Source organism: Battus philenor, unplaced genomic scaffold (genome assembly GCF_028537555.1).
Source record: "Battus philenor isolate CCGP_79_NKW_IND1 unplaced genomic scaffold, ilBatPhil1.0.hap1 SCAF_27, whole genome shotgun sequence".
Taxonomy (NCBI): Eukaryota; Metazoa; Arthropoda; class Insecta; order Lepidoptera; family Papilionidae; genus Battus; species Battus philenor.
In genome coordinates this window covers 5,359,465-5,647,822 of record NW_027181690.1, presented here as the reverse complement: position 1 = coordinate 5,647,822, position 288,358 = coordinate 5,359,465, and the positions used below count along the sequence as shown (strand labels likewise).

The 288,358-nt window shown below is 32.6% G+C and overlaps 10 protein-coding genes across 15 annotated transcripts; 4 read left to right on the top strand and 6 right to left on the bottom strand.

Annotated features, from left to right (window-relative positions):
• Nucleotides 1-2,484: 2,484 nt before the first annotated feature.
• Nucleotides 2,485-4,633, bottom strand: LOC137925685 (protein lethal(2)essential for life-like). Its single transcript, XM_068769156.1, has 3 exons — nucleotides 4,482-4,633; nucleotides 3,411-3,594; nucleotides 2,485-2,730 (listed from the first exon to the last, which is right to left on the bottom strand). Exons 1-3 carry the CDS (start codon nucleotides 4,631-4,633, stop codon nucleotides 2,485-2,487), a joined length of 582 nt encoding a protein of 193 aa, XP_068625257.1.
• A 73,867-nt stretch (nucleotides 4,634-78,500) lies between these two features.
• On the top strand, nucleotides 78,501-85,617 carry LOC137925684 (uncharacterized). The gene is made up of 7 exons (XM_068769155.1): nucleotides 78,501-78,615; nucleotides 79,640-79,833; nucleotides 80,137-80,511; nucleotides 81,742-81,889; nucleotides 82,799-82,940; nucleotides 84,178-84,311; nucleotides 85,424-85,617. Exons 1-7 carry the CDS (start codon nucleotides 78,501-78,503, stop codon nucleotides 85,570-85,572), a joined length of 1,257 nt encoding a protein of 418 aa, XP_068625256.1. The 3' UTR covers nucleotides 85,573-85,617.
• Nucleotides 85,618-92,986: 7,369 nt separating this feature from the next.
• On the bottom strand, nucleotides 92,987-140,288 carry LOC137925462 (putative divalent cation/proton antiporter TMEM165). Of its 4 annotated transcripts, none has more exons than XM_068768908.1 (5): nucleotides 140,270-140,288; nucleotides 139,477-139,600; nucleotides 96,124-96,477; nucleotides 93,574-93,847; nucleotides 92,987-93,204 (listed from the first exon to the last, which is right to left on the bottom strand). In XM_068768908.1, exons 2-5 carry the CDS (start codon nucleotides 139,591-139,593, stop codon nucleotides 93,134-93,136), a joined length of 816 nt encoding a protein of 271 aa, XP_068625009.1. In that variant the 5' UTR covers nucleotides 139,594-139,600; nucleotides 140,270-140,288; the 3' UTR covers nucleotides 92,987-93,133. The 4 variants fall into 4 exon arrangements, with proteins under 4 accessions (XP_068625009.1, XP_068625007.1, XP_068625008.1 ...); XM_068768906.1 differs by lacking the exon at nucleotides 140,270-140,288 and adding an exon at nucleotides 139,899-140,047; XM_068768907.1 differs by lacking the exon at nucleotides 140,270-140,288 and adding an exon at nucleotides 139,798-139,842.
• A 1,799-nt stretch (nucleotides 140,289-142,087) lies between these two features.
• LOC137925394 (uncharacterized) lies at nucleotides 142,088-153,816 on the top strand. Its single transcript, XM_068768826.1, has 10 exons — nucleotides 142,088-142,306; nucleotides 142,391-142,508; nucleotides 142,585-142,744; nucleotides 143,147-143,623; nucleotides 146,928-146,942; nucleotides 149,857-149,961; nucleotides 151,226-151,342; nucleotides 152,188-152,305; nucleotides 152,491-152,697; nucleotides 153,638-153,816. Exons 1-10 carry the CDS (start codon nucleotides 142,144-142,146, stop codon nucleotides 153,814-153,816), a joined length of 1,659 nt encoding a protein of 552 aa, XP_068624927.1. The 5' UTR covers nucleotides 142,088-142,143.
• Sf3b5 (splicing factor 3b subunit 5) lies at nucleotides 146,890-147,363 on the bottom strand. Its single transcript, XM_068768827.1, has one exon. The coding sequence runs from the start codon at nucleotides 147,319-147,321 to the stop codon at nucleotides 147,064-147,066; it is 258 nt and encodes an 85-aa protein (XP_068624928.1). The 5' UTR covers nucleotides 147,322-147,363; the 3' UTR covers nucleotides 146,890-147,063.
• A 260-nt stretch (nucleotides 153,817-154,076) lies between the features above and the next one.
• Nucleotides 154,077-158,508, top strand: JMJD7 (Jumonji domain containing 7). The gene is made up of 6 exons (XM_068768828.1): nucleotides 154,077-154,170; nucleotides 154,256-154,406; nucleotides 155,170-155,325; nucleotides 156,173-156,339; nucleotides 156,756-157,001; nucleotides 158,029-158,508. Exons 1-6 carry the CDS (start codon nucleotides 154,119-154,121, stop codon nucleotides 158,247-158,249), a joined length of 993 nt encoding a protein of 330 aa, XP_068624929.1. The 5' UTR covers nucleotides 154,077-154,118; the 3' UTR covers nucleotides 158,250-158,508.
• A 54-nt stretch (nucleotides 158,509-158,562) lies between these two features.
• On the bottom strand, nucleotides 158,563-172,964 carry LOC137925682 (disintegrin and metalloproteinase domain-containing protein 10-like). The gene is made up of 14 exons (XM_068769154.1): nucleotides 172,784-172,964; nucleotides 171,977-172,165; nucleotides 170,235-170,350; nucleotides 169,178-169,412; nucleotides 167,536-167,731; nucleotides 166,989-167,152; nucleotides 165,846-166,043; nucleotides 164,963-165,071; nucleotides 164,121-164,232; nucleotides 162,721-162,873; nucleotides 160,483-160,639; nucleotides 159,575-159,747; nucleotides 159,093-159,173; nucleotides 158,563-158,571 (listed from the first exon to the last, which is right to left on the bottom strand). The coding sequence occupies exons 1-14, from the start codon at nucleotides 172,962-172,964 to the stop codon at nucleotides 158,563-158,565; spliced, it is 2,073 nt and encodes a 690-aa protein (XP_068625255.1).
• A 5,422-nt stretch (nucleotides 172,965-178,386) lies between these two features.
• On the top strand, nucleotides 178,387-202,102 carry LOC137925545 (facilitated trehalose transporter Tret1-like). The gene is made up of 7 exons (XM_068769003.1): nucleotides 178,387-178,631; nucleotides 190,117-190,346; nucleotides 195,193-195,516; nucleotides 197,167-197,302; nucleotides 199,803-200,026; nucleotides 200,930-201,112; nucleotides 201,542-202,102. The coding sequence occupies exons 1-7, from the start codon at nucleotides 178,559-178,561 to the stop codon at nucleotides 201,812-201,814; spliced, it is 1,443 nt and encodes a 480-aa protein (XP_068625104.1). The 5' UTR covers nucleotides 178,387-178,558; the 3' UTR covers nucleotides 201,815-202,102.
• Nucleotides 202,103-206,044: 3,942 nt separating this feature from the next.
• Dyb (Dystrobrevin) lies at nucleotides 206,045-233,573 on the bottom strand. Of its 3 annotated transcripts, none has more exons than XM_068768844.1 (21): nucleotides 233,325-233,573; nucleotides 232,303-232,492; nucleotides 229,767-229,983; nucleotides 228,162-228,247; nucleotides 227,001-227,152; nucleotides 225,900-226,008; nucleotides 224,471-224,637; nucleotides 223,280-223,407; nucleotides 222,557-222,660; nucleotides 220,670-220,761; nucleotides 219,370-219,408; nucleotides 218,421-218,533; nucleotides 217,043-217,223; nucleotides 216,338-216,438; nucleotides 215,448-215,530; nucleotides 215,219-215,281; nucleotides 213,681-213,776; nucleotides 213,390-213,446; nucleotides 211,704-211,786; nucleotides 210,564-210,616; nucleotides 206,045-208,931 (listed from the first exon to the last, which is right to left on the bottom strand). In XM_068768844.1, exons 2-20 carry the CDS (start codon nucleotides 232,475-232,477, stop codon nucleotides 210,584-210,586), a joined length of 2,079 nt encoding a protein of 692 aa, XP_068624945.1. In that variant the 5' UTR covers nucleotides 232,478-232,492; nucleotides 233,325-233,573; the 3' UTR covers nucleotides 206,045-208,931; nucleotides 210,564-210,583. The 3 variants fall into 3 exon arrangements, with proteins under 3 accessions (XP_068624945.1, XP_068624946.1, XP_068624949.1); XM_068768845.1 differs by having other exon boundaries at nucleotides 217,043-217,220; XM_068768848.1 differs by having other exon boundaries at nucleotides 223,280-223,404.
• A 3,178-nt stretch (nucleotides 233,574-236,751) lies between these two features.
• Nucleotides 236,752-260,896, bottom strand: LOC137925632 (sodium-dependent noradrenaline transporter-like). The gene is made up of 20 exons (XM_068769104.1): nucleotides 260,833-260,896; nucleotides 258,370-258,431; nucleotides 257,071-257,184; nucleotides 256,095-256,257; nucleotides 249,772-249,819; nucleotides 248,078-248,158; nucleotides 247,792-247,914; nucleotides 246,475-246,606; nucleotides 246,164-246,226; nucleotides 245,678-245,855; nucleotides 244,921-245,054; nucleotides 243,464-243,603; nucleotides 242,735-242,838; nucleotides 241,382-241,506; nucleotides 240,785-240,897; nucleotides 239,720-239,857; nucleotides 238,768-238,867; nucleotides 238,571-238,671; nucleotides 237,901-238,068; nucleotides 236,752-236,886 (listed from the first exon to the last, which is right to left on the bottom strand). The coding sequence occupies exons 1-20, from the start codon at nucleotides 260,894-260,896 to the stop codon at nucleotides 236,788-236,790; spliced, it is 2,250 nt and encodes a 749-aa protein (XP_068625205.1). The 3' UTR covers nucleotides 236,752-236,787.
• Between the last annotated feature and the right edge of the window lie 27,462 nt (nucleotides 260,897-288,358).

The following is a 288,358-nucleotide window of genomic DNA, read 5'->3' as shown; positions in this document are numbered from 1 at the left end:
CGATTTGTAGATACGATCGAGTACGGTGTTCGAAGTTGATGACCTGCATAGCAGGTTTTTGGATGCCTTCTTGCAATGTATTGGTTTTCACCTTCATCGACTAGATCCTTATACATGTCTAATATCTTTTATGTTAGTCACGTAAAAAACAGGAAATACTATTAAATTATTATATTCAATTTGCAATTACTATTAATGTAAGCCGTTTATATAATATTAGAATTTACATTATTATAATAATCGATGAAAATTAAGTTATATATCTATTCTTAATCACTATTTGAATATCTTCACAAATTGAAGTATTATTAAATTATATCTCCTTATATATTATATTCCCTATATATCATATTCCCTGGTTCTTTAATCACAATTACTTAATATTATTAGAATTATTTAATAATTTAATGCATTTGTGTAATATTATTATTAATGTCATAGCTTATAATACTAAAATGAGACAAGATTAACTCTTTCTCCTGTTTTTTTTTAATTATGAAGATTTATAGCATAACCTTGAATCTATCACTACCAATAATATAAAAAATAGGTTAATAAACTAAGTGTTTTCGTTATTTATCACACCACACTATTCATAAAATTAATAACTAACTATTAGACTAATGTTATAAGATCCAAGAAAGTTTTCTTAAAACTATGTTCTGAAAATACTCATACTGGGACATTTTTATCAGACCAAATTAAAAGCTAGCTTAGCTAGCTTTTACCTTATTGTCCCGTTCGGCTAAAAATGTATGTAACAGTTCAAAGAAGCAGGACAGAGGACATTGTTAAAGTCATCAGAAGACAGTGGAGGCTGTTTCCTGCCGGTCTTGTTGGAAATTTATTGTAGAGACCTATGTCCAACAGTGAATGACCTACGGTTGAAATTATGATGATGATAATGAAGTGCGAGCAATGTTCTCGACATTTATTCTGTGGAAACTGTAAGTAGTAATACAAAAAATCTTCATTGTAAGAACATAGCCCTATCCATTACTCTCTAGGTTACGTCTCAAATCCATATTTGAGACGTGACCGTTTGTCATTTATTTGCTACATCTTTACGTATATTTTCCACCATACTTAGTAGGTACAACAAATAAAGCTCGCAAAGCCTACCATGAACATCCCCCGTGACCTATTATGCTTAGCCACACAAGGACCCTGTCCATGTCATTACGTGCCGGTATCAGTGTATAACATCAGGTGACGTGGTCGCGCCAGATAAACAGTCTGTTCACGCACACATCGATACAGTGATGGTAAGGACTGTGACACACTTAGCGTTATTATAAATAATTTAAGATAAAAGAGTTAAAAATATGATTGAGTTCTGACAATGTTACTGTTATTGTTTTAAGTTTTTTTTTTAAATAGACTCGGGTGATAATTTAAAGAATATGGGTCATAAATATCGATCAGAAAATCTACAGTAATATGTTTATTTAACGTATGTCTTTGACAAAAATAAAGAGGAGGATGGAATCTATCAGATTTCAGATTGTTGGTCTCAGTACATCCCAATCACATTTAGGTCACCTGGATTTTCACACGTGTGTCTGTGTGATGTTGATGCGGCGCGTCGCCATGGCAACCGGCCTGCTCGCTTCCCAGAAGAGGCCGCGTATTCAAGTAATTGCGCCAACTTCTATCGGCTAATGCTGAAGTTTTAAACAACTCGAACCAGTACACGTTACATATGTAATAACACATCCGAAATATTAGTTATAAACAGGTTTTCTCGGTTCAGTAAATGGATTTTTATATATAAACTATTTAAGAAATTTTCTGTGCATATACGTTATGCTATATAACTTGACGACTGCACCGATTTATATATATTTTTTTCATTTTCGTTAAAATTTCAAGGAAATTCTTATGAAAAGAAATAAGAAAATTGCGGAGAAATTTAACAAGCTTAAGAAAATGTGATGATTTTTGAAACTTTTCGTAAGATATACCATACTCTGCAAATTTATAGTAACAAAATTTATATATGTCTTTCACGTTTAAACCACAATTTAAGTTGATCATGAAATACGTTCCATTATTTTTTTTTCACTTTTGGAATCAGACAAACGAATAACTTCCGATTTTTTTTGTACATTTACAGCAAGTGTCATTAATTGCAGATATTTCAAAATAATAATCACATTTATTTTTTGGAAATTTTTTCTATCATCAATCACAAATCAACTTTTACTAAGTATTTCTTTTAACTCAAATTAACTTAAATATTTATTTGATTTGCCACAGTTCTACCGTTTTAGGTCATGATTATATATTTCAAAACACTCAGTTTGCCATTCTTTTTCTGCTAATCAATAGGCTTTACCTATCTCGCCGTAATGTTAATGAAAGGGATAGGGTTTAAAGAAAAATTTTACACAAAAATGATTGCATACTTTTTTATTATGATGATAAGTTAAGTGACGTTATTGCAATTTATTGATAATTACTGTGTTATTATTAGGTATGACGTTAGACTCCTATACTTCGCAGCAACACTTCTGACTCTTCATCGTCACGAACATTCTTCGGGTTGGACAAAGATGCTTGCACAGTTAGAACTCCGTCACGAGAGAGGTTGGAGAACACTGCATCAGGGTCCAAGCCTTTTGGTAGCTGCACTTCCCTTGCGAACTCTCTGTAGATAGTGACGCTCGATGTTTTCTCTACATGAGTTGCTTCCACTACCAGAATGTCGTCCACTATTGTAACTTTTACCTAAAAATATATTTACAAAGATTTACTTTATCATTTTATGGTATATCTACTTTATTGTCGGAAACTTTGATTTTGAATAAACGTCCAGTGATGGTTCTTATAACTATCATCATTTTAACAACCGATAGATGCTCATTTCCAGGCAAAGATCTCCTTCAAAGATCTTGCCTGGAAGATCTTACGATAACCGATCTTGCGGTGCCCGTATCCAGGGACTTCTCATAACCTTAAATAAGTTGGCAGTCAAAAGAACCCGCCATCGGTTGCATGAGCCATGTGCCCGGCCCACTGCCACTACAGACGTGAAATTTTTCGAGCTACTTAGGTGACCGTCGTTTTTCTGAATTCGGAAAATACGATTCGATCATTCTGTGTTCGTGTCCTATAAGGCTCCAGGTATATTTATTATAGATTTATATCAGGATAAACAGTATTTGCAACGATATCCTGCATAAATAAGTAAGTTTTAATATTTTTCACATTCTAGTCTTAAGGCGTGCTACCTACAGTTTTACGCCTTTGGTAAAGGTGTTATTATAGGTCAATGTAATTCTAGTGTTTATCAAACTAGGCTCTTCATTCTTTTCATGACGTATACAAGGTCACTGTAAAGGAGCACATGTGGATAACGATTTGAATAAATTACTATTCCTTCATAACACTTGTTAAAAATAACTAACCTCGGCTGGGTCAAATTGTGTGAGGTCGAATTGCAGCTTAAGTTTTCTATTTTCACCTTCACCTTCAACCAGAGGAGTATTGTTTAGGACGTCCATTTCGTTTGAGACCTGCAATCTCATTGACTGAGTCGAACTTGGGCTGCGGTCAGTTGGAGGCACTCCATACAGTTTCATTAAATTCGTGCTGAAATTCAACCATAGTGAAAATTAAGTTATAATTAAAACTTATATAGTTTATTTCGGATAAAGCTGAAAGAATTTTAGAATTTTTGCCTTTATTATGGTTTTCATTGGTTTTTTTATTAAGTATCATACTAAAGTTTTTATAGAACAATAAGTGTGCTGTATATACGGAGGAACGTTATGCGAAGAAAAAACAACACTACGGGGAGACTTTATGTCAGTGTATTCTGCAAATTAACGTCACTCAGCTTGGCAGTAATGGGCTTCTATAAAATCACCCCTGCATCTAAGTGCGCTTAGTACCCCGTAGAAGAAAACAGATCATGACTAGCCTACGAAGAGGATACGACTAAGTTTATTTTTTGTGATTAATAGTTTTGCTGACGTTTACACTGTGTGTTCGAGGCTCATTTTTGGTAGAAAAGTTGGGCAAAATCTCTTAGGAGCGTCAGCTTACGTAGCTACATACTACTTAACTACTTCATCGAAAGGCTGTCGAGAGGCTCCTTAGATAGCTAGATCGAGGCTCCTTAGATAGCTAGATCGAACGGGCCATTAACCTGGCACATAGCCTCCGAGAGGGAAAGTAGCAATAGGCTATCACTCAGGACGGGAGAGGGGGCGGATCTTTACTTGGTCGGTTGTTATTGCCCACTGCTACTACTTCAGAAAGCGTTAACGATGGGAGAAGAAGTTGTGGAAGAAAGTCCAACAAAGCTTCCGACTATAGTAATTACTTATACTGGGGATTTTCGCTGCAGATTAAGTGCCAACCTCACCAGTGTGGACTGCAGGTGTATTAAGGCTGGCCATCTTTTAAAACACAACCTCCATGTTCTCTCTGCACTTATCTACACAATCAGAGAAATAATAAAAATATTCAATTACTTGAATCTAGTTATCTCCATATCCATTTTCTTCATCTCGCTGTCAAAATGTTCCTTCATAGCGAGAAAAGCATCGTCAAATGCGGCGCGGTTGGATGTGGCGACCGCGATCTCTCTCTGATAACCGGACTTACCCCTTTTGATATTTTCCATGTCTGTTTTTGGATGTTTTTGTACCGGGATTAGCGGATTTTAAAAGTTTCTATTTTGTGTTCTATGGGACCATTTTGACAACTTATTTATAAATAATGAAAAACTATTGTCATTGTAATAGTGCTGTCTCTTTGCAGTATAGACAATGATGACATATGTGTAAGGAGTAAATGACAAAATAATTGTGCAAAACAAATTTTATTATTAAATTTTTAATATTTTAGGTAATTAATTTATATATTAATCAAATTATGGCATAACATTTAACTTCAACTTTGACCTTTCAGTCAACATGTTTTCTATTAAATGCTAATGTTGCCAGATGACATAATGTTCCCCTTGAGATGTGGTATTTAGGCGCCCCCGGGGCGTGCAAACAGATTGACAATCCCACCCCCGGTGCTATGGAGACCAAACTCTAAACATCGCTCCCTATTAATCTCAAAATGAGGGCGTGTCAAATCAGGCGGGTGGCCAAATCGCAATTTGATAAACAATAAAAGTTATATTCTACGTCACTTCCTGGGAAATTTAAATGCAGGCTACATCGATTAAAAAATTAAAAATAACTTTTGAACAAATAAACACTAAAACATGTCAACATTACAATTATTTTTTTACAAAGTAAAGATTTTAATTATTTTTAATATAAAACAACAGAATAGACTTAAATTTGGCGGGAAAGTTGTTCAAATGTAAGATCAGTAATTACAATTTCGCACGTAAATTTAGCTTGTTTTTATTATATACAAGTCATTGCCAGGTACTGGTATGTAAATCATTTGCAGCTTAAAATCAGTTTTGGACTTTGTACTCACTTGTATTGACTTGTGAAATTCACCACCATGTAATTTATTGTAATGAGATTAAAAATATATTTATTTTTATAAATCCTGTTTAACGTCCAATTCGTAGAGTAAACTCTTCACTGTCAAAATCGATCACAGCCCTGATCAGCGCTAATATGAATTTCATGTTATGAAATATGAAGAATAATAATACAATGAACTAAATTGCGAATAGAGAAGACAATCCAAAGGGGAGTTGACCGCGCTGAAATTAATTTACTTATCTCAATATAATCTCATAAAAATGGGGTTTCATTTTTGTAATAAGACTTTTATAGCGCTTTCGATATTTATTTTAATTTCTGCATTATAGTCTAAATAATAAAGTCTAAAAACGAATAACCAGGTCGGTTTAGGTAGGGTGCGGGGATGGTTTTTAATTCCCGTAAAACGCAACTCTATATCTCGGGGGAGAGGAGGTAAACATCATTACGCGCTATGGATTGCCAACCATGCGGTATTAATTTTAACTTGCTTACGAAAATGAAATATCTCATACAGAAAAAAAATTGTAGAGATATACATTACGCGGTGTGAAGTTCACTACACAAGTTTTTAACTCGAATGGATCAATAGGTATATCACACATAGCCTTCATCTGGTAATATTTCATTAGGCTTAAATTCAGACTAACAAATATTTTTTTTTGATTAATGACTAAATGACTAGTAGGGTACTGAGAATCGTAGATACTGTCATGGGTTCGATTCCTGAGAAACAATCTTATACAATTCACACTTTGTTAACTTATTATATAGGATTGCTACTCGTCCAAAACAGTTTCCTGAGGATGACAAACAAACGAGACGACAATCAAATTAAAAAAAACATAATCACAACGTTATTAAGGTTTTTTAATGTACGCAATATATGATGAAAATAAAGTAATCACTCTGAATACATTTATTTATTTTACATACCAAAACCACAACAGACAGCCTGTGATATTAAAAAAATCTTTAACACATTTATTCTGCACAAATTATCTAAAACAAAATTATAATATATTTCGCTAAAAAAATTATGTCTACGTTGCAGCTATTCCACGAAGTAATTAACGGACCATCTTACACATGCCTATAGTGATGGACGTTTTATTGCACCATTGAACAAAATGCACGCGTAATTTTATTCAATCGCATAAACAATGAGTTGAAAAAAAAATGTTTCACAAAAAACGAAAGTTACATGAGGAGATCGTTAGCTAAAGCACGGAGGTATACTTATAAATAACTAAGAGATCATATCTTATTTTTTTACTAATAGCCTAATTGTTAAAATTTTTTTTTCTTATCTACCAGCTTCTTCGAGACTTCATACTATCAAAATGTTTTGACCTAACGAAGATCAATAAAAATATAAATAAAATTTGTTTTGTGGTATTCACTTTATTTATTTATTTAATAATTTAAAACGATTAAAAGAAGTTTATTTGGTATTGCGTACACTGTAAAACTGTTAATAATTTGACTAAGCCACTAATTTGACTAATCATAACATACCGTTTTTTATTTTAATTTACGGTATAATTGTAGGTTTTGAATATAGTTTTAATTTACCACGAGTCCAGTAAATGTTATGTATTCATTTTAAATATATACTTATCTATAACTTATAGATAAAAGCCTGTGGCTATATTGCTACGTGCTAAGTACTGGTAGAGTTTTCGCGTATTATCGGACAAAGGTGTACAGAGCCCTTCATCATTACCGCTGATTAGACCGCGATATCACGGCATCCTCCGCACCCCTTCAATTTGCTCTGCCGTACGGACCCTAACAATCAGCAAATTGGCCAACATAAATACAAACACAGACTGGCGCCTGCTAGCGGGGTGGTATGCCCCTACCATTTGTTGCTTATTGTCCATTTATTATCTTATTAAAAAATTAAAAGTGAGTAAAAAAAATAACACTGATAAGCATTAAACACTAACTTAAGTCTCTATAGCCTAATGGTGAACTTGAATACATATACTCATGAATCCAACTGCCACTCAATGTTCACCCGATTTGTTTAATCATTGCCATATTTTAGCCGTATTACATTTAACTTTATTTTATGTTTCATTTCATTCAATGTAGGTTTATTGTACTCTCTGCAATCAAAAATTTTTATCTCTACTTTATATTGTTTAATAAATGGAAGAAGGTACAACAAATTTCTTAACCATAACTTTATTACTGTTAGAACTCTCACCACACAAACACTCACGTACCTCATATCACACAGGAACTCATCGTTTGTAATTTTGAGACTCGGGCTGAATTTTAGGTGTAGTACTAACGTTGGCTGGGTAATAGCAACCGTCTAAATCGAGATTCCTCCTCTCGAGCGCCCGTAAGATGGAATACTAAACAGCTACCTTCGACAAGGGACAACCCAAGCCAAAGTTCCCATGAGAGGGTATCTGAGCCAGTTATTCTGTTAACATTGTACTATGTAGCAGGCCGAGCAGTCTACCCAAGCGAGTTCACAAACTCCTTAAAAGAGGCTTTAGGCCAAAATAGACTGGCAAAACCTGTAAATACCACTTGAGCAGCAGTGCAAGGTAATAAAAAAAGGATGATTTGCATTTGCGTAATAATTTCTCTAACTGTCGTCTATAACTCCAGCTTTAGTGTTCTAACACTAATGATCTCGTGATACTTTTTACCGACATACATACATAGAGAGTCTGTAGATAATAGCAGTATATATTTAAAGGTTTAAAATTATTCAATAGACAAAATGAAACCTTTAAAAATTAACTATATAATTTTTATACTAAAAAATAATTCTTAAACCATGTTGTAATTTTCTACATTCACTATTTTATTTAAAAAATAAAGCACACCAATACATAATATAAATTAAATTATTGTAATACATGTAGATTGATGACTACAGGGACGGATTGTATAATTATAGGTTCGCGATACTTTATTTACGTTCTCTACGACGAGTCGATTTTAGCGCGCGCGAGGAATACGTGAGTGTGATACCATAGTAATGGTACAGTTTGTAAGCAGACTGTAACGAAACACGCAAGCACCGTGAGATAGCAATCGCATCCCACCGGGATAGACTTGATGAACGGAATTAAGCGAAAAACGCTTCAAATTACTGCCCTTTTAAATACATTAACGGATGTTATATTACTTTCATTGACCTCTGAATTGTTTCGGTTTGATTTATTTTGAGAGGAAATAAAATGACTGCATTTTTGTTGGAACGCATAGTGTATTTTAATTAGATGTAATAAGTCATATAGTATATCACACAAGTCATATAACATAAGCACTAGAAGTAAAAATAAACTTATCATATTAATTTAAAAAGTTTGATTGCCTTGACTGTCGCAAGTCGGACGGACGACCTTGATAAGGTCGTTAAAAGATGCTGGATACAGGCTGCTTTCAATCTGTCCTCTTGCGAATCTGTCGATGAGGACAGTAGTGGACGCTCTTTGGCTTAAATGGTGATGATGTTTAGTTACTTAATTCTAAAAAAAATCATTTAATTTTTTTTCTGGTAAATTCATGTGAGTCTATGGAGATATCTAGTTCGTTTTCTGCTATGCACTATTTTGTGTATTTTGACTATTTTCTAGCTTCTGTAAGCTAGCTTAAAGTTTAGCTCTTTAGATAGTGAAATAACTGAGGTGATTTAACATTCTTTCTCATAGCTCAGGGTGGTGAGTACAAACAATACCATCGCCTTGTGCTTCTATTGCATATCTTTTACCATTATGTAAACGCATTACTCGGTACGTTACTTTACTTTTTACGCATTTAATAAGATTGGCTATACACATTTCTTGTATTTATACCTAGCAATGACAGCACATGTTTTCTAGCTGGAATCACAAAGAAACCCTTTCATTATAGTGACAATAGATAATGTGAAAATTTAAAAAAAGTTAATCTGGTAATACTACAGTAAACATTAAAGTCCAGTAAACTTTTGAAAATAGATCAGAAGTACGGTTTAAAACGTGAAGTGCAAAAAACCCAACAAGTAAAAAACATCCATTAGAGTAGTTCGTATTTCTGATAAAGATCACAAAAACACGTTCATTACTCTCGCAGTACAATTTATCACGTTTCCCCCAACGGAAAGGTGTGGTGCAAACGCAGAGTTCATTAACAAGATGGCGCCCTTCCCCCGCGATGCGCACGCGTCGGATAAATGTATTTAATCAGGATCATTGGTTCCAATGGACTTTTTGATGCGCTTAGCGTGATGTGATGATTTTGATTTAGATTTATGGGGTTGGTGTTGGTGAGTGACGTTGAATCGTTTATTGTATTATTTGAATTACTAAGTAATGTTTATTTATATTATTAATATTATTCATCACTACAGTAATTTTCAGACACTGTCGAATTTAAGTAGAATTGAAGTGTTGTCTTTGACAATAGCTTCGTCAGTATGACTATGGTAAGGTGGACAATCCGACAGTGAAAACCAGGATTATAGCATTAAATTGAATTAAGCCTGAATTGTATTATATACAAGATATATCCTATAAATAAATTATCAAAACAATATTGTATGGAATCCCAGAAAATACTTTAAATAGTATAGTTAAACTTTGAGTAAATAATAAACTTTCAGACCATGTAGTCTGATTATATAGTATTGATAATTTATTAAATGTTATAATTGCCGTAAGATTTTTTGTTATATGTATAAAAAAGGATTACCGCACGATAAAACACCACAGGGTGCAGAAAATTCGTTTAGTTTTTTTAAGCGGCAGTAATTATAATTTTAATATTTGATTTTGAAAACCAAATTCTGTTTGTCTTGGTTAATGTTTAAAACTATTTTTCGAACATGTTGGTATAAACATACTGTGTCATTACTTTCTCAAGTTTTATTACGAAAAACGCTATGCAAGACATTTATTTAAAAAATAAACTTTGTCAGCAAATTCTAATGTAAAAAGTTATTGCACTTTAATCGGGCGCTGCAATTAATCTATTCACTTTACTTTAAGATACTTATAGTGATACTTTCTTTGATGAAAGTTATCATTTCACCGCATGCAGGTCGTGGGCATCGTTAATATCAACGTGACGGATACTTAATAGGAGCCGGAACAGTTCTTAAAGCCTCATAATGGACGTCAGACGTGATCAACCGACCAGGAGCGCATCACGCCCAGCCGGAGACAATGCGCTCGTGATCGTCCCAATGTACTGTCGGCGTCGCCTGCACACGTGTGATATGAATTTTAGATGGCGATTTGTTCGATGTTTCTTCAGTCCTGGTACCTCGGCCACGGGAACAATAGGGCGCCGTATATATTATCCTCATGTCTTCTGTATGTCTATTAGCGTGTTTGTTTTGAAATTATACATTATACTTAGATCAATGACATTTATGCAGTTCATATAAATGGGCGTACAGGTTAGTAAGTACAATATTTAAGCATTCACATATTAAAAAGGCCTTTATTTTTAAACAGACATAGAAATCCATTAAGGTGTCACTTCAATAAAACGATACTGCCGAAATTCCTGAAGTCTGTACTTGGTCGTAGTGGAAATTTGTCCGCAGGTCGGAAAAGGACCCTAAATGTCTGTTCGTGAGATTTAGTTGTATATATTACATTACATACTTTATTGGAATGTAAGGCTGCCATGCTCTTAGGTCGTTTAGGCTGAAGCTCCATGTAATGGGTTGTTACTCGAAACGCATGTTGCACTGTTTCAAGGGTTCTCAATAGGAGCGACTGCTGTTTCAATTGGTTAACATTATTGAATTTTCAAACTTGTGACACCTTCTCATCTTTCATGCCAAGATAACAATCGTAAAGTTATCAACATCGAATCAGCCCTAGTATGTTTATTGCTATGCATATGTCACTCCCATAAATTTCAAATAGGATGGGCGGTGGCGCCCAGCATGTATCATCTTCCAACGACCTTGATAAAGAACCGAGTGTTTGGCTATGGTAAATAAAGAATTGTTCAGTCCTTTTGCTATAGTCCCGTCTTTAAACCATGCCACTTTCAATTACGCACAAAGAAAACTTGGAGATCTCACAACTTACTGCGCTTGTTGGTGTGAATTTCGATGAAACACCTTGATATGTCTGTAATTTTATTATAACTTATCATACACCACCTAGTCCACGTCGCACCACTTTATGGTATAAAAAATAGTGCTAAATAGATGTTTGAACTCGGCAGCCGAGCTGTCGTTTAAATGCGGGCAAACGGTTTCGTTTAGAATGAATTAGTCGTTAATACGTGTCCGAGACGCAGAGCCAACCATTTCACTTTCACGTTGGCTAGAGCATTTGCTTATGTAAGCTCCATGATGATGGAAATTCCAATAAATGAACGTATTGGAATATTGAGAAACGCTGTGTTTTCGGTGTACCACTTCATGGGATTCCCTTCCAATGCGGGGACAGCGAAACTCTTTCGCAACTACGATGATTTTAACAACATTGGCCAAGTGCCCCACGATTTTGGTAGAGCTGGAGATCTTTTTTTAATTTGCCACTCCGGGACTATGACATACGAGTATGTACGACGCTTCACCACTTGTCCACCACCAAGGCTATGTTATTGTTGTCGGAGGGGAGCATAATATAACCTCCTTCGACTTCAATGTCTCCGGCTGCGCATGATGGAGCTCTTGTGATGCAGAAGACTCTAATGAAAAATCAAAATAATGTGTTATAAACATTACAAGGCTACCACTATTCATTGCTGGCATGAAATAGATTACTCAACAAGATTTAAAAAAAAATTAACATTGAACAAGAAAAGAGAACTGTGCGAACAATATGAGAGCTAGAGACTGTATTAAAAAAGTTTCGTTAAGAAAATATTATAACATAGTCAATATAATATGATAATTAAGACTATATACATAAAATAAATATAAGAAAAATAGTGATGTACATAAGGTAACCACTAGAATTAAAAATTAGCCATTCTTTAGACTGACTCTTGCTCTATGAACGGTATGCAATGTAATTCCAGGCAATGTCTCTGAATTAACAAGTAATGAATGTAAAAAGTTCTTTAAACAAAGCCTTGAAAAAAACACTATCATAAGTTGATAGATTTTGTAAGTGAACATAAACCTTGCGAATGACTTGCTCTACTCTGTATTAAGGATCTTATAAAGGTGACCGTAAAAAACCTTAGCATCTTAATACCAAAATACGATTTTTTTAACACTAAGCTCTCTCTCTTTCAGGGACACAATCTTCATCTAAAAGTAACTACACATTTTCAATCATTATCAAAATGTATTTATCGAGGAAGTTTCTTCTTACATTATTTACAACATTACTGTTGATATATACATACATTGCAGGCTGTGGTGCTTATTTCAATCACATACTAAGAGTCTATTGCAATTATGAAGCTGTTTTCGATGAAATATCGTAAATTTAAGTTCTGGACCATTTTAATCCGTAACGTGACGAGCTCAGTAACAGCGTTGTGAATTATTTTGTACATCTAAATAATATAAGTTGTTATCCAGTGAATGCACAATTTCACTCAACACTATATTAAAATGTAGTGGCAGTAGATAAGTCACATAGCGCAACCGAAGCGTAAGATGTCCAGCCACGAGGTGGATGGACGTCCTTGTGAAGTTCGTCGAAAGACCCTGAATGCATGGTGCTTTCAACTTGTCCTATTAGAAAGCTTAGGAACAAACTTAGTAAGTCAATTGGATTAGAAACTTTGGACTTCCTACGGCTGTTGGATATAGACATTCTCTAATACCCTTCACCCCAGTACATGCCGCTGTTCTGAGGTCATCCGTGCACCTGGAATAAAAATGTCTTGCATCTCTGCTGCCGGCCCCTAATACAAGACTTGACTCGTCTAACGTCATGTCTCACTCGAATCATAACACTCAGGACCCTAAATCTGTCAATATAGCTCTCGACGGTGATTGATATGAATAAATTGCAAGCAATGTTCAGGAAGAAACGGTATGGAGTTTCGTGTATCTAATATTTTCAAGAATTTTCGTAACAGTTTCAATATCAATTGCGACATAGATGTATATGCATCCGAAGTGAATGTAGGCGGGTCACCGGTAAGAATTATAACATCGTGCAAACCGCCTAAGCGTTATCTACGGCGCGGTCTAATTGTGCAAGTATGACAGCATCACAGAACTAAAGAGTTACGTTTAAACTTAATTGATTCATATTACGCAACGACTCAAGAACCGTAAAAATGCGTATACTCAAGTAAATGAACTATATTGGTGTGAACATTACCACTTTATTAAAAAAAAAGAAAAACTTGAGCATCTAGGTCAATAGTAGAACAGTTGGGCAAGTCGCGAGCGCTTGCGTGATTTTAAAAATGGAATAATTATTATGCGGCTAACGTGTGTACGAAAAAATAAATTGGAATATTTATGTTTTTTTTTTTGTATGGACACACCTATTTCCATTTTTAACTTTAAAATAGCATTTATGACAAAAAATTATTACAATTCTTTGGCGAACGAGTCTTATAACGCATAAAATATTTTTTATGCAACCAAATTATTGGTTTATCGATTTCTTGATGATTGTTGGTAAATAATATCCATTTTATTTTAAAACTAAAGCTATAAAACAATTATATTTAATTACTGGTAATCAAGAATATTCGATGGTATACTAAACTTGAAAAACTTGAGTAAAATTGAAGTGATGATCATTTGAATTTTTTGTGAGGGAATATGGTTTTGTCAGAAAAGTTAAAACAACAAAGCCTTTTTTCCAAAATAAACCAATTTAAGCATGTTTATCCAATAAGTAACTTAAGATGTACCGTACGTTCTGCTCGAGCATTAAACATGTATTAATTACAATTTTTGTCACATTTACTAATATAAGAACACTGTTACCATATGGAACTTCTAGTACCATAGTATATATATACACAGTCCTGATTACAACTATGTTTCATTGAACTCCAAAATTTTTGCGACGTACTATTGATAGTTAAATTATTTCAACTTTATTACTAAAAGTATAAGGTCCAGTTCGCAATGAAATACATCGTCATTCGTAAATGAACAGATTTATTGTAATTAATTTGTTACAATAAAACTGAACAAAGATGGGCAACGCCTTTTAGAGTGGCTTGTAGAGTTGACACGTCAAAGGTTCGCGATGGTATGATAAAGAGGTGACCAAAGGCGTGTATCTATTGAAGTTGATAGATTTGTAGTACTGTCCGTACCGCCCATCCCGTGGGTGAAACACAATTTATTGTAGTCTAAGAGCAAAACCAGATAAATTGCAAGACAATAATATATCAATACAATCTTTATTTATTGTAACAGCACGTTGACTCTGTTCCCACATATTTCCTGAACTATGCTTTAGTTATATTATCATTATCATTCAGCATCAATACAGCTATAGTGTGCATAGGCCTCGCCCATAAATTTTCAACAGAAGCGGCTGGAAGCGGCTTTCGTCCAATGTCTTCTGGCAACCTTAACAAAGTCGTCTGTCCACATTTCGGATGGACGTTTTTCGCTGCGCAAGCTGTCCCGTGGCCTCCACTCTAGAACCTTAAAGCCTTTCAGTTATATATTATTTTATTTTTATTCCCTGCCAAATGGGGCAGGTACGTTACATTTCGGGTATAAATAACTTGTAAAGATTTTTTTTCTTGCTCTTTTCTTTCCTCACAAACTCTCTTTCGTTCTTCACAATCTGCACAAAATCTTTTTATTCTTCACGTTCTGATCTTCTTTCACACGTCGCCTTACTTCTATCATCGACATTCCTGATTACATCTCATCGATAGTTAACTTTACTCTTGTTCTCTACTCACTACCTCGCAAAACCTAAGAAACCCAGGACGACATTTATCGTCATCCACTAAGGATGTGATGCTATCATCTTCTATTCTCCTTGCTATTACCTCCTCGAGATCAAGGCGGAAGTTATATATGTATGCTATCGGAATGTGACAGGTCAATAATTTTTGTCGGTACAAAGTGTGCATACACAGATAGTACTCCACAATTAAATTAAATATGTGGTAATTCGAATTTTAAAACCCCCTTTTTCATAGTAAATTTTGATTTAGTAGTTTATAAGTCACGAAGATGGCGGACAGCAATTTGTCCCTCTCGACCCAAAATTGAAAAACGTAATGTAGACACTAAATTAAAAGTAAAAGAAAAATATAAAATAAAACAAGAATAAAATGTGCTTAGCTCCTAGACTATATAGACTTTATATTCAGGTCGCGGGCGCGTCCCGAGCGCGGTTCTACGAACGTATCAACAAATAATGCAGAGATGCACGTCACTGCATCGGCGTTCGGCGCTTAACATAGCATTTAGGCTAGGAGCAACGCACGACAGTCGTTCACATTATATTTCGCCGGTCATACAATATGGCCCATTATTTTCGGACACGCGGCCCTTTGTCACGCCACGTCACTTATTGTTTCGCGCGGGTGTCAACAAACGTATTATCTGTTTCGTAATTTATTCGTCTTCTAATTTTGCGAATTGTATAGCCCGACGACTAACGGCGTATCCCTAATATAGTGACGGAAATTTTGACAAAGATCTTCGTTTCGGTAGTAACACAATCAATAAATCACTAGTTTATTATATTCGGACTGCGTTCTGCCTTACTCTGGTCAGAATGTAAAGAGCAAAATCTAACACACTCGTGTCTGGTGCATATCTTTCTGGTTCCGACATCCACCAATCTTTTTTATGATGGTTTCTTTATGACTTCTTCCGTGACAACATAAGGCAGTTCTTACCCGCTACTGTTAATAAATAAAATAATTCTCAGAGCAGTGACGATAAGCTCTCATAATTTACTTTCTTGATAAAATTTTAATATTATTTTGTCTATACCAAGATTATAAGTCGTTAGTCACGTATTTAATATTCAACATGCACACAGATCATAACATTTCGGACTGCGGAGAAAAATTTCATTGAGTACACGGCTTGGAATAAAAAATACAAAAATGTCTTCATGACTCACTATTTCGTATATTTTTGGTCTGTGTCTAAACAGATTCCGCAGGCTTAACGGGCAGAGTTCGAAATTTAATTCGAGGTCTAACTCGAGAACCTTAGTTCAGGTCGTTACATTACATCCAATATTATCGAATTGGGAGACTGCAGAGTTTTTAGAATTAAGCATTCAACGGGCGCTCCACGGAGTGACTTGGCGCATGGGCCCCGGGGGGACCTCAACTTTAGCTATCATCTAATAATCGTTTAGGTCAACTGACTTAGTTACTTATTGCCTGCCTAACACTACAACTACATCAGAAAGCGTTTGAGTTTGAAAAAGAAGCGGCAGAAGAAACTTCAGCAACGCTTCTATCTCCCTAGATAGAAGCGTTGCTGAAGTTTCTGTTCGGAAGTTGTCTTCCTTTACACGTTCTTAACGTTTTTGATTGTCTGCGAATTGCTTTGAAGGCAATCTGTCTTATTGTTGCCGCATCGTCCGGATAGACGAGAGTCGTGTCACAGTCTCTAAACTGCACGACGTTTGAGTGCACCCGGAGAGGTACCTCTAATATTTCGTAAAAAACTTGCGTGGTCGAATACGGTACATATCTCTATCTCACTCTCTGTCGAGGTAGAAACTTTGGGTTAACCCAACAATGTAAATACATTGAAGAGGTCTTATAACAAAAGCTTAACTTACAATAACCATGTAATGTTGCGTTATGAAAAGGCGTTTACCTCTTCAGAGAATACAAAGGTATATCTGACAAGAAATTGAAGCCTTAGTGTGCTTTCTTTAACAAACGATGTTTACAAATAAACCCTTTAAGGAAATGTATATACATATAAAAGCAGTTGCTCGGGCCGCAGACGTAATAAAGCTGTCAGTCACAAATTGCCCGGTGAGCAGACGGGAGCCGGTATCGGATGCCTATCGACGCTAAAGACATACTCAGGACAACAAAAGGTACATTAGTAGTTTATCTGTGGGCGCGGGACGTTTTAGAGCTTATCGAGCCTGCGCAGGCTCTTACAAGTGCTATTATCTCAAGGCACGCGCCGGAGTTAACAAGCTCTTAGAATGCTTAGAACTGTCGTTGGACTTATACAAAAATAAGAAACAATGTACATTTTTTTTAAAAAAATTAACTAATATCATAGCATGGAACAAAAAAATAAAAATGCAAACTGTCGGATTCGATTTCCTGTAAGCAGGCATAATTATGCTTGATGCTTCTCAGTCTTCCGGATGAACAGACAAACTTTTTAAGGTCGTTAAAAGAGGTTGGATGCAAAGATACTGCCAATTTTTTTTTTTTTTTTTGGAAATGTGCATCCAGTGTTTCATGTTCCATCAACCTTCACAAGGTCATCTGTCGTACGGTGCGAATGCCAGTCCGTGGTCTTCGCATCGTGTACCCTTTAGACTTTTGGCTGGTTTATATCGGCAACTAGGCATAAGTGGAACATAATCTTTTTTGAAATTTAATTAAATTTTATAAAATCATTTCCCAGATTTTTACTAAATATTAAAAATTATACAATAAACGGTAATATAAGTAACATTAACGTTTATCCTAAGAATTTGATATAAAAGAACACTTCTACCGATCCCTAAGCCTGCGTTGGATGTTGGATTCATCTGCCGAGTATGCGACGAGGGACAACGGTCGTTATCGTAGCTGACGACCTACCACAGGGGAACAGGAGGAGTCGTTTGGAGTTGTACGGTTATCTGTGTATAAGCTCGTGCCTAATTAACCTGAACTTTGTTTTTGTGGCGAAAGAATGCTCTAAGCGCATCACTAAGCTGGCGCCAAAAAACGTAGAGTTTACAAAAAACATTTTTATTTACTATGGCTTTGGAACAGTATCATCTGAAGTTAAATAAACAAGAATTAAGATAAACAATTGCCAGTTTGATATATCGTGTACTTGTATTAAAAATTTTATTTTCGAGTACATTTTATTGGATCGTAATTAAATTTTGTTTTATACGATATGAAATCAGTATTAAAGATTTTATGCTAGACGCATAATCTACAGTATGATTGGTTATAAGTGTTAAAATTTTAAAAATATGAATATATGGTTCGTTTGCTGTTAAATAAAATATGGTACGTCTTATCAAAAATCAATGTCTTCATAAATATTGATTAATCTTGTGATAACATAGTAAAAGAAAGTGTTTTCGAAATTCGTATTACTACACATGAAAATTATTAGTATTGCCATAAGTTATTGGCCAGTCAGTATTCTTTTGACAAATTAGCTACAAATTCACCCCTTCAAAACTTTTACAACTGTAACGAATAACTCTGTATATTTAGATCTTGTTACAATGACCATGCTCTAAATCTTCCCAAAAATCGCAACATTTATTTTATCGGTTTACGAAGCCGCCACACTCTTAGGCTTTGGCGGACCATAGATGTAATTTTTAGCACAATCCAATGTAAAAACATTTTAATTATAAAAAGAATAATTAGTGAAAGATTCATAAATTTCCCTCTCTTAAAATTTAATTCCGAGTTATTTTTTAACCATGTATGGTATGAACTTTAATATGAACATCAAATTAGTTAAAATGCGAAAAAAAAACCGATGAGAACGTGAGAGCTTATTCCCTATGATTATTTAATGTTAGTGCGACACAATAAGCTTGACAATTGGCCGAACAAAATCACGTGCGTGAGATTTTGTCCTCAGTAATTCTATTATCTTACGGACATACTCGTGGGCTTCTCGGTGCTCACATGTATCCTAGTAATGCGATTCTCCAATGATCACGACACGTTAATGCATGTGGACAATGTTAGTACTATTTTTTTTAAATTTAGATGAAGATAATGATAAATGATTATGGCGTATAAAACATGGAATACGATGCAGAAGATTGGATGCTATATGTTGTTTTTCTACTGTCTCAGTTTATTAAATTAAAACAACAATCAGATATACGGTTTTTGCCATCCCCTTATGTATCTGTCATGTTCATTATTTCAGTCGTAAGACGTCTTCTGCTGGACCAAGGCCTCTCATGGATGTCCAATAGGAGAAACTGAAAGCGCTATTCAGCTTCTTCATAAGGTCGGCCACGCTGCGCTTTTAGTTTGTAGTCCCCACCCCAGAATCTTCTGTTTTTCTATCAGGTAAAAAATATACTGTTACGTAACAAACGAGTTCAAAATCAATGAAACATCACCAAAAAAGTAAGATATTTATTTCCGTTTATGAAATAAAATAAAAAAAAAATTGTTTTTTTTTCAAAATTTCTAATGTCAATATTTCATCTCAATATGTGTCGGAACCATTGAACAACAGCAGCTATATACTGCAATCAGTAGCCCGTTGTACGCGACCTTTCTCTGTGAGCCATGTCATTCTATTGTTGATGCTGTACTCAAATTGAGATGCTATTACTGTCTTGAAAATGAAATAATAATATAGAAAAGATAATGTGACCTAAATTCTTGAATTAAATGTCATTTACGTCTTAAGGCAACTAATCTTTGTTAATGATTACAGTAATTTTAGACTAGATTCGCTATATGTCGTATCGTATGACATATCTTAAAACAAAAACCCGCTGCGCCGTAATATTCTACGAGCATTTCTATGTAGCATCATAAATAAAGTTTTGACATTCGAAAATATTGTTTTAATGTCAGGTGCCATAATCTCAATGCGGTGTCGCCCACAGATCAAATGTTTACATCAGATCCTGTCATCATCATCACCATTTTAGCCGCAGGACGTCCACTGTTAGAGAAATGCCTGCCCATTGGATTTCCAATAGATTCTATTTGAAGCCTTGACAGAAGCTTTTGAAGCAGAAGCTTTTCACGAACTTGACGTCTTACCCTGTAAGTCCGTGGTCTCCAATCCAGACCCTTAAGAGTCCAGCGGCTGTCTATTGTGTCACTTTCATTTCGGTTACTTTCATTTGTGTACAGATCTCATCTTTCCTGATTGTATCTCGACGAGAAATCCGGAACATAGCTGTTTCTTTGTTTAGTTAAGAGACTGTAAGTTTGTCAATGATGCTCGAAGTTGAAGATTACATTTCACTGTCGTCAGTCATCGTTTATTGGAGTATATTAAAGGGTTATTAAAATTCATGTAAAGGATTTATTACATCTCTACTGGGTGGTCATTAGGTCAGCAGTCAAACTTAATAAACATTTATAAAATTGATGTAATAAAAAATCAATGTGATGTTTTAAGAATACAATTATCTTCTCAACAACGCCGTAGATGATTATTAAAAAAAAAATAATGAACATTTTACAACTTCATACATACTTAACAATGAATATAGCATAGGTAAGTAATTTGAGGAATGCCCTACGTTTCCTCGGAAGCCCAAACCGCATTTATCCGGCTTTTTAGCTGCACATAAAAGAGCAAGCTCCCTTGTTTCCCCGCGAGGGAGAGTGCGCCCAATCGATATGCAAGTAAAACTTCCACCCATGGAGAGACCATCAATCTGCATTAAAAGAGGATAAGTCTCGCCTGCTATTTCTGATTACACTCTTAATCATTTTTGTAACGCATATGCATCTAGATATTGAAAATATGAGAATAATTAAAAAAATGTGTTTTTCTTCTGTTATATTTATTCTCTATAAACCCAAAAGGTAATAATGATTTTAATATTATTTAACTACTGTAGAGACTGAGAGATCTACAATATAGTTTCGAGATCAAACTATGTTTTGAATTAATGTTTATAAATCCTTAATAAAACGGTGTAACAATAATTGTCTTTTTTTTTAGATCTGGCACTACATTGTAACTTAATTGGCATTTACTAATTCTGTGGGCTTTATTTGGCAGAGAGCAGAAGGCGCTTTGACTAAGCCTTGTTTACGTAATTTAGCTCGTATACCTCGACTGGCACCGTAACAACTAATATTGCCGGTTTGGAAGCTCTTAAATTGCCTTGGCGAGCGCTCCATTAAGTAACTCGGCGTATGGGCTACCGAAAGAAGAACTCGGCTTAGGGTGCCTTTTCTACACCTCGCAAGGGCGCTAGAGTCCCTGGTACTAAAAACTACTAGATAAACATCATGCTAGTCACGCCATTGGCATATAATTAGATGTTTTCGAGTTACAAAATTGATTAAAATAAAATAATGGATCAAATGAAACATGTATCTTGTGGTAAATAAAAAAAATTTCAATTTCATTTACTCGAAGACTCTACTGAGATAGAGAGATGCTGTATTTGGCACGGTAAGAGCAGAATACCAGTCTCGGCTAGCACAAAGAATAGAGGAGAAGAACATCGCCCAACTAGTAGGTTAGGAAGAGTATCGCCATACCTTCATGGAGTTCTACAAAGCGATACTAGGAAAACAATAAAAAGCGATAAATAAATAAAAAAACAAGAATATTAAGAATAACATGAGTATGTATATAAAATAGCTGTAATATAAGGAATTTAAATAAGGAGCGATATATATTAAAGAGTAACTAAATTGTTAAAAAAATTAAAATACGTCAAATTTATAAAAAATACTGTCTGAAGTGAAGCGATGTATGAAAAAGTATAAAAGATATTGTGAAGGAAATTACAGAAAAGAATGAAAGACATTGAGAAGGATGAATAACTAGTATGGAAATTTATTAAAATTATATTGTAAATAAATATCCAGTCAACCCATGATAAGGTCCCAAAAACAGGGCAATAAAAAAAGAGAGAGAAAATATCCCTGCCTTGTAGTATATTAGTATTTAGTTTTGATAAACAGTTCAATATCCGTAACTCAATGAAAACGATGGTCACAAGACATACACCCTTCGTCAGGTGAGTCACACATTACTATCTGCGCGTTAGTGTGTGTGCGGCTTACCTGTGTGCGTGCGAGACTTTCTGGCGTCACTTCTCGCAATGGGTTCACTATGAATCGGTAAAAATGTGTTTATTTTTAGAAATTACTCAAATGAATTACTTTAATTGAGGAATAATAAACATGTTACAAAGTTCTCTGCAGTTTTAGGGGAGGTGGATAAACGTAAAACTTCTAGCTGTAGCAGGTAATCATAGAATACTCTTGAACATTTGCATCGCCAAATAAATAGCGACTTCATAGTTAATTTGAAATTCATCAATAAAAATCATGTCAGAAAAAATTAAAAATTTTAATCAATATCTTCGGGTGTCAAAATGTGAGAGTTTTTTTTTCAGAGGACTACATAACATGTTTTTAAATGTCTTACTTTCTTCTTATTGATGGTTGTAATAAGTCTGTACAGCTACAGGACAGAGTACAATTTATTATACACATACATTAATGTGCATCAATAAAAAAAAACCACTTATTTACACAGAAATAAAGAAATAACAATAATTATGTCATATGCTTTCAGGTGGACTTCTATCGGCTACCACGATTATGAAGATGATAATGCGATTGCCATGTAAAAAATAGCTATTATTGAAAACGAGACTACACTATACTTGGATCAACTCATACATGTTATGTACATCATCGTGATCATTTTTTTGTCCGTTGGATGTTCCCTATCGGATGGTGGTGATGATGGTTAGAGGCGGCCTGCATCTGTTTTCCGACGACCTTGACAGGGTCTGTCCACTTTTTGAGTGAATTTTCAACAACATTATTGCCGGTCAGTGGTCTCAAATCCAGAACCTTAATGCCCTAAGCTATCTGTTACACGCTATATGACCTGCCTTTCAACTTGCCGATCTGCTAGGATATCTTGGTTGCTTCCGTATGTACAAATCGCAACATTTATGATTCGATCTCATAAAGAAACTTAGAAACGCCTTCTATTGAGCGACTGTCAGCTTGCCAATAAGACTTGAAGTAAAATACCACGTATAAATGGTATTATTATTGGAAATAGTCGCACCGTATTGTTTTGGCGTTATCGATTCTATCGTTAAACAATAAGCGAATTTTATCTACAAACTAATACTAATTAATATAACCAATAATGTACATATATTTTTCTTAATGTCAAAATAATTACACAAAAGCAGCCAATGGTAATAATCATCACTATAGTACAGAGAAGGCGCGGGTCGCGAGTTGTTTTTAATATTTCACCATTTCAGACACGCGCTCCTCTGGGGAGCTCTGACATGATATAACAAGATAAACGCGCGCTCTGCACACAAACACACACACGCCCCGCGCGCGTCCAGTGTGGACACACCCATAGCGAGGCCGCCGAAAATATTAAAAAATTAAGCCAATCCTTTTATAATTAGTGGCGGAGTTGCTACTCATTTATCTTTTAATGTCCATTTAGTTACTGGACACACGTGAATTATATCCTGTAATAAAATAGTTGTGTGGCTTCACGTCCTTTGTTTATTAAATAACCAGTTATAAGTAGGAACAACTTTATACTTAAAGTTTTTTTTATGCTGATGTGGCCTTAGGTGTTACGAATTTATATGCTGTGCATCAAAAAGAATACTCCAATGTGTCTTTTATGAAAACTATTAAATAATAAATGTGATACGAGTATAAGAGTCATCAACTATTAGTTTTGTCAATTTCAATTTGATTATTTTCAGATTCAACCATTGTTTTAATTTCGTTTATAGAACTTCCTCTGTAATCATCAATTATTTATTTTAGTTAAACCTAGGTTAACTAAATCTTAAGTAAAAACCTGATTTTTAGCGATGAACAATTTTTCATATATTATCAATTTATTATTAATTTCACGTATTAAAACATAAATCATGTAAATGAGCCAATTGAGAGTTCATTGGTTTATTTACATGATTGATGTTATCATATATGAAAACATAGTTATGTTCCATACATTTTGATCAACTAAAAATTCTAATAATAACTCTTTTACATTTAAAATTAAGAAAAGGCAGATCTGAAATGTGATAATTATATTTTATTTATCAAAATGGTATAACAGTTTCTCTGTTCATGTGTTTTTGTGCCCGATAGATGTCCTTATTATTACATTATTATAATTCAATCATTATCATAAAAAAGCTGCAGTGTGCGGGTCATAATAAAGCTCAGAACGGATAGCCACAGTGAACTTACGGCTCTGGAGTCGACACTGCAAACCGTCAAACGCAGTGTATCTAATTAATGTAGTCAGATCGCTTGATTAAGTTTGCGAAAGACGCCAGATTCAGGCCGCTTCCCAACAGACGTATTGAAAATATATGTAGGCTATATCCAGTAGCGGATCCCCTGCAGCTGAAATGATTATGAATAACTTGCATAACGTGTCTTTCGAAATATAACTTTTAGGATCATTAAGAAGTGAGAGATCACGTGTCTGTATATATGTAGCAAATATAATATGTCTAATTCTATATCTATTTCTTATCGAACCATCTACATTTTTTTTGCAAATTTTCTATAATTTTTATGATTCACAAAAATTATTCCACTAACGACTGAATAAGCCCTTATTACATATCAAACAAATTGCACATGAAAATTGCATTTGTATGCAAATTGTGAAGTCGCATTTGCTCTACATGAAATGCGGGCTACATTTTTCCCGACTGCCTAGGCACGAGCCATTCCGCATTTTCATTTTTTTCATAAAATATATCTACTGATGTAGACATTTCGTTATTTTTATATATATACATTATTGATAGCTTATTATAGACAGTTTCTATATATACTACTGATATTTACTATTTATACAGCACAGGGAAATCCGTGCTACTCATATGTATTTAAATCTCTGAGAATAAATCACTTTGTTTTTGGAACTCTGACCTTCAAGACCCTTAAAAATTGAAAACAAAATGTCAGCATAGTCTATTTCGTATATATTATATTATAAAGTCTATTTCGTATGTATTCAAACAGCGAAAATATTGCAAATTTGAGAAAATCTGTGAATTAAATCCTATAACAGTGCAAAAGCTTTTAAGTGATAATAAAGCTGAAAAAGTACCTTTTTAAATTATCTGTGAAACGGATGATAAAAATCCGACTAAGTTTATTGCTCTTTGTAGATCGGGTGTTTGGAACCCTTGTAGCTTTATGTTGACAGCTCAATATAATTAAAGTTCATATCAAGTTTGATACTTCTGGAAATCTTCTCATGAAGTACACAAGTGATATCATCCTCATCATCACCATTTCAGCCAGACATCCGCAGCTGGACAAAAGTCTCCCCCAAAGATTGCCCACTGCCACTTTGTCTTGCTAATCCGCTGCACTATGGTTAATTTTTTTCTCCTACGGACCGCTTCATTTCTGATTCGATGATTAAGAAAAATCAGAAGCTAAAAAACTGTAAGTGATCCTTAGAAATTGAAACTCAGTGCTCTGTTTCATTTAATAAATAAATATGTTTGTAATATATTATACTTAAGAGCCCGCAAACAAGTGTAGCTAATGCGCAACGGTTGATCCATATGGAGGTGCATTCGTGCGGCTAACGATCGGCAAGCTCTCGTTTCAAGCGAACGAAACCGTAAAATGGCCGCGAAAATGCAACCGCCCGAATACGTAACGCTTATTATACTAAACATTACGTTCAAATTACCAAATGATACATTTAATTTACGTTAACACAATATTTTAACCCTTTAAACGCATTATAACGTAATTGTTTTAGTAAATCCGTGTTACATGTTTGTATAATTTGAAACTTACAGTTAAACATATATATTCATTGTTTTATTTATAATGTCTGAGACATAGTAACTATTTCGTTACTTATTTATGCGTGATATATATCATATATATAAATTTTAAACTTACGATAGTTTTTGTTTAACGCATTCATTCCGAACCTGTGGTATGCGTACGTATTGGGAACGCAGGATACCATAAGGGTACGCGAAAATTGGCGATAGTACTAACAATATAAGAAAGATATGTTATTATGCTCCATATAATCTTTTTTGTAGTCGTCACTTCTCTATTAAAATACAAATCATTTTTAATCCATCCGAGGGTTGTCTGTGTAATTGGTAAAGGTATGGTTTTAATATTATTTTTATTAGATGATCGCTTTAAGGTAGTAAGTAAACAAATAAATGTACAATCTTCGTCACCCATTTCAACCAAAGAATTCCGATGCTGGATATAGATTTCTATTTAGATCGGTTGGAAGCACCTCGCATTTTATGACATTAAGTTTAAATGAATAATGATTCACCTTACATTGTAATAATATAAATGTAATATCCATACAAACTATATAGAAACAATAGATAGTAAAAACACAAATATTTATCAATGAACATAAGTATACTTCTTAAGTAACTGTCTCCATATAACAGTGTCTAGACACAATACATGGTATATCTCAAAGTTTCGAGTGAAAATAGAACTTAAGAGAAACGAGACACATTTGTAGGAGTAGGTATGGATTTGTCATGGGAATGATATTAATAAATGAAAAATTGTTTTTATGTCGGTGCAGAAACGAATAAGGTAGCACTGGTATATTAGCTTGCTGTGTATTAGTTAGTACATTACATTTGGGCCTTTAATTTTCTTTTCTTAAGATCTAGCCACGGTTTGTAACTGGGCGTTCTAATTGACTGCAAACGAACCAAAAATACATTAACAACAATATTGCGTTGTAATTTAATTCGGCAAAAGCTAACGCAGTTTTAATTTATAAGTAATTTATTTTTGAACGCCGCAGTCTCCAGTTACTTTTTTAGAATTTCGTACACCTAATTATATGAATGTCTGTATTATCCCTTCATTTGCAAACGCATGACGCCTATATGAAGACTTGGAACTGTGTTTGAAGATGAACGCTTTTTCCCGCCCCTTTTTTTTCGCTACACCAACTTCATTTTATCTCAAACGTAAAAATATCACAAATTATACATATTACACACAAGCGCGTAATTTCACCGCAATAATATAAAACAGTTTAATTAAAGTTTTAGTATTTATGTAACAAAGCCACGCTACTTTTGTGGCACGAATGTATTCGCAACACTGAGGATATACCGTGCCTACAAAACACCGCCCTGAAGTAATACTTCGTACATAGAAATAGTGACGTGTTACCCCTCCTAGAAGATAGTCGTACAGCTAAAAATTACATAGTCTGACTTGGTCCGTTAACGATATATAGTAAATAATATTCGCCTAATCTTTAGTATATAAATCTAACATAATATAACAGGAGCGATACTTTTTAAACTAATATTTATATTACAAAAAAAAATTATTACGTTCCAATTACTAACGAAACAGAAACTGACCAGCGTGTTGGCAAGTTGAGTGGCTCTTAGCGGGCCACATAATCATAAGTAATATTTCCGCTGGAACCTAACAAGTGCAGTGTAGAAGGTACTTTCCACAATGTAAAGACTACTGTCGGAAGACACAATGCAGGTCTTGGGAATTGGAATTAGAAATAAAGGTCCTGCGGCTGAAATGATGATGACCATGTAAAATTGATTTTAATGTAAACGGAAAAAAATAAATATACTTTTTTTACAACTTCAATTAACATTTCGTAATAATAGCTATACAAGAATTTAATTAATAATGTAGTAAAAGTAATTTATTTTTTAATGTTTAGTTTTATCTATAACGAGTTATTTTGTTGATATACATTTTAAACTTAAATTTTAATCAGTCAAACATGACTTTAAGAAGTGCGAATTTATTCGCACCAAAACTCGTGTATAAACGTCAAAACATTATCAAATTAGTGCCGCCATTTCAGTTTAGTGAAGACAATTATTTACCGAATTATGGTAGAATTAACATTTATTTTCGTGCAGCAATTTAGACTCTAATGGATTATTTCCCAGGAGGCGGGCAGCGGTTATTTTTTAATTCACATCGTGAAAACGTACAACTTTAGTTGACTGTCGCACCTTCTCCAAGCAATAAAAATATTATTCAGTGTTTAAACTGGGACAAGATATGTCATGTATTAAATATAAGGCACATATTTTTTTAATAAGTTTTTATATATTTAACTTTAAAAGAAGAACAGGCTGAACACCTGATAGTACGGAAATTGTTATATTTGTTGATCTATAATTAATTTTAAATGATTTTATTACTAGCATTTTATTTATATAGCGAGATGCTATGTTCAAGACTGGTCTTCATGGGGACCTTATGGGAGGAGGCCTGGGGGAGGATAATGGTTATTTATGTTAGCTTTGATTGATATGCTTTATACTTTGATGACTATGATTAATAATGTACGTATTGGTTTTAATTTTTAGAGAAAATTTTGGTTCGTACCATCAGATAAATTAACGGTGTTAAAAATGGAGGAATTGATGTTTAGTTCAATGATCCTCATATTGGAATACATACCTTTTCTCAGAAAAATAGTTACTTATTTATATGATATTTTCAATTTAACAATGCTGTAAATAATGTAAACATTTATTGGTTACTTACAGCTTCTTAGTGTTAGAATATAACTATTGTAAAACGAAATATTATTAAAGAAATATTAATGGCTGACCATAATACAGTAGTTCCCGTTAAGGAAAAATGCTATTGTGAATTTAAAAAAAATTGAGGAAATCCATAGAGATTCGTTAATACTTTTTATACGCTAATAAAGAATATATATGTGACACGTCTTGAATTAGTACCATACTAATTTTCTAAATGACGATAAAGATTTATAACCGGAGAAATAGTAGAAATGGCGTTAAAATAGTAACTATGGAGTTTCTTGCCAGTTTTTTTTTCAGTAGAATCTACATTCCGAACTGAGCAAAAGTATATGGATTTGAGATTGTCTTGAATTGCTATACTGTTCCGAGGTACTTATTAAAGTTTATTAGAAAGAATAATATATGTTTCGTTTATTTCAAAAACGCAGTTTCATTTAACTGTATCTCAGATATTAATTCTTATATTTTTGCTTATACACCAAAATAGTATGCATTTACAATTATTCTTATTTTAAATAAAAAGAAATGTAACTCCTGCAACGCAATATTCTTAAATTCACGATGCCATTACGAACGCGCCATGTGGCAAGACCTATTCACAGACGTTGTACCCTAAAGATAATACACAAAGACACCCTTCGTAAACCAAAGGTCGAGCTAAAATTTGGTCCACAATTTGTAGGGTCACCGTTTCCATTGTAAGCGGAGCGCCAATCCGGAGTTTTTTTCACGGTCCACCTTTATCCGGAATTGGTCCAGATGACCCGCGGTCAAGTTTCAGTGTCGGGGTCAAACCGGACCTTACGAGCGGTCAGCGGGGTTCGTCTATTTATATAAGGCGGGTAATTGAATGGGATCTCGTTATAATTAGCCTACGCTTTTTTATTTTTACTTTTAATAATATATGTGACTTCCATCTACGATTATATTATTATTGTAACGAGTTTGTAAGTTGGAGAAATTACTCTAAGTATGTAATAATATTAAATATTACCACTGTTGATCTATTACTAATGTACTAACCAGTATTTTTCGCCTTCGTTTCGATTTCTTGACGAAAACAATGCAAAAAAATCACCAGACATATTTTGCTTATGAGTGGTCATTATGAAGTTATTATTTTAAGAAATTTTATACAAATGAATTTAGTTTTATTATTTAGAACATTTTTAGATTGTGATATTGTGGTGAAAAACACAACGATCTATAATTTATTTTATAATAAAATGTAAATGGAAGTCAAGGGATCAGGGTTTTCTTACAACAATCTAATACGCTATCGCAAATAACATTGTGTTAAAATTGTTATTTGCTGGACAAAAGATTGTAACAAAGTATATAACTTAGCTAAAATACATTTTTTAACGAAATATCTATAAAAATATATTGGCTCAAACCGTTCATTCTATTAATGAATTTATAGAGTAGGACAACTGCTGTAAGGTGCGATGTAAAGGATTTTAAAAAAAAATCATTTACCACATAGCATTTTATCATTAAGTTTATAAATCAAAACTAAATAGTTTAGCTAGCTGCCCATGATCATCTCTTGTGATTTTTAATAGGAAATAAAATAAAAACGTGGTCTGACTACTCGAAACTTCAAGTCGATGTACAATTTTATTTTCAAACACCCATAGTGTTTAATATGTAAGTAAATGGTTCTAAATGTAAACTATGGACAGTAAATTTTTTTTTTATTAGAAACAAACAACAACCAAAAAGGTTTTTATTATTGTCTATTTACATTATTCAACTACAATTTATGACGTATTTAAATAGTGTGATTTTTAAAATGGCGAACATAGAATATTACAATTTTTATTATAATTAGTAGAAATTATAAAAAAAAAACTATCACTGGCACAAACTATCCCTATATTGCCTTCAAGATATTCTCCTAATTTCACTAATTAACAATATTTACCTATTGGCATACAGCTTCATAGGATTTTAAGTTGGGCGGGCGCTAATGGCGCTTAATCAAGACTGAGTTCCAGGCCTCTCTTGGGAACTTTGGCCCCAGACTATGTATTATTTATTTCCAAATATTGTCAGCTAACAACAAGTTTAAAAGCACTTTCGTTTTATGAACTAACTGTAGATATATATTCAAGAATAAAAAATAAGATCATTAACAAAATTTCATTTTTATCCGATTTAAGAAGTTATAAACAGCATGATGTGTTTAGTACACAATTAAAAACACCATTAATTGAACGTGATATGAAAACATATCTTTTAAATAATATTCGTATAGGACAGCTACTTTTAAGAAAACTTAACTTTAACTTTTTGCGTAAATAAAAAATATAATTTAGTCATCCCATTGTATTTTCATGATCTTTAACTCCTTAATATTTAAATTATGGGTACATTTTCTTAATTAAAAAATTACTGTATAAAGTTTCCATTATTCAGTTGTAAACAACAATATTCTTTAGCTAAATAATTGAAATTATTTTTAACATAAATAAAAGCAACATAAATAACCTTTGCATACAAATATAAAAACACCATTCATTAAACTAGATAAGTACACTTAAATCTTTTAAAAAAAATTCATAGCGAGACTAAACAGATACACGGTAATTACAATTTGAATTTTGTTTACGTTTTCATAAAAAGATATATAGACCTTATTACATTTTTTATTCTCCTTAACTTAAAAGCAATGTTCTTAAATCTCTTAAAATCATTTAAGTAATATTTAAAAAAAAATAAGTGAAATTATTAAGACAGATTATAAGATTACATTGCACCGTACAAAAATAGAGTTAATTGAAATTATTTTTATAAATTACAGTAACTTACCGAGTACTATTTACAAATAAATGAAACAATAAATTTCCGTATTTCTTAATGTCCTAAAGGTCATGCTTCTTCATCGAAGCCCGGATCGTGATACAAACACTCCCCGACCGAAGACAAATTTTGTTTGGAGACAAACAAAAATTCAAGCCGAAATTCAAACGGCAAAGTAGCGATCACCCAACATTTTACTATTTATTTCATTTCATATTAAACAAATTTAATTTCTTAGTTTCAGCTCTTTTGTGTATAATTTTGAACCTGGTGCCGTTATTCTCATAGGTCGGTATTATAAAATTGTGTTTGGAGATGATATCTGCATCATTATAGTCCTTAGAACCCCGCCTAATAATTCCTTTACCTGTCGGAAGGTCTATATCGTTCTGCGATCTAAGCTTTTTGGACATACCGTATTTGTCTTCTGGGATTTCCCGGGCAGAAATCTTAAAAAACACCAAACTAAACAACAATAGGCTGATTAATAAAATTTTCATTTTGCAATTCCAAGTTTATGTCGCAAATTGACTGAGACGAAATTTTAATCAAGCGACCGGACCAGTAATGCGCTGTAACTCAGATTGGAGCGCTATTATCCGTATGATCAATCGTAACTCTCAGAATAATTTCATTATCAAGGAGCTAAGAAAAAAAATCATTTATTTTCACCTTTTTTATTTTTATTTTTTACTGATACATACCCGATCCGATTTATTACGCAGTTTAAGGTTATCTGTAATTTCTTACATTATTCTGCTTTTTTGCCTTTTCAATCTATGGACATTAAATTAATGAACTTTTAGAAAATGATTTAAAGTTTATTAAATAATTTATTGAAAAATAACAAGTACTGAGAGCCGTAAATATCATTATAATGTTAAATCCTCTGTTATAACATAAAGCATTTAATACCCTAATGTGTGATAGTGACTAGAAGCATATAAAAGTCATTGAAAATGATTTCTAATAAATAATGTTTTATGGAGTCTTTTAAACGTCCAAGTCAGTTAAAATAAAAACGCATAAACTAAAAACACTTCCAAAAAATCTTTACTACCAAGTTGTTTTAGTTACTTTAAATTATTAAAGTGTTTAGAGCGTACCATGCTCTCTAAAACTGACCATAAATCGTAATCCAAAGGATTAATATCGAATTTCAACCTCGATTAGGTGCTGAATCCCGCTTGAAGGACAATTCTAGGTTATGGAACATGGTGTTTTTAAGAGGCCTAACCACTTTCTACAGAATCGTATCATAATGAATTATGACGACCTTTTTATTAAATTATGACCTTTTGCGCAAAAATACGACTTGGTCACTCCTTGAAGGCTAACGCCTAACTAAACCATCACCAAAATCGTCGGATAATGTCCACGTCACTCCATGGGTATCATGGTATCACCTCAACTAATTGGGAAGCTTATATAAAGCTTTGGATATCAACCCGGTCACTTTGCTTCGTAAAACCTTGTTTTGTAGTAAAAAGTTTGCTCGTCATTAAATAAAGAATCACAAATTCCGAGTTTAAAAAAGAGTAAGTATTTTCATAGTCTGTAAGCAATTAATGCAATATAAAAATTCATCGATTGATAATATTATTTATTGAAGACCAAAGTAATATGCGGGTGACTAAAAAAAGTGACTACTCCAAAGTTATGTAAAAAGAAAATGTTCGTGCATCTGTGTTCGTCGGTGAAGTAATTACAAGCAATGAACTCGATAAACGCGTGAAGATGACGTGCGTTACACGAGTCTGCACACCAGTCTTGTATAACACGCGTACATATTACTATCTATCTTATACAGGTGTAACGAAAATTATGGTAAGAATTGATAGATAAAGATAGGTGATAAAGTTTCTTATATATATTTTCGTATGTATAAGATCGCAATCGTTAATTATTTAAGTATTAATAATACTCATATTTGTATATCATAAGCGCCAACTGCAAGGCATAGACCTACCCTAAAGATATCAATGGGGGAATATACCGTATTCCACACGCTTGGCAGTCGAATTGGCGGTCGCAGTGTGATATTACGGTACGCAAAGGACTCTTCAGCCCATCCTATGGAAACTTGTATGTGAGCAGTGGCAATTCTATATAATTAATGCACAAAATGTAAATTATAAGATCGTATCCCGGTAATCGAACCCGAGACTTTGGCTTTTACGCATTTGCATAATGATCCTTATTTTAATTAAAAAACGTATTTAACAAATAAAGAGTGCAATCAAAGATTGTTGCTTGAAACTAAAGCTATGAAAAAAAACTTTTCTGATACTGTTCTAATTTTTTTTCTCTTTCTTCGTCTTAATAACTACGTTTAAGCTTTTCTCGGTAGCCATTGTTTATCGTTTTATTTTAACAAAATTGCAAAACTAAGAAAGCTGTACAGAAAAATAAAGAAATCACAACGAACAACGTTTGTCAACGTAACTTTTTTTTGGAACAAATCATCTAAATCAACAAACTATCTAGAATTCTAAATGATATTCCAATACCGTTTACATTAGCTTAATGATTAGTATTTAAAAATAGACGAACATTCAAAGTAATATATAACAGAACAGAAATTGACGACCAAAAATTAGATAGGGAACGCTGCCAACGGCCTCAACTTCGCGAGTCCAGCTGCATTTCGGACAAAAGACTTGCAAGCTACCGTTATACCTGCAGCTTAATTGCCAATATTTGCATAGACGCTTCAAGGGACGTAAAGAGTAATGCAAAAAATTGCATAAAAGACACCGATGGCCCGGTGATCAATTACTAAAAGCTGATGGTTAAGGAAGGGCATTGCCGCATAACTAAATATAAATCTTATTACAAAGGATTATGATCCAAAAAACGATACGATAGGCATCTTGGATATCGGTATCGTATGCATTTCGTGATCTGATCTGTATATGTATTTGATTTCTCTTCATTCTACATCATGACTTAGAAATAATCGTCGTAAAAGTAGAATCTGTGAAATAGCTTTATCCAACGGATCAATATTAGGTACAACTGTTAATGTTTGTTTATAAAATTATTTTACATTAGACGTAAAGACTTTTAAACAAAAAAATTATAATTATAATAATATTATTCATGGTAACAGAAAAAAAAAACAAATATAGCGCACCTTAGAAATAATAAAATTACTGTGATTTCTTAGTTCAGTCTCCTTCTTCAAGCGAAAGCAGGAAACAAAAATGTATAGACTAATTTTTTTCAAAAATAGACATAAACAGTGTACGAGACATGTTTTTCGTGTTTTTCCTTCATCTTACTACTTATCAATGAAATAAATCCTTTAAAAAATAACTTTCTATTACAAAAGTGTAAAGATAAATGCAACGTATGTTTTTAACTAAACTATAGCCTATAAAATATTAAAGTAAACACGGCCACTAATCCCTTTACTGAGACAAACCAGCATCCCCGATCCCACGTATAAAAAACAAACATCCCATCACAATAAAACGCTAAATTACCATAAACAACGCATTATCCGGCGGCGGTTAGTTCGAACCGGTTGGAACTGGTTTTATGCGGAAACTGTCGGCTCATATTGTTCCGCGACACCGTATTACAATCGAGCTTTTGTTTTTTTAAGACGCCGGCACAATTGACCGGCTCTGCAGTAGGGGTGTAAAGCGATTAGTGGATCTCAAGGCGGTAAGAACGGACACAGGATGACGGAAGGGTTGCGGAAGCTTTGGGATCTTAAACGGATGGGTTAGTTTTTATGAATGGTTTAATTGGTGATTTATGTTTGCTGTTAGATCGCCGAAAGCGTTCAATGAGAAAAATAACTTCTTAAATATTCGCTGTTATCAAACCTATCTATGTCTATGATAAAATATACTGGTAATAATTAAAAAATTTCAAAGTTACCCGAGTAAGTTAGAAGTGGTCAACCTGCGGCTCACTAACCACATACGGCTCTGTGAAGAATTACTACAAAAATAAAAGGAAACTCGCGTACATTTATTGAGAGTTGAGACTCTCAATAAATGTACACGAATTCCCTTTTAATTTTTGTATTATTATATTTTAAAATACTATTATAGTTCCGTATACGATGAAGAAAGTCTTTTAAATTACTGACTAATAACCATTCACCGAGATTTAAAGAATTATCAAGTGCTGTAAAATATGTTTAAATTTTTACTAAAAGTAAAACCTGTACAATAAGACTTTATAAAAAAAACGTATTAATTTTTTTGTATAACTTTTAAACTCGTATTTTATTGCGGTATGCGAAAAATATTAAAATTATCAAATTACTCTGTCAAATTGTACAAAGGTTATACAAATCAGATACTATTTATATAAGATTATAAATGACAAATTGATAATCGTTAAAAAGTTTGTGATTATTTAAAAATTAAAATTTTAGGGACTACTTAATGTGTAATTTCCACAATATTTCATAAATATTAATAAGTAGTTTTAACACAAATTTCGTATATACGTTTTTTAATTCATTCTTTGATGTACTAATACTGTATACACATATAAATGGAATGAAATATCTAAAAAAAATAAGTTCAGCGGGTGGTCTTATCAGAAAAAGCGATATCTTCGAGACATCTATTGTATGTCATCAACATTATTAGTTCAGCGGTAAGGCGTCCATTGGACATAGTCTGCCCACATAGATTTTTAACGATGACAAGATAGGTACCTATTTTATCAATCATCAAAATCATCTTTGGAATTTTTCAATCTTTCATCATCCGTTGAATAATAATTAATGTTGTAGCAGCAATAATTAAAAAAAGTCATCAAGTGATAGAAGAGGTTAGATATATATGTACATATTTTAGATTTCTTATAATAAAATATCGTTATAATTACTATATTCAATTATAATAGATAAACAATGGTGTTAAAATGCAATATTTACATTTATACAGTTATAAATAGAAGTATAAATCTTTACTGATCATTGTATTAGGGGGATCGGAAAGTAATGTCGTTAAATTCACAGGACTACATTTTTAACAAGTTTTTATTTCAAATCAACATTATATTCACCTTCATTATCAACAACCTTTTGCCATCTATTATACAAATTTTTATTGCCGGAGCGGTGAAAATCAATCGGTTTTTCTGTAAAATATGTCATCGAAAACGACATTACTTTCCAGTCCCCTTAATAGTATACAAAATAATACAAGTAGCGAAGCTTTACTTCCTTTTTGAAATCTGGCAGAGAGGCATTTACTTAAGTGTCGAAAATCTCCCATAACACCAGCGTATGTACCGTTCGAAGGCAGTAAGCGGTGAGAACGGTCAAAGGTTAGCAGTGATCTCAGTTGAATTCTCATGTGAGTCGTCAAATTTCTCGGAATTATTAGAAGTAACATGGTACCAAGGTTAATTTAGTCAGTACCGAGAATCTCTCCGTCCTCCAGATATAAATCGATCTAGTTTATCTCTTTTATTTTCACATCATAGTCTAAGCCAAAATGACTTTATTATATAAGATCAACTATCTATAATCGTCAGCTTACATTTAAGTTTGCTTTAGTTTGTAAAGTCCCACTTCCTGAGAATAACTCACAAAAAGCTGTAGGATTTGTAATTTTTAATTACAGAAAAATTAAAAAATACCTTGAAATAAAAATATTTAATTTCCAAATAACCTTATACTGAACATACTCTGTAACAGAGTAATTTGCCTTTAGGCAGTGTTCAATAAATTTCTTGAATTTATTATGAGGAATTTACCACGTTGCTTGATGGTTTGTTATAAATGAATAAAGATAAGCACATTATTATAGAAACAAATCTTGCTTTGAAAGAGAAAAATATTAGAATAAAAATGTTTACCGCACACCTTTGTAGAAACGACTAGTCATGGATCATACGGATTGAAATTTACAATCAAATAGAAAAATCGAAATCATTATACATATCTGTAGAAATCCTGTTATGTCATTTAATTCTTACAATTATTTTGTCAATATAATATATCCTTATTTCTTTTTGTTATCAAAATCTGAATGAACCCAAAGTATATCTACGTAAAAAGAAAATCAATGCTTATTTACGAATTAAGTATTACTTTGATAATATTTAACTCCGATGCGGGATACTAAGCTTACTGAACAGTGTTTCTATCAAGAAAAATTTGTTTCTGGGGTTAGTAAGGAGTTTTGACGTAGATTTTTGTTTAAATTACTTGTATTTGCTTTAACATACGGTCTATGACTAATGTTTCCGGTCCATCGCTAGTACTCGCAAAAGCTATTGGCTCTGTTTTATCGTCAAAATGTACGCTTACCGCAGTTTATCCGGTACTCTGCATCTGCCAGACGAGGTCACCTTCCTGATAACATTCGTTACCGGCCGTGTGCGGTTAAAAACGTTAAAATACTCACCAACTCTGTCAAGTTTGAGAATGTTTAACCTTAAGACAAGGGTATAAGAAATTTCCAATTGCAAAGCCAACGCTGTCGCTTTGTCAGCGATAAGAATCGTAACAATGGTGTTTAATGCATGATCTTTTAAGTGTGGGTTACTGACAACAATATTACATCAGCAAATTATTCACAGATGTCTCTTAGTGCTTATGAAATAGAGTCGAAATTCCACAGCAATGTTACATGTAAAACGCACAAGTAAATTGTATGTTTGAGTATTGGGGTCAACGTTTTGCACCTTGAATTGGAAGCTCGTTTTCTTATCGTACGACAAGAAAATGTGAAGAGAAAATTAGCTTTTTTTGTTGATGATACCGATTCCTTTGTTTTGCTCTTAACTTATTTCTGAACAATTATTAATTAGTGTAATGAGCAATGTTTGCAATTATACATCAGAATCACTTATAATTTTGGTTGCTTATTCTTCACACAACTAACAAAATGTAGGCACTTGCAACGTTTTAAGCAACAAATCTTAGTGTGTGTTAGTATGAACTACACAAAATACGAGTAAATGCATCTTTTCACTGAGTCCAAACTTTAAGGCTCCATTTCGTCATATGGTGGTAATGGAACGGTGGTTACACAAAATTTACACAGAGTTCGTCAGTTTCGAGTATAAATATAGTGTACATATCGACCAACGACAACTAGCCAATGCTGTATTTACAAAGATTTATAAATAATACGACCATCTCCATTATTGATAACAACCAGACATAAGAAATTAAATTAGAAAATACATATATGTCCAAAAATACATACATTGTACCTCACCTCACCAATATTGGAAATAGTTATTCTCTGTACATTTCCAAAAGGATCGGTAAGAAGCGGCCAACATCCAGCCTCTTAAGATGATGTTAATAAAGTCATCTGTTCACATTGTGGGTGGACATTCTACGCTGGAATTTCGGGTCTGTGCTCTCCATTCCAAAACCTTACACCAACTCGTGTTTAATCGCCTCTTTTATAATCTTATTCCGGTTGTCATGAATCCTTGGAGAATTTGAAGGTATTTTTAGGGATAGAATGCTCAAACGCCTTTCATAAATTATTTACTTTTTTATTCTTTTTCGATAAAATCACAGTGAATAATATATAAAATCTTAGCTGTAATAATAACTACTAATAATTAACATACATATATACTATTTAAGTTTTATTTAACGAAAATCTAGTATGATTTAGAGACTCATTTCGTCTTACTATTTTAGTAATACATAAAGGTTTAGATACAAGATATCATAATTAGAACCCAAACTGTTTGTATACATATGACAGTAGGCGAATGTTTTTAATTTTGTACTAAATATAGTATAATAATACGAAACTAATGTAAACTTAAAATAAACATTTCCTCCTTTCTAAGAGCTCTTCACACAAACAAATTACTACTTTATGTCAGTCATTTTATTCCTTCTTTTTGACACTCCTATCACAAATATCGTAAAGAAAAAAATTATTATATTTGAGTAGGTAACGCAGCTGCGTCAGTTCCTATAATCTACTTTCTACTACACAAACATGACTTTTTTTAATGATTACTGAATTGACAAAACGTATCATTTTAGATTACACACATATTCCTATTTCAAAATTTTTAGTAGAAATATTCCTTATGGTAATATGTATAATTAACCACTAAAAGCCTAGGGGTTAAGAATTGTGGTTTAAAATAAGTAATAAAGGTAGGTACGTAAATGGTGGGTTTTTCCGGATACTTTATGTGAATCATATTAAAATTGACACTGTTTTGAAGGAAGTATCGTTAAGAAGGGAGATTTAGGTACAAATATTTTAAAGTATTATCACTTAAAACAGTCCGTAATGTAACAACGTGGTGAATTATAACAAGCTTTGTTTATACAACTTGTCTAGGTGTCGAGTTAACTATATGATATTATCAGGGCAGCTCAAGTCAGTCTTATTCGAATCTTAACTTAGTCTCACTTCAGCTTCAACTCAGTTTTCAAGTCCGTCTCAATCCAACACTCTCTTTACTAAGTCAGTATCAGTCACTGCAAACATTCCACTTAAATGCTACAAATTTTCAATTGAAAGATGTAAAAAGGTCCTATTAAATACTTTTTTAAATTCTTTCCACCCTGTCTTACGTACTTTTACTTTTCAGTTGATAGACGCCCATTGCGCAATTCGCAAGTTTGTATCACCTAACTATGTTGCCGGTCTATCTAGAGGGCCTCTAGTTCACGGACCCTTCCGCTCCGTGAAGTCAGTACCGACGAAGCTGTAAAAGCCTTAGGGCTAACAGCATTAACATCTTCAGAAACAATACAATACAAATGTGGTAGGCGGCGAAACCTCGAGAACCTTCGAGCAGAAAAACATAACAAAGCTATCAAAATAATGCATAATATTTGCAATATATCACAGTATAAAATAATGTCCAACTTTTTGGACTCAATATTCGCTGCGAAATATCTAGAAATGCTAGCCGAGATTAGAATGAGTTACTATTCCAATGAGAACATGTTCCAAATAGAAAGTTTATAAAAAATAAAAGATTTTGTTAATTTGTTACAACCAAAAATTTATTGTAAATAAAAATATTAGCCTTAAGTAAATGTATTTATTTATAATTTGTTTTAATAACGTAACAGACTTTATATGGCAACTAGTGATATATGTAACCAATCGCGTGGTTATTTGATTTGATTATATTTACTTATTTTTTTAAGTACAGTACAAAACTCATATCCCATTTATTAGTCGGTTTTAGATAAACAAAATATATTTAAAGTTATTTGGATCCTAATTTTTATTTACTATTAGCTAATCTCATTCAGCAATATTCAGTTCCTGTTCACTCTCCGTTCAAACTAAAACATTGCAGAAGAAATCAAAATTTTCGAGTATAATTAATATCATAAAATACAAATTTAAAGATGAGTCAAATATATTAAATATATATGTACATATATATGTACATATATATATATATATATATATATATATATATGTGTGTGTGTATGTTTATATTATACAAAATCATCATAGTCATATCAACCGATAGATGTCCACTTCCGTAATGCATAAGCCTTCAAAAATACAAAAATATTTCTTTTAAAAACAAAACTCTTTATTGAAAAGATGATCATAAATAATAATTTTAAATCAACAGCACATCTTTTTATTCTCACAAAGATGCTAAGATGGATGTCCATTGTTCTGATCTAACTATTTTGCATAGCCGTGTGATGCACGCAGCAACAATGCTCCACTGTCCCGGCGACCGGGTCTAACTGACCCATTTCTATTTCGCAATAGTTCCTTTCAAACGGCGCAAAATTTCCCACTGTCCACAACAAAGCTCGTGTCTATGACCAAACCCTTTTTGCGCTACAATTTTTATGGGAAACGACTTCGGCTCGCTCTATTTTTTGCATTGTCCGAACTCCAAGGGCCCAACGGATTCGCCTTCGGCGTGTGTTTATACGATTTTAATATAATGTAGAACATAATAGGTCTTTTCATATCCAGACGTTTTGTCGCCTTCGACGGCCGTTATATGTCATATGATATCAAATGTAATAGCTGGACAACAACATTACCGGAATTTGCCGATGTATGAACTGATTTATGCCTTGTCATTATATATCTATAGGCATTAAACACTTAACATAAAATTTTATGAATTTTATTCATTTATAGTTTCATGAAAATCTTTTCATAACTGATTACATTACAATACACAACATACTTATTATTATTCATATTTATTATTATTATACATTACATTACAATACATACATACAAAAATACGCTTTTTAAAAATACGAAAGAACATTTTTTAAATAAAATAATTAAAAACCAATTCAAAACTCTTCATTTGTTATAAAAAAAAAGATTTTTTAGCAGCCGTTAAATCTTTAAGTAATTTTGCTTCGATTAAACAAATTTAACGGCTTGGACATAAATAGCTAAAGGTTATCTTGATATTCCAAAGAACAACCGTTGATGCGCCGGTCTCGTTTTAATTGTGCATTCATTGGGCCGGGTCACTTTGACCCGTCCAGTCCAGGTAGCCAACCCGTGATGACTCGCGAGCACAAAAGCAGGGTCATGACAACCCTTTACGCCAGTTAAACAATTCGAAATCACTGCAGCGTGAGTGATGGGGTCAACCCCGCGCCCGAATGACCCAACTGACCCCTCCTTTATAGAGCCAACCCTTTCTTACAAGGCATTATTTGTAATCCCTTTCGCGAATCTATTTCATTGTTCATCGGCCATTCAAATCCCATTCCTCGGACGTCCGTTTATCGGTGAAATTTTCGCATTCGTGAGAACGTTCTAGTTTCTTTGCAAAACTGTAACGCTCGAAGGACAATGCGGTAGTTTATGGGAAAGTTTGGCGATTCCGTTGTCTGGTAGACAAAGGAGTGGTCTCTTTTTAATGATAGACCATTGTGCCCAAGGTGCGCTTTGATACAGTTTTTGTGCGGTCATTTGTGGCCGTTGGCCAACGGATTTGCCGATGCTATTTAAGTCGGCGCTGAAACGGTTGAAGTCTTGTAAATGGTCAGTGCTTGGACTGTGCGTATCGATTTGTATATAAAAAGATTTGTCAAGACTGCGATCTTTGATGAAGGTCTATGCCACCTTGCAGCGGCCATCTATCGGCTCACTGACCGATGATAATGATATTGAATGTAGCATGAACTTTTCTTCGACACAAAATAATAACAATAATATTTTAATGTAGGAGAATCAGTATACTTCTCGTATTCTCTGTTTAAAGGCCATCCATCTATGTACTACCCATAGGCAGCTTTTAGAAGCGCTTAATGCCTTTCGAGGGATTGTAGATAATGTTATTATTGATTTACTATATTAGATTTTTCTTGCCGTTGTTAGCTTTTTTTAGCTTTCCGGATTATCTACTCTTTTGTTAGAGGAAGATGTGAAACTTTTTTTACGAAGATCTCTAGCTTCTTGCTGAGCTATCCAGACCATCTATTTAATTTCAAAATCATGAGAACGTTCCATTTTTAAAATGATTATAAAGAGCAGGTCTTACCGCATACCAGAAAGCCTTCATATCTCAATATTATAGTCTTCATTAAAACAAAGTACATAATTGTGTACATACATCATTTCTAGAAACAATTTAAGAATCAAGGAAAACTTGGAGATAAAAGGCAACTTCTTTTTATTTCAGTGAGACTTTAATCGAAAATTTTACTTTTGATTGCAGCATTTCATGTACAATTTTATTTGCAGCAGCTTTCACTTTAAGTAATAAATTTTTAATAATGAAAAATAATAAACAACTCCTGATTAAAATAAATAATTTAATATTCTTTAGAGGTTTTAATATAAAGAAAACAATAAAAAGAAACTTGTTCGTTTCGCTTCATTTAAATAGATAATTCTAGTTGAAAAAATATAAAATCATTGTACAATATTAATATTATCCCCAATAAAACGTATTATTTAGTAACATATTACAGAACAACGAATTTGAACATGGAAAAGCTACAAAGGCTAGTAATTTATATGGCCGCCATAAAATTTAAAAAAAACGTTATGGATATCGTCCAGCGGGTAGCGAGATAGAGCGGAAGCACAGGCGGAGGAGTGCCGAGGCAAAAGGACAGTGGGCACGTGCGATGGCAGGTGGCGCTTCGAGCCAGAGGTACAGAATCAACGGTACAGTTAATAATTTACAAGATAACACAGTGTTAAAATTAGCACATTAGAACAAATTATTTCTTACTTTTAGATTTAATTTAAAAACTTCAAAAATACAAAAAATTGAGTATGAAGGAAATAGGAATCATTATTGTCATCATCATCTCAGCCGATAGATGCCCACTCCAAGGCATGGGCACCAAAGATCGCCACGATGATCGATCTATCACTGCTGTCGTTATTTGATCCCTATCGGGGCGTAGTTGCTGCTCGAGAACCTTCGGCTCCATCGGCTGGACGATTCGGAAATGTAAATGTCAAATCATAAAACGATATTACTAGTTAGAATCCTTTTATAAAGAATTTGCATTTATAATACATTATATAGCAAAGACATTTCGATCTTGAAGCCTTCAAGAGTTTTAAGTTAATCAAAATGTGTATAACTTGATCTGTTAACACATTTGTATGGTTGATTAACATCAATTATATTATATCAAAATATTATAATTAATGTATACATCAAACCTTGCTAAATTTCTTTTTATAAGAGAAACTTTACTGTCCAGCTCTTCTAAGTAAAATAATTGACAATTCAAAAGTACGTATAAATGCCTACTGGAATAAAAATATTTTGAATATAACTTAGAATTTTATTGATTTTATTACTTTAAAATATTGTAATAAGTTAAAAGATATGTTCAAATAATTACTTCGAATGAATTGACAACCTCTGCATTCCCGCCGGTAAGAAATCCACGTGTGTTGATCCGTTATTTAATTTTTTTATCGCGATTATTGTCTAAGCAAGTTGGAAGGCCATTTGCCCCCATTATTATGTCCCTTAACCCTTTACCAGCCGCATGGTGCTATCTTAGATGATTTTTTATTGCGCCAGTTTGAAACAACATCCACAATTATTTTAATAATATTGTTTTAGAATTTAACTTGTTTTAAATTTAAAAATATACTTTTTTATATAAATAATCAATTGATTTATATAGTAACCTATTAATATTGTCACTAAGTAAAAAGTGTCTCGTCAAAAAATCAAATTATCAGTATCATAGTGCTATTATTTATTTTAAAAAAAAATTCTGTTAGGAGCCACATTTGTATACATAACTTTATGTTCACAATATATAGGAAGGAACACTTAATTATACAATTTTACCACTAAAATGGTCTTTAATAAAAAGAGTAATCCACAATTATATTTCAAAGAAAATCAATACTTCAGTATTGGTTTCATTAGAATTGTAATTTTATCAGTTAAAATATCCTCTTAATTAAAAAATCGTTACCGTCACATTTAAGGTTTATTTTATAAAGAATCAATAAGTCAAGAACACCTTCTGGACAAAAATTTTAAAAAGTAATTTTCTATCTAAATAATTATGTTTTTTTCCAAAGTATCAATATTAGTTGTTCCCGCTACACACAGGTGGCAGTCCCCGGTGCGGGTGCACCCCTATCTCCCACGCCGTACTTCCTTTGTCTCAGCCCGCCAGACGTACTAGTATTATTTTAAACAGTTTAACCTTTTCTAGATATTATATACGTGCATTGAGATATGCAAACTATTTTAATTTATCGGAAAAATGCACGATTTCTTTTAACAAAATTAGAAAGATTACAAAACGCATTGGTAATGAACTCAAAATTATAAATTTAATATCAACTCTAATCAAGCCATTACTGTAAATGATTTATATAACACTTTAAGCATATTCTATAAGGTTACTATAAAAGGTATATAAGGTAGTTACTTCAACTTAGTACTATCAAGTTATCGGCTTGACATAGTACAATAGAAAAAAAAATGAAACCTATTTTAAAGTATTTATTTTATTTATTAAATTACTGTCTTAGTGATAAAACGATTACTTATAATATTGAAGTTTTCTGTTTCGTATACTGCAAGACTGTAATTTTATTTTAATTTCATTGTGTTGTGATTTATGTTACAGCATTTTTTTAAATATTGAACTGGTGTTTTATTTACTCGGTGTTTTGTATGTGTTGGTTTTTCTATTTTCATTACACTTTTTCCATATTTTCTTCTATAAGAACCTCGTGCCTTAAAGAAAATATAAAAAAATTACAAATTTTTAGAGCTTTTCTCTTGGTTTACAATATATTAGAGGATTCATTTTTATTAATATAGAACTATACACCGATAGACATAATGTCATTCATTTCAAACTAAAAACATCGTAAGTTTGAAAATGAACATAAAATATGACGCAATTATAAGGAATAAAATGACCGTTAACGCCCAAGCAATATGTCATGACACATACCACGGCATTCTCCTTACGAGGCAAGAGCAGGGGTGTGTCTATAGAAATGACGTAACAATGCAATGTTGTGAAGACGCAGTCGAAACTATTTTATCGTTTATCTATTAGTATTATAATCCACATAGAAAAATTGAGAGTGACTTGTGTAAGTCAAGAGAAGAATGACAGGAGTTCCCAATTTGATATAAATTAGAATCTGAATGAGATTCCCTATAAAGCATTATTCAACTTAAAGCTATGAGTCGTAAACGGACATTGAGTAGCGCCAAAATAAAATTCAGTTTTTTGGGGGTCACTTTTACAATAACTTTAACACAGACGAACATTAAATTCTCATGCTTTATTAGCGCTATAAAAAGATTTTTTATAGTTTTTTATTTAATAATCTTATTCAATTTAACACAATTAAATTGGTAAACTTCAAGATAAAGTTGAAGTTACATTATGTGATAGAATATATTGGGCTGATAGACGCGCGTGGGCAGGCCTCCTGCTAGCTAGACCGATGACATAGCTAAAGTCACGGAAAATCGCTATACCATGCAATAGGCGTCTATTCGTGGAAAAGAAGTATTCTAATACCGTACACAGTTGCCCACAAAATAGTTACTTATAAAATATGATTATCTATATTGCGAACTTTATGTATATCGCTATTTTTCTTATATATATTATTAGTCTCATGCATATAAAACAGATATGATTCTTTATCAATGTAAATAAAAGTTAATCGCTAAATATGCTGCTTGGCGTTGTCCTCGAGAACGACTCGATCAATTCATTTAATTTCTTCATATTAATATCTCTATTATTTTTATTTCAATTAAAAACCAGGACTTTTGTTATAAAAAAATGTCTAAATTGCTAGAAATATAATTAAAAACAACGCTTTACTTTTTTCATATAAACCACAGAGTAAATAAGAATTATGTCCTTTCGTACATCATTAAGAAATTACAATGAAAACAATCACATTATTACTATGATATTGCAATGTACGCAATCGATAAGTTATTTTTTGTTAGTAATATTTGTTTTTTATTAAGTAAAAATTTAGTAAACAATTTCTAAACTACTAAATACATTTTATTCGTTTATTTTTATTCCCTTAATTATTCTGTCGAGACAGTAAATGCTTGATTACTACATTTTCATGCTTAATTTATACTATTCTATAACATATTTGATCGTAAATAAAATTATATATACAGGTTGATTGGTTATAGGTATAAATGCTTTAAAGAGACCTGTGTATAGTCCATTTGTCAGCAACAAATGTCAAAATTATTAAACATATCTCTAATCAACCTGTATAAAGTGATCGCTCTGAAGCATCATTATTTTTTTCTATTGTATTGCAACAGGCTTCTACTTTAGGTATTATAAAATCCGCATGGACGGATAATAAACAATAATTAATTTTAATACATAGTTATCTAAATTTTGATAACGGTTGTTATTATAATCATTACGTTATTTTGGAAAGTGTGTTACATATATTAATTGACAACAAATGAGTTAAACATTTCCATCACTCTGTATATATAGCAAATAAAAACGAAATAATCGAAGTAGAGGCTATAATTTTTTTATTAAAACCCGGATGAAGCCAAAGGGGATTACCAGTAAGGTTATAAGAGAAGACGGCACGTGTTTTCGACAGGTGGATGTCCAGCTGCGAACGGGTACATTTCCAGCTTACGTAACAATGGAGCGGTGTGTTCGCGCCTTAATTAGTTTTTATAACGTCCATTGATAGTGAGGTGTGCAGACACACAGACGGATCATTTCTAAACTTTTATATATATAATTTTAGAGAAACATTGTTTAAACACTACAACATTATTACTTCATTCTTAACTGTTAACATTTGTTCTTGCACTTTTATCTTATGGTTACATTTTAATTGAATTAACAAATTAGACTCTTTATTTAGTTACATTTCTTTAACATAAAAATGTGTGAAAGGTATATATTTATTATTCTAATTACTAATCTAAGCTGTTTAAACTTATTGGAGAGCAAAACAAATAGATGATATATATTTACATAAACAAAACATTCTTTTACAGGCAAGTTACATTTCCATAAAATATAGATAAAAACAAACTATACAGCAAAGCAATTCATAAAATTAACATTATTTAAATCATTTAAGAAAAAGTTAAGCTAATCAGCTTTTCCTAATTAATTGAAATAATATCCAAAACCATTTTTCATAATTTGCCAATATTGTCAAAGTCCAAGTCCACTACATCATTCTTGATGATTCGGTACTTTTGATATTAGCAAAATTGAGCACAGAACTGCTCCATAAAAGACAATTGCTAAATACAAAATATAATATCAATATTATAAGGTCTAACCATATTTTTACGACAAAAAATCTTTGAGAGTTGCACTTGACACCGTAAACATGAAAAAAATGTTTAGCGGACTATTGTGAACAAATTTTTTCATGTTTACGGTGTCAAGTATCAATGACAACTTTTTTTTAAGTTTAAGTGGCAAGGGAGTCCAGCCAGCCAGTTGTTTTCTTGATACACAAGCATATATCTCTATGATTAAAACAGTTTAAATATATTTATTAAGATTATTATTATTATTTTTATACAGTGATAATCTTTATCATTTATTTTTAAATCAGCGATAGAGAAATTACAAATTTTTTTATAATTACATTTATTTTTGAAAGAATCACATAATGCTTGTAATACCTATGGAACTGAACCATAAATTAAAATACACTAGAATACTTTCATTTCGTTGGAGGAGAATCTAAAGATCAAAATTCATTTCGTCTATATCTTATATATTTAGCAGATCGATAATTTTTCTTTAAAACCAATATGGCAAATTTAACTTAATATTTTTTGTTTCCCTTAAAGATTGTTGTCAATATTTTACTAAAAGTTAAAGTGAATAAAATCTTCTAAGGCGTTGACGCACCATTTTTTAAAATTAAATGTACAATATGGAGTCATCTTTTTCTTGTAAACCTCCACGGTTTATTAGTATAAAAATATTATTCAGCAACTACTTTTTTGTTTAAAGAAGAAAAAATTAACAAAACGTAATTGTTAATTTAACGTGAAATGATAACAATCATTAAATGTTTTAATTTTGTAAATATTAATAAATTTCAAAAATCAAATACGTAAATTGAAAGATAAAAGTAAATCTATACAATTCCTCAACGTTCAAACAAAAAATAATTATTGAAAATTTAAATTCTCAAGAAAGTTACGCGTCAGACCGACAGTTGGCGACCCCTGAGCTAGATAGGGAATCTATCCAGCAAGGTCAGTGACTGGCACCAGATGTGTGGGACATCTGCCCGCACCCCTGCGCGGTCTCGCTTCATCGGCCCCAACGTCTTGCCATCTTAAGCATAACAGCCGGACTGGCGTTCAGGACGCTCTCTTGCCTTATCATTACCCCCGCTTTCTGTTGCAGGCTGTCAACCTCGACGGGCACATGCTTTCCAGCTAACAAGCCTCGTTGATATAATGTACGCATTCATTGTCACTAACAACGCAATTTGTATACAACCAGTTTATTGTATATTTAAAAAGAGTCTAATCAACTTAATATTAGCTACTTCATAAAATATGTATTGTACATTCGTATGTACGTAAATTGTACATTACAATAACACAAAACCATGTTCTATTACTAGTGTCCTTAACTTAAACATGAGATGCACATTTAATACAGTGAATGCCTATATATGGTAAATAAATCATAATTTTTTTTTCCATAAGAATCGTCCCGAAATCTTAACACTCCAGCTAGTGGACGAAACATACGCCACAGGTACTTCTACAACTGTTCTTGTTGAGATTTTTAGGAGAAAAGTAATTACAAAAATACCGAAATATCATAAATTAAATAGATTATGTAATATTATAAAAACACAGATCATCAAAATCATCGTCATGTCAGCTGAAAGACGCCCACAGCTGGGCACACAGGTCTCCCCCAAATATCGCCACGATCACTGGTCTTATGTTATGCGCGGCCAGCGACGTTCCGCGACCGTGATTATGTAACATCATAATAAAATATAATAAAGTAGATAGAAGAACTTAAATAAATAAAAATTATTAGCCACGTTATGTTACCTTGATGTTGTTAAACTGAAACGAGTAACGAAATACGCCTCGCGATCGATACGCGGTCGGGGAGTGTTCGACAAGCGCAGCAAACGCCGCCATGTCCGGTCGGAAGTAACCCGAAACCGGGAAACCATACAGCTCGCCGCTTCCACCGCGCACCGCATCTAGCGACAGGTTCTTTCTCCTCTTTCATTAATATATCATCGATGTATAAACATTGATGCGGGCACCTTTTGGACAGTTTATTATTCAAACTCTTACAACCGAATTCGTACTTCCAAAAGAAAAAATAAACAAATTACACAAACTTTCGAGTTATTACTTTTTTATGGATTCCGTGTCTTTATAATAAATCTTGTTTAGGGCGTCCGATAAAAGAGGCTTGTTCTCAATACCGAGATTCTAATTGATTTAATCTATGTTGCTTGCCATGCTATGACGAAATAAGCACTACTAGGTAATATTGAATAAATAAGGATTTGTGATTACAGCCGTCAGAAAACTTTAGATGCCAGACCGCTTTCAATTGGTCAAATCTATAGGAGGCACGTGCCCAGCAGTGGACGCCATGCGACTGAAATGTTGATGATCAGGATTTAGTCGGTGATTTATACAGAAAAAGATTTATTGGTTTTCTGCTCTTTTCGCAATTTGTCCATATTCATTCTATTGGATTTGTCCACGTGCCTACACGAGAAATAATTTTTTTTAGCAGAATCAGTCGAGCGGTTGCCGTATTTTAAGCTACACAACAACGTATTCGGGTATATAATATATTTTTATTTTTATAGATTTTTTTTCAGAAGATTTGTTTTCACTTTGGTTTCAAAAGTCCTAGCGTATGCTTAGAAAAGCTAACAAAATGTCAAATTTCACTGAAGAATGTTTTTGTTCCATATCTATAAAGTCACAGTCATCGTTTCTACATATATTAGGATCAGGCGATAAGAAACATTCACAAGCATTGTTATAGATATGTCAATAGAAAGACGCCCACTGCAAGGCATAAGCTTGTTCTGGACGTCGCCACAATTACTGGTCTTACGCCACCCACATCCAGCGGCTTCCCGTGACCTTGATTACGTAGTGGGTCAACCTAAAGGAGGCCTTCTTCGGCGCATCATCCGGCTTGTGGTTGCCGGATGGTGTTATTGGACCAGCTATTGTAAGATATCGCAAGAATGAGCGACTTTTAGCTACAAGACCTGTTATATTTCATACCGTATAATAGTAAGCGGCAACGCAACAAGACAAACATAACGAACAGATACCCTTTCGCCTTTACTTCCATAATGCACCGCGAAATTGCGGTTAACCACAATTGTTTCCGGTCAATTGACGTGATTATAATTTAATTAAAATATCTTAGGTCTGTAAATAATACATTCAAAACAATTATTGATTTTATTAATTTTCTGTGTCAATTTAATTTGAATTCACTATTATCAAGTAATTTATCTGAGCAGTGGTAGCGTAGTAGTAGAGGACTGAGACTTGCGATTGTAGAGCGCGGGTTCAATTCCCAGTATACAACCTTATACAATATATATTTTGTGCGTTAATTATATAAGATCGTCACTGCTCACAAACAAGTTGCCAGAGATAGCAGTGTCCACTGCGTACCATACCGCACTGCGATCGCGAATCCACCTGCCAAGCGTGACGATTATGGTTTTTCCCACCATCTCTAAGGGAGACTTAAGCCTTGCACAGGTCTATCTGCTAAAACGACGACAATGAACTAATCAATTTACAAGATATTAATACTTACTACAAAATTGTTCTTAAGTCCTCTGTAATTATAAATATATATTGTTTTTGATGTATTTATGTATTTTGTGATGGGGTTATGTAATTTTATGATCTTACGAATTAATAGGTACAAATAGTAGATATAGGTAGCTTATAGGTACGCTGTACGACCCTAGTCGCATAAATAGCAGGTTTTAATTAATTTATAAAGTTAGATGATTATTAGGGGTACGGAAATTTCGTATTTACGAAATAGATGCGAATAAATGCGAAATGTATGCAATTTTTCTGTTTTTCAAGATCATTTTAATTGAGTTAATTGATGAATATACGCACTTTCATAGGTAAATTCAGTGATGTCAACCCCGTATCATAGACCCCTAAGGCCTACGGGATATATTTCTTGGCTTACTTATCAGTTAAGAAGCTCTTTGTTTTGTGTAAAAGACCTCTGGTCAGTTGAAAATCCCTAATTTTTAGAAAAACGCCTTATCTTTTTTTCGAACTCTGCCATCAATGGGCTAATCCATGAACTCATTAATAAAAATATAAATCATAATATGCATGACAATTTGTTGGCCGTCAAATGCAACTTTTCGTCCTTTGATGGAGCAGAATCTAATACAGAGTATTTGACATCCAACTTTACATAGTGGACGCTTAACTCATCTTTAAAATATACAATGTCGTCGTAACAAACTAAAAAAGAACGCTTAAGGTTGCGAATATTAATTTTTTTACGATTTTTTAATTAACTAAACTCGTCAAATGTTAAGTCATGCACCTTTAAATGCCTATTACCCCAAATTTAATAAGTTTTAAAGTATAAATGCGAAATTAATGCGAAATTTGCAATGTTTGAAAAATTTAAATGCGAAATTGGTGATTTTTTTTTGCGAAAATTCCGTACCTCTAATGATTATATAATCGGTTCTTGGCATTTTTAATATGTCATAAAAGTGATGTTACCATTTTTATACCATAAGAGTTAAAAACGCTTTTCTACCCTACTAGGTGGTAGGGTGGTAGGTACCTGCTGTCCATTCTCTAGGAACTTATTTGTGAACAGTGGCAATCCTGTATAATTAGTGCACAGTGGGAATTATATAAGACTATATCCCGGGAATCGAATCCGCTCATACAGTCCCCTACCGCTCAACTATCACTGCTCTAAAATAATAGTAAATATTACAGTTTTTTTATATTATTAAAGTAAATGAGACTATTCAGGTGAATAATCATGTAAATATAAAATCAAGTCCGCAATACCCTAAACCCAGTTCCCAGTCAGATATAAAAACGGACATAAATTGAAGATTACCGAAATAGGTCGACTAAATGTCGTTTGGAGGTAAACAAAAAGATTTTTGAATAAAAGTAACAAAACGACAAGCGGATATTCAAAAAACTATTAAAAGTTAATTTGGTAACGGAACTCAAAACGCTTGTAGAATTGAAAACGTCTTTGCAATGTAAATTAAAGGAATTAAAAAAAATATTCACTCCATAATTCACAAACTAAAATTGAAATGGATAACCAAAGAAATTATACGAATGCATAGGTCTAACCATACTGGATGCTCCAAATCAATTAGACGGTGAGCTTCTTAAATATTTATTTATTTAGTAGACGCTGATTTAAAATGTTAATGTCATAGATTCGAACTTGTGTCCCTTTGAAAACCTTTTTTTGTTTAATTTGACACCAAATTTGCATTTTGTGGTATCATAGAGTTTAGCATATTAGTGGTATAGGAAATGAAAACAATTTAGAAGCTAATGAGGATAAAAATGCTCACTGTGACCGCGTCATCTAGATTCACGAAAACATGAAGTTGATTTTTTTTGTTCGTCTAATAATTCTACTCATTTCTGTAATAATTTGATACCTCTGTATACATTTATTCCGGAAAGAAATGATTAAATATCTATCTGATGCTCTGTAGTTATGTAAACATTAATAGTGAATCGGTGATTTATTATCATTTATAGCCAAAGGCAACATAAGAAATCTATTCTTTTTTATCTTGAAGGGGCACACCTTATATGTACTATAAAAGTGCAGAAAAAAATTAATATTCCGATAATAGCACACAATCGAGCCGAGGTTCAACCTTCTCGAGCAACCAAAACAATCCAACAAGTCGGGCGACAGCAGTTGACATTCCTTCTCTTAGTCTTTTAACAAGTCACTTCATGGAGCATCCCTTAAAGTAAGTTAAGAACTTGGCAGCCTCCTATTCTGATACGAGTAGATAGAGCAACGTTCAAGGGCTAATTGGACCCTTGGGTCATCTATAGATAGTCCTGAATTTAATAACTGTAAGGAGAGGTAAGTTGTGCCTCCGCCGTTCTGTCATCTCAGTAAAAATTAACAATAAGTACGATACGATATTCCAAAATAAAAACAAAGTTTTGTAAAACAGAACTCAACCTAATTCCAGCTTATTACCTTTCAACTTGTTATGTACACCTTTTTAGCCTATTTATAACACTAGCTATGATGCCCACAAACCGTAACACCTATTTTTAATACCAATTAGTTTCCCAAGATACAAGCCTTGCCTAGTTGAAGTACCCCTGGAAATTTGTGATGTATTTACGTAGTATCTCGTAATATTAATCTATGCTATATAATATAGCCTATATGTAAGACAAATTTTTAAGAAACATTTTTTGAATTTGAATATCTATTCACCATTGTTAGTCGTCAGATGACGTGTCGTAAAACGGTCTTACGTATTTAGACAGCCTTTATAAGATGCTCTGTCTTCTAATGAGGTCCTAAATGTGATCAGTGATGATGATCCTAATTTATCGAATCGTTTAGTGGACAACAAGATATTTAAAATTCTTAAAATTTAAACTGTGCGTGCCTAGAGGAGAAAGCAAATGGTACAAGCGGTAATTACGAAAAGAGTTGGCCCGTGAACCTAGATGCCATCGATGCGCGACCGTCCACCCCCATAGCGATAAATTGAAGGTAACACCTGCTTATTAGAGAAATGAGAACATAACTTGTGTACGCTCCGTCAGCAGTCGACTGGCAGAAACATGGCACGTGAAACCGTTCCATAAACAGTGGCTCTGAATTTTTCTTACGTATCTCATGTGAAGCAAAAACACGTCAATCAATTTATACCAATAATTCATCAATTCTGTAGTGACTGGAAATGGTTTTGTGAATCGAAGAAAAAAATCAAGATATTCAGTTATCAGTTATAATAGGTTATATCGACTGCAGGACGTCTACAGCTGTACATTAGCCACCCTCATAAATTTACAACAGGATGCGGCCTACACCCAGCGTCTTCCGACTTTCGTAATAAGGTTATTTGTCTACCTTAAGAGATGTCCTTCGCTGCACTTGCCGCTTCGTGACCTATACTCCAGAACTTTACCTGGACCTGTTGGTCACCCATTTTTTATGGCCTGCCCACTGTCACTTCAACTTACCCATAGGATAGAATCTCCTCGTGTCTGATTCGATCTCGTAGAGAAATCGCGAATATGGGCCTTCCAGTAGCTTGTTGAGCGACAGCTAGCTAGTGAGGCCCGAAATGAAAGTCCACGTTTCACTGCCGTGAGCTATCTGGTATCATACAAAAATCTATAAATAAGATCGTGGAAGTGAAAATCCCAAGCATTAAACTATTCGCTGATAATCCAATAATATTAATCGTGTTTGATGGCAGTACATAGTAAATACAATTATGATATTCTTGACTACATCGTCATCATCATCACTTAGAGTTCTACTACGGGAAATTGGTCTCCGCCATTAATTTCCAATAAGACTGGTATATGTGTATATGTAAGAATATCAATAAATATTAGAAAAATATCAATTTACAGTTTTTGCACTAAAAATAAATATGAGCTTGTTATACGTTTCTCTAGGTTTCAGGATTTTATCCATAACCGCCCATTGAATATTTTCTTTTTGAACCCTAGAACTAAGGTGTAGATGCTATCATAGGTGGCGACAAAAAGAGGTATATAACCCAAAGTCTCTCTTTCTCTTTAAAGAATTTGAGTATATATGATTTCCCTGGAAATCAAAAATGGCTCTTCCGTGTGTATGAGAGCAACAGAGAAAATCTAGTTATTAACTATATTTAGTAAAAACATCATAAAATGAGTTCTTTAAAATTATTTTGAGTGAGCCGTTAGTCTGTAAAATTAGAAGCAATGACAAAACCAAGACTAATTCTGGCGGTTGAGATACAAATAAAAGAAAGCTATTACTGACAACAGCCATAGAGAAACATAGTTGCTGGTTATACTGCGTTTAATTTTATTTTGTAAAACATTTTTCCTCAAAAACCCAATTAATACTTTCTATTTTCTTATAAGAATATTTAACTATTGTATAAATACACAAGAAATGTATAACTTATTAGTTTTATTAAATGAAATTCACAATACAACTTTAAAGTATTAATTAAAAGAAATTGTTAAAAACAAAGAAGTTTATTAAATTGGGCGCCGACGATTTATAGATCGAGCCGCTTCGCATTGCGCGTCTCCATTATCGTGCAACGATACGTCTTCTGCAAATATCGAACACCAAATCCTCCTACAGCTATCATTATATTATGATCTTTATGAGTGATTTCTTGATAAAATTTATGATTTTTTTCCGCTTCCGGTACTGATTATTTGCAATAAGTTACTAATTGGACATTCAAATTTGAAAATTCAGAACAGAAATCAACACAGAAGTAGAATCATTCGCAAAGTTTAAAAAAGCTAATAAAGTATAAAAAAGAAGTCAAATGGTATTCTATACTATATATTAATAATTATTCTTTCTAGATTTATTCTAAATATTCTTATTGTTTTTCTTATAAAACATTTATTGAAAAATTATATTCGTATTCTTCATAAATAATTTAATATTCTCATTATGGAAACATATCGTTCGTTTGAAAAGAAAAGTATTACGTGAATTACAATGGAGCCGAGTCGAATCTTACATCGGCATTCGAGCGAGTACGTTGACACCGCAGGTGCAATCGGCGCGTGCGCAACACCTTGCGACGTCTGCGAGATTCTTGAGATTAGCGCTTCTTCTTTTTTAAACGCGCCCCGTGTCGATACAAAAACCAACACCGCCGCTTTTGATTATTGATATTGTGCAATCACTTATTGCCTTCCAAATCGTCACTTCTGTTATTTTACTCGTGACACGAACATGTGATCTATGATCCTATAAAGAAAATAATATGAATAAATAAATAAGTAGATGATCAAGCTGATTGTCTTGCGTCAGTCACCAGTCACTCCATGTAACGTCAGCCTAAACGAACTATAAGCTTGATAGCTATCTAATCCGCAGAAATAACTAACGCAAAGGGACGAGCCGAGGTTCTGAGAGAGCCCTAGGGCAATGTTTCTGTAAAGAGATCTTAGTTAAGCGCCCTCTGCGCCTTACCACCTCAAACCTGATGAACGTTGTTCAAGGAAAAAAAAAACACTCGACGTTCAGACATATTACGTCTTTTCAAACTGAACATTCAAATCTTACCAAACTACTGTTTTCACTTTCAAGACTCCAGTCCATTTCTGACGTATCGCCTTCTCACCAAGATTTTATTTATTACACACAATTCTTATACAATTTAAAACTGCGAACTTAAGGCCCGAAGTTATTTTTTACGAGAGAGATTTTTTACACCATTTATTTTCTATTTTCTGTAAATATTTGACAAAAACACGTACGCGTTAAAACTAGGGTAACTACCATATTTAGGAAACTTAGGGATTATATTCATATTACAAATAAAAGTTTTTATTCATTCACAGAAGACTTTTTAAAGGATTACTAGCAGCAATATTTTGTACCTATAAAATGTCTCACAAGCCTATTCGTAAGTTTGCTAACTTCGTACTGTGTACATGTTTAATGTCATATAACTCGATATCCCTGAGACCGAATTACTTTTTAAATAAATTTGTCAATACAGTTATTATCTCCCACCCGCTTGGCGTGGTTTGCATTGCCATTTGTGGCGTGTAAATTCATAAAATCTAATCTCTGTAAATAAGCCATAGTTAAAAAAACAAGTACTTTTTAACTATTAACTATTTCTAATAAACTTCCCTTGTTGCTGAAATTTTATCAAAATCCGTTAACTGACTCAGTGAAAGAACTATTTTTATCAAATTTTAAGCTTTTGGTTTCTGAAACTGAGATAAAAAAGGCAAAAACTGATTATTTGTTCCTAAGAGTCGTCTTTATTGACTTAGCAAGTCTTTTTATGGGCTATGAATATTTTTCTAAAATAGTATCTCAGAATGTTCCGAAAGCTAACATTGCAAGGTTTAAAAAAAATAAAAAAACGTTTGTGATCATAGGATTACTACACTATTATTTACTTAGTGAACAATGTCTTTGTTCCCAAGCTATTTTATGTTTATTAAAAATGTAATTTTATATTATAAAATATACATTGTAAATTTCTATCGCATGTTTTTCCCAGGTCTAAAGCATTCCATCTGAACAGGTGGTAAAATTAACGTCAAGAGATGTAATCCATAATATTTTGAATAATTATATAATTCTAAATTAGAATTTTATTTCGTTTTGGGTACATAGGTGGGCATTTTTTATATATGAATCGATTAAAAACCCTCTTGTCAAAAATTGAGAATCCTATGTACGTAAATTCGATAGAAACATAAAAGCTTTAAACATGACTTTTCATAATTATATTTCGAATAATAAAAGTCACTATTAAAAGACAAAAATTTCTAGCACGTGAACAAATTATCGCGGTCACGGGTTTTACATTTAGTCACGAGAATATACAACTCCTGAACGTTGCTGCCGCATGAAAATTATGCAAGGATATTGCCGGGTAAATTTCGTGCAAAAAAAAAAACAATGCGCGTTATAATTAGACATTAAATTATATTCATATACAGAAACGACTCAGAGTTGTAACTGAGCGAAATATCGAAACATTCAAACTATCTATGACATATTCGTGCAGGGCGAATGTGAGTCATTAGCGACGGACAATGTACTGTGAATCATTTAGTGCGAGGCGCCTTCAGACTTTTAAACAAAGGGTGGGCATACGTTAAATCTTATTAAAATGTTTCATAAGCAATAACAATTTTATATCATCAAAACATGCAATCTAGAAACTTGACGTGAACCTAATTTAACAGACTCAATGCACTCGAGTAATCATTTGGAGGACATATACTGGTAGTACAAAGTAATAAGAATAATTACATTGATTCAATGTGATATTTACTCTTAAAGTAAATGGGTTGACGTCAAAACTACTTCACTAATCTAATTCACGTCTCCAGTAGAGATGTCATAAACAGGCGACATGCTGGAAATCTAATCGTGTCAGCTGATAAACGCCCACTGCAAGATATAGGCACTACCTAAAGATCATCACAATGGCTAGTCTTCTGCTATCAGTAACTTTCTGCGACCTAGACTAGTGGAGAAGCCAACTTGTCGTCGCCACGAGTTGCACCAGCGGCTTATTGTGATCACTGCCACTTCAGACGAGAAAATATTCCAACTCCGCGGGTCTCCTCATTTCTGATTCGATCTCATAGTGGATTTTAGAGCATAGCTCTCCATTGCTCTCTATGTGGCCTGAAAAACCCGAAAACATAATTCATATAAATTAAAAATAACAATTAACAAATCATCTACTCAGTTTCCATAAATAATAAAGAAAACGTTAACAAAGGTTGCGCTTCATATGAGCATACATACACTTACATCCAAAAAACATAAATTAAGATAATCCTCAAAATTTAATGTTTTAACCGAATATTTCTAAGATTTTGAAAATATGATTTGGAAAATATCGATAAAAAATATTATTTACAAGAAATCTAAATCGGCCGTTAAACATTATAGTGTAAGCAATATTGTATTTTGGAAGCATTTTTTAAGTAAAGTTATTTTAATTTACTTGCTCGATTGAGAGGTCATCCCTGGAACACTACGTTCTGTTACTCCATGCTGCGTTCGCTTATGCAAACTTTACGGATTACCAATCCTATAAAATTACCAAATCTAAAGTCGAAGTCCTCAAGGGAGGTCTCTTGATTTGCTGCAAGTAGGTCTAAGCGACTTCAACTCTACCACTTCAAACCTTGTGAAGCTGTAAATGTCAATAAGCAAACAGCATTTGCCAATGAGCAAAAAGTGTAAAGTTTGTTGTTGTTATTACTGACAAGCTACATAGTAAGTTTTCGTTTCAGCCCAAAAACGCCCACTGCAATGGCAATGGCCTCGAAAAATATCTAATGGAGGGTATACCATAATCGCCACGCTTGGCAGGTGCGTTGGTGATCACAGTATGTTATTATGATACGCAGAGTACGCTGCTGGCCATCCTCTGGAAAATTATTTGCGAACAGTGGCAATCCTATATAATTATTGCGAAGTGTGAATTATGGAAAATTGTATCCCAGGAATCGAATCCCGACGTATGATTGCAATTCTCATTCCTCTACCGCAGGACTACCATTGCTCATGTCATGTATTTTTAAGTCTAGTTTTTGATTGGCAATCTTGTTTTAGATCTACTGCTACCACTTAAATATTCCATTCCAGTGTTGACTTTAGGTATATTTGTTTCGCAGATAATAGTAAGCTAGCAATTAGTATTACACGTTTAGATGTTCCTGATATTAGAAATAAATCAGGTATTGAAACAGTCATTGCAATATTCTTAGGGATTCTATACTGTTAAAAAATTAATTAAAAAATTGTACGAAAATGGTTAATCAATCTTCAAGTAAAATTATTAAAAGAATCACTGTTTAGATATACATAAAGAGCAATCGTGTGATTAATCCAGTAATCCCTTGTAGTTTATACTTCTTGCATAGCATACAGACAGACTTTTCATGTCGAACAATTTATTTGTGTTATTTTGTATTGGTATTATTTACCAGGCCAAGGAACTGTGAAAGGCATTTGTGCGTAAATAATTTAACTTGTAGATATATAAAGCTTTGATATTTTTATGGATAAAAAAAACACTGAGCTACAAGGCGACGCATAATAAGAGCTGCCGGGGCACCAGATCGACCAGGTCATGACCACGACCGCTCTCACAAGACTGTACGAATGAGTAGAAAAAAACTTTTATGAATATTTCAAAAAGACGTGACCATTTTTTAGTATTCAGATTGATAAGGACATTACGTTATAGCTACGAATCTAGTAATCTATGTGTATAAGTTAAAAATAATATTAAAATATATTTTTAAAAAATTACGTGATATTATTTATAACAAAAAGATCTAGCCACTGTCAACTTCATTCACATTTTGTCTATGTTCGTTAACTTCTTACTAATACGTACCGTTCTAATGACCTTCAATTTAATATAACGTTAAACTTAAACGGGTCAAGGCAAAAAAAACTTTCAGAATCATAGTAATGGATATCTTACTAACTATAAGTAGTGGGTTTAGTATCGTTTTACAATACAAAATAGTTAAATACAAATTTAAATGTCGAGAGCTAATATGACAAATTTATATCACAGAATAACAGAATTATTTTATTACAAAATGGAATGCAAATATTATATATAATTTTTTACAAAATGTAGTACTTTTTCAACTGATATTAAGAGATATTTTATAAAAAATAGTGTTTCATAACATATTAAAAAAATATAAACTAATGTTCCAGTGCGAACCACAGATGATGAATACTAACGTTATACTTTTTTTTAAGAAATAAAAGTAGCCAGCAACAGATAGCCCCCGCTGTTGAGATAAGAAGAGGGGGTCATATCACCCAGCTGCCGCCCACCTGCCTCTATTATAGGGATTTTTTGAGATCAATGACCTCACATACCTATTTATAAATCGAAATCGTATAGTATTTTTTTTTCCTAATTATTTCTATTGAGGATTATGAAATGGATACGCAATTAACATAGGATAAATACAATTAATATTCCTCGTTTCACCGAAATTGTGATAGCATCATTTCTACAACGAAATGTTACGAAGAAGATTCATTTATTATTGGTTCATCAACAAAATGTCAACATATATTATCATAGTCTACTTATCTTCTCCTTCGATTTTAAATATATATGGCTATTGTAACTGTATACACAGCTTTAGTCATATTACGGTAAAATTGACCATATAGTATAAGAATATAATAATAAAAAAATGAATAATATAACTTCACTAGCACAGTAACTCTAAAAATTAAAAATAAACAAAGATTAACCGAAATCTCCGAATAAATTACTACTCAGAGTGACCGCCACAAGCTAGCTACACCTCCGTTCGGCCATGCAGGTTCCCCTTAGTTTAGCCGTGATTGACCAGACCACAACTACTAAGCGATAAAACCTCTTATACATCATCTATATTTTGGTCGAGAAATGTGTAATAGTATTTCTCAGATAAAAAGTATAAGCACTAATATACTTTCCACATAATTTTTTTTCTATGAAGTAAAGATTTTTTTATCCGTCATGGATATTTCCGTTTGTCTGATTGTCACTACCAGTAGACTGTGTGGTCATCTACATAGCGTCTAAAAGGCTTAAGCTAATAATAGTTAATGTATTCTTATTGGAAATCTGTGGGGCATATTTATGTCCAGCAGTGGACGTCATAAATGATGATAACGATGGAGGTACAATAGATATGTATATACATATAAACAAGGTGTCTGTAACTGTCTATGACAGGAGGCTCGAATGCTAACATTGGGTTCATTGAAAGATATACATTGTACAATGCATAATTAAAATCGAAAATACAAAAACGTGCGAAAAATTGTTAGACTTACGACAACGAGAGACAGATAATAATATGATTCCAGAGTAAATCTTGTTTTGCCTCGTATAGAGGGTAAACATCTATATAATAATTCATTTAGTACTATGACATTATTTATTATGTAATATGACAAAACAGAATCTATAAATAGATTCTGTTTTGTCATATTACATAATGAAAAATAGAATCACACTCTAGACCTGCGACCACTAAAATCGGAGCTTCTCATTTACAGGCTTAGACGTAGAGGTCTCTCACGACTTCCTTATATCTCCTTAACAAGATCAGAATCAAGGCAGTATCGCGCATGTTTGTGATAACGGATGCAAGGTAGCAACTATACTCGGCCGCTTCTGTTGAAACTCCAATAATATATGTCCTCGTATTTTTTACAAAAAGCGTTAAATGAGATTTTAGACAGTTGGAGTCCGGCATAATTCTTTCGTTGTCCCCGCACCACAATGGTATACCGTGAAGAATTTCCGCATGAGTAAATAAAGAAGGTAAATTAAAAAGGATAATTATATTTTATTTTATGAGCTAATAAAGCTTACAGACTAATAACTTAATTGATATGATATAAGCAAGTAACAATAAGTAGTTGATTACAAACTTTTACAGATATTTTGACTACGTTTCATGAACATGCATCATGAACAGCTTTATATAAATATATAACATGAAATTTAACGTGACAAGAATTAATCATGTTTTTAAGAACGTATACATATGTAGAGTATGTCTGTATCTAAATTAGTGTCAATCTCATAATATTTCTTGATGGCACGTGGTAAGTTGATAGTTGACAAGATGTTTTTCTTAATTAAAGATATAAATTGTAAATTACATCGGTTTTAGGACATTTAACTAGTCACCTGTTACATTAAGAGCAGCTGTGCTGTGCCAAACAACTGTATCACGACCTGCTTTCGGAAATGTTACCGTACCCTTGGAGTTATTGATATCAAAGATATTAACAGATCTCTGCGATGATGCCACAGTGTAGATAACGCAGTTGAATCATTTCACCCAAATACAGAAAATATTTTGTGTTATTTTATTCTTTATTGAAGATCTGCGACCCCTGTGTTCGACGAAGCTGTTACAGCTTTGCAAGGCTAACAGTGTCAACATCATCCAGAAACCAGGATATCAATATACTCGATATTTATATCGCGGAAGTGTCAGTCACCGTCTGCGGTATGTGAGCGGTGAAGCGGAACAAAGCGCATTTAACAAGACTCACACGAGGCATTTAAGAACAGACATGTTCTGCCTTTCCCTTTCTGTAGCTATCGTGCCTCAGAAGATGATTAATGCATGTGCGCAAACTATTTATTTTACATCCTGTGTAGCACTTACCAGTCTGTCTTCCCCACTCTGAAACCGCTAGTGCCTTAGCCACAGCAGTCTTCTGTTCTGCGCGCTATGATGCTCATTGCCACTGCAACTTGCTAACTTGCTGGGCTATGTTGATTGATATCGCAGGTCTTCCGATCTCCTCATTCGTGATCTGATAATTAATTTTAATATGTAGTAATCCAAATTTTGAAAAAAAATTCTTGCTATATGATCATTACGTTTTTTTTACATTTCTGATGCCATTGAATATTGGATAGTACATATTATATACATACAATATTGTATCATACATTAATTCATAACAAATGAGTTATACAAATCTCCCTGGATAATAATAAAAGTAGTATTTGTACAAAGGATGAAAAAAAATTAGCCACAGAATAGAATATCTATTGTATTTATAGATGCTTTAATCAGCAATATTATCATTATATATACATATAATGAAATAAAAATTACTCAACGTATAGCTACAACCATATTAAAATAAATGCTCAGTTCAAATCACTTTATATTGTTGTCTGTAGTTTTTATAATCTACAATATAAAAAGAAAGTACGAGTTGCGATCAGCTGTGCGAGCGACAGGTTGTTGTGTGGGTGTGTGTGGTATGAGATGAGAGGCGCGCGTGTGTGCGTGAGGAGGACAGATGCTGCGTACATCTGCCGCGGCGCGTGCGCAGACAGTCGACTGAGTGACTTTGATAGTTGCAAGGACAAATTCTTAAATTTAAGGGACTTTTATTTGGAAAACTAGAAATTGTATATTTTAAAATACTTTTGATAATAAGACTCGCTTAAGTTGTTGGATGCGAGTTGAGCTGATCGATCATCGTGACGAACTTTCGATTGTTATAACGAGTGAAGTCACTGATTTAGGACTTATTTTATTAAGAACTTATTTTTTTACTTTATAAACATGTGCTTTTTTACAATCATTACATTACCTTTTCTAATTTTTTTTTAAATTTTGGATTGAACAAATAGTCGCCTACTAGCTCTGTAGCTTGACTAGTTAGAGGGTGAGAAAGCCAAATAGCTCACAGAACAAAAAAAGGAGTGGAGTAGATAACACGGATCAACAAAGGCAGCGGACGACACCCACCCACAAGGTGTACAAGCGACCTTGTTTAGGTCATCGGAAGACACTGGATGCAAGCCGCTTCCAGCCGGTCCTGTTGGAAACCTATAAATAAGGCCTATGTCCAGTAGTGGAGTTAATACGGATGTAATGACAATGATGATGTCATAGTCTTTCTTGAGTTCGATTAAAAGGATTACTTAAATGACATTTTTTTAAATAAACCTAAATACAATCTGATTAATCTAACAAATTGAGTTCAAATATTCGATTAGGCTACAGTTACTTCCAATAAGCTTAATAATAGTTTAGTATTTTTAACATCTCCTTCAAAAAAAAAACAATTCGTAAATATATATATTATTAACCGCTAAGGGCTCTTTTAAATCTCAAAAAAGATGTTTACAATATTAAATATTTTTATTTTTATTAGTATTAAAACGACGGAAGTAATTTTCCTTATATATGTCGTTATAATTACAAGCACGAAATATTTTACGAGAAACCCAAACAATTTTGTATAGATGTCATAACAATATGCCCTAAGCAATGGGATTCCCTAATAACGTCACAGGATAAGTAAAGTGAGAAAAAAATTAAATTTATTAAAGAAATTACTATTATTATTTATGTTGAAATTTCGCAGCTACGATAAAAAGCTCCAAGTAATTACTATATATGAGTTTTAAACTCTTTGTTGTTATATGTTATATGTATTACTTACTATAAGATATATAATTGAATATGGTAATCTGATGCGATGTGATGATGAAAGAATATGGTCGCGAATTATATTAGCGACTAATTCCATAAATTAGCAAAAATTTAACGAACTATTAATGAAGACTACATGCGCACAAGCAGTTATAGTTTCTCGTCACCGTCGCATGAGCAAGTATAACTATCTTCATAAGTGCTAACCATGTACACGCTTATAATCTTTTTATCTACATACACTTCTTTTATACATACAGCGGCTACCAACATTTTAACCATACTAAAGAACCGGTTCGAAGCGACCTGCATATAGTGTTTTCCGAAGATCTTAACAAAATCGCCAGTCCGTCTTGTGGTTGGATATCCAAGTTACCGATTGCCAATTCAATGATCTCAACTCCTGAGCCCTAAAGAATGAAAAGGTGAGTAGATGAACGGAAGTAACATAGCCTAGTGGATTGCCAAAAGTAACTACAGGCAAGGCAGATGATACGTAGAAGTGATTTGTAAATATATATTCGAATATTGAGTAAACTCAGTCTCGTCTTGACACTTTGTTATAAAAATATAACTAAATTGTATTAAAAATGATTATGCCATGAAATAAAGTATCTAGATGATTTGATCAACGTACATTGATGGTCAGCTGCATAGAGGCGGCCGACATCTCGCGGCTGCCCGTTCGTCTGCGCTCACTACCAGGAAAAGTGGTGCAAGTAACTAGGGTACGGCTTCTAATAACCATATACATAACAATAAGATTAAAAAACTCCAGCTTGAATTTGCATAAAACTCATTAATTTATGAAATTATACAAATATAAAAACAATAAATGTTAGTAATAAATTTAAAAATAGATAATCCTGTGTCATCTATGATTATAGAGTATAGATAAAAATATGTCAATTATAAAAAAAAATAAGTTTACATCTTCGAAAAATTTCAAACTTCGAACAAGAGACTTTCATCGATATCCAATGGTCAATAGCCTTGACAAGAAAATTTGCTAAGGTCTATCACCAGTTTTTTTTTATTACGACTACCAAAATACAAATTAATAAACTTATTTAACCAGTATTTCGCAACATTTTGAGCAGTGCAGTTTCCCAAAGGTGGCCAACGGCATCCTCTGGGTACCATAATACTGCGACCGCCAAATCGCCCTGCTAATTGTGGCGATTATGGTATATCCCCTATAGGTACCATTGGAGAAGGCCTATGCCTACGGCGTTTAAGGTTTGATACGATGATTTCTGGTTCTACCAAAAATTAAAAACCGTGCTGAAAGTCAACCGTTTTGTCACAATTTCTGACACTGAAAAAGCTACGCAGGGCAGCTGAAAAGTATTACGAAAGAAGCATTTTTAAAGTGCTTGTAATCGTGGAATCAACGCTGGAATAAGCATATCGCCAGCCAAGAAGAATACTTTGTTAGAGATTAATATTACAGGGCACGGACAGCTGTGTCCTCTGCATACCATAATACCACACAGCAATCAACAACCTTTCTGCCTAGCGTGGCAGGTATTAGGTTATATCTCCCCACGGATATCTTTGGAGGAGGTCTATATCTTGCAGTAGGTGTCTATCAGCTGACATGAATAAAAAAATGTCATGAAATAATTGAAATATATATACTTCTACAATCATTATCGAGTATTCGTTTTTGTTACAAGACAAATAAAACCGTGAACTAGATTAGACTTACAAAATAAAGTAATTAAATAAACGTTAATCTTTCCCCAAGACGTAAATACTTTTAACAAGTTACATTAAACAACCTAAAACTCCTACTTCGAAATTCATCATAAGCGTCATCAGATTACATAGATTTTCAACAGTACCGGTTGACAGAAGCCCACGTCTAGCGTTTTCCAAAGACTTTAACAACGTCGTCTGTCAACCGTATAGGTGGACGTCATACGCTGCTCTTGCCGATCCGTTGTCTCCTATTGAACTTAAAACACGTAATACATATAATATATTAGGGGGACCGGAAAGTAATGTTGCTTTCTTAAGTTAAATTCACTCGACTACATTTTCAAACTTTTTTATTTCTGATCAACAATATATACGCTTTTGTTATCAACAATATTTTGCCATCTTACTAGATCGGAGCAATAAAAATCAATCGGTTTTTCTGTAAAATATGTCGACAGAAACGACATTACTTTCCGGCCCCCTAATATATTAAATTAATTCATGATCGTGTATTGAAGTTTTCTGTCATTAAGTTTCACCAGCAAATCTAAAACTAAAATAATTTTTTATAACTAGATTCACACTTTGTACACAATAGAGTTGATATATAATAAATAATGTGACGGTCCGAGCTGTGCATCCAGAACCTGCATCCAGCGACTTCCGTTGACTACCGACGTCGTTTATCTGTCTTGTAAGGGTAAGTCATGCACTGTTATTAATAACACTTAAAAACTAAATAGAAACAATATTTATTATAAAATAGAGAAGAGTACAAACACTAAAGTATCTAAAAGAGTTTGTGAACCCGCAACTTTTTTAAATTTCGAGTATAAATACTAATTAATAATTGCGATAAATATAAACTTCATGGTTATTTCCGAATCGGTTACATAATTAACCACACCCGTTACATCGACGCAATCGTTCCTTTACCTACGGTTTTGTTAGGTACAGCAAGCCGTCCGTTTTTAAATATCTCGTGTGCGTCTTGCCAATTACGCCTTTCTAGGTCTCTATCCTCATATACCTCCGACGGTGAATAGCATTTTTGCGCAAACTATCATCATCATATCCACCAATTTGATGATGATGATATTGATACCTCTAGCAAGTATGACACAATTATTGTTTGAGATGCTTTATACGTGTATGTATCTTTAAAATAAAATACAGCAGGTTTTTCTTTTATAAGGTTCCTCTAGTTTGACGCATGTATACTCTATTAGCAAAACAGTGGTGTTTATTAATAGGTCTCAGGTTAATAGGCGTAATAGCTTATATTACCATCATTTACTTCAATACTATATTTATATTATTCACATAGCGTCGCCTTCACCCTAAAACCCCGTATTATGCTATTGCAAGCATATTCCGTTTCTGTCAAATTCGGCATCTACAGATAGTATGTCACCATGAAATTTTTTTTTGATTTTTCTAATTAAAAATGAAAGAAACGAAATTCTCGAAGGTATTTAGTATCGTAAGAGCGAGTACGATTTTATTCGCGTGAAAAATGTTAGACAAGTTTCCAGTAATGGGTATTACTTGTTACCTTTTACATGAATATATTATTAAAAGTAACGTCTTATTACCATAATCTTTTCTTAATGAATCGATTACAAACTAAGACAATGTGACTCCAAAAAAACTGTAAAAAAATTATTGCGATAAAAGGGTTGCCAGAAATGTACACATGAATAATATCGTATTGAACCTTACTGATAACGGTCAATATCAAACTTCGCTAAAATAACATCGTAAAGAACATTACTCTTAAAAACGTTTAAATTTAATTTCAGTTAAATCTATTTTCCGTAATAACTCAGATAATTTACAGAATATATAAACTGAAATAAATTAAATACATGAATCCAGAAAAAATAGCTCTGTTTTGGTATACAAATTACCGTTGTTGGTTGCTAAAGGCAAACTAAAAAAGTTCCAAACACTACCTGATCTGAAAACTGAAACTTAGACAAGTTTTTTGTTGAACAACATATTTTAAATAAAAGTAATAACATGAATTTAATTTAACGTAATTCACAAAAATAATCTTGCCTGTGAATCGTAAGCTATTGTATTATAGCCAATGATCTAACCTCTATGTAAGTATAAAAAATTCTATACAAATACATCTTATTAGATATATATCAAGCGCGTTTCTCTCACGAGTTTCGCAGGCCATACAACTTCGTCATAATCAAATACGCATACGTGCAATCCGCTTCAGCTTGTGCCCGGCGCACAAGCGCGGACGGATGAGTCACAGCGGCATTGACCGTGTAATCTTAAGCCGACAATTAAACATCTCGCCGCGCCGCATGCTCTCCGATCTAAGAGCCTTTTCACACCAACGTACGCAGGGTGCGAGAATTCTTTTTCAAAAATTTGTTCAAACTCAAATTCAATAAAAAAAATCCGTAATCTTTCCTTTTAGCAACGTTACCATTTTTAAAGATATCACTACGTTTAAAAATAAGACAATTCAATATAATTTGAGCAACTAAATTCCTTAACATAATATATAAACGTTTGCTAATATTGTTACATTTTTTGTGTTGTTTATGTCAATAAGAACTCTATTTAATTTTTTTTTCTCCATAGAGCATTAAATAAATATATAAATTCTCGTTATAGCCAGCATTAGAATTATTTATCATTCAAATCGCTTTTTTCCATATGTGGTGAAAGATTAAGAAAAGAAAAAGTGTTTAATGAAACATGTACGGAGAGATTAATTTTTCTATCGTGTTATCGACAGGCGTCCAATTGATAAATGAAAAAACGATTAATTAATATTACGTACAGCATGCTTTTTAACTTTATTTCACTTTACGACAAAGGTAAACGGTACCTGCGGACGTCAGTGTGAAGCAACATTAACAGAAACTGCAACGCTAACCGTGATGCAGCTCATTGCGCAATAGCACGGTAATTACATAACGTAAACATCGATCCCATCGATCATCGATAACGGGCCACGTAAATGCCACGCGCGTGACGTCATCGAGTGAACGGCTGCCTCTACCGTCACCTGCTGTGTGGCCATCCAATGAGATACACCGATTTCTAGATTCGCGGACTCTTAGATAACCTAGACATACTCAAACAAAAGAACTAAAACTTTTTTCTTAGCCAAAAAAATATTAAAACTATATTGAAAAGACATAATTTTTTATCATTATTGATCTACACTGTCGCATTTTTGGATTATTTGTTCGTGTCGATAGCGCTACAATTGCTATGTTACGTAATAAACAAAGAAACAGCTCAACTCCTCTAAGTTAAACAATTTATTTTAAATGACAATTCGCGACCTTTTGGCGGAAGAATTGAGTTAACTCTGGTTGTGTATTATATGTGTAAGTGTAATTGATTAGTAATAATAAATTTATTTATCTATTACGTCTACATTATATTTTGTATTATAAGACACTAGATGCAGGCCGCATCCACATAGTAATGGATGTCCTACGGCTAAAATGGTTACAATATTTTTAGAAGTATTTTACATGTTTTGTATCATTTTTCTACCACACCTACACCCCCGCTTACTTGTTATCTCTGCGTCAATTTTGGTTGACTTGTAGAAAATGTTTTTAAGCCTATAAAAATAAATAAATCTTCTTCTTCCTTTCCTTTTCCCTTTATTTGGGGTCGGGTCTATAAAAATAAATAAATACTTTTTTTAAAAGCAATAAATATTTTACTATCTTAATACAGGCTGATTGGTGACAGGTGCAAAGGCTTTAAGGGGGTGAATACGTACCGTAATCAAACTCCCTGTATAAAGTCTGTAAACTGAAATATGTTTCATTATTTTTTTCTCTATTAGAATGCGATGAGCTTTTAACTTCTGGCCATACAAATTTATTTTAATATGTAATAATCCGAAATGTATATTAAGTCACTACAAATGACCTATAAATTTAACAAATTAAAAATGATTAAGAATAAAAAGTAAAAATAATTTTGCGATCAGAAACCCAAACTGATTGTCGTGAATCTATGAACAGCTTACCTCCGTAATTTTAACTGTATTTTTCCACCGGTCTAAACATTTTCAAAGTAACTAATCTCGTGGACTTTCTCATGGGCCTCGGATCGTCCAATCTCATTACTTATTTAACGGAACGGCACGAGTGGGACAGGAAGGATATGATTCGGTAAATTTTTTTGTTGGTTTACTTATTGAATAGTCAATTAGTGTGATTTGTGACGGCTAAGCGGGGTCATGTTAAGTGGTAGTTAGATTCGTAAGTTTTTTGAGAGCGTATTGAATCCAGCCAGTGTTGCCAGAACAGGTACGACGAGATTTACAGAACGTTTTTACGGATCTTTGAAAAGTGTAAAAAATACTTTATCGATTCATCGTAGATTTTTATCAAGCTTTTATATAAAGGGTTGTTAAATATATAACGTTTACGGTTTGCTAACTCTATAATTACAAAAGAAAGTTTATTAAAAAACATGTTTTGGTAAAAAAAAACAAGTATGGAGGAAATCATGGCTCCTTCGGAAGCTAACAAGTGTAGTGTAGTGTAGGCACAGTCTGCGCTCTGCCACCCCATACACGCGGAATCTGCAAATGCCACTTATCTCATAGCAGTGAGAGTCCATTCCAAAAAAAGGCGAAAATCAAATTTGTGAGAATTACAAAGTAGTAAAAGATCATTGATTACTCTCATGATTTGAGTCTAGGAATTGCAATTATGGGGGAAAGGATGAAGGCGAACTTTAAAGTTGAAAAAGCAAACATTTGATATCAGATGTACTTGGAGACTTGGCTATATTTCCGAAGGTTTAATAAAATGATGGTGTTTTTGAAAAGACATATTATCAATGATAGGGAAGAAAAGATTAGATTCAGTTATCCATAATATAACAATAATTCGATTTTAAACAATTCTAAGCTAGTAATTCGACCAAAATCTGATTTCTTTTTTAATGAAAGTCGCAAATGCAGTACTAGCCAGGATTTTAGATTCTAATATTTATTTAATTTTAATTCTATTTAATTCTATTAGAGATGGTCTCCTCACCATCTATCAAGTGAATCTCATTACTAAAAAAACTAAATCTTTCTTCATAACAACACATTTCGTTTTGTTATTCAGTAAAGAATTAAGATATTTTTAGATGAGATTCCTTACATACTAATTTACTAAATTCTGCGGACAAGACTCCTTGATATTATCAAATTATAGTAACAATAAAATTAGACCTTTACTGGCATGCCTGTTTTTTTTTTCGACGTCTACGGTTACTTTGTATTCTAATATATTTTTTGCAATATTTTTTTTTCAATCTCGCCAATTAGCTAGTTTTAATTATATTTGTTGATCACTTTGTGATTGTATTTCGAGATGGATCTCTTCCTTGTAGGTTAAATTCAGATTAAACCTAGACTCGATCTTTATAAACGGCATGCGCTCGTACGTGGCCACGAGAGACTTTTCTACGCAACTATAAAGTAAGTTAAATATTCTGTATATTTAAAGTGAACAAGTTCTCGTATGAAGTTTGTACGTAAATTGTTACAATTTCTATATAAGCAGTATAGAAATTATAACAATTTATGTACAAACTTTGTTATTATCATCTGGCGCGCTACCTGCTTAGTTGGAGCGAGTCGACTCGAGAGCCGCAAAAAAATGAGAGGGAATCAACGGAACGAATAAAAAATGACGACAGATGCTGACAATAGACGTAACATCAAGTACTTAAAGGTTTCATTTTTATCTTGTCATACTTCTAGCAGGAGATCAGCTAATATTAATATATAATAATATATTTTAAACTAGATTAATAATTTAGTGATTTATTTATTTTTATATGGTGTATTAGAAATCATATATGACGATAAATAATACCGTAAATGACACAGAGCAGTATTTAATCTGGCCATAAATATGTTATAATTAAAAAAAAACAAAATGTTACTTTCGAATTTGGAATTTGTCATTATATAATTGTTCATACAGTTTTCTAATTTGCGCGCTAATATACTATTAAATATTTTGCGATATTAAATTGGAGTGGAGTAATAAAAAGAACCGAATCGCGGTGAACGTGTTACATAAAATAGATATGGTATAAATAGTTTCTAAAATTCTCCATATGCTTGGTTTTAGTCAAATGTTTGTGTACTATTGACAGCTCCAATGAAACCTCTGCTCTGTTAACGATTTAAAATATCAGATCTGAACATTGAAGTCTGACTGAGCCATATTCATGACATAAAGTATGTAAAGTTTGGCACAGGTGCATCAAAATACTATTCTTGAGAAGATAGTTAAGTCCCCTAACGACATAATATTCAATAACCAGGAATAGTCCGTTCAGGAAGACTAGACGCCGGATGCTACCCATTCTTGGTAAGAAACGAACACTTCGGGCTTCATCAGAGCCAAAGACTGCCCGTTATTCAATTCTGATCTTTATCCACTGGATTATGATTTATGGTCTATTTTAGAGAGTAAGGTTGAGTAAGATTATTTGGAGTCCCTATAACAATCCATACTTTTGGCAGTGAAATTTTTTTCCCTTAGAAAGAGTGCGTGCTGCTATTGATAAGTGGCCTCAATGTTTAAGACTATATTACAGCCAAAGGAGAGCATTTCAAATAAGTTTATGTATCATAATTGTTTTGTATTAATATGTTAAACTTACACACTTTGTAATAAACGTTACGCACAATAAAGATGTTGTTTTTCTTTGTAACAATATTTATGGCAAGACATGTGTTCAACCATTCTTACAAATACACAGAACATTCACACTCATATAATACTTGTGCTGTGTAACTAAGGTTTATCCATGGGAATTAAATTAAAACAGACAATAAAAAATTAATCGAAAATCAATTAAAATGTACAAAAAGTATAATTTTAAAATAGTTCAGAAGAAATATATTTCACTAAAAATAAACAGATTAATTTTTACTAATTGTATTTATTGATACACCCAATTAATCATTGTTGCTTTCACGTGAAGAGTGAGTAATCTATTTTGCGTTTTACTAACGGAGACAGCATCACGTATCAACGTCAATGGAAATAGTAATAAAATATTAAGTTTGTGCTGATTCAAAAGTACGGCAGTAAAAATATAAACATAGAAATGTGTTGTGTTACAAAAAAAATATTATGGATTTATTTTATTAAAATATTATGTTGAAAATAAATTAATTCTTATGAGTATTACTTTAAAGTTTGTATCCTAACGGTAATTATTGTAAGAGAATACTTTCGTGCGTGGCTGTACAGGATGGCGGGCAGTGCCGGCACGAGCTGCGACCGGTAAAAACATTTCGATTGTCTTCGATCGGGAGCGAGGAGCTACCCGTTCGCGCCCATTGTCTCGCTTACAGAAAAAAACGGTACTTTTAACGCTTAAATTGATCGATATTCTGAAAAAACTAGAAATTATTTAACTAACGAGCTCTTCCGTTTCTTCATTTATGTTATCATTGGTTGTATTTGTTAAGGCTTTACAGGGTGAAAGTAATCAAATAGTTTTATGTAAATTAATATATGGTATAACCTATCCAAAAATTAATGGTTTCAGAGATAATAAACAAAGTATTGATAACATAGTAAGTAAAAGCGTTTTAAAATTCAGATTTTTCTTCTTTTCAGTCGACACCCTCTGCAACACATAAACCTTCCACGCTCGCCACGATGACCGATTTTGTGCACTCCGCATCCAGCGACCTTAAAAATATCGACGGTCCACCTTCTCCGCGTCTACCAACTCGTCGTCGCAACTCGTCAAAGTTTCGACACCAACAGCCATCAGTTACGAGCGATGGCTTCGCCCAATTTCAGATGAGCAATTCTTCGAGCTACGTCGGTGACCAGGGTTTTTCTGTGCATCTTCTGATTTCTGATATATCGCAGCAAAACTCTGAGCAACCTTTCCATTGCTCTCTGAAAACCCTAGAGTCTTCGTATAAGGCCTGTTGTAAGTGACCACGTCTCGGATCCGTACATCACTAGCATCACACATTGGTCAAAGATCTTCGCCTTTAGACATTGCGGTATTGTGGACGATATGGTATTTTGGAGCTTTTCGAACGCTGCCCATGCGAGCTGAATTCGGCGAGTGATCTCTTTCTCGAAGTTGGATTTAATAATCTTCTACAACTTCGAACACCTCCACAGCAGTTGCAGCAGCAGACACGAGCCTTGTGCCCCGCCCGCTGCCAATTCAAACGAGCACATTTTTCGAGCTGCGTTAATAATCTTGATTCTTTTGCGGTTCTAATAAAGTAATAACACTGTCTATTAATCACCCTGTATTTGAATGAAGTTGTGTATAATAAAGACAATGACATATAACACGTGTCATAGTCAATTTAACAGACCATCGTCGCGAAGGTGCGTCCTTATTACGGGGAAAGTGCCACGCAACGACAGATGCGTCGCTCTAGCTTCTTGCCTTTCACCCACAGCGATTCGAAGTGACCTTGGAGTTTTGATGGTCTTCAATTTTTAATAACAATACATACATCACGGTAACCTACTATTTATTTATTTATTTAGATACAGCAGCAGTGCACATTAGTAAAAAATACAGTACAATTTGCCACATAAGTAGCGTTTCTGTTGTATTCTTTTATACTGGATGCAATATATAAAATTTACTTTATACAACGAAGACAAAAGTGGTCTCACATAAGAGGAAATGTTTGGCTTACAACACGCGAATAACTCCTAATGTCAAAATGTTTCCTCCGGCACGCAATATTCTTTAAGGCAAGTATTTAAAAATACTTACTAAAATTCTGTTATCAATACAGTGAATTATTAAGATGATTTATGAAAATACTATTAGAATAGCGAAAGAAATCTATTTCAGACAAACGCGTATTATTATGACAAATCATCGTCATATATTATATCAAACGGAATTTAGACGAAAAAATAAGACAGAATTGATATTTTGTCTACATAATATAAAATATAATTTAGTTTTTGCAAAAATAAATGCAATTAGTGAATTTCAAAATCTTGTATGGGTTAATAATAATAATAAAAAGAAAGAAAACCTTTCCTTTTAAATACATTTTCATCCAATATCCTCCAGTGCCTTAAGATAAAGATCGATGACCAATGTGACTTGCGACCCTAAAACGTGGTCTACCATGATTTACAAAGAGGGCTTTTCTCTGGATATTTAACAAGATCAGGACTAAAAATATCCGTAAACGTAAGATTCTGGAATGGACAGACCATGGGCGAACAAACATATAAAATTATCGAAGACGCTAAATGTACGCCGCTTTCTTCTGGTCTAATGGAAAATCTATTTTGAAGGTTTACTCGAAGGAGAAGCCAGCTGTGGACTCTCAACGGTTGAAATGATGTTGATGATATTACAGTAGCATGTCGTCACTATAACTACGATATAATCTAAAAATTCAAAATTAATATACATAATATAATAATATATATGAATTATAATAAAATTAATACATATAAATAATAACTAATGAATAATAAGTCCACGATAGACTTCTAGATTCATGGTAAGTATATAGCATCGCTACAATACAGGCGCGTGTCCCTATATTAGCTTAAGTTACGGTTACTTGTTTCCTTGATAAGCCCTTTGAAACAAAATAATTTATTTAATGCATGAATAAATAATTTTTGCATTAAGTTTGAAAAAGTAATAGACAAATAATACCTACGAACAAATAATATCTTATGATTATTTGCGTTAGAAACAGATTATGTATTAATTTATCTCGATTTCTTATAAAATATAAAAAAAAACTTATTACAGTAGTTATATGAATATGTAATAAAGAAAAACCTCCTCATAAAAATCGATTATAACGTGTAGGTACATTTTCAACGCTTACCTACGCATTACTAACTACTCAGCTATCGGTCCCCTATCTACCAGATACAAGATGTCTCGCAATGATTGGATGCTGCGCAGCAGCCCGCAACGCCTACCGTTTAAGATTAACCAATAGGACAACGTCATCTTAAATAAACAAGATTACATAGGTTGCATTGAGTAAGTGATTAATGCTAGGGTGTATTACAATGGACAATTAAATGAAAATAAGATACGGTTACAAAATGATATCATTAAATTTAAAAATAAACTACAAATGCAAATTGATTTTTACATTTAAACACACGTTTTTATGTTGATTCGTTGAAATATTGGGAAATCATTTATATTGAAAGAGAAAATTGATAAATACATTATTTAATAATTTTATTTATATAATCATGTTATAAAAATGTATTATTAATATTCCGAAAGATATTAACCATTTTAAGTACCACATCGAGGTGCTGCCATCTGTTGTGAACAACGTTAACTATAAAATAGTAATAACTTTGTTGTTCTACTACTTGCCGATAGATGGCGTGAAACTTATTTAATAATCATAACAAATTTCAAGTAATTTATGCACTATCCAATTTTTTTCACTTTTCCGATATTTAATTCACCACCAAAAGAAAAAACTCTGGTTAATATATTTTAATAAAAGATAACATAGTTTTTACACAAAAAGTCATCTTAGTCTTCAATTTAATTTTATAAGTATTGGAAAAATTAAAAGCAAATGGTTAAAAATTGTTTAAAGTAATTAATGTCACTTCTTAATACTAGAGGTCAGTATTTTAAAGTCAAGAAACTCAAAGTTCGAATTCACTGCTAAAATAAAACAAGTATTATTATTGTACAATATTTTTATTGATAAACTACGCATTTATTTTCATGTTCATATACTTTAATGCAGAGGTGACTTCTCTAAAATTTTGGTAATAACAAAAGTTAACTGACTTCCTGTTCCCTTGCGAAAACATTCGGTTTCAGCAGTTGTTACTGTGCTATATAGTGTTTATATTATTTTTAATTTGTACTGAACACTTTCAAATTCTAAATTCATTGCAATGTTATAATCATGAGTATTTTAAATTGGAAATTAGGTGATATTGCTCTAGCACGAATCTGCAAAAAGTTATATGCGAAAGTTCAAGTCATCAAAGATGAGAAGGGATTATTTTACGACAACAAGGGTTTGCTTTTTAAACATTTTTTTTTAATTAAAACTAGTAATAGATATTATGACAAAAATTGGGTAGGAATGATAGGTATTTACCTATTTATTTCTTTTCAATGGTACATAATTATCAAGATTCTTCATTTCTATCACTAATTTTTATTTCGGATATTAAATTTTTTAAACTTTTTTAAACTCACACATTTTTATTTTATTTTATATACTAATATTAAATTTATAAATGAGTATAAAAAATTTATTCTTCCGTCATACTTCATTTTTATTGTTACAATTTTTATATAAAAGAATAGGCGTATGAAATAAATTGAACCGAGTTAAATTTTTTACTTAAATTTTAATTAAACTTAAATTTAAATTTACAATTAAAATTAGGATATATACTGGATAAATAATTACTGAGCGTTAGATTTTAATGAACATATTACCCTTAAAGAATTCTTTCATATTTGCTTATCACTAATCATATTGTTTGGATTGTGAAGTTGAAAGTTGTGAAGTTCCTGTACCGCTTTATAAATTAGCAATATTAAATTTTTGGCCTCTACAGTTGGTTGATAAGAATAGAATAAATAATAATGCTAGTTTTACATACTACTTGTATTATGTAAATAATGTTCTGCAGTTAATTAACATAGTTAAATTTACTATTTTTGTACCTATCACTATACCTATCCCTCAATCAATTAAAATTAAATTTATACATAGGTATTCACATAAGACATTAGCTTAAATTTTTTATTAGTATTTACTAAACATATGGGACCTGAAACAAAGATTGGTTCACAGCTGTGCAAATGTTAATAGGGTTACCACTTTTATCATAAGTTATTATAACTGTGTTGACTTATTTCTTTATACATCTATTATTTTATACTCTCATAAAACTACTATTAATTCCATTGTCTACATAAAGTTTATTACCTTTTAATAAAAAATGTAAAATCTACAGAATTTGTATTTGTGTAAAAATCTGAAATATTTACTTAAACATAGAATAGAAAAATCATAAAAAATTTTAGTTCTAGGTATCTCTCCAGATACTGATGGTATTAATGTAACCAGACAACTATGCTATTATGTGGAGATTGCTCACACAAAAGATAAATTGTGGATACCTTATACAAGTTTGCACCTGGCTGAACGGTCTAGGCCATTTTATGGTCCAGCTGATAAAGTATCTGCACCGGTAAAACCACCATCATTGCCACGGAAGGTCTTTAAATTCAAATAACTTTTTTAGTGATAACTTAAGTTTATTATAATGTAAATATGTAAAAACTAAGCCAAAATATTGCTCTTTTTAAAATATATGATATGTCATTATATGTCATAAATCAGATTAGAAGGTTTTTACATTATTTTAATAAATTTATTTTGTTACAATTTAAAGTAAAAGTTATAACAGTTCAAAATAATTAATTAGTAGTGCAGAAACAAAATTCTTGTAGTTTGGTAGAGTTGGTAATAATAAAAATAAATTTAAATAAAATTAATGTTTTTTATGAATAAATTACAGAGAAAAATTAAAGAAGATCACACTCTGCCTTTTAGTGTAAAGCCATCTAACTGCAACAAACCAGATTTCAATATAGCATATGATATAACACATACACCATTAAAACAGGGCAAATATGAGAATGCCTTCAAAGAGTTCGTTAGGAGAGGGAAGGAAAGAGTCTTCGACGAATATTATTTTCAGCTGCAGGAGAATAAAGAGAATGAAGAGAGTCTGTACTACGTCAATAACATAGATGCGAGCACAGAAGACAAATTTGAAATGATTATAAAGAATTCGATCACTGAAAAGGAAATAGAGAATTATTTGCATCAGTGTTGGAGATATAATTTTGTTCGTAAACAATCTGAGAATAAAGATATAAATGAAAAAAATGTAAGGAAATGTTTTACACTGGCTAGAAATATTAACACTACACTACTGTTCTGTCGGGCGCGAAAGTCGCTAAATGGTTTTTTGTTTATAACCTTACCCAAATTTCTAACTCTTGTTATTTATTAAATTTTCACAGTTCCTTCACTGTATATATGTCAAATTATTGTCTTTTTTTCATTTTTGCATATTGTGGACGATTTTTATTTTGCGCCCAGCCAACGGAAAAGTGTAATGCTTATATGAAAAAGAAAATATTATTTATTCGTTTTAAATCCACTTAGGATCATTTATAGTGATTATTTGTGTACATCTTGAAATAGAACGACGTATAAAACTTTCGTTTGTCGATAATCGCACGGACAAGCCATCGAACAAGAGATGTATTATACCATACATTACTTGTTATTAATGGAACTTAATAGTGACGGTAACTGACTTGCCAATTTAAGACAAAGTTGGCATGAGAAGAATTAGGATACAAAAGAGAGAGGTATTTTTTGTCTTTCTTTCCGTAGGGAAAGTTGCAGAGGGAGAGTGGTCGGTACTGCGTTACCTTATTCTCCACAATTAAACGGAGTCACATTGCAGATACGACGGCGGTCGAGTCGTAAGGGAAGAACGTCATTTATTTTTAATTTCATATTATTAAGCATAATTTTACGAAAGTTTAAAGAACTATATATAAATAATTACTAGTTCTCGTGGACTTGTCGTTAGACGAGCGACGATGAAGATATAACGCAATGGTTCACATTTCAAAAGTTTGCACTGGTTCTTTTCTCTTACTTAAAACAGTAAATTATTGCATCTCTAATATTTAATTAAATTTATCCTTCGCGCTCCTTTTCATGAAAACATTAAGGAAAAAACACAAGTGTAAGTTTTTATTTGAAACGGGCATGAAAAGATACTTGAACTTTCGTATACGAACAAAAATAATCGATAACCGAGCCAGTTAAAGTGGCAGCTAGGGCCTTCAGGTTCTGTTCTGCTGTTCTCTGGTGAGGAGAGAGACCGGCAAGCATAGCGTAGCACGTTTATCCAAAAGGTGGAAAGACGGTTTTGTTAAGGTCATTGAAACATCAATATGGGAGATATATGCCCAGCAATTAGTCACCTACGGCTGAAATGATCATGATGACGAAGTTTTGTAATTATCAAAAAAATCTATACACAATGAACAAGACAATGCAATATTGAATCAAATTAAAGAAAGAATTGCTTTTCCAGAAAACTGCGTTAACAGAAAAGACTCCGATTACACTACACACGTCGTGGTGTCTGGTGTGCGGCAAAGGTGAACGACTCCGCGAATGCCCCAACTGTCCCTCATCATTCCACCTCTCGTGCCGAAGAGAATGGCTTATCACCATTATTCGTAAGTATGATTAAAAATTAAATACATGTTCGTTTTTTTAGATCTCTCGTATGTGACATTTCTGAACCGTTATGGCCTTACTGGTATATTTAAAATATCCCTTTGTAATCCTGGTAATAAGATTCACTATATTTAAAAAAAAAACTAGCAAAGGCCAGACTTTTTTTATCATAGACCACTTTCGAAATTTTGCATTGTTCCGGTGGATTTATTGCCGCTATATTTCGGAAATTTGACAAAAATGTAATTAGATTTAAATATGGAAATTTGCGGATATTGGCGACGTTTTACAATACTCGACACCGTTTTACTGAATATGGAATATTCAGATTTTTACAAGAGTTGCTGCGCTTCTTAAAATATTATCTGCCTATGTCTAGGAGAAGGTTGACTTGAATGATGAATTGTAAACCCCAATTCATTGCCGTCGAGTCGTCTACGAAGCTCTGGGAGTCCACCTGGACCACTTTGGGAACTTATGAGATCATAAGCAACGGATGGAGCCGTTGTCAAGGGTATCTGAGAAAGTTCGACTGTCTTCGGAATGCCTTCTTGTCGGAATATCTTCGTTCGTCGAGTGCCCAGTACAAGCGGAAGTCTCTTGGACAAAATCCAGCTTATTATCTACCCGACCCACCTTCGGCTCTTCCGTTGGGAGGGCGGGCACGGTTGTACGGTATATCATCACGAACTCGTCGCCAAGGTCTTGCTAAGTAGGTTGTAAGAAGGCGTGGTATAGCCTCCTGTGACGTCCAGCCCTTCGGTGGCGGATGAGGTGCTCAGATTTTCTTTCTCTCTTTCTCTCTCCTTTGCAACATTACTTTTATTCAAGTGAACCGTCAACTAATTTTACGCTTGTTGAAAATAATATGTTTATATAAAAAAACATGTCTTCCCTGTAAATTGCAGATCGTAAAAACCCACCGAAGAAAGCGAAACCGGTAACGTTTGTAGAAAAAATTCTCTCAAGCACGCGCACGATCTGCTCTGTCCAAAAAGAGAAGGAAAACGTGGAACTTTGCCCGAGTTGTATGTGGGGTCCTAGGGTTGGGTGAGCTAATAACTTCCTTATATACCATGTTTCATTGTACTTTATTAAATAAATGCTTCGATAGTTAAAACAATGCAGTACGTAATCTATTACGTGAAAGATATAGTAACACAAAACAACAACAATCTTAAAAAAATACAATCAAATTTAAAAATTATTTCTCTTTTAATATTCGTCGACGAAGTGAACCTATAAAAAGTTTCGTATATTGTACGTAGGCAAGCGATAAGAATTTAGTTTTTAAAATAAAAAGAATATACGACAATCATTCAATATTTTGCCTCATTGAAATATACTAGTTTCTTTTTTTAATTAATATTTTTACAATGCATCTTAACATTTAATAACGCCGCCCATTGTACATCAACTTTTTACAATTTCAACTGAATTTTTATTATACTCTTTGTTTATGTACAATTAAAACTGAATGAAGAAACAGGAACAATTTCAAAAATGTAGAATTTGAAGCGTAGTGGACTGAGACTTGCAATCTTAGGTCGCGGGTTGGATTCCCGGGAATGTGTACAAAATAAATTTGTACACATTCATAATGAAATGCTGGGCATAAGAATTATCAAAAAGCTAAGGTGGGACATGGCATAAAAAAAGTTGGGAAACACTGCTCTACAGGATGGCCATTAGCGTCCTCTCCGTACTACAACACTCCGATGGACAACTCGCCTGCAAAGCGCGGCGATTATGGTATATCCCCCCATAGATATCTTCGGAGGAGGCCCAGCAGTGGGTGTCTATGGGCGGAAATGACAACGATATAAGACAGTTATCTAACCCAACCATGTAAACATACGGATGTCGATTCTTTTACCAAAATTTTTAATCGTATGTTTTCAAAATGGCGAGTCTATTTCGTTAATTACGTCTCATATTTTGAGTTTCCCGTAATCGTTTGACTTTGTATAGATTCTATCTTTAGCATAGGCAAATTAAAGGAATCTAATTGTGTTAATTTTCATGATCAGGACAGCCACGTCATGTTGAAATCGTGACAGTAAAATCCATGACAATCATTTAAGGTAATGCCGACTTCAGGTAGCAAATACTATTAAGCTTCGAATATAAATAAAATGTTAAATAGTACGTAATAAATTGTAATGGTTAAAGATCTCTGCTGTATAGCAGGGGTATTTTCAGGTTTGATTAAAAATATCATAAAATGAAAAGGCATTACCTGCGTTGGATATATAGTATAATAGATAAACACACATGTCTCCATCAGATACGACGACGTGGTTTGGCACAAGCTTGGCGCATGCCCGTGGTGGCCGGCTCGGGTCCTCACGCCGGGATCGACGCCCTCGTGCCTTCTCACTCGCACACACTCTCATCATCAATGGCCGCTCAAGTATTACGGTAATGTTTGCTATTAAAAACAATAACGTTAATGTTTAACTGCTAAGTGTATCTTTTGGACTTAGTTACTGTTAGTTAGTGTAATTCTTAGCATTATACCACTAAATGTAACAACCAAATTTATACAGCGTGTATTAATTTTTTTCCTAATATTACAGGTGGATGTTTAAAATCTTATAGATCAGATGTTGGTTTGGTAATGACAATATATTGATCTATAGCCGTCTCGTGAACTTAATTTTAGTATAATAATATAATTAATAATGCTCTTCACCGTCTGATATGCAAACGGCGTCGGCCACCCGGCCCCGTCGTCGCGACGCACATCCTTCCTTAGAATCCCAAGTGGTCCACGCTGCTCTCTAATCCTCACTCCACACGCCCAACACCAACATCAACACTGACACGACCAGGTAAGCCTCGTCTTAGCTGCCTCAACCTCCATCAGAGTGTCAAAATTAGTTTCTCAAACACGAATGCTTAAGTTTTTAACATAGATTACGGACCTTTACGCCCCGTGGACTCATATATGACGAAGCTGTAAAAGCCTAAGGGCTAACAACATTAACTTTATGGAAACAATAGAATTGATAAGAAACGGTAAAAATTTAGTTATTAAATCGTTAAATATTTTTTATCTGTATATAACGTCGTATTATCTGTCTGCATTATACCTGAAGCTCATGCTCTCGCGATCACATGTTTATGTCGTCCTCGTATAAGATCCATGTTTGGTTCTCACTCGCACAATGATCCAGTACTAATACTAATATATGTGCTAATAAACATTGGAATTCTTAAAATTGTCTACCTATCTGAATTCCATCCTAATTTCCCAGTCATCATCCGTTAATCTCTAGTATTCAGCTGCCAGAAGTACACGACGGTATTCCCGAGGCATATCCCTCTGGCACGTAATCATAATTTTTTTTACCTTGTTTCTAATTTGTGTTTTTTGTTGTTTTCTTTTTGTGTATATTTATATGTGATAGAACAATTAATTGTAAATTAATTTGTAAGCTAAATATTTATTTTGTAACAACTGTAAGCGATCCAAATTCAATGAAACAAAATGTTTAAATTCGAATTTTTTTACTAATTAATATATGCAGGCACACAGAACCATTCGTGGGGCGACAGCTCCCGTATGTGCTTGTTCTTGCCCAGCCACACCTCAGCGCTGGACAAAACGCGCGACCCGATGCTCCAACAAGCTGTTTTGGACGCCTGCGACGATTACATTGCAGTTTACCTGACTTAAGCGCTGTTGTTTTACTTCAACGTCGTAAGAGAGATCTAGGCAACTTATTATTTATAGGTTGATTAAAAATAATAGAATTACTAGCTTCTAAGCCTTTTTTCAAGTAAATGACGCTTTTTGGGATCTTATCTTTTGGATTATATAAAACCTTATATTATCGTTATTTATTCCTAACTGTATTTTCAATGTCATAAGTGTAGTTTTTAATTATGTATGGTATCCTCTTAATTATGTATGGTAATGTTTTAATGGCATTATAGAAATGTTGAACATTTCTATAAAGTAATTTATTTAATCTTTTTAACATAAGACTTACGGAAGCATAGAATTTATCAAAATGTTACCTAATTTTATTTTTTGTTAAAACTCATCGTCATTGTGATTCCATTTTTAAATGTTTATCATTAAAATTATTTTATTGTGAGAATCTTACACGAAGACATCGGTGTGCGTATCATTGTGTTAACTGAAATCGTTTAAAAATCGATCGATCATATTATCTTGGCGACGTGACCGTTTCTTTTCTATCTAATCACAAATGATAGTAAAAAGATTAATCTAAGCCGATTATGTGAATCGGTATAATTTAATTTTATAGCATAATAATTAATTATTTTTCAAAAAATTTGTTGTCTTTATAATCGGTTTTACATCGATAACATAACAAAGCACTTTATACGAAATTGTTTATATTTATAACTATTAGCTATAAACTTTTCTAAGGTTTTTAAAATTAATGTTTTTGTAGAGCCAATTTATTTTAAAGTTTTTATATGTTAAATCTACTATATTTTAGGGGCTGCATGCAAATAATACGAACCTGGTTATTAAAATATTAAATATAGTTAAATCGTTTCAATATTTTTGTAGAAATGTTATTTATAACACAAACCTAATTGTTATGTCTTAAATCAGTACTTATATTGTAATGTGGAAAAATGCCTAAATATATGTCAGTGAAGACATACCTTGATATATTACTAATTGTGTGATTTGTATAAGACTGTTTTGGAAAAATGGATGCATCCATATTTTAATTTTTTTATAAATAATTTAATACATTTTTAGTACAATAAACATTGCTATTCGTTTTTTTTTGTTATTTATTATTTTTTCTCAGAAGGCGGGAAGGCTCTCAAAGGCTTAGTCTAAACTTTATAGTATCTATTCTTGAAGGTCCTCATGACCTTCGGCGCGGACTAATTACACGAATTAGAGGGTCCTATCGCTAAGTTTTCAAATTCAGAATATCTTTATTCGAATAGGCATTTACATGCGCTTTTGAATTGTCGATTATGCCAACATTATAAGCATTAAGCTACTACCGGCTCGGAACGCTGATTTGCTGTTCTCAGCTAATTTAGTTTTTGGCAGAAAACTAAATAGTTGCTCTTTTAAATGAAATCTTTATTATATTACAATATCAATAATATAAATTAGTCAACAAACCAAGTTCCACACCAATTAAAAACTCTTGAATGCTATAATAAGATTAACTTAATATAGCATTTAAATTTTAGATTTAAAACCAATAAATGGAAGGTCTGAGAATCTTGTGAAACTTTATAATCAATGCGTACACCCAGACCCATGATGGATTTGTCAACTCTTTTACTTTGACGAAACTTATGAGTTTATTTATATTTCTTGTATTTATGTTTGTTACTATTTTCCATATATGATTTTAAATAACATGCCATTTTTTTTAAAAAAATCAAGGAATTTCCAAGTTTTAGGTTATAAACAAAACAGTTTTGTTTTAGCAATCAGCCATGGCTATGCTCAGGCTCAGCTACAAAATCTATTTAATCAGTAGTTAGTTGATGTCTCAACAGTCTAAGATTCAGGAATTGTCTACCTATAAGGTAGACAGACGACATTGTAAAGGTCCTCGGAAGAGGTTGGATGCCGCTTCCAACTGATTCCATTGAAAATCTAATGGGGTAGTCCTATATAGAGTAGTCGACCTCCTTCGGCTGAAATTTATTTATTTAGATAAGCACACAAGAAGTAGATGCATTAAAATGGTACAATTAAGAGTTATAACAAATTAATTAATGTACAACGGATATTCCGAGGGGCGTTCAATAAGTTCTCGGTATCAGGAAGATATACTAATGAAGACAACGACTGATACGACAATGTCGAAATCGAAGCTCGCTGTCTGATAACATTCCTTGCAAAACAAAGAAGGATACAAAGTTATTCACGAAGGAATGGTAGCTGATTATCAAGATATGTTCCAATGTTAACTATTTAGAAATAGTCTAATTCAAACGCGGTAGCGAGAAATTCCTCATAACCCTTTCACGACCACGGGGACACCGGTGTCCCAAGCAAAAATCATGGATTATTTTAATATTTACGTAACCATTGTAAATTATTTTTTTGTTTTAATATTTCGGAAAGTACCTTTTTATTATTTTTTACTGGCAATATAGGATAACTAACACCGTTTATTGTTTATCGTCATCGGAACGTTAGAGTTCTTTTGGCGCGAATGATCTGCTGTTTGGAATAAATAATTGATATTGTAAAAGCGCTTCTCAAGTTTTTACAGTGTCAAATTATCATTACCTGGTAAGTAAATTGTTATTCTAAATTTTCAGTAGTAATGTATTTATGTTGTATTCTGTCATGAATCGTTATAAAGATTATGGGACTCGGATGTCCCTGTCGGCGTAAAGGGATACTTTTTACGGGATTTGTTAACTTTTGGCCTGGTGATATACCAAAATGCTATCATTTTCTTAATCATATTTTTCTCAGAATATGTTTCGTAAGGGACGTGGAGTTTTTGAACTTCGAAAAAATAAAATTCTTCAAATTTTTGTGGGTGACAATAGCGATGAGGAAGATGACTTAGTGCTTGATGACGAAGACCAAAGACTTCTAGTACAGGATGATGACCAAGGGGTATTTGATGTCGAGGTTGAAGAAACAACGACTCTTCAACGGCAAGAATCACCTGAACCTTCAACGTCTCAAAAAACAATCCATCTAATCATCAACCAATCATCTAACAACAGGAATTGTTTTGCCGAGTATCACAAATAACTTGCCCTATTATATTTATATTATTCATAAACAAGTAAAAAAAGTACACTAAGTAACAAAAGTACATTATTTACAACAAAACAGACTTACCAACAAGTAAACCAAAATTTTGATGTTTAAGTAGAAAGTAACCCTTAGCGACCATAGGGACATATTTGTCCCATTAATTTCCAAAAAAAAGGTAAAACTTTTTTGAATTTTTAGTATAAATTATGTTTTTAGGATGCCTATTAATTCATTACATTTAGCTAAATTGATTAAATAAGGTACCGTAACCTTATGGTCCTGAAAGGGTTAAAAGGTATCATTAAAACAAAGAAGTATATACAATCATTTACATATTTAATTATGGATTTTACATAATACTTTCACATTTCTATTACATTTACAATATCAATAAAACCATAATTTCAGGACGTAGCTCGATGATGCTTTTTGTACTTGCAAAAAAAAAAAGTTTAATGGCGAACCTGCGAATGTTTACAATTTATTTAAAAAAAAATTAAAAATACATTACGTAATTTCGAATAATATAAAATAAATCCTTAAATTATTTCCAATAAAAGTAGTGCTCGAAGAATACAAGCGCAATATGACTTCGTTAACATTCGCCAAAACTTTCGCAATACCTTCGCAACTTTTAGACTATATTAAAAAAAAAAAAAAATTTTTTTATGGTGACACGATAACAAATATAATTTTAAACGGGTTTTATAGCGGAAGCTTAGGATTTTATTTAAGACCAATAATAACTTACGATAAAACCTAATAAATATGTATAATATATAGCCCAACGAAGTGACAAGATAAAGTCGCATTCCTCATTATGCGCAGAATAGATGGTCACTGAGATCTTAAGATTCTGAAGCGAAGACCGCGGACCAGCATACGCAGCCTAAGACGTCCACCCACAACGGAGACGACATTGTAAAAGTAATTGATTGCAGGGTTATTCTTTATATATGCTTCTAACTGGTACAATTGAATCTATAGGAGTAGACCACTATCAATAAATAAGTTTGTAAGCACCTCCGAACAACTATAACCATATAAACGTCGAACTTCTCAGCACTACATTGGCAGTGCACGGAAATTGGGTAGTACACGGAAACATCAAAATAATCCGATGAAAATTATATTTATTATCGTGTGTAAATTTCACGTAAATCAAAGTCATTAAGTGACAAGATTTTAAAATTTCTATAACGATTATATTAAGTTCTCCATTCAAAAATATAAAAATACATATCACAATATTATACATATATCGTTTTTTATTATCTGTGTCATTCGGACCTTAACACGCGACGTTAGATTCTAAAGTAGAATAAAAATAATAACATCTACGTGTTACAAAGCTTATAATTAACTTACATACAGAACTTACATTGTAATGTTACTTAAAGACATTTTTTGTCGGTAAATAAGGAATATAGTTACTCTAAGTATCGAATCTGCACGCGCACTGGTAAGGAAGACCTCATTTCGAAATGGGAAACTAAAACTTTAATGAGTAATAAAGAGCTAATGTATGAGATGGTTCAATCCTTTCACGTTACGTTATTTTTGATGGTTTATTTCAGTAAGTGCCTATATGCACCAACGTTAAAAAATTTCATACATCTGCAAGTTTAGGGCAATGAGACCCGCCACGGAATCCTGGTATATCTATGCCTTTGATTTGTTCTCCACACCCGTTATATACAGTAAAATATATTAACCTTCACTTCTTTCGCGTTAAGGACGCCGTTAATCATCAATATCCCTCGTAAACAAATTAGAAAAGTAATTTCACAATGACCAATTTAAGGCATACTTTCGAAAGCAGGCAAATAGAAATAAAATTCTTTTTGTTTTTTGCAATGTTTGCGTCCGTTACGATATCGGGTTGGAATATCGGAATTTGATATTAAGACAGTGAGCGAGACTATTTAAATTGACAACAATTTTAAATATGTTTTTAAAAAATTAAATACTTTTCTATAAATATTCCTCATTTCCCGCCAAAATCTTCAAGACATATTACAAAGTTATTACCTAGTTAACAACAATAAAACATAGACACTATGATTATCATTAATTTACAAAGTAATTAATACAAATGCACCTCTATAACAAATTAGATAGTAGCTATACTGGTTTAAATGGATAGCATTATTTAAATAATCGTGCTTTAATACAAACACAATTGTATTTCGCTTCAACATTTTTGAAACATTCGTGTAATAATTAAGATATCATTTTAATTGTATTATTTTTCCTATTTATATTCAAAAGGAAGCATCACAGACATTCAAACAGTTTTAACATTCATTACGTACATATATTAATTCTTAATCTCAATGAATTAATTCCAAAATTTAGCGCCATTACACCAGATTTATTTAAATCGTATAAAGACGTGACAGGACATAACACAGCGATAGAAGGGTTGACCGCTATGGCCTTAAGGTTTTGGAGAGATCTTAAAACTTCTGACGACTTTGTAAGTTGAAAAAACTGTTTCCAATCTGTTCTATTGGAACTGTAGGGAAGTCAGCATTGGACGTCCTATTGTTGAAATAATATTGATGATGTTTTGAAGATATATCACTGAACATTGCAAAAAATAATGATAACGCTATAAAAAATAAACAGGTTGGGTAAAACAATTATTTCGTTCGATAATGAATTAATAGGATAATAATCTGACATACATTATCATATTACACCGACGTGTTTTTATATCGCAATAGACACCTTGTTAATAAAAGGTCGTGAGGTGTTGCCAGATAAAAAGCTTACGGAAGCATTATTAATTAATTGTAGCGTGATACTGAAAAACCAAACGAATGTTTTTTTTGCCATAGCATTTTCTTTAATTATCGCTTTTGTCAAAAAAGTACAACATATATACTGAATGAATATATTCACAGAATATTCTTAATGGTAAATAATCGTGTAATGCTTAGTCATGTAGCAGTCTTTTTATCTGATTGTTAACCCATTTGCATCATAATCGTAAATATACTCTCAATTTTCCTGGTCACCGTCGGAGCATATATATACGCGGTTGCGTTCGGCGTGGAACCAAATTTTTCAGTAATAATAATAAATTCCTTAACAATATAAGACCCCATAGCAAGCTTAGATGCAATGATGGTTAGGTATTTCGCTTCTCTTTATTGGTAACTGAATTATTTTACAGTACAAAAATTGTAGCGGCTATTATCATTCCACATTTCAAATATTACTACAATGCATGTGTTTCCTAATTAATAACGCTGAAATGTGATTTTTTATTTTTATAAAACTTTGAACTAAAAATAAAAAAATAGGGAACGTGTCAAAAGAAATTTCATATTTACTTATAATGCAAATGGATTTATAATAATAGTCAAAAAATCAAATTGTCAATAGCGCAGATGCCAGACAATGGTATTTTGTTTAAAAATGTAACTTCGTAAAAATTCTAGAATTTTTTTGACTTTGGCAAGGTATATATAAACATTGTAACAGGTCATAAAAAAAATCCATTGAATTTGTCATAAAGAAAATATACACTGAAAGATTAATTTGTGATCTTTGCGTGAAATCTATTTAAACCGTGTGAAAGATTGCATAGTATTTATCAATTATAACAATTCGTCCAATAAATCTAGGTTAGCAATGTAAAATACATTATATCGTAAAAAATGCATTTACATCTTGAAAATTACACCAGTTTTAAATTAAAAAAAATTTTAGCAATTCTAAACATAATTTAGATAGATAAAACTCTAAATTGTTTTTCAAAGGATGCAAATAGGGAGATTGTCAGGATGGTTAAAATTACAGAAATGGAGTCAAAGAATGTAGTCCCCGAAGCAAACGCTTTGTATGTTGTCACTACAATACTTTAATTCTTAACACATTTATAAAAAAATATAACATTTACGATACAATTCTCTAAGGCCAACTGAAACAGTCAATGTAAAGAAATTTTATTATTGTTTGGCAAATCTGTTTTTATTTTTTTATTATTATGAATATGAGCGTATTACACAATATCATTCTTAAAACATTAATATTAAAATTTAGCAGACAAAACAGATTACAATTAAAACCGTTTCCTTAAAATATTCATAATCAAACTATTTCACATCGAATGCAACTGAAACAAGTCAGACGGAGTTCTCTTACACAGTTCCTGTTTTAATTTTAAAATTATAATTTAAGCATTATCATTTTAATAAAAAATGGCGTTACATTTCCTAAAGTAAATAAAATGCAGCTGTCACCATTTTTTACTAGGGTCATAACATTAAAAATCTCATAAAATATCAAAACAAAAACGTATGTTCCAAAAAATCTTCATTATTTTATTAACAAAACTTATTAATAAGCTTTGTGTTTCTATTATTAGACTAATGTAAATTCTAAATTTTAATATTGCATGAATGGTTTTTGAGATTTATAAAACATTGTACATTATTATTTTACATGTTGTCACTTAAAAATTAAGTAAAACCGTCTAAACGTCCAGTTATTCACCGGGACCGATGATCAAAGCACTTACCGCGAAGAAAAGGAACACTATGCCTCCGATAATCGTAACTAGAAAAGAAGAAAAACATAATTAATATAAATTGTATATCTATTCAATAAAAGAATGTTCTACTTGTCTCCTATTGTCTTTACGCTGTATCATCGATGGCCACTCTGTGACTTCACGATCGGTAAACTTAACAGTATAACTAATCAGGTCGACTTTGCAGGATACCTTAAACTTCCTTTCAAATAGTAACACCAGCGCAACCTCCATGCTTCAAGGCCCGGATAGACAGTCGGTAAAACATCGGACTCCCAATCTGAGCAAATTCTCAATGTAACCGCTTGACATAAACCTCCGAGTCCGAGACCAAATTTGATTTGCCAACAAAAATCTTTTTTTTTTTCAATAATTAATGGATTGTTTTAACTCACCAGTTCTTACTGAGATCTTCTGCGCGACCATCCTGCCGCCTATCACAGCTAGTCCCGTGCAAAGCGCGTGCCCGAGAGAACCTCCCACTACCACACCGACTGCGTTTTCTCTCGTCGCCAAAACGACCGTTGCCAACTGCGACCGGTCGCCCCATTCGGCAAGGAAAGTCAACGAAGCCGCTTGAAGCAATACTTTTAATATTGCATTACGTTTTCTCCTTCTGCTCTCTGCTTGACCCTGTTCTAACATATCCAAAGTTTCTTCTTTTTCATCCTGTAATCAATTTGTTCTTATTAATTCAAACAAAAACGAATCTCACAATTAGCGAAATATAGATGAAGGGTATATAATTCCGGAACGAGTAGTGGGGATAGGTTATCAAAAATTGTAAGCGGCCATCCATACTCGTAACTAGGATTTTACTGGCTGGTTAATTAACATCATGTCACAATGACATTGCACAGAAAATTTACATAATGTATATATAAGGTAAAAATATAACATCTTAATCTCTAAATATTAACTAAACGCGATAATGCATTACCATACGACTACATGCCAAGCGCAGTAATATTATTTAATAATGACTCGACATAATTACTGAAATAAAGAATTATTATCTCGTAATGTAACTCAAGATACGGAATAGACAGATAATATTCATAGGAATATAAACAAATGCAAACAATAATACGTAATGTAAAGGCATAACAATTAACTAAAACGTCTATGAGAAGCCCAGTCAGTTATAAAAATGGATAACTTAAAAAACGAAACAAGTGTCGGAAGGTACCTATTAGAAATATGATTAATTTATTTATGTCAATATAAACTCTGGCAGTAAAATACGATTCAAAACAAACAAGAGCGTCCCTAGTTATTTTTATTCGACTGATGGGGCTTTAGATAATGAACTATTCAAATGCTGAATTCCTTTATATACCGATTTTATATTATGAAGGCCTAAAAAGCAAGATTTTGAACAAAAAAGGTGATGTGGTCAGTGCAAAAAACGGAACGTAAAAAAGCTAAGCTAAAAGAAAAGAAACTAAGGTGTCATTCGTACTGCCAGGCATAATGACGTAAGATCACCCTCAGCGGTTCGGATTGTGTTGAGGGGCCCGCTTGGGGCTCCTCTTGCGTCTCAGGCACCTCCACTACAGGGGTTCGGGAGGGTCCGGAGCTTTCAGAATGGGCCGACGCAGCGGACACTGAACCTTCGGGCGAACTTGATCGTTTTGTAGACTCCTGTACATTTTTAATCTATGTCATTCTAATGATGCGTTCCATTTTCGTATAAATCGTTATAAAAATCCTTTTTACTAACAGTTAGACATAAACTTAGAGTAAAGAAGAAGATACTTGCAGAGCCAAAATTATACAAATTTAAAAATAAAAGGAATTCAACATTTGCACAACTACGAAAACATCTCTGTTATTGTTTTTATTTTATAAACAAAGATATTTATAAAAAAATTGTAAAAAATCTATCCAGATGGTCGGCCCTATTATTATATTTATCCCCCATTCTATATTTGTCTATTTATAATTAAATAGATTATATTAAATCAAGAAAAAAATGTTTCATAATTACAGTATCATATTTTCTATTTTTAATTGAAAATGGTCTTGAGATTTAAAGTTCACATTGACGTTGACTGTATTTTTTTAAGAGTTCCAAAGGAGTTTTGTGATAAATTTTAGACTTGTAACCTTGTTAAAAATAGTCTGGTATGTTATAGCAATTTCGGTAACACTATAATACAATTTCCGAATTGAACTTCAGAAGCCTACCCTGCGGGAAACAAGTCCGCGCCCATCTCCATCATATGACGATAGAGTACGATACCTGATAAATTTAATTAACTAACGAGAAATGCCTGTTCTAGACATGTGTGCTACGACAGCAAATACTAATTTGTACATAATTTACTGTTATAAAACCCTGGTTAGTTCTGACGGGTACAACTTGTTTTTTTTTATATTCAACGGTAATAAACTATTGGTATGAACCAATAGTTTAATACCGTGTGTGTGATATTATTAGAAAACACTCTACGACAACACATTGAGCTATTAATATCATAACGCGGATTTAATATTAATTATCGATAAGGCAATCGGTACTTATTAGTACAAAGGAATAACTATTTTAAATACTGTGTTTAAGCACATACAAATAATATATAGATCAATTGAATGTTTCATAGTCTAGTCAGAAACTAGATAACGCATCTTTTACTTTACATACGGACTCAAATTTGGGTCTAAACCCGAAATTTAAGATAACAATAGTAGAGGCGACAATAAAACAAAAGTTATATCTAGAGTGACGATGAACTGAACATTGTGTGAGTTTTGTTAATAATAAATACACATGTGCGATAAGCCGCATAGTTTCGTCTGCTATGCGTCTAATTGTTTATAACGGATCTTAGGTAAAGGATCATTGGCGAGAAATTAAATGTAAATTGAACACCCTTTACACTAAAATTTTACACAGCATAACAAAAATCGTACTACATGCCAAATATATATAAAACACACACCTGATCCTCTCTCCTCTTCAATTCGCTTTGCACCTCGTCTAACTCCTCTTGCCCCTCGTTAGGATCCATCTTCCACCCGTCCCTCAACATCTTCAACCCGAAGATCGCGAACAGCGCTGCGCTGATATAATGAGTGTACACCCTGGGTATAACAGTGGCCACCCATCCAAAAGCCGCGGAGAGTACAGTCATGAACACCAATGCGGAAATGGCGCCAGCGAACACCACTATCCGTGGATGCTTCATCGCCATGATGGCAGCGATAAAGAATGTCTTGTCACCGAGCTCAGAGACAACCACCACGGATAGAGATGCCAGGAATCCTTGCCAGAAGCTTCCCTGGACAGCAGCTCTCTATAAACCAAGAAACATATTATTACAATACAAGAATAGGTTATTATTTGGAATTAGGCTAAGTAATAGTAACAATAAAGATCTTATATATTAGCTGTTATTTTATATATTAATTGTAAAAAAAACGCAATTACATTTAATTTTGAATAAATAGATATTATTTTCGACAATTTGATACCAGCCATATATTTACGACTGGCTTTCGTTAAGTTTATTATTTTATATTTAAATACATCATCTATCAAGGGCAAAAAATAAATATTAGTGGAAACCTGTGAAAAGTAGAATAGTTATAATTTCCATTAAGGCCGAATTTTGGGGAACATTACTCGAATAAAGTATAAAAAACTGAGGGGTTAACATTAATATTATTTAGATTAAGGCAAATGAAGGTTTACAAAACCAAAATCTCTTGGGTTTTAAAATTGCCTGCCTTTTATTAAGTTTGATTGAAGTAAATCATTATGATATACAGATGCTTGTCGTGTAAAGGTGACTGTACACTCGAAACATGAAAAAGTGTAAGCCTACAGGAAATAACACATTTAAGTGGTTACAAAAAAAAACTGAACTTCATTTAACTTTATAAATAATCAATCGTTTGCGAAGTAAACAACATTCAGAATTGTAGCTAAAAATTTTGAAAACTTTATGTACCAATCCTCAAAATTTTATCCTAGTGTTGTACACAGTATTGAACGAGTATGAAAAAATGGATGGTAAAACCATTGAACTACGTAAAAGCCTAATTAAGAGTATGATCATACAAATGTTTACTTGGGTTGGGTCACTTTCGCTTCTACCACGAAATTATTGACACCCAATTGTCTGTGGGTAACATAACAATATATTTCGAGCTACCGGGCTATTAATATTGGGCTGTAAAATTCACAAACAAATCAAATTTTCAAATCTAAAGATTCTTAAATAATGTTGAATATGTCAAGTGTCTCATTTGCATCAGTCTAACTTCGTTGTCCACTTTGTTGCAAATTGGCCAATACCATCAGAAAACAATTTCACAATGGTTTTCATAACTGAACAAAAACTGAATAAACCGTAAAATTGGGGGACATTTTTTTGCGGAAGTCCGTAATCTAAGATTTTTATGTAATGACAGTTTTAACATTATCGACATCTAGAAACAAATTTTAATACACGGCCCCGAGAACATAACCTATATTTTTCTTTAATAAAGAAGATTTATCTACAACTATCATTTGTCACATTTACCTTGTATTCATTAGTCGCGATTATTCTCAATGCCATGAAATATTATAAAGTTAATCACAATAAGCAAACAATACGGACTTGGCCTGAATTGTTGTTTAATTTGCAATACAAAGATAGTTAATGTTTATTGAAAACAGTAGTTAAAAGTGGACAATTTTCTATCTACTCACGAAGGCTTAATATTCTTATAGTCTATAAACCTATGAACTCTAAACCTTCGTTATTTTATGTAAGCTGAAAATATCTCTTCGCCTGCTTACAGTTATTCATGCTACTATTAAGTTAAACTCATAGTGACATCGGCAGGACCTTTCAGCCGTTAGATACCCATCCCTCGACGTAGGCCTCCCCGACAGATTTTCTATAAGACCGACTGGAACTGGCCTGCACATAGTGTGTTGTGACAACTTTAACAGGGTCTTTTGTCTACCTAATGGGTGGACACACTACTCTGTGCTTTTTTTGTCCGTGGTCCACTACAGAACTTTAGGGCTCCAGCGGCCATTCGTTCTGCAATGGGGTCTGCCAACCACCACTTCAATCTGCCAATCTGCTCGACTACATCGGTAACTGTCGTACGTCTACAGATCTCTTAATTGCTATATCGACCTCGTAAAAAAATCTGAACAATGTGGGGAAACTCTGTGCTTTTACAAAATAACGATGGTCTCGCGTTCAGCTCTTTCGCTATTAGTAACTCCGTATTGACGTTGATAAGGTAAACGTACTACGTGCACGTCATGTCATGTAACAAACTAATTTACAAACTAAAGTTGCATTATAACTTAAGGTATATAACCTTTGTGAATTATATTTGTTATAAGATAGCCTGCACAAAAACATTTATTATAAGTTTACTGTGTTGTATATATTCCTTATTTATCAACCTTAACTGCTCAAAAATATATTAATAACGCATTCCCAGCCATTGACGTCAATTTCACACATTATAAATTCTATTTTTGATTGCCGCTAACGTTCTTTCTAGTCATATTAAAATTTATTCCTTTCTACCGCTGACGGAATATCTTTTTAATATTTTGAATTAAATGCGAATGATTGGTTATAGCTGTGAAAGCTTTAGAGGGTTTCATTAGAAATAATAAATAAGGTATATAAAAAAATCGGTATAATTAATTATTGTTTATATGCCTGCAGATTTTATTTTGAGTGTTTCATGTCTTGTCGCTTTTCAATAGAAAAAAAAATATTTAAAACGTTTTTCAGTAATCACTATATAAGGGGACTGTAAATAGGTGTAAAGTTTTAAAGGTTTTTGCTGATATTAAAACAAACCACAAACAAATTCGTAAAAACAACACCATTATGATAAGAAAATCATGGACTCGTCATTATATTACACAAACTAATATTGATAAAAAAGAAGTAAGACCTTATAACCTTCCTTGTAATTTTTATAAGATCGTCTGGGTAGTCTAAACACGAACAAAAATTTATAAGAAAAAGTGTTACTTTCCACAAAATCAATTAGATGTTATTATTAGACAATAAATATAATGATGTAGTTATAATCGATGTTAATTGGTTTAAGTGTAAGTCTATTAAAACCATTTTATTGCAAAAGAAAAACTTAATTAATTCACTGCAACATCATTACTAAATTTTAATAATTCGTTTGCAAATCAGATGTTTAGTTTCGCGTGCCTTAGGACTGTTAACTAAATAAAATCAAAACGGTTACGTTTAATTAATCTAGTTTTACTTAAATATCCGATAAACGCATAATCGGAAACCCGCATGAAAATATCCGCATAAATATTTACATACTTCTTCTGCTAAGGATTTCTCTGTAATATTGAATCAGGAATGAGACATGTCATCAGATCAAGAGCAATGGACGAGTCACGAGGAGTGCCGACAAGCAAAAGTAGCAATGACTTTAGTAACACCGTAATAATATTTACATTTAATGTATGTCTACATCATGTTAACTTTTTAGTTTAGACATTTTATGCACGGCTATAAACAGATATTTTTACAATTTTCTCTATAATTTGTCTATATTTTCTTTCAATAAATAAATATTCAATAATAAATTAACAACACTTTTAGCGATGAGAATTTTTATTTATGGAATATTTGATAATAAACCAACTATGCAAATTATGAAATATTACGCAAATATCATTTATTTCAATGAGCAAGAAGAAGACGATTAATGACACGACCACAAGCAAGGCGACACAGTAACATATACTTCGGTTATTTTTTCCATTGATTCGGAAATCATTCTAATCATAAGGTTTAAGTTTCTTTTCATTAAGGTTTCGTTGAATAAAATATTATTTAGTTAACATACACTAAAAGACAAAACGAAGTAACAATGTATCTCATTTTAAAATAAATTGATATGTAAGTCATTCAACGAAAAGATAAAAGTCGCAATTTCACTAAATTAATTCTAAATACTCTACAGTTAAGCGTGTGACACAGTGTTTAGTCCACATTTACGAATTTAGTCAAACACACACAAAATTTTCATTTTTGAAGAAATAAAATTCAATTAAAAATGTTACTTAAAATGATGCCCATTTTCAAACGATAACATACATATTCGTAACGATATACATATGGTAAAAGTTTTTATAGAATATTTTATAATGAACTAACCGCCGCAAATTAGAAGTCAATATTTCCCAAAAATATGAAATATATCTATTTATTATCAAAACATAGTATACAAAATGGAATCTTTATTTCCCATAGTCACGACGTAACGTGAGAACTAGCGATTTCATTGTTTTTTTTACAAGTTTTCTTATACATTGCAGTATGCATAATGAAAAAATACCTAACTTACCTTTGAAACTTTCCAAATTTGAGCAATGTGTTTTTTATTTGTTCACCGTGAACTTTCCGAAAATTTCCGCTTCATCGTTAAGGAAAGAAAACCTGATTCCGCATGCTACGGATTGCACTATGAGATGGTTCTCAAACGCTCAATATTGAATTAAACCTTTCAAACCATACATTTAACTGTTTAGGTAAAAATAATATTCATTTTATTTTTTATTAAAAACTTAATCATTATCATTGCAACCGTAGGTCGTTCAGAGCTGGATATAGGTCTCCTCGTGGATTTCCAATAGGACTCATTGAAAGCGACTTGCATCTTCTTCCAACTAGAGTCACAAGCTGGTCTTTTTGGTGGATGTACTACGCGGCGGTCCATTGTCTTCACTAGCGAAATTTACGGTCCCAATAGACATCTGTTCTGTACGCTATATGGGCTGCTGCCATTTACCAATGTCTGTTACTTTTGTTCGTCTATGTATCTCATTGCACTTTATTCGATCTCGTTAGAGAAATACAGTACATACCATGTTTCGTTTTATTGGTTTTTGCACATGGAAAATACTTAATCTGAATCAATTAATGATTTACTTATGGCTATAAAAGTAGTTGCATTGAATATTTATTTTTAAGAACTACTTTGGTTCTTATTATATTATTCAAGCACAGACGTTGCTGATATAACTTTATCTCCCGATGTTTAGAAGGTAATGCTTTACGATAAAATATAACGAACACTTAAAAAGGGCGAATGTGTTTTTTGTTCCACATTTGACCATGCTTCACTATCACGAATCTAATTATCACCATTTTATTGTAGAAAGAGTGTCAAACGCTGTTTTAACCTGACGATAAACAAAGTAATTAATTCACCTTTAAAACTAGCTCTGTGTGTATACATTCTTTACTCTGTAGGCAAATAAAGATAAGAAAATCAATGAGAATTCGCGTTTATTCACACAGCACAGTTTAATTATCTATAATATACAGTTTGTATATATATAATATTCAAAAGATATGAATGCGTCGACACACTTTAGCGTTTATTTAACTCGGAGATTATTTGTCAAAAAGATTTTTATCAAGGTATTTACTTTATCTTATTCAAGTGCCAATTTTGATCTCTCTACGAAAAGGCTATTCTTTCAAGAATTATTAACATTTTACTGCAAGTTCATTTCGCACCAAACTTTTGTTAGACGCATTTTAATGAAAAATCCTGTTGTCATGTCATCCTAAGACATAAGATATCACGGCTACGTCACCCTTCAACCGGAACATTATAAAGTCATTTACTATGTATATCTGAAAGTCGTGAAAGTGTAGATTTTTTAACCTAAAAGCCAAGGTGGTTGGTTTATTTTTAAATAAAGGATTTATTTTGCCTCTCATATTTCTTCGTCGCATTGACTTGTTCGTTATCTTTTATATGTAAATTAGGAAAAATGTCATTATCAATTCGAAATTCACTTAATAAAACTATATCGAACGTTGAGTGAAATTATAAAATTATCAACAATTAAACAAAAAAAATATTCGCAGGTAGTTTGTACTGTGGATTTGTGTATTTAATAATGTTACTGTCTGTACTTTGGATAATTTACAGAGATCACTTGTATATGATATGAAAAAAAATCGAGAAAAATCCTATTTGATACAAACTAGAAACAAATTTTACTCCCTCTGTAACAGCATCCTATTAAAATATTAGGAGGACCAGAAAGTAATGCCATTTTCTTAAGTTAAATTCACACGACTACATTTTTAACAAGTTTTTATTTCTAACCAAAAATATATTCACCTTCGTTATCAACAACCTTTTGCCATCTAGTATACAAATTTTCAACGCCAGAGCGGTAAAAATTTATCGGTTTTTTTGTAAAATGTGTCGACAGAGATGACATTACATTCCGGTCCCCCTAATACATTGCTACGAAGAGAAGAGGCATACAGTTTGTTAAGAAAAATAAAACGTATTTTTTAATTTCATAAAAATATTTATTTAAAATCAATAACAAATCTATTTTTGCTAAGAAAACAAAAATATTGACTGAGAGCAAATATGAAAGATGAATATTTTTAACTGAAATAATATTTTGTGTATATAGTACGCCCATTTATATCCGATTCGCGAGTCTTGACAAAGCTGTAGAAGCTAATAAAACGTCTGACTTTAATTAGATATAAAGACGGCATCTTATAAGAAATTTACCACCGTAAGTCATGTTTTTTTTTTCCCATTATTGCAAGTGACCTTTAAAAAAATTAAACCGATTAATTTTCTGAAAATTTTCAATTTTTTTTTTTGTTCAGATTATACCTAAAACTGTTTGCATGAAGACAAACACATTTTGAATATTAAACACCCTGTGTTTTATAGTCCGTACTAACGATTCGCTTCTAATTCTGTTTTTAATTTATATTGCCGGAAATATATACCACTGTATAACAATTTTTTGGCACTCATCTTTATATTAGCGATTAATGAATTAAACCGGTTTTCAGTGCAACGCTATCTAAGGGTTCTTTGACGCCGTGACGTTTACACAGAGTACGTTTTAGAAAGTGCCCTTTCACTCGTAATCTAGGAATGTTCACCTACAATCTTATAAAGTCGCGTCAAGTTTAAATTTATCCAAGTCTACAGTTATTCATAACATAATCCAATTTGAACGAAACTAAAATTAAAGTTAAAGGCTCTATAGTGGCCTCAGCAACTTAAATTCATTGCTACGAAGGTTCTAAACGTGCTCTGGTGGTAGATTGTGATTACTTCAAAAAATTTGTTATTTAGTAGTTAATAGTAATTTTCTGTTTATTATCATTTAAAAATTGTTACACATAGCTCAACGAATTGACAACTTGTTGGTTCAGTGGCCATGCCACATAGCGCGCAGGACAAATGGGCACTAGGCCCAGCAAGCGCAGCGGAGGACGTCCATTCAAAACGTCTTTTTCCACCTATTGAAAATCTATATCCAGAAGTGAATGTCCTAAGGTTGAAATGACGATAATGATAAAAAAAATCTTGTACAATGTAATATATTTCTACGACTTTTTGTTAAAACTTTTTAATTTTATTATATGATAACCGAGAGGCCTTATACGCCAGTTTAAAAGTGCACTTTAAATAATGGAAACAAAAACTTTCAGTTCTGATGTTATAAGTTCATTAAAGAACAATAACAAACTACTTAACTAATGTGATAATCTCTTAAAATTTCAAACTAGGTTTATCGATGAATTTGAAGACGTCATAACTAATAAAAAAACGAGGTTAATGTCCTGTGAGAACAGAGCAAACATGTTGAACAGGATTTTATATGACAAAACCTTACATAACGGCGCACTGATTGAATCCGCAACTGCATCAAATGCTTAGTTTTATCCGTTCTTTATTTATTTTCAATATTAGGTTTATCGGAGAGTAATTTTGCATAAGTCCCGTTCATTTTTGTCTGTGAGATCGTATGGTATAGTATCGTTTCAACCCATAGACACCCACTACAAGGCAAAGAGCTCCAACAAAAGATATTAATGGAGGATATAACAAAATCGCCTCGGTCTGCAGGCGGATTGGCGACCGTAATCTGGTGTTGGTACGCAGAGAGCGCCACTGCAGTCGACTGTAGTAGAAATCCTATATTATTACTGCACATAGTGTGAATTATATAAGATTGTATCCCAGGAATCGAACTGAAGACCTGCGATCGTACGTCACAGACCGTTAGGCTATCACTATTCAAATCCCACAGATAATTTCATTAAATTATGAGGTTTAAGGAATTTGTAATTGTGCTGCTAAACACAAAACTCGAAAACGGCTTGAACTAATTGACTAATTTAATTTTCAAATTTTTATTCACAACGAAGAATTCAATGAGAAAAAAATATGCAAAGAATACGAAAATAATTGTAAAAACAACACTTTTTTTACAATACAATACTGCTGCAGTGTGCGAAATTAAAAAAAAAACTTATTTTTCACGTAACCTCATAAAATACGTTTTGATTTTTTATTTTTTTATTGGACTACGACAGACTAATAACTTTTGAAATTATGAAGTCCGTCAAGGCGAGTAAAGTAATTAAAAATAAATAATATTTTTCTAATGTTTGTAGTAAGTAGCTAGCCAAATCCAGAAAAGGTAAGGTTTTTCGCAAGGTTAACGAATCAGTTGCGAAATTATTTCTTATTCAATAAACATTCGTAAATTCTAAATGTAACTTTTCAGGTCTAGTCAGACATATTCATCTTTCCGACTGGTATCGTTTTGGGAGACTAACAACGTTAGGTAATGATGCGCTAGACGGAAAAGAAAGCGTGTCCCTGGCAGACAATCGAAGAATTGTTAAACAGTCTTAAGCAACATTGGTCGAATCCAAGGAAATTTGCAATAGATTGGTAAAAGTAAACATTGTAGGCATAATAAATTTAAAAAAAACCAAAGCTTAAACTTGTGCACATACTGGTTCAACGAATAAAAAATAGTTTTTTATGAAAGTTCAAAAGGTAGTGGCTTTCCCTAAAAATACTTCTGAAATTTTATATGTGTTGGAATTATTTGTCATTTTCTAAATCTGACAAATCGTGGCACCGATGGCGGTTAGGGCCGAAGTTTTCTCGAGTGACGATCGCGAGCCAGTAAATGCAACATAGTTAAGGTTACGGGAAGTCACTGGATGCGGGCAGAGCAAGTCCCTATCCTCCACCTAACCCTATCTATAGGGGAGACCTATACCTTGTAATGGACGTTCATCAGCTGAAAAGAAGAAGAAATCTAACAAAATTTGTGAACGCCGACTTTTACTTCGTAATCTATTATATTATAGCAATATTTGATTTAAAAAAATGTTACCTTGAAATAGCTTCTGTAATACAATATTTTTTTTAATTTTATTCTTTTACAAACAAACAATGGTATATTACATATTCAAACATAAGATAGAATTATGTTAACAGAATATATGCAAATGTGCAATCAACAACATTATCCGTATAATTTAACACAGACAACTATATAATATGTATTATATTTTTAACTACTTTATTTAACTATATAATATGATAATACAAAAATGGGCAAGAACGAATACGAAGACTAAAAAATCTCCGGCCCACCCCACCGCATTCACCATTCATTGTATATTCATCTATGCTGATTGTATCAATTCTAGATTTGGTTTAAAACTACAATATTTGTTTTACATCAATCTAACATTTAAAATTTCAACGCCACATGACGAAAGACTGTTTACGAAGTAGGTCATTACATCATTGATACAGAATCTATTTAATATATAAAAAACAACATTACTCTAAACTAAACCGATATTAATTTACTAATCCGTAATCAGTGCCTATAACTGGAAAATATGCAGGGACATTATGGTATCGCATAAAATTTATTCCATCCTCTCCAACCGTTAAAATCGGGCGCTATATTAGGTTATTATGCAGAGGTCGATGTAACCTTTATAGGCCTTTTAATGTGTATAATGACCTCTAAATCGTTATAAAAAAGTTTTTAATTACTTTCAAGGCTATTATTTTGTGTTTGTAAATAGAAAACAATAGAAATATTGCGATCTTAAAGATGCGTGATAACATGTACATGACGTCTAACTGTCGTATGGCGAGATGTAATTTTAAAAACGTAAGCCTGTCAAATGTTTATCACTCTCACTATCTTCGGTGGGTTTATACTGGCTATATGTTTCCTTTGCGAGAGGCCGCTTAGAAGGATTTTACAGTCCACTCTATTTCTGGCCCCAAAACAATACTAAGCAAAAGTTTTGTCTTCCGACACCTATCAATGTCGTAATTTGTAAAAATGCTGGTGAAAGAAATTTATTATCTTAAGGCTTTGTTTTTTACATTTTAATATCTATTTTACATAAAACAATGGATTCTGCAGTTATAACCTACATGTTACGACAACATGGTGTCTTTAGAATGTTTGTGAAGCAATTTTTTGACATATTACTTTATAATTTTAATTTAAATTTGGATTAAAATGTTTGTAACATCGCTAGCCATTAATGAGTGGAAAAATTTTAATAAAGTACATTAAAGAGCATAATAAAACGTAAATGATTTTGATAGTTTCTTTTAGCACCTAACATTTAACTTAGTCCATTTGAAAATCTCTATACGAAACTAGAACAAGTACGCACTATTCAGATCATGGTTGCATAGACTTACTTATAGGTACTTTTCAAACATATTTTTTGGTTTTATTCTGGAATAGAATTCACTATTTTTCGAATGTACGAGAGTATTATTTTTGCTGTCGGCGGGCCACCAGTATTCGACCGGCGGGCCGCGGTCTATGCATCCATGATTTAGATAATTACATTTACGTTGAGATTTCCGTTTCAGCGAATTATTTTCAGCGTAACCATCCGTGCGTCACGCTTTGACGTAAATCGTAAATGGTGAGTTATTGACCCTTGTTTAGGTCTTAAACACGAAATTTCCGAGAGAAACAGAGTTTGTAAGGTATTATTATAATATCATTTAAACAACAAACAGCCGCACAAAGAATTCGTATCTACGAAAATAAACAGCGCATTCAGTCGTCAAGGCAGTGATAAATTAGATAGTTTAAAAAAGACTTTTTATTATGAAAAGTAATTTAATTTATAAGTTGTATCGTGAACATGTAAAAGTGATCTTTCAACAACCTAGGTGGAACCGAGATAGCCTTGGATTGAGTTATCATTTAAGGACTGTCTACATAACTGTTTCAATAGAGTGTCCAGCATTTCTCTTAATAGGGTACCTATCTCTGATTATAGTTTCTATAAAATTAGGTACTTCTGGCATTATCAAGATTACATTACACAAATGGTCACTGCAAATTATCCTATGCGAAGAATAATATGAATAAATTAAAATTTAAACGACGGAAGCTGTGTACCAGAGGATTTCATGTCTATATAAAATTAGATTTGTACTTTATTATAAATTTTCTAAAGACCTTTGTGGACTATGTTGACGTGTCACTGACTAGAGTTAATCAGCTAAACAATCGCACGACACGCGTCACCGTTGCCTCAAGTGCCTATGCAGAATCTCTCACGTAGAACAAACACTCAAGATATTGAATTGATAAAAATTGAGAAAATTGTCACAAAAGGGTAGTTGGCAGATAAATAGTTCGCAAATACAATAGCATCTATTTATCGGATATGTATCACTCGGATCACTTATATGATAGCGGTAAAATCCAAATGTTAAAAAAAGAAAAAAGATTCAATTCGAATTTTATATATATATATATATATATATATATATATATATGTGTGTGTGTGTGTGTGTGTGTGTGTATATATAATTCAAATTGAATCTTTTTATTATATATATATGTATATATATATTGCTACTGTTCCCGTTTAGGATCCCCCCAATATGTATAATGTAAGAACATATGTCAGGGCACCAGAGGGAGGGATCCCTCAAGTGTACTGCTGTAAAGAGCAATATAAATTACCCATAGGCAAACATAATTTCAATTGGCAAATAAAACAAGCATAAGGTGACGCAATAGTTGTTGTATTAGAAATCCCATAGCAGCATGGTCTATGTCTTTTTAACAAACACCTGTTTATTTTGACGAGAAGACAGCTGCAAGTAGTACTCCGGTGAACAGGGTTAGCAACTTACAAGGCAATCCGCCTTGGTTCATTTGGGTGACTTCCAGAGTTCACCGGCTGGCTTGATTAAAGCTAACCCCAAAGTAAAATGAGCGCATTACCATTAAATTATTATAATCATCCATGTATGTATATACTTATGAGATTTCAACTTATGTACTGACTCATCACGATACTTCTGAAACAATGAGGTTAAGGAACTTGATATTTGGACGAAATATTGCTTTCGCTGAGTAGAGATCAGCTAAAAGGAAATTATAAGAAATACTACCCGCAAGGGGATTGTAGGGGTGTTATTGAAAAATGCATATTTTCATAATAAAAAAAAATTCTGGTCAAGATTTATACCTATAAGAACTACTACATACATACAAAACTGAGCCAGACTATTTTTTAGCATGTTAAAAATTATCGAAAACTGATTTTATGAAATGGCACAAAAGGCATGGAGTGCAGGCAACACTAAATGTCATCCGCCTTTTTAAGTTTGATAATTAAGTAAGTCGTCATCTAAGTAAGATTATATTCGATGTTAACATTCAAGCCACAAATAAGCATTTACGTAAATTAACCTCAACATCGTTCTGATAATATCGGAGCGGTTAAATGGCTTTTAATATAAACAGCGATTATCGAGTACAAGCCATCTCTTCATTTTTTAATTGTTATTTAATTGTAGTCATACTTAAACTCATTATGAGATAAAACGAAGATTGACTGGTATTTATGTTCATCAGTCTAGAATTGGACGAGCGGCATGTGCACATAGTCTAAAGAAGAAGAGTCTAGAAGACTTGACTAGAAGCTCCCTCGGGCACATTTTTACACTAAGCCAGAGGTCGGCAACGCGGCACCTCGGGCGCCACTGCACCCTTTAATAAATTTCAGTGCCCCCCTAAACTATTGTCAATTTAGACAAAAAAATCAGAACGTCGTAAATGATCGATTATGAAAAAATTGCAAATGACATGGCAACCCAAATATCCCATTAAAATTATTTTATATAAAAAAATATGTCATTGCTCTTGCCACCGTCTTTAATATACCTACAAACATTCTTCTGTATTTATTTAAGATTAATAATCATTTTGTTCTGTAATTAAATGTATAAATTAATAAATGAACATGTTTTATACATACGAATATTATTTTTACATATTTGTTAGGTCAAAAAATAGTTGACGCCCGCCATGAATTTTTTATTTAGTATTTCACACTTTACATTAAAAACGTTGCCGACCTCTGCGCTAGGCCATCAAACTTCAATTAATATCACCCAATAAAGGCTTAACATTCAACATAAAACGTAACAAAAGGAATACGGTACAAACAATCAAGACAAACAAGTTATGATTTAATTACTTAAATGAAAAATGGATTTAAGCATTAAGTTTATACTATGGAATAGATTACACGATTACTCTATCCTCTTGTCACGTGGCTGCACTTTATGCACAGTGACTGGAAATTGGAGTATAAGATTTAAAGAGTTTAGTGTATAAATAATTCGCTATTTATTAATGTATGGTACACCCTATCCAAACATCAATCAATGGTTTTCAGAAATAATAAATAATGTAATGATAATATAGTAAGAAAAAGCGTTTTTAAATTCGGATAACTACATATTAAAATTAACTGTTATTTACTATCTATAGGCTGTACTGCCAGAAGTTATTGGCCTGATGAATTGAAATAAAAAAAAATAATGTAACATTATCAAAGTGAAAACTTTAGACAAAGAAGCTTATAGCTTTAAAGAACTTTATAGCTTTTTGGTAACATAGTAGCTATACGTTCACCTCTTTAAAGTTTTTACTGATTTGGTCCAATCTATCTGTATATAGTCCAATTATAATAATGAACAAATTATTTAGTATTCTCGAAATAGAACACATTTTAAATTCAGGTGTTAGAATATCATAATCGAATATTATAGAAATGTTATGTCATTATTATATAAATATTATTACTATAGAATACAAACACCGTAAATCGAACTAGTGTAACTAATATTGGCCTAATAAAATCTCTGCGCGCTAATGTTTCCGAACATATAAAAACGATTGGCTACGTACAGTTGAAATAGGTACAATTGCATTCAAAGCTATATTCCTTGTATAGTTCAACTGCGGTTTCTATTTATTTTTTATGCAACAAAGATGATGTTGAATACCATAGTGCACTAAATCTGCACGCGATCCTATTTTCGCCTACGAACAGTTATGTTCAAAAGCAAACAGCAGAAGCTATAAATTACGGTTAATATTTACCATGCTATTTCAAGTCAAGGGTAGAGAGTATTCCTTTTTGCATCTATATATCGAACATATTTCAAATTTACATGAAAGCTTAAAATTTCATCTGATAAATAAAATGTAAGGAATTCCCTGGTCACTTTAATCCGGTGTTTTTTTTTTAGTGAAATAGAGACCACGGACTGGAGAGTGTAACATCCACGCAAAAGGTGGACAAATAACCTTGTTCCTCTTATCGTATTGGAAGTACAAAGGAGGAGAACAATATGAGGCAGTAGAATGAAATGAAAGAAAAGACGAATGTTCTATGGCTGAAATTATGTTGACCACATTGCTTATAGCGAGCGATATACAGATCACTCGCTCCTAGATGACTTGCGCAAGATCATCGAGTAAGGTGCGTAGAATCGAAAGGTCTAACGCTTGGTTACTGGGCCACCACATTTTAATTCCACTAGCGAGGTGTGTTTGATGCAAATGCATTGAAATGAGCGCGCCACATCCGAACCGTGTCCTTGCGGCCGGGTATTCACATTATCGCAGAGAAGAAATCCTTACACGTAAACATCGATAGTGAATGTACTAGATGAAAACTATCGACAATTTTTTAATATTAGTCCGGGTTTTAATATAAAAATAAACTTACCCCTAAGATTTATTTTACATATATAAATATATATTATCTTCGGATATCGAACGTACACGTTGCTTTACCATAATTGTTTTAAAGGTATTCACAATGAAAGATATTCTGACAAATACATAATAGCGTTTTAGTTAAAGTAGTAATCATAAATATATATATATAATAAGTACTAACTCCTTACCTATGAAATTGAAAGTTTTCTATACCGACATGCAAGCATTTTAGTTAGTAATTTAAAATTATTATAGCACGGTTATTTATGTCTTCGAGTCATTACATTCATGTTCGCTTTCTGTTTACAACTATGAAGAAATTATAAACCACGTCACTTTGAGAACGTGAACGCTGGATCCATGTTGGACGTGGAACCAACACTAGTTATTGACTATATGTTATGTTATACATATTTATAACATCTACCGGATAGACTAGCTAAAAACGAACGTACAATCCGTTTCGGTTCCAACGTTATAACTCTAAAAACATTGATCTACGACAATTGCCACGATAACGAAATACAAGTCAATTAAAAAATAAATGAAATAAACAGCATATTAAAAATGTAAAGCCCTGTCCAGAACCAGATAAAGGTATCCGTGAAAGTAAAAAAAAATAGAGTGTAAGCCATATGAATGATCTCTTCCGTTTCAAACTACTTCAGAATTGTTGGCATTTGGTATAAATGAGAAAATATACATTGATTGAATGAAGTACATCTGCTACAGTGCTACCGAAACCGGTGTACCGCGCCTTAGGAATAGGATATATATGAAATCCATTGGAATGACAGCGGCGCCATCTGTCGAAAATTGGACTTACCAACATAGAAACCTTGGGGTCATGCACAACAACTTTACCATACATCATCACATGAGTAGTTAGCATAGTTTACAATACCATAGAACAAACTGGCAAATATTCATTTTTAAACATATATATTCTTGCTTAGTAGTTGTTTTGAGTATTATATAGATAATATTTGTGTTTGAGTATGTTGATATATACTTATATATCGATTTTCAACGCCTTTTATCGATTGATGAGCGATGTTTCCTTATTAACAAAGTCTATCCAATGGTTGTCTAGAACCCACATTTTACGATAACAACACCTTTTGTGATTCTTTTTTGTTGGTCTGTTACACCACTACACACATATGATTTCTTTAAATGTTTATTGATAAACAATAAAAATAAAATGAAATAATGAATAAGTAGCAATTACGATTAATCTAATATGTGACTTTTAACCAAATATTTTTTTAATAAATTTAAGATAAAATTATAATAATTTATTGTCTTTTAAAGATCCTCAACTTTTTATTTTTTATTATTTTTTACTCTACTCTGCTTTGCAATATGTCATAGCTGTGGAAAAAAACAGAAAGAAACTCCACAACACATTTTTCAAAAAAGTTCAACAATACCGATTTATGCACATACACTTTCTGTCAGATGTAGCCTAAATGAAAAAAAAAATAATAAAGCCATATCATTTCCAAGAATTCTTGTCGTTTAAATATTCATTTATTGAATACCATGCCTTCTCCGTAATGTAATTTGGTGACAAATTTTGGTTAGCATATTAAAACATATCCATAAATATATAGATATATAAAAACTATTACAGTAATAGCTATATATAAACATCTTTTTCTCGTTGAATACACAAGAAAGCCGAGCTTTTCCTCTTCGGTCGATGAACCGAACCTATCAAGTACGTTCAGTACAAGGTACTTCACCTACTTTATACACTTGGCGTAGTAAACCTTGTATATCTAACGCGTTTGCAGACATTTACATATTTTTTTAAATATTCGTCAACCACACGTACTTGAATAGTATATATAATCCTCTAAAAACATCGAGTTTTAGGGGAGTACCCGCGCAACATACCTGTAATATTTTCCTATTAATAATAGAAATTAGTCATTTTCTAAAATTGTTGCAACAACCATAAAAGTTTCAGAAGCAACTGTATCTTATAATGGCTGCTTCATATTTTGGTAAAAATAATAATAACAGCTCAAGCTTAATTGCTCTAAATAGTTTAAGTTTAACGCCTCTACCGCATTATCACCTCAAATCCAGTGAAGTTGTTAATGCCGATATGCAAACATTTGTCTATTGCATCCCTGAAAATAATAATTAGTAAATAACCTTTAGAGCATTAATTAGGTCACCAACATTTACCTCTTTAGAGCAGGTAATTCGTCGGTTCAACCTAAAGACGCCCATTGTAAGGTATGTCTCCTCCAAAGATATCTATGAGGGATATACCATAATCGCCAGACTAAGTAATAGTTTTGGCACAAAGTAGTATCATAATATGCATAATATGCTGCTGCCCATCCTCTGGAAACTTGAATGTGGCATTGGCAAACCTATACATTGAATGTAATAGAGTGAATTATATATAGGATTGTATGACCAAAATCGAACCCGGGACCTACGATCACAAGTCTCCATCCTTACCGCTAGACGACCACTGCTCAAGTGTACTGTAGGTATTTAACTAAACGTAAACAATATTCATGACTCATGATAGGCGAGTTCTATCCCTAACTTCGGTTTTTAACTATAAGGGCATGCAGTAAGGTAAAGTATGAACAAATGTTAGCTATATAAATTCTTTTTATGATACAACTATAGCAACTAATAGATCCGATTTTCTGTTTCGTCGATGGGAATGCTAGACAAGTAATGAGGAAGAGCTAAAATCAAGGTCATCGTCTAACTGCCCAGAGGAGCAAAACCGCGCTGAAACTGCCGAGGAAACCCCGAACATTAATATATAGAGTTTACTCTAAGAATCTTCAACGCAACCTCTCCGATAAGAAAGGTAATGTAAACAATGATTTTCTGAAATTCTTCGTAATAAAGGTCTTTTGCGTTTCATATTGCTAATTGTTTCACACAAAGACATGATCTGTATTACTCCTCGCATATCACATTTTATCAGTGCTTATTGCATACGAGGTGTGTGCAACATGTTTTAATCGGTTTTTCGGCAGAAAAACACCTAATTTCGAGAGAATTTTTTTATTCCCGAAATATTGACCATCGGTCAACGCATTTAGTCTATCTTTTGGGCAATTCGTGAATATCATGACAGAAAAACTACTTTATTTGGCGGCATGCCGTTCGACGACCCATTTAACAACTTGCTTCAAGTTGCAGAAATGCAGTTCTGCGAGTGCGTGCTCCACTGCTGTATTAATAGATGATAGTCAGATGGCGACAGTCTTGAGGATTATGGCGCGTGTCGCAGAAAGCGCACCGAGCACAGCAAGCGATTTCAATATCTTTTACTGATATTACTATGCGAGACACCGTAATTATTAACACATTAATACGTGATAATATAAATAACATCAAAATATAGTTAATATAGACAAAACTTGTAACATCACCTGCCAAATGCAATTTAATTGGAAAACGTTTTAATTTATTTAATATGACTATAAATATCAGCTAAAAACTACTAATCATTTAGCCGAATATACACTGGACTGTTTCACTTTCATCTTTTCATCCCTAATTACAGATGAAAAATCAGAAAATAATTCTTTAGAATATTGATTTATTTAAACACTATTTACTAATACTACGGCTAAGCTAATCTCGAAGGCGTTTTCTATCAATTAACCTTTTGGAACCGATGACCATTGGGGCCGAAAGGTTCTCGAGTGGCAACCACAAGGCGGTAAAAGCGTGGGTAGGTGTTGCCTACTAGGTGGATCGACGACATATTTAAGGTCGCGAAAAGTCGCTGAATGCAAACAGCGCAAAATGGGTCATCGTGGAGATCTTCGTGGGAGACATATGCATTGCAGTGAGTGTTTATCGACTGAAAAGAAGAACTTGGGCGGTGCAGAAATAAATTAATTAAAATAGATGAAATAACTAGATATCATATAAAAGAAAGAAAAATAGATTTTCTATTAGAAATAAATATACTACGACTACTACTAATTATGATTGTGCATAAATGTATGTTAGCTTTTGTTAGTAGTTGTTATATGTATATCAGGTTATTTTTTAATCTTACTTATTTTTAAGATATACCTCACATAAATATAAAATATAATGAAATCCAAATATTGTAACAATTCCATCTGTTTATCAAGCAACATTCGAACTTTCGCTTTGAATATTAAATATCAACAGTCACATACAATTTTTATCTTTGATAAGTTAGATGGATTATTATTAGATATTATAGACATATTTTATCACGTCTAAAGAAGACAGGAGGAAAACCGTACAATCATAGCCGGTAGATATAAGTTTTTTTTATATATATATATAAAAACGATTATCGCTACTCATGGACGCGAGCATCACACACATCTGCAATCGGACGTTCTTTTTACTTCTAAAAACAATTCTCATAAGAAAACATAACAAAGCTTATGTATCCGGAAATAGTAGTTCTAATTTTATATTACATTCGCAATCTGGTTGAAGCACTTAATAAAACATAATAATAACTTTGACGTATGTAAACAAACTGAGCCAGCCACCCACTCGACGTGGACACGATCTGCATTAAAGTAGTAAAATTTGTACATCTAACACTCTTACAACAAAAAAGATTTAATAAAGTATACATACAATAATAGTGTTAAATTCAATAATAGTTACGTGTCGATAAGAAAATTTAGTTACGGAATATGTAACAAAACATTTTTTAACATCGCTAATGAAACACTAAAGATATCGACTTGGTTTTTAATGTTATATTTAATCAGAGAGAATTATAAATATTAGATCGGTTAAAAAGTAGTCCGTTGTTTTTATGTAGATGGCTCAAGTGATCGATATCTCGTAAAGTACCCACACAAACAATTACAAATTTATACTCATTTTTTGAGTGACATCTTTACAGTTAAAAAAATATTTTATTCAGCGAAGTAAAAATTCAGTACATTATATAGCTTTTCTTTGATGAAGGTAAAAATAGAGGTATGGTCGCCCAGCGGTAGAGGACTGAGACTTTCGATCGTAGATAGAAGGTTGAATTTCCGGGATACGATCTTATGTAATTCATACTTTTTGCATTATTTTGAAGGACAGTGCTCACAAATATGTTTCCAAAAGATGGACAGTCCTCTGCGTACCACGCTGCAATTGCAAATTAGCCTGCCAAATGTGGTTATTATGGTACATCCCACATAGATATTTTTAAGGGGAGGCCTTGTAGTGCACGTCTATGGGTTGAAACTAAAACGATGAAAGACAAAAATGCAAGCCAAGCGGCTGAAATTGTGAATGGCGTTAGTGGTCATTATATTGTTCAGACTTGACCGTGCACCATGCATTAACCTATTTTTTTCTTGTATTACAAAACTTCCTTGAATGGTATGAAATTAGAATCAAGAAAAGATTGTAAAAATCGATTACTAGAATTTTTCACTATTGAGGATCAAGATGCCTGCGGAGCAATCTGCCTGCTTCCCTATTTCCAGACGGTTATAGTCCAGGTCTTCAGGGTCAGAGTGATTAGGTACCAACTGAGCCTGCGTGATTCAACGTCGACCACAGCGTCGCTTTCCATTAGGCGACTTGATGGTAAAACACTGACAAGAAAGCGTTAAAAAAACCTTTAAAATGGCAACAAACCTTGTAACAAAACAGTACATATTTGACCCAAATTTGACAGTCCGAAACATGTTAAATAAAGTCTTAAATTATACGAAAAAACATGGATTCTTTTTCACTATATATTATTAAATCATATAAGATGTAAGTAGAATTGAATAAACAAACGCAAAATTATAAGGCAGCAAAAATTTTGGATACAATCACCTTTTGAGATATAAAGAGATAAGAGCGAAATATAATTACAGTTCAAATAATTTTAAACAAAGACATTGTCACAGATGCACGAATAAACAATAGAGACACCTCGCAACTACTTTGCACACGCCTTGAAGGAAAAACTCAAAGATAAACGTACCTACCTACATACCTTGTTCATTATAATCGCTAATTCAACACGAGTTTTATGATGTTGCTATATGACAAGGTTTTTATTGTTATTCCTTTTTATCAGTGTTAAAACGGGTAGAATTGCCACTCATTGGAAAATATTATATTTGTGAGCTATAGTCATAACAATGCGATAGACGGCAGCCCTTAGTGACTCAAAAATTATGCCTGCCACATAAATTTACAATTAACCTATTCATAAACAATTTTCAATTACTTTATTGAAAGAATAAATTTTCATTATCATCGATCCAGTCGTAGGAAGTATACACCATGCACACACATACACGACGTAGACCTCGACCTAAGATTTCCAATACGATCAGTTGGAAGCGGCCTGCATCCATCACCTTCCAAGGACAGTGGTGGATAGAAGTCTTTAATATGTCCACCTTTTGGGCGTATATCCTAATATTCTGGGCGCTATATAGGCTGCCCATTTGTCACTACAACTTGCCAATCCCCTGTGTTATATACTTTCTAGTTACTTTTGTTTATCTACGGAATTCCTCATTCATGATTTGATTTCGTAGAGGAATTTAGAGTATATCCTTCTTCTGTTAGCTTGACACAATAAAGCCTAAAGTGAGAGACGACTTCAGGCCTCATTCACGTTTCAATTATTATTTAAAACATAAAACCTTTTTTAATTATAATAATAAACATTCCAACTAAAAACGCATTATTTCCATAATAATAATAGAAGTGCTTGTCATGCTTCTTGCCAGACCTACCGCAACAATCAAGCTGTCACTGGAGTTTAATTTGCGAGTCACGTAACAGAACAAAAAGACAACAGCTACATGTATATTACGAAGTAGGTTACTATATGATTAATACATATAATATATTATATGAACGAAGCAAAAATAATTTATACAATTCACTTGTGTATATAAGTATATAGTTTGTGTGAAAAAAAAGTAATGAAATCTTAGAAACAGTACGCTTCGAACAATATCAAAAATCTAAACATTTTTTGTAACGTACCTAACGAACCAAAACAATATGGAAGGACATCACTTTTTCTAGTCATTTAAATTGTAAAAAAAAATACCTTACGTACGCACGTAATTTGTTATCGCAATTTTACTAAAATGTTTTGTTTTTAGTGCTGTTTTTGCACTTAATCCATTTATTCATCTTAAAATATTAGTAGAGGCTATATAATTAACTCGCCACCATATTTATCGGGTAAAAAAAAATATTATTCCTATGTATTTATCCAGAATGCAGGGCCAATAATCCATATTATTTTTACACATTATTATACATTTTTTATCATTTATATATAGACACGATAATTATGCCAGAATAGTCCTATCGGATAGAAACTACAATCAAATTATGCTACACTATAATGGCGTCTTTTGATTTAAATACTCTGAGTTCAAAATGCGCCCCGATCTGAAAAAAGCACGCAACTAACGCGGGTTTTTTTTGTGATCTCTCACAGATTTTTTTAAATACATTAAAGCAATTTAATTCTAAAATATATTATCACTTTAAAAATCCTTGGAACTGAAAAGCTATATTTTTACTGGTTTAATTTGATAAAGTTTTTAAAATAAATGCATTAGATTTAGAGACTATATAGATTTACACAGTTACACGTCTTTCCGATTTTTAGACATACGATATGGCAGTTTTCTTTCACCGTTTGTGAGCAATGACGATGTTATGTAATTTATACAAAACATGCGTTGCAGCTGGAGTCGTACCTCTGCGCTGCGACCATATATCATAGTCCATAACAACTGTAAGTTTGTCTTGATTTTATTTAATAAAAAATATGCTTGTTAGTAATTTACAACGATTCTATCGTTTAAGTAATATACTGAATAGCATTTTAAATTAAAAAAAGGTTTAGTTTCATGTCTTCTATAGAATATGTAAATAGTTTAAGCGATATTTAAAAGAAATCAGGAAAATTTGGGACCGACTGTGACGTTCCTCCGATGCTATTAATAACGGGTTGTCATTGCTTTTCACGTTGGCACATGTCCTTGCTAGAAAAACTGCACAAGGTCAAATTTCATTTGAAACTGGCCACGTGATTGCAACGTACGGCAATTTCAGTATCTTCTATTTATACGATTTTTACACTTCTCTCTCAATCAGACTCAAGGTGGCAAAAAATAATACGGTACTGCGCAAGGCCAGTACTAAAATGTATCGTTAAAGGTACATACACGAACGACGTACAAGAAACACGTTTTCGTACTTTTTAGTCCCATCACTTTATAGTAAAGTTAAACCTCTGAATATAATACATTTGTATTTACGAGAGTACACTTGAGGAATACCTGGGTTCTTTGGATTACGAAGAGACAAAAAAAATATTACATTTTTATATATCTACGTAATTGTACGTATTAAATGGATTGTATTTATATTTACGTATTCATGTATGTATATACAAAAGATTTATTTATGCAACAAATAATTTTAATCAAAATCTGTGTTTGCGAAAGATATTGTGCCTAGATCGAAAATACGTCAAAAGCTTGCCGTTATTGTCTTTTAAATAGCACGGAAGGTAAAGAGTTAATACCTAAATAATAGTTGTATTAGGTAATAGGAATAGGAAACAACGAATCGACGGCTTTAGTCGACGGCCGTAACATGAACACGCACGGTCAAGCGCCGACTTTAGTCGTGAACCAAGAAGTTTTAACCTATCTCTGCAATTACAGTTAATTATAATAACATTAGGTGGACGTTATGAATATCTGTATCCGCTTGTAATGTCAAACACTCTCATTACAAGTGTGTTAAAGAGCAAAACGGGCTCAGTGTGACGATGAAAATAAACATGAGGAAACCCGTATATATATCCAATAGCCGAATCTTTAACTGTGAATAATTATAAACTACAAGCCATTATACTTTCAAATATTACTAGACTAATTATTAAAGCTATTCGGTAAAATACTTATATTTATACACATATTAAATAGTTTAATATCAACTGCATGCCAGGGTAGCACAGTTTTATTGTAGTTCACATATCACTTGTACGTATAAAATCATTTCAAATTTAAAATATCTTTACATGGCATCTACGCGCACTTTTGAATCTCCAATTATTATAACATTTTATGTAGTAAGCTGCAACCGGCTTAGAATGCTGATCTGCTAAGAAAAATCGACCAAAAGATCAAACTAAAAAAGTTGCTATTTTTAAATTAAATTTAACAATGTTTGATACATACATTATAATGTTAATCTTGTAAATTAGTTAACAAACCATGTTCCACACATTTCGATCGATCAAATGTTGTAATAAGATCTATTTAATCATTTTCTTTTAATTTTAAAATTAAAACTAAGAAAAGGAAGGTTCAGGAATTTATATAAGCGTACACACACCTCCATAAAGAATTTGTTAACTTTTTGACGACGAAATTTACGAGTGCGTACATACGAGCCTATATGAATTTATTATTATTTTTATTTATCATATGCGTGACACTATTATTATATAAGTATTTATTAGTTAATTTCCATTTTAATGAACGATTAGCATCTAACATCTTAAGCACTGCGTACACATGATAATAAACACAGACCGACACACGTGATCAGCGCGCTGCATAATTTAATAAACTAAGTCTTTGAATATCAATGACATAATTATCGTAGAAAGTAAAACTAAATGCTGCTACAGTATAAAAACTTAAAGTTATTATTTGCTTAAATTGAATAATAAATTATTTAAAAGGCATGGGATTTCATTACGAGACCGAATCAGTAATGACAACCTTCGCACATGAATGAAAGTAAAGGATTTGGTCCAGAGGATTGGCAAGATGAAATGGCAGTGGACCACTTAGCATGCAACACGGATGGCCGCTGAAGCCTTAAGGTTCTAAAGTAAAGTCAACGATCTAGTAAGCGCAGCGTCGGAGGTCTACCCATAAGGTGAAAAGACGACCTTTTTAATTCCCTGTGAATTTGATTTAAACCTATACACATTTGATCTATTTTAAATCTATGGGAGAGACATATGTCTAACAGTGAGGGTAATACATTTTAAATGTAAATTTAGCTCTAATATAAACAAGTAACATTATAATAAATAAAAACTCCGAAAATACCAGACGTATAAACATACACATAAGTTTCGCAATGAACCCACGTGGTAGACAAACTATATTATCTCTCTCTACGAACAGGGGCTGTGTACCACTATTAATATTATTAGAAGGCCAGTACCGAAAAGAGTCAGGGAATCGTTACTCCGCTGTTCGTCGTTCCGGAACTATCAGCCGGCGCAGGCTATATAAATAATACCTGTTGAGACCACTTTCAAAACACAGAGTTTAATGTTTTGAAACTTTTCATTATCTTGTATTATAAATTTTTAAACATAACACGTTAAAGTGTCGAGTTTTATGCGTAACATCATAAAAAGAATGAATACAATTTTTTAAACATGCTAATTTTTAAATAAATAATCTTGTTTCGAATTATTAAAAAAAATAATGTTTTTTTAGTTATACCGTTTATAACTCAAGAATAGAGGACAGATTTTTATGATTTTTGTTTTTTTTTGTCCGGAATATTATATCATGGTAAACAAAAATTAAAACGGTTTAACATCAATGAAGCCATGTAAAAATAGAGAAATATGATTCTAAGAATTACCTAAATAAGAAAATTCTAAATCTGTACATTCAATGACTGTTAGGCGAAAAAAAGTTTACCGAGCTAGTTGTTACATATTATTGTCATTAACGTAATGTCTCCCCCAACTCAATTTTATTTTATAATTTTTTTACATTATTGGCATAAACGGTATTTTATGACTATAAGACGCATATGACATTAAGACACTTAATTTATGTAATTTAAAAATAAGGTTTCATATTTATTCTTACACTCAACAATTCATACCAATTTATGTTATATTGATGTAATCTTCACAAGATAGGCTCTAATTCGAGAACCTCTGGTAACCTTTATTTATGTACTATTACTTAATTCTCATAACAATGTATTCTAGAATACTTACTTTAGTAAATAACGATAGTATTATTATAATTTAGTTTAGTAACCTGCAAAGATATTGTATGTTCGAAGGCTAATTTAATTACTTTTGGACGAATAATACTATTAATTTTATCTTTATTGTCAGTGCTATCACTCGTTCAATTGTGTTAGCTTTCGAACTAGAAACTATCTTTTTTTGAAACGGAATGTTACCAAAATAAAACAAAAAATCCTTTTGTAACAATCCAATGGTTCAAAAATATGGTAAACAATACAAATTCACGACGATACCTTTGTAAAAGTAGCTATATTGTTCCGATACAAATTCTATATTCAAATTCTCCACGAATGTTAAATTTGTGAAAAAAAAAATTAAATTAGCATTACGAGGCTATACTACAGTATTAACTAAATTAATATGTTTTCTTACTATTATTCATATAATTAATTTGTCTAAAATTGTATCAATTAATAACGGTATATTTTCCTACTATAAATATTGATATCTTCAAGAAAATAAATAATCAATACAAAATGCAAACAAACCTGCATTATTATACCCAGCAGCCATCCCTTTATACCCGACTCCGTGGGTACCACTTCTGTAGTCAAAGAATCCGTGGTCATGACCATCGTGGTCGGAAAAAATTCCGTCGTAAACTCTGTCACGTTCATTTTGAAATAAATTAAAATTAACAAAAATCTAGCAAAATAAATTCACTCAACCGATAGAACACATTCGATATTTTAAAAACTTAACTGGCAACATAACATCACTGTACGAGTTCGACGGTTGAAAAGAAAATCTGATTCGCGCCAAAATATATTCGCACTCACTCATTTGGAATACTCAACGGCGCGAAAGAACTTTATGAACTGATAAAGATACCGTCAGGGCATCCGATAACGTAATTTCGCATATATATACACGCGGCTTTGCTTCGAGGCACATTTGTTAGACGATAACGCGACTGAGCGACGTGCGGACCGACAACTTACTAAACACTATGCCAGTGGTAAAGGAAAACATGAGAAACGGCTCGACTTCCAACGCCGCCAAGTTAATATTAAGTCTGCCCTAAGTGTTTCTAAATAGGAACCAATACATCACATTACTAAATACTCTATAGTTACAACTTCATGTTTTCGTAATATATTTCGACATTATTGAAATACAATATTCACTATTTACAAATTCAATTAATTACATAACGCTCTCATATAAACATTGGAAATTTTACTATTTCTTTGTTTTTAGCCGTCGCCATATATAAGAGTAAATATTAATTATTCGTTTTGTATTCGTTACCGTCGTCGTTTCAGTCAATAGACGCCCACTGGAGGGGATAGGCCTCCTCCAAAACTTATCTATGAGGAAATATACCTTAATGGGTCGGCTGTCGCAGCATGGTATTATAATAAACAGAGGACGCTGCTGCCCATGGAAATTCGTTTCTAAATAGTGACAATCCTACACAATTAATAAACAAAGTGTGAACTATATAATATTGTATCCTGGATCGAACATACAACCCACGATCACAATCCTTACTGTTAGGCTAACACTGCTCAGTTTTATATTATTGATATAAAATTCTAATTTTAATTCCATGAATTTGTAAATGCATTAACATACTATATAAATTCATAATCTTCTTCGTGCGGAAACTTCACCAAGTTTTTTTTTAAAATAAGCGTGAAACTTTTTTAAAAACTCAGATCATTTAAAAAATATAGAGAACTATTATTAATCAGAATAACATATAAACATACGTGCCTTAATCACTCGATATATGATGAAGTAATACCAGAAATCACTTACGTTGGAGTAATTTTGTAATTTAAATAATACTTTATGAGTATGGGAACAAATAGTTTTTATTTGGACATCATTTATCTGTTATAAAAAACTAACATAATATTATTGTCGTTAAACATTTTTGATTTTTAATAAAAAAAACTATCAAATTTGTAAATAAATCCAAATAAGCACGGCAGTGTTAAGTTGACAAAATATTTTAAAAGAAAATTAAGTTACAAAATGAAGTAGATACTTCCCTCTAAGAGCCATAAAAATCTTTGCTAAATAGAAACGTGCCCCGACTAACAAATTGATATATTTTAGAGTAGTAAAATTGGTTAATGTATATATATAATAGGGTGTCCAATAAAACAACGACAAACGTAAATCGGATAACATGTCAATGGAAAATTAATTAATAAAAAATTATGTATCAAATTTTAAATTTTTTGGATATTTAAAATTAAATAACTTTTATGCATCATATGCGTTCTTTCTATCACTATAACTACAAATCTGTTCATTTCTGATTTACATTTCCTTTTCAGGTTTATCAGCATTCATCATTTCAGCCGTAAGACAATCACTTTTATATTCCACCTTGTGGCCCGGTGTCCCGCATTCGGGGGACTCCGGCACGGCTTCGAGTGCCGGTCTGGCGTTCATATCCCTTTGTAAAGAGATCGCCAAAAGGGCGATAGAAAGAAATAAAACAGAGTATAAAAAGATAAATAGATTAAAAACGTAAATAGAAACAAAACTGTGATAGAAATAGAATAAGTAATAATGTGTAAAAAAAATGTAAAATTAAAATATAAATCGAAAAATGTAAAAAGAAAAAGAGAAGAATGATAGACGAACAGAGCAAAAGGGTAAGAAAGAAGAAATGTGGTATAAAAGAATGGAATGAAAGATCATGTGAAGAATGGATGCAGAGAACGGAAATAAAAAAAAACTAAGTGAAAAAAAAAATTGCCCAAAAAAGACCCTGGCCCACCACAAGATAGGGGTGCGAGAGGCACCAAATACCGGGGGTCATTTAAAAAAAAATCACTTTAATATTAACCCATGTAAAACTTCTTTACACGACAGACTTAAGTCTTTGAACAGGAGAGCATGGATCAGCTAGCGCAGCCTAGAGCAGGTGATCTTATTAAAGTCGTCGGAAGAAGTTAGCAGTTTAAGCCGTAATGTTCATTTTGTAAATCTATCGGTGAGCATATGTCCCTCAATAATGCTAAGGTTGAAAAGGTAATGCTGATGATAGTTATTAGATATCAGCGTAGGAGCAACTAGTTTATTGTGCTTTGGAAACAAAAAACAAAGATTTTGTTTTTTACACTGGTTAACATTGTTAGCATTTATCGAATATAAAGTACTAGCACAGTAGATAAGCTGATTTGATCGATTGTAGATGGAATGATTCACCGCTGAATATAAAACGTGCTAAGTCACAAACTATTCTTAAGAAAATAGTTAAGAAATATTTACTAGACCTACGATTATTTACCATTTAATTTTTTTTTTCATTTCTTTATTTTTTCTGAGACAACTAGAATACCTTATAAAATGTATTCTACCGTATTTATAATAATATGTACGCTATATACGTATGTATGTATGTTTGTGTACACACACTACATTATACTATACACTATATATATATATATGTTTTGTACACGTTAACTACTCGTTATTTATACTTGTACTGTTTCCATCCTTTGGTTGTCTGGAAGAGATTGCCTCGTGTGATAAGACCGCCCACTGTTTTTTTATCATTTTGAAACTTTTAATTTATTTTCTAGCGTGTATAATAAAGAATACTAACGACATTATTGAGGTCGTCGGATTACCCTGGATTCAGACAGCTTCATGCCGGTCCTAGTAGAAAACTAACTAAACTGGCCTATTTGCAAAAGATGTCGCCCTACATCTGAAATAATGATGATCATGAAAGTGTCAAACCAATGCGAATTTATGCTAAGTGTACTCGTGTGGATTACTCATAAAGCTTTCAATTTTTTTAAAAAAACTTAAAACAAAACTCTGTTAAAACGCGATGTTTAAAATTCTATTATCTTTACGGTAATTAAATAATGACCTGTCGGTGTAGAGTCATTGCAATGCACGCTACCAGTCATACTGTATACATATTATACACTAGATATAACATCACAAAGTTATATTGTTGTTATTTGTCATCGAACTAAAAATAGCTTCAGGCCATAACATAGTGCAACGAATTGCGGTTACCATCTTATCGTCGCATTGTTTAATAACCATAGGGGGAATAGGAGAGATTTTTGGTGTTTACGTCGCGAAGTCTACGTGCATTATGATAATCATTTTAATTAAATTAAAAGAAATAAATCAGGTTGCGTTAATTTTGATAAACTTGAAATTCCGATTGTAATAAAATTAAAAATGGTGACGACGTTTTCAATGTTTTACAAATGATATATATATTGTGATTTACCTTAGAAGACTTTCAATATCAAGTTGCCATTACATGGGGACTCAATTTGGTTCTAGGGATCTACCAAATTGAGCTCGTCAGGTTTTTTTTCTTTTATAATATGAATTAAATAAGTAGAAATACAAAATATGAATATCTTCAAGAATAATGGTTACTTGTCGCCTTTGAATTTAAGCAATTCTAGAAATATTTAATTCTTATAATACGTTCAATTGAGCCCCGGCGTTGTCTCGTTACCCTAAAATAAAAGCCTAATGCGGCTGGTTCTCTTTTGGAGGTCCTATGGCTCACAACATTAAGCATCCATGTGAGCGAGTTTAGAGTTTTACGATGTCTTAATTGTTACATAATGTTTAAGTTTGAACCGAGATTCACGAGTATTCAGAAAAAAAATCATCTGTTTTTAGTTTCGAATGCACAATAAACAAATCGCTCCTAGGCATATCGATTGTTAATCATCACCAGCATTGTCAATTGCTGTCGCTGGAACATTGATCCCTTCCGACGACCTTAGCAAAGTGGCCTGTCCACCTTGTGGGTAAATGTACAAAGCTGCGTTTGCCGATCCCTGGTCTCCACTTCAAAACCTCACGGTCCCAGCGGCCAGCCGTTCTGCACGCCATGATCGGCGGGCCGACTATTAGTATGAAATATAATAGAACCACAGATCATGAAGAAACCCTCAATATTTAACTTCGGAACCCCACCATATTTAATTTCTGAAGCATAATTGCACCACGTATTGCGATCATTGTTAATAACTATAATAAGAAACCAATCCAGTGAAATTGTAGTATGTAGCGGCACGACCCTAGGCTCTCCAGGGAGCCCTCGAGCTTCGCTACCTTAAAAGAGGTTTTAGTCTATGCGCTCTCTGCATCCTGTCACCTCGAACCAAATGCCACTTACATGCCACTGCAGTTTAAGCCAGGTAAAAGAAAATAAGACATTGTCAAACTTTTATTCTTATAAGTCAGCGGGTCACCTTAGCATGTAAGCTAAATAATTTCTAATTTAATAAAGTGACCAGACTGCCAAGGTTACCTGAAAATAAACGACACACCCTGACCATTACAAAGATTTGATAGCCAAGTGTTTGATATAAAAACACATACACAACACAACGCCCCTCATTTGCGCTCGAAACCTTGAGGCATGGGACGGTATCAAATCAGAAATTTCTAGCCACCGCCCCTTCTTTTTTATTTTTATTTTATTTATTAACTTAATCACATCTTATTAAAATTATAACGGCGAACATAAACATTTGATTTCGAATTGAATATTTACGAAATTAAATTCCGAAAAAGATAAAAATATTAGATACATTAATTATATATATTCAAGGAGTTATTTAAATTAGCTTACCAGGTATATAAACGGACGTGATTCAAATGTTTTTCGTTAAAGTAAATAACTTTATTCTAAATTTATTTCCTTATTATTATTTTACTAAATAATTTGAATTAAACAGCCGCTCGTTACTACGGACTCTGCAGCGTGCTTGATTCTACTTGAGATAAAGTTCCCATTTATTTAATTCAATTTGTTATAAACGCGAAAACGTTAGCAACTATAAATAGAAGTTATGTATTTTTTGTAGTCTGTGATACCAATACCACTGTCCACTGCTGCCCTCAAAACCATAGTAAAATTTGCGCTATGCTATCGACAAAAGATGCAAAGGAACCCTAAGACTTTCATTAGCAAAAGTGATGCACGACCATAAACGATGAACATGATTGGTTATTAGTGAAGTAAAACTTTTGCCATTAAAGGAGTGAATCTATAGCTTATTTATCAACAAAACGCTGGGTGATTGTAAGACGTGATTACAATAATCCTTAATGAAGTGATCATTCTGAAATACATTACATTCATTTATTTATCGGTATTTATCACTAGAAAGTCTGCAGGGACAGACGGTAAACAATAACAAACTTTAAATTGTAGTAACACGAATTTACGTTATTTATTACTATATGTATTATTACTGATATTTAAATAGGGTGTACTGTAAATAAATTGACAGCAAATGAGGTATACAATTACCCTTTCAGTTTTTATACCAGTAACTAAACAGGGTTTAATTGTAACAAAATAAGGAGATTGCTCCCTGTTATTACCGAAAAATATCAATCTTACTTTTATTTTAGACTGGCATTGCGTGCATAATTATAAATTAATTAACGTAATATCTAGTAAAAGAAAAAGCTAGTTTATATGTGGAGTTGAAAGCTAACCACAAATACCATCTGATACCAATCAAAAGGCCAGAGTCAAGACCGCAAACAAAATACAGTAAGTGTCCAATAGTTGCAAATGTTTTGGTGGCAGCGTTGAAATTATAGTTACTTCGTCTAGCTAAAAATAGATAATCGTAAATAAATATTATGAAAGTGCCTACAAAATAGTTCAAATTTAACCGTTTCTGATTTTACAACCCAATTTTTTTACATTGTTTACATTTTGTTTCATTGTGTTAAGTTGAATTTAAAAAATAAAACGTTTTCTTAAAATACAGATAAAGTAAATTTGCTTTAAATATGACGATAAAGAGTGTCTGTTGCCTGTGATGACTTACGTCTAAATGGTCACTCACTTTAGACCTTAATGGCAAGCTCGCAGACGCCGCACGCGCCATGGATAGGGCTATGAAATTTCTCAACGAATTAGTAAAAAAAATGAGATGATGAGAGTTTGCAAACCACAGCGTGCAGAACAGATCCTTGCGCTGAAACCTCAAAGTTATAACCTCCCACTATATATATTGCGAGTAGAAACCACGGCGTAGAATTATGACAAGTGCAACGGAGGAAGATCACCGACAAGATGGACACACGACCTTGTTAAGATAGTCGGAAGATGCAGGCTGCTTCTAGCACATCTTATTTGAAATCTTTGCGAGAGGTCTATGCCCAAAGGAAGACGTCCCATGTTCGATACGATGTTGGTGACAAACCTTAAAGTAAATCGTCGGATCGTCAATTCATAATTGATATCAACTACCTTTGTCTATTGCCGTTCATTCTTTTCGGAATGCTATTACATGCCATCATCATCGTCATCAGATATCGGATGATCGGAAGCAAGAATCTCGTTACTTTGGCTATAAAATAATGGAGACGGATTTAATAAGCTACTGATAAATAAACAGCTGTTTTCACAGTGCCGGCACTTGCAAAACAAGCAGAAATAATCCATTTTGCCTATATGCAAAATGAAAAAGCGCCTTCTGTACTATGTGCTCCCTTTTATTCAACATTGTGTAAATATTTACTTAATGTTGTGTAACATGTGCATTTTAATTTCCAATTTCTGATTATTGTGCTTTCAGACGCATCATTTAGTCATTTCATAATTTTAGGAAAGCTTATAGAATATTCATCAATAAAAGTATTCTAGAAATTTGATGATAATAAACTTTACATATAATATGCCTATTTATATAAGCATGTATGTATCTATATAAAGAAGTACTTTAGAAAAAATTTAAATAATAAATAAGACAAGACGAAAAAACAATTAATACGTAAATGTAGAAGTATGAACACTGTTTAAGATACACGTTATTTATTCAGTGTGAATAAGAAGATTATTTATACACTTTGCACCTCACCGCCAAACTATTAGTGCAGAATAAGAAAAGTTGGCATGAAACCTTATTGAACATACTTGCAATACCATATTGACAATCATGGTTTTTAAAATAAACTAGGTATACCTATTCACACGTTGCTGTGTGATGCATCCAATTAAAAATATGTGCAGAAAGGCAGTTCTGATACGTCATAAACTAATTTTTTTTTCAAAAACCTCCCGGAAATATAACTTGTACTTTACCAAATTTTTACGACGATTGGATGTAAGACTTGTGAATTTATCGAATACAGACAGACCGAACAGACATACATTCATTTTTATATGTATATGTAAATTAAAATACTATTTCTGACTATATATAACCTTCTGTAAAATAGTTCCTTTAGAAACAAAGTTAGTTTAAAGCATAAACGTAACAATGCCGGCTCGTCTATTTTAATCGTAGGTATATCCCCGCATTTTATGACGACTTAATTTACATTACTTATGAATCGTGTCATGGAAGTCACTCAGTTTTGTAATATAACACAAATACTAAAACTGTCTTTTTGTCGATTTGGAGTAGAATAACATTCAGTGATAGCATTAGCAAGAATATTACGATATAACTTTATAATATTATATTATACTACTACAATACAATTATTATAATACATTAAAATAAAACCTAAGACTTAAGATCATAAAGTTAGTAAATCTATCTATGAACAGTATTTACAATAGGATTCCTAAAAAGTATGAATGTATTGCTAAATTTTATATAAACTGGAAAAATCTAATTTTAAATAGCTTTATTGTATAAAATAATTACAATCGTTTATGTTAATTCGTAACGCGCTTCATACTGAGCGCTAACTAGAATCTCAATGGGATTTGTAATTTTTTTTAGAATGATAGTATTGATAAAAAAAAATCTTAAAAATTAGAACAATTCATTTCGAAAAATCCTTATTCTGGACATAATATGCCTATTGTCAGAGGCTGTGTCTAACAAATTTCTTGTATTTACTAGGATGTAAACTTACCGCGTCGCTTAGTATTTTGTTATAGAATCGAAAACGTTTGTGTGCTAAGGGTGACTAAGACGATAGCACACGTCAGAAATAAAACATTAAAGTAAGAACATATTATATGTTCTTCTCAGGTCTGAGGCATTTATTATCAGAAGAGATGGTACATTTTATGTGATTGACTTCATGCAGCTAGCCTATTTTCGCTTTGTGCAGCTTCATCGAAATTGAGCTAGCAGCAGATCGTATTCCAGTTACAACGAAGACGTTTACACGAAGAGGGTACCCGTGTATGTGTACAGTGTTGTGGCTGTAGTGCAGTGTAAGTTTGCGAAGTGAGGAATACTAGGTGGTCGGGTGCGATACAAGCCTTTCCCCTACGCCCTCGCTTGCACGCGGTCGAGGCGGTCGCAGCCGCCAGTGTCTTGAGTATTAGTTTTATTCGTCTGTGGTGCATCGCTTCCGACAGGGGTCAGGCGTGCGGTGAATATCATAGCGTTGGAATGAACAGATGGTGTACCTCGTGACGTCAATTAGAAATTCAACATTCAATTGTGTATAAAAAAAATTCGAATTTTATTCCGAAGGATTATCGAGACAAGTTCTTAAAAATTACTAAATAACATTATATTTTCAAGCCTCAAAACCTATCAGCGACAGGATAATAGGCACTGTGCCAATAGCTATAATGACTATCATCTTAAATATATGTGTTACAAAGAATTTTCGGTCTGAAAATCTGTCAGTTTTTTCTCGATATTTTCCTACACAGTTTTCCGGCCAAATAGCCCGAAATCTACTGCTTAATAATACATTTGAATTTATAAACAAAGGAGGTTATTACATCCATCGAGGTGTTAACAATAAACCAAATCAATCATACACCTGGAAAACAAGCGGTGAGATAACGGAGACACTTGACGGGTAACGATAAAGAAAAGAATATCTATAAATATACTTGCTTCGTCGTCGTTTCAACTCCTTAAAATATACCATAATCGCCACATTTAGCAGTGCGGGTTGAAGATCGCAGTGTGGTATTATGGTACGCACAGAACGTTGCTGATCATTCTTTGGAAACTTGTTTTATGACCAGTGGCAATCTTATATAATTGATGTGCAAAGTGTGAATTATGAAAGATTGTATCCCGAAAATCGAATCCGCGACTTACTATCTGCAGTCTGTCCTCTGCCGCTGCGCTTCCTAACCTTTTTTTTTTTAGATATAAGTCTGATTAGTGGTTTTAAATAACTACCAACAGCACAGAGGGAGTTATCGCTTGAACCGCCGGTGTGTTGGTGTTTCCCAAAACATTATTTTACTGTTAGTCGAATACAATATCGGAAGTTTGTCTTTATTACCGAAATTGTCAGTGACGTCAGCACAGCAGACACCGCCTTGTTAAAACGCTACTGAGGCTTTTTCTCTGACATAGTTTATCGAATGTAAAAAATTAGATTAAGTACTTTTGATCAAAATCAACGTATACTCTTTTTAAATACTGCTCATTATAAAAAAGTATCGTTATAGACTCTTGACGGGTCTGACGGTTTAAGCTGGTTGTCGCATTCGTCTGTCAATTCAGACTACCGGCAGATTGAGGGAGGATGAAAACACTTAAGGCGTATCAAAAGCCCACGCTAAAGACACCTGATGACAATACGTAACTACAACAAATCTACCATGTATATCACAGACAGTTTATTATTACACTCTTGATAAAAAAATTGTAAAAATGTACCTTTCATTTCTTGTTTTATCTTAATCTTATATGCGAAATATCAATTTGTATTTGACCAATTTTTGAAATTCTTTTAATTATATTTAAATATTTTCGAAACGAAAATTTTCATATCGCCCATGTATAAAGTGATCACTCTGAAATATCGTAAATTATTTTTATATTGAAATGCTACAGTACAATTACTTATTTCAAAGTACAAAGTCTGCTGGGATAGATAATAAATAATAATTAATTTTCAGAAGTATTCATCTTAATGTTATTTATTATGCACTTATTTTGAATTACCTTGTGGCGGCATATAAAGCATGTGGTTTCTTCATGCAAAAATTAAATGTTTATTTTTACAATAAATACGACCTTCTTATAACTTTTTGGGGAAACATCTGTGATATTTCAAGACGTTAACAGGATTGTATACTAATCGTATAAAACCTTGAAAAGTTTTGGGAACATTCCAACACAGACGCAGATGAAGATAATCAAAAAAAAACCAATGCCTTCCTCCGACGACTGGATAGATATCATTTGTATCACAAAACAATGACTCTTAGAGACGCCGTAGGTGTTTATAAATCTTTAAATTGAGGAAAAAGGTTTCCGCGGTTGAACAGTACAAAAAAGCTGTAAACACCGTAAAACGACAAACCGTGCAACACCGATCGCAATAGCCTTGTCTATCAATTTTCTTTTTTACCTTCAGTTGACATAAGTACTCTGAACCATATATTACAACATAAAATTTCAACTTATATCAAAATCACTGTAACAACGTTCCTTTAATGAGAAGGTGATTACTAATCGAGTTGCCATATGTAAATTTAATTTTAAGGGACCTTATTTTTTATATAAAACTTACAGTATAATAGTATAAAACTGTTATTCTGCGAAAAGTGACAATACAAAAAAAATCGTTAGTAAAAAAATTAGTTACATAAATTTAATATCATGAGGAAAAATAATTTTGCTGAAACAAATTTATTAATAATGAAGGAAAGTAAAATTTGGAATATAATAGACAATAAACTCTAGTAATGATTGTAGCGGAAAGTATCGCAATAACCCAATAATAGTTACGCAGTCCGCTTCTCGATTTAAACCAAGATAATCGATTAAATTAGAAAGTTGCTTAAATGGTACACTTTCCAATTCATCTAAGAGTAACAATAATAAAGGGTAAACTTTAATAGAATACTTTAAAAATAAAGAATTGATTTAGTTATAGTATAGCTATAATTTTTAAAACCCCATAAGCAATAAACACTAGAAGAGTTTTCATACTCAAATACGTCGGCGTGATCGCGTATATATTTTATAAACACCTGATGGACAAAAAGTAATATGTAGTTTGTAAGAGGGTTATCAAAGGTCAGGGCACGTTTTAACCCTCGTATTTTTAAGCGAAGGATGCCATTTAATGTGAAATGATTCTAATTTTTATCGAATTGGGAATTCTTCTCGTGACATACATAAGTAGTCTATGTATATGATCCTATGTGGATAGTAATATAAACAAATGAAGACGGTAAATCCTTAAGTAGAATATCTGTATTCCACTCTCAAGGAATAAAATTATAGAAGTATTGTTATGGTTTTCCTGGGAATAACGTATGTGCGTAAATAGAGGGGCCAGCACCATTCAAGATATCGAACACTAGATATATGGAGCGACCATCAACAAAATATTACGCAATTTTTCCGGGTAATTTTCTTTACAAAGCTTTATTGTATTAGTCTAATCTATATGTTATAATTTAATAGTTACTATTTTACAAAATAACAGTTTCGGTAAATTATTTTTTTATTTCTATGATGCCTCTATTTAGCATATACATTTATCGTTTGTAAATAGATCAGACCTATACCGATTAATATTAAAACGATGGTATATTCTGTTTCTTCGAAGACACAAAAAAGAGAAATATACGTAAATATGTATGATAACTCCGTTAAAGTCACGATTTATTAAAGAAATAAAACAATTTTTTTCTATTACATTGCGCCAACTAGCGCCATCTTTTAACATCGATAAAACTTAATTAATATTAAGTAATTAATCGATTTCAAAATCGAATCAACCATCAGGTTGGGGAAAAAGAAATCGATTATTTTTGCGTGAAATTGAAGACATGTTTCGGATTGTCCGATTTGAGTCAAATATGCACCGTTTTATTGTATAATTAATGGCTACTTTGAAGGTAGTTTCATAATGACTCTCGTAGAAGTCTTGGTCCTAACAGGCAAAAAACTTTAGTAATCAATTTTCACAATCTTCTATTGATCCCAATTTTTAACACTCAGGAAATTTTGCAAAGCGAGAAAAGGGTGGTAATCGCTTGGTGCCAGGTCTTGACTTTATGGTGGAAGCATTAAATCTTCTCAACCAAGCTCCCTGTTTCTGGCGAGTCACTACAGACGTGTGTAGCTTGGCGTCATCCTGATAGACCACAACACCTGTTCCGTTGGCTAATTTTGTCTTCTTTCTACCAATTCATCATCAATATCTAGCTTCAAACGGTACAGTTGTAGACTTTGATCTGATCTATACTTATCTCAATTTTGTGTCTGGCCATACTAAAGCAACTCATAATGTTCCTTTCCAGTCCCACTAAATACACAGTACAACCTTCCTGACCGATACTCTTGGTTTGGACACCGTTTGACCTGCTTCATTGCGCTTTGACAAAGGTAGTTTTCTTACCACATGGTCGTGTGTGACCTATTTCTCATCCCCAATAACAATCTGTTTAAGAAATGGGCCAAGGCTTCGCATATGGAAATTCGACCCACCATATTTTTTGGTATTAATTGGTGTAGCGCCCAAACTTCGCGTTTCTTTTTGAATACTGTTTTGCCCAAATGGTTTAAAGCTGTTTTATTGTCAATTTTCAACTCTTGGACGATATTACGGTTACAAAAATGCAGGTCAACTTCTATCATTTCCGTAATTTCATCGTCATTTTCGAGGACCGGCCTGCTAGTGCGAGGTGCACCTTTAATATCAAAAAGTCTCCAAAAAATCGACGAAACTAAAATAGCACGTAATTAGCTATTTTAATATTGGTAGCACAAACACTATTCACAGTTACAACCGCCTGGCTTGCGTATTCGCCTTTATCGAAGAAAAATTAAAATATACTAACTTTTTGTAGTTTACTTCCATTTTTAACATCCTGTAACTCAGAACTGAATGGACTTTATAAAAATAGCAAAACAATTTTTTTTAATTTTAAACCTTGACAACGAGCATAAATTTGAAATTATTTGGATACTTCATGAGATGTCGAACACTACAGCCATCTATTGAAAAAATAATGGATTACTATTTCCTCATTTCAATTCAGTATCTAAAATTGTTATTCATAACAACCGCATATAGATGGCGTGCAAATTTAAATTGCTTCACTCTTAAGACTACTTTCATTGTTATAAAAGATTTTTAATAGCTACAGTTACAACAATGTTAACTTTTCAACTTCATTACATTTTCAACCAATTTCAACGAATCATTTTTGCGTCGAATTATATTACCATTAAATTTAAAATTATTACGTTTGGTTTATTTTTATTCCTAAGAAATTATGAGTTAAGAATCAAAGATAAAATTTTCACAGGTATTTAAACATCAACCAAAGCAATTTATTATTTTTTGTTTAAAATATAAATATTATACATTAAGTACATTACAAGACGATTGATATTTATGTACTAGTTTATCATGTCTATATCTATTTAAAATGCTTTATACAACATTATATGTTTAAACTTTGATATTAATAAATGGTCATATTTGTATATGAAAGCGAAATGTTACTTATTATGTTTACATGCATACTTTCTACACATTTTTAATTGTCTAATATGGTATCTTGATACCACATTATTTTATTTCGTTAGTCATAATGGTGTGCCACATAAAATTTATTATCATGTAAAATTGTTGTATCGAATCTTGATAACATATTTAAGAAATACACATTTAATCTTGACCGAAAATTAAAACACTATCATCTTATGTTAGAAATTTATATCCACCATGTGATAATGATATTTAGTTATAAATAATGCTCATGATTGCATAAATAAACATAGAAAAAAATTGGCTCTCTGTAGGAATTTTCTTTTCGCTTTAAAGGGGTAATGGTCCCCCAACAGGTTAGAATATTTCAAACAAATTTTTGCTATTAAAACAAATAGTTTATTTCCTTTCTTAGATGAACGAGCATAACATTAGTTAGTGAATAAACAAAGTTGAAGGGACAGTGGGTAAATCACATAGCGCGCAAAATAAATAGCTCAATGCCCCAGCATTAAGATTCTAAAGTGGAAACCAAGGACGGTCACGCGCAACGTAAGTCATCCACCCAAAAGGCAGACAGGTGGTCCTGTTAAAATCGTCAGAAGACACTGGTTGCTTCCAACTAGGTCTAATAGAAATTTATAGGTGAGGCTTATGGCTACCAGTACACATCCAACTGCTGAAATGAAGATGACATCAGCCACAATAAAGATGATTGTAGATATCAAATGAAATTTGTCAAAGTTTATGTGACAATTGGATTTGGGCAGAATTTAACCTATGCCTTTTGTTACTTTTCATTATTTACATTGTACTTTAATTAAAATTACGTTTATTATTTTTAGTTATGAATATAAATAAATATGTGATAGATATCTACTCTATTTATCTAACATTTTTCTTTTAAGTCATTTGCTATGATTTACTTACATTCTACGCTCCTAAAACTAGAAAAAAATTCTCATTCCGCTACAATAAAACAATTGGAACAAGGGCAAAGCATCTTATCTTCAATTCAACATTAGTAAGTTACATTCACAATAATTTTTTGATAAGATAAATCAATATTAATTAGAGGCTCAAGTTTCAATAATTAGTATGTAGACTAATAATTAACAGACATGCCCAATTAATTAGTCACAAAAATAAGCTGTATCATCTCCTGTAATTGCATTGTATTAATAAACAAGCATACTGTTATCACCAAGAAATTACAATAACCTTAAATTTTAATTAAACTTTTTGGCAAAATGCCTTTTGCTTTTGCATTAATATTATTAAACTATGCTACTAAAACAATTCAATACTCCAAAATCCAACGTAAATAATATTTTACTATGTATTTATCATATTCTATTAAAAAAAGAACTTTGAGTGCAAAGGGCACTCCAAGTTTTTTTTTTACCGGCAACTAGGAAGTGATTTAAGTATAAAGAACATATTCACACATAAGATAATATTAAATGCATCAACAGTAAAGTCATTTGTATGTTATTATTATTTTAATTGTTTATAAAACAAGTGTATATGATCTTTGAGAAAAACAAGAACTGTAAAATTAAATGTGTTGTTCTTGTTGTAATGTTAAAAAATTTTAAAAACTGAAAATTATTTTCTTTGTCTCTGTTTATAACAGCCCATAAGTTTGATGGTAAATTTTATAGCTCAAGTGCAAATGGTTAATAGCATTTTTTTTTATTAATTGGTTGTTGTATTTCTATAAAAAAATTATAGAAAGGGTAAACAAAAAGTTAACAATTTAATTTTGTTAAAATAAAATCAAATGGCTTTTATTAAATTCACTAACCACACTCAACTGATTTATGACATATTTGAAGAGGTTAATAAGTGGTGTAATCATATAAAACATATAAGATAAAAGATTGTATCAATAACTGCTTGTATACAATTTGTTGTACATAATTCTAGTTTTAATATAAACAAAAACATTTTTTTAGACCAATAACCTGGTTTTAGATAGGTAAAAAGCATTTTGCTAATGGGCAAAAGAGATGGGTGGTCAAACTGTTATGCTTGACATGTGTTGATGTGTGTGCAGAAAATAGATCTTTTTGTAAATTTATCTGCTATTAACTCAATAAAACTGCCATCATAATTTCCTTGCCAAGAAATAACTTTAAGGAAAATTGCATATACCCCAGTTTTGATAAAAAATGGTAAGGAAGAGGACAAAATTATTTCAACTTTAGTACAACCACAGCTGTACATAAGTATCACTCATAGATTTGCAATTGAAAAAAGGCCTGCAACCAGTGTCTTCCGATGACCTTAAGAAGGTCATCTATCAGCATGTGGGGTTAATGACCTCAAGAACCTTAAGTCTCCAGAGACCATCCATTGTTACTTTTGAATTATTATAAAATACATATGTACAAATATTACATGTTCAATGATAAATACAGTGACCAATTTGACATTGTTTAAATTTTCCAAAGAGTTGCAATACAATAGGCATCTATAATGAAGCAAGCAATATGATAAATGGACACAATAAAATTTGATTTGAAGTATGTTATAGTTTACCACTGGTTCTATACAAGCTTATAAGAAATTTACATGGATTTCAGTAACAAATTGCATGTTCCCTGCTTACTACATGCTAACTATTCATACATTAAACTTAAAAGTTTACATTTCATCTATATGAACCAATTCAACTAATCTGTTTAAACCTATTGACAACCTTCAAAAAAAGAATATGTTAAAGAAATATTGAGCATTATTGTAAGTTGACATTGTCACTTAGGGGCCTTATGCTTGATCACTCCAATCTGGAACACCATTCAATCCAGGAAAATAGTGTAGGTCATGACCCACCAAGGAGATCAAGGGCTTTAGTTAATGTATATAAATATAAAATAAGGCACACAAGACCTTAATTCATTAGTACAAAGTAAAGAATTGCTGGTTTAAATATGGGGACATTTATTAGTGGATCAATCAACTTACCTCTGCTGTTGGAATGGGGGATGATGAAAGTGATGGCACCTGACCTTCAGCATAAGACATGGCCCATGTCACTACCGAGGTCGCAACCACCAAACAAACAGTCCGTAGCTTCAACATTTTTTAACTGGAAAGCAACAATTCATCTATTTAACCATTAAATAAATTTTAATCAATTAATAAATTATAAATAAACCACGTTTAATAAACTTAAAAGGGAAACAAACTTTCATTTATAGGTCGATAATTTTCAAAAACACATTTTAGTCAAATAGAGGTTAAACTAAAATATATAACTTATTTAAAAGAAAAATTATTCCATACAGACGATGGTGAATATCCGTGACCACAGCATTCACCAACGTCACCGGTAAACTGATGAATGCCAATGCCAACTATCAATAATGCAACAGAATCGTACTTACTGTATATGTTATGCTTGATTTTTATTTAAGTAATTATATTACTCTTAACAGTCTTCAACACATTACTTCAAAAGATTTTATTTAAACACAAAAGTTCATTTATATTCGCTAAATATATACATTTTTCATCAGTTGTAAAAATGACAGAAACGTGACATTTGATGACATTACTATACATCTAGTGTCAGTTGTCAAAGCAAACTGCAGCTGCTAATTGAAGATATATACAACCACATCACCCAAATGTTTAACCGCGAGTCCCGACCAACATCCCTTTTTATGCGAAGCGCGAATAATCGTTCTGCTGACAACACATTAGTAACGACTAAAATAAACCACGTTGACAAAAGTCGTCACAACGAGCCACTTACTTGTATATGCCGCACGACTGTAAGAAGAGGCGCTTAAAACATTACTTCTCCCAGACGAATAGTTCGGGTTCCGCAATCTTCAATTATGGGCGCACCATGCATATAGATTCACTGAATTTGTTTTCTTAGGTTACGCCTCTCTCAGAACTTCAGACAAGTGCGCTATCCTGTTCGATATCTCAAGAACGTACGAGCATTCTTGACGAACCGCACTTTCCAATACCAAGCAAAAAACGTACTCTCCATTACTCGACCCATCTAAGAGCTCCTGCCTTTCTCCCCTTCTATTCTCGCTTTTAATCAGCGAAATCACCAAGGACCCCAAACGTCAACCGTGCACTCTTCATGAACAACACCGCACTCTTCATTTCAAAAAGTCACTTCAGAGCCCGATCCTTAACTCATGCTCGCATACGAACGCTGTCACTGTTAGATTGAGTCACTCTATCCCTCGTAAAACATTCTATTCATTGGAAGGACTCGGTCAAATACTATGAAGTCACCTTCGACTCGAAACTACTACCACCGTTAAATCACCCAACACGTGTTGTACAGTGATTTAACGGTTGTCGTTGTGTAATTCGCATTGTTTGCCGCATTTATCAGGGGGCTGGTGCGCGGTGCACTTTATTGCACGACTACTGCTGCATTGACGGTAGTAGCTATATATTAGTCCTTTTCTTACTTAGGATGGACTTCCGCAAAATAACACCTAAATCCATTAGATATCCAAACTACTATTCCACGAACATATTCGCATTATTAGAAATAAAGCCTACCACGTCCTCAATAGGATTTATCCTCTCATATGCTCCTCTATCAAAGTCCGCCGTAAAGTCTTTTTCTACAAAACTTGGATAAGACCCCTGTTCTCCTATTGTAGTCCTCGCCCATGACCCGATGTCCACATTCTGCCCGTTTCAGATTCTTTAAAACCACGTCACCCGTTTCAACACAGGCGCGGGGTGGCTTAATCCCCTCATAGCCAATGCAACTTTTCCCCCGCATCTCCTCCAAGACCGGGAAGACATCATGTGGATGTCCTGAGCGACTCCAACTCAAGTTTACCGAATCCCAAGCCCCACATCACATTCTCCACAGTTACTTAGGACTCTGCAAACGCAGGTCTTACCTCTACAACAGCCACTCCATCCACGACACATATCACACAAACACGCGTGTGATGCATCAAGAAGATCAACTACAACCTTCTCGCTGACCGCTTTTTTTTCGGATTCGTCCCGGTAATGAAGCGGTCTGTGAAAAGTGATCCTTCAGTTCCGCGAACTCAATTACGGTGAAGCTGTAAAATCCCCCTGGGCTAGCAGCTACTACATCTTCATAAACTATATAATACAAGCATTTCGTAGTAGCGTTCTTTATGGAGCAGTCATGTTTTCTACTTCACAAAAGTGCTTAATTTCAATAAGGATAGAAAACTTCGTCTCTCCTACATTTCTTTATAATAACTTAAAAAAAAAATAATACTACACCGATTTGCTTTTAATCTAACTTTTGCTGTTCAACCTCCATGCGAAGTAAATATAGGCCGAAACAGATATTTATTCCTTATTTTAAGGAACATTTAGTTATAAAATTAGTGTAAATGCAGGCATCGTTTTTATGGACTTCATCAGAATCTAAAATATGATTGATTCCCACAATTCTGTTAAAACGAACTAAATCGATTTTTATCTATGAAAAAAAAAATAGAAATATTTTATTCATTATAAATCTATTATTTAAAAAAAAAACATGTTTCAGAGGCAACCTTGCTCTAAGATTTTGTGGCATTTCTAAATTGACAAGTTTATAACTGTCAACTGTCCCTGTCATTATTGTAACTTATTTTGTGACCCCAAATATTATTTAAAATGCCTCTTGATTACCGAAGATTTAATGGTCCCGAGGATAGTGTGCCTTACAAGAGATTTACAAAAGACTTTTTGAAGTCTTACGATGAAGTTTATAGAGAATTAATTGGTAAAAAAGGTTTGCGAAAAGATGGGCGCGCTTTGGACGAGGCACGAAGCATGTGTATGTTTTGTATGTATTTACTCTCGCATAAGTAAGTAAATGATAAATGAAAAATAATATTAAATTCATTTTCTTTTTCTTTAGTTGCTACGACTGACATGGTTTCACAAGCGAAAGGTTCGGCTTATGTAGAACTAAATAATACTAAAGTTGTCTGTTCAGTGTTCGATCCAAGAGAAATTCCACATCAAAATGAATTCAGGTAACTAAATAAAACAATAAATGTTAACATATATACATATCGTTCATTATTTTTTTATATTTATGTCAATTTTTAGTCAACTTGGGCAAATATTTTGTGAAGTTAAATTCGCGCCATTTTCTTGCCCATCTCAGCGTCGCCCGCCTGCGCCCGACGCGGAGGATAAGTCGTTGTCTGTAGCTTTGAGACAAGCTTTGGAACCTACTGTATGCAGACATTTATTTCCAAATTACCAGGTAATTTTTTTTCATTATAAACCATTTTGCAATAAAAAAAACTATTAAAGTTTTTATTATAAAATCATTTCACTACAGCATAAACAACACCTAAACATTAGCCTGTATATTTTTACTATTACATTACAGTTAACAAAATATTTATGACATTAATAAATTTTAATAAAAATACTGATGAGAAAGATATGCAGCAAATACAAGTTAGAGAATATACTCACATCAGCAACTATTTCCATAAAAAAGTCTTTACAAAAACCAAATATATGTAATATATATTTTTTTAATTTTGACTTCTCCTATTTGACTCTAATGCATGAAAGTTTACAAGGTCTTTAAATTATATTAATATTTGATCTTTTACCAGTGTAATTGTTAATTTATTATGTCTCAATTTTGTTTAAGATTGATGTCTTTGTATACATCATTGAGAATGATGGAGCCTGTCTCGCCGCTGCTATCAATGCTGCAGGGTTAGCACTGGCTGATGCTGCAGTTCCTATGTATGACATTATCACCGCAAGTGCCATTGCAATTATTGGAGACAAAATGTTTGTGGATCCTACAGAAGAAGAGGAACAATTAGCAATAACAAGCCCAGTTACAGAAAATGTAAATCATGGAGTCATTACAATGTCCATGCTGTCAGAGTTAAAACAGATTTCTGATTACATCCAAGTAGGATCAATGGATATAGAGTGTGTCATAAATGCTATGGATGTTCTTGAAAAAGAGTGCAAGAAACTAATTCCAAACATTCAGCGAGTTCTTGTTAGGAATGTTGTTAAAAATGTAAAATTACAGAAGAAGTTACAGGAAGAAGCTAAAGAGAGGGAAAAGGCACTTGATGCTAAATTAGAGGAATGGAAAACAATATTAAATGTTGGATGAGATAATTTTTTATTTTTCTGAATATTTCCTTTCCCATTAAATACTAATCTAGAAACATTAAAAAAAAATGATAGAAAAAGTTATATCACTTTTCTAGTCAAGTTTGGTGACTTATTATTCACATCAAAATGATAAAATATAATACATTTGAAGCAAAATGTATTAAATTTACAGCTGTATAGATCTCTTATTACCTTTATAAATGCATCAGGAAGATCACTTTAAGGATTGTGATGGTAAATCACATTTTTACATAGTGCAAATACTTGTACATGGCATATGATGTCTAATGGAAAAATCTTTTATCAGAATTATTAATCTTTTTTTACATCAACTTCAACACATAAAATGCATCTAAGTGGTATCCTGTTATAATAACCATAGGAATATTAAGTGCATGGTTAAGCTTATAAAATTATTAGTTGTATGCTTCATTAAGGTTTGTTTTGTAAACATTTTTGTTAATAACAAGGCACAGGCAATTAGTACAAGAGATACTAAGTATTCACACATGGTCTACTTTTGGGCTAAGTAGTAAATCTGTTTTTTTAGATGTACAGTTACATGTAACGTTTCTAAACTAAAATACGTAATTAATGTTATGACATAGATGCTAGGAATCTCATGAGGTTGTACCTAAGATACATTACATGAAGTGCATTAAAAGTCGATTATTTATAATCTCATAAGCAAGTGGTGCCATTGCATGCGTTAAGATAAAGCTTTAAGCTTAAAAAGTAAAATGAGTATATTAACAAATAAAGGTAAGATACTCATTTTAATGTGTTTTAAGTTTAATTAGATTTATGAATAGCATGCTTCTTAAATTTTTCAATGCCATCAGAAATATTAATTGTACTGTTATTGGTACTTGTTATTATGGTATCCTTTTAATTCAAATTCTACTTTTTCATCGCAAATATTCAAATGGTAAAAGGTTCTCGATTGCAGACCATAAACAACTAGACGCGACGTCCCATTATATAAACCAATGACATAGTCAAGATTGTGGGAAGTCATTGGATATGAGCAGCGCAAGACTCGTCATTCTAGCAATCTTTGGAGTTGGCATATGCCTTTTTTTTGGCTCAGTTTTTGGGGACCTTTCGTACTTCCTTACCGTGTGTGAGCTGAGATTTTTTTAGAATAATAGTTAATTTCTCATATTTTATCATTTCATTTGTTCTTCTTTCTTAACATTATCTTTCATTGCTTTTCATCCTTTTATATCTCTCTACCTTTAGATTTAATCACTCTTATTTCTTTAGTTTTAACATTTATCTTATTTTCTTTTTGTTACTTCTAATTCTGTTTGTTACTGGCGATATCACAGATTAATTTGCCAAGACTTAAAAATTTTAACATGAGTTGATTATTTTTGTTCATCTCTTTAAGTTGTTATTTATTTTTATTCTTATATTCTTTTTACAGAAATCCAGAAAGATATGGCAATGCTCCACATTATGGGACATGTTGTCCTCTGTTCTCTCTGCTAGCCCAGACTGGCATTCCATTCACAACAACCCCAAGGTAGGACTTCTTGAGCTTAAATCTGTAAAGCTACTTGGAGAATCCTCCGAATCTCATAACATGGAACAGCACCATGTCCAGCTCGATCTGGGGAGGCACTCAATAGGCTGAAATGGCGCCTAGCAAGAATTGCATTACCCAAGCTGTTAAGCTTATGGCTTGCAATCTCCTGACATGATGAGGATGATTCAAGCGACAGGAAAACATTGCTAGATAGTCTGATCCAGTATAAAGCGATTAGTACAATAATGGATACTGGTCTTAATTAAAGACGAATCAAGTAAAATCTGCTTCTGCTCAAATGTACACAAGTTGATATAAATGTGTATGTTCATATCTATGCTGTCAAGAGTACACAATTAACAATTACATTTAATTCTCCAGAACTAAAAATACATATAACACTGATAGATTTAAGCAGGAACCTTTGAACTAGAAGGTTCCTAACTATTTATAGATTCTGCACCATTCACAAAAATTTTAATTACCTGTTTTACAATCAATTTAATTATGCCTATTTATCTGTTTTTTATCTGCATGATCTAATCAGATATATGGAAATCTGTAGAAGTGAGATCACTGAGATAGCTTGAAGAATTGCTTGTTTGAAGTAATCAAGTAGGACGCTTTGCTTGTGCAGCCAGGGCTGTAAGGTTTTCGTGGGCTCCCCATTAGGTGAACTAACAGTATAGTCAGGGTCGCAAGAAATTAATCCGGGCAATGCAAGACTGGTAATTGTGGCAATCTTTGGGTGAAGCCAATATATGTTTAAATTTATTTCAGTTAGCATCTATCAACTGACACAATAATTGTTATATATTTATAGTAACAGAATAAAAGTTAATTCCTTCTTTCCAACTAATCTACATTAATACTTCTTGTGGCTGTGACCGAGTGTCATAATCATTAATTAATTGTATATTACAATTGTATTAATCAAATCAATATTTAATAGTTTTTGTTTATTTAAATGTTATAGTGTGATTAACATTAATGAAAACCACATGTTTGATTAAGAAAAGAGGTTTTTCATTATATTTGCCTTTGTATCTGCTAACTCCTTGAAGAAATGTAGTACCTACTTGGTTTCATTGAGGGCAATATCACCTATATGACCCCCAATGGGGATATATGATATAAAACTTATATTCAAGGAGTTGCTGTTGATTTTGAACTCTCAGCCTTGCCTTTAAAGGTTGACAGCAATGAGTGTCACTATCACAAAATGAGATAATTACAGAAACCTATGCCTCGCAGTGGACATCTATTGGCTGACATCGTGATAATGTAGGAGAATCAGGAGATAATTTAATACATTTTGTTTAACATATCTAAGTAATTTTAATCTAACACAACATATTTCATTTTTTTTTTGAAGGTAAAATATCAAAACTTGTTTTGATGAAAATATTATGGATTTATTGAGTATTTTTATTTTCTCAATTTAATAGAAAACATTAAATCTTTTAAGGCCCACGGTACAATGTAAAAATAAGTAAAAATAAAGTTAGAATCTCAACCTGCCACATAAATGTAGATATTACAAAAAATACTCTGAAAGTTGTTTGAGCCACTACAATTCTTCCTTACACAAAAAATAAGATGATTCCTACTCATTCTTATAATGAAACAATTTGAAATACTCTATTTTATAATTATGAATACTTTAGGGACGATAGGATATTTTCGATAATTATTCAGCTAAAACTAAATTAAAACAATATGATGAAATAAAATATTTTACTATTGAGGTACAATTACAAAGATTGCTTTGTTATTTGCACTGATATGAGAATCGAGAAAATACAATCAAGAATAAAAATAACCAAAAATGCATTTAGTTCAAATGAATGATGTTTTTTAATGTAAATGACTTACAACTAACTTATGACTTAAATTAATTAATCTTCAGGCTTCTCCGGTGGTGGCCCACAAGGCTGTAACATTCTTTCCATGAGATTAAATTTAACACGCGCCTTAGATTCGTTTTCCACGATAGCGAAGTAACTTAATAAGTCTGGATGACCCATATAACTACAACACGAATCACGATGCTGGTTCGTTAACCATTCGTATTTAGTAGTATCAGCGTGTCCTGTGCCGATGTATTTACTTTGAAGATGCTCTAATTGACTGTGAATGTTGTAACGTTCCCCCATTTTGCTGAAATTAATTTATCAATACATTAAAACTTCAGATACGGTATTTTACTAAAACCGGTACGTTAATATCTCGTATTTAATTACATATATCAATTCAAAAAGGTTATTTAGATAATATATTTGCAATTCCTTTCGGTCGAATCTTCTTAACTAAGACCATACCATTTCTAAAAAAATATATTTCGAAAGAATTGAACTGAACCTAGGCCTCAATGCTAATATCTTTTCTGTTGCTAGTTTTAAATTTACTTACTTAAATTTTTAATATGGTACGTAAGCAACACGAACTTAACTTATAGGCAACTATGTGTGCCAATATTTTTTTCTGTGTATGATGACAGTAGCTGTTCTAAACTGACAAGTGCAAAGCATCTAAAACGAGTGGTGTGGCCAGCCGCGTAGTTTGGGACTAAAACTTCCAAACGATTATTCTTACATTCTCATTTTAACAAGATTTTGCTTAAAGTAGCGGATAAATTTAATAATTCTCTTATTTCATGTTTTTCATAAATAATTCAACTAAGTAAAAAAATTAATCGCCTTTTCAATTACTAATATAAATTTCTTAATTGATATAAAAGAAATCTTTAAAATATTATTTTCATCTATTACCATTTTTTGCTTATAAAAATAATAACGTTATTGTAAAAACTTATAAATTCATAGCAGAAATATTATTTGTGAATTGATAAACTTAAATGTGACAAGTCAAGTCAATAATTTATGGCACCATTTTTAAATTTGTTTGATCAATCATATTCATAACAAATCATCAATACTTATATTCCTTATAGATTTATTGTAATAGTAATGGATAAGATCGGTAAATTAAATGAATTAAAACAAAACGATGAAGTTTTGCGAATGGAAGCAAGAAAGCTAAATGACCGCAGGAAAAAGATTGGAAACAAAAAGCAAATAGAAAAACAGACCCATTTATTTATGTTTGAAAAATGTCTCACTATAATTGTAAGTTTTATTTTAGTTACTAAGTTAATTTAAAAATTACGATATAATTTTCTAGTTCCAAAAATATTTTTTTAGATTCTATGACATTTTGTTAACACTTCATAATGATACAAGAGTACTTTATCTCTAACGAATTAAGTAAAAACAAAATCAGCGATATTTTTTGGCATCCGATATATGGTCGTGTTGATGCTAATCCGCAATTCACGGGCAAAATTTTAAATGGAGATGAAAGTTAGGTAAATGGCTATGACTCTGAAACAAAAATGGAGAGTTCTCAATGGGAAACGAGTACTTCTCCACACCCTATAAAGAGACGTCAGTCAAAGTCAAATGTTAAGGTCTAGCATTTGCGCGATAATATACGGAGAAAGAGACCCCGAAAATGGGCCAACAATGTCTTCCTCCATCACCGCAATGCACCATACCACACATCGCTACTAATTCGCAAGTTTTTGGCAATAAAGACTGTCTGTCTGTCCACAATCTCCTTACTCACTAGATTAAGCACCATGCAATTTTCTTTATTTTCTGATTTTACAAGCAGTGGTAGCCCAGCGGCACACGACCAATCGTAGGTGGCGGGTTAGATACCCCGGATGCAACCTTATATAATTCACACTTTGTGCATTTTTATGAAATTGTCACTGCTCACAAAATAAATTTTCATAGGATGGGCAGCACCATCCTTTGGGTACCATAATACGACATTACAATCGCCAACCTGCTCTACTAAGCGTGGCGATTAATCCCCTTATAGGAGGATATATATCTTAGGAGTAGGCCTATGCGTTGCAATGAGAGTCTATGGGCCGAAACGACAATTTTTGGGTTTTCACAAAAATTAAAAACAGTGCTGAAGGTTAACAAGGTTAAAAGACATTGAAATAGCTACGCAGAGCAGCTGAAGAGTTTTCCGAAAGAAGCATTTCTGAAGTGCTTCCAATCGCGGGATCAACGTTGTGATAACTGCATCACTAGCGATAGAGAGTACTTTGTAGGCAGAAAAGGACCAATATTTAGTCACTTCCGCACATGCAGTGGTAGTCGTGCAACAAAGTGCACCACCACCAAAAAAGGCAAACAATGCGGATCACACAACTCATTAGTGAGTAATTTGGCGGTGGCGGTTGTGTGATCCGAGGAAGTGGCTAAATATTGGTCCTTTTCTTACTTAGGATGGACTTCCGCAAGGTAACGTCTGATTCCATGAAATACTTTGTAGGAGATTAATTTAAATTTGATGCAAATTTAATACTTTGTTCACAATACAATTAGTCACCATATTTTTTGATTATACTTTGTATATTCAACTGTATAAAATTCGAATACATATTTTCATACACTTTCTTTTTTTGACAGCCTAAACCGAAAAATCCGACCCAGGTAATTTATGCCTATTACCATAATAACTACATACACAAGATAGAGAAATTAGATGATATGTATAATTTAACGCATCTTCATCTGCAATGGAATAAAATAACAAAAATCGAAGGTCTAGACAAATTGACGAAGTTGAAAAAGTTATATCTGGGCAATAATTGCATCAGCGTTGTTGAGAATATGACAGGACTAAAGTTTTTGGAAGAGTTGCATATAGAAAAACAGAACGCAGAGGGCGCTGATGCGTTGTGTTTCGATCCACGGACTATGCTTGCTATCGGAGTAAGTTTTAAACGTAATCCTCGTTACTATATTAAAAATAAATATCTCTAAAAGTCTTTTTTGCCACCGTAAACAATTACGATTTACGTTACTTATTATTCCTCAAACCATTGATTTCAGTATGGGATGTACTATATAATAGTTGACGACAAATTTGTTATTCATTCACGACTATAAACCTTTTATACCTGTAACCAATCTACCTATATAAGAGTTTCAACTTATGTACTGATTCATCACGATATCTCTGAAACCATAAGGCTTACATATTTCAAATTTGATAGAAATTTTCTTTGCCATGTTGAGACCAACTAAGAACGGTTTTTACGCAATTTTACCCACAAGAGCGGTTGTCTGGTTTGCATCTTCCTCTTGGCAAATTTATCTATATCTATATTTATTTCTCTATAATGGGGTCCTTTACACACAAGAGTTCACTTTCTCGCTATTTTCCCCCAAACCGAAGTACTTAGATTCTGAAGCGATTTCGGGGAAGTTCTGAATTTTTATCCATCTGTCAAAAATTTGGGTGACATTTGGATGAACGAGCATCCGCGCCGTCTTGAGACCAAGACATACATGCGCTTGAGTCTCCAGATAATGCGAGGACCTTAAGATAGGCATCATATCAACCGGTCTCGCCGGTCAGGTCTCCCGTGCAAGTCGAGTCAAAAAATAATCTGGACTCAAGAAGTTTATGTATAACAACGTCTTTTTTTAGTTGTTGGAATTAGTACTTAAAATTGAGAGTGAACGATGCTGAGAGGTGATACCTTGGTCTTGAGCTCTAGAAGATTAAAGTTTCAGAAGTTGAAACTTCAGGAGTAGAGATGTTTTCTATCCTAACTAAAATTAAATACTGTTTTGTAAAGTTACCAGCATGGCTGTTTCGTACATAATACTTGTTTTAACAAAATTACATGACTATTTAGGCATCCGCAGGAATATTATTTTAAAAAGTTCCAAAATATGGCAATTTATGGCGACGTTTATTAATGCGGTTTAATGTTGTGGCGGTGTTTTTGAAGGCGAGTCGCATGACAAGACGCTGGTCGGTCAGGACCCTTAGGTTAACAATTGTGCGATTTTATATAGTTTCCATTGTTGAAGGAAGCAGGGGAAGATCGGCTGCTTCTACTTGCCTGTCCGCCTTTAACGCTCGTAACGCATTACTCATGCCCTTTTTGCTTCGTGTACACCTCGCCGCGCTTTCCCGTGGCGTGGTAATGCGGTTTTGCTGTTAATATAGTAAAATAATTTACAGGCAACATTAAGAATTTTAAATGTATCGGAGAACAAATTATCGGATATTGTGTGGGTTAAGCCTTTGAGACGATTAGAGGTTTTGATCGCAACGAAGAATAAATTGGAAGAAGTGCAGGTATATTTTGCCATACTTATTTCATTCGTAGGGACAAACGTCGTTAAGGAAATAAATAACTAATTTTTGCTATTTACATTTCAAACCCTTGATTTATTTGCTATTGGTAACTTGCCTTGCCCAAGGTTGATCAGAAGAGATCAGATAAGAAAAATATTTTACCATATCGTTACCTTGTCTATGTTTAGTGTGCTCTCTTCAATCTATCTAAAAAAACATGCATCCATGGCACTGTAAAATTTGTCATTTCGTAATCATTTTGAAAAAGTAGACCATCTCTGTGTTAGATCCACACTAGCAAATATAATAGCAACCTAATAGTAAGTAATATTTTTTCTACATTACAATATGATGCTACTTCATCATCATCATTATGTCAACCGAAAGACGCCTACTGCCAAGCACAGGCCTTCACCAAAGATGGCCACTATGGCCCATATTGCGCTGTTCGCATCCTGCGACTTTGACCATGTAGTCGATCCACCTTGGCGGACGCCTACCCACGATCTCTAATCTTAATGATATTTCTCACTAGCTCAATAAGCTTCACAAGCTACTGCACCTTTAAATGAGAACGTGATGATGTTTGGCAACTTTTAAACTTGATTGGAAATTGACGTCTTGGCATACAAATAGATGCAATAATTACATTACCTAAAGAAATGTATAAAGTAAACATGCGATAGACAAACACACCTCTATAACGCAGTAAAATATAAGAAATTTAAAGTCTGAAATAGTATCTATATCTTCTATAGTAATCTCGGGGTAAACTTGTAATAGTGCTGAGTGTGCATAAATGTAAATGAATTCTAAACTAAATTTATTTTTAATTTTACATTTAGGAAGTAGCAGATAATTTGTGCACTCTGACCAATTTAGTGGACATAAACTTTACTGGAAATCCGATAACGAAGAAACATCGATATAAAGAAATCATGATTGCTAGATGTGTCAATTTACGTTAGTATATTGTTTCTATTATTTCACAGACACATAAATCATAGACATCAATGTCAACTTGGTGTTACACCTCAATAGTTAAAAGTTAATATTTTTACTGTCAATGTGCCGCTAGCAATAAATAAAAGAAAGTGTGTATTTGTTTCAACAAATGCAAGTGCTTAATGTAAATAATTTCTTTACAGGAATCCTTGACACTGTAGCCATACACAATACTTCAAAAACGTTCTTACAAAGCTTCGATAAGGCTGTGCGCTTGCGTCAAATGAATGAGCGTCATAAGTTAGAAGTTTCGAAAAAAGGCGCCAACGAATTCTTTGAACTTAACATGATGAAAGGGCCTACTCTTAGTGCAATAACTATCGAAGACCAACCTAAACCTGCTCCTAAATGTAATGTTTAATCTAAAAAATTAAGTTGAAATGTAATTTCATTGTAAATTCAATCTAAAAAAGATATTTTTTATCGAAAATATCACGATGTGTTACGACTGTAATGCCTAAGCGCGTTAAGAACTAGATTTTTGACTTACTTTTTTTGTGCAGAATCAAGTTCACAATAAGCAAATAACAGTAAATAATCCGTCGAGTTCGATTTTCTTCGGTAACCTCCAATCGGAATAACACCTCAAGCGGAGGTCCACTCTCTACAACTCTACTCAGGAAGCAGTTTAAGATTTTGGTAGCCTTCCAATCTGGTAGAATTCTCAATACCTGACCCGAGGTTCCTAGGGAGACTATATCTTTGAAACTGCAATGGGGGTCTAAACTTAGTGACTACAGAGCTCTGCCATCTCTCAATCTCAATGAAGCTGTTAACGGGCAAACAGTAGTTTTCAGTGATAAATAATTTCGATACTAATATTCTCATAGCAAGTAATACGGTTCATCTTATTGTCCTAATAATAAATAAAACGGCACAGTTTCATTTTTTCCCTTGGGAATAGTTCGGGTCGTTACATAGCATGCATTATTACCAGATTGGAAAGCCGATGAGCTCTTAAATCGCTTAGGGACACTCCATGGAATGATTTCGTGCAAGGGCCTTCAAGGGTGGACTTAAGCTATGGCTTTAACTCGATGTGTTTAGTATTCCGACTAAAAAAAATTTCCCTAACATTCCGCCCTAAATAGCAGAATCTCAACTTAGTAGGTTGATGTCACCTTTAAAGCGAAGCACTTTTAATTTTAGCAGTCAAAATGACGTTTCGGTAGTAAAAATATAGACGGCCTCTTGTCTCACAAAATGGATCTACCAGTACTTATTTCTACGTATGATATTTATAGTAGATATAATTATAAAAATTTCGCTTTAATTTATTATTCTTTGCAGTAAACGTCATTGATTCTACAAACGCTTTTATGCCTCGACCATTTTGGCGTGCAAAATCGACACCTCCACGTGAAATTATTGCTCCACCATCCGAACCACCGCCGCGTAAGGAATATGATCCAAATGCACCACCGGTGAAAGGGATTTTAAAGAAACCAATGCCAATGAAATATATTTAATGATTGTTAATAAAATATTTTTATTTTAGAGTAAATATTTAATAAAAGTCATTTGTCTTGATGTCTTTATATTTAATGTGTTGTTTTTAATGTAATTCTCTTTTCATATGTCATGTATTTTTATAATTTCATTATAATTTCAAATGGCTGTCGAATACTTACTATATTTGACAGAAATTAACAATTATATTTTAATTTTTCAAGTTTGGTAGGTTGGTAGATTTAGTAGTTTTTAAATTTATGCACTGGAGTTTCAAAATATAAACATCATTAAAAATTCAAATAGTTGAAAATAACCTGTAATGTCCGATAGAATCTCCAAAGCGCTTGGAATCCTTAAAGATGAATCTACAGGTATTTGTACTAAAATATTATATTATAGCTATTATTTATTTATATTTACAAACAAATTTGCTTAATGCCATATTTATTATTTCAGCGCTTTATCTTGGAAATACAATATCTGAAATTGATAATATTGAAGCGCTCCAATTTCAAAGAGAATATGTTACGAGAAATATTCCAGTTATTGTGAGAGGTGGTTGCTCTAACTGGCCAGCCACGTTAAAATGGAATATGAATTATTTTCGGTAAGCAATTAAAAATATATTATTTAATAAAAGTATTGCTTTGGTTACTATTTCTATCGTTTATGCTCTTAGGTTCTTATATTGTATTTTTTGATACTATTTTACCAAGGTATACATTTCTGTGTATTAATTACATTGTAATCATGGAAGTGAATATATAACATTACATAGTAATGCAATATAATATTTTGAAATAGATACATTTGTGCACATTACCTTAAAAAGTGGCATTATATTGCATATTTTATTAGCTCAGTAATATAACTTGCTATTGCTTTTGAACTGGAGCATTCACCAGGTGGGATAAGTTATTTTTCATTAAACAGTATATCCATATTAAATTGTAGCCAGTGGTATATATTAAGGGGACCGGAAAGTAATGTCGCTTTCTTAAATTCACATGACTACATTTTTAACAAGTTTTTATTTCTAATCAACAATATATTCACCTTCATTATCAAGAACCTTTTGCCATCTAGTATACAAATTTTCAATGAGAGGATCTTGAGTCAGTAATCATTTTTAAATGAAAGCGCCCAACAATATATGCATAGTTTTATACTAGAAAAATTAATTAGGGGGAAATTTAATAATTACGGTCATTACATCATTTCTAGTTAGAATTATAAGAACAATTTTGAAACTTAGCAGTCATTATCAGTTTAGTGTAGGAGCAATTTTATGTCTAATTTTGTGTATACATTAAACATGAAACAATTAGTGATGTAAGGTACATTTGTTGAAATTGTAAAAATAATTTCAGTGAGAATTTTTCAAACAAACAGGTGACTGTTGCAATGACACCAAATGGTCTAGCTGATGGTATCACTGAAGATAAAAATGGAGTTGAGCATTTTGTGATGCCTTATGAAGTGGAAATGCTTATGAGAGAATTTTTAAACATATTGGAAAACAAAAGGTGTTGTTTTATTTGTTTCTTGTATAATAAATCAGTTTTTTTGTTACTGATAGATTTATTTATGTTTAAATTTTTTATTATTAACTTTTCAGCTAGCATCCATGTTTATTAAATACATCTTTACAAATACAATATTTGTAAGGATGTATTTAATCAACTTCAGTGCAATTAGATAATTCAAATGCTATTGTCAATTGGTGTTTGGTGTCACAGGCCTTGAAGTAACCCTGAAAGTATTTATGCTAAACCTATTTCTTGTAACTGAGCTTTAAAACATAAATCTTAACAGTAAATAGTTAAAAAGCTACTTATATAAATTACTGCAATTTTAGCAACACATGTTTTAGAGTGGTACTAAATAAATTGTTTTGCAATTTGGCATGCTTCTTGGCTTAAGCCTTATCCATCTCTTCACAAAGGTTATTCTCTGTTGTTGTGGTCCAGTATAGCACTTTTCTACCCTTTCATACTAGTGCCAATAAATATTAAGGCATTCAACAGATTGTAACAAAATACAAAAGTTTTGTTAGGCTTATAACATTCTTTACACAGAATCAGAAAAATGAATATTGATTATTAAGACATGCCTAGTTGGCAATATCAGATAAAATAAGAAGTCCCATCTGCAAGTACAATCTTAAGTGTTTTCTTAAGGAAACCAAATGAATTATTTTATGATCAACCTGTTACAAATTGTCATTATTTATCAATTTAATCAGTATGATATATGTATGACCTTTGAAGCTCCTATTGTTGTTTAATAATATAAAAACAAGTAGTACTATGTTAATTTAGTGTTATTATGTTTTTAATTCTAACTATTAGTATGTACAGTTTATTATTGCAGGGAAAATATTATACCATATATCCAGCGTCAAAATTCCAATCTGACAGAAGATTTTCCAGAGCTGCTCCAGGATGTCATGCCTGAAGTATTATTTGCTAGTGAAGCTTTTAACAAAAAACCAGATGCTGTCAATTTTTGGATGGGTGATGAAAGAGCTGTAACCTCCAGTGAGTATATTTTTTTTTGTTTACTATAGTTTTTTCATCTTTTTTATATTTAGATAAACACAATTTGTAGCCCTATGTGGAAATAAATATTATGACCACATGATAATGGCATTCCCGGAAATTACAAATTGTTTATACTTTGATGAGGGCAGTAGAAAGACTAGCCGGACGAAGACCAGACCAGACCAGCCCAACTTGGTCTCCAACAATGGTTTGCACATGTGACATTTGAGTTAGCAGAAAGGATTAGGTTGTGGATCCTGGTCGACGAGATAAGACAGAATCTTTTTTTGTCTGCTGTGGTGACGGCGATGCTGGTCGGGTCATGGGTGTGGAGGACCATAACCTTTTTTAGCTTAACTAAACCTCCTAAAACTACACTCATTAACTAATTAGTAATATTTGTTAATTTTCAGTGCATAAAGATCCATATGAGAATATTTACTGTGTTATTGATGGCCACAAGGACTTTATCCTTATACCTCCTACGGATTTGCCATATGTACCATATAGTAAGTTTCCTCAAGCTGAATTTAAGAAAACTGGAGATATATGGCACATTGAACCAATCTGTGCTGGAAAAACTTGTGTTGAGATACTAGATGATGAAGTTGAGTCTGAGAATTTAGAGTCTTCATATCTTTTACCATGGATTTGCATAGGTAATCCTAACATTAATATCTGTTTATTTTATTGTGACTATTAAGGCCTATACCATAGCCTTTCTGTCTCTTAGTTTTAAAACTAAAATTAAAAGTGTATTGTCAAATAAATTTTATTATTGAATTCACGAGTTTTGGTACATTGAAATGGTTGCTATTATAAGAAAAAAATTATGATGTATAATTTCTAAATTTCATTTCAAAAGAGCAACTGTTTAGTATCTGGCCGTCTCTTCTCTACAGATCGGCATTCAGAATAGGTTGTAGCTTACAACTCACAACATTTAAATAGCCATTGATTCAAAATTGCCTGTAAATCCCTACTGGAACAAAGATAATTTGAAATAATCCTTACTATTAAATACTTTAAATTACAACCAGGGCTTAAATATTTCAATGCACAATTACTTTTACTTGAGTAATTTTTACTAAGAAATGATTGAGGTTGCTACAAAAATTATTTAAAGATTTATTAACATAGACAATTATTTTTAGGGCCTTACTTAGACCCAAATAGGTGTAGTTTGTCATCTCACTCGACATAGTAGGCAGATAACTTGCCAACATCGTATGGATTGACCATGCAGGTACCATGTCCACCTTATTGTAGGGAGAAGAGCTGGGTATGGTGCTGTTTGAAGAGGCCTTTTTGCAATTTTACTAGCTGATGTTCTTATTTGACAGACCAAAATTCTTCAACAGATTATAGTATATATATGTATATATGTCTATATGTCTGTTAGATATCTTGCTCCTTTCTGATGATTATGAATTTATACCTGAATTATTTCTTGGACTAGATAAAAGTACTGATCATATTGAAAAACTATGAGGGAGACCTATGTGCAGCTATGGACATCTTTTGGCCAAAATGCTGATGATGACTGATTGCAATAGATTATCTATATATAATATATTGATTTCAAGTGGTCTTATATGATTTCTTCATGTCTCAACATATAATGTATTCCTAAGATTTGTTGTTGTTTAACCTTAATTTAATACATTAATTTATCTTTCATTTCAGACCCTCTTAATCCAGATTTATCTAAATACCCTGAATTTAGCAAAGCTCACCAATACAGAGTAAGACTGAACAAAGGCGACTGTTTATACCTTCCCAGCTTGTGGTTTCATCATGTGACTCAAAGTCACGGCTGTATTGCTGTTAATTATTGGTATGACATGGATTTCGATATTAAATATTGTTATTTCAAAATGCTAGAAGCATTGTGTGACAAGTATTAATTGAACAAATAAATGTTCTTTATGAAATGTTGAAATTAAGCTGTCACCCTTTTCGGTTTCATAAAGATATCTTTTAATGTTATTTTCGGGTCATAATTTTCATTTATTATTACCTTGATTCGGTAATTTCCCCGCTTTTGTGTTAAGATAACTTACTTGGGCCATACTTTGAGTAGCGTGATTTAATTGAATTTTACTAGTTAGTATAGCGCCCAATTCTATTATATTTATAATTTTATGCAATGACTAAATAGTATGACAAATTAAGATTCATTAATAAAAAATAGTTCATTGATTGAAAATGTTTTCTTTACTATTCATACTGCCAAGAAAATCATAAATGTAATGATTTTACAATTGGTTTCTCTCCTTTTTGACACTTCATAAAATAGGTTCTGCTACTAATATTACCAAAGTTCTACCTCTAAATCGAAATTTTTCGTTAAAAAAAGACAATTTGTCACCTACAAATTCGTTATACTGCTATGTATTAAAATGACCAGAAAGTAATGTCGCTTTCTTAAGTTAAATTTCCTACGACTACATTTTTAACAAATTTTAATTTCTAATCAGCAATATATGCACCTTCGTTATCAACAACCTTTTGCCATGTAGTATCCAAATTTTAAATGCCCGCGCGGTAAAAATCAGTCGGTTTTTCTGTAAAATAAGTCGACAGAAACTACATTACTTTTCAGTACTGGTATACCTATGCTTAGCTATTTAGGTAAAACTTTCTAAAGTAACTTTGTAATATATTGTGTTATAATCAGTGGTTAAGGATTTATGTTTTCTTATTTTAAATAAAAATAAAGAACAAGGTTTCGTTTTATTTAATGTAACCATAACAAATAAACAAAATATAAAAAGCGATACATTCGGATAAGACATTGTAGAATTATCACTTTGCTCCACCATTATGTTCTGTAGACAAAATAATATCTATTAAATATAATATAGCATCTCAATTGCTATTTAAAATTTAAAGAAATCATCTAAGAAGTATTAGCAGATATATAAAAGTATTCAAATATTTCTTTAATATTCGCTTCTATCTCGAAACCACATATAATCATCACTTCTAACAATCTAGCAACTTCCATTCTACAATTTTTATTTAACATTTATTTATATCTATCGTTCATTTTTATCTAACGTTCATTTTTATCTAACGTTCATTTCCATCTAACGTCTATTTCCGTCTATCGTTCATTTAAATTTAATATTCATATCTATCTAATGTCATCTTTTTTATAACGATCACTTCTAAGTCAGTTTATGCTGTTGGACCATTGTTATGGTTGATGGTAGTGGGTGAGAGTTACCATGATGTCCGGGTAGACGTTGGAGCGCGGCGTGTACTCGGCGTGCTCGCAGAGGCCGCGCGCGGAGCACATGCCGACCGCGTTGCGCGACACGCACGGCCCCGCCGGCGGCCACGCGCGCACCTCCGCCTTCCTGCACTTGCCGCGGTTGCACAGCCCGATCGACACGTTCGCTGACACACGATTCATTGTTACTATACAAAGTTGAGGCAGTTGGCAGGTTACATAGCGCACGGAACAGATGGCCGATGGTTCCTCAAGGTTCTGGTGGAGGTACCACAAGGTGAGAAGACCTTGTAAGAGTCGTCGAAAGGCGCTATATGCATGTCGTTTGGAACCGGAAACTAGAAATCTATGGGTGAGGCCGATATTCACCTGTAAAAGTCCTGAGCCTGAAATTATGATGATACATGGAAATATGGACTTTATTTGGAATGTGCCATTTGTTGGAGAATATTTAATCATTTATTTTAAGTCTATTGCTACATTTATTTTTGAATTTTTCAATATTTATGTGTTTATTGGTAACTATTTGCATTTGTTTACCATTGCATCGATAAACGAGCTTTTCATATAACCCTTAACAGCTTTTACATCTATAATCAATCACCCTATATATATTTAGTTATGAGAATAATGTCAGAAGAATCCAATTCGGTAGAAACTAGACTCAAGTTGAGCAATAATGGTATTTTATTACTAAAAATATGTGAGCATTTAGCGTTTCATACGGGCCCTGGGCAGTGCCCACAACAAATGCGTTTTTTTTTGTAATTACGTACAAATGTCTTTTAATACAGTAGTTCGAGCAATTTAATTCCAAGGTTTAAATGAATACTTTCATCCTTTTAAAGTTTTTACATCTTTAATAAATAACCCCATATATGATAAATGAAAAAGAAACTCACGTCCGGCGTACCCGGGGTCGGGCCAGTCATTGGGTAGGGTGCCGGCGAAGAGAGCGTCTCGTGCAGCGAACTCTGCTCCCACGCACTTGAGTCCGCCCTCGCCGCGTTTCAGCCGGCAACATATGCCGCACATGTTGCGCTCGCCAATCGCACCGCCCTGTTACCTCAATGACAGACGTTCGAATATTTACGCGGATTTTTGGCCCAGCCAGCGCCCGATAAAGGGGCGGACAAGCTGAGGAATTGTCCGGAACTTCAAATTTTTAGTGGCGTTGATTTAAAAACAATTTTTTTTTACATTTTGACAAACATCAACAGGAATAGTATGTCATCAAATGGTAGTTATGCTACTTTATATATTACATTATAATCATCGTAATGTCAGCCGATCGACGCCCAAAGCCATAGACTCACCTAGAGATAAACACCATGACCGAGATTGCGTCTCCCACGGATGTGGGATATATAAGGATATAAGTCGCTGGATAGCGACTTCCTAAGATATTGACTATGTTATTAATAGGTTGTCAAATATCTCCCTTCCGCCTTTTTGTCTTTTGAATTTCGCGGCTATGTACAAAGCGCTACAGAGCTCGTATCTGGCAATACTATACATAATTTGATAGGTCTTGACAAAACCTACAAAACGACGCTATGCATGATTAGTTTGGATATTGCGTTCAACAGTTATAGACGTGTAAACATAGAGTTCACTAACGCCGAAATTCGCGCTATTTTAAAGTTTTCATTCGTTAAAGGCAAATCCGCTAGAGAAACGTTCCGTGAGATTAATGGTGTTTTGGGGGATGGTACTCTATCACTTCGAACCGCGGAGGAATGGTTTCGACGATTCAGAGCCGGCGAAAACGACACCATGGATAAGCCAGCCGGCGGAAGACCTGTGACGACAAATACCGATCAAATCATGGACTACATCGAGTTAGACCGGCATGTGGCATCTCGTGACATCGCCCAGGAGATGGGAGTTAGTCACCAAACCATTTTAAACCATCTGCAGAAGGCTGGATACAAAAAAAGCTTGATGTTTGGGTGCCGCATGATTTGACGCAAAAAAACCTTCTGGACCGAATCAACGCCTGCGATATGCTGCTGAAACGGAACGAACTCGACCCATTCTCGAAGCGGATGGTGACTGGCGACGAAAAATAGATCACATACGACAATATCAAGCGAAAACGGTCGTGGTCGAAGGCCGGTGAATCGTCCCAAACAGTGGCCAAGCCGGGATTGACGGCCAGGAAGGTTTTGCTGTGTATTTGGTGGGATTGGAAGGGAATCATCCACTATGAGCTGCTCCCATATGGCCAGACGCTTAATTCTACCATCTACTGCGAACAACTGGACCGCTTGAAGCAGGCGATCGACCAGAAGCGTCTAGAATTGGCCAACAGGAAGGGTGTAGTGTTCCACCAGGACAACGCCAGACCACACACTTCGTTGATGACTCGTCAGAAGCTACGGGAGCTCGGATGGGAGGTTTTATCACATCCACCATATAGCCCGGACATAGCGCCAAGTGATTACCACCTGTTCCTGTCCATGGCGAACGCCCTTGGTGGTGTAAAGTTGAACTCAAAAGAGGTTTGTGAAAAGTGGCTGTCCGAGTTCTTCGCAACTAAGGAGGGGGGCTTCTACGAGGGAGGTATTATGAAGTTGCCGTCTAGATGGAAACAGATTATCGAACAAAACGGCGCATATTTGAACTAAATCCGATCACTGTAACACTTTTTATAAAGCATTGAATAAAGAGCAAAAAAGCGGAATATTTGACAACCTGTTATTATTTATCGTTCCATCTAGTGAGGGGTCTATTCATGCCGCGTCTACCGGTTATGTAACATCACTTGTATTTAAATGGCTACCGTAAAATTTATTAAATAAAAAGTATTAAGTTCAGTTGCACAGTTTTGATGTTTTTCATTTTTTACTGTTTTTTTTTGTTTTGTACCAAGCGCTCAAAACTCTAGAACCTGCTCTAGGCTCGGCGGCCTAATTCGCTCTCGTCTTTCGTCACCTCAAGTATGCGTACTATAAAAGCTCGTAAGCCACCCATTTCGTATAACCGGGGGTGCCTCCCCAAGATTGCTATCGACACTGTTGGAATTCTTAAGAGTTGGATTAACTAGATTAAATTCAAATTTATTTGAGTGTAGTTTTTGATCACCCTTCCGATTAATATTTAGCTCTAAATTGTACGTGAATATGGCTTATAAATACCGTGCCCCGTTTGGTGCACTGGCACTCTGCGAGTCCGAGCGTAGCGCACTCTGCCGCGTGACACGTGCCGTCGGGCAGGCAGCGCCCGCCGAGACCGCACGAGCACAATGACGAGTTCGCGCACCAACACTCATCATACTGCGCAGCACACTCCTGCGCACGAATACACAACATGGTATGTAACTATCAAGACTATCCGAACATTTTATTTAATTTATCATGGACAACCTATAAAATTTAGCATATTATATTGAAATACAAAATACAATAAAAATTAAAAAGTAAAGTAGAAATTGCTATTTCAATGATTCAACTACATTTTCAAGACTAAATCAAATTTACAGTTAATGTTTGTCTGCATATTTAAATTAAGTTTTAAACAATTTTTGTGAGTTTAAGACTGACTAGGAATAGTTTACAAATATTTTAGAGATTTAGTTACCCAAGTAAAGGGGTCTACGGAAGATTAATGAGGATCTATGTTGGCACGACAAAAAAGAAGTTTTTAGTTTGCCTTTTACAAGTTTTTTTATAAGTTAGCAAAACCCTTCTTATAAGTGTATAAAAATTACGGATAAGAGTTTTCTCTACTTTGCGAATAATTTTACTAACTTTGGGTGACGTATGCCTAACGTGAAAAGTAATAACTTTGACGATAGTTGAACTAATGAAAAACAATGATATAAAACAAAGTGAGTATGTATCCAAGAATGAAAGTAATCATACATACGTAAGGGACCTAAAATTTGGTAGATATTTCTGTTCGCCGAGTAGACGTCAGATAAGAATTTTATGGAATTCCACCCGCACGATGTGTTCCGGGGCCATACGGACAGCTAGTAACGAAGCTAACAATCAGTCAATGCAATACGTCAGGCGATGCATCTGACGTAGATTTTTTTTACTTTATTATTAGCTCGCAGATTTCGGATCTGCGAATTCTGAGTCAAAAGAAGCTGTAAGACAGAACGGCTAACAGCATCGAGCACCAATCAATATAGCTTAGTAATTAATAAAAGATAGAATTCATACTAACTGCTCAAATTGCTAAAGTGTGTATAGTAGAAGAATCGTAAGAGAATTATCGGTAGTAATTTCAAAAGGTTAAAACTAAAAGCATTTCCCATGTAGTGTTGTATTGATAGTGTTGTAGTAAATGTATTGATGTTCTTTATTCTTAACTATTTTATGGATTTTTTCATATCTTTAGAATTTAATAGACTAGCTAAATTATTTTAGCATTAGAGAATTATCAAGTACTTTAGACAGTTACTTGTGTAAGTGATAAAATGTAAGCTTTAGATTTAAATGTTAACTTTTTGTTCACTTCGTTCGTTTGTATTTTGTCTTCAAAAATTGTGTGCAATTATTAATTATCTTGTTTAATAAATATAACTTACAATGCCGCTTTGCCTTAGGTCTGCATACTGGCAATCTGCGTTGCAGCACAGCCCTTGTGAGGGATGGCAGGTCGCCGATGGTGCTACGGAGCATCCTTCCTTATGCAACGCACTGTGTTGACATATTCATTTTAAGTTAACATTAAAATACATGATGGTAGTGATGATTTCATTTAACGCATGGATGCACAGACTGCGGCACGCCGGTCGAATACTGGTGGCCCGCCGATAGCAAAAATAATACTCTCGTTCATTCGAAAAATATTGAATTCTATTCCAGAATAAAACCAAAAAAAATTAATTAGCTATACTTCTGGCGGGCGGCCCGCCATCAGTTCATGATTTGCCCGAGTGGCCCCTAGTCTTAATAAGTCTGTGCAACCATGATTTAACGGCATTAAAAGCAGACTTGAATACATAAGTGTTTTAAATTAGGCCTTGTCAAGTAATAATCCCCGGTAATTTGCGTAAAATGTTCAACAAGTTATAGTCTAATATAAAAAAGTAACAAGTTGCAGTGACAGGGGGTTAGCCATTTTGTGCGTAAAAAAGATGGCTGTTAGAACCTAAAGGTTTTGGAGTGAAGAGCAAAGACCGGCAAGCGCAGCGAAAGACGTCCACCCACAAGGTGAATAAACGACATTGTTATGGTCTTCGGACGATACTAGACGCAGGCTGCGTCCAACTAATTCTATTGAAAATTTATAGAAAAGGTCCATGTCCAGCTGTGAATGTGATACGGCTAACATTATGCTAATACAAAGTACAAACATAATGATCCCATTGTTCTTATTAAGGGTAAAGAATGAGGTTAAGCTCAAATGAAATGATTTAAAATATACCCTTCTTCATAAACCAAGGCACCGCCTGCTCTAGGAGTACAGCATGGGTCTCTCTGGTTGCAGTGCGATGGTAGACCGCAATCGCAAGCCTCTCCTTCCTCCACGATACCTATATGCAGTACACACGTTTAATATGGCCATCAACATATTAATAATATGATACCATAAGACTATCAGGTGTGCATAATTATTTTTACATTTAACTAAAAGATAGCGCCAGTGGAAAGTACGCAGCTTAATAATTTTGATACAGATGCCATTTTGTTCGTTTAACTTTAAACGATAAATACACAAGTTGAGTCCGCCAAAAACTAGTGTCATTGAGTGATCGTCTTAAATTTTGTGCTTGAAAATGAAAATTTGCCGCATGAATTACTATTTTATATTTTATCAAACGAAACAGGCTGTTAAAAATCATCGTCTGCTGGTAGAAACTTATGGCGAAAAGGCTCCATCGATTAGAACATGAGAGATATGGTTTTGGTGGCTATAAAAAAGTTCGAAACAAAAATCGATGATGACCTAACCGACATGATTACCTAAACGATGCGCCAAATGTGTAAACGTCTATGGTCAAAATTTTGAACCAAAATATAATTTCTCTTCAAAATGACGTTTTTTTAAAAAAAACACCGAAAAACCCTGCATACACCAGCTATAGCCAGTAACAAAATATACCGATAATCTTTACTCATACTCATTAATGTATTCTGACTTCGGTAGATGGCGCTATGAGTTTTGGCGCACCAACCGAATTGTTACGAATTCTAATTAAACTAAGTGTGTTTGTGTGAATACCAATATGGTTTATTGTTTATTTATAAGTACTAACTCACCATAAGAAAACGTTTTAATTTAACATGTATTATTTGGTAATACTTACCGTTCCCACAATAAGGCCTGTCTTGTTCAATGAGACAGTAACTCATACTGCTGAGGGTCGCCGCTATTAGTCGTTTACTGCACAGAGAGAATTCAAAGTGGTGGCCGTTTTCAGTGGTGGAGGACTGAGATCCCATCAAGTAGCCACGACATTCCGGGTTCGGGAAGTTGTCGTCGTGATGAGCACCGAAACTATGACCTGGAATATGCAATACTTTAGTATTATATAGCTGCCTCAATAGAAATTACATCTGTTAACATGCTGGCCCAAACCAACGGCACGCTTTGAGCAACAAACAGCCGTTTAAACAGCCGTCTTGTTTAATATACGACTTGCATTCAAAAATGTCATAAAATACGGCGTGCCATTTTATATGCCGCTATTGTTGGAACCCTTTATGATATTATTCCTGCGAGTGTATAAATAGCCCTGTAGTTTTGTCAATAGAATTACTTACGTAATATTAATTGCATAGCTGCATAGCCCAGCGGACTGGTTATGTCGATTATTTTCGTTCGTCTACGGACCTCCTCATTTCAGATTCGATCTTGTAGAGAGATATAAGCATAGCCATGCTCATGGCCCTTTAAGCGACTGTAAGTAAACTAAGAAGGTCCGAAGCGTGGCGCTAAGTTTCTGTGCTGTGTGTCATCTTTGGTACCACTTATTGGTTATTGACTAGGCTTTTACGTAAGATTACGGTTTAAGTAAGACAAAGAGAATTTACCTAGAAATTTAATATTTGTGGTCTATTGAATCGACCGTCGATCTATTGAATAATAAAGTTCTTGTTGAAAATCCTTACTCAAAAAAAAAAACAAAACCTTACGCGTTAGGAGGAGCGTTACCGCCCGAGCACGCATCTGTTTCTTCTTTATGGCGAGGAAGATAATCAAGTATACACTGCATTTTCATATATACAAAGTCTATTTGCAATTTCGACCCGAAAACAATGGCAACGATTACATCATTGATGGTGTTCGAATTCAAATCGTCTTTTGAATTTGAACGGGCAAACGAACGGGAATTTGAAATGATTTAACCTAAAATATCGTAGCTGTAGTGACTTGTTATACGAAGCAATCTCACTTGTAGGCAACACGTTTTCGCTTTTTGGCATAATATTGTTTTTAGTTGGTTTACCCATCTCGTGCGCTAGCGTGAGAGCCGCTATGCGCTCAGGCACGCGCTCTTTGTCGTCGGAGGTGGCGTGTGCGAGGGCTAGCGTGTTGAAGGAGCGCCCATAAGCACGCCGGTCGCACAGCCCGCCTGCGGCGCCGCCCATTCCACCGCCCAATGACGTAAAACTGCGTCAAATTATCATGTGTTTTAATAGTTTTTCAATGGTATCTTTCTAAAATATTTCATTTAAGCAGGACCAAAAAGACATCAGGCAATCATAAATCATAAGATAAAGTACCGCGATCGGAATGTTTACAAATGTGTTATAGGTATATAAAAATATAGGTAGGATAGCAGTCCCATACATCTCGGATGAGAATCGCCTCTGCCATGCAACGATGTTGGGGATAAGTTTGGAACTGGTTGTAAAAAGTGTCTTCTAAAATAATTAAAATATTTAAGAGGCAAGTTTAATAATGAAGAGATTTGAGAACTTATAATAATAATATAGATAAATAATAATTTGTAAAACCATCGCATGCCAATCTAATACAAATTTAGGCATCACCTTAATCCCAGGGTTCTGTTATGAAACACGTGTCCAGAGAAAGCCACGCCCAGACACACTTCGGACAGTCTGCGGAGTCTCGCAAACCGCATCAGGTAGTTCCTCCCGTCGATCGCTCGGTCCTTGAGCAAGTCGCCAAACACGCGGGCGTTGGTTTCGTTTGAAGTCAACACCAGAATGTATTTCACCGAAAACCCTGGAAATTAACGTCAACTGAAACTCTTTACTGCTATACATATATTATTTATCGCCTAGAGATACATTATTATTCGCCAAAATTTAATGCTTATTTAGAACTATTGGCAGACTTATCACAAATAAAAATATAAAAATAAACTCCTGGCGCCTTAATTTTTTGCAATATTTCTTTCGCATAAATTGATGCTTGAAAAAAAAACGAATTATTGACTTTGCAAAATTTCTTAAATAATTAAATTTTATCAGGTAAATTTGCATAATATTCATTTAAATTATATTTATCAAAATAGTTTTTATAGATAGATTGCTAGATTGCAAATCAATTCATGTTAGACGTGAATTATATGGTAGTTTTACAGAAGACATTTTAAGACTTTTAAACATAATTATGCCCATTTCTTTTGCATAAAAATCTTGAAACCGATGACAAAAATTTTCATCTAGTACTGCTAGTGTCTCAATAAAAATATTCAAAGGACATCGTTTGTTTATTGTGGTTAAAAACGATTGCAACGTAGGAAAATGACATATTTTTTACAAGCTGATAAATAAAGAATTTTGTTGATGCTGGAGAGATTTTTGATATCTGAAAATAGCTTGTTGACTAAGTCTCCTTTGACTTGTAAAGCTTTATATAATTTATTGAGGTAAGTTATGTCCACAACAAAAACAAACTCGCTAATTTACTTAAAATTCGCTGGTTCTGGCATACTATTTCCTTTTTTCGACAAATAATATTTAAATCTCGATTAATTAACAAAAGTCTAAATGTTTATCAATTTTCTTAAATCGTTGCTTTTAACGTCTGCTCCAAGTGAGCAGACGTTAAAAGCAACGTTTTCACTAAAAATAGTCAAATTGTAAAGATTTTTTTTTCATTTAATTAAACATTAATATATTTTCAATACACCGAACTGCATTACGTACGGTCAAACTATTTTTCATTTTTGAAATTTTTTCCGGATAAATTCCGTTGGCTTTATTTTTTAAGCTACATATAATCACACAATCGTTAACCCGTTTGTGCCAGCCGCCGCTAAATTTTAAGCGAAGAGAAAACAGTCGTCTTATTAACCTGAGATTTGTTTAACAACGCAGCCGCAACTGATGACGCACTTCGAATAACGCAGCCCGCAACAGGATTCCGTGTTGACAAACGTCTCTATAACCGCTATCTCTAGTCTCTATATTATTTATAAGTCGCGCGAATGTAGGAACCCTTTGTAATATAATTCCAGTGTATATCGCCATTTATTTTTGTTAGTACAAACATTTCGCATGGAATGAACAGCGATGCAGTTTTTTATTTCACACAATAGTTTCATTTCAATTAGGATAAAGAAAATTAAAGTTCTCTATTCTCCAAAATCTTTTGTCAGTGCTTAGAGTATAGAGGAAATTAATGAGACATAAAATGATATATAATGTAATAGAAATATCTCACCTATGTTATCTGGAACACCATCTTCATCAAAGTCTGCATTCCTGAATATGATATCAGCTTGCGCGACGGCGTGCATCATCCTTCGGACCACATGGTTAAGGCTTGAGTTGGCATCCTTCTCGAAGAACTCCTTATCGGCCAGGAGTAATAGGTCGCATATCCTCGCCGTGGCAATACCAACGATCCGACTGTGTTCTTCGATGTGGTACGGAAACACTGGTTTGATTTCTGCTTGCTGAATAACAAATTTGTCTTTGAGCATATTAGAAAAATAGATCTTTTTTATCCAATTTCAAAGTTTTAACTCTGAATTATGAAGTGAACAAGTTTTTGCAAGAATCCGGAGAATTAAAGTAAATTATTGGTAAATTTCATTATTTGCAAATACAATTATTCGTATGATCTTTATCTTTCGCAAAAATATTAAAAGTTATTGACTTCTCAACTAACAAAAGTCGAAGTTCAGTTGCGATAATACAAAGATGCTATCAAATTCAAATAAGATCAGGCGGAGGTTAGGTAGAGGATATTAAAGGCAATCACCACGTGACACTTCTGTTTACTTATGTAGTTTATTATAATGCCGCTGAAACCGCTGTACCGCGCCTTCGGTACGGCAAAACGAGGGGAGGGGAGTATTGGCCATTTCGTTCCGACTGTTCACCGTCATGCTGTATCAAGAAGTATAGTACTTTCAGTGCTCTGCTGCACAAATTCTGCGAACTCAATGCCGACGTGTGAAACAGCGGTAGCTATTAATGAAAAAATAACTCAAGTCTATATTAAGCAGTGAATAACCGTAGGCTAATAATGATGATGATAATGACATTAATCATTATCATTATTGCTGTCATAATAGTATTTTTTAAAACAATAATTTTCAGATTTGACTGGTGACTCGTTCGGGAAAATAAAGTGAACAAAATCCATTTTATTTAAGCCCTATTATCATTAGTCTAAAAAAATAACTACACTAACAATAAATAGTTATCTATGTGTGCATGAATGAAAATTTATGCCAGTGATCTGAGTCAAATGAACATCTTCACCTGATCACCTGGTTATGATCGCGGCGTGGGCGCAGTGGCGCCGACATGTGATCGTTTTCGAAGGCGCCGAAGGACTTGTTCAGATCGTCCTTACCGTAGGGATCGGCGTGGAGTGTCCGGTTGCCTACATACGAGATATTGTTTGACTAGATAAAGATAAAATTCATTTATTCAATTTTTTACAGGACCTGTTTTTGATCGTCAACTTTTTTAAAAATATATATGTGAATCTAGACTGCTTCGCAAAGAGTTATGGTTGTTGAGAAGGAGCATTAAGAAACTTTACAACAACACAGCTTTTAAAAGTTTAACAGTACCGATAAATTTATATACACTTTGTCAGATATAGCCCAAATAAAAACAAAATTATCAGGCGACATCATCCACTGCCAAAGATCACAGGATCTAGTCATTTAAACATTTGCTCATTGAATAATATGCCTTTTCCGTCATATGATTTCTAATAAACGTTTTTAATTTTATATATAGTAGTCTAATAATGTTTTTTGAAATTTTATTGAAAATGAGATTCTGTTTATAAGAGATTTAGTGAGATTTTTATCAAGCAAAATTTTGGAATAGCCTTATTTTCACGTTGTCTGGTATATAAACAAGAGACACCCCCTATTTTTTAAATTTATTATAATTGTTATAAACTTACAAAAATAATATGATAAATATATTGTGAGGGCACAGTAAGGATATTGATTTTCTCAACGAGATTCGCGGCGCTAAGTCGTAAAAAGCTCAGATAGCTCTTTTGCAAAACAAATATATGTTCAATATTCGCACCTTTACCCCCAAAGCATCAATCCATAAGACATAATACTGGGAAAATAACTAGAATACACTATTACGAAATACACTAATTAACAAATTTTTTGAAACTCTTTCATTGAAAACAACGAATAGTCAAAAAGCGTAAGCGCTGTCAACGAGTGAAAATAGAAATCTGTTATTTTGAAATTGCGTTGCTAATTTTTAAAGCAAGGAGTTTTGCTTAGGAAACTTGTGCATGTGCTAAAGTTTAATTTCATTACAACATTAGAATCCTAACTTCGTTGAAGCTGTAAGCGATAAAGTTACCGAAGATCACCAAATTTTTTCATAAGCTGTACGTTCAAGCACATCATATAATTGTGTTATTAGCGGGAAATATCGTTCGAATTTCTTAACGCCAGCTTATTTATTATCAGTTTAGTTCTTAACACTCTATCGATAGCATACTACAGACATGCAAACTATTACTGTAGCGAATTTATAAAACATGGAACTTATTTATAATTTCGTATATTGTATTATAAACAAACGATCTTGTTAAAGTTGCCTGAAGATACTGGATGCAGGCTGCTTTCATCTGGTCCTAATTGAAATCAATGAGTAAGGCCTGTATCCAGTAGAGGACGGAAGTCTTCCGGTTGAAACGATGTGATGTCTGTCGGCTGTGAGTATGATTTATAACTGTGACTACTCATTTACACCGAAGGAAAATGCCAGAGAATTTTTGCGGACTTATACAATTTATTTATTTATTTCAACTAGACATGACAGCGTCAATACATAATAAAAGCTTACATTAGTTTCATTTAAGAAAGTGAAAAAAAATTAAAATGTTTGCCTTTTGTAGCCGTACATCCCTCGCCATAACTATTTTAGCTTATACTTAAAGTATAATAACTGAGTAAAACAGAAGAAACTAATGCAATTAAATATTTTAATTAAACTTAGTATAGTAAAGTTCGAATCATACCTAAGTGTAAGACACCGTAAAACTGATGATCCTCTCCTATGTAGCCTTCAGCGGAACCCGCGCCAGGGTCTTCTACAGGAAATCCGTACGCCATGGTAATGTCAGCCAGCGTGTAACCTCCTTGATTGACATCTTCTGGCTCAGGATCTACCAGCAGCGCGGTCTGTTGAGTTGTGAGAGGCGATGAACCTGGAATAAGACTTTCGCTATCATTATTTTTGCGCTAAAGAATATGTTTTACAGTGCCATGTATTTTGCTTCGGATATTTTTGTTTTTTAATTATTTTAATTTGTAGCATTGTCACATAGTTTTCTTTTGCCGCTTTATTTGATAGGCTTTAATACACTACATAAGATTATTATAAAGTTGGCTGCCCACTGCCGGACTTTGTTTACACCATATAATTGCAATTAAACCGGTTGGAAGCGGTGTGCATCCAGCGTGTTCCTGATCCTGTGTTCCTGTGTTACAGTGAGTTCCGATGATCTCCGATGAGGTCGTATGTCTACCTTGTGGTCTCCACTCCAGGACCTTCAGGTCCTAGCGGCCATCTGTTCTGCGCACTATGTGAAATGCCTGTTGCAATTTTAACTTGCCAATCCCTTGGGCTATGGCGGTTAGTTTAGTTCGTCTACGGATCATAAATTAAATAAAACGTAGATAGATGAGCGCAGGTCAAGAGCTGGTGCGTACTATTACCCTACAACATCATTTACTTACGAGTAGAATAGCAGACTATTAGGTTAAAACAAATACATCAATAAAATACATGATCTCTTTGCTAAAAGTAAGATAAGATTCTGGACCTATAGACTTTAGCTTCAAACAAAGCCAATAGGTTTCTTTCCCGAAGATCCCTTCGACCAGCTGGTAGCCATACGAGCTGCAGATCCTGTGACCTCTCTGTGGCTGCCCTTGTACGTCCAGACCCTTCACAAGGAGTACTAAAACCAACTGGGAAGTGTACACAATGAGCCAGCCGGCCATAATATAATTTAGAATTTCACCAAATCATTCTATCGACATTACACATTATCAATATGACAGATTGTATTTCTTCTAGAACAATGAAAGCCGATAAAAAGTTTTGAACAAGAAGGTGATAGTTTTTACTGAAATAAATAAAATAATAACAAATTCATTAATTCTGTGTTTCTCAAGAGGAAAATTTTATATTTGCATTACTTCCTCTAAAAGACTCGGTATTGCCAAAAATTATTGTTCTCTTGTGATTTAATCATCATCATATCAGTCAATAGATGCCCACTGTAAGGCATTTCCCAATGATCGACACGTTTTAATGATAAGATCAAAAATTCCATTACTGTTTTCTATTACGTTTACAAGTAATAATCAATATGTAAGAAAATTACCCTTATGATCTGACTGACGAAGATATTTCTGGAACCAAAGGCATTGGAGACTCGAAATTTGTAAGAGCAATTCCTTTCGTGGAGGCGAGCTTTCGGATTTTACGGAATCTCATAAGAAAGAGAGTTCATGTGGCGTTCATTAAATAATGCATGTTTTCAAAGTATAGTTCTTAGAGGTATAAAAGTTGGCCAAAGTATTTTTTTGTCATGTTAAAAATGATCACTCACTAAAGGAAGCGAGCGGGGGACAGCTAGTATGATTATATTTTCATTGTAACGCTTACTCGATATTTTTGTTTGATTAAATTTAACATGCATTTTTGGTGTACACGGTAAAATAAAAGTGCCTTTTTTTTCTGTTTTCCCCGCAACTTTTTAATTTTTTTTGCTGGAAGAGCTCTACTGGCCATACTTAAATTAAAAGATTAAAAAAAAAACGTTCGCATTAGTATAAACGTTTTTGAGCTTTGCGCTTAGCGACGTATCACTAGTTTTATTTCCATTTATAAAGATTACATACATTTGAAATACTTATACTGCTAACATCGTGCATCGCTCAATGAGACGAAGCATTTTTGGCTCATAGTAAGAAACGCAAGTGCGATGTTGTGACGAAATCTTAATTTAAAAAGTTAAAAGAACACTGTAGTGCTATAGGTATAAAATAACCGATTTTCCTGACCTATTATTATAACAAAGTATATAAAACTGAAAAATATTTTGTGATTTATTGTAACGAAGTTTAAGATGCTGGAGGCTATTCCAATATTGAATTTCGCAAGGGAAAAATAATCTCCTAAGTCTAGAGCTTATAAATAATAATAAAACAAAATTTTCCTTTTCACGAAAGCCGATCAAAACGTGCTCATTCAATTCCTCCCGGGATTATAATCAAACATAACTTATCAGGTTTTGACGAAAGAAACATTTGTAAAAGGAAACAACAAATATTTAATTTCGTAGTTTAAAACAGAAATAAGGGAGTTATATAGTATGTATATTACAGAATACCCACATAGTTTATAACATATGTTACTTATACACAGTATATAGACTTCAAATAATAGGTTTCTAGAACATTCGGAGAGTAGAAAATGGTTCTGATCATCTGATATAGTAGTGGATCGACAACCGGTTGTCTTTAATATTGAATGGACAATGTCCGCTTATCAAATCTTTTCCGAATTTAAATAAGAAGAAATAGTACATTTGGACCTGATATTTTTTATTGCTACTTAAAAAATTGGGATGGTTTGAATTATCTTTACTGATAATAGAAATATATGTTTCTACTAGTTTATATGTAAGCCATTATTTAAATTGATGCTCTTTATTTTTATATGGTATTATTATTGCAGCTGATGAGAAAATTAAAATCTGGTTTACGATTTTTTTAATAATAAAAGAAAAAGAAGAGCCATAATATATAACGTATAAATTTAAATGGATATTGTCACCTTTATGGTTTTTTAAGACAAATTTTAAGATTAAACCGCATTTTCGGACTACATCACACCTTCTTTGAAAAATATGTAGCTTCTACATTGGAGAAATGTTTTGTAGTTTGTAAAACATCGATTGATAATATCCACAGTGAACGTTCACAGAACATTGTCAGCGTTGTTTTGTTTTTAGTCATGTAAATAGTTTTTCATGGCAAAATCGATGGAAGAACTCAGCACGATGCTCGAAAACTTCGTCAACAATCGACTTTTGCAACGGTTGGGTTCGGCTTAAAATAAATAAGATGACTCGTACGTGTATCTGTGGCAAACAGTCAAACTAGTTAAATCCAATTTTGAGAAAGAGGTCAATGATCATTAAGTATTTCGTCCAATATCCCTCAATGCCTTAAGAAATAAGTCTACAGCAAATGTGCCTGTCAATTAGGAACGAGATTCGTAGAGGAACGATTGTCTAAAGTATTTTCAAATGTAATTGGCACTGGGCATGCTACATAGGGCGTAGATGGTCGCCGGGGCTTTAAGACTCTGGAATGGAGAGTACGGCAAGCGCAGTTTAGTACGTCCTTCTACAAAAAGGTCAGACGACCTTAACAAGGGCGTTGGAATGCGTTGGACGTAGGCCTTCAAACCGTTTTATTGGAAATTTATAGGGGTAGTCGAAGTCCAGCTGGGAACATTCTCTAACTGAAATAATGACGAGCTTTTCATTGTGAATTTTTACTTATGTTTAATTTATCTTCTTTACATTTTTGACAAACCGTAATTCTTGACATCTTTCAATAAGTAGTACAATGATATTTATCCATGATTTATATTTAACAGTAGGATTCATTAATAATTCTAACGGGTGGACCTTCATAAATTAATAGAAATAAACGGAAATAAAAAATAATTCTGTAAGTAAGTAAATAGATATGACCGAAAGAATTAATTTTCTAAAAATTATTTGAATTAGTGAGACTAGTTTTATCGGAAAATAAATAGCAATAAAAAGATTAACTTAGCCAAAATTAATCCCCAACTTAATCGCCTAACATCTATTTGTATGCCGGTTTAAAGAAAGAAACGAAAATTCTACTATTAAAGTTATTATCCGTTTTTATTTTTAATAATTCTTTGGATATGTTTAAATTGATTTGCAATGAAATAGCATAAACCGGATTTATAGACAAGCGAAACGTCTTACTTTTGTGCCCAGTATATAATTACCATGTATTATATATTATCATCTGCAGGTGTTTAAAATGTAAAGAATGGAGACATTTAGAGTGTTTTATTGTAGCATATGCATATTCATTAAATGTATTGAATTATTTTACTAACACATATACATTTTTATTTCATTTAATTAAAAATTGTTTTATAGTATTTTTATGAAACAGTTTTATTCATTTCTGGAACGTGTTTCTCCTAACATCAGGGTTGCCAAAAATCATTACGAATTCAATAAAGAAAAGTTCCAATGTTCTTTGACTAGATATCGAAAACATCTTAATAATTTGATGTTATCATATGTTTGCTTGTATCAGTATTAGTATTTTTAATTATTTTATAACTTTATATCGTATTTTTTTAATTTTATGATTAAGAATATATTATTTATTTATTATTTTATGATTTAATTAATTACACCATTTTCATTAATTTATTTCTACATCCTCCGAAAAGTTAACGAGCAAAGAAGGCTTTCGACATTGAGTATGCCTGTATTATAGAAAAGTGATTAATAACAGTTGTTTACAGTGCTGAAAACATTGCTTAACATTGCTAGCTTTGTTAGCCAAAAGCCTAGAGCTTTTAAACTTATTTCTAATCACTTAGATCATTGGGAAATATTTTTTTTTATATTCAAATATGACAGACGGATAATAAGCAATAATTACTAATTATGTAGTATTTGAAATTTTTAAAACGCTTTCAACGCATTACGTTATTATTTCTAAAAGCATAAATTTTTCATTAGTTTGTACCAAACATTTGTTAATAACAAATGACCTACTTATGGTGAATATAAAAGTTTAACTTTACAGGTTCTACACCTATAATCAAACTTTTTATATATATATAATGCAATTAAATAAATAATTTATAACACTTGAAGTGCTAAACATAGCAAAAGCTTAACGATCATTTTTCTCTGTTTTTTCTGTCAAATCTATTGTAAATTTAATAAGCTATATAATTATATTTAACAATAAATAGGTTAGGTTATTTCTATTATTATTCTGTTGCCGAAGAATTAATCACAATTAAAAAAAAAATAAAAAAATCATTATTAATTATATCTATTTGTAACAAAATATTTATATTAGGATGAATTTTTTTCTCATCTCATCTCTACGGGATTGGTGTTTCATTTTTTTTTTTCATTTCATTTCATTTTCATTTCAAAAGGACTCTAAGGTGTTTCATCAAGATTATTCCAATTGAATAATGTTATAAGCGAGTTGTACTGTTTGTGAAATCTCTAATTCTCAACTGCTGGCTCAAAAGAAAATTGGTGTTTAAAGGTTTTTAAGCTTTTGAAACATTCCTGGGTTATTTAATAAAAATCAATCGTGGAATTTCAAGCCTGGAGCCAAGTTTCTGCGTCGAACGTCCTAAGTATTCGTTACGTGCCTTCATTAATATGATGTGTACTTTCTTTCATTTAATTCCTTTGAAAAGGACTTCGCCAACTGACTTTTGAGTCACGATGTGATAATTGATAGCTGTTTTAAATTCATTATTTACATAATTAATAGTTTTGTTTGTTCTCTCAAGCATTATGCGTGTCGGTTGGGTAGCCACGAGTAAAAAATAATTTATTATTAGGGTTCAGTTACTAGAACGCTTAAAATTTTATTTCATGTTAAATATTCTGTAGTAATTAAATAAAAAGTAAAACTGAATGTGTGTTTTAGGATTTACAGTTCGTCATTTTGGTAAAATTTTTCACTAGGCAGTGTGCGCGTTAGTGAATGACGCAAGAATTTAATGTCATTTCATTTTATTCAATAACGGTCAAACGTATAGAGCTATTTTGATTCTCAAAAAAATGCTATCACTTCTAAATATTACTCAATATGTTGTTGTATTCCTAATCATAAATTGCCTGCTAAACCCAATACGTAGAAACGTACATGCTCGAGGAATTAGGATCAGAATCAGTAGGATCTGATGAAATAAATCAGCCTGAGTCGATAGTCTTATAGAAGCCATAAAGCCAGTTAATGTCAACCATAAAAAATAACATTTTTTTAATTTTCTTTATAAAAAGCTTGATTAATTAATAGCAGTAACAAATTAACTATGTACATTTTTTTGAATATCACTTAATTCAGATTTGGCTTTTTGTGTACAACATCACAAATGTTCATGATCATCACAGATATGTTTATGTTATTAAAATAAATTATCGACTTAATTCATAAAATAAACTAACGCTGATAATATTTAAGTTTATTAAATTATTAAAGGATAATGCGCGGGAAGCTACATACCCTTGACTGATAGTAGGCAGCGAATGTTTAAATAGTGTTGAGAGGTATACTATAGACCCAGTCGGCATCCACATTCATTCGAAATTACAATACAGTCCCAGACGCGCGCTTCCGCGCCATTTTGGACGGCTGTTTCGTATTTTTTTAAAAAAAAAAAAACGAAAAATGCTTCTAAAATATTTTTAAATTAAGTGTTATTAACAACACATTATTTCAACATATTAATTTTTCCGTGATTTGTATTTTTTAAAAAAACCAAAATGCTTAAGTACACAGTGAAAAAATATTGTTCAGAGGGCAGCAAATTTAATCAAATTTTAATGGTGTTGCTAAGTAAGTATTTATTTATTAATTTAAAAATTTATTTGTCAAAATTACTTAGTATTGCACGTCTAATTAATTGTTTCAATTAAATTATTTATGGCTTATTAAACAGATTGTTAACAAAGATTTATAAAAAAAAATAAAGAATATGTAACATTTTGAAAAACATGTTTTTAATATTGCTTTTAAAAGCTAACGTTACGAATAAATCGGTTAAATTTAGGACAATATTATGCAGCTAATTTGTGTTTAAACAATGTTAAAGCTATTGACATATAGTTAGGAAAATAAAAAAATCTAATAATTATGAATAATAAAACTAAAATGTTTGAAAAAATATCTCGTAATTTACGTAAAGCGGCAACTTTAAATCATCAATAATGGATATACAAAAAGCACTTCTATTTTATAAATATTTTTTAATTTAAAAATATGCGTAGCTGTTCACGCTAAATAACCTTATTATATCAGTTTACATCCAGATTAATATCACTACTATTTACATAGATTGATAATAGAATGTCACTACTATTTTTTATATTTTTATATGTATATAGATTTATAAATATTCTTACGTTTTTTTTTCGTAGACATTATTTAACGTTTTTAGACAATTATTTACATAATTTTCCATGTTTCATCCTTTTAGAGATGAGATGAGAGATGCCGAAAATATATTTTGTCCAATATTAACCTCTAGGCAAACGTCTTTTGCGGGTACCAAAAAAACCAGCTTGTCCTTGAAATTTAAGTGTAAAATTTCATTACATCTGGTTATATCACGGACTAATCGAATGATGTCGCATTCAAATGATTTTAAAAGTTTAAGGAAAATAATAAAAAAACGTGTACTTTTATCTGTTTAATATTTAAATTACAAAATCAAAATCTCGATCTAGCAAAGGTTAAGGGGTAAGTGGGTTGTCACATGAATTCAGTAGTTTAAAAACCTAATAAAAGGATAGCTTTTTATTAGATTTAATTTAATCCATTAATGTAATATATAATTAAAGGTCTGAGCAACGGGTTCATCATAAAATACTTGTTCGTTGACATTTCCGCATGATAGAACAAGTTAAAATAATTAGACAAAACAAACTTGTTTCACAGTTTGGCGCGAGGAGGCCCTTTTTACTATTCTCGTACATTATGTTGACATAAATTAAGGTGTGATAAAGCATTTGCCGTTCAGGTTTTTGCTGCGTATAATTTATTATCCTGTAATTGAAGTTAAGCAACATTATATCGTTTTTCATTTTGATAACACCGTATTTAAAATATTAGTAAATATAAAACTCTTCTGAATTAAGAGGTCGCTCGATTTAAGTGTTTAAATTAAAAGACCGTTTCTTTTTCAATAAATTTAAACAAAAACTTTTAAAGTTTTGCCTCGCGAATATTAAGCATTATATATTTAAATTATCTTATTCTAATAATTGACTTGTACACCTTAAGTTTGACTTATTAGAAATATTTCAATTATATTTGAACAAAAAAATTATATGAAATTAAAAGTGGAAATAGACAAAATTTTTGACAATTTCACTGTTATTAACGCCATAAAATATCTTCTTTTACAACATAACCTACTACTACTTAAAATTAATTAAACTTATTTACTACATAAATCGTAACTGTATATAGATAACGGTAACTCGGTGTGATTAAGGTTTAAACTAAAAATGTTGGCATAGTCACAATTTATTTCTCATCAAATATAATATAAAAAGTGAAAATTTTTGTATGGTCATTAACCGCTGCTTTCTTTATATCAAGCGATTATGATTTTTAAATGTACGAAGATTTTACTACGACTCGAACTACGAATAAAGTATTTCCGAAGCTACGCACGGAGAAATCATTGCATTTATTAAATGCAACTGAATCAATGCAAACTTACGTTAAGATATGATGATATTATATAGTATATAGAGTTTACAATACATGTATATACATATATATATATACACTTTGAGGCTTATTTAACATATATAATTATATTCGATTAATTTATAGATTCAACATTTTGAATTTGTAAAGTAATATATTTAAGTTTTTATTAAATATAATTAAGTATATGTTTTTCGCTATGACAGTTGTGATAGTAGTAAAACAAGTTTAACAACAACATTGAGTTTAATAATCAATTCTAGAAACGTTATTATTCTTATTAAAAGCAAATAGTCGAAAATGAATGGTAATAAGAATCAGCGAAAAATTTATAGTTGGACGCATAGATATCATAATAAGTAGGAGAAAAAGTTTATTCGCCTTTATGTATAAAAAATCGAATATAATTTATTTTTTAAAGTTCATTAACATTTAACTATAGTATATCGGTGCCATTTTGATCGACGACTTTTTGCCATACTGTAGGTCTGCTATAGAGCCGTTTCGCAAAATAACTACATTTTGTGACTTCTGATAAAAGAATTGCCAAGTAGTCTCGGAAGTTCTCCTGGACGTTTATTCCTGAAATTGCCTAAATAGTTTTTGAAGAGATTGAAATAGGTGGAAATATGAAGGTACAAAATCAAAGCCACATGGCAGATGCTTTATCACCCAGCTAATTTCTTTTAATATTTGCCAAGTAGGTAAAGATGTGTGTGATTTAGAGTTATCTTGATGAAAGACCGTACTACTTATGCCTTTTGTAAACGGCCGAACTATGTCAATATTTATTCCGACTGCTTGCCCCAATATGTAGCTTTAATCTCATCAGTTGGTAGCAGAGATTCTATTCCAAATGTGGTTCTGCCCGGCGGTGAACGCTTGTAACAAACAATGCCCTTCTTATCCCACCATTCACGCGGCAGCACCTAGTTGCGAATTCATCGGGATTTTGCTACAATTTTTGGAGCCTGACAGATCTTAGATCACGACCTTTTTAGCACGTTCTCGTTGTATGTGATCCACTTTTCATCACTAGTTATCAAGTTTATTTAGTTACATAAAAACAGTCCAGTTTCATAACGTCTTAATAAAGAATTACATTTGAGTACACGGTTCATTACATTTCTTTCAGCGAGCTCATGTATTTGATATTTCGTTCAAGGAACCCAAACATCGAGGTTTTTTTGTACACGCAGCTTTTTTTAAATGAATTAGTGATAAATTTCAATTTTTTAGCCATATTTGAAATCAAATTTTCCTAATTTACAAACCATATAATAACTTTATGTTAGTTTTCCTAATTAAATTATTAAATTAAATTCTTAAAAATTAAGTGCATTAAATTCTCAAATGTCATATTTTTTTTCCTTTTTAAAATGTAACCTTCTTAATATCAAATCTGGCCAGATAAATATAGTGTTATGCGGACCGGAAAGAAATGTCGTTTCTGTTCATGTCGATATTTGACTATTTTTTGGTAGCATCATTACTTACTTGGAAGATGGTTGTTGGATGGTTGTTGATAACGAAGGTAAATATATTGTTGATTAAAAATAAAAAATGGTAAAAATGTAGTCATGTGAATTTAACTCAAGAAAGCGACATTATTTTTAGTTCCCTCTAATATGTACTATTAAAGATATTTTATTACAAGTTTATATCACAATGTTTGCGAAAAGACTTTTTATTTGATTCAATATGTATGTCGTTCAATCACTGAGACGGAATGCATTAATATTCAACCAATTGACATGTCAATATGTTATTTTTTTTGCTATGCTTCCAACATAATTATATAAATGTTTCATCAATATTATTGACATTATTAAATCGAATCTGTCTCGTATAGATGATGTTTCGTTAAGAGAAATATATGAAGATATTTTTATTTCTTTTAAGTATTCGCTAGCAATTTTTTGCACGAAAGGAATAAATTATAAAATTTTTAAAAGCTTTTTGTAGTTTATTACTGTGCTCATATGTTACTATATTTAAAGTAAGCTTAGCCATAAAAGCTTTTAGCGTTTCTTAGAACCACGTATAATCTGTATCGTAGATTAAAGACAGTGGTAGCAAAAGGCTGCTTATTATAAATGCATAAATCTAAGTTCGTTAAACCTTTGCGAATAGATAAGTAGTGGGTTATATTGCTTCTAATTTTTTTGTATCCTTTTATTTGTGGCAGGAAATATACTTAAAATAATGTCATATGTAACACAGATTAAAAGAGAGTCCTTCTAATAATAGAAATGACCTACTGCCTCTGGATTACCTTCATTACATATGAATGTACCTAATCTATCCTAATTATTTCTAACTTAAGGTGGACAGCCGTAATGAGTTTACAGATTTATTGTATTAGTTTTAAATGACGAGATGTTCGGAACTAATGAAATTTTGTAGCTTGTTAGTTTGTCACGGGGCAATAATTAGAGACTCCACGCTTCTTTTATTGAACTTTTTTTAACTACTTTGATAAGTAGATTACGTAATCAACGCATGAATTAATTTAACAGTTTATTAAACAGATTTTTCATATTTCACATTTACCTGCATGATAAAGTTGTTTTAATTATTTTATAAATTTGCACAGAAACTTATTGTTAATATATTCTCACTGAAGATTTATCTACAGCCTACTAGATTCTCGAGATACTGCCAAATACAGAAGGTTTTCCCCTATTAATGATATAAGCGTGGCTAGAGTTTCTTTTGCCACTTTTTCCAGCACTATAATTTTTGGAAGTTGTTGCATTGTTTGCTTTAAGAACCTCTTCTAAAAGGCCTATTGTTCTCGAAAATAACACGGGATCAACATGAACTAATAGTCTTTGTCCTCTATTCATACTACAAAAAAGGCAACCCCTTCATAACATATTTTTAGTATTTCAAATATATCATAAGGTGATTATTTAAGAGTAATTGTTCTGGAGTGGAGACAGGAAGGGCAAGCGCAGCGTATGACGTCCTGCCACAATGTGGACACAGACTTTATTAGGTCGTTAGAAAACGTTCACTTTTTTATGATAAATCTATGGAGAGACCTATGTCTCGCTAAGTACGTTCTACGGATGAAACGATGATGGTGATGAAATGGCAAAAGGGCGAAGTATTCAAATGATAACAGACGTAATACGTAAGAAGAAATAAAAAAAATACTAATGAACCTAAATATGTCAAATATAATTTATTACATTTGTTAACGATATACATAACGATGGGACGTTTTATTTGAAAGGGTTATATGATTTCCATGGTCAAATTATTATTTATTATTACGACGTAGGTTTGGATTGTCCGGCTGTTCGATTACCCTTTGAGCTCTCATTCTTTGTCACCGCCATATTGACGTCAAATGGGCTAAAAGGAATGCGTCAATAGAAAACTAGTTTTCGATATTTTTGAAATGAGACACCTGTTGTTATTTATTACAATTTTCTTTGAAACATGTAAAACAAATTGATATATTTTTTATTAAATCATGTGCTACTTTGTGGAGGGATGTGGTTAAAAATCTAAAAGAAATATTTCATCTTAAAATAAAAATGCACTGAGTTTGCTTGGCGAGCGAAAGTGGCAGTGTTCAAAACACATAACGCGCAAAACAGATAGCTACTGAAGGTTTAGGGTTTTGGAGTGGAGAACATAGACTAGCAAGCGAAGTGTAGAACATCTATCCACAAAATTAACGAACGACTTCTTTATATTCGCCGGGAGATGCTGTAAACAGGCACGATTAAAAATCTATGGGCTTATGTCTTCTAGTGGACGCTTAGGCTTGTGCCGGAATTTATTTTCACGCAAAATAATAGAAAAAGAAAGTGATCTGATAAACATAGCAAAAACTCTTGGTAAATCATAAGGCTAAAACGATGAAAAAAAAAACCTGTACCTGCGCTAACATTTGACGCTTCTATAATACGGTATAACAACTTATAACAATGAGTAAATAAATATAACATAACGTGAAAACGTTTTTGGGTGAAGTTTTGTTTACTTTGATTCAAAGGCCGTTTCAATTTAGGCGAGTGTTCAGTGTGAGGTCGAATCGGCAACAAATGCGTAATTGCGCATTATTACAACATTAAGTCGCAAAACAATCAGTTTACTGAATGGACCCGTCGCAGGCATGTTATTTGCGCATGCCTCGCTCAATCATAACCAACTTTTTACAACCCTTGATTTATTGAAATTCACAAGTAAATTGTCAGGAGATTCAGTTTTAATGGTCATTAATATTGTTTGTCCAATGCTTTCAGATAATGAAGACTAATTGTTCTATAAATGATAATTTCAGGGACAGAGTTCTGTTGGTAATATATGTGTCATCACGTGTTGCCACGAGGATCTCTTGGTGTCTCGACTCGTTTTAAATAAAATTTGATTCATAATTTTACATGAAGTAAATTCAGAAATTTGAAATTTTTAAATTAAATTAAAACAGAAATTGTTTATATGTAAAAAAAATTAATAGTTTATGAAATATTGAAACAGAATTATGTTGAATAAGTGATTGGTCCGAGATTCAATCAAATTCACATAATTCAAACATTCCAGACGATAACGATCGAAAGGGTTTATATTCCTTAAACAGTTATCGACTTGATTTCTTATATAGATTTTTTGTGGTAATAAATTATTATTATGAATAGTCGGGTATAACTTGTAGGTTTTTATCGCAATGAAAGAAATATGTTTTTAATTTCACTAAATTAAATTTAATTGATTATATAAAAAATCCACTTTTGAATTATCAATCAAGTTTAAGCATTTTTTAATAATAACAATTTCTTAACAATAAATGAAATTAAATAGAAATAAAAAAGTATACACTAATTATTTATTTTCATAGCGAATTGAGTAAATATATATGTTTAAATATGTAATAGTTTGTATATTGTCATAGTTGTTTGCGGATTTTTTTGGTTGTAAATGGAATAATTAATCAGACCAATAATTAGCTACTTAACCAATTTTAGTAAACAATTAGGAAAAAAAAATGTTTTGAATCTAATAAAGCTGACGTTAATGATTTATTGAAAAAAAGACTGCGTTAGTATTTAAGATCTGGATTACCCATTTTTTCTTAAAATCTAGGCGTACCAGTTTTAAACAATAATTGATGGCATGAATACTTTTTATCATGCGCAGCGGAAGTCGAACTGGCAGTACGACGTGTCGTGTCGAGTTCCGAGAAAACAGGATCTTATTGTCTATGGTACGCAGAATCACTTATCACCAGGTGAACAATGTGTTCCGGAATAAAGTAATTTAAATTCATAACCCAGACGGTAAGTGTAATCGTGTTAGACATTACGGTATACAATTATAAACGAATACACCACATCTTCACGAAGTAAATCTAGGCTGCATGTTTACCGACTCTTTTGTGTGCCAATTTGAACAATTATTGGCGGTTATTATACCGAAATGTCCATTTAGACCTTTAATCAAAAGTCTAATTTTATATATGGATTCAAAGATATCAAAAATGATAATGATTATGAATAATAATGGTAATTTAAAATGTTTTTCGCGGGTTATGTTCTGTTAGTGCTTAGATACCAAGATACCAATCATTTGATCATAGTTTTATAAAACGTAATATTAACTACATGTTAGAATTACTGTAATATTGCTGAGGGATAGTTAGTAAAAGTGGCAAAATATGAGTATAAATGAGATAAACATATGAAATAGCATTCAGAATAAATACAATACAATGCATACAAAAGTAGAAATACTAAAAACGTTAAAATAATTCACCACTAATTAAGTATTAACCGTGACACTTTAAAATAAGTATATATATACAATAGTACTATCTTTCTAGAAGAAATTTTCGGTAGTGTCGTGACAGTTCGATACTGTTTTTAATTAAAAAAATCCAGCGCTAGACTAGATTTAAATTAGACATTTCTCATTCATAAATGTTAAATAAACAGGTTCTCTTAGATAACACCAATGTTATACAATAGTGGTAAGACTACTAAGCGGTCAACACACTTAGCAACATTGATCTCCGTTTCGGTTCCTTGTCAAGGTCGCAACGAAAAAATTGTTTTTATTTATTTATGCCAAGAGGATAACGTACGATAAGTACGTCTTATAATTAATGTCTATGCCTACTTAAAACTGTTATTTTTAAATTATTATAACTGTTCATTGTAAATCTTAAGAATGTTGTGTTAGCGTGGTATAAAACTGACATTACTCACAGTTGTGGTAAGTTTCTGTTAGACATATTGTTTGATAGCGCATCTCTTGTATCTGAGAACTGATTCAACAATTTAAAGAACGCTTTGTCTTTCATGTAATCATAAATTATATAACTAGTTTTGATAATTTAAAAAAATATTGTCATGTTATAAATTTCATTAAACAAAAACTTGTGAAAAACTTTATTACGACGGGAAGGTCTTTTAAGTAACAATAAAGCCTGGTATGAATTGCTGTGCTACTGTATTAAGGATATTGTAAAAGTGGGGAAAAAAATTGATCTATTTGTTGTCGAGTCAACTCAGATCACAACGAAGCGTTTGGGGCCCTCGTAGCTTTAAATTGAAAAAATGCCATTACAAGATAGGGTCAATCTAATTCTAGTCTGAGTCAAGTTAGGCTCTCTAAATCGCTATAATAATCTGTAATACTTCCAATACGTAAACCAGCGTTTATTAGTATTATTAGTTCAATGGACAGACAGTTACGACTCCCATAAATAAAAAGTTAATCAATCTGTTTACCATCTTTCAAAATAAGCCTTGACGGTAAAAGTCAATATAATGAACGCAAGTTTTATTTCATGGTAGAAGATAAAATAATACTGGGTCATGTAATGGTATTTTGAGATTTTTTTTGACAAAAATTAGTCATTGAGATAAGCTGTGTAATTTGGAAATGCGAATGCGAAATAACCGTTACTAGCTATCGACTAGACGGCGCCTCAATACAGAACGAAAAAAATAATAATAATATACCAATCGTAATTTTAATACTGGAGAAGTTTTTTTAAGAATTTTTTTATTTAAAATATGTAAGCGTTTAGTGAATGCAGGTGATTTACCACCCGAGCACGGTATTTCTTCTCCACGGTGAGGTAAATAATTGTCAGTAGTGATCGAGATTCCGTAAATTTACACAGACAGTTTACAATTTCGACCCGAACGCGATGGCAGTGACTGCATCACTGATGGCGTCCGAATTTTAATCGACGTTCAATTTGTGATTCGAACGCTAAAGACTGGTTAAACACAAAAGTATTGTGGTTTCTGTGGCCAGTAATACGGTTTGTGTGCTACACAGCGCTACAAATTCTTTTTTTCATTAACAAATACTGTTTGTACGTTGGGATTCACAGCTTAACTTGGTTAGAGCTTTCTACAGTAACTGAACTCGCAGAGGCTCTTAATAGGCAAGGCTCGAGCGGTTCCATTATTTCTTGTAGCGATTTGATAGGCTATTAACATTTTTGAACACTTTGGCGGACGATCCATCGAGCAACTAATCGTTAGGACTTTTAGGCCTTGTCGTGGTCTATCACTAGAATTTTCAGAAAATTTGCTAAATTAGAAAATTTGGTAATATATAATTACAAATAATGGAAAAGCCATTTAAAAAGTTTCACAAGTATGAAAAAATAATACAAAGTTTTGTTGTCTATATCGAAAATAGAAAAATCTGTTTTCAACATCTTCTTCTTCAAAAAAAAGAGAAAACATAGCTTACAGATATTAAAATGAGTTTTAGACTTAAAGGGTATTAAATTTATTAATGTAATATATCTAACTTTTACCCTATAATATTCAAATCAGCGCCTAACTAATAGAAAGCCAAAAAGTCTAAATCATATGTCACGCGAGAGTGGTTGCGTCTAATACTCTGAAAACCCAGTGTGTCCAAAAGGCTTATCTAGGCTCTGTTGCTATTATCGGCTTAAACAAAATTCTAAATGGCGCTGTAATGCGTAGGACGTATTATAGTGCTTTCCCAGCGTAATTTTTTATACTACGTGTCTTATACAAAAGGAGTTTAGTGTGTCACTTCACTTGCCAACAGGTGATTCGATCCGTTAGTCTGCCATATAAATTTGTTTAGTATACGACGATATTTCTAGAAACTCGTGCCTTGTGGAGCTCTTGACCTCCAATGAACTCCGTAATTAACAGAGAACGATCGGCAGGCTTACAATGTTGAAGTAAAATTGAAATGAATTGTTCCGAGACTCATGTTTCTGTTTGTCAATTGGAACGACGTAATGAGGCGTTCGAGATATTCTCTTTGACGTTCTTCCAATCTTGTAATTGATTCCCATCTTTATATTAATTAATTAATTGTGTTGTTATTAAAGGTTTGTTTGGGATCCAATCCTTTGATATAGCATATATATAACTACCCGATCTGTTGGTATTATTAACGGAGCAAATTCAAAATTCAAATCTATCATTTAAAAGTAAAAATAATTATGGATATTATAAAAAGTTTTAACGTTAAAGTCGGATAAATGCTAGTGAATAAAAAAAAACAAACAATTATCCTGGAACTTTAAACATAATATTTATTTTTAAACCACTAATGTACAAATGAAATTGATTTAACATTAAAATGCTTTTATCTTATAACAATATTATTTTTATTTCTTATGCACTTAATGGTTTTGTCTATTACACGCCATTTTCTTTTAATCTTCTGTTGATATATAATAACGGTCTACTCACTAAGATTTATTTCTTACAGGCAACAGTGGTACAAAATTCATTTGAAAACTTTTTGTCATAATAACATTATTTTTTAAATTATCGAATAATTTATGTAGTATTAATAACCAGTTACCTTTTTTTTAGTACGACTTCGCAGTACTACTAGGTGGGCAAATCTGAATAACATAAATATTCTTGATAAATAAGATTGATGCAAATTGCGATTGCCTAAAATAATTATTATTTCGATTATTATTGATAATTAAAATTTGATTACAACCAAATCTTCCAGTACCTTATTAGCAGAAACAAATAAATGAATTTTGAGTTTCTTTTAAAAGAAATTTATTGTTTAAAAAAGTAGTAACATTAGATTAGGGTGCTGAAGCTTATGATTATCAATCACGTTGCCGACAGATCTATTCTTATTTTGAATGTGTAAGGGAAACGTTGTGATTAAACCAATAATTTTTAGGATTAAAAATTCTTACGACTTCTGTATTATTCCTTTATTAGTTTTTAATCTAAAATTATAAACACATTATTAAATAAATCTTACCATAGCATTTCAGAATTGTCAGTTGATCGCTATATGTGGAACTTGGTTTTTTGGCCCATTGATATGATTGATATTTTAATTTACACATGTGCAACTGTTGAGTTCTTGGTCGGCTCTTTGCAACATATCAGCATTCCGTTGATAGCTTACTACTTAAAACGTTACAATAGACGATTCAAAAGCGTATGTAAATGTCTACTTGAATAAAGTTATTTTTATTTTATTATCGTTAATTAATGTTTATTTTTGATAGGTGATAAGGAGAAATCTATCTTTCATTAAATTATTTCTCAAATAATAAAATATCGGTTGTTTGTTCGTTAATAACATTTTATATTTTTTGCAGTGGTGCTACCAGTTTTCTCCTATGGAACGGCAATAGGGTGGCTGTCCCCCATGGGACCTAAACTCATGTCCGAAGATACGCCCGCAGCTGAACCGGTTCATCAGGACGTCATATCCTGGATGGCGTCGGTCCCTTACCTCGTTGGAACACCTGCTGTCTTTCTATTTGGATTTATTGTAGATAACTTTGGAAGGAAGACGGCTTTAATGATGACGTCATTTTCTATGGCAGTGAGTATTATCCAAAATATATCTGTCTTCTTGCATGGTTATTATTTAACAGAAAATTATTTATTATACATTTGTTACACAATTCATCGCTGTTTAGCATTATTTACTTATTTAATCAAGAAACTAGATCGAGACGAATGTTAATAATATACATAATTAGATCACATTGGCAACGGAAATAAGTGACAATAAAGTTTTTATGATTTGAATGGTTATATATAACCATCTTGAGAGCTGGAACAAGTTTGTTCAAACAAGTTTATTTTTCGTAGACATTTTTTCCAATTCATTTATTATAAGCTTCGCAATATTTAGATCTGTGTAAAGATCAGAAATAAAAGAAGCGAAACGTTTACTTGTACTACCAGGTTTCATTACATTTATTCGAGTGACAACATAAGTTTTTTTTTATTGTGTAAATGTTTAAATTGAAAATCAAATATTTGCGTACAGTTTAATAGCAACTTCATATTACCTATCTAATATCAGTTGCAAATATATAATATACTCCTATGACTATATTAAACATTTTTGTATTTATTAATTGAAAGGGGATTTGTCAAAAGGAGACTATGTCACCTCCATTAGTTAATGGAAACATACTCCATGTATTGATTTTTAAAGAAATATTTAAGCAGTTTTTATGGTTTTGTGCGCCCCGGGCAAAACTAAATTTGTTTTACATTTTCATTAAAGAATATATAAATTTAGTCCAAATTAAAAAAAGTAGGAAAAAATCGAAATTACAGAATAAGAACAATAAAGTATAAAAGAAATCGCATAATCAACAACACATTTGAAGTTCGAGAGACGAAGAAGCGAGATTTTTGCATATGCCCGATGTGACATACAAAATTGTGTGCTGTGTAATATTATTTTTTTAAAAAAGGAAAAATAAATAATAAATATTTTATTTTTAAACCAGCTCTCATCAAAATTTGGCGCCACAGGTAATAGCCCAGCTTACAGGCCCCTTTACCCGGCGCTGTAAATCTTGATCAAAATTTTTCTTCTGGGCCTTCGCACTGAAGCACTAAAGCAATATATGAAAGAGCCTTACTCCGGGTAGACTCATCCTATAAAATATTAAAAATAAAAAATAGCATTAAATACTATTTTATACACGACTGTACGTGCGAAATCGCACGCAATGATCAGAATTAAGGCAGTATACATCATGTTAGAAAAACTATTTATATTCAATTGGTAAACGAAGTTTAAGAGCAAATCTAGTTATTACTTCTTAGAATCTACTGACAAAGATATATATTTGCGTTTAAAGTTAGCGGTGGCGTCTTACGTATCGAATTCGATATATATGATTAGCAAGAACAGAACGTACGAGCGACGATTCCTTAATCAAAGTCGAACGGTACGGTTGAGTTTTGAGCGAATTTTTCATGTCGATAGATTTTGAGTCAACCGCATTGACCTTATCGGCTTGATTAATTCGTAGTGAGGAACTTAGATCAATGACCTACCTGAGAATGGGGAGGTGAGTTAATATAAGCGAACGCTCATTCAGCGGACTGGAATGTTGCTTAAAGCTGAGAATTATTTAGATTTAACTAACGTCATCAATACACTATTATATTAATTATAACCAGATTCCTAATGTACGACAGAATATATAAAAAAACTTGTTCTTAAATATGTTTGTTATTTCTTTTATTTATCGTTTCCCATTACTGACAAAATATGTTAAACAATTTCAAGTTTATTTTTGAATACGTGTATGATGAATACGTAGTAGCTCACTTGACATATATGTAGACATGTTCTTCAAAGATTTGTTTTGAATTAGGATATTTAGTTTAAATTATTTACTCCTACAACAAGTATATATCGCGCACAAAACAGATGGCCGCTGGCGTGGTTCTGGAGTAGTGACCACGGATCGGCATGCGTAGTACGCCCGAACTCGACAAACATGGTTAAGGTTGTTGGAATACGAAGGATGCAGTCTGCTTCTAACCGGATCAATCGGAAATATATAAGGCCTCCCTTATGTATAGCAGTATATGTTTTACGGTTAAAATAATGGTGACGCTTTCTGTATCAACTATTGCCTATTTAAAAAGTTTAGAAAAGTATATACTGAATATTCGTAATAAAAAAAATGTTTTAAAATAAAATAGCATCCTAAAAGTGTGTTAAAAAATATTTATAAAATTTAAAAATAAAAAAGCCGGTTATGAACAAATTGAAACAACATGTGACTAAGATGTTTGCTTTTAAATAATTCTTTATATAATTATTGTTATATTTCTATACATCGCATTGATTTATGATGATAACTGTAATGAGTTACGGATAAAAAGCCGCAACATAAAATCTTAGTGAATGTAAGAATTGTTTAACCAAAATTTTATACTTAGTAATCTTTTACACAAAGAAACTATAACTAAAGAGGTAAGAAATAACAGTTACAAGGATAACCTCTATTTTTTTTAAGTCGCTTGTGATAGAATATCACTCTAGGATCCGTTAACCACTTTATGCTAATGCTTGTACTACGAGATAGTTCTCGTCGCGTGAAACCGAAACATTTTGTAGTTTATGGGCTATTAGCCTCAATAATATTATAAAAATGAAAAAACTTATAGATTAAAGATAAAGGTTATTTGCATGCTTAAGTCGGAGAATTATGGATTGATTGATTTTCCTTTTTTCGTGATACTTTGCATATTTGTTCAGGGACGATTCCGCGAGGGCCTCTATCTGATATCATCATTGCAAAGTTTAGAGTTCAAACCTCTGGATAAAATACTAGAACATAAACGTATTCTTTAGAATAGGCTTCATTAAGCATCTTCGAAACATCAACATATTTATATAATGTATTGTGTGTATCTATGTATAGTATTACTGATACTAATTTTTTTCATATACTATCTAGAGCCAGACTAGAGCCATTCACGTTTCCTTAGACAACAAGTCTCTCCATAGCGACTTTTTGTTCCATAACATACTTGAATTACTTTTAGATCTAAGAGTAATTGATGGCTGGGAGGCATCCTTGGAATGTTTAGTTAAGAGTCCATGATATACTCAACACACAACGGAAGTAGCTCTTCTAAATTCATGTCCCAAGACAGTCAAATCAAGTGACCCGTAATTTCCTAGTCACAAGCCGCGGCAAGGCGCCACCGCGCTAAAACACTTTGCATATGCTAGAAATGAATTAAACATATTGTGGCATATGCTTAATAGCCTTAGCGACAGAATAAATTTTAAGTCTCTAAAGAAATAGAATAAAAGAAAATTCGATTATCTTCTAAATATTAATGTCGCGTTTAACATTTAGTAATTGCGGCCAGTTGAGGAAAAAAAAAACCAGTTCTGATTAAAATGTTGAAAAATTTAAATACATTGTAAGAATAATAGTGGACAGAAAGGGCGATGACCAATCTCTGTGAAAAAATGCAATAATAATTTTTCTTGATGGTTAGGTCGGTACTGAATTTATTAAATGATTTGATTATTCATTTATTTATTAATAAAATTGTTCTTACTGGCGTTAGATTTTAATACCACTGTGGCACCTACACCTATAGCCAAATAGTATTTTTTTATGGTATTAGGTTCTGTATCTGTCACTGAAAGGGCATTGCCGCAGTAATTGAACCAATGAGCTTCTGAAGGTGCTAGTAGACATGGTATACTGGATTGGGATGCCACCAAACTCTTACATTGCTTAAGCGGATCGTGGAGTACGGAGAATCCCATGGTGAGACTAACCATAAGGGGACCTCAGCGGGAGATACATCTTTAAAGTTCCGACTCGTTGGTTCTCAAGAGGGCCAAAACTAGGTCGGTTGCAAGTATGGGATTATGGCAACCATCAACATCAACATTTCGTAAACATTACTGCGCTCACATTGAAAGCGCTGTAGGTTTTTATTACTGAGCAATAGTGCTACTTAAACTACTGAACCGCTCCTTAGGTAAGCGCGACAAGAGCCCACGAAAAAGAGCATGAGTGATAGAAATACCCCGTCTATGTTGTAGGTATCCAGACCAAAGGCGCGGTACGGCGGTTTCGGCAGCACTAATATTAGACGCACCGTTTTATTTATCTCTACAACGTTAGCTTAGCCAAAAATATATGCATCGAACATCAGAAGAGAGTCCAATACGTGTTGTCATTTACATGTATGCAGCAGACGTGGAATAACTTCTGATCTGAGTTTCCAGTACGTGAATGACCTAAGTGTATTCAAGAGAAGAATGAATGAGCGTCTTTACACTAGAACATTTTGTCTTTATAAACTTTATTGGAACAATATAATAATAAGAAGCCGTCAAGATTTTAATCTTTTTACGCTACTATCGTCAAGTTGAAAACCACGTTCTCTATTATATATGCACGTGTTATATGAAATACCGAACCCGCTGTACCGCGCCTTAAGTATGCGCGCAGACAGATGGGGGCAGGGAAGGGGGAGAGTATCGGTGGCTCCGTTCTTTTTTTTGGCTCAGTTTTTCTTCTCAAATATCTCATTTGCGTTTTGCCAATTGCGTTCCGCGCATACTTTGATGGAGTAACTAGAAAATGTAACGCGATATGTCTAACAAGTTTACAAGGAACTTTGACTACACAGAATTGTGTATATTAATCTGCTATCCCAAGTCATGCTGACTACACTCTTCACTCACACATGTACCTTTCTGGTCTTCTGCCTTTATGCGATCGTAATCGTTCAACAGTCAATTTTGTTAAGTTCGCGGACCTTCGAGTTCCTCGAACTCGATGTGCTTTTGCAGCTTCTGATAAAGCAAGCGGCCAACCAGCACCTATATCACCAGAAACAAACCGAATGTATATAATTTTTTTTCTTTACAGGCATGTTGGTCCTTAAAGATTTATTCGACTTCCACATGGGCTTTGATATTAGCTCGCGCTATCGTCGGGTTCGGCGTCAGCGGGTCTTACGTTGTGACGCCGCTGTACATTAAGGAAGTAAGCGAGGATTCCATACGGGGCACGCTGGGCAGCCTCGTGATCCTGTCCCAGAACCTTGGCAACCTGCTGGTGTACGTAGCAGGAGAGTACCTGTGCTACCACACGACGCTGTGGATTTGTCTGGCGGTGCCGCTGGTGCATTTATTACTTTTCATCACGATGCCAGAAACGCCTTCTTATCTATTAAAATGCGGAAAGGTGGAAGTACGTATATATTTTAATTAACCTGTTATCTAATTATATTAAGTTAAAAATAACATGTTCATATTATCATTACGTCAAGTCTATGTCGGCATATTGACAAAGCTAACAATTCGGAGGGTATTGAAATCCAGTTTTAAACCTGTTGTAAATTCGTCTTAATCAACGGCATTTGTACTTTGTACTCGTGAAAACATTAAGATATCATTTATTATTATTAGAAAATGAAAACCTGTTTTTTCAGTTGGTATCTGGCAGGTGACTTTTTTGTTTCTCTTATGTCAAACAATAATTATCATTGCGTTCGGTTTTGAGGAATACTATATTATTGTATATTTTGTTTTATTATAAAATGGACAATGTTACGTGACAGAGCGGCTATTGTAATTGAGATTTTAATGACAGAGAGTCATTGTCTGGCTATCGCTATTACTGATTAACAAGATTCGAGCTAACCAAATGTAGAGAATACACTATATCATCTAAGCTTATGAACTTTCTCGATCCTTAATTCCGGATATTACTTTGTTTATATTACCGGATTGAGATCTGTCATAACTTGACATTACAAAGATCTTAATGGATTATTCAATCCACCTATTCAGGTTTAGGAGGCTGAAGGTGGACCTCGGCTTGGGTTGTCACTTGGTCCAGATTACGAGAACTTTTGTGATATTATAAACCTGTTATATAAAAAACATGCTGAATAGTGTATCAAAAGCGAACATCGACTCATTTTTGGGACGGAATTTCAAAGCAGGATTGAAAGGTCCATTTAAAATTTGGTCTTTTTTGGTCTGTTTACCTTCATTGACCAGACTCCTGGTCAGTGAAGGTGAAGGCCAATGCTTTGTAAGGATGCCTGCTTAAATCTTCTTAGGCCGTCAGTCACCGCCACGTACCCAGCCCGTCTCGCTACATCGCGATGGAACTGGCAACCGCACGGTGAATTCATAGAATATATAGAGAAAGAAGAGTTGAAATGTGGTATGAAATATATAATAAAAGATGTGGTATAAACTGCAGCACCCAGGGTTTGAGCGCATGTAAATGCGACGTGGGATATGATTTTGTACATCAAGAGCTTGCACACAATTTTCTAACGATGGATATATTTGTCTACCGACAAGTAAAAATACCATTCACGCAACATCAGTCAATCGAAGTTTAGTCCTGTATTGATCTCGACCTTCGAATCGGAACAATAAGAGCGTATTGAAAGACAAATCCGAGCCTAGACCAATTACTCCATGAAGTCTAAGTGAATGAGGAGTTTATCGGCCTGCCAATTGATGCAGTGCATTATCTGATATAATAGCTCCATTCGAGGCATCTGACTGATTCTGGAAAGAGATTCTGCAGCGCTCTATCACTTCACAGTCGAAGAAGCTGCAAATTCTTAACATCCAAACAGCATTATTTAATGGCCTAAAATACAAATTTTAAATAAGAAACAGATGTTAATTGTATGTGTCATATGTACACAGCTTGTTAAGGTCATTAGAAGACGCTGGATGTATACTGCTTCTCTCAGATCTTATAGGAAATCTTTCAAGTGGTCTATGTCCAGTAATGGACGCCTTACGGCTGAAATGATCATGTGGATCGTGATGACATGTATAAGTATTTATTTTTTCTTAATTTATATCCTAGGAAGCCAGGGGAGCTCTAGCTTGGCTACGCTGTCGTCAGCGAACAGACGCGGCTGTGGACAACGAATTGCAAGCGCTCTTACTCGAGATGGAACAAAACAACTCTATACGGTTCTTTGAAGTGCTTAAAGTTTTAAGTAAGTAAATATTTTTTTACTGTGTTAGCCTAATAGTGGCATGGCATTGTGGCATTCTCATTGCTTTATTAAGCAAAAGGATTTCATTATATTAGGGGGACTGGAAAGTAATGTCGCTTTCTTAAGTTAAATTCACACGTCTACATTTTTAACTAGTTTTTATTTCTGATCAACAACATATTCACCTTCGTCATCACCAACCTTTTGCCATCTAGTAAACAAATTCAATGCCGGAGCGGTAAAAATCAATCGGTTTTTCTGTAAAATCATTCGACAGAAAGGACATTACTTTCCGGTCCCCCTAATACGTGAGCACAATTTTATATCGAATTGTCTCAAAGTGAATTGTCCGTTCAAATCTATAGGAAATAAGAATCTTTTATGCCAACCAAAATCAAAGCCCAGTCCTTTTATTACAAACCTTGCATATAAGCGAAGACAGAGGGATAGTTCAACTATTCATATTAATAATCAAAAAGTAATTTAAATAAAAACAAGCAAAATTAAGATTACTCCTTAATGTAATGTTGTTTAAAAAGTTTTAAAAAAGAAAGTAATCATTAACTAATGGTATATGAGATTTAAACAATGGCGGGGAATACACAACTTTGATCCGAATACTTTAGAAAAGGTTTCGGCAATATTGGTTTGGTAGATGCAATATAAAATATAGTGGGCATAAAATGCGAAGATGACAAATTATAGGAATTATTAGATGTTGACATAAGTAAAGAGCAACGGCAAATAGTAGAAGCATTACATGTATCATAAGAACCAATCGGCAGACGTTTGCGAACAATGGCAAATATCCTAAAATTTAGTAAATAAGTCCCAAATAATTTGAACGAACGTAAAATATAAAATCACGGTCACTTGTGGAATGCTTACAATATTTTGATACGCGTTAAATGTAAGCTACAGGGTGTAAACAAAACAACTTGACCTACTCTACCTTTTTTAGGCTACGCTGAATTTGACGCAAATGACAACACGCGAAGACGAGTGCTAGCTAAACAACTTCAGTTCTCGTGGCTCAGTAACGAGTTCACCTTGTTTACTTGTGTGAACACATTGTTATAAGCTTCTACGGGAATTGCGTTTGTTGGAAACTAACCATTAGCATATTACACTTTTCAAAAATGAAAATAACATCTATAGTGCAGATGGGCCGTATTAAATTGATATTGGGCAATGTTTATAACTTTGTTTAACCGATATCAACTTTATGCATTAGCATAATATAAGAGCAAAAATACGACCTTGGGAAACATGATCATTTCTCTCGTACGATTAATGAAAATGTTTTAGGAGTGCCAAGCTGAGTGTAACAAAAAATGTGATATGAATGAAGTCCTATGTAGCGCACGTGCTTAATATACACGCACAGAGAAAAGATATACTTGAAAATAATTAATATACGACTAATATGTATAAATCTATAATAAACATACAATAAAAAGTTGCATATCATAGCTTTAAAAATAATAGATACAAAAATCGCATATTTATGATGGTTTCTTAGAATTTTTGAAAATATAAAAAAGAGATTTAGATGTATAATAAGAGATTTTCACCTCTGTATTGGCTTAACTATATCGCTGGAATGGCTTAGAGATTGGGATTTGTTATAAATATTCCTTCAGCCGAGTGATGGTTGAGAAGCGTTAATATATAATTTAATAATTTATATAAGTTAACGACGCGGAAAGTTAGAATAATAAGAGTATTATTATGAACTAGTCATTTCTTTTACTTCTATGACATATGTATGTATAGTCAAGCGAGAATTATTTTTAAATATGGAGTGATAGCATTACATTATTTTAAGCATTATGTTAAGTATGGGATTCTGGTAATTGTGTCCTAAGTCCGAACATTTGCGAAAAATTTTAATCAATTTGAATCGTTTAACTGTATGAAGTTATATGTAAAATTTGTGTTGTATGACACAAATATTTATTCTTTCGAATATGGTTTGCTAACCACTTTCGAAAAGTCAAGACATCGATTTACAAACGGACATTTAAATACGTATTTATAGGTACGACAAAGAGAAGAACTTAGCAAAAGTCTGGATAGTTATTCTTTTTCGAAAATATTGCAATTTTTTCTGTTAAGTCATCCATTTGTTACTTGAAAATCATAAATAAACATAATATTGATCCCAGGCACGTTTATCTCTTATAAAATATTTAATACAATAATACACCGTACTGATCAATCCTTCCTTAAAAGCTTTCATTTTTTTTTTTGGATAGTTTATAATTGTTTTAGGGATTTTGTTATAGAATGCTTTCCATGAAATGGATGAATAAACTGTATCGTACAATGATATTTATTTATTTAATATTCTTTATTGTACACGCAAGGATACGTTTAAATAGTTTGATAATAATAAACAGAAAAGTACACTGTCTTATCACACGAAGCAATCTCTTACAGACAACCATATGCATATATGATAGTTCGTTTTGTCACTTTAGTATTTTTTTTTCTTTAGTATCGGACCGAAGTACGTTCCGCGCATTCCGCATCACACTAACTATAACGCTGGCACGGGAGTTGTGTGGCTGCGTGGCTGTGTTGCATTTCGCCTCGCTCATCTTCAGCCAAGCGAGCGGCAGCTGGGTTTTGACCGCCAACCAACAGGCGACCCTACTCGGCGTCGTCCAGCTCATTGGCTCTTGCACCGCTTCTAGTCTCGTCGAAAGGACTGGCAGAAAGGTAAAACTAGTACTTTAAGCGGTTCTTAAATTGGTAATACAATTGTGAAATTAAATTTTAACTTAAACATCATGGTTGATAGTATAATAGGCAGAATTTAATGCTTATCAAAACTAAATTATTCCAAGCCTAAATTAAAAATTATAAGGTAAAATAGAAAGGTGCTCGAGTGACCACCACCAGCGAGAAGACGTGGTAGGCTCTTCGTTAGATGAACCGTCGATATAGTTAAGGTTGTGGGAAATCGCTGAATGCGAGCAAGTCCGGTCATATTGGCAATCTTTGTAGGAGACCTATGCCTTGCAGTTGATGTCTATTAGCACAATTGACGATAATCATAAAGATAGATTAAAAAGCAGTAATTAATAAGAATTATATATTGTTAAACTTACAATATCAAAAGTACGCAAATCAAATTTAATTTTTAATTATTAAACACATCTTTAAATTAAAGTAAAAAAAAGTTAAGTAAAGTAGTGTAAAATAAGTAAAAGAAGTATCAGTCACTTACAATTACATATGCCATCCACACACCTTAGGTCTCAGTCTTCAGAAAATGAAAATTTTGGAGTAAAGAAGTTCTCTATCCTAGAAATAAAATACTGTTGTATGGCGTAAACCGCATGGCTATTCCATATGGATTATCTGTATTCACCTTATCACATGGCTATTTATATATCCACGAAAAAATATCAAAGGTTCTGACAGTTGCGTGGCGTACGCGGTTTGTTGGGGCAATATTTGACAACCCGGTATCTTGTTTTGAGAATTATCTGACTTCGTATTAAAAATGATGACTTCGTAAAAGTAGAGAATTCTCAAGGAGTATCAAGCTTATCATTACTTATCCTCAAGAGAATAGGCTTGAAAGATTTGTGTTTTAAAAATAGCTTTGATCTGCAGCCGCTGTTAGGAACGACGTGCCTGGTGTCGGGCGTGTCATTGGCTGCTCTCGCCGCGTGGTTCTCCTTGCGAGCTGGTGGCGCTGCGCTGCCTGTAGCGGCGCTCTGCCTGTGTATCTACTGCGACGCAGCAGGACTTCAGCCTGTTCCCTTCGTAATCATGACAGAGATGTTTTCTTTCCAGGTAATTTAACACAAGCGCACTTAATCTTTATCAAAATTTCAGCCATAGGACATGGATATTTTAATTGATAATGATTCAGAGGAGATCAATTTCAGCCATTCAGGTCCACACATGGACATTTTCTATAGATATATCCTCTATAGATTTTCATTGGAACTGGTTGGAAGCGCACTTGCTATATTCACCGGTCAGGACTAAGGAATCGCTCTTTACACAGCAATATTGAAAGAAGGTGAAAGAGAGGGACGAATAAAGGGATTTTTGATAATGTTTGCCAGGTTTTCGTGTACTATTTACATGTATATACTTTTGATGAAAAAACTCAAGTACTCGTAAAACACGTACAAACACAAACTCTGAAAGATTTGACCACAGTGGCAATGTAACAAAGCTAATATAAATTAAATTATTTATTATATTTTATTGCAGTTCCGCGGCACAGTCACCTCCATAGTGATCGCCTTCGCCTGTGCTCTGGTGTCGGTAGAACTAAGGGTATTCCAACCGCTCGCTGCGTCAATCGGCCTGCAGTTCGTCTTCGGTTGTTTCGCGGCGGTTTGCATTATAAGTACAGTATATATCGCTTGCTGCGTTCCCGAAACCAGAATGCGGACTACTGAAGAAATATACGCGGAGCTCAATGGAAAGGGCAAAGAGAAAAAGAATCCAAGAGATTGCGAAGCGTCTGTGACTCGGTTGTAAACGTATGGATGTAGATTTATATGTATGTTCTATTAATTATCCAGTTTAATGTGTTAAGAACAAATTATGCACGAGCTGTTGGTGTATAACACAAGAATGGTTCATCAATGGATGTTGCAAAGCCACGGATAAACATTTACATATTTATTGTCGACATATTATACTTATATAAATATCGATCGACCGGTACATCTAACCACATATTTCTCATTATCTAGTTATAACATTGTCAATACATATGTAATAGATCCTTAAAGGATAATGTAGAATACAATACTAAAAGGGATGGAGGCAGTATTCCATTATATTTCTAAAAAAAATATAACAAATTACAACTTAATTATTTGCAAAATTTCCTTATATAGTTTTGGGAATATATGTATCTAGTGAAAAAAGTAATTGTATACGATAAAATAAGTTATGTTATAAAATTCAAATTTACTGCCATACATATGTATATGTATTGCTTATGCAACATACTCAACTTTTGGACAAATATAAAACAAAAAACATCTATTTATTACAATTTTCCATTTTTAAATTTAGATGTTATCCAAACCAGATCAACATTTTGATAATTTCTTGAATGCATCAGAATTATCTGCTGATTATTATATATACAAAACTATAAATATCGATATTTCTTTTAAATGGAATGTTTGATGTAGCTATATAATAATACTCAACATAATGAAGAATGAATAAGTATCATTTTTAAATTCATTGTTGAAGAAGAAACTTTTTTCAATTTTGTTTTACGTTCGATTAAATATTTTTGTGATACGCAAAAAATATTTTCTACATATATTTTTTTTACAGACATAATATGTACTCAGTATCCGATACTGCATGAGACTGTGCTGTATAATGTGTTTTATGTCGAATATTGTATAGATTTTTTTAAGTTAAACGTATTTATTTAATAAATAAGACGTACAAAAAGCCAAAAGAAATTAAAATATGACTTGAAATTAAATATGTTTTATTTTTTCTTACCTGTCAACAATAAGTACATTTAATGCTTTACTTTTAATTTTAAATCTCTGGAGATTAAAGTTATTTTTAAAAGGACTATACTCATATAGGACATCCTCCATTGTCGATTTGAAATGGAATGAAAAATGTTTGCCTAATAAATGTAGCCAGTCAAAAAGGGTCGTAACATTTTTACTATGACCACACAGCAACATATTGTAGGTACCTAATGGCAATATTCATAATGTATATTGCTAAAAGTAACGGGTCCAGCCTTCTAGAGCACTCTCAATTTAAAACGATAAACGTTCTGATGTATGTGTGCAGGTACACAGTTCTGAAAACGGGCATCCATTCATTACTTTTATTGTGACGCTTAACACACATTCACTGATGGTAGGTGCCGCCATCTACAATACAATAACACTCTGTATATTCAAATACGTCGCACCGGGAGGATTCCAGTCACATACTGGAATTTCCAGTCGAAAATAAGAACCCCCATATCCTGCACGTCGTCATCATCGCCATTCGACAACCAAGCGGTCTCGTCGGAAACGAAGATATGCCAATATCAGAGGGGAAGCTTACTCCCCGATCATATTAGCTAGAAGCGTTGCTGGAGTTTCTTCAGACATTTATCTCAACGATAACGCTTTCTTAAGTTGTATTATTGTCACGAAGGTTGTTTGATAGCTCCTCGATGATCGACAGTTAAAGTTGCCTTTTCCAGGGGACATATTCTCTACATAAAGCGTCCCGTTTTAAAAACTTTCTTAGGCTTTACGGCCTCTGGTGGCTCCTGAAGGAGAGCGCTCTCCTTCCTAAAATTATGTAGTCGTCGTCGTTTCATATCGTAGATGTTTACTGCAAGGCATAACCCTCCCCCAAAGATATCTATGGATAAATAATAATCGGCACTCTTGGCCGGCGGGTTGACGATCGCAGTGTGGCATTATGGTACCCAGTTCACTTAAAATTTCGGGAATTCATTTAAGGATCAATGATAAATAAAACACAAGTTTTACAAGCAATGGAATGTTTACAATTGCAATGACACAGTTCGTTTATAATAAATAAATATATATTTATACATTGTTATTATAACACGCGTTCAGAAGGGCGGCTTCGCTTACTTTCCCGTCATAACACAATCTTTTTTACTTTCTTATGATAGATAATCTCTCTAGGATCCATTCTTTCGTTGCTTTTCACAACCTTATTCATCACGATCCAATTAAAAAGGGAAACAATTTAACATTATAAGTCAATGCGTAAAACATTGATATTAATTAAAATGAATCTCCAAATATATTAAACATAGAAATCTTAAGGCTCATTCAATTCGACAATTCATTTTAACATTTTTATCAGACACGAGGACGGTATGTAGAGAAAAAATGTAAGAATTGCAAAAAAGGTAAAAACTTATTTTCATGTAGAAACTACAGACTAAATTAAACTATTACAATACGTCTAGCTGTCAAACATTTTTCTTAGCTGTCAATAAAAAATGTGTTAGGATTTTATGAAAGAAAAAAAAATCGCGTTCAACTACAATAGTTATTTTTGTATCAATCGTTATTTATTAATAAAACATTATAAGTAAGGTGACCATCATGTTTTTAAGCACTCTCCGCGCCAGAGGAAACATTGAGCTGTTTGAGTATCTAAGGTTCAGATGTTTCCCCTTCCTTGCGATCACTTTTCTCTTCGTATTTGATGGTTTTTTTATTTTTTTTTTTTTGGCATATAGTAAATTTAAAATGGTGTCTCCTATAAAGGTACACACTCTAAAATTATCTGTAAACTGCTGATGTATCTAAATAAATAAGTCACTCCGAAATACGTTCTATTAAAATTACGTGGGCACCACGTCATTACCAAATAAATTGATTTAAAATTATTTACGATACCACCTTCTAGAACCATCTATACAATCACATTTGAAACAGTAACAATGCCAATTCCAAGTAAGCGAAGCCACCGTCTGTCACACCGTAGCGTTCTTGTACACAGATACAAAACACCGTATATAAGACTACAAGATACAATATACATATGCGTAACTAAACGTATACAACACTGATAAAAATTGTAGTTCATATAAAAACGACAAGACGATATAATAGAAATGGAGTTTTGTGCTTTCCCATAATTTTATAGTATATACTTTATATATCTTAAGAACATTATACATATATTTATCTCTACGCTAGAAAAACTGTTATTAATGGTATCAAAATCGACTTTTAGTAAGTACATATGTAAACGAATCTGTCATATATCTATATGTTTAATATGAAGTACGCTATTCTGATCGAACTCTAATTGAAAACACGAAAGGTTTATTATATAAAATTAAAACTATGAATCATATGAGAAAATTAATAAGTACACCTGTCTTATATTTAAGTTAAAACAATATGACTAAATGCTTTGGATTGATAACAAAACGATTCCATTCACTTCAGTATACCAAAAACGTTTCGATATAAAGCAATACTTGATCACAAATGCACGGGCAAGAATTTATTAACCAATCTCTCTACCAATATTGCACTGAAAATCCTAAAAATACTTGATATGCAATCGCTTACCTACTCTATAAATCTAACAAATCAACATGATAAACAAGCGTTGATAAAGAGGCCTGTAAAAAAACAAAAAAGCTTCATCAATTCACACATACACAAAAATAAAGAAAAACAAATATTTCTTATGTAATTCTTAATCTACATTGGGCTCCATCACGTCATTACACGTAACTACTGGTTTTAAAAAAAAATAAACGTCACACAATGACACTTAACCTAGTATACCAGACAAACACGAACGACGCAAATGTCGAAGAATGTGAATTGTGAGCAAACTATACTATATTCGCCAAACGGATTAAGTAAAAAAACATATATACAGATAATATACTAAACTCATTTTAAGGATGCATCATATCGACGTAATAATGCGTTTACATTTATGACAAAATGACAGTTTATATCTAACGAGAAAAAGCTTAAAAAGAAACGAAAAACACCCGTGAATATTTTCATTCTGTGATAAACAGTTAGATACTGTGTTAAACAGTTACTGTATCAAAGTAATTCGAACAGGTAGAGAGATTTGGTGTGTTGCAAAATTAGTGTATAATAAAATTTTATAATTAATGTAAGAAACAAGAAAATTTAATGCATATAAAAACCGTTGGATATTGCGATATTTTTAAACGCGAAAATAGTTAAATGTAAACGCATCGTTATTTCTTTCGCATTTGTTAATGCCTACTATTATCATCTGTCCTTGTCACTTGCTTACAAAAAGAAAAAGCGCAAAACGATCTCTGTCCCGCGAATATAGCATAGTAATATATACAGTAAAAGTAGTACTCGAATGAGCTATAAAATAATATTTTGGTTTGGAATTTGGTTATTACCGCAAAATCGGTGGCAAGCGCATTACCGCTATAAATTTATTCAGTCTTCAATAGTCTTGTAAATTCTGAGAAATTAAAATTAAGTTTTATAATAATCAAAGATCGGACACGCGGCTACATATTCACACTAAACTCAAGAGCTTGCTTACTATGGAAAGCACTTTTGTACAGTAATAAATTGATATTTCAGAATTGATGCTCTTATTATAGAATTAAAAGTATTTGATAATGTTGATGTGTTTGCTATTATAGAATACATTTGCGAATAGAATTATATTTTATTAACGGTTTTTAGCGCTCTCAGCTATCTCACACTCATTACATATGTGTATATATGTCTCACGTTCAAAAAATTTTATTTAGGGAATTAAGCTAAACATATAGCGACACTAATGTTATAGAAAATATTTTCTTATCTTCTATTCGATTACTTGCAAATTTTCAGTTTTCCGATTATTAAGAAGTCATCTCCATAGTTACATAGCTTCGAATAAATTTAGGTTAACATGCATCTGATTTTCCGATCTCTGCTTATTATCTTAACATTTTGTACATTCAATGTAAGAACGCACATTTCGCTTTCGCAAATTTAGTTAATAAAACTATACTGGTATTGAATAAATATTGTTTAAAAATAAATAAGTATATATGCAAAATATTTTTAAGCTGCCATAACTTAGCTAATTTTTAACATTTTAATGGGATTAAAAATGTTTTTTAAAATATATAATTTACTAAAGGAAGATATTTGTTAAAAATTTGATATTTTCTGAGGGATGAAGGTAGATAGATAATTAAAATGATATGGGAAGTATCAATTGACGTATTTGTACATTTTGGAAGAAATTGACGAATGGAAGACGGAAACGGAATAGCTTGCAAAAGGGGATCGATTATATATTGGCAGAAGGACAACTTTACATTCTTCTCTAGCATACAATAAAATAAAAAAAAACAACTCGATTTTTTTCCTATAAGTAAATTGTAGCCCAGGACTAGATATAAGCATGATCAATAGTATATATTTACAAATAACATAAGTACTACTCATATGGATTTTATATGTAAATATAATCCACGCAAAATATATCTAACACCACTTCATAATCAGATCAATATGCAAATCACCACACTTGAATAAAATCGAACAATCTTATGGTTATAATGTAACAGTATCATTTTCTATAGCAATTAATTTTAATTACTCGCAAACTTAACTATATACTGAATCGAAAACATTATAAGTTTCACACCATAGGAATCTTGAAAATCAAGTTCATAATAATCAAAAGAAAGGATGAAAATGTTTCGATTTTTTTCTTTACATGTAAATGTATTTAACGACATCTACTTTGTTTTATACGTTGTCCCATAAATCAACGTCGGCAGAAGCCTTGGTTAAAGTCTACGGTAACCGATCACTCGATTCCTCCTGATCCAATAACATTAAAAAAACCAAAAAAATAAGCTCTAATTTTTGATATCACTTGCCAACATTACAAAATTCTAACAAACAATGATATTTTCTTTTAAAATCATGCCATTTCGGTGTGAATTTTAATTTTCGGGCATTAGCCATAATCACAAGAGAATAAAAAAAATAGAAGAGTCTGAAGACATAGTAATAGAACATTACGCACCGGTATAGAAATATTATCACATAAAATAATTTTATTTTTCGAATGGCAATAATTTAGGGGTTAGCGTTGATTTATGGGACAACCAGTAAATACCATTACACATAATCTACCAATATCACACTTTCAACTAGCGGGTGTTATATTCATGTAAACGTACACATTAAAATATTTTCCACTACCTTTTATTTATTGGGTACAAACTATATTTAATGGTTGTAATTTTAATTTTTATAGAAAAATAATATTGGTACTGTTTTATATAGGATAGTATTTATGCATTAAATACCTATTTAATAACTGTAACGGGAAAAATCAAACCTTTTATAAGGCAATATTGTGTTCTAAATTTAAAAATGCGTACAGACATGAATCATTATGTATATGAATGATTGTTACCAATCTTGAGTATATAAAATAAGACATAACTTTTGAATGTAATAAAAGTACTATTTTGAATTCTCTTCGCCGAACAAAGTCAATACGAGAAAACGCAAAAACATCACTTAGATTGGTATTAGCTAGGTAAGGATGTGTTTACACGTACAGACACGTTCTAAAAAAATCCTGAACAATCAACATTCTTATGTTGTTTGTTCCAATATCTACACCTATTTAATGTGTAATTGAAAAATGTTATGCGAGTCGTAGAACCAAAACGAAAACCTCGCACCATAACAAATATTCTATGGATTGCTGAATATATAAGAAATCCAAAAACTGATTAAAAGACGAATACATATTTTTAGAATACAAAAAAAATTAATTAATTATTATTATAAGGTGTGTAACCTCATATAAAGCAGCCACGTGTAAACGCGTCTTTAAATTTCTTTGCAATTGTTGACACTCACAACAATTATCCGTCCATTTATTGAACTCTGTCCGGCAAATATATAATACAGTCAAAACCGTATCTTTGTTTATAGTAATATGTATGAAAATTAAAATAAAATTGTGGTTAATAGATAATTAAATAGTTATATGGTACATTGAAAGTGTAGAGTTCTGCATGGAGCTATGTCCGCGGGAAGTAATGGCCAGTACGTGCCGGCAACGGTGGCGGTGTATCCTGGAATGAGATAAAAATCAACTGAATACAAATTAATACATAAAAAATATGATAAGCAGCTTTTTGAATTTATTCATTATGTATCTAATGTTCGATCTGTATATTGATAAAAAGTATCTAAAACTTTGTGATTTATATTATTTATCTTTTAAATATTACTCATATCTAGTTATAGATCATCTATGTCACTTTACACCATATACTATACATATACATTATATATAAATACACATAGGTACATACATACATACTATTTATACTGACTATCATATCTCTAGGATCATAAGGCTCAGAGACATAAAATTTGGCAGGAATATTTCCTTCACCGAGAAGTCAGCTAAGGAGGTATCTTACGAAATCCCCGAACCCGCGACAGCAAGTCTCAGTCTTTTACTCCAATAGCTGTAAATGTTCCATAATAAATAAAATGTTGTTGTCTGAACTCAATGTGATGCTATACGATATATATATATATATATATATATATATATATATGTGTGTATGTCAAAAGTGGGTGGATCATGCAATATATAGACAAGATCCTCTCACTAGTAAGCGGACATGAAGTATTTGGTTGCATATTTACTTAAATGATTTTAGCTAAGAAATTCTGGTGGTGGCTACTATATGTTAATAATAGTTATATTAACAATAGTCACTACTTTCGGAGTCTCTCTGCCAATATACAGTTTGTCGTCTCACAGAACAAAAACTTACAATTATCGTCTCACTCACCCATCCAAAGTAGATATTAGAATTTAACAATATTAAATCATTTCCACAGTAAGCCAACGTTTTTACTATATGTAAAAAGGCATCCAAATGGTCAATTCCTGCTAATGAGCCATTGGGATAGTAATAAGATGAAGGAATCAGGGTTAACCAAATAGGTTATTTATCAATACATGTGACCAAAGTAAAATATTACGGTACACTACATTGAAATCTACTTATGTGCAATTGTAAAAAAAATACGGGTAGTTAAATTTTTATGACGAAGGCATTTTTATGACAAAAAAGGTTATATATATGACTTGTCGTCATTGAATTATGGCCGTTCTTTCTATGGTCAGTGATTACGTTATTACAATAGGATCTCGAGTAATACCCAGAAAGCTCTTATCACAATATAAAAATATAAAATAATATTTGTGTGTATTAAATAAATAATTTGATTTTTTTTAAAAACAGCATAGTAGTAACAAAATATATATAAAAATATTAGAATGAGTTGTAGATTTGGCGTCAAATGACTAATAACTTTTGAGACTGGAATATGCTGTTATATAATGGGAACACATAAATGTTAAAATAGTTTTAAAATTTTACATAACCACGTTCATATTGTAATTTGGTTAGTAATAGCCCTTGTTCTTTCATTCGTTTGACTCTTTTTTCTTAACATTAATTTTTTAACAGATCTGTTCTTTAGATCACTTGTATTTGTCTCAGTTACATGATATAAAAATATAAATAAAATATGTTTTAATTTCACTAAAATTCTCATAAATAGTATAAAAGACCATACATAAATAGATTTGAGTGTAATGAACAAATTAATAACATTTTATACGGACTGAGTAATAAAAGTTGAACAAAAAAATAAATAAAAATAAGTAAAAAAAAACAAACCTCAAGCAAAACCTGCAAGCTTAGGATTGTGTAATAACACTATGCGTAATATTCTGAAAATAAATAAAAAAAATAAAAGGATAACTGACATGCAAAACAACAAAAACAAATTATTCTACTGAAAAAATAATAACATAAACGTGATTAATTTTTTTAAGCAATTCTAAACACACCGCAATACTGGCTTCTCTACTATGAAATCAGCTTAGTAATTGTAGAATATTAAATATATGATCGCAGACAGTTTCCTACTGGTACTGTTGAAAATCTATGATGGTCGCTCCAGGAGTGAACATTCTGCAGTTAAAGTCATGATGACAATATAACTATATTATAACAACTGGTCGTGCTGATGTTTTTTTCTTCCCGGTTTGAATGAATCGAGAGAACTCAATAAAAGTGGCAACCTCGAGGATTTTTTTTGACGGATGGTCACTGTTGTTTTACTTGCATTTACAGATTCCGCGGACTTGAGGGCGTAGAGTGAAGATGGCAGTTTGCATATACGTTATTTTAGCCAAGTGATCGGGCCGCCATATATTATTTTCATTACAGGATTGGCGTCTCGACGATCCATGTAATTAGGAACTCTAATGTGATTGTTGTGTTGACTATTGTGAAGAGCTAGGCCTAGGCACCTGAGGAAGCCGTTAAGCTTCGTTATTATAAATAGCTCCAGGCTAAGCTCTAGGCCTCTAGCGCTCTGCCGCTTCAAACACAGTGAACCTTTAAAAGCAAATGCGCAAAGGCCATTTCCAACGTAAATACTATAGCGCTACCGAAACCGCTATACCACGCTTTAAGTTTACGCGTAGTGTGACGGAGGAAGGAAGGTAATAGCGGCCGTTCCATCTGTTCGCTACTAACGCTCGCGGAGGCTGCTAATTTTCTCGTCGCTTTCCTAAGGCGAAGTACAGCGATTTCGGTAGAACTAAAAGTAACAATCTGAAGCAAGACTCTGAAACCCCACGTACTTAACGAGGCTTTGGGTAAACGCCAATAAAAATAATTACATGTTTTTTGACACTCGTATGTTGAATCATAAATTATACTCAAGTTCAGTGCTACCCCCAAAAGAAACTTAGCAGAAAAAATCTATCATATATAGCTAAATTTATAATTCCATTGCTATTTATTCACCTGAACAGCGTTATCATGAATGTAATGGCGTGGCGGCTGTGGGCGTGGCATTGGTTCGTCGCTATCATCGTCTTCCTCGAAATCTGGAACAAATTATACGGGCCATTAGTTATAATTGACATTTTTAACACGAGTTGTTTGTGTTATTGGCAAATGCTATTTGACAGTTGACGTTGACAAAGAGTTTTAAATGACGGAGAGCTGAAAGCGTTTAGCTTCAATCTCTTTAGACAATAAGCACTAGGATTCATATGAGGGTCTCGATGAAGGTGTAACAGCCTTCTTAAACGGGTTGTTCATGGAGTGACCGAGGCGTATGGACCTTGGAAAGTGAACCTTGTGCTTGGATTGTCACTTGCAACGTATTTATAATTCAAATAGTTTTAGAGGGAACCGAACTGGGACTCGAATGGTTGAACCAAATTGATGTCAGTGCTACTGAAACTGCTGTACCGCAGTTAAAAGCGCAGCAAGGTGAGTGCCGAAGAAAAAATAGCATGAGCGAGCTGATGGAACGTAGGTAGGTATTCCCCTGTCTCACCGCACGTATACCTATGGCGTGGTACAGCAGTTTCGGTAGCACTTTAGTAAGCATTTATAACAATTGAACTTGTAGGCTATTAGTCTTTCGTTTCTGACACCGGTTAAAATTTATATACTGTATATACGGATTGAATGGTTACAGATGTAAAAGTTTTGAAGTGGTGAATGCTCATTTGCTGTCAGTTAATGTATGGAACACCTTATACAAAAATTAATGGTTTTAAAACTAATAAATAGCGTAATGGTAATATAGTAAGTAGAGGCATTTTCAAAATTCAGATTATTAAGTTTTGTATTTAATTATTTTTTACCAACTGTCCTTGCAGTTTTTGTATTGCCAGAAGTTATTGGCCTGTCGCATTCCAGTAGAAAAATTAATTAATGTAACATACTTCAGAGTGATCACTTTATACAGGTTATTAGAAATAGGTTTAAATTCTTTAAGCTTTTTGTTGAAAAATTACCTATATATCCACCCTTTAAAGCTTTCATATCTGTATCCTCTCCTGTCTTCATTGCCGTATTTTTATTGGTATAACTTGAAGTGATTTTTTTCCTTTATTTTGCGTATATTGTTTACCATGTACTATAAATTTATCGATTTAAAATTAGAATAATTTTAGCAATCGATGTTATACAAATATCGATAATTTTGATAATAAATATTAATTTCATTTATAACATAAAAAAATTATAAAATCAAACTGTCTGTCATGCGTAATCATGCTAAAGACGTTCTCCAAATCAGTTATTCTGAATTCTTCGACTATTGAACTATATGAAATTACAATGGGAACATGATCAAAAATAAAACTTTAAACTCACGGAAGAATATAACACTGAATTAATTCATAGATTTCCAAAGAGCAGTGCCGCCCCGTAGAAGTTTTCATGAAGGCGGTAGCGGGTCCAGAGGCAAATCCCCCATTTGAGGCAAATGTCCCCCATTTGCCTCAAATGGGGGACATTTGCCACAAAAATATCTCAAAATAAAAAAAATATAGCTAGCTGTCTAAAATGTTTAAATATTTCTGAATATTTTCCCGGTAAAGGCAGTAAAAATGGTAGCTTATGATCTATTCAATGTTGTATATTCTCCCGTTTGAACGATTTAGCAATATAAACTAACAAATAAATACTAACCTCTTTGTTTTCTAGACTCCAAACCCCCTTTGACCGTGTCCTCGGTGTCAGAACCCTCTGCAAAACATTTATGAACGTAAAACAATTAAACATTGCCAATGTAAATGTAAACCTTTGTTAAACATATAACGAAATAATTTAGTTTTAAATAAAAACATGCAATGTACTCGTGCCACATATCAATTTATAGCATGCTGGTTGGAAAATTCAACTAAAAGACGGTAAATGAAGATGATTGGCTAGTACAGTACAACTTTTATATAAACACGATTAAAATATAAAGAAACTGACCGGAGTTGAGTTCACGTACAAGAGTCGACATTGCGTTGGTGACAGAGTCAGCTGCGTACAACAGGTCGCTGCGCAAACTGCGATTGTCTATTCCCACTGCGAACAAATATATTAACATTATTTTATTAAATGAATACTATTACATAAATAGAAAATTGTTTCCATACTATGGTTTTCTGTAAGATATTGCTTTGTGTGATAAGACCGCCCATTGTACTTTTTTGTTTGTTATTATTATGAAATTATTTGAATATACCCTAACGTGTACATTAAAGCTTATGAAATTAATATGAAGTCAAAATGTTTACTATCGACTTTATTATATTCATTTGAGTGTCAATAAACAAATCTTGCAATTTGTAAGAAGTAAAGTTTATCATAGTGGGCTTATTATAAAGAAATTTAAAGAAGTATTTACACATGGCCACTCTTTAAGTGGTGTTTTACAAACCGCTTAAAAATTTATAAGTTACACTTCTGTTTCTGTACTACGGTTGTCTATAAAACAACATGGGTGGTAAGGCCGCCTCTTTATTATTGCTATTTAACTACTTTATTCTTTTTTGTTGTTGTTGTTGTTTTTTTGTTGTTGTTGTTGTGTATTTTGTTACACATACAATAATAAGTAATATAAAGAACAGTCTACTGTATTCATTTCTAATTTTTAATATTTTCTAGATAGCGGAAAAACACCGACCAAATTGCTATGTTGCTATTGTACTTGACATTAATGTTTTATATAAAGGTATAGATTAAAAAGGAATTAATGTAGGAAAATGCCAAAACACGTTCAGTCGTAAGTTAAACAGAAACTATTAACATTAGACCTAGTGTATACGTACACACGGGTGCAAGTAAACGCATACTTAACACGTTAATCAAATAGTTGAGCATTTTTTTTGTATTAATTCTGACAAATATAGTATATTTGTAGAATTCAAACAATACTTTTGGGATTAACAGGTTTTGTTACTTCTGCCCATATTATATGCCCATATTCATAATCTTAATTTCAGCCGTCGGACGCATGCCTATATTTCTAATAGGACCGATTGAAAACGGCCTGCATGAAGCGTTTTTCAACGACTATAACGATGTCATCTATCTACCAAGTAGGTTGACGTCATTCGTCCGTGGTATCCACTTCAGAACCCGCGGGCCAACTATCTGTTCCGCTCGCTATGTTGTCTGCCCGCTGCCACTTCAACTTGCTAATGTAATGCTAATCCGCTGGCCTATGTCGCACAGTTATGTTTGTTATATGATATTATTACATTATTTCACATGCAAAGTACACGTTTTGAAGCGGAGTTCAGGATCAAGTATATTTGTAGCGTATTTTTCATATCACATATGTACGTACACCTCTATTAAATTACTTCAAATCCATCAAGCAGTTGTAAAAAAATAAGCGGAATGCGACAAAACGGATTTTATTTCTGTATTATTATTAATAGTAGTAACATTTCTATTTTACAAGATATTCAACAAAGAGTATTATTACCATTAAATATCAAAAATAGATGAAAAATACTAACTTGTAGTGGGCCGTTGATTTTGATGAAAACTTCTACCATCATTGCCCATGTTGTCTATGCCACCTAAAAAAATATGTTATATTGGAGTATAAACAATTCAAGATTAGAGACTGTCCTTGGTCAGGTTAATTTGCCAAAGATTTCTTATTTTATTTAAAGTTTCTTTTAAATAGTCAATTTTAAAACATTCAGAGGCAAATTAAATAAAGCAAAAATTTAAAGTACTTACCAAGGCTATGAGTCATGTCGATTCTCTCACGTTCACCGAGAGATGGCGTTTGTGGCGCACTACGTACACGACCAGTTGTTTCTCTGAAAACAACGTTCTCTATTTTTGTAATTAAATAATGAATTTCCTTTTAATACTGGAATTATACGAGCTTATTATCGGAATACAATATATGTCGAATTTTTGGGGATATAGTAATATTGACTTTAAGATCGCACTTACTTTTATTTTCAAGAATATTGAACCGAAAAACATGTCTAAACATAACAAATATATCTAAAACCGTCAAAACTTAGTTAAACAAGTAATACGACCTAGTTAATGAAATAATGGAGAATAAATTTATAGTGAATTCATATGCGGTGGAGATAGAAGCACGAGGTTTAAAAGTAAAATATCTGTAAATCTTGCTATATGGTTTAGGCCCGTCAATGTATTAATTTCAAAAAAAATATTTTATAGGCGTATGTCAGCTTATTATTGGAACGGACTTTATACTACAAGTCATTTAAATTTTTACAATGTATATGGATATATTGAATTGATATAATTCATATAAATAATCCACGCGGTCCATTAATAGTATGCTAAGAAGTTACGTCGTAATACAATTTATGACTTTCTTGTTATAATTATATTTAACTCTTTTATTATAGAAGTTATTTATTTATAAGACTTTTTGATCGACTACTAAAATAAATGCACATCTTCATAATCGTGATCATTTGTCTTTTTGAGTATATGTACTGCCAAAGCAAATACAAAGCTTACATTGTTGCAAATTAGTTATAATATAGCAGTTGTTGTTTGTAAAAACAGTTTTATTTATTTATTATGTTTAGTTATATTCCAGCATTAGAAACCAATATAAAGCCTTATATTCATTTTACCTTTCTGGTGCAGACGGCTGAGGTTGAGACCCTGGTAGTGGTGGACTCTTGGTGGACCGAGGTGATGAGTTGGGCGTCGATCGCGGAGACGATTGTTGCGTCTATGTTATATAATATTAAGTATTAACAATTATTTGTGCAACTTTCTTATGATTTTCACTCTAGTTTATATGACAGACGTAGTTGCATTTTATTTCGTTTGCTAAACAAGGTTTCACAACAAATCTAACGAATCGTTCGAAATCAATAATTATGTTAATATATTCAATCAATAAACATTTTGTTTTATCGCAAAACTAGTTTTTTTTAAGACAGCCCGACAGTTATTTTAATCTTGTCTTTTTTAATAAATATTTTTTAAACATGCTTAATAATTTTAATGTATATTGATACAACGTCTCGTACGGGAAGTCAATTGAATTCCGTACGCTTGAATGCTGACATGTATTAAGTTTATTATTCAAATATGGCCTCTATTATATTCTTAATAATATTTTTTGTCAAATAAAAAAGACTATGAACTTTAACTTTTTTTCTTAGAAATCTATAAAATAGTAGCTCCATAGTAATGACGTCACGATTTTTAAAAATATATCTGAGGCTACTATTCCTGAATATATGTGCGTATAAGTTTATATCACCTTAAGATTAAAAAAGCGTATATAAAGTATATATATTGTATTGTGTTGTAATTGTTCAAGTTACCTTCAGCATTCTCATCAGGCCCTCTAGTTGTTGCATAAGGTGTTTGCGCGACTCCTGCAGAGAGGACAGATGTCCTTCCAGTTCATCTTTGCGTTGCCGAAGGGCCCTCAGCTCCGACACCAGAGGCGGGGCGGAGCCTGATGCTGAAGCGCCTGCGTTGGCCTCCGCCTCTTGCTGCCTTCTGGGCAAATGATGCTTTTAGGAACTTTTCTAATTTCTATTTATTTATTAATTTTTTTATCAACATATCACAATAGTTCGATTTGAAATAAACTAGAACCAGATTGAACTGCCCTATATCGTCATCATCTCTTTTCATTCATCATCATCTCATTCATCTTAAAGCTACGATTTCTATTTGATCTACCTAGTGTACAAATTTACGTCAAAAATAAAAACAACAATTTTAACTTATGAATGAAAACTTTATTAGTAAAGTCATAGTAAAACATGTTTCAAGTTTTTTTTATCGTATGAATATTACTTGTAAAATATTTTCTGTATGGAACAATAATCTTAATTGGTTAATACTATAAATAGCGGTAGTCGTCAAACAGTGGTTATTGTCGTAACGCCAATAAACTTTTTTTCCTATTTAACGCTTAAAAAAAACTTTTATAAATATTAATATTTTTTTTATGCAGATAACCTATTAAAATAATAATTTATTTTTTATTGCTTTGTTTAAGAAAATAAATCAACAGTTGCATATTAAGAATTATGACAAATAAAAGATTTTTTCAAATGTTATCCAAAATAAAGATTACATTTTTTTTTTTCAATAAATTTCTTGATTCCATAATTTATGTTAATTTAAATATTTTATTTTTACTATATTATGCCTTACAGAATAAATTCTGAACAGATAACCTTGTTAAAATCGTCAAAGGACGCAGGTTGTTTCGAACGGAGTCTTAATTTTTTTAAGGCCCCGTTTTTAAGGAACTTTCGTAGATATGACATAGGGAAAGTTCCTGTCTTTCATGTACATGGTGTTAAGAGTTAGTGAGTTTTTAGTTTTTAAATATTTTCATTTTCCACTTTCATGCTTCATATATTCTTTTGTTCTTCAACTTTCTTCCTTCATAATTTCTGTCACTTTTTTCATTTCTTTCAGGCATCGCCTTACATCCGTCACCTTTATTCTGAAGGCATCACAGATTTTATTTTTAATTATAATAGTTCATTACTATCACAGACTTTGATATTAATTTACAAATTGCGCCTTTTATGTTACTTTTTATTTTCTTTTCTAGTAAACACCGATACTTATTTATTTAGCTAGTCTAATAATAAATCTCTTGGGCAGGCCTATATCCAGCAATGGACATCTGACGACTACGATGGTGTTGATATGTAAATATTGAAACAGACTTACCTCAGCCGTGCAATCTCCCGCATAATTTCCCTGTTTTTAGCTTCTAACTGAGAGATAAGCTCTCTTTGCTGTCTCGCTGCGTCTACCTCCGATCCTTCTGAAGACGACCGACCCTGGGAGTTAATGATTGATTATTACTTTTTCAATAAGACAAAAATTGTTAAAATGTCCAAATACTATAGACCAAATTAAATTTTCATAAATAAAAATAAATCACCAAATGCAACAAGCGTTAAATTCTAGAATGTTTCGAGCAAGTTGGCATTTTTTTTTAATTCTCTTTAAAGCGTAAGAAAGAATCTCAAGGAGAAAAAAAGTATAAAAATTGCAAAAAAAAATGGTAAAACGAACATTTTTTTGCACAAAAATCCTATCCTTACAAACATTTTTGTTTCTAATAATTGTTTTATTATTAAAACATTAAATCATTTTTTAAAATAAAATGTCGAAAAACATTATTGGACTGCCATTAACAAAATCCAAAACGCATTTTAAAAATAAATTGAAAAAAAATTTTATTATTCAATAAACGAATATTTAAATGCTATGAATCTTTAACAGTGATGTCATATGTGATGTGATGTAGTAGTGATGTATACAGTGTGATGATATATCTGATATAGTCAATTTGTATAAATCTATATTAAACTTTTTAAAATATTTGTTGTTGTGGAGTTTCTTCCTGCTTCTTCTCCACAACTATAACACCTTGCGAAGTAGAGTATAGTCAAAAATAAAATACATTAAAAAATAACCTATAAGTTGACGATCAATAAGAGTTCTGTTAAAAGTTAAAATGTTGAATAAATAAATTTTATCTTTTATCAACAAACAAATCGGTCTAAAATACTTTTAGTTGGCTATCTTATTTATTGGACCGCCACCGTCATTATCTTTTCACAGTATGAAGTCTATCAGGGCAGATATTAGAACATAGAACAGTACTCACTAACTCTGGTGTCAAGGAAGCAGATCTACCGGCACGGGGCTGTAAATTTAAGAGTATGTTAACAATAAAATTTTGCTTAAATTTTTTTTTTGGATTGACACATTGACATTGGATTTAGCACACCGAGAATGAGTAAAATTACGTACTTTTGCTAGATTCGGTTTTACAAAATCTATCGCAGAAAGTTCTGAAAGTTTGGTTTGTACAAAATAGTAAAACCGAGTGTTTAAAATATTAATATTAACAACGTGCCCAATCAAATGCCGACGACTATAAATAATATGGCCGCTTTCAACCAGTCTTACTGGAAATCTGAGGCCCATGCCCAGCAGTGGTCTAATGTCTGAAATGGTCATGACAATGATTAATATGTAACTTTTACAGATTTTACTTAGAGTTAGTTGTATTAACTATTCGAACAAGTAATTATCTTAATGCAATTAATATTTAAAAATAAAATTATTTGTTGTACTTTATTTTGTTATGGTGCAAAAGTTAATAGTTTGTTGTCTCACTCTCGCAAGCAGGCATAATCATCCGTCCCACTCACCCATATGTGACCAAAGATGTTTTCGATATGTAAGCGATCTTTTTTTAAGCCAAGGTTTTAATTTATACATAATTATGAAACTAAATGCAGAAAACATTAATGTTACAGTTTAATGCAGTGGCGTAGCTAGGGGGTAGCGAGCGGGGCGGCCGCACCAGGCACCACAAGCAGGGGGGGGCACCAAAGTTGAAAATATTTTTTTTGAATTGTTTTTTTTTTCGAATGTTGAATAATGAAATGTTAAAAGAAAACCATAATTTAAAGTAAATAACATAAAAAGAATATAGAATTATTCAATTTTTTTTGCTAAAAAAGTTGTTAAATAATATGATTATTAAAAAAAGTAAACGGTTACAAATTATAATATACACAGTGTTTAAGCCTTTCATTCGCAAAACACATAAAGTGTTTTTTAAAAGAGCTCTAAATCACAAAAACGCATATCTGTGTTTCAAACTAGTCGACACTATTGATTTTGAAAATGTGATTAATGACTTTGCAGGCCAAAAAGCGAGGAATGTTCGTTTTTAAATTTTCCCAATAAATTTTATTAAGATCTAATGTTATTTTATATACATTTATTATTATTTTGAACCAAAAAAAAATATATATTAACTACATTCTGTTCTGAATTTTGAAAATATTTAGACTCTTTGGGGGGGGGGGGGGGCACCAAGCCCCAATCTGCCCCAGGCCCCAAATACCATAGCTACGCCACTGGTTTAACGTGTTATTTTTTTAATTGCATACCATGGTTCTGTTCTCGTGAGCAAGCCTTGCTGCGTATCTAGCTATGAGGCGGTGTTCGTCGTCCACACCGCGAGATAAATGCTCAGCTATACCTGGATAGTAAAAATCATGTTACAGTTATACGTTCGAAAGGATAACCAAAAAAAAAATGGCTAAAAATTAAGTTCAATTTTGCCAGGGCTATGAAATATATAAGAGTAAGCCTTTTGTGAAAAAACCCGCAATTTAATACGCATAGAAAACACGCGAACGAATATTTCTTCTACAAAAATTATATTTATTAAAATTATATGATAGAGTACAAAATATATGTATTGAAGTTAAATATGATGGCACATATAAGACAGTACTCCTAATAATACTTAAGATGCCGGTTAGTTAATTACGATCGGGGTTTAAATTTCGCTAATTTTATAGTGGAATAATAATAATTTTTATTTACACCAGTAATTTGTTTCAATTTCTCAAGAGCTGGAAATAGGTAATATAAATTGAAATAATGAAATAAATCGATCCTAGTCAAATATAATCGTTCAAGTTGTCGCGTTTGGCTCGCGAACCGCAGTTTGGCTATCCCTACTTCAATTAAACAATAATAAAACATTCGTCAAAATAATATTAACCCTTAATTAGGCGCATGGGGTCAGGGCCGCTTGAAATTCAAAAAATAATGGCTTACAGTCTTCAGAGCGTGCTAACGCTCTTTCTAGCTTCCTCACTCCCCCCGGGGTACACAAATTAGTCACATCCAGAACATTAACTCCTGCGCACACATCGCTGTCCTTTAGAGAGCTGACCCCATGCGCCCAGTTACGTTCCATTTTTTGGCAAAGGTAAGTATTTACTTTTGTGATTTTTTTGAGTTTATATTAGTATATTGTTTACTATTTATCTTTGTATGTGTCTATTTTGATACGGTATGATTTCTTTATGTATTTTTGGGTTTTTTTTTTATGCTTTTCCTTTTTTTTCAATTGAAATGCCTAACGACAAACAAGTATAGCTATGGCTGGATGAAGTGCTTGATGAAGAGTAAGATGTTGCTTGTTCGGATTCGCAAGACGATACTTTAAACGATGCTGTCATTGATAGTGTTCATAATTCAGAAAGCGAAATTGAGGAGTCTGAACATATCCAAGACATCCCTGTATCAACGGAAGATAATTATTTTTTATCCCGACATACTCAGAGAAATGGCCCGAAAGTGAAATGGTGTACTCGTATGTATGTATGTACCACCATCGAACGAGGACAAAATATTATTTTACATACCTGGAGTATAAACATGCCATCAACCTATTTGTCATACACAAAGTGAATACTGAGAAGACTTTGACATATACAAAACGGATTTTCTTGAAGAAAATAGCTCGCATACAACTACGTGCTGTACCAGCGAAAACAAAAAAACGGCTCCACGAAGTTTATAATGTGAACAAGGCGGTTTATCAATCGACAACTAAGCGCGGGCGCTGTTCATCATGTCCTAGAAAGTACGACAAAAAAGTGCCAACAAAATGTTTCAAGAGTCGTAAACTTATTTGTCAGCAACACTCAAGGATTTACTGCGTCGGATGCAGAACAGAAGATTCCGCTGATAAGGCCGAATAAACTATTTCTTAAGTTGATCTCGGCTACGCCAAAAAAATTAGTTTAAAGAGAGGTTTACCGTTTTGTTTTTTTTTTTAATATTTTTAATGTCATAGTAAGTATTTGTTTCTTAAAGTTAAATATATTAAAGAACTTTATTAATTACTATAGAAAACTATTAAGTTTTATTCCTTTTTGATACTCCTTTCCCAATGTTTTTTTGGGGTCATTTAAGACCCCATGCGCCTAATTGAGTGATTTTCTTAATGCGCCTAATTAAGGGTTAAAAGTACATACTGCGATGCGTGGATCTAGAAGACCGCGAATCCAACGACCCAGTGTTTACGTATCCGCTCACATATTCCGGGAATCCGTTGTGTGCAGGTACCGGCGATGGTGGACTAGAAATAAACAATCACATTATTATCCTTACAATTATTATAAAAAGTACGGTTTACGCCATTGGTGACCAACCGTAGCAATTTTAAATTACGTTTTAAGTATTTTTATTATTTACTATACACTTTATTTTAGTGACTATAAACATTTTATTACATTATTATTAGGTTAATAATACATATTTTCATTATCACCCATTAGAAAAAAAAAACGTAATCAGCGCATTGTAATATTTTTTTCTTGTGCTATAAAAAGGCACAATTGTATGCGTTTTCACTGTTAATGTATAACATTTAATAGCTAGTTATTGACTAGAGGATATACTGTGAACTCAATGTTTCTAAATATGTAAGACTTCTGACTCATCAAGATACATAGTTTCTGATTTCTTGGAAATCTATGGTTGAGGTCTATGTCCTGCAGAGCTTGTGTTACAGAAATGATGGGCACATCGCTGGTAAGACCGACGGCAGTTAGTGACGAAAGCTTCGTGAGTGGCAAGTGGCGTTATACCCGGTGTGGGTAGGACACTGCACAAAGTGGTCCCTCGATATAGTCGGCAGCATGTATCCGGTTACCGTGGTGACCTTTGGCGGATATGATGATGATGATGAAACTCACACAATGTGACTGAGGTTGAGAGTGCGCTCCGGCTGGTCCGGATAGCGTGGCAACTGAGGACGCGCGCGTTCTGGAACGCAGCGGAATGACTTGCGCAGCGTGGCGCCGATTTGCTTGGACGGCGACTTCTGGTGACAAACGCAAACGAATTAACGCTAAGTTTCCTAAACCTAAACTAACCTAAACCTAACCTAACCTAAACTACCTTACAACATATATTTTAATTTTTGTTTTTAATCCAATTTTATGTTCCGATATTAAGTTCTATAATTTGATATTGTTAACATTGATGATCGACAAAATTTTTGGTGTAAAAATTAGTGACAGATACATGATACATAGAGGAAATAAAAACAAGCTCTTAATGACTAAGTTAGACAGTTAAGTTAGGCTAGAGTATTTTTATACTATAAACCATATTATAGCATTCAAAAGTTTTAGTTGAACGAGATGTGTTGATCTTGGTTTGTTGGTTGATATTATAATGTATACATCAAACATTGTAAAATTTCATTTAAAATAACTTGAGGTTCTTCTGGTTATTTTTACCAGATCAGCATTTCGAGCCGGTAGTATCTTTCCACTTTCAATGGTAAAATTATTAACGATTCAATTATGAATATAAATACCTGCTTAAATAAAAATAGTTTAATTATAATTTATGTCAGTCTAATAGAATGTGAGGTTCATGGGCAAGAATCGAAAATTTTCAATTTTAAAATAGATTCTCTCGTAATGAACGCGAAATAACAATAACAGCCCTTGCTAATATAGCTGTTCAATGCCTCATTTTTTGCAGAAGTCTGAATGATTACTTGGAAGTTATTACTTTTAATTACAATTTAACATCATCTCTCAATTAAAATTTACTTCAACACCTGATTTAGTTATTTATGTGTACTTTTTTATCTATAGTTTGTGTAATCGACAAGTGCAGAAAGCCTTATAGAAAGTGGGACAGTTTGTTAATGACATTCAGTAAGGATAATATATCTCTCATACAACATTTGCATCCGTGTAGTAAAAAAATTTGTTGAAAATGAGGCTTTGCTAATAAACACAAAAGTGTGGCATTGTCATGTTAGTAGTTATTACTATACATACACTATGGTTTATATTTTTTAAATAAAAAATAATAGCCAGGTCGGCGGTTTGCATTGAGTTAATATAGAAATTAAATATTCATCTTACATATGCAGCATATTCCTTGACCTCATGGTCGTTCGTGTGTGGAGGGGAAACTCTACCCCTCCAAAAGCAATCTTGACACAATGTATATCCAGCACATCGAGTACAGCGGTAACGGAAACCAGTAAGAGATCCTCGACGACAGACACTGCACGCTAGTGGGTGGACCACTGAAAAGAAAATTAATTGTAGATAAAAAGAGATGGTGTGGAATTAAGACATCATGATTCAGAACTCTTGGATAAAACTTTTAGATGAAGTGTTAGTAAAACAAAAGTTATGTTGCTATTATTACACAATGTATATTTAATCTACTAGTCCATCGAACAAATGGTAGTATAAATAACCAGTTTCAACCTTAATTTTCATAATAAAAAATGTAAAAATCGCATTAGGGCGTAATTTTTCCGCATTCCACGAATTCACCATGCGTGTGATAAGGTCCGCATTGTAGAGAGAGGGACCAGGTACGATGCCTGAGGCTGATGATCCACATAGCTGGTTTAAGACCTCCTGACAATGCATTGACCTTCACCGACCAAACACTTCTCACTATCTAACCAAATTTTAAATGACCCTTCAAATATTGTTTTGAAAGCCCATTCATTCGGTCCAATTCCTTCAGTAGGCTACAAAGAGGTTTCACTATTTTATCTCCCTCTATCACATGCAAATTTACAATTAATTCAGTCCTACTTATCTCATTGACTAAGTTGAGGAACTTGTTCACCTCAGTTATGTAGGCTTTAGGTATTAGGTATACATGTTACATAGGGTACAATTAGTTGTACTACTGCCATACATTTCAATGTTTTTAAAAGAGGAACAAATCCACTTCCGAATACGTCACCACTATTTCCTAGAGAATTCTATATTATTTACCATATTATAGATGTCCATCATATGTATATGTACTCAATGATGGACACGATTTCCATTAATATCCCGAATAGTGTACTATAATATAGTGACAGAAAGCTGTTTTGTATATATATATTGTTCACTAGACTAAGCAATATAGCTCTCATAATCGCTCTTTTGTAAGTGAAAGGGACGATTATAGTGAATGTTAACAATTGCAAAGACTTCTAAATATTCATTAAAATATAAATACTTTTTAAGAAGAATCAAAAGTAACAATTTTTCTAATACAGCTAAAATATTTGTCATTGTCCGATTCACTGTCAATTTATGGGTTTATTATTCTAAAAGCAGCTAAAAATTTTTTATATATTTTTCTTGTCAATGGAACAACACTTAACTGAAGATTTCCCTATGTATGTAAACGCATCCATACGTCATTATGACGTACTAATTCGTGTTAAGTTGCGTTATTTGGCTATGATAGCATATTTATGATTTAGAAAGACAATACAGTAAATTCAAAAACTGGGTAGAGAAGCAAACAACATATAATAAATGTAAAAATTACCATTTTCAACGCTCGCTAAACGATGTAAAAGTGGCAACCAGACGAGGCATGGAGGTCCTGGGTCAGACATTAATGTGTCTAAGAAATCATTCACTGTTATTTTTCCATTCTGTAAATAAATAATAATATCAAATTGACATAACATTAACATTATTTTATAAAAATTCTTAACTATGTAATCAACAAGATATGACTTAATTAACTAAAAAAAATGTACAACAGCTATCAATATCATCATATCCATTGCATGATACAAACTTTCAATAGCACTAGTTGGAAGCAGCATGTATCCCGTGTCTTACGATGATCTTAACGAGACCTTAACCGATAGTAATCTAGAATATGATTCTATTGCGTTTATATTATCTTAATGTCACCCTATTGTCTCTCAACCAATTCTCAGAGATTTATAATATAGAAGCATTTTATGTTGTATTATTATCATTTCTGGTCATAGACACTGCAAGGCATAGGCTCTCTCAAAGATATTTATGGGGGGATATATCATAATCGCCACGCTTGATAATAGGGTTGATGATCACAGTATGAAATTAAGGTAGCCCTCTGCACCTGGGCTGCCACTGCTTAACCCACTTCTTAGTTGTATAGAATGTAGTAAATGAACTATTTAGTTGTAAAATAGTTAAAACATTACCATATATCATTTTTATTTATTAGATTTAAGATAAATGCTCATCTTCTAAAGTGTATATATTATGTAGTAATAATTATATACACTTTAGAAGATGTAATTACATTATTGCAAGTAGTTGAATATAAATGTTTGATTTTGAACCAAATTTGTTTGATAAACACAAACAAAACAATATCCATTAAAATACTTTTATGTTCTTAAGTAACATTATTTACTTTTTATGTTATGGTGCATCATTATATTTATACTATACTATATATGAGTAGCCGTCCATTCCGCTTTGCGAGAGTCCACTCTAACCAAGCGGAGGAAATTTTTTGGCAGACCTCTACTTAGTGAAAGGAATACTCCAAATTTCAAACCTCTAAGCCTTATGATTTCTGAGACATCGCGATGAGACCGTACATAGGTGGATACCTTCTACACTTTATATAAAAAAAACAAACCTGATTAAAAATGGAGAGTGCTAATGAATCGTTGTAACTAAAGGAGGGTGACTCGTATACCGCAGCCGGCAAAGCCAACACCTCGCGCAAGTAATCCGATAGCCTCTTCATTAGCAGGTGACCATTACCATCTGACAGCTGTGAGAAGATATCTGCGGGAAACATTACATTTGTGGTCAGCATAAGTAATGTGATAGGACCAAAACAAGTCATTGTTTTACTATTACAGTTATAAGTATATTCTCAAAGTTTGATAAATTTCTTAGATATTTTTAAATCATATATTGTGCCCGTATTTTATACATATTTATACTCTACAGAACATGCACAATAGTTTCACTTTTTTATGTTAAGGAATGAACATTGTCGCCTTTAAACTGAATGTTATTATTTGCGACACAACTAATGCACCTATCAGAAAACATTTGTATTGTTTGGTATTTAATATATCTATAATACTTAAATATAAATAAAATACAAATCATCAATATTAGAAATACTTGAAGTAACAATCAATAGAATACTTATTTTTTTATTGATTTTATTACTCTGACAAGATTTCTCAAATTAAATTTTTCTGGTTAATAGTCTCTTATTTACAATTTAAAATAGTCTAGACTAAATAGCTAATAATTTTTTGTTACAAATTCAATCCATAAAGCAGCTGATTCGAACTATTTACAATTTTAAAATCAACAATTACAAAATAGAGATAAGAAGGAAACACTTATAACGATAGCCATTGTTGCCGCAGTCTAATCTTCTTTTGCAATTCTTATAAGGTGACTTAAAGTTATAAGTTCAAAAAGTTATGCACAAAAGTTATTAAGTAACTTCTTCTTTTCAGTGAGGCATAGGCGATGACCAGTCTGCCGCTGCCCACATCCAGCGACTTCCCGCGACCTTGAGTATAATATGTCGACGAACCGCCTAGTAGTGGGCCTACCCACGCCGTGTCTACTGGCTCGTCTTCGCCATTCGAAAAGCTTTCGGCCCAATGCCACTTCAGACGAGCAATTCTTCGAGCTCTTTTGCAGATCTCCTCATTTCTGATTCAATCTCGCAGAGAAACTCGGAGCATAACCCTCTCCATTGCTCTATGGTATGTGACTAAAAAGATACAATGTTAAGAGAAATAATAATAAAATTGTTTAAACTTACATCTTAATTTATCCATTAGTTTCCCTGCACACATTGTTGCTAAAGCAACCTTTATTGAGAACACTCTAATTTTCCCCACATTATCACTGTAATAAAAGAAGAAAATCTCTATAACTTTATGATCATCAATTTTAAAAAGTTGTTAAGTTACAATACTAGCATATTAAGGAAAAGAATTATGTAATAGATTAGCAATTAGTTATTTAATAGCTTTTGAAAATCAGTAGGGAAATTTTGACAAGTAAGTTTTACTAAATAGTTCCGAGGAATTTTATCAGAAAATATTTTTCATAATTATCTATTTAGGTTAATGTAAATATCAATAAAATGGTTTTTTATAACTCCACTTTATAATTTGAAGCGGAGGGATAACATGGTAATAAAGAAATTTGTACAGTAAATATTTATTTTATATATCATATGCCATGGTATACCACCATATTTTATATATTACATATCATGTACCAATGCTTAAAGTACATGTGAATAATTCAATCATTATTGTGATTTTTTTATCAGAGCGAGATCGTTTTCCTAACAAACACTGTGCTCATTTCATAGCTACAAATAATAAAGAAATCAATTGTGATGAAATGCACGTTTTGGATAAGTTAATCTACAAATATACCATTATCCTAACTTAACTTTTGCCTGTTATTCAATTAGAGTCCATAAACACTCATCTTTATAAAATATTAAAATTTATATTTTCCATGCTGGTTTGTAAGAAAATATTACGGTCTATTAAACCACTTAAGACATTAACTTTACACCTTTTGTACAAACTAAAGAACCAATTAAAAAGCTCTTTAGAGGGTGTTCACTACATAATTTTTTTGTATTGCACACAAGCATTTTGATCTTAGTTTAATAATAAATTTATGGGTTTTTTACAGTATTGGCATCATTGCAACGAAGCAACAGATTCATTGTTCAGGCATATCACAAGTGGCAGAAATTTTCCTTTATTAAAGTTTTTGCAGTTATAGTAAACAATTGAACTTATACAAAACCAATTTTGAAAACCTAAACTTCTTTTACTGGCTAAAATTAACCCAAGCAAATAATGCATTAACAATAACATTGCCTAATTACTTTCAAAGACATTAAATGAATTTTTTCCTTCATGGTGTCAAAATCTAACCCAAACTAATTGTAAGTGATCAAAAAAAAAAACACTGCTTTTAAAATTGCAAAAGCGGTTGCGCTTATTTAGCTGACCAGTTAATGCCACACTTAATTCATTAACCATTCTAAAAATTAGTTTGAAATAGTGAAGGTGAATAATGCAATGCAGTGAGGCCTAACCAACCATTTTTACAATAATGTATCTGTGGATATATATTGTTGACATAATGTGTTTATTTAGCCTCTTGTATCATTATGATTATTTTAATTATTCTTATGGGATATATTATAGTTTTATTAAAGATACCGATAAGAGTTAAGTGATGTAAGTATTGTTTTAATAAAAAAAGATTTGCCAAGTTTAAGGCTAAACCTGTTATTTGGGTCCTCTGCCTGGAGCACTATACCCAGGCTGTGCATGGTGCTCTCTCTACAACGAGATGGATCGGGACCTTTATGGTGACTGCAAAAACTTACCCAGTACTATAAGCTGATAACAGCCAATTCAGTAACAACGCCGAGCATGTCTCTACAGAGACCTGATGTGCTGGGGGAAGCCTCTTATTCAAGTTATGGTACAGTGAAGATACTAAAGTCTCAAGCCTTGTCACATTTACACAAGCATTTGGCTCAAGTGTATTTAAGGCATTTTCTCTGAATGCTTCTATCACATTCCATATATCAATTACGTGCACTGGAAAGAAATAATTATATAATCAATTTAAATGTCCAATTAAAAAATAACTAGTGTATGTTGTGACATACTTTGATGACAATTCATCAATAAATTGATAAATATGCAGTTATGAAACATTAAAAACTAAGTCATTGTTTAAATTGGTCTAACAAACTATAAATATATTCAAGGAAACATCAACAATGTAGCAATTATTAATATAAAAATCATCATCATTATAGATTGATATTTGGATGCATATTTAATTGAAGCTGTAGAATAAGCCTTTGATATATAAACACTTATTATCTTAAAAACCCTTGAGTATGATTAAGTGATTGGGAGGGTCAAATATACATCCACTTACAATTAATATAATAAACTACACTTGCTAAGTGCTAGTAAATGCAAAAAATAGATGCTATTGTCACATTGATAATTAGCGACTCATTAAAGCCACCTCCATTATTTTTACCTAACAATAAACCTGTATGGACGTGCTGCATCTTCATAACTGGTACCAGGTAACCATTAACAGATAATCACAATGTTTTATATGAAAAGAATAGAAAATGTATCTTTGCCAATATCTTATTTTCAACTAATGGGCGCCCACTGCACGTCATAGTCTCCTCTAAAGATCGCCATGATGACCGGTCCTGCGCTGCCCACATTCAGCAACTTTATACATGGTTGGTCCAAATAGTGGAGACCTACCAACGCCTCATCTACCAGTTCATGGTCGCCACTTGAGAAGCGTTCTCCAAAGGCCACCCGTTCCAGGAGCGATAAGTCCTGCCCACTGCCACTTCAGACGAGCAATTATTCGAGCTAAGTCTGTGATCTCGGTTTCTCTGCAGATCTCGTCATTTTTGATTTGATCTTGCAGCGAAACTCCGAGCATGGCTTTGTCCATTACTATCAGGGACCTTGAGCCTTCTTGTCAATCTTTTTATTATTAACCCCTCGATGGCCGAGAAGGGAGCAACATGGCGCTTGTTAGTGCCAGGAACGATATTTTTATTAATGAATGACATGTTATTATTTATGTTTGTCCTGTGGTTTGTAGTTTATCCAGAGCAAGCAATTTTAAACTATATCTTTAAGTTAATTCTATATAATGTAGCCTAATTTGTTCAAGGCAGATCTAAAGCGTCGACACCATGGTTTTGTGGGCACATATGTTCATAGGCCGTTGACAGGTTAATATCATAAGAAGATATCAAGTACTTGCATATGTTTTTAACATATTATTATATATTTGCAGATTGGTTTGATTTAAATTACTAACATCAATTATCACTTCAATGAATAATGTTATCCTACCATACACTGCATTGCAATTTAGTGTTATCAATTATATTGACAATTTGTTTCAGTTATCTAAAACAAATAGTATATTGTCACATTAATCTTCCAACAGTGACAGCAATTTTTTAATCACCAAAATTACATTTACAAATAACAGAATTACAAATAACAAATAGGTTTTACACCAAAAATATCTATATATAATGACATACTTTTTGCAACTAATGAATTTCATCATTTCATTATACATGGATAATTATTTTCATTAAAAATGCTAATTAACCTGTTTTTTAATGCTTTATCACTTCAGTGACACTGTAAGTGGAAGGTCTTTGAATAGTATTACCAAAAACACATAATTAAAAAAAATAATATGATCTTTTATTGACCATTGACTTATAAGGAAGAATAATTATTGCTCTTTTAAATAAATTTATTATGCTACTATAATCAAATCAACATACTAGACAGTGGAGTAATAATCAGTTTAATTATTCAAATTTCATAAAATTTGAGATATTATATGAAGCTACGCATTTGCCTTTCAACTTGCTTCAGCCTCTGCACCTAGTTTTATGGGTATGATAAGATACCTAATGATGATAATACACCATTTACCATCAGGCTTAGATTAATAATATTTCTTTTCCTAACAACCAAATTACTGTACTTGATAAAAATGAAATTAGTTTTAAAAATACTATATAAACAATTATTTGTTACCGCTGTTGTTGTATGCTGTTGGTATCTTAAATGTACAAATCATTTACATATTCACAAATACTATAAAGGCTGACTTTCTAATCATAACAAAAGTTGCAAATTCTGCAAAAACAGAATATTTGACAGGAAAAGTATATGTAGACTTAAAAGAGTATATATTTACCTTAGACATACAATGTTATTTCTTCTAATGTCTACTATTTTTCTTTTAAAAACTTACATTAATGTTATAAATTAATTGTAGTTAATAAATATTTAAAATATATTTTAATATTCCAGTATTTAATAAAAAAATATACTTACAATTACACTTCTTCTGTACATAGCGAAGTTTACAAGCAGTCCTATATGATGCAAATCTGATCATGTCAAAATTTTGCTCTCTCATTTCTTGCAACAATTGGGATCTTGGGTCAACAGAAGCATTGCCAAGGGTTACAGGGGGCATGACCCCCACAGACTCTCTTTCCAGAGACATTATTAGAGCTGCAATCTGCAGTTTTCAATATTAAGCAATTACATAAACAATGACATAAACTTATATATTTTATTTACATGACAAAAAATTTCCAGGATTAAACATATTTTACATAGCAAACACTCGACAATTTATTTCCATTGAAAAAAGGTAACTGTTACAACACATAACTAAGCAACCAGCTTACCGGTTTAACCTTTGATAATAGTGAGTTTATTTACAAATTTTAAATGTTTTTTTTTCCTTTACACAATACTATATTAATGTTGTCAATAATTCATATTAAATGACTCTTGAAAGAGGCAAAAAAAATATGTAAAGAATAATATATAAAGGCAATATATAAATATTTTTCTTAGAGTAAAAATTTCTTAGAGTCAAATGTTTTTGAACTATATTTTGTTATTTAGTTTGGCTAAATGGAACAACTGATTAACCACTACTTATGATGTTCTTTTTACAGTAATGATCTACACTAACTAGCCTTACACTACACAGGTACTTTTAAATACAAGAGTGATTCACCCAGGCTGTGATGACTCAATACCTACAATAAATATGTTTGCATACTGAATAATTATGCGACGCAAAATAATGTTATTTTTTTTAGTAATATGAATGTTTCTATAATATCCATTATTTTTGTTAATTACAATCATCTAATTTATGTCATCTTTATTTTTTGAAGAGAAGTAAATATATGTTTAAGTATTAAATGTACATGAAAATAATTCACGTCTACACTAAATTAAAATCAATTCAAAATATACGAAAGCATATGTGTAAGAAAATTGTTAGGTTGACACAATTAAGTAATAAACCAAAATAAATAATACTAATATCCTACCTTCACTTATCTCATAACTTTGTTGACATAACGATAATGAATTCACGGCAGTTTATGATTCTTTCGTCGTTATATCGATTCAAGATAATGTCCCGTATTTTCTTTTAATTACACTATGTCACAAGCCCACATTGATTCACAAATTTTATCACAAGTAGACACTTGCGCTAACTTAAAGAAATATTGTTTGTGTTTTGAAAAAAGCTGTAATTAAGCGTTATAATTTATTCAACAAATAAATGACCGAATATTGAATTGAAATCTACATGACAAGTCTACCATTGCCCCACTACGTTCCTTTTTAAGCAGCATTTCGCTTAAGATTCGATAAACAGCATACGAATAAAAAAATAGTGGGAATATATTAATCATTTTTAAGTATATAATATCTATTTCTTTTTTGAAAAATACTTTTCCTTGTTATAATTTTAAATACTGTTAATACCTTCATAACATGTTCAAAGTAAATGTAAACTGTAATTAAAGTATTCAGTGGGTAGATGCAATACTGGATACACCGCGATTTGTATGAAGATCCTAAGAGAATCAAATATTACGCCGATGACCTAAAGATTTTAAAACGTAAGCACCTTGTTCTAAAATACACGTTATCATACAATAGACGAGCACCGTGTAAAACTTGCTGTAACATAGGTTAAATAAAAATAGAAGATTCTTTTCTCTCCCATTTATTAGTCTTCTTATCTCTAATTATCTATCATGAGTGTAATTAATTATCAATCTAATTTTAACAATACATAGGAATGATTTTTGATTAAACATGACATAAAGCGTAGTTCCTACTATTTTTTATTCTAAAAATACCCGTCTTGTTCATTTCACACAACAATTCACACAACAATTATCATCCAAGTACATCGAGTAAGACATGTTCGAGTAATAATTAAATTATATATATATATATCATACAAGATTGATTAAAATGCAATCAATCTACCATTTTTATATGTTTATTTTTGTTTAGTAATGATCATAATTTTGTTATAACATTGGCAGATTACATTTCGAGGTAATATTACTCGGACTGTTTCGAAAAAACGAGAATTAACTGTTTATAAATATACTGATTGTTAAGGGAATGAGAAATTTTATAACAGCTGATTAATTATTAACTATAGGCGTTTATGGGAACGGCGGTCTAAGTAATATATTAATATAATCTAAAAAAGCAGAATAGTTATTAAAATTAAAATATGACTTCGTCTAAATCTTCAAAATAATGTCACTTTAAATTTATAAGTAAATGAAACTTCAGTAATATATAGAATGTCGGTTAGTTTAGTCGGTTAGTTATTCTAATTTAAGTATTTCAGTTGGATTTAGAAATTATGTAATCTCTGCACATCTAAATACTACATGGATATTAACAATCTTTGAGGCGATCGGTTTGGTTAGTATAACAACAATGTTTATGTATAATAAAACTCAAGAAATGAATCCTGAATGAATTTGGATATACATCCAACAATATCAGGGGAAGATTTAATAAAAAAAGGAACGGATCTCTAAAACATTTATTAATACATAAATGAACACAGTTCACACTAACATCTTTTGCGAACAACATTATTTGTGACTGAACGTATACAATATTTACAGTCGTAAACATCAACACATATACAGGATACAAGACATTTTTACAGTTTTAACTCGCCCGGAGCATGTTTCTAATCTACATTATATTTTTACACAGATAATCTATAATTAGACGGGTATATGTCAAACAATCGATGTTAAATTGTAACTGCTACGACGTAACAATACTTTTTTTTAAAATTTTATTAAGCGAATAAGCACAGAATTACAATAAACATGTAGACATTTATATATGCACTTGTTTATATAAATTTTACTAAAGATAAATAGACATTGCGCAGCTATCTACTTATTTGGGTAAAAGGTTAAAGTTCTGATGATACTCATTTTGTTGCTAAATTATATCGCGAATAACTGCTGTCAGAGTAAATACATACATTTTATATTTTCTAATGAGATAGAGCAATACTGAATATTTATTGTCCAATTATGTTGTAATTTATTGTAATTTTCCTTACTATAATAAATAGACCACGAGACACGTCTAAACATGTTTATGGGTTGTACATTATATTATAAACATTGGTTACTTCACTAGCGACTACATTTTAATAAGCTTTTCCTACAAAATATATTTTATATTCAATTTAAATAGCATATATAAATAAAAAAGTATTATATGTATATCAATTATTCTATTTACAAAATTATTGTGTGTGTCACAGATCTGTTTGCGAGTTTGGTCCGTCTAAGGACAAATTTATCTAATATATTTATTTAACTTGGGAGTATGTGATTATATGTATAGTTTGCGCAACATAATAATGCATTATGTTTAGATACAAAAATTAGCGTAGCAAACTATAGTTGTAGGTTACATCTCATAGTGAATAAGTATAAATTAATGAAAAACTTAAAAAGTAAATAAAATATGACACTTAAACATACGTTCCATACTATATTTTTGCATTATTTTATGATGTACTACAAAAGACCAATTTTAATTTTTTTCATGTTTAGTATTTAGCGATAAATGTAATTTATTTACGTATGCAATAGGTAGACATAACAGGGTATAAGTTTTTTTTTTAAATTAATTTTGCTTGTTTTAACTAATTTCAAATATGTACTCCAAAATGCGTATAGCGCAGACTTATATTTAATATCTATAAAGTAATTACACGCAGCCTATATTAAAGTAAAGTAAAAAAAATTAAAAGGATTTATTATATATTTAATACAGTAATGGCTACTGGCGCCATCTAGGAAAAGATGTGTACACCTTCGTTACTACTGCACTCTCATAGTTTTAGTTATAAAATGCGTAAGTCACATGAGAAATTTATCAAGCACACTAACATACTAGTGTGTTGTGGTTGTTTTAATCTAAACATAGAAAACGTATAAAGTACAATATCCGACACGCCAGTACCATCAGAAACCAGATGAGTCTGATAGAGAAAAAGCTTGTTGTGGTCTGGACAGTGAGTAATTATTGTGACAATAACATCCAATGCAAAATAACAAAGAAAGCCTCCGAATCTCTATCTACTAACTACAAATATCTACAGATTACGTAACATTTTATTTGTAAATGTAAAGGAATAATAATTTTAATTATAAACTAATGAACAATTACATACTTTCAATAACGTCTAAATATTTTCTTACATGATTATTTTAAACTTTGGCAGGAAAACTTTGTAAATATTTTTCAGTAAGGATATAATAATCATTGTTGTGGCTACACTTATTGGTACAACGAAGGTAAATGCGTACTAAATTATTTTTAGAAAATTAACAATGGATAATAATTTATCTTAGTTTTTGTTTCACTAAAAAATCAATTTCCATTTTGGTTATCTTTATTAAATATATAGTGAGAAATTTTATTGTTGTAACAAGTTTATACGTATAGCCAATGTCGCCAAGTGAAACGGCTGACGGGAGCGCCACCTCGAATTGCATCGTGTTCTGACTCTGGAGATATGCAGCAAGCTAAACGCTGTAAAAAAGATGTCTCTTAAAATTATTTATCTAACAACCTCTTAGTTACAACCAAAAATTCGATATTCTAACGCATATGTTTATTATCACGTTGTATTAGGGGACCGGAAGAAATGTTGCTTTCTTAAATTAAATTAACACGACTACATTTTTAATAAGTTTTTATTTCTAATCAATAATATCATTGTTCTTCATCATCGTTATCAACAAACTTTTGCCATTCAGTATACAAATTTTCAATGTCGCAGCGATAAAAATCAATCGGTTTTCCTGTAAAGTATGTCGAAAGAAACGACATTACTTTCCGGTCCCCCTAATATACTTTACGACTCACCGATAAGGTGAGCCTTGTATACTGCTAGTAAAATTCAGGAAATTAAATATCTTTAACAATTTCAGATTCTTTTGTCGTCGTCGTTTCAGTCCATAGACGCCCCCGGTAAATCATAGACCTCCTCAAAAGGTACCATAATCGCTACGATTGGCGCCTGATAACCTGCCTGGGTTATTGTAACTTTTTAACATTCTAAAATGACAATGCAGTTATTTATACATAAAAATATTGTCTAATATAATGTTTTAGCAATATAGCAAAAGGCCTAAAACCTTTACCTTTACCCTTTACCCACTTTTTTAATTGATTTTAAAACCATACCGCCTAGTTCGCGGCTCACTTAGACATGTGCTTTGTTTGATAGTTGCAATATGTGGTTTGCGACCACGTTTCCTATAGAGAAATAATCGATTTTTTAAATGTCATTCAACGGGTTTTAAAGTAATTTTTTGGAAAGGAAACTATGGGGTATAGTAGTAGTATAGAGTATAGTATAGTATAGTAGGTTTGCTGGCAAAAGTGCGACTGAGAGAGTTTAAAATTATAACCCTGTCTGGTGGCTAGAATATATGTAATATATGCATAAGTAAAAGCATTTTCCATAACAAGCCCTTCAAGTTTAGATATGCATTCGATTATCCGAATTTAAGTTATGATAAAAAAATATTTAGTTTATACCTGTCGACATGTGCCCGGCGTTGTGGTGAGTTTGTAAAGCGCCACGATTGGTATCATTAGTATGGAGGAGCAAGCTAGACCCCATCCCAATATCACCGCCCACTGCGGGTAGGTGTATGTTTGGTACTGTAGCGGCTGTTGGTACAGCAACCCAAACACCACTACACCCTAAAATTTATTTCATAATTTAATTAAAATGTATACTCTTAGATAATTTATAAACAATATATGATACATCAATTTTGATTTTGTAAATTTATTATCATTCATCATTGTAGCCGTAGGAATCTACTTCTGGATATCGGCCTGCTCCGTAGATATGTAACGGACTGGTTGAAAGCAACCTGCATCATGTGTCTTTGGACCATCTTCATAAGTTCTTATTTCGACCATGCTGTGGACTATGCTACGCTTGCCAGTCTATGGTCACCATTCCTGAATCTTAAGGACCCAGCGACCATCTATTATGCGCACTGGGTTTCTTTCGTTTGTCTACAGACCACCATTTCTAACAATCTATACATTTCATTATACAATCACTCGAAGGAAACCTTCTTAATACTTCAAATTTTTTACACAGATTTCGGTACATAATATTTTATCGCCAAATTTTAAGGGTTGGTTAAATTTTAATATGATATTATTAATGTGTAACGAAATGAAAACTCACAATAATAAATATCGGACTGATAAATTTCCAGCATATTCTCCAATAGATTCCCGGTCTGAAACCCAGCATCTCCTCAACGTCATCGGAGAATCGTTTCAAGCCTAAAAGTTAAAAACAAAAATGAAGTTTCTCATGTCCAAAACAACTTTACTTTCCGTTATGATAATCATTTAAAACAATGGTAATATAACATTTACCGTAGAACCAAGAAACCGCCAATGCCTCGAAGAGAGCAGAACAGAGCAAAGATATTCCCGCTGCGTACGTGTCCAGTAAGTGAAACATGTAAATACCACCCTGAGGACAAGTTCGTCAGTTAGTGCGGTGTTTTGGAGGGTCATGGTAATTTAGAAGTAGACATCTTTAAGTGTAGAGAAGTTCTCTATCCTGACTACAGAGCAAATGAATTGTAATGTCGTTTGAAATAAACAAAATGACTGTTCCATACGGAATCCTTGTATTGACATAATTGCATGGGTATATGATAAAGGGATTTAGAATCAGAAAATATAGCTAATCATATTGTGTTCAAAAAACATTGCATTATATTACGGTTTGAAAGTAGCTTTTTAAATTTATAAAGTTTCGAATTAATTAATAATAAATTCGAATACTATAATTAAGAATAATAAAATTATTGATAGATAATAAATATATGTATGTATAGAATATGATAAAATTATTTATTATCTTTGCTAAGCTAGTAATTTTAATAATAAGATAATAAATTTAGAAAAATTATTAGTTGAATTACTTTATACATAAAGTGATTGGTTATAGGTTTAAATTTTAAAGTGGTTAACGTATATTAAATTTGTTAGCAATAACCATTTAAACCTTTACAGATATTTCCAATTACCCTGTAGAAGGTGATTAATTCAACATATGTTGAAATCATTTATTTTTTCTTTTCAAATGTTATTAGCCAATAACTTATTTAAATACGTAGTAATCCGAATTTTGAAAACGATTTTTCTTACTATCATTCATTGAGTTAATTATTATATCTGGAACTATTGATTTTTGGATAGGTTTTACAATAAATTTATTGACAGCAAATGAGCAATAAATTTACCAATAAATCTCTGACATCTATTTTCAATCATTCTGTATAGCACCTGAATCGAGTATCATTTATGAGTTACTTACGGGTGTGACGTTGATGCAAGCAACACAGAACGAAACGCAGACGACCAGGAGTGTGAAATGTTCGCGTCGAAGCCATGTTGCGCCACATGCACGCGCTTGGTCCAGTAAGCCCGTTATCACGCACTCCAAGCCTCCCATCTGCCGTTATTTCAAAATTTACTTTTGTTTGAAGTATAAAAGCTACATACAGCATACAGAATAGAAAATATAAAAGAATATATAAACAAGGAATAGGTAAAGTAAAAAAGATTATAAATATTAATGAATAAATAGTAATTATTAATAAGCAATTTAAAAAGTCTAAAGATTTTGATCAGTTTTGTGTTGCCGATGATAACTTACGATGTCACCTAAAGAGTTATGTTTGGAATTTTGCCGCGTGATCGGTTCCTAAATGAGAAAATCTCAATACGGGAAATTTTTGTCGTTCCAGCAATCGATCTCCGTTGGAGCCGAAAGGTAGCGACCACGAGGTGGTAATCGCAGCGTGGATCCCCACTAGGTCGAACGAGTGAAGGTCAGGGTAGTCCCTGGATGCGGCACCGCGAGATCGGTCATCGTGGTGATATGTGGGGGAGGCCTGAGCCTAGCAGTGGGCATCTATCGGCTAGAAAGTCGAAGAAGAAAAAGAATCCAAGATAGGATAAAACAGGAATTAATGTAAAAGTAGCCAATGGGCATATAGATAATCATAAATAACGAAATTAGCAAATAAGGACATATAAAATGTCTCTGCCACTTAGCGGCAGATGAGTGTAAGTCGTGAAAGAAAAACACAGAATTTGACAATGGCTTAAGCTCTGCAGCGCTTGGAACAAAGTTAAGTTTATATATTAAAAAAAAATTAAATACTAACTCATTACTAACATCATAGCTCTTAAGTAAAAATTGTTACGAACTCACTATACTACTGAAGATTAGGATAGAAGACGACCACGAGGAGATTTTTAGTGTATACGAATCCTCTTAACCTTGTACCACCCCAGAGATCAGAGTATCTGGAATATCCATAAGAACAACAAAAAAGGTGACCTGTTAGACGTTGAGTAGAATTAAGCGTATTACCCCAGAATCCAGCCCGAGCATGATCAGCATAAAGAAGAACAGCATCGCCCACAAGCTGGCTCCAGGAAGCGTTGCTACTGCTTCAGGGTATACTTGAAATACCAGACCCGGCCCTGAACGGTAAAATAATAAGGCATTTTTCAAACCTACACCGTAACATTTTAGTATTAACAAATTGTGTCTTTATTAATACTTACTAATACATATACACAAACATTTACGATACGTTGTAATAATAAATAATTTTTTTATTTTTTCCCCCTTTTTATAGTCCTCTCTACTACATATCGTGATTCTTTTTTAAAAGTTTACCCTATGTAGACACAGGTTTCTGTAAATTATTTCAAATATTATAAGTTGTTACTATAATTTACCAGTAATTCTTGAAATAGAGTAATGCATAATGCGTTAATAGAGCAAAATAACGCAAGGAAACGCATAGTTAGAAAGGAACCTATATTAATAATAGTTGTTACATATATTTGCTGTTTAAAAATGTTACTTATATTTTGCATATGATATTTGTTTCTATGTGCTAAAACGCTACTAATACGGGTATGTGAATGTGATAACAATTTTAATGCTATTTCGTTTCACCTTCAGTAGCAACAGATGATATAGGCACCCCTTGCTTGTGCGACATGAAGCCCAGATATGTAAAGATGACGAATCCAGAAAAGAAGGACGTAAAGCAGTTGACTAGAGTAGTTACTAGGCAGTCCCTGGAATATGAAAAATAATTATTAGATTTTTAAATAAAGGTCTTAAAAGTATCCTAAACAAATTGCTGCAAACTTATCACCATGTAAAATTTAAGCTAGTAAACTAATCTTGATCATTGATTTGACTTGATTAACACAAAATGTTCTGGAAGCTTCCATCGCTAGATTTTAAAAATATAGCAAAGAACGTTGGTCTGTTAAGGATTATTAAACTTTAAATAACTTGATAAAAGAATGCACTTCTTAGGAATCATGTATTCGCCTCCAGGCTATTTTAATGTTTACTAAATTATGTATTTTGAAATTATTTAAAAAAGATGTATAGTCTGGCTGAGTTTTTTTCGCCTTTTCTTCTCAGGTCTGAGGCATTTCTTTAGAACTGGTGGTACTCAACTTTTCATTAATAAGAGATGTAATCCATCGTATGTTGAATAAAAAATTGGATTCGAATTTTGAATTTTAATCACGAAAGAAGAGGATTAATGTCACGTAAAACCACCTGTAAAACGTTATAATAATTCGGATTCTCTATAACAATCAATGCGATTGGTAGCGATTCTTTCATAGAAAAAATGCGTGCTGCTATTGATAATTGGCCTTAACGAAATGTATTGCAGCTAATGGAGACCACTTCCAATAATCTTTATATATTTTAATGTTTTTATATTAATGTTTTGAAGTAACTAACTGTAATAGCAATAAATGTTACATACAATAAAAGAATGTTGTTTTTCTATGTTACTTAATTTATGACAAGTATAGGTATATAGCTTACAAGATATCATTAATCAATTTATTGGTTAAATTGAATTAGGGACTACAAACATCCTCCTTTATATCCGCAATTACGCATTAAATCTGCGTGTAAAATTACCGCCTTCCCTAGTAGGCCTTTGTAAAACACAATTTAAAGGGACTAATGTATAGATCATTTACAGCCAATTAATGTAATGTGCCTAAAATAAGGGGTTCCCGAAATAATAAGGTACTTCATGAAAATATAATAAGTGTTTTTAAAATTCAGATTACTACGTATTAAAATTAATTGTTGTTTACTGTTTCTTGTTTCTGAAGCCTTTAGAAGTTATTAGACCGTCGCATTTCAGCAGAGTTTGAGGGTGATCACCTAAGTAATTGAAAATAGGTATAAAAGCTGAAAAGATTTTTGTTCACTATTATTGTTTTTCTACAACCAATAACCATGTATATTACGTCATTTGATACTTACCTGTAGCAGTTGTTATGGAACGTATTGTAGCTTGCATACGAGAGGTGGACACCGAAGCCCGCACCCACCGAATAGAATATCTGAACTGCTGCGTCGACCCACACCTGATGAATAAATAGATAAATAAAACAAATTACGAAGACTTCATTTAAATGGTTTTTTATTTTGTCATCAAGTTATAAAAGATTTAACCATATCTATTGTAGAGACAAAGATCTTTTTTGTATATTTGCAATTACTAGCGATAGACGCAAGGTTTTCTTGCAATATCACCATCATGATGGCAGCTAATAGACGTCAAGACAAATACTCAAATAAGTAGAACATTAAATATTTGTACTTGACCTGACAGTTTTAGCTATGGATAATAAATTAGAATTCAGTAAATTAAAAAAAACGTCATTTTTGAAACACTTGGCATTATACACCGCTGGTTCTATCTTCTGATGCGTTATTAATGTTAATATGCTTTTATTTTTTCATAAGATTGATTTCAGGATTCGACATTGCAAAAGCAAGCCGCACTGAGAATTGTAACTTTTAAATCATTATATTAGGAAACTTATAAAGAAAAGTGAATTTATGTATATATAAATTAACTTAGTAAGTTTACAAACTTTGGTAAAATTGTGGAAACATTTTTTTTTGCATAGCCACTAGAACAGCCAAGACACATGAAGATATTTTTGCGTGAAACTACCTGTACAAATAATATTAACTTAGTAATACCTGCGTATCCTTCAATCTGTTAAGTTCTGGCTGTAGATAGTACGCGATACCGCGAGTAGCCCCAGGCAGGAGAAGACCACGCGCAAGCAGAATTGACAGCACTACATATGGCATAGTAGCCGTCATCCACACCACTTTGCCTGAAATAATAATCAGAATATAAATCATCATCATTTCAACAATAGATCGTCCACTCTTTGAAGTAGGCCTATCTAATTGAGTTTAACAAGGTCGTCTTCGACTTCGAGTGCCGGTCTGGCGTTAAAATGGGGGAGGAGTCAATAGCCTCCCTGATAAGCGAAAAAGACACCAAACAGTCATTCATCACCCTCTGCAGAAAAATTGTAAAAAATGCTATAGAAAGAAATAAAACGTAAATATTGCAGATAAATAGATAATGAAGACAAAATAAGAGCAAAATAATATACAGTACTGTGATTAAAAATAATTATAGAATTTATGTAATTAAAATGTGATATAAAATAACAATGTTATTATGAAAATGTAAAAAGAAAAGAGGAATGAATGAAAGGTGATACAGAGCAAAAGGGAAAGACAGCAGAATTGTGGAATGAAAGAATAGACCGAAAGACAATGTGAAGTATGAAAGAAGAGAAAGTAAATAATAAAAAATTATGTGAATAATTAAATTTGTCCGTAAAGTCCCTGTCCCACAAAAGATAGGGGGTCCCCAATAGCGGGGGCCATAAAAAAAAAACAAGGTCGTCTGTCTGGTTTGTATGAGGGCGTGCTACGCTGCGCTTGCCGCACCATGGTCCCCGCTCCTGAACTTTAAGGCTCCAGCAGACTACTGATCCGCACGTTATGTCACCTGCCTCTGCTGTTTCAATATGCCTTTCCTCTGGACTGCATTGATTACTTTCGTTAGTATACGGATCTTTTTATTCTTGATTCAAACCTACAGAGAAATTCCGAGCATACACCAACTGACATAGATAAATATGTGATTAATTGTTTGTTTTGGTCAGAGACAGGCGAAAAGTATGCAATGGTTTAAGGTGCTTAACATATACCTTTTTACAATACTAAGTGCGAAGGCTCTCAGAAAACTTCAGTACAAGCCGGAATCTTATATTACCGGTTGTGGATAATGCCAAGGCCTAAACTAGCTTAGGAGGATACTGTATTCTAAACTTAAATCTGTATTATTTGTCAGTAATGCCACAGAGTTTGACTATGTCATATAAAATTCGTTGATATTATTAATTTTTTCTCAGATCGCTGTGCGGCGCCTTAGGTTTGCACGCGGCAAGACGATAGAAAGCATGGTCGCTCCGTTCCGTCAGTGTTCGCAGCTGGCACTCTTTTTTTCTTCGTTCCCCACTACGCCGGACTTTCCTAAAGCGCAGTACAGCGGCTTAGGTCGTAAGATTATTACTTAGTTTGAAAAACGTAAACTGTTATTCCAAAACAATAAGCCTTTTAATTCAACTTACCGGAGCTCTTAACGCCTTTGAATAGTGAAAGGTATAGGGTTATATAGACAACCCCCAGACAGCTGACAAGCTGCCATTTTGGTAGGCCAAGGTCGTTAAGACCCTCCGAATATTGCATTTCCAGAACTGCACGGCTGCAAAATGTACAGAATACAATGCATGTTTAAATTTTAAGAACTTTAGTATATACACACATAAACTATCCTCCATAAAGATGTGAAAACTCTTGGAGAAAAAAGATCAACGATTAAAGGTCAATTGTTAATCATTACTTGATTTTTTTTAGCTCAAAACCCAAAGTAATGACGATGAGTTTATTTACCTTTTAAATATTTAATATATTAAATATTTTTAATTAACAGACCAGAAAGTCGTTTTTTATCGAAGCTATGAATAATCATTTCTAATCTTAATAAACTTAAGAAGATATTTTAAAATATATTTGCTACACAAAATTATTATTTTTGAATAGCGATCGCATGTCATCGGTTTGATCCCGGGATACAATCTTAAATATAAAGGATTGCCACTGCTCATAATCAAGTTAACAGATAATAGGTGGTAGCAACCTCTGCGTACCATAATACCACACTGCGATCTGTCCTGTAAAGCGTAGTGATTATGGCACATCCCCCTATCTTTGAAGGAGGTCTAATCATTGCAGTGGGCGCCTATGGGTAACGACGACGAATTATTATTTTCATTTTCACGTCATGTGGGTTCAAGTGGCAACTACAATTTGATCATCTGTACTTACTGAAAGAACTCGGAAGCTGGTGTGAAATGGGACAGGGGTCCCTGGTAAGGCGTGTCGGTGCGGTTGGTCGTGTTGGAACGTGCCGCGTCCCAGCATTGCTCTGTGTTCCACGCGTTGTCGCAATGAAGCCAGGGCAGCTCCGAGCGAGCGGAGGACACCAGGAAATAGAACGCCCAACCTGTACACGCAGTGCGCTCAAGTAAGTAAAGAATTGTTCGGTTGAAGTGGCGGGGAGCAGGATACATCGCTCGTGCAGATGGCGGTCATTGGTGCTGAAAGGTTCACGATTCGCAACATGTAGACGAGCCGAGTTCGAGCCGGTAAACGCGAAGTAGTCAGGCCCTTACTAGGCGGACCAACATACCGGAACTGGTGTGGAGTGCATCATTTATTTTAAATGTGTGTGTAGTAATAAACTTGCTGAGTCGTATAACTTACGGAAAAGTTATAAAGCCTACATCTAAATAAATAACTATTGATTCTTACCAATTATTACGTTGTAGTAGAATGACACGTAAAACGCGACCATGACTGCACAGAATCCTACGCCTGTAAAAAAAAACTTTTTTTTACATATAGAACGTCATTATATTCAGTCATGTATACAAAGATTTTAAAGTAGTCATAGTGATGCAAAAAAGGGCAATTCGTCTAGTAATTATGTACTATCTATGCAATGTTTCGAAGCTCATGGTAATATTAAATAAAATAATTGAAATAAAGAGGTAGTTAAACTTAAACAAAAAATTGAAAGAATTTAGCACTATGAGCATAAAAAAGTAACTCAAAGTTTGTACCTTTAAATAGGGGACAAATCTTCCACAGCGTAATGGGTCCTTGACGATTGTACTGGCCGAGAATCAATTCCATGTAAAACAACGGCACCGCCCCAAAGATCAGCATCAGCATATATGGGATAAGAAATGCGCCTAAACAAGAAAACTTTATGTACAATAATCATTTAAAACGACTTAATAGTAATTTTAACAACAATATATTTATTTACCGATGTTATATTATAAATGTAACAAGAAAAAAAAACATTTATAATGATATTCACTAAAATAATAACAAAAATTTTGTTTTTATTTGGCGAGCGTCTTTTGTTATTGTACACCAATTCCATATTAACGTAATAATAGTCTAAGTCTATCAATCTTTTTACATTCGTAATTACGTGATAATAGTCTAAGTCTGTCAATCTTTTTACATTTTAAAAATAAGGTTTTTTTGTTTCTTTTTCATAATTAAAAAAATCAAACATATGTGAACCAAAATGACGTGGTCATATATTATGATACATAATTCTTTACTTTTTGCACATTGTAGACATAAAAGAGCGATATTAAAAATTTAAAATTGTGTAGTTTTGTGGAACTGCAATTTCAGTTTAAAAAAAGAACTTTTATTATTAGTTTTTATTTGTTAAATTAAAGAGACATAGTTAACATACTAAAACTATGTAATTTTTATACATAATTACCTACAGCTATTTATTTATTTAGTATTCCAAATGAAGAAATATTAACTGATCTGCATTGAACGAGTAAATGAATAGTTAACATTTTTGTCATCATAAATATACGAGAGTAAAATTCAAATTGAATGTTGTTATAAGAAGGGAACTTAAAAAACTTTTTATTAAATCTTTATGCAATATATTATGTCTTTTAAATTTGATATGATATTGATTTGGGATCCCTTACTATTACATATAATATATAACCGTATTTGCCGATAATTATACTTATAATCATTGGTCTTCAAAATCAAGGTTAATCTTGTCATTGAATCATGACCATTACTGCGTGACACATCAATTATGATTGCACATATATTTTTTACTAAATTTCAATGAATTATTTTTTCATATCTTACTTGACATTTGCTTTTTTCTTTAGTATATTTTTTTTTTGTTTTGAATATGTAATTGTATGTCATTGTGGTGTGAAATAAATGTTTATCTGTCATTGGTTATTGTGTTTTTGTATTTGATCACAATATTTTTGTAATATTTACAGATATATAGAAGATATTATAGAAATATATATTTTTTTTGTAAAGCCAGAAGACTTACAGTTAATAAGGAGATTCTAGTTAACGATGTAACTTACCTCCCCCATTTCTGTAGCAGAGGTAGGGAAAACGCCAAACATTGGCGAGATCGACAGCAAACCCGATGATGGACAGCAAGAAGTCAGCACCGGTGCCCCAAGTCTCTCGTCCATCGTTAGCGTCTACCGTAACTAATTCATATTTTACACTTTTTATATTTTCAAAGAAATTTAAATAGATAAAATTAGATTTTTAAACATAAATGACTCTGCAACTTTAGTCGATAGATTGATATAAAGCATCAAGATGTTAATCTATTGAATTTGTTAATTAAAACTTGATTACCCGGTTTAATACTGTTGGCCCTAATCCTCTTCGTCGCCTCGGTGTAATAGCCTTCCTCCTCAATCTGGACTTTAGGCTCTTCTGAACACAAACACCCTTTATGTTAATCTTAGTTAAAGTGGTTTCAGTTAGAACGTAGGATAATTAGCCTAGATGACTTAGCTCTTTAACATGACATAAATCTAATAGCATAATAATCGCTTATGTGTATATAAAACTAATATATTTATTATAAACGTATATTAAAAATATCTTCAACGACTTTCAATTTAATGTAAACAATTATGGTTTTTGATAACATTTTCTTAAAAAAAGAAACATATTAGCGGAATATTAATTAAAAAATTCATTATAGCAAAATGTATAAAGCATAAAACAAAAAAAATATTGTACTAGTCGTAGATCTCAACATAAAATATCCTAAAAAGTTTATATGGGTACACGGTTCATTTAGATTTTTTTCACCCGGAATAGGAAATAAAGCATAAAAATATATTCATTAGTTATGCAAATTAACATTAAAAATCATCAGTTGTGGTATAAATTTAAGTTAAAAATTGTGTTTAAATTTTCAACATTCCAAAATGTGGTCATAAATTGATTGTCAAGCGGAACAAAGTTCTCCAAGTCCATAAATAAACTCCGTACATAAACTCTTAAACATTAATATCTAGAACAGTATTTCCCAACGCGGGCACCACGCCCCACAGGAGGGCAAAACATGGTGATAAGAATTTTAGAAAGCTAAGGTAAGGCATGACACCATTGGAGAATACTGATCTAGAATAAAGTTATTAAAATACGCCAGTTTAAACAAATAACAAACACAAAGTCCCAAAAATGTTTTTAAGGTCATATAATAAGCCATAAAGAAATAATTTTAAAATCTCAATTCTATTGTAGGTTTTGCTAAATAAAAATATATAATTATTGTCAGTACTGAAAAATATAACATATAATTATTATGTATACGTATATAATTTAAAACAGCATGTAGAAACAATACTACGTATGTCAGGATTGTGGAATTCGAGTCAAGATTGACAAAACTGGGAGACATCAGTCATTTTGATTGCGATCGAAAATATCCCGTTAGCTGCACTATGCTGCGTAACACAATTTACACTCGACTTTAAAGTTCAAACGGTTATTTTTTCGGCAGCACTAAAAATAGCTTTTTTGAAAAGTCATTTCCCTTGCAAACAAACATGAACCATGATGGGTAAAATGGGAATGAAGTGGGTGTCTCAAAACAAAGTGAACAGGCTACCAATATGCCATTTATGAATTACCTCTAAAGTTTAAAACTTGTCATTAGAGACTGAGAGATTTTAGACACAGTATTGCGCAAAAATAAATTTTAAATATTTACGCGGAAATAAACTTCGTTAAAATAAAATTGTAAATATTCATACAATAAGAGATAGATTAGCAGTGAGCATGATCATAGGTCGTGGGTTCATTTCCAAGAATATATTCTTATATAATTCTCACTTTGTGCATTAATTATATAGCATTGCTTATAAGCAAGGACAAACCTTGCTTATAAGCAAGTCACGGGAGGATGGGTAGCAGCATCCTTTGCGTACTATAATACCATATTGTGATCATCATAGAAATCTTTAAAGGAAGCCATAGCCATGCCAGTGGACGTCTAAGGGCTGAAAGAAAAAGATAGATGAGTATATACTTACTCTTATAACATGACAAGGTGACTACTGAGCCCTTCGTTGACTTGTGATCTGAAATACGAAAGCTCAGATAAGAAGTTAGTTTTTGTTATTATCAATACTTAAAAAGAGAATATCAAATAATATTTAATAAAAGAACTAATTAAATAATATAGTGAAACCGTAATAGTCTGCTTTCTGTAACCGTTTTTTCGTGGTAAAAAAGACCGATTTTCAAGATGCTTTTAAAAGCTACACACTGCTATTTTTGTTTATATATGCTGTTTTTGTTTAAATATGCTATACACTGCTATTTTTGTTTAAATATCCTTCGTAGTATTTAATATTATCAATTATCATCATTATGTCAACCCATTGAGGCCTAGTGCGAGGCATAGGCCTCCGGTCTTGAGATGACCGCATCCAGCTACTTCCCCAAGGTCCAGATTTTTCGTTATCGGTTTACTAAGTGGGAAGCCTACCCACGACGAATCTATCGAGTCTTTGTCGCCACTAGAGAACTTGAATGGGCGATGTAACCTGCTCACTGCCACTTTAGTCGAGCAATACTTCTAATTACGTCGGAGATTTTTGTTCTTACATTCGATCTCATTGAACGTTGCAATAACGAATATTTATTCACGCAGACAAACTCCTTCATGGTTTTACATTTTGTAGTACGAAAAAAAAGATATTGACTGCAATCATAAAACCAATAAACACCTGACCAAGGACGAGCATTCCTCTGCAAAATACCATTCGTTCAGGAGCCTCTTAATAACGCTGCCGACGTCTTCGCCTCAGCATTAAGGTATAATGGGATGCCGATGTGAAAAAATTCCACAACAATTCGCACCGGTATGCGGATTACATTGGAATTCAAAAATGGAACGCCTACCCGCGCAATATTCGTTCCGCCCCACTCAATAATAAACTGTAATAAAACTTTTTCACGACCTTTCTATATAAACTTTATATCATATTTATTCTATAATAAGTAACGAAAGTATAAAATCTTGGTTATAATTAATTTTCCACACAAGAATTTGAGGAACAATGCGTCGTTTTTTGTTTTATTATTATTTAGATACTATTTTTATTTACTTATTAACGTTTATATATAAACTAGCATAATTAACGTTTATATATAAACTAGTATAATTATGACCAGGGCTGTGTACGATTCTAATTTGTAAACATATTTAATTTTTCACTTTGTTAAATGAAACTAATGTAATTTTATGTATTACTATTAGCGTGACTATTTTTATATAAATAAATAAATTACATACATACGTATACAGGGTAAATGTTTATAGGTGTATAAGCTTTAAATGGTTAACTAAAATAGTATGTATGTAACTCAATTGTCGACAAATGTTTCCTTTTAACCTGTATAAACTTTGAACTAAAAACTGAACACTTTGAAATAAGTTACAATATTTTTTATATATTTGTATGCGACAGATTAATAATTCTTGTGGTACAAAGTCTGCAAGGACAAACCCAACCCGCCTACCAGCGTGGCGATCATGGTATATCTTTCATAGATATTTTTTGCAAGGAAGGCAAATGCTTTACAATGGGTGCGTCTATGGCCTGAAACACACATATTTAAGTGTTTTTTGTAATTCAAAAATAATATTCATCATAGTGCGATCACAACTCATACATAGTGCGATCAAGTAGAAATTGCAATTATAACTATAGTAAATGCTCGCTGATCAGGAAGCTACTTTAATATAATTTGTTAAAGTTGATTTATTTAATTTTAATTTTTCGCAACGTAGGCAATTATATTAACTGCATACCAGATGTTTTAAAAATGATTAAAAACTTTGTTTCGGAAAGTATTCATTTAGGTGTTATGTTAACTTAAAAAAAATGTATTTAAAAATTCATGATTATAATATGTAATATGTAACTTTATGTCTAACGTATTTGTAATAAATAAAAAATCATCATTTATTTAAGTTGTAAAAACTATTTCTATTTATACAAGCACAGAGTATGTATTTATTTAAAGAAATTTAAAACAAATAGCAGTATATATTGGATTTGAATTTCGAATCAAATACAGATAATAAGAGAAAATTCAATCATCGGTATACAGGTAAAGGTGTTCCCTTGAGAATTGTGCCCGGCGTAATGATCTCTATTTGACGAAAAGGCCCGAGCATTTTATAAAATATTTTATTTTGATGTATTTAGAGTGATGCACGAAAAAGGAACATAATTAAATATCCATTTCATGGACAATAAGTACTCAAATAAATTGTTCACGTTAAGTCAATGTCAAGCCACGTACCAAATAAAGTTTCCTTTTTACATTAATGATATTCATACATTGAAAGTGTAGAAATATTTATTTTATAATTATCTTAATTAATCAAGTAGTGTCAATAGATTAAATAACGGTTGTATCCAAGGTCCCCTCTCGAAGGTAAATACGCCCAAACACACCAAAGGAGTTTTTAGAGACAAAGCTTGGCAGCCTCCCTTATTCATTTTTTTTCCATTATTATCTACAAAGGATAATTTCCGATGACTACTGGTGAACATTAGAAGAAGAAAGTCAGAAGAGCCTAATTTGATATAAACTAGAATCAGACTGAGTTGTCCTATAATGATATGCTTCAAATTAAAGCTACTATAGTTCTACATGCGTCCGGATCTGAGATGAGCCTATAACAAACGTGTAATAATTTTATAAAAGGTAGTTTATTTTTTTTTAAATAGCAACACTACCCGTCACTCTTTTGTAAAAACTTCCGGTAAAAGGATTGAGAGCGGAGGGGTAGAAACAGCGTTTTGAATATTGAGTCGGGAGCTCGGTCACTCGTTCGATAACCATCGAAGTGATAAGTTGTCTACGAAGTTGTCATGAAACTATGGTAGTTGGCTTATAAGAGTATTAAAAGTGGAATAAAAGTATTCACTTTGCTGTTAATTGTAATTTTTCTGATAAACGTAAACGGGATTTTTTTATATGTGGGCACTTTTACAATATGCTTAACACTGCGGTAAAATATATTAGCTTTGTTATCACTCGAGAAATCCTTCAAAATATCTTAGATTTTTTTTATAGTTTTTGTTTGATTAACTACCTTAATTTATTACATTAAAATTTATAGACATTTACAAAGGAGTATGTTGAAATAAGGTTTCTTACAAAAGTCTTATTAATTTTACGGTCAACATGAAGTTTGCCCGAGACAAGAGTACCGTGAAATCTTGCGAGTATAGTTTTTATATATAAAGATGATGAAGCAAACATTAATTATTACATTTGTACAAAATTTAAGAACTATGTTGAAAAAAGCTGCTGTATCTGTAATAATGTCTTGTGCAGTGTACTTTAAAAAAATACTAGCCAATGTAAACAAATGTTGTAATTAAATTAACTGATATATGCAGTAAGTAATAAGTATTTTGTTTTTAAAAATGTATGTAATATGTTTAATCTCGCTGCTTATTACATATATAAAGATATCTACATATATGTTGGCGAGACTGCATCTACCTATACATATAAATAAATAGGTATAATAAATAGATTTATGGTCATTTTTAAAATATCCGAAAGTAATTGAGCAATTAATTTCCAAGCTTTATTCACTTTAAAATTCTCTAATAATTTTATATTTATTTTGATATTTTACTGTGGTCGTGCGTGTTGTGTACGAATGTGGTTTCTATCACAACTGGGGATACACGTACACAAAAGTGTGAAGGGCAAAATAAACAGTACTATAAAAAAAAATTAGTAAGTTTTTAGATTATGTGACTTTTTTTCAAATTAATGTTATAGTTAAATTGTATGTCGTGCTAATCCATAACTAATATAGCCTTTAAGTAAATTTTGTTACTAACTTATATTCTATGGATTCACTAGATTCTGAAATTAAATTTTATTAATATAATTACAGTTTTTTTTTAAATGTTAAATGCACTTATTAAATTTCTATTATCTGATAATTTAGAGGCATTACATAAGAGTGTGTTGTATATATTGTATATACTGTTGGCTAGAATGTATGTATATAGTAATTTAACGAATAAAATATCGGTATTTTAATTTAAAATGGTTTTGATAGAAGGCAAATTAATTCAAGAACCAATTCCTCAATACGAGTGCCTGTTGTTACAACATCAACATCGAAGAATTAACTCTCTACAGGCAGCAGAGGAAACAAAATGAGTGAAGAGGCAATAAGTCTCAACGCCGCGGCGGAGGGCCACTACAGAACTACTTTATTGCTTTAATACGCTTTCGCTTTCTCATTGTTTTACATTTAACCTGAAGGCAATGTTTAAGTTTCAACCTGAAATTTTAAGCGTGGCTTCGTTATTATTTCTGTAAGAAAATAATATCTCTACAATTTGTTATATTACTTTTTCTACATTTCTACAGAGAGTCTCTCGGATTTGCTGAGAGATCGAATCGTAAATGATGAGTTCTGCAGAACTACCAAGGTCACCGACCTAGTTTGAAGAATAGTGCAGTTTTAAATTTAAAAAAAATACTTTAATCATGTTATTAGTAAGAAAGACGACGCTATGAAGAGACCAGTTGACCAAGGAGAAGTGAATGGCTGAAGAGTTTGCCCAAGTCAGCAATAGATGAGAAAATGTTCTCAAAATCCCAAAACCCTTAGTATCTGCGAGGTGAAACGCCTCGATGAAAAAGATATGGCAGAGGATTGCGTGAATGTCGCTCCCTTATTTTCTACCTTAGGAAGGCTCTTATGATCACACTAATTTCGTCAAGAGCATACAAGAAACTAGAAGAAAAATATGACAGTAAAATAGTAACTTTGTCACTAAAAACTGGTTTAAATAATGAAATAAAGTCAACTTTTCGTTCTTGGTATATCCCTTATTTAGTTACTGTCATTAAATTTGTATCTGGGGAAACAATAGTTTATGGCCCGCTTTGGAAGCGTAGTGATATATTTAAATCAATGTTAAATATAGAAAGACTTATTTTCGTCATTATTAAAATCTGGCGCACAATGTTTAAAATTAAATCGCAAATGAGAACTAATGAGAAATTGATGCATACTCCGTGGGCGACGGTGAACAAGCATTTGCATTAAATTGTATTTTAAATATCTAGCTAAAAATTGAGAATTTTAATAATAGAATGTGTTATTGAAACCTGTGTAAACTGTAGTAATTGAATAATCTATTTTTACTATCCCTTTTAAAACTGTCGTTTTTGTTTTAAAAATTATTTAATCGAGGAAGTCGTCTAAAGATAAACAAGAAGTATTTAAATAAATTTTATAATATATTCTATATTAAATATTTTTCCAGCATTGTATTCTTTAAAACCTTTCATAATTAACTTAATATCTACTATCCATACTATCCATTTGATTTTGTGCGTTAGAAATATCCTTTATCGTTGATCATAAATGTTAATCTTTTATAAAGTTAGTTCTTATTACCATATATATGTACATATACTACTGGTACTACTTGGGATGTAGGGCATGTAAAGTACTATATTTCACTTTTAACTTTAAACGTGGATTCCATTCAACTAGCAAGTCTTTTTATGGGCAATATATAGGCTTTTATTTAATTTTTTATGAATGTCTAGGAAGCTACTAGTTAAATTTAAAAAAATGTCAATAAAACGTTTGTATGATAACAGCACTTGTGAACGACGTGTTTGCTTGCAGGCTACGCCAATGTTAATGAAATATATATATTGTTTTAAACGTTTAGTTTCTCCGAGTTTCACGTGCCTGTTCTTTTCAAGTCTGTGGCATTAATTATTCGAACAGGTGGTAGATTCATTTTGATATCTATAAGAAATGTGATCCGTCCTATAATATCCTTAACTAAAAAATCGTTTAAATAGCCTTTTGTATGTATATACGGCTACGCTTTCTGATTCTTTTTCATTATTTTTTTTTTACTTATACTTCCTTTGGCGATTCACTGAAATAAAATGGAAAGCTAAAAAATCACTTTTTCTTAAACTTCATAAATATCAGTATTTATTCGTGGTTAGCGATATTATTATGTTTATATAAAGTCATTAATTCATTACAAGTCTATACATGACGGACGTAAACAAGATGTGCAGTGATAATATTTAAAAATATTTAATATTATTTTATTTTAAGAAAATATTATAAGGCAAAGGCGTCTATCGGAGATCGTCACGATGAACGATTTTGTGTTGCCATATCCTTGGCTTGGATTTTCGGGGACCTTGACTACGTCGATCCACTTAGTGGAGGGCTGTCGACCTTATGTATAGCATTATGAGAAGAAATCAATCAATCCTTTTGCATAGTAGTGTTTTAATTAAAAAATATATATATAAATACCAAAAGCCCGTGGAGTGCTGCCAGCTGAACAGTAGCCGTCGTCGCGGATGACACTTCTCCCACCGGGAGTGCTGGTGGTACGGCTTAGGAGTGCCGGACTAGCGCGCTGCTCCTCATACGATGGCGCGGTGTGGGTCACCACACCACCACTGCCAAGCGTAGCCTAGAAAATCCATAATATTACTCACTGAATGATGATGGTCTTCTCATACTACTCAATGTTGACCGCTTTAATTCCAAACACGTTTAAAATATAAATAGTGATAGCACTATAGCGAAGTAACATAACCGTTACTGTAACACGAGAAACGAATATACTATTTGTTAGTTTCGCGAACCAACTGAACGCTTCTTCCGCCCCTTGCACGTGTAATTTCGTAAAATCTGTTCTTATAGATACGAAGAGGTCAGCTAAGAACGAATTTTTCGAAATTCTATTTGCAAAGGCGGGTACGGGGGCGTGCAATAAGTTCACGAAGTGGGCGTAGAAGTGAAGACTGTCTCATACAAACACACATTGCATATTCTATATCTTACATGTGTGTATTTTATTAACGAAACACCAGTGTTTCTTAAAAATCATCAACATCATGAGGGAAAATATACACATATTTATACATGTACATATATACATATATATATAATATAAAGTTCGAAATGCGAAACATTATGTAAACCAAACGAGATAGATGTCACATGATGTTTTGGACATCGTTATTATTATTTAAACTGTAAGACTTCTTATTGATAGACGCAGGTTTCTCGCATAGGCTTAAAGGGCCAGTTGGAGGCGGCTAGCGTCTGACGACATTAACAATATCGTCTTTCCACCTTACGAATAGACGTATGTCTTTCATTCGAGAACCTTAGGCATGAGCGTTTTCGAGTGGTGAATTCTTTCTATACATTCTAATTTTTTATATTTTTATTTCTATAAATTCTATACATTTAATTTCTTCTATACATCCTCACTAACCATAGTAGGCACTTTACTGTTGTCATGGTAATCTCTATCATAGTTGGTGAGACGAGGTCTGCTCGCTATTCCACCGGCTTCCGGTCGATGGCAGCACACGTCTACTTCCTGTTCCTGGTAAAAAAAAATTTTATTCATTTTTTTTCAAAAAGATTAAAAATTAGATATCTAACTTCAACTCGTTTCTCTCATTTATTTTTCTGTATCGTAATTGTCAAGCGAATATTATATAGTAATTTATGAAAATAGTCACCTTTATAAGTTGCTGTTTATTCTATGTGCAATATATTTGTTTAAGACGAAAAATCAAAATTATTGGTAAGTACACAAACACTATATTTTTTCAAGGACGATATAAATATTAATAACAACAGCAAAATAATGAGCACACACATAATTGCTTAACAAGCTGTGCGAATAATCACAATTATTTTACTTTATTACTCATATACTATTTGTTAAATGTATACATTATAAATATGTATAATACTTTTAAGTCAGAATTTAAAAATTTACAGAAATTAATAGATTTTTATAATTAAATAAAGGTAAAACATGGTACGTATATTTACGTAAAATTTTATATACAGTAATTCTATATGCATATTTCAAGTGGCATTGTAGTTTAACGACTTGGAGGCTACTTCTTTTAAGGTAGAGTAAGATAGAGAAGCTTCGCGGGTCTCTGGGAGGTCACTGTTTAGCTGGATTGGGAGGTAATTAGGCTCTTTGATCGTTTTTATTAATCGTTGAGTAGTTTATGGAGTTCTAGCCTCAATAACCCCTCAAGTGGACTTCGGCATGGGCTGTATTCGTCAATAATACGCGTTTAATATTCAGAAACAAAGTTGCCCGAGAGGGTTCTCTTTTACTATTTTTACTACTTATTTCACGCGCCATTATAAATTTATTCCTGCACCGTTGAAATGGTAAACTTGTAGAGAATGATTTCAGAATTAAGTTGACTGTTGTATTATACTTTTTATAGTAAGAGTATTAGAAATAATTTCCTACCATTAACTGTATTTATTACCATTTATTTTAATATTTGTGTATTATAGTCTTCATCTTCTATTTTGTTTTGCTTAAAATTTTAATTACAATATTTTTTGGTCATTAACGTAGGCATTAGTTTTATAAATGACTATAATGTTTTTGTTTACGTTGACGACGTGACTTTAATAGAATAAATAAAAATCATTACTATATAATATATTGGCTTTAAGTCGTTTTGTAAAAATAGTTTCGGTAAAAGATCTTGATACGTGATACACAAGAAAAGATAATGAACATGTTTACCTGGCCACGTGGCGGAGAGGAACCTCGTCGCGATCCGCTGCTGGAAGACCTGTTGCTTGCTTCTGAGAGTAACAAATAATATCGTGAAAATTATATAATATTCCCATACTACACACATACTACACATAAACGTGCTTTAATATGATTAACAACTGTTTATACTTTTTATTGACAATTACATATTTAATTATTAACATATTTATATATCAATAAACTTGAAAAAACAGGACTAGAAGTTAATGTTTTTATTACAGTATCGGTCAATATAATTTTGAGTAATTATACTGCGACATGTAAGAATGAATTAAGCGACGAAATGAAAAAAAAATTAAATTGAACTTAAAATATATGGATTTAAATATTTTAAAATAATTAAAATAAAATTTATTTCGTTATTTTTCAAAACCTTATTTTAAATCATAAAATAATTTAATTTTAACTCAAAGAATCAAACGGCAATGATGTCGTATAGTAAATTATTTATAAATTTAATTATTAGCAGACATATGTCCTATGTCTTTAATTCCTTACTTAAATACACTATATACACATCTAACTTTAAATTTAGAATATCTTACACATAACATACAGGACTAGACCCACAATTCATAAAGGATTTGGGTCGATGTTAATTTAAAAACCTTTGAATCTGATTTTTCTATATCATCTACTGTCACAATCTGTTCTTACAGCATTATCACCATTATGATCATCATCTTTAGGACCATAGGACATCCACTGCTGAATTTAAGTCTTCCATATAATTTTCATAGGACTGGTAGAAAGCGGCCTACATATAGCGTTTTTCGTCCGTATTAGAGACAAAGTCGTCCGTCCATCTTGTGGTCGGACGTCATACGTTACGACCTTAAGGCCGCAGCAGCGATCTGTTCTTCATGTTATGTGTCTGGCCCACTGCAACTTCAATTCGCTGACCGTTAGGCTGTGTAAATTTCTTTTGTTTGTTTATGGATCTCTTCATTACATTCTTACATGATACTATCAAATCTAAATTTAGTTTTAGTAAGAAGAAAAAAAAAGATGCTGTATCAAATGAGTTTCTTACATTGATGTGGTGATATTGATAGTCCTTAAGTATGTTATGAATTACTGCTTATTACAAACAATGATTTTAATTTGATTTGATTATAATGTATCACAATTATATTTTAAAACTAGGAAATAATGCAGAACAGTAGATAATACAAGCATTAAAAGAGCATGCTTTTGTGTTGTCTTTAATAAGCGTCATATTGATTTATGTACGAAACGAAACGAAATACCAAATAATTTTAACATTGAAATATTGAAATCATAACATTTCATTTTGAAGAGACGCGCAATTCGATACAAACGTGCTCAAATAAAAGGTATTTACGCGAATGGATTCCCGAAATTACACGGTTTGTTATATTCCGGTTGAGTCGTATGAATTCATTTTGAATATTCAATACATTCTGTATACACGAGTGGGTGGAGGTGAAAATTTGTATGCTTGTTTACAAAATAACGAGGCACGTGTCATTATTTTTGAATAAAATTTTCCACTGTTGATCCAAGCTCAATTTGACCTTGAACCAGAACAGTGGTTTTCTAATTGGTTCAGTTGGCCCCCAGACGATATACAACTCTCTTAACCCTTAATAGCCTAGAGTTTCAATTTTGATACCAATCTTTTAAATCGAATGTTCACATTACTATTAGTTTTTTTTATAGGTTGGCTGTACGTACAGCCAATTTTACTGTTGTATAATATTCTTTCCAACGAAATTAAAAAAAAAATCTATTTCCCTTTCATCTAGACCCTCAAGTAAACACAGTAATATAAAAAAAATCACTTTTGTAAATCAGGCTATTTGATTATTTATTTGTTATCTGCTTTTGATAGTAAAAACTAAAATGTTAGCTTTACGTCACCTATCAATGTAGGCAGATAATAGTTTAAGAAGCTCATTGTCTGCCATTTGTTAAAAACTTGCACATTCCATATTAAGTACAACGCGTGGAGACTTTCAAAGCACCGCCGCCGTCCGCAACGTTTATTCAGACGTGCCAAGAGTCAAAGTACAATTTGGGGTGTCTGTGCTAGCAAACCATTGTAATATAAATTTGTGGTTGGAACTCGGCCGCGTCAAAAATTTACACAGTTCTAGTCGTCACATTTTTGGCAGGAAATATAGCTACAGGATTTCTAACGGACCTAGCGAAATTTTGGTTGAGATTTACGAGAAAAAATATCAGGGTACTTCTGTATTAGAGTAATTATTTACAATATTTATTAAAACTTAAAAAATCTTACTACTTAATAATACATAATATAATTTTCTTTCTATAACAAATACATACTCGATAATTACACGGTCAGGCGTTATTGTGCTGATTTAAACATAGTTCATTCATGATGTTTAACTTTTGTAATCACATAAAACAAGTAATGAAAAGCTTAAATAAATTTATCCTTACCTCGGCTAGTGTCGCGGAGCTCGCCGGCGCCGACGACATTGCCCAAGCCGGGCATTCCCGCCATACCGTCCGCTACGCACGCCGCGCCTTCATGCTTTTAAACCTGGAACAATATTATAATAGTATAGTAGCAACCAATCTAGCAGTAGTAGTGCTACATATACCATGGTCAGAAAGTAAGCGCAATAAATTTATAGCCGTCATCACAATATGCTATTAGTGAGTCCCAGGATGAAATGCAAAATGAGAAGATCCGCAGAAGGACCAGGGTCACGGACACAGCAAGAAGAATTGCTCGTCTAAAGTGGCAATAGAGTGAACATCACACGAACGTTGTGTTCTCTACTGCCAATGGCCGTTGGGGCATACATGTTCAGGTAGTCAATGTATACGGGCAGCGCAAGAATTGTCATCGTGGCCTATCTTTGGTAAAGGCCGTCTATTAGCTAACATGATTATGTTGATGCCTAAAAATATTAGATACGTAGTCCAAATCACCTTTAAAAATTCTTTGAATTTCGCGTTCAGAAAAAATCAGCATAGGACGTTCCCATAAAATAAAAGTTCATCGTTATTAATAAGGCATAAGAGCAAAGCACCTTCAACACGCAATCACAAACTCTGAGAAGTTGTAAATGCAAATGAGCAAACATTTGTCCTTCACAAAAATACTAAATCTATGTCGGAACGCTGTTAAAAGCCTTAAATATTTTGTACTTTTCAATTATTTAATTACACATTGTTTTAAATTATAAATTTAATATATAAATATACACCTCGTCTTACAATAAGCAGTCATCTGTATAAATAAACACCTGCAACATTTGCAACACGCGTTGCAGGATTGACGAAAACTTTACCTTGTTTTAATTTTGAATATTTTTTACATGTTTCGAATATAAAATTTGCAGCACTATCCTCGTTCCAAGCAAATCTTATTTAAACATATTTATTTAAATAACAATAACTGTATGGCACATTAATCGCAGCAATGATTTAATACTTCGTTGGTTATCAAAATTTGAACTGATTTAAATTTGATGATGATCATCATCATTAAATCAATTCAGACTTCGACGTCCACTGCTGGAGATAGGCCTCATCCTTATATTTTTAATAGGACCAGTTGGGAGTGACCTATATCCAGTATCTTCTATATTAACCAGGTATATTAACAGGTAATAGGTATATTAACCAGGTCATCTGTCCACTTTGCGTGTGGACGTTCTATCCTGCACTTGCCACTCTGTGGTCTACACGCCGGAACCTTACGGCCCCAGCGTGCATCAGTTCAGCTTCCATGTAGACCATATTTCCATGTAGCCATGTAGCCTGCCTATTGACGTACATACGTAATACACATAAAATGTTCCGAAAACATGTAAATTACATCCATCCATAAAATCGCAGTGATTAATATTTTTAATTTTTATTTTACAGATTTGAAATGAACACAAAATCTTGATTTCAATCATAAACATTATTACAGTCTCTAAATGTTTTATCGATCCACGGTTAAGATATACTCTTGATTTTTAGGTTAATAGGAATATTGAATGCTGCACTGCTAACAATTTGATATTTCGAGATTCGGCGGGTGTAAAGCGGTCTAAGGACCACAATAAAGTAAACGAAGCCTGAAGGCTTTTGGAAGAGCCTCAGTTTGGGCCAGTTTTGGGCGAACGCTGATCACGGCCACGGATCAGCGGATTAGCGGATAGTGACTAAAGGGCCCGCAGGAGAGGACCTCAGCTTACGCTATCACTCAATGGTAATACTCGCTTAGTATTTAGGCACAAGAGCATCCTACAGAAGAATATTCTTATACACAAATGAAGATCCGGAATATCAAAAATATAACCTTAAATGCTAATATTTCTTATGGTAATTTTCCACATTGTATTCCTGTAAATGGAAAAGGTAAAAACAATGTCACATGACCCACATGTACATTTGGAATGATTAATTACAAGCAACGCTTTAGTAAATGATATTTTATGTAATTTCATATACATACGCTTAAAACTCCCGTGAAAGTAACGCAGTAGTAACATGTACCTACGCACGACTGACCTTGCGCTAGAGAATTCCGTTATCAGATTGTTTATGCCGATGCATTTTGTTCCAGGTTCTTTATTACGAAGATATTTTAAATTTTAATCAAATTCTTTAATATATTTTCAAGTTAATTACTGGCTTATGCTCTTTAGACTGACAATAAATTGTAACTACGTATTAAAATGAACTAACAACGTAATTATATATCGTAATACCTTTTCAAAAAATTTTGGTATCAAAGTGCATTAATCAATTTGTATTTCTAGTTTTTTTCTTTTATTTTACTAAATTCTGAATGGTATTTACTGCTTACATTTTTGAATCGTCAAATAATTTATTATAAGCCTCAAGCTTATAATGTTAAAATAAAATATAGCCGGCCAAAACTACAACTGTTGGTCTTTTTAAATGAAGTTTAACAATAATTGATGTATACAATATAGCATGTATCAACTACGCAAATGAATCAACAAACCAAGTTCCCACACGTTTGAATTAACTAAAACAGATAATTTTGTAATGTAAATTTATTTTACATTCAAATATATGAAAAAAAGGGCTAAGATATTTGTACCTTTATTTTATGCTTAATAAATAAATGCGATAAAATTAAATGAATAAATAGTATACAAGCAGAAACTCTTCATCTGCCTTAGCTTAAATCCTTTAAATTCATTCCTTTGTTCAACATTTGCGTCATCATTAGCGATAGTTTTAACAGAGATTTGGCAAATGACAGTTACAAAGAAGCTGAGAGCTTCACGATCTGTTTGCGTCAGTCTCACACTCGAATCCCCTACACGCGACGCTTGTATATACTGTGCTAATTTTAAACTACACAATAAGTTTAAAATTAACACAGTTTATTGCGATCTATTCAGCGACATTAATACATTTATCTTTATAATTCTACATACTTCTATTTTTTAAATTTGTACATTTGCGTGTATCGAAAAATAATTTTCTTAGAATAAACTAATATAATCTAGCGAAAGCAAACAATTGTCTTTGTTCAAAGTTTAATCAAATGGTTTACTGTGCACCCTCGCACCTTATGAACATACGAATCACTAAAGGAATCGTAACTTACAGACAGATTATAATATATACAATCAAAATTTTTCATCCAAAGATTTCAATAATATGTTTTGTTAGGCAATTTACGTGGACTGTCTTGGAGATTTTTTTTTGATTATCTGTAAACTTTCAAATATATCAAATAAATGTTTTATAATTTATGCAAACATTTGCAATGAATAATATATATATATATATATATATATATACATATACACGCGTTTTGGGAGTGGCGTCGGGAGAGAAGGGAAATGAAACCCGTATGTAATTTTTTTAAATATTTACCAATTCACATAGTCTATACACCCGATCATCTCACTGGTGGCGTTTGAAGTTAAATCAGCGTCCGAATTCATTTAAAATTCGAATACAAAATTTGAACGCAGAAGGATAATTAAACTTTTTAATTTATTGTAGTGCCCAGTAATTCGTAGTACAAACAAATTTAATACACATACATAAATAAAATGTATATTTGAAAAATATACAATTTATAGTATTTACACAAAATATAGTTTTCAGTATTAAAGGTTTTATAATTTCTAGAATTCTTTGATAGGTTTTGAATTTTAACCCTTAATTAAATTTTGTCATTTAATTAAGTTTAATGAAAACTTTTAGAATACTTCGATGAGTATAAAGCAATCAAGCAGAGGTGGAATAATTTGACAGTTCATTGAACGTCAACGTCAGAAAAATGGCGGGTACTTAATATGGCGGATCTGAGAGCAGTGTGTGAAGTGTACGATCGAATGATTTGGTGGACTTTACTGGTTATATACAAATGAGCTATACAACAATTATATCGTAAAATGTTTTACACCAATATGCAATAACCAAGTCTAAAGAAATCATTCTAAAATGTGTAACATTAACTTATTTTTCTATAAAATGCGACTGAGTAATAACTTCTGGTTGTACAAAGTCTCTAGGAACAGATTTAAAAAATAATTAATTTTAATATGTAGCGGTCATAATTTGTAAAACGCTTTTTGTCACTATAATTTTACGTTATTTTCTGTTTCTGACACCGTTGATTTTTAGATAGAATATATCATACATTAAATGAGAAGTAATCTGATACACGCTCATTCTTAAAACTTTTACATCTACAATCGATTACCCTGTATGTACAAAATTATTGCCTGTTAACAATTACCATATTATAACGAATTTGAATCAAATTTTTCTCTTTTCAAATTAGAAGAATAGATATTATAAATAATTTTGTTATTTTTCAATTTATAGACAATGAAAAAATGGAAAAATACCGAAATGATTTCAACGAATTCCACGTCTCGTATAATAGCATACATTAGGGTTAAATGAGGCCCAAAGATAATAAACTCCAATCAGCTTAGCCCACAGTCACTTAGATAGGCCAGCTGTCTTGTAAGGATGTGGTTTTATTACGTTAAAGCTAGCGGGTCTACATTGTTAATAATATAATGTCAAGGGTTAAGTACTAAATAGATTGAATTAAAAAAAAAAACAAAAGAAACCCTTTACCTGCGATATTTGAGAGGTAAGGTGAAAGATGATAGGTGATGAAAAAGAGGAAATTTAAAATGCATGAGTTCGTAAGACCATGTGAAGTATTCTAGAAGACCGAATGAATGATCTTAAGAAAATTGAAAAGGAGAAAAAATAAATAAAAAGAAGGATGTGAAAGTATGTTCCCTCTCCCTAAATCAAAGGCTCCCAATAACGAGAGCCATTAAAGAAAAACAAAATGTCCACACACAGTAAAAAATATTCACTTGATAATTCGCAATCCTTGTTTAATTTTAAATATATATTTTTTTATTATTTATTGTTTTCTTGTTCAAAAGCTTGTGGTAGCCCGCGTTAGCGTTTAATAACATTTGACAAAAGATGTGTTCTAATATATATAACAATAACTATGTGTCGATTAATAATGTAATGTAGTAAGCCAAGAAGAATTACATAAATAAAACAAAATAATTTAAAGAAATTGTGTGTATATGCGCTGCATGCAAGTCTCTTCCTACCGGTATTATTAGAGAAGTCCTTTGGGAGGAGGCTCTGCCGTACGTAACCCAGCAGTGGACATCCTGTGTCTAAAATGATTACGTGTATAATGTAATAGTTATTATTCAAAATAAAAACTAAATAGATTCTGTAGTAGCAGCGTAGCAATTAAAATGTGCAACGTTCGCGGTGTGGACCGAACCGAACTGGGGAAATAGCGAATGCGGTGAGATACGGGGTTTCCCCGATACGCTCTATGAGATGAACGAAGTGTAAACAACGTGATATATATGACAAATATTTCATAATAACATTTTTAAATCCAATACGTTACTAAATCGCTTCCGCCTATTTACTCAGTGGACTTCCTTATACCCGTGCTTAATGTACCGTGCGCCCAATTTACAAACTTCTCACCCGATAACTTGGCACTGTCCCCATACGAATCGCCGTCGCTAAAATTCCGCACGGAGCACTCTGCGATAAGCTTTTGCGGAATCATTCGTAAGCTAATTGCTTACACCTTGACATTGTAAATATACAAAAAAGGCGTTGGATAGTATTCAGAAGCTTAATACCCTAAATTTTTAATAATTAAAGTACCGTAAAAGTGTAATAAAACCACGAGCTGTCCTCAGGATTTCTCTAAGTTATCAAATCGGGAATGAGTGGCCCCTAGATGAACGAAAGTAACCAACATTGTTCTGCAAATTGCAGCTGATAAGTTGAAGTGACAGCTGGTGGGCCACATAACGTGCAGAACAGAGGGTTTCTGAGGCGTTGAGGTTCTAGAATGGAGATCACGGAGCCACAAGCGTTCGTCCGTAGCGGGTACGACATCCCCTCAGAAGTAGGCAAACGACCTCGTTAAGGCCCTGTTGAAAATCTATGTGAGAGCCAATTATAAAACTTTACTATTTCACTTGTCCAAGTGCTCTTAAAATTGAAAAAAACTAAACAAAGTTCCTATTTCTTATTTGAAATATAGGCTATATTATAAAATAATATCCCTCTAAACATGAATACGACGCGAACCTATGTCGAGTAAATTTGTTTTAAAAATTTTCCTTTCATAAAGAAAATCTATCCTAAGATTAATATAACAGAACATTAACCTTTCCTAGCTTAATTAAAAATTCTTTACGAACTACAGGACAAACGACATCTTAGCAAATTAAAAACACTCTAAAAGGTTATTAAAAAGTTTGAGCAATCAACGGTTCATTAAACTCTAAATTTAATTATCATTGTTGTTATCGAGCGGTGTAATGGCTCAAACACTTAGTAAAGGCTTCATTACTCCTCATAAATTGTTTAAATCTAATTCTGAGGAAACAATTGAGACGATAGCGATTGTTTATTAAAATTTTCGTAGAACCATGCTACGTTGCGTAGAGCGTATGATTGTAATTTATATATATTTTATACTTGTATTTTTTTTAATTACATCAATCGGGTTATTAATTATAGACTTAAAAAAATTTAAATGAATGAATGTCAATATAGTTCAGTTCTATGTTTTTTTTACACCTACTTCCAATTATCATGTATAATATTATCACTACAAAATATGTTAAATAAATCTTGTTTTTATACAAATACCACTGCCTAATAACTGGCTGTACAAAGTTTGCATGAACAGTCAGTAAACGATAATCAGTTATAAATTTAATATTCCGAATTTAAAAAACACATTTTTACTATATTATCACAAGGTTTATTATTTCGATATGACAGAGTGTATCATACATTAATTGAGAGCAAATGAACTAAACATTCACTCAACTTATACAAACTGTTGATACAACGATATATATATAGAACTATATGTAACGTTATATCAAGTCATGACTAAGTGTGCAACCGCTATCGGGCTAGTTCCAATTTTATATTTATACGTATTTTATTTTACGTGTATGTTTGCTTCGCCATCATTTCAGGAGGAATTCGTTCACAGATAGACATAGACATTCCTCAATTTTCAAAAAGAGCTATAGGCAGCGGTCTGCGCCTAGAGTTTTCCGACGTTTCTAACAATATCATCTGTCCGCCTTTCGAGTGTATGTCCTACGCTGCGCTTACTGGTCTGTGGTCAATATAGAACCTCAGTACTGCTTCAACTTGTTAATCCGCTGGTCTATATTAAATGTTTCGTTCTTCTACAGATCTCCCGCTGCTATTTATTATATAAACTTTTTGTGATTCTTTTTTTCATTTGTTTACAGCAAAACACATGATGAGACAATGTTCTTGGAAAAAGGGAGTTTTATTCATTAATTGATTAAATTTGATTGAGAATATTTGTGATATTCGAAATTTTGAAAAAAAAGAACATTTTATCCGTCTTGTTAGCATTTTTGTTCGTTCTTTAACTTTTGGTGATGTTCTGTGTTATAACCAATGCAACATAGCGTTAATTGGTCGCATTTAATACACGGTACTATAGTAGATATATAAAAATATTTATTGAAGAAACTATAAAATAAATACTAAAAAAAATTCCCATCAAAAAAACATGGGTGAACTTTCTAGCGACAGTTTTTTTCCAGAAGAAGTCTTCTGAATTTGTGGTAATAATTTGTTGTTATTAATAACATGTTATGGTGTGAACATATAAACAATTTTTTTTTCTTTTATAAGTTTACAAAAGAAAAAAAATAATTCCGTTTAAAAATTTTGCTTGTTATTAATCAGATACAAAATGATTAAAACATATAAAATTTATGTCAATCTGTTTCCTATGTTAATTAAAATAAAATAAAATTTACTCTTTATAAAGATTCTACAGTGGTTGGTTTAAGCGTAAAATCCTTTAAAATTCTTCCAGTTCAACCTAGCCGCAACGAATACCCCGTTAAATATTTAAATTGCAGCTTTCGCATAGATAAGACGTGACAGCAATCGCATAAAATTTATTCTCCTATTGTTGTTTACTTCACAAGGTTTCCGTTAATCACGGGAGAATTCCCACAAAGTCTTGAAAGTAGACGATAAGTTTTATTAAATGACTGTCTTTTCTAAGAAACAATAATAGACCAAAACACAATAAAAATGATAAAAAGTATTAAATAAAAATAAATTGATATTAAATATTCATATTACACATTTATACATAGGATTCTTCTCATTAATCGCTTGTAAAAGTCGTAAGAAGAATGCCAGAAAGCATCAATATGTAAAAAATTAGAATCATTGAGGATTGAGCTCCGCTCTAATGATTTTATCGAACTTACTTCTACAGGAACTACTACAGGAGTTTAGATCGCGCCCTGTTCTGACAAGACATTATAATAATAAACTCTGACTCACTGTGCTCACTGTCATAATATCAATACTAAATTAGCCCCATTCATTACCAAGCGTTATTACCACTCAAATATCCCTTTAAACTGTAATAGAATATAAGATGACTTCGTTTTATAATCTTTTTAAATTTATCACATGATAATTGATAGACGTTGCATGGGATTGCATTGTAAAACCGTATACAGTTGCCCAGAAAAAAGGTACTAATTTTCATGAAAAGTATTACAAACATATCTTTATTTCTATATTTAACGTTATTTACACCTATGTATTATCTTATGCTTTTCTCTACGTGTCACTATGTATTAAAACTTTTTTTTATATGCAATACGTTTTGTTTCAAAGCAGTTGTTTTTTAATGTACAATGTAACATGTACTACGATTACACTATGTTAAAGATTAAGGTTAACCTATAAAACTTCAACAGTTATTAGAAAGGGTTAATGAAATGCAACATGCATTTCATTAACACCATATGTATACTCTAAAATGGCGACTGCATCCAAATCGTTGTACAGATATTTGTACAGTGTCATTTAATGGTATTATAAATATTTCTTCTGCTTTTCTGCAAATATCGTTGCGATGACTAATTATGTGTATGGGTCTAAACACATCGCGTCTACTGGCTGGGGGTCGCCACTCAGGAACCAATTGGCCCCAACGACTATCGATGACAATCATCGACGAGCGATGTGCTCTGCATACTGCCACTTTGGATGAACGATTCTTAGATTCATATATTTTTTGGTTTTCCTGCGGATCGGCCCATTTCGGATTCGATCTCGTAGCGATACTTCGAACTAGGCTCTCTCCATTGTTCTCTGGATGACGTTGAGCCATAAAAATACAACTTTAATTATATTTATAAATAGAAAAAGTAAGCCCGTAATAATTTTTCTGCTAAAACCAGCCAATTCTTTGTTGTTAGTAATTTTATCTAAAAGGAAACTTGTGGATGGGGAACACCGCGTACACAGGTGAAATAAATTTTAAATTCTGATATGATATGAAAATTTCTAGAATATTGATTATTTTTGACTATTTGATTTTCGTAAAATATATGTACGTATATACGCACGTATGTTAAAATGATTCAATATATATATGTACGTAAATTGTCACTCGTAAATTTTCCAAGAAAGGTAGCCACATGTAAACTCATCGTTTAAATTCTCTATTATTGTAAACTCACCCTTCGATTATCTGTTCCTTCACTAACAAAAGAGTGGTTAAAATAGTACTAAATTAACTCAGTCTGATGATATAGTATACTTGTCGGATTTGTCAGACGACTTCAACTAACTGGGAGTCAGATAGATTGTCAGATAAAACAATGCTTGAGATATTTAAGGCTTCTATTTATCCGTTTATTTCATTGTTCCACAGAGATCCTTTCTATTGTTTATTTCACTTTTAATTAAAATTACCCTTATAAAATAATTACTGTTTAAGTCTAACTTTAGTACATATCATAATTTCAGCCGTAGGACGTTCATTGTTGTTCATAGGCCTTCTGCATAAATCTCCAATAGAACCTGTTCTTATTTTTTATGGTCAACCTGTTGTTCCCCTGTCATGTGTGGGGCAGCGACCTTACTGCATATTCGGGTGAATAATTTTTTAGTTAAAATTTTTGTTTTTCAATCTTCTTCTATACTTCACAAATTATGTCGTGCTTTCTTTTAGTCCTTCACAGTATCTATCTTTGCAACTTTTACATATCATCTGCCTTACTTCTCCTCACCTTCAATCTAAAATCATAGGTAAATTTTGGTATCACAATATTAACTCATTTTTATTCAATTTATTTACATTTATTACTAATTTTTATCAATAGGACGGGCTGGAAACGGTTCTTATCCAGCGCCTTCTAACGATCTTTACAAGATCAATTGTCCACCTTGTAGATGTGCGTACAACGCTTCGCAACGTTCTTATGTTCTGTAATCCAGAACCTTAAGGCTCCAGCGGCTATCTGGGATTATTTCAACGTAATTAAAAGTTAACTCATCAAAATTATATTATGAAGTTAAAAGTTATTAAAAATGCTTTTCATAGATGCTATTGCAAAACGAATTAACAGCGACCGTGTTATTTTCAATTAAATATTTCGAAACTATTTACTTTATAGGTAATCGTAACGTAAGTATAGGTCATGAAAGGCAGCAAACCAGACGTTTCGTACGTTTTAGAACAGCGGAGACCACTTAGAATTTGTGCATTTTAATTTAATATATTTGAGGCACCACAGTACACTTTAATTGCTCGGTCTATACCTGAGCTTTGCGGTAACTAAAATTCTAATGTTACCTGTACCTTTTCATGTTATTTAAATAAAAATTAATCTACAATCTACGCCGCGTGCTACGTGCGCGCCAAATTAGAGAACTGAACCAATTCGCCAATTTTTTTTGTCATATTTACGCTGAGGCACGAAGGAAGTAATTAATTTATAAAAAAAATACTTTCCTTTACTTTAACAATCTGTAATGAAAACCTGAAAAAAGATAAATACTATAAAATGTTACAATGAAAATATAATCACACATCATTAAGCTGTTGATAATAAACATTATTTATTATTAAGACCTTTATTCAATAATTAATGAGATTTTTATTGCACTGCGACAGGCTAGTAATATTTGACAGTTTGTTCTAACTATAAAAAGAATATAATTTTGTAAAGGTGTTGGTACTTTTGTCGTTGATCTATATAGGACGCCTTGTGTCATTTTATGTATGAAAAGAGATTTTGTACACGGTCTGATCCCCAATAGTAGATACTCAAATCTGCACTATTTACTTCAGTCCCTAGGATTAAGAACACGCTCTGACTTTAAATGAAATAAGTGTTTTTGTGCCCAGTGGACCTTCATCTACAGACAGCTAAAACAATTAAATTCAGATGAAGTACGAGACCAAATTTTAAGTAACTAAAAAGATTTAAAGATTATTTTAAAAATCCCCGTTTTTTGGAAACAAATTGATGATAACGTCAAGATGGCTGACAAATGCATAATCAAAAACACAACTTTAATTAAAAATAATAATATTTATTTGTAGGTTAAGAAAGAATTTTCTTTTTTAGTTATTAAGATTTTAACTTAGTCATTAAATCACATCATTATTTTTTTTACAAATATTCATGTATTCATCTATGACTTACATAAATAAAAGTGAATAAATGGTTACCGTAAATAAAATATTGGAATCAAATTTGGAGTGATATGTATTACATATTTACACAAAATATGATTATATTATTAATTAGTATTTTTTATCATTGACAACGAAAAAGTTAAAGCTATATTGAAGAGAGAAGAAAAGTTTACGTTAATTTATTTATTTTTTATAATATTTTATTTATTACAAAAGATAACTGTGACACAATCGCTCACTGGTGTTACAATTCCACAAAATCAGTTTATTGATTGAGCAGTGGTAGTCCAGCGGTAGAGGACTAACACTTTGCGATCGTAGGTAGCGGGATCAATTCTCGGGATACAATCTTATATAATTCACACTTTGTGCATTAAGTAGTAGTAATGGGATTACCACTGCTCACAAACAAGTTTCTAAAGGATGGGCAGCAGCGACATCATCTCATATCATAGATATCTTGAGGAGAAGCATAAACCTTGCAGTGAGCGTAGATGAGCTAAAACGAATGTATTGAATTCTAAAAGCCTATGGTTCTAAGATAAGAAAACAGGCATAATATTGATGAAATAAAATGTGACATACTGATAGATTTTTGTCCTAGCTTACACTGCTACTCATGTGGCATTTGCAAATTATGTGTTGACGGGAGATAGGGCGCTGATGGCGCTCAGCCTAAAACCTTACTTGCGGCCGCAAGGCCCAACTTCTTCGGGAACCGCGTATCGGGTCGTTACACACTATAATTTCACCGATTGTAAAGCCGCCAACCTCTTAGATCACCCAGGCAACATAGTCAAAGATGTTACATTGCAACTGATAACACATTTCAAAAACGCAAAAAAAAGAACAGCTTCTTATTATAACAGAGTTAGATTTAAAATTAGTTACATTGTTTATTTTAATTGCAAAGGAATTTCTTTCATAGAACTATTGTTATTTAAATTTAAGTACAATAATTTAAGATGAACAAACGAACTTGTTCAGGTCGTCGGAACATACTGGATTCAGGCCGCTTCCTATCGGTCGTTTTAGGAGTCTATAGGGGAGGCCCTTGTCCAGAAGTGGACATTTTACGCATTCTTTAGATTGTTTATCAATTTAGTAAGTAATTTTATTCATTAATTAACTCTCTTTGCAACTTGTGTAATAGTCGACCCAAAGATATTGCAAAAGATAACTAGTAGGTAGGGTTATAAATGTATATGTATGTATATATATATTTATATATATATATATATATATATATATATATATATATATATATATATATGTATGTCTATATATGTATATATATATGATAAATAGTATACTAATTACCTAAATCCAATAAACAAATTCTTAATAAGAGGATAATATATGTTATATGCATAAATTATACATTCATATTTACACACACTAAGTAATTCGCAATTAAAGTAAACATATAACGGTTTGTTGAATCTTTAACTCCTACGGGAATTTATTCCTAAGCATTCATCTTCATTAGTTAACCGTAATATAAGTATTAACAATGACATAGGTTGGAATGCGGATTTTGCCTTATCATAAAACTCCCTTACGTGTATATTGTACGAACCTCGTTTCATAAAAAGATCATGTCAAACAGACACACGCAAAATAATAACACGCGGCTTATAAGTAGGTGCGGTAAGTACATGAAGTAATACGTCGGTGTCAAGGACACTGCACGAACCATTAATAACGGATACGGAAGGCCACCGCAAGGGTGATAAGTGGCTCTATTGAAGTTCCAACGGAGCATTGTCGGTTGCGGTGAAGCATTAATTAAGGTACACTTCCGCTCCGAGATCGAACGCTTTGATGTTAAAACGATTAAGTTCACCTCGTTTTTATTGCGTGAATTTCACATTCATTTATATTTCATTGATTTATTTTATTGTTCACATAGAATTACTTAAATGACCAATTATGTACGTCATGAGTATAATATCAGAAGTATCCAATTTAGCATAAACGAATCAGATTGGACTAAGGTATCCATCACCTTAAAGCCACGAGGGTTCCAATCACATCCTGATCTGAGAAGTGCCCGTAACAAACTCAAACGGGTGTTTTTTATAGTAACTTTTACTATATTCTTAATACAATAGTCAAAGCAGTTCATATCTAAACTATTATCATTTAAAAAATGATTAGAATAGAAACTGTAATATGATATAATATCACATATTTTATACCATTGCAGCGTATAAACGAGAGGTCAGTAACCCGTGGCTCTTTGAATACGTGTGGCTCTTTGACTAATTTTCTGTGACTCTCACAAAATACTGGAAACAGCTAAAAATTCCTTAAAAGTGAAATGTAAACTCCTTTGAAACAACTCTGCTATTTAAAGAAAAACGAAGACAACGTTCACGTTGAAGAAAATTTGAATTTTGCATGGGAGTTAAGATTTACGTCTTTAGTATTTCTTAAAATAAATGTTATCTTCATATTATATTCGTAAGATTTACTTCATGTATAATTAAGAAAAACATATTATTACGTATTATAAATAAATTAAGAATAAACTATAATATTTACGTATTCTTTAACTTATTCTTTGAACATTATTCATATTTTTGTGACAAGTTGGACGATCGATGATATGCGTTATATCTTTAATACTTTTTAATTTAGATATCTAAAAAATTAAAAATATATACACCGATTTTATGTCGTAATAATATACGTAGATTAACTATTATATCGTTTACTTAAACATTTTTTACTGATTCTGTTGTATCGCTCCCATGTTTAATAAGTAATAGCAATTGGTTGTTAACATATTGTCTTATATATACAACAATTAAAAACTATTTATGTCTTCTCTTATGAATTAAATAGTTTTGAACACCTCTTGTCTATAGTCCCTACGGTAAGAGTTTGTTCATCATCATTACGATTGTAAGGTGTTCACTGCTGAACATAGGCCTCTGCCACAGCCTCAAATCCATCGTTGCGCATCTGGTGACGATGACCTTAACAATCTTGTTAAGGTGATCTCGTCTGTCCAACTTGTGGGTGGACCTCCGAACTCGCGCTTATCGCTCTGAACTTCAGAACTTTAAGATCCAAGCAGCCATCTGCTATTTCAACTTACCGAATAGTTTATAAGAGTTAAAGTGCAGTTTTACATTATTTTAACATGAAATTAAATGAAAATCTTAAAAATGGTAACTAAAAGACATTTAAATTTCTGATTATTACTTGTTTTACTATGTAATAGATAGTAAATAATGCATAATAAGAATAAGATAATAAGTAATGCAACATTTAAAATCCATCTAATCCTAATAAAGTATTTTTAATATAAATTCTTGTAGCGTAAATATTTAAAAACGTAATAAGTTGACTTGGCTTCCTCTTGTTGACTTGATCTCTGCAGGTGACAGCGATGGGTACACTCACTCTATTGTACTTGATGTTATGCGTGCTTCAAAAGATCCAGGTATGACACAGAGGTCATCTACTTTAAAATATAATGAAAACGAAATATATTTCGGCCTCTTCAACGTGGGTCCTATTTGATGTAAGTGCCGATCCCTTTCAATATTACTCAATAAATGAAAAATTATCTTTTATAAAAATATCAAGGTATCTTTAATTTTCTTCTATTTTAAATTTCGAGGTATTTTATCGACTGTACACTAAATAAAGTTTAATTTACGAAATTGCTATTGTAATGCACTTTTTAACAATATACACAAAAGACAAGAACGTGGTTGGAAGACTGTGGTAAGTGGTAGATTCAATAAGTAACAATCGTGGTATGCGGGCCGAACTGGATAGATGGGACAAACCATAATTAAAGGCCTTCACTTACTTATTCTCGGTCGATGTTAATGCTTTTAGCCCGGGGGCTTTTACAGCTTCATCGGAACTGAGTTCACGGAGCGTAAGGGTCCGCGAACTTAAAAACAAAAAAAAAGCTGGACTGACACGTTCCAGGTGTATGAAATCGTTTGCACATAGTAGCCCGTTCTACCCGAGTAGATGTATGTAGTATTAATATTGTGTATGACTTGGGACGGCAGCGTGGATCACAGGCAAGCCTAATAGGGATCCAAAAACAACATTGGTTTGCCCACGCTGTTCATGGATCGGGCAGTCGCCCCTAAAATCGGGTGTTATAGTATAAATGGGTTGAGGCTAAGGAGACAATGCCTACCATTAACTACCATCTTTGTAAAACTCTATCGGACTATCGCGACCCTGACTACGTCAGCTGGCAGTAGTCTTCACCGGTGGCGTGGACAGTCCTGTATGCAAGACATGCCTGGTAGAAAAGGGGAGGTCTGCATAAGTACTATTTTAGCGTATGGCCACCCAACCGGTTCAATGGTGTGTCTTCCCATTGTCGCTGGTGATATCAAAGCTTTGCTAGGATTCCTAGAGCAGTTAAATCGGCCAGATTGAAGCCAACCCCTTTGCAAATTAAGCGCAATGTGCCCAATGTGGTTGATCACCAGCCCGTTGTGACAATTACAACGCGATCAACCGAATACAGTATGATTTTTCCTTTGTGCAAGACAATTATAGTAACCGTTAGTCGAAGGCACGATCGTTAGGGCAATCATTCGGCGAACATCTGATATATAAACAAGAGCATTCCTACTTGGTATAAAATAATGGCCTTAGTTCGAAGACGAGTAAGGAGACCCTTTAGTAATCAAGGATTATGAACTGATACTTATCTTCACGTCATAAAAAGAACACATCGTCCCATTCAAAAACATTATGTGATAATTGAAAGTCGTCTAACCTTCCGACCTTCCGTTAAGATATGGCAAAACATTGCCATGAAAAAAAAATAATAAGAGTACGCGGAAATTAAGCCCAGTTGTCGGAAATTGAGTGGTTATGAACATAAATTGTTTACTGCTTCTCAAAGGAAACGTTATGGAGTAAATTTTAATAGCACTCTTCTACGACCTCATGTAATGAGAAAAATAACATTTTATTTTCCAAACCTCTGCCATCTAATGATAAAGATCGTCTGGGTCTATTATTTTTCGTTTACTTCTATAACAGCATCAGTTCTGAGTTTAAATTTCATCATTGGAATAAGCGTAAAGACCACAATTAAACGCTACATATATTCGTAAGTTGTTATTGAAGATTTTTCTAGAGCAAACGTTATAGATATTTTAATGATGATGGTAGTCGTTCTTGCTAAACATCACCATGTATTATGATATTGACATAGTACGTAAACTTTACTGCGTTCTGATTCAGAAGCACCGTTTCGTTCTAAAGGCCATTCGCGTTAAGAATGTGATTCATCATTGTTCCATTAGCCGCTGCTTTAGAAAATATTTCTTCATCTGGTTAACGAGTACTTCATTTTCTAATTACGAAAGATTTGATTGGTCACGGGACATCGCTTGGCCGGACAAGGATGATTCATTGCAGTCTTAACGCGAACAGTCTTTAATTTTAATTATTGCTTATTAACACATTAACTTGAGTAATGAGATACTACGTCATAATAATGATCAATATTTTTAAATGACTTCAAACTTGTGCTTTGGAAATCTAGAAGATCTCTTTAGTAATGTTTTCTATGGAATCATCAATTGTCATCAATGATCAGTTTTTTTTGTTACACTATAGAATTTAACTTTAGGCGGAGGAAAATACAATATTAATCTCAATCAATCTTAATAATGCATAAAGAAAAAATACAGATAAAGATTTTTGTTCGTTTCGTTTCTTAAGAGACTTTATAAATAATTTATCTTAAGAATGAATCAAATTATCAGTTTTAGTAATTAATCAAATCGTTCCTTATTAGAAGGTCAAATGACGAAGTAGTTAGTAGTTGAAGGCATATTTTAATCACAGTATTTGTATCCAACGATTTATTTGGTTAAGGGGCCCAACTAGACTCATAGACAATAATAATGCATACTTAGCGCTTATAGCATACAGTGAAACAAAACGATTTTGGTAAAATTTTCTATGTAAGAGGTGTTTTAGAACTCCTAACGTAGGGACCGTGTTAATATGGACAAACGTGATGTTGCTCGTGATTTTGTATTACAAAATTATGACATTCCATATACGTTAACTACAATTCTCTACAGTACATATATTTCAAAGGGTTACGATAGGTTCACGCTTATGCAAATTTAATAGGCAAATAGCAATGTCTATTAAATTTACATTAGTGTGTGTAAATTTACAATTAACAAAGTACAAAATATGTTTACCTATTGTATGCGTACGCAGCATATATCTATACGGATAGTTATAAACATAGTTACTGGTGTAAAAAAACAAGATAGTTTATAAAATTATGTCGTATTAAGAACATATTTCAAATATAAGATCGTTCCAATTGTTTGATACCCAGCAATATTAGATTACCTGCGGTGATGCGATGGAAGTGCCGCTATTAATGGGACAGAGTACTGTCTCTAACTACTTATTTTATAAGAAATTATCCTCAAGATATCATTTGCTATGGTTATTAAATGCTCCTTTAATTTTTACATATCAACTAATGATACTTGTTACAATATTGTATTTACTAATACGTAATGAATTTTAAACAAACACGTACAATATTTCTGATTCTTCTGTATTATTATTATGTTTATTTTAATAGAAAGTTTACGTTTTTATTTACCTTAAGTCCATAAATTAATATCGTTAGTTTTGTAACTACTTCTGCTTTTGTGTTGTTTTTGTATCCACTTTTTGTAAATTTTTATATAATATTTAAAATATGTTTTGGCTATATATTATGTTACAGATATACGGGGTGATTGTTTATAGGTGTAAAAGAAATTAAAGAATGAATATATAGATCATTTGTCAACAAAAAGTTTCAAGCTTCTACCTACCTATTTCTAATTACTCTGTATAAAGAGATGACTTTTAAATAAGTTTTTGCATCTATTTCCTATCAACCTGTATGAAGTTATCACTGTAATTATCTAAATAAGATACATTAATTACTTTTTCTATTGAAATACGATAGGTCAATAACTTCGGACAGTACAAAGTCTGCAAGGACAGACAGTAAATAATAACTAACCTTAATGTACTTGTACGTACGTCATCTTTTTTGCAGAGCAATGACCTCCTCAGAGATATTTATGGGGGGATATACCGTAATCGCCCGACAGGCGGATTGCGGATCACAATATGGTAATACAGTACGCAGAGGACTCTGCTGCCCATCCTCTAGGAGCTTGTTAGTGAGCATTTGTGATCCTATATAATTAATGTACAAATTGAACCTACGACCTACGATCGCAAGTCCTCAACCGCTGCGCTACCACTGTTCAATTTTAGTATATAGGTAGTAATCTGGATTACAAGAAGAACCATTTCTTACAATATTATCGGTACATTGTTTATTGTTTCTAAAACCATTGATTTTTGTTTAGGGTGTATCATATTATAATTGACAATATATTCACCCCTTTAAAAAGTTTTTTAACGTCGGAAATGTAAACATTCCACGAATTTTTTTTACATATGTAATGTTGAATATTGTAACCCGCTTATTAAAAAAATTCTTGATATTTTGTGACTTTGGTAAACATCCTTAATATTGTAAGAACATTATATATGTGTATTATTACTAAAAGAGTTATTTTACTGTAGTTATATTTTTTTTAGTTTTTGTTTGATAGACAGGAAGTTGTACATGCATCATTCATACAAGGATCATTTAGTTTAAAACAATTTTAATTACGATTTCGTATAAATACTTAAATTAATTTTATAAGAGCATTGATTAAATAACATAATATATCCTTAATGATTTAACAAATAATGCAATGCAAATTTGTGCTAACAGAAGATTCATTTTAATAGACCTAAATATCGGAAATAGGACTAGCTGATGGGTGCTAACAACCTTAATATTCCAGCACTATAATCGATGTCGTTTATCATTCTTCATTGTACTCTATAACTGTCCGGTCATACCGATATATCCAAATAATGGAATTATAATATTATAATAGTGGAAATTTAGAGTTAACGTCGCTACCGCTCTTTTCGGACGTTTCAAGTTGTTTACTTTTATAGCACGAAAACTATTGTACAGGCGAAACAACGTTTTAAACCGGATGCTATAACAATTTAACTTTATACGAAGCTCTAGTAATTATGTTAAGATATCTATATTCACAAGGATTTTGTACTAATATTCTAGACTCCTTATTATACAACGGTATCATACTATTTTCAATTATAAATTCCGAGGCAGTTATTGGCCTGTCGCAATTCAATAGTAAAATAAAGGAAGAAAACGTTAAATATTTACCGATTACACTCTGTGTTTGACATTAATCGGTGTAACATAACTCCGGAAGATGCCCCGTGGAGAGGTGAAACACGTGTTAAGTGATTTAACGGTGGCAGTTGTGTAATTCGCATTGTTTGCCGCATACGCATTTATCAGCGGGCTGGCGGTCTGTGCACGTCATTGCACGACTACTGTTACATAGCGGAAGAAGCTATATATTAGTCCTTCTCTTACTTAGAAAACGTTAAATTACGTTAAGAGTAACCGTTTTGTTTATTTATCTATTGTCTTAATAAACTGTTGCAACATTCACTAGGCTTCATAAAAACAATGTTTAGTTTTTGGGCAAATGTTTATGGTATTTAAATATATATACTCTCATGTAATGTCTTAGAAATATCATGAAATAAATTTAAGAAGTTTATTAAAGAAAAACTTATTAAAAATCACATAATAGTGTTAAGGTTTTTTAAAAAGATAACTACAAAAGTTAATTGCTCTATCTCTGTGTTAAAGATATTGTAAAAGTTAGGCAAACAAACCTTTATAGCGTGCTTTCGTTATATCAGGAAGCGTTTGAAACCCACAAACCTTTAAGTTAAAGAATGAAATTAAAGGGCGCCTTGATCAGATTTTATGATGAAATTGGTCTCTTTAAGCATTTTTGTAATGTACATTGGTGGTTACTGTAAATGATCCTATGTGGATAATACGCGTAATATAAATAAATTAATAATAGTAAATGGCGATTGCTTAAAAAACGAATTTTTGCATTCACATATAATATATAGACTTGCAGTCTTCTAATTAGATTATATTATTATTATTAGATTATATAATACATTCATTGTTATTGTTAATAGTTTTTAATAATATTTTGTATCTAATTATATCCCGTCATATTTTTTTATATCCGAACGCGATAAATATAATGTTTGGCTACGTATACGTATTTTTATTTAATCTATAGTTTTATTTGGCAAAATAAGTATTATTACTGTTTTCTTAGGTACTTTTTGAAAGTCGTACCACAAGAACCTTCTTCGTGCCTAAACAAAAATATGAAAAAGAAATTAACCGAATTATCCAAGCCGCTCTTAAGTTGTGTTATGTAAGTGTATATTATTTACTTGAAGTATGCCCTATCTTTAGTCTCAGGAAAACAAAAATAAAAACAAAAAAAGTCATGTTGCTAAAGATTTTTCAACTAAAAATTTAATAATCACTGCATTGTTCTTTGTCTACAGGGCCTATTACTTAACAGTGCATAAGTGTCCGCTGTTCAATGTTTTATAAAAAAAGACAGAAAATAATATTATAAATTATTTTTGGTAAGAATGCAGTAATTTTAAATATAGTTTTTATAACGTACATAATTGCAAGAAGCCACAAACCATAAACAATGAAACATTAAGTTCAACAGTGTAAGCGAAATAGCTCTTTTAGTTTTTTGCAGATATCGAAACAACAACGAGGTGATCTATAGACGAATAAAAATAACCAAAATAGACCAGCGGATTGACATTATATCGAAATGATAGTAGACAGACCATATAGCATACAGAATGCTGTGGCTTTTTGGTTCAGGAGTGAAGACAACAGACCAAAAAGTGCAGCGTAAGATGTCCACCTGCAAGATGAACAGATAACCTTGTGATGGTCATCGAAAGAGGCTGAGTGCAGGACCCTGCAATTGGTCCCATTGGAAGTCTATCAATAAGAATATGGATATTAAAATTACGTCTGGGATCATGATGACACAGTCAGGTAGAGATAATAAATTCCAAATTTAAAATATTAAGCTTAAAGTTAAACAATGAATAGTAGAGAATTTCCGTAACAAAAGTTATATAAAAGAATTTAAAAATATGCGGTTAAAAATGTGAAAATCGCCGCGGTAGTTTTGTGATCTTTTTACTCGGATAATGGTCGGACACTAATCCGGAGCTATGAAGTTCGCCGATCAACTTCCCTCTTTGTAGCGTCGTTCTCGCTACGTTGGTGCAGCGGTTAACAGGTCGTCTCATCGCAATTGCTTTTGATTCGATTTTTACTAAGGACACATATATTAATAGTGTCACAAATATTTGCCTATAATATCATCACAAAACGTACACAAATAAAAATAAATTTCTTAGACAATATTGAGAGCGATCATATTATCTGTATCTTTAAACGAATAGTTTACATTTAAACTTTGCCTAATTGATGTCACGTGAAAAATAATTCAAAAGGCGAAACGTTAAAAAAGTGTAACTGTAAAGGCGGGAGAGTTAACGCTTAAAGTTTAAACGAAAACACGTACTTAAGTCACTAGTCATCGAGAAAACTGGTTTTCAATTTCCGCTATATAGCTGAAAACTCGGACAAGAAATATCAAGCGTTCATGTTACGATTTGAGACATGAGATAGTAGTCAAATTATTTATTTTGTCTTTGACATAAGTTTCTTGCCCTTTAACGTTTACAGCTTTCCTGGTTTTAAAATTAAAAAATAAATAGCTTAGACCTTTTTACAGATATGCTCGATGGCTTGCTCGGGAAACTTAGCTCGAGCCTTTTAACTCTACTCTCATTAATCTAACCTAAAGTTAGATAGTATATATATATATATAAAAATGTATATATATTTATATATATACATTTATATATATATATATATACATTTATATATATTTGTATATATATATATATACAAACTATATAAAACAAACTTTCATAATAGATGCCTTCTCCTACAACCGAGTAAAGCTACCAATCAATCATTTTGAATATATATTTCTCGAATCAGAACCGATCGCAAGTCTCAATCTTCTACCACTGCTCAGTTACAATCATGATTGCTTAACGTGTATGAAATATTCGCAAAATAATTACGTTATGAGTAGAATATATATCCATTCAATCATGTCAGCCTACATACGCCCACTGCAAGGCTTAGGCGTCCCCAATTATCGCCACAATGACAGGTCTTGCACTGCCCGCATCCGACGACTCTCCGCGACCCTGGCTATATCGACGGTTCGCCTAATGCAAGGCCTATCCGCAAATCGTCTACCGGTTCCAGAACCCCTACTGCCGTCGGATACACGAGCTATGATGCCCACCACTGCCACTTGAATTACGTCGGTGATTTTGATCCTTCTGCGGATCATCTCATATCTGATTTGAAATCGATCAGGAATAAGGACACTCGCAGCACAGTCCTTTCCATTGCTCTTTGGGTTTCCGATTTATGTTTATATATATACTAGCCATCACCCACAGCAAGTTAACGTAGTAATTAAATGTATAAATTTATGTACATGCATTTAAAAAATGTAACTGATCCATTCTGTGATTCAGATCTGTAGCCAAAATCTAATAAGGAATTATCGATGAACCTTATGTACTAGTCATTAATATCTATATTTGAACCCTCGTATGGATCAGAAAAGGTAGGCAGTGACTTAATCGAATTATCATAAATTAGGTTAAATGGTAAATGTATTTCAAAAATTAGATTTATACATTAACAGAGAGAAAGCGTCCATTTTCCACATTAAGCGTTTCTTTAGAGCTAATACGCACATTTTCTTCACGTTGGATTCTCATTACGATATTGTTTTCATAAAATATTATAAGTACTGTTTTTAACCTGTACTATATATTGCCCATAGACTACTACATAAGTGAACTGTTACTTTCTCGTCTTTCTGTACATTGTTAACAATAAAATGAAAAACCACCAGAAAACTCAAACGTAGTTTAAGATAAAAGACGATTAAAAAGAGTTTTATTAATATGCGATTAATATTCAAGAAAAAGGAATATATATAAAGGTAAGATTCAATATAAACTCCTGCTTAAAACTTTTGAAGTGTACAAGAAATGAATTCCGTTATCATGATTTCAGCCATAGGATTTCAATTACTAGGTCTAGGCTTACACATAGATTATCAATAGGGTGGAATAGAACCGGCATGCGTCTTCCAACCAACTTAACAAGGTCGTCTGTCTACTTCACGGGTGATGTCCTATGCTGCGCTTGCCGGTCCATGGTCCACGCTCCAGAACCTTAAGGCCTCAGCGGCTACACGTTCTGAACGCTATGTGGCCTGTCCACTAGCCACTACCCACTTTTAACCAATCTGCTGGGACATATCAGTTACTTTCGTTCGTCTACGGTCCTTCACAATTCTGATTCGACCTCGAAGATAAATTCCGTTGCATAGCCACTGCAGTATATTGATCATAATAAAGAGTATTATTTTCTATATTAACGATATAGTTTTCAAAGTACCGTTTACTTAATAAATATATTGAAAAAAAATCTACATAAATTATGTAACATAATTAATAATAATCTTTGAAGTTTACGAGGAATGAATGGGAAATATTAATAAGAATTAGATATAATTTTGTTAACAAAGCTTATTAATATCAAAATAATCATCTGCTTAATCAATATAACGGAAGCGCTTTTTATTGAATCTTATCAAAAATAGACAAAACTAGATGCAACAAATCCATAGTTAACCCTTAAATGCAAACGCACCCTATTGCTAACGCTCAATCAAATGCCATAAAAATAAGTATTTTCTTCGTTAATCCATATTGTCGAAACTTCCATAAATATTTTATGAATTTTATTAATAAAATGTTATTGATTAGTGACAATATGTATTTAACGGTTCAAAGAGTGATCACTTGATTTTTTTTTGACACGTGTTATTTGCTAGATGGCATTTACAATTTAACCGGGCTTAAGGTGGCAGAGCGCAGAAGGCGCATAGCCAATGCCTTCACCGGATTGAGCCACAATCAAGCTCTTAATTAGCTGCGGTGGATACTCCACAGACTACCCGAGTACAAAGTCGTCTGTGAATGGACCTCGGCTTAGACTACAAGTTTTATAATCGTGCCCGAGAGAGCCGAACTATCACTCGATCAATTTCTATTAATGAATGTTTAAAATTTCTTATGCTACAGCACTTTTATGGACGCGTTAAACCTATTAACAGACAGCTTAGTTTGTCTAGACATATTTAAACATAATTCTAGACCCCAGATACTCAAGTCTTGTTAAGTTAAAATAAATGTTTCTATCCTCATGTTTAACTATTTTACGTATAACGTTTAAACAAGATAATAAATGAATTTAATGAAACGAGTTTTTAAAAGCCAAGAAGTGTTTTCATGTTATATATGGAAGCAATAACAGTTAGTACTTCGCTAGCTAAAAGGTCATATAAAGCTATATAAGATTAAGTAAAAGAACGCATCCGTAGTGATATAACGATGTCCATTAAATTCAAGTTTATCGTTTTCTTTAAAATCTTTATTTGTTTGTTCTGAAGTGGAAGCCATAGACGGGCATGTATAGCGTACATGGTATACTCACAAGATCGACAGATGTTCTTGTTAAGGTCATCGAAAGCCGGTGGATTCCAAGTGATCCTATTGGATCTCTATGGGAAGACCTATGTCCAGTTGTGGACGTCATACGGCTTAAAAGATGATAATACTACAAAATAATTTAGTGCAATAAACTTTCAAACAAACTCAGGCTTTAATAGTCGTAAAAATTACTGTTAGTAAATTCGAATATCTGAAAATATAATATTTATCGGTAATTACTGCTAATTAGGCTTACTGTAGTAATATGTGCTTTTGCCTCTGAATAAATTTAAAATAAATTTGCCAAAAAAACGTGCATAGAAATTAGGAACATTAAATTCTTTACAAATAAAACACCTAAATGTTCGTCAGTAAATTGATAGATAATATAATCTGGCGGTTTATGAGCTTATACACTCTATATATATTTGAATGTAGTACGAGTATACGTAAAAATTAAAACGTGAATCAAAAGTAACCCCTTCAAAAATATGTAATCATTTACACACCAATATTTGTAGATTATTAGAATTAAGTTTAAATTAAATCATATTTTATTATATTAAAACCAATATTGAATTTCGAATTTTTGCTAGAAATTAAACTTCCAACTGTTTAGATAGAAGTCTCTTAGAAAAGGTACGAAGCGTAATACACCGGACGCAATCGCTCTTTATCAAACGATTGTATTTTTAAATGCATATGCATCCGTAGAAAAACACGTTCACTATTTATGAGTATTAATTTTTATAAAAAGTGCATTAGATGTAAAAAAATATATATCTCTACTCGTCATAATTGAGGAATTACATTTTAATAATTATGCATACAATTATAATATATAAATCCAAAAACTTGCTAAGTTTTTTGCGTTGTTTTGTAACCAGATGTAGGGTCGAAAAAAAATCCTACTAAGAACTCTTTCTATCATAGCACTCGTTCCAGAAGCAACTTACAAATTTATATCAAATAAATAAAAACAGAAAAATAACATTCAAAAAATATTTTTTATTGAATCTCTCAAGTCAGCTGATTACCTAGTGATGAATAAAAGAGATCATAGCCCTCGAGGTAGCACAAGCGGAAATAAATGAACTAAAAATCGGAATATTTAATGATTGATCCTTGGGAACAGAAAAAAGATACATAGAACTAATAAGCGCGCTACGAAAAATACTAACAGATATTAAGTTAGCAAAAATTAAGCGATGATATAACAACAAGAAAGGGATGAATAAGGAAGGTGAAGAGTAGAAAACTTTGGACGCCCCAAGAAGCCCCAGTGCACCCCCGAGTCTTAAGAGAGAGCGATATACATTAAGAAATGTTTTTAAGTTATTGTAAATAAAGGCTCATTATTAGTATTATTTTTACCGAGGCTGGCTATGAATCAATTTCGATAAACAGAAGAATTATAGAAATTGACCATATTATTTTTTCTAATAAATAATTGCTATCCAATAAATGTAGTTCACGTTTTTTACTATAAAAAATACCTAACAAAGAACTAACGATACATCCATCTCGGAATAGTGATTAAAATGTCTTTACAAAACTATCAAAGAAGATAAATTATTTTCTCGTAATTATTGAACCGCGTTTTTATCTATTAATAAATCTAATTACACTGCAGATTCCTTTCAGTTCAAAGACAACATCTGCTGAACATAGGCCTCTCCTCTAGATTCCTAGTAGGACAAGTTAGAAAAGATGTGCATCCTGCATCTACCGAAACCTTTACAAGGTCAAATAGCCATTTTGTGAGCGGACTTCCTATCACTGCACTTGCCGATCTGTGGTTTCTTCTCTAGAATCTAAAAACCCCTACAGCCATCTCTCTCCGTAACCCGTCGCTGTAACCTGCCCACTGCCACTTTAATTTACCAAACTACTGGACTATGACAGTCACTTTACTTCGTCTATGGATTTGCTCATCCTTGATTCGATAGAAAACTTACAAGCATAGCCCCATGAATCTACATGAACAAACTTGTCATTGAGGCCTGAACTATGAGAATTAGTTTCAGACAAAGACCTAATGTCTTAACCTAATTAATAAAGAAAAAAAACGATAAATGAACTGTTCCTAAATATTTAATAAAAAATTAAACCACCAAAAGTTGATAAAAAGCTGGAAAGATGATTTGTTCGTTCATAAAGCATAAAAAGTTGAAACTTTCCGAGCCCGACCTTTTACCTCTTTAGTGTCTGCCTTTCTAATACCTCGCTGATCTTTGAGATAATTAAAAGTACTTTAATTAATTTTTCGCAACAAGTGAC

Coding starts and splice junctions, on each gene's coding strand:
- Sf3b5 (XM_068768827.1), bottom strand. CDS start 147,321: ATGGGGGAACGTTACAACATTCACAGTCAATTAGAGCATCTTCAAAGT.
- Dyb (XM_068768844.1), bottom strand. CDS start 232,477: ATGTCTCTGGAAAGAGAGTCTGTGGGGGTCATGCCCCCTGTAACCCTT. Junction 213,777..215,218: donor AAATCAACGGCCCACTACAA/GTTAGTATTTTT, acceptor ATTTGTTCGCAG/TGGGAATAGACAATCGCAGT. Junction 210,617..211,703: donor TTCATGATAACGCTGTTCAG/GTGAATAAATAG, acceptor ATTTATTTTCAG/AATATTACGCATAGTGTTAT.
- LOC137925685 (XM_068769156.1), bottom strand. CDS start 4,633: ATGGAAAATATCAAAAGGGGTAAGTCCGGTTATCAGAGAGAGATCGCG. Junction 3,595..4,481: donor ATGGAGATAACTAGATTCAA/GTAATTGAATAT, acceptor GTTGAATTTCAG/CACGAATTTAATGAAACTGT. Junction 2,731..3,410: donor CACAATTTGACCCAGCCGAG/GTTAGTTATTTT, acceptor ATATATTTTTAG/GTAAAAGTTACAATAGTGGA.
- LOC137925632 (XM_068769104.1), bottom strand. CDS start 260,896: ATGGCGGGAATGCCCGGCTTGGGCAATGTCGTCGGCGCCGGCGAGCTC. Junction 241,507..242,734: donor TTCCATAACAACTGCTACAG/GTAAGTATCAAA, acceptor TTCATATTCCAG/GGACTGCCTAGTAACTACTC. Junction 240,898..241,381: donor ATCATCTGTTGCTACTGAAG/GTGAAACGAAAT, acceptor TTTACCGTTCAG/GGCCGGGTCTGGTATTTCAA.
- LOC137925684 (XM_068769155.1), top strand. CDS start 78,501: ATGAGTATTTTAAATTGGAAATTAGGTGATATTGCTCTAGCACGAATC. Junction 80,512..81,741: donor AAGATATAAATGAAAAAAAT/GTAAGGAAATGT, acceptor TTGCTTTTCCAG/AAAACTGCGTTAACAGAAAA. Junction 84,312..85,423: donor ATGGCCGCTCAAGTATTACG/GTAATGTTTGCT, acceptor TAATATATGCAG/GCACACAGAACCATTCGTGG.
- LOC137925462 (XM_068768905.1), bottom strand. CDS start 122,750: ATGAACGTGACAGAGTTTACGACGGAATTTTTTCCGACCACGATGGTC. Junction 96,478..122,621: donor TGCTGGGTATAATAATGCAG/GTTTGTTTGCAT, acceptor CTTGGTTTATAG/AGAGCTGCTGTCCAGGGAAG. Junction 93,205..93,573: donor GAAGATCTCAGTAAGAACTG/GTGAGTTAAAAC, acceptor CTTCTTTTCTAG/TTACGATTATCGGAGGCATA.
- LOC137925682 (XM_068769154.1), bottom strand. CDS start 172,964: ATGGCCGGCTGGCTCATTGTGTACACTTCCCAGTTGGTTTTAGTACTC. Junction 167,732..169,177: donor TGGTGTTCCAGATAACATAG/GTGAGATATTTC, acceptor GTTAATTTCCAG/GGTTTTCGGTGAAATACATT. Junction 165,072..165,845: donor CAGGCCTTATTGTGGGAACG/GTAAGTATTACC, acceptor TACTGCATATAG/GTATCGTGGAGGAAGGAGAG.
- LOC137925394 (XM_068768826.1), top strand. CDS start 142,144: ATGCCTCTTGATTACCGAAGATTTAATGGTCCCGAGGATAGTGTGCCT. Junction 142,307..142,390: donor GGACGAGGCACGAAGCATGT/GTATGTTTTGTA, acceptor CTTTTTCTTTAG/TTGCTACGACTGACATGGTT. Junction 142,745..143,146: donor ATTTATTTCCAAATTACCAG/GTAATTTTTTTT, acceptor ATTTTGTTTAAG/ATTGATGTCTTTGTATACAT.
- JMJD7 (XM_068768828.1), top strand. CDS start 154,119: ATGTCCGATAGAATCTCCAAAGCGCTTGGAATCCTTAAAGATGAATCT. Junction 154,171..154,255: donor CCTTAAAGATGAATCTACAG/GTATTTGTACTA, acceptor TTATTATTTCAG/CGCTTTATCTTGGAAATACA. Junction 156,340..156,755: donor TGAAAGAGCTGTAACCTCCA/GTGAGTATATTT, acceptor GTTAATTTTCAG/TGCATAAAGATCCATATGAG.
- LOC137925545 (XM_068769003.1), top strand. CDS start 178,559: ATGCTTAAGTACACAGTGAAAAAATATTGTTCAGAGGGCAGCAAATTT. Junction 190,347..195,192: donor TGACGTCATTTTCTATGGCA/GTGAGTATTATC, acceptor TTTTCTTTACAG/GCATGTTGGTCCTTAAAGAT. Junction 200,027..200,929: donor TCGAAAGGACTGGCAGAAAG/GTAAAACTAGTA, acceptor TTTGATCTGCAG/CCGCTGTTAGGAACGACGTG.